At 43.6% G+C, this 247,228-nt stretch overlaps 2 protein-coding genes and 1 pseudogene across 2 annotated transcripts; 1 reads left to right on the top strand and 2 right to left on the bottom strand.

The window, feature by feature from the left end:
* Positions 1 to 4,269: 4,269 nt before the first annotated feature.
* Positions 4,270 to 149,759, bottom strand: LAMA1 (laminin subunit alpha 1). Its single transcript, XM_068562441.1, is given in 65 exon segments — positions 4,270 to 4,541; positions 5,175 to 5,397; positions 7,766 to 7,899; positions 9,165 to 9,318; positions 9,821 to 9,979; positions 11,881 to 12,070; positions 15,331 to 15,443; positions 16,755 to 16,890; positions 25,657 to 25,842; positions 26,545 to 26,696; positions 29,556 to 29,726; positions 29,922 to 30,036; positions 32,402 to 32,543; positions 33,032 to 33,176; positions 33,825 to 33,975; positions 36,861 to 36,985; positions 37,745 to 37,895; positions 38,746 to 38,879; positions 39,866 to 40,009; positions 41,355 to 41,509; positions 41,819 to 42,001; positions 44,222 to 44,338; positions 46,550 to 46,643; positions 47,131 to 47,266; positions 49,205 to 49,368; positions 49,485 to 49,601; positions 49,784 to 49,994; positions 54,459 to 54,621; positions 56,065 to 56,176; positions 57,731 to 57,820; positions 59,531 to 59,673; positions 60,593 to 60,786; positions 61,097 to 61,183; positions 63,454 to 63,575; positions 65,419 to 65,556; positions 66,910 to 67,030; positions 67,679 to 67,806; positions 68,354 to 68,539; positions 69,443 to 69,622; positions 70,122 to 70,265; positions 71,272 to 71,508; positions 72,208 to 72,344; positions 72,982 to 73,162; positions 73,476 to 73,582; positions 78,197 to 78,408; positions 79,078 to 79,164; positions 80,655 to 80,782; positions 85,218 to 85,328; positions 87,751 to 87,862; positions 88,627 to 88,838; positions 89,631 to 89,732; positions 91,169 to 91,342; positions 92,360 to 92,500; positions 93,441 to 93,601; positions 95,542 to 95,647; positions 96,311 to 96,489; positions 97,384 to 97,501; positions 98,776 to 98,865; positions 101,405 to 101,584; positions 102,579 to 102,821; positions 132,572 to 132,684; positions 132,878 to 133,048; positions 136,004 to 136,026; positions 141,392 to 141,453; positions 149,655 to 149,759. Coding segments are annotated over 65 exon segments (9,363 nt in total). The 3' UTR covers positions 4,270 to 4,380.
* On the bottom strand, positions 119,655 to 120,566 carry LOC137776820 (syntaxin-17 pseudogene; annotated as a pseudogene).
* A 53,053-nt stretch (positions 149,760 to 202,812) lies between the features above and the next one.
* On the top strand, positions 202,813 to 203,718 carry LRRC30 (leucine rich repeat containing 30). Its single transcript, XM_068562177.1, has one exon. The coding sequence runs from the start codon at positions 202,813 to 202,815 to the stop codon at positions 203,716 to 203,718; it is 906 nt and encodes a 301-aa protein (XP_068418278.1).
* The last annotated feature ends 43,510 nt before the right edge of the window (positions 203,719 to 247,228 follow it).

Here is a 247,228-nt window from a genome sequence, read left to right as displayed (position 1 = left end):
TCTTGTTGTGGAGCACGGGCTCTGGGCGTGCGGGCTTCAGTAGTTGTGGCTCATGGGCTCAGTAGTTGTGGCTTGCAGGCTCTAGAGATGTTCAGATGTTCTCACCATTCAGATGTTCTCTCTCAAATTCAATACATTCAAAGCTTAAGTTCATAATTTTTCTCAATTTACCTCCTGTCTGTGGAACCACCATTCTCATTGTCCAAGCGCCCAATCTTTTACTGCCTAAAGCTAACGTACTGCTGGAGCCTCTAACATTCCCATACACCTCTCTTGTCCTTTATCACTGCCCTGGTATCAGCCACCACTCAATTAGTGTTGCTCCACTGGCTGACTCAGGCTGCACTCTCCAGCTAGTTTATGATTTCAAATGCACCGTTTCATCACACCACTCTCCTAATGGAAAACCCTGACACTTCATAAGGCATTGCATCCAGTCTCCTTCCTACCTCCTTAACTTTTGGGCTCTCCGTGATTAGGCCCCATCCACTCTGTTCTCTCTCCACCTACCCGTTCTCCCACCTGCCCCCCATTATTCCTAACAGTCCCCTTTCTTTCAGCTGGGCGGCTTAGACCCATGTGTCATGGTTCCACACCTCCTCTCTAGACCCAAACAACACCGTACATAAGAAAGCACTTTGTAAATTGTCTGTGGCCCACAAAAGCTGCTGTTGTGCATTCTGCAAAGCCTAGTTACAGCTACCTCTTTAAACCTTCCCAGACCTGTCTTTCTCACGGTACCACAACTTAGCCCTTGATTTGTAGTGTTCTAAGGTGAGAATACACATGCCTCCCGGCTCACCAATTCTAACAGAGCATTTTATCTATTTTCATCTCAATTTCTGGTTTGGATACTAAGTTGGCACTTAATTCATAAGCCTGTGTTGAATATGGTTGTTCCATATCCAGTCACATGTACATCATCCCTAATTATGATGCATCCTTTTAGATATGGTCGTACAGACAATATAGGAAAATCAATAAGGTATTATATAAATCAGGCCTCATAAAGGTTATACCAGCTGTGTAAAATGCATTGGTTAGTTTTCTTTTTCTTGTTGCTGGTGTTTAATAAAGCTTGTCTTTAAACCAACTGATCCTTGCACTTTTTTTTGCCAGCAGGTGTGACTGAGGATTAAATTTCACTGAGGATTAAGGTCAGTGTTATTGGCTTATCCATATGTTCTCCTTCTTTTTGAGTCAATTTTAGTAATATTTCCAAATATATGCCTTTCCATGGTTGGTATCATAACCACACCTTACAGGTAGAAGATTGAGGCTTAAAAACAGCACTGGATACTATGGGAAAAAAGTATGGTGGTTCCTCAAAAAATTAAAAATAGACTTAGACTTACCGTATGATCTAGTAATTCCACTTCCAGGTATCTACCCGAAAACATCAAAAGTAGGAACTCAAAGAAATATTTGTTTACTGGTATACAAAGCATTATACACAATAGCCAAAAGGTGGAAGCAACCCCAGTGCACATTGATGGATGAATGGATAAACAAAATATGGTATATACACATGACGGAATATTACTCAGCCTTAAAAAGGAAGGAAACTAACACATACTACATCGTGGATGATCCTGTAGGACATTATGCCAAATGAAATAAGCCAGTCACAGACAGACAAATGCTGAATGATTCCACTTATATGAGGTGACTAGAGTAGTCAAACGCCTACAGACAGAAAGTAAAATGGTGCCAGGAGCTGGGGAGAGAGGGGAGCTGAGAATTAGTGTTTAATGGGTACACAGTTTGTTTTGCAAGATGAAATGAGTCTTGGAGCTGGATGGTGGTGATGGTTGCACAACAGTGTTAAAGAAGTACCTAAAACCAGAGAACTATACACTTAAAAATGGTTAAAATAATGGTTAAATAACTTTAAAATGGTTAAGATATGGTAAAAATGTTTTTTTAATACATTTATTTATTTATTTATTTTTGGCTGCGTTGGGTCTTCGTTGCTGCTCTCGGGCTTTCTCTAGTTGCAGCGAGCAGGGGCTACTCTTGGTTGTGGTGCACGGGCTTCTCATTACGGTGCCTTCTCTTGTTGTGGAGCACTGGCTCTAGGCGTGTGGGCTCAGTAGTTGTGGCACATGGGCTCAGTAGTTGTGGCTCACGGGCTCTAGAGCGCAGGCTCAGTAGTTGTGGCGCACGGGCTTAGTTGCTCCGCGGCATGTGGGATCCTCCCAGACCAGGGCTCGAACCCATGTCCCCTGCATTGGCAGGTGGATTCTTAACTGCTGCACCACTAGGGAAGTCCCAGTAAAAATGGTTTTATGCTATCTATATTTTACCACAATTTTAAAAAACAGTGATGGATTAACAAACAAAGCAAATTCTTGGGCCACCAAAAATAGGTTTTGAAAATAATCTGATGTTTCAGTAAAAGCATCATGGGAAAAATTTGATCTTCAACAAATTATGTTGCATGTCTTTTAAGGTGTAGACTTTAAAAAATTTTTTGAATTATTTGGTAGGGAGGGAAGGGGTATCAATCTTTTTAGGCCCTTGGAGCCTGTAAAGTGGGATTGCCAGATTTAGCAAATAAAAAATATATGATATCATGGAATAGTTAAAAATATGTTCATTGTTTATCTGAAATTCAGATTTAACTGGGTGTCCTGTAGTTTATCTGGCAACCTTACGCTAAAGACCTGAATCCTGCCTTGCTGAGAGAGGTTAAGGAACCAGCATAAGGCCCTGCAGTGAGAGTCAGAGCCAGGTGTCTGAGCTGGAGCCCAGGTTCTTTACCATCATGGGGAGACAGCCAAACCAAGGTGGCTCTACTCGTGCTCTGTAAAGGCCAAAGGGGAGAGAGCTGGGTGCTCCCTTGAGGGGGTCTTCTAAGAGAGGCCTTGGGAATAGTGTTATAACCACGAAAGGCCCAAACTCTGTTTTAGCTTTATTAATAAGTGGGGAGGGGGAGAGAGGGGCAAAAGCGCATGGCAACTCTACAACCTGCTGTCTGTCCTGGTTTGGATCTTTTCCTCACCCGGTGTGATGAACCAAGGTCTAGAATGTCTGAACCGTCATCTCCCGCTGTAGATGGTTTCCATGGAAACATGAACAGAAAGGCCACCCACGGCACAGTGAGGGGGCCCCTTGTGCATTTTCACTGCTGAGATGGCAAATGCCCTTTTCCTAATCCAGCTGTCAAGTGAGCTGCCTTAAGTCTGCAGTTGTCTGAATTCCTTAAATTGCCAGATGCTATAGAACAGACAGCACTCCCACAGTTGGCTGCTACCTTTCCTAATTATCTTCATGCAGTTATTATTGGGAAGGAATTGCATCAGCCAGGAGGTGCAGGTCGCCACAAGGGTTCAGAAACGTGAGCAAGGCACAGAAGGACAGGGCCCAGGACCACAGCTGTCTTCCTTGTTTATGAAATTAAAATCTCTCACAGAAATAGAAATTGAACCTATCACCTTCCATGTTATAAAAGCAGGTCATTTCTAAGAGTGGTAAAGACCTCTCTTCAAGTAAGCATTTGCAAAGTGCAATCATTTTTCTGAAGCAAATGGAATAGTAGCCATTTTGACTCCAGCCACGGCTGCAGAGCAGAACTAAAATATATTTGCAGGGAATTAAATGATCCTTCAGAGATCTTAGTTTAAAACTGCTTAGTTTGTTAAAATATATTTATGGCTTTAAAATTTTCCTTCTTCTGGAATTTACACACATTCTCCCAGAAAAAGTAGCTGATCAAGGAAAACTGTCTCATCCCAAGGAGTGAAAATAAAATTAACAGTAAAAGAAGAGCTAACTAGTTATGATGCCACTTTTTTTTTTTTTGTCTTGCAAAATACTCTGTTAGGTTAGGTCCTTACCAAACAAGGATATATCTAGAGGAGGCTCTGCCTTCTTCCTATGTTCCCTTTGCCCTGTGACTTGCTGGAGCTGTTTAAAGTGCTTTTGGGGCAAACAGCTGGTGCCCTCTGCTGGAACGTACCCAGTAGTATTATTGAATACTTGTTCTTTGTAGGAATTGGAGCTTAACATCCTGATAACGAAATGAAAGTATTCATACTCTGCTCTAATCTATTATCGTCTATAGTGATATTTTATTTTTTAAAAGTTCAAAATGCAAAACATGAAATACTGTCAAGTAATCAATAGAATATTCAACATTTTAAAAGTTTCATTTAAAAAACTTTAAAAAAACAGCCAGTGAATTCAATTTACATTTTAAACTATTTAATAGAGGTATTTGTTGTACATGTGGTTTTAGTTTGACATAAACAAAAAATTTCTCTCTGGAAACATTTAACCTGAGTTGGAAATGAAATCTGAACTGTAAAGGTTTTAATTCACCAAATAATTCTCCTCAAAATATAAATGATGATTCCCAACTGAGGAGTTCCCCAAAGTTCAGGACTCAGTCCCAGGACAGGAATGAGGGAAAACTCCTTGTAGGTCAAAAGCTGTGCTGAAGTCATAGGATTGCACTTGTGGGCCCTTAATTAGAGTGAGCTTTCTCAAACAGCCCCGGAAGGAGGTCTGGCTGCTCAGGCAGTTTTGCTTTACATCAGCTGTTTAGGAAAGAAGAGAAGATAAATAGTGTTAAATTTTGTTAAATGACATAGGTAGCACAATAGGAACAAAAATAACTTCTTGTGGTTTCCAGATCAAAATTAGAAGAATACTTTTCTACATAAGTGGCTTCAGTGATAGCAGAATTCATAGAAAACTATTAATAAACAATTTTAAGGTATAGTGACTTAAAAAGTCATAAAAGGGATTTTTATTTTATTAACATTTGTATCAATTACTTGGAACATCTAAAATGCATACTTTGAATCCAAAAATCGATGTGAGAGGATAAGACACATGTTTGTCCTCTAAAATGATTACTGACCCCTAAAATGATTCCCAACTTAGGGGTCATCTGGGAAGATCTTTCTCAGTGAAGTCATCCAGCTTCCTGTACATCACATCTGATGTTCTCGGAGTCTTACCTAGTGATCACCTTATATGTGTAGATTATTTTAATTTTTCCAAGAATTCCTAGGAATTTGAAATAGACTTTCTAAAACGGTAAAGGACTTATCACCCAAGCCATGTATTTTTCTTCATCCCTGTTCTATACCCACATGAACTAATAAGACTTTCCCCAGTGGCAATGCCCCTCAAAAGTGAATGAGCAGAGGAGACGACATACGCACCAGGATAGCCACCAATATAAATGGGATTGTTGGTGTCAGCAGAGGTAGACTGGGTGTGTAGACTTTCAGCTCGAACTGCATTCCCATCGACAATCAGAACCACGCGATGTTTGCTTTTGTTTGCCTGAAGCGTGTGCCATTTTCCATCACAGAGAGTATTGGGAGCTTTGGGTTCGTATGTGGCTGTTATCCTACCAGCACCATTGTTAACATGAAACAAGAGCTAAACAAACAATAGACACAAGCAAATATCTTGGTGAATTTTTCCCTATTTAAGGAACACAGTCCATTCACATAATGTTCTTGGAGTGGAAAAAATCAGAGCATTCTTCTAAAAAGGAGGGCTAACTATGAAAAACAAACAATGGTTTTGAAAAATAGCCTCGTAAGGATTCTGATGCTATCCTATTCCCGAGGTTTCAGAACGGAAAATGGCCACCTCCATGGGAACAAGCCTGAGCCACGATCTTAGCATTGCATCCTCAGATCAGTGCCTCATTTTCAGCACAACAGGAGCCCGTGGGTTTACTGAGGGTGTCAGTTCCTAGAAGTTGCTATAGCACCTGTGAAGGAACATTTACTAACTCCCTTCTGACAAACCATAGATGCTCTACTGCAGCAAGTGGTAGCACAAAAAATTGGAGACCTGCAGAAGGTGAGAGGGAAGAATTGTGACTATCCTGTTGTAAGGTTCTTATGCTATATGTGAAGCTACTCATTTCAAGGTAGACTGTGACAAATTAAAGAGATATACTGTAAAGACTTGGGCAACCACTAGAAATATTTTTAAAAGAACAATAAATAATAAGCCAATAATAGAGGTAAAATATACAGTACATCAGAAATTACATTTTTGTAACTGTTACACTTCTGATAACATTTTTCAGATGTCACATAAAAATGTGCAAATGGCATTTCCCTGGTGGCGCAGTGGTTAAGAATCCGCCTGCCAAGGCGGGGGATGTGGATTCGAGCTCTGGTCTGGGAAGATCCCACATGCCGCAGAGTAACTAAGCCCGTGAGCTGCAACTACTGAGCCTGTGCTCTAGAGCCTGTGAGCCACAGCTACTGAAGCCCGTGCTCCACAACAAGAGAAGCCACCGCAACGAGAAGCCCACGCACCGCAACAAAGAGTAGCCCCCGCTCACCACAACTAGAGAAAGCCCCCATGCAGCAACAAAGACCCAACACAGCCAAAAATAAATAAATAAATAAATTTTTAAAAAATGTGCAAATGGATAAAAAAAATTTCAAAATTCTTTTGAAGTACAGCTAAGAAAAGATGTTGGCTATAAGCCACAGTGCAGAGCGGCAGCAATAGGATGTAAAGGCACTTTTGTTTCAACATGAAGATGACATAAAGGGGGAGAAGAGGTGAAGGACTTGTGACTTTATTATATCCTCCCCACCCCCATTCTAGGATGTCCTAGGGGCCAAAGTCCCAGTGGAGAGTAAGTAGGGAAATGTGAGAAACAAGCTAATAAGTTTGGGAGAATCAAGAGACTTGTTCCTTGCCTTCCAGGAGGCAGTAAGTAGCTCAGGAAGAGTCAAACATCATAGTCCCACAACAACATGAGTTGACCACAGTGCAGTAAAAGTGCATTAGGGAGAGAGAGGACCCGAGAGACCACCACCTTGACTCCCCATGTCTGATGAGTGGTATAGCAGATCTTCCCAAGTTCTCATCTGGCCCTCTGGGGATAAGGAAGTTATAGAAAACAATTATGTTTTTGTATTAAAAAAATTAGACTGTTGTACATCCATCTTATGGAATACTCTGCAATAAAAAGAAATGAATTGTCGTCAATATTCACAACAAACCTGGATGAACTGCCAGGAAATGAGACAGAGTGTAAAAAGCCAATCTCAAGAGAATACATACTACATGATTTAATTTATGTAACAGTTGTGAAATAACAATCAGAGCGACAGAAAGCAGATCAGTGGTTGCCAGGGGTGAGAGATGCAGGGGGAGGGAGTCAGTGTGGATATGAAGGGGGTGGCTTGAGGGAGCCTTGTGGTAATGGTACCATTGTCCTGATTGTGGTGGTTACATGAAGCTACACGTGTGATAAAATTGTGAAGAGCTACACACATCTTGTAAACACATATAACTAGCATAACTGAATAACCTCTGTGGATTGAGCCAATGTCAGTTTCATAGATTTGATGTACTAGTTATGCAGTATGCTAACCCTGGAGAAACCTAGGTGAAGGGCGCACGAGAACCTCCCTGTACATTACATTGCAACTTCTTATCATCTATAATGATTTCCAAATAAAAAGTTAACAAATATTAGGGAGAGTGGGGCATTAGGTTGGTAACTTACTTTCAGATGGTTTTCAGGGAAAAAAAAAGTTTTTTGTATTGTAGTTGCAGTTTTGCTTTACATTTAATTTCAAAAATATAAAAAATTATTTTTAAAAAGCTTTTTTAGGATTATCTGTTTTTAAATATCAATCAACCTTTTCTCCATTCCATTAAAGTGAATAATTGGAAATTTGGTTCTAGATATGTCGACTGTTTCTTAACTGCTCTGTCTCTGACACTGGGGCAAGGCGGGGGGACCCCATCCGGATTCAGCACCCACCTTGCCATTTACAATCTCTAATCCGATGGCATCCACTTTGGCGCTGCTGACCCCCAGGAGGACACCATTCTCCGAGGAGGTACGAAACTCCAGCGTAATGTTCACATCTGATCGTACTTTGTAGCCTTCTTTAACTGAAAAACCAAGGAAGACCCCCAGATGGTGGTGAGGCCTGCCCTGCCCAGGAAGGCCCAGGCTCAGAATGGCCTCAGGCTGGGCTGGCTGGCTGTGCATTTGGGCTCCTGATGAGGGTCAGGAGAGCTGGCTGCAGCTCTTTCTCTGAATCCAGCTCTACCCCCACCAGCAAGTCATTTCCAACCCCCGAGCCTCAGCTTGCACCTCTGTAGGACGAAGCTGACTAGAGCTGAGGCAGGCACATTCTCTCAGCTACAGCCACAGGGGTAAAAAAATCACAAGGGATTTGATCCACGTAACTCCATCATCATCTATCCAGGAAGAGTGCACTTTATTTTCCCAGTACCTGCTTACTGGGTATGTCATTATTTGCTGAGTACATTAGTCGGAGTCCACACTAGGCTTTCTTTTAATTGAATGAATTTTTCATTCAGGTAATAAAAAAGCTGAGATAAGTTAGGGATATTAGCAATAGCAGGCAGTTGTTACCGTGCCCAGGGCTGAAGGAAAAATGGGAGAAGGTGGTGTTACTAGATCTTGGAAGCACAGAGTGAAGGAAGGAAGCCTGCTGGCTGTCCCCCTCCACCCTCCCAACCTCAATCTTCCACTAGAGCCTTCCTGGAAGCCCAGGGCAAAGGAGCCCAGAAATTAGTTCCCTGTGATAGAAAGAAGAACAGGGGCCAGAGAAGCACGGTTCTGAGTGCAAACAGGAAGTTAACCAGCAAAGCAGGCATCTAAAATGGGGAGAGAATGTAAGATATATTACAAGGGCTAGTTCTAAACCTTGAGGACTCTACATTCTAAGGCATTTTAGATATTTACATTCCTCTACTTATAACTGATTAATATTTCAACAGTCTAAATGGAGTTAATTTCTTCATCAAATCTGACTCACATTTGGCTGGCTGGTCCAGACATTTTATGCTACTGATTTTGAATTCAAAGGTCCTAATTAACTTGGACAGGGAAAGTATGCCTTATGTAAATTTGGGGAAAGTACAGATGACACCAGCACGACATGTTGCACTCTGTCTGGAGTGGCACCACTCCTGGTGGGAGGAAGCCATCTGGATAGCATAAGAGGTGAGAAGGCTTTTACACTAGGAGCTGAGAAACCAGAATACACTAGAACAATTCACGAAACATGGTCTTGCTGCAGCTTGTGCAGTGGGTCCTGTCCTATCATATAATTCTTGGATCCATATCATCTTAAGAGTGCAGGTGCGTCCCAGAGATTTCTTTCAAGATTGTTGATAATACATACCAAGGGCTGCATATCCACTTCCTTCAAAGAAAGTTCCTTCCTGGGCCGCTGTATAACACCTGTTTACTGCAGATGCAGACACTGGGCTGTCCTTGTCCAGCTGTTTGCTGTTCACTGTCACCTCCCCAATGCAAGCGGGGATGCTGTGGGTGATCTGAGCCACATGATGCAGGAGTAGATGATGGTGAGGACAATGAGAAGGGCAAGCACAAATTTTCCCTACACTTCGACAAAACACATTAAAATACTACCTTTCGGCTTTAGAAATCTAATTGCCACAATACTTCACATGAATGTCTAACTTAAAGCTACTATAATGTAGTAAAAGGGTTTTATATTATTTTGAGTAAATATTGTGGAAATCAAGAATGTGGGGTTTTCTAATCTGCAAATACAAATTTGCCAGACTTTCCTGCACTGTACTGGGGCTAAGTGGCTGTAGAAAGGGAACTGTTTGTTAACTAACCAGCAGGAAGGCCGGTTGGGCTTCAAGGAGGAGCTCCAACACACAATCTAGGAATGTGGTTTGAAAGGCTTGCATCTTGCAGCCAAGCCCTGGGCCCAAACAAGATAATTTAAACATAAACATATTCCTCCACAAAACAAACACAACCACAATAAAGGCAAAATGGGCCCACAGAGAAAATGCTGCTTACATTTCCAATGTTCCTGGCCCTGTACTCGGAGGGAAGGCCTCCTAGGTACAGCTTTCCTTCCACGTCCAACGTGGTAGCATCTCCCCCCGTGGTCACCATGGGCGATTCCTGGCCGTCAACCGTCATGAAGCCCTTCCTTTTAAAGTACTCTGTCTTGACCTAGAGCAATGTGAAAACATGCATAATTTCTAAGGAATGTGAGAAATAGCAGTAATAACCTGAATGAAATCCTAAAGGATGGCTCAGGTTTTCACACAGTTGGTGTTGAGAGGAGGCTGAGCCTGGAGCCGGTTAGAACACAGCGTGCTCTAAAAACAGAAATACAAATCAATGGAACAGGATAGAAAGCCCATAGATAAACCCACGCACCTGTGGGCAACTAATCTATGACAATGGAGGCAAGGATGTACAATGGAGAAAAGACAGCCTCTTCAATAAGTGGTGCTGGGAAGACTGGACAGCTACCTGTAAAACAATGAAATTAGAACATTCCCTAACACCATACACAAAAATAAACTCAAAATGGATTAGAGACCTAAATGTAAGACCAGACACTATAAAACTCTTAGAGGAAGACATAGGAAGCACACTCTTTGACATAAATCACAGCAATATCTTTTTTGATCCACCTCCTAGAGAAATGGAAGTAAAAGCAAAAATAAACAAATGGGACCTAATGAAACTTAAAAGCTTTTACAAAGCAAAGGAAACTACAAACGATGAAAAGACAACCCTCAGAATGGGAGAAAATATTTGCAAACAAATCAACGGACAAAGGATTAATCTCCAAAATATATAAACAGCTCATGCAGCACAATATTAAAAAAACAAACAACCCAATCCAAAAATGGGCAGAAGACCTAAATAGACATTTCTCCAAGGAAGACATACAGATGGCCAAGAAGCACATAAAAAACTGCTCAACATCACTAATTATTAGAGAAATGCAAATCAAAACTACAGTGAGGTATCACCTCACACCAGTTAGAATGGGCATCACCAGAAAATCTACAAACAACAAATGCTGGAGAGGGTGTGGAGAAAAGGGAACCCTCTTGCACTGTTGGTGAGAATGTAAATTGATACAGCCCCTATGGAGAACAGTATGGAGGTTCCTTAAAAAACTAAAAATAGAATTACCATATGACCCAGCAATCCCACTACTGGGCATATACCCAGAGAAAACCATAATTCAAAAAGACACATGCACCCCAATGTTCATTGCAGCACTATTTACAATAGCCAGGTCATGGAAGCTACCTAAGTGCCCATCGACAGACGAATGGATAAAGAAGATGTGGTACATATATGCAATGGAATATTACTCAGCCATAAAAAGGAACGAAACTGGGTCATTTGTAGAAACGTGGATGAATCTAGACACTGTCATACAGAGTGAAGTAAGTCAGAAAGAAAAACAGATATCGTATACTAACGCATATATGTGGAACCTAGAAAAATGGTACAGATGAACAGGTTTGCAAGGCAGAAATTGAGACACAGATGTAGAGAACAAATGTATGGACACCAAGGGGGGGAAAGTAGCGGGGGGCAGGGGGTGGTGGTGTGATGAATTGGGAGATTGGGATTGACATGTATACGCTAATATGTATAAAATGGATAACTAATAAGAACCTGCCGTATAAAAAAATAAATTAAATAAAATTCAAAAATTCAAAAAAAAAAAAAAGAACACAGTGTGCTCCAGAGTCCTAGCCACAAGGACACAAATGCCATGATGTCAGGTTTGGCCCATTCATGCCACCCTGGGCTTGATTTACTTCTCATCAAGCCAAGGACATTTCTGGTGCCTTTTGTTCATTCTACCAATGTTTGCTGAGTGCCTACTAAGTGTCAGGCACTGAGTGAGGCCCTGGGGATATTTCCAGAAGCAGAAAAGGTCCCTGCCCGCAAGGAGCTTACATTCTATGGGGCAGATATCAGACACAAAGCAAGCTGGAAATCAAAGGGGATGATCCCACTACCGTGAAATGGAGTGGACACTAGGGACAGGTGGAGCAAAACTCAGAACGAGTGATGACAGCTTCCTGAGAGCGTACCGTGTGCCACTGGCCGTCACTGAGCAGCGCAGGGTGTGAGACTTTTGTCCTGCCCTTCCCAAGATCGAACATGAAGTGGAGGCGGCCCCCGTGCAGCTGGAGCGTGGCGTAGTCAACCTGGTTCTGATGAGCCATGTAGTAAACCAGGCCACTGGAGGCGAACGTTCGGATACTTAGCTGGACCGAGAGCCTGGAGGGAAGCAAGAGCTCAGCTCTCAGGAATATGCTTTCACTTTTACTCTTTAAAATAACCTCAAAGAGAGACCCCAATAAGTATTTCAACATTTATATTTAACATCTCAGGTCATTCATCCCTTCATTTACTTATCCATTCATTCAACTCATGGTTACTGTGTACCTCCACCTGCCAGGAACAGTTCTAGGAGCAGAGGATCAGGCAGTGAACAGAGGAAGGTCCCTTCCCCCCTGAAACTAACACCAGAAATATATCAGAGGGTTAAAACTGGGTCATGTGAAGGCCCAAGTGGTGGCTACATTGAGTAGTCAGGGCAGGCCACTCTGAAAGGTGGTTATTTCTAAGACCGGAATGAAAGACAGGAGGAAGCCCCACAAACCTCTGCAGGAAAGGCCTGCATTTCGTTTTCAGACAGTGCAGAGTATGTGAAAACAACTGTTTGATTCTGGTGGTCGGCCGGGAATCCCCAAGGGGGCCACGTGGGAGATGGCACCATATAGGGGTGGAGGAAGGTTTCGTCTGGGTGTCTTCCCACAGAAGGGAGCACAGGGTCACTGAGGCACATGGGGACAGGGGAAGGAGAGCATGGCGGATTTCAGTGTAAGTGCAGTGGGAAGTCACGGGAGGGTTTTAAGAAGGGGGATGGGCATGGCTGGATTTATATCTTAAAAAGAACCTGTGATGTGAAGAGCAAATCAGATGGGGCCAGGGTGACAGCAGGTGTCAGGCTGGCAGCTATTACAAGAGTCCACAGAGGCCAGGTTGGGGCTCAGACCAGGGTCGTTTGGGGGGCGGGGGGGATGCGGAGGAGGTGAGCTAATACATGAAATGTTCTGGACAAAGAAGCCTCAGGACTTGCTGAGGGACTGAATTTGGAGAGTAAGGGAAAGAAGAAGCTCTAGGTGTGGGCCTTGAGCAGCCAGGTGAATGGCGGTGACGCCTACAGAAATGCTGGTTTCGGGGCGACGGTGAATGCTGTCTCCGTGCATTGAGGTTGAGAGGCCTGTCCCCGTCCACGTGGAGATGTCCAGGCAGTTGGGTGTACAACCCCTGAGTTCTAGGTGGGGCTCAGAGCTGGCGATGTGGGTGCTGGTGCGAATAGATGGCATTTCACAGCCACTGGAACACAGGAGGCGCTGTGGAGGGGAGGCGGGAGGGGCGCTGCTCCCTCTGATAGCAGAGCAGCCGGAGGAGGGGACTGAGCAACCGGCGGGGCGGGGGTGAGGGGAGCGTGGGGCCGCGGCTGCGAAGGGCACAGAGGTGCCCAGGGCGCTGATGCCGCTGAGCGCCTGGAGGGGGCGGCACCACCACGCACGGTCGTGGCCGCAGCAGGGCTCCGACGACCTGGCGAGGAGTGAGGCAAGGCTGACCGGGTGGGGAGAGGAGGGAATGGGAGGCGGGGAAAGACAGCCACATAAGGCAACTCTTCCAAGACATTCCACTGTGAAGCAGAGCCGGGATATTGAGTGGGGTGGGCTGGGGTGTGCAGTGTACCGGAATGTTTCCGTTTAAAAGCTAGGAACTCCTAGAGAGGAAGTCTGCGCAGTGGTCACAAGCACCTGGGTGGGAGTCTGAGCAGGTGCCTCAATTTCCTGGTCTATAAAATGAAGATAATACCCTCCTCACAGGATAATTATGAGGACTAAGTTGGGGTTTGTGTGTAGAATACCGAGACGGTCTCTGGTACAAGTGTTTGCTCCTTGGTCTCACTGATGACGGGGTGATGGAGGTGATTCTGTCTGTGTGCTGACAGGATCAGGTATGAAAGAGGGAGAAATGGATGCTGCCCGTGTCCTGGGAGGAGGGGTGACGGCTCCAGTGGGCAAGACGAGGACCCTTCCTCCATGTGGCAGGGGAGGGGCGGGGGGACAAAGGCAGGGTGCGCCTTCTGATGGTGGACAGAAGGATGGGCTCTTTCTTCTCAGTGAGGCAAGACAGCAGCTGGGGCATGAAGGGATCTGTGGGGATGCACAGAGTTTTGAGAGAAGAGAAGAAGCTACGAAAAATAAAAAAATGTGAATGTATTAGAGAAGTATACTGGCTCCCCATACATTTGGAGTTTCGAGGTTCCATCTGAGATCTGTGGCCACAGCTTTAAAGTCAAACCAGGTAGGAAAAAGAGATGCACCTGTGCAGCCCTGACCACCAGCTCGGGTTCTGGCGTGCATTAGGCCCCGTATGGGCTTTACCTGGGGTCACAGTGAAGAGATGAGAGGGTTAAGGGAGTTTGCAGAGGAACACCTGTAATAAAGGCATCAAGCCTATCTGGGTAAGGGGATAAACTGTGCTGTGGGAGATAGAAAAAGGGTGATGATGGTGAGAAAACATGAGGGCTCAGGGGTCTTGATGCGGTTGAGGGACTGCTGGAGCCGGAAGTAAGGGGGAGGAAGAGGGTTTAGTAGGATGCTTAAGGTAGAGAGTGTGGAGGTGGGGTGGGTACTTATGAAGTACTCAAGGGTGTGAGCATGGGGAGAGGGTGGCTCGGAGGGAAGGACGAAAAGACAGATCTAAGCCAGAGGACCTCAAAGATGGGGTGCTGGGCAGCTGCTGAACTCATGGGGAACGATGGCAGGGGCTGCAGGGAGAAGACACTGAGCCGAGATGTGTACTGGGGCGGTGAGCTCAGATGACACAGCAGAGGCACAGAGCATGGCAGGCCTGAAGGTGCGGACCTCAGGGCTGAGTCACAGGAAGAGCGGGGAGGACTGTGGGTCCTGAGGAGCCTCGGCCATGAGATCCCTGGGGTGTGAGCCGGCTTCACTGAACGAAGAAGGGTACCTGGGACAGGCATGTGTGAGGGCCGGGGGAACGTGCAGACTGGTGTGGGTGTGGCACCAGGAATTTGGGGGCACAGTGAAAGTTCGGGTAGGCATTTTCATCAGATTAGTGAATGCTTACTGTAGAATGGGGTTCAAAGGCCAGATGATCGATCCAGAGAACCTGGGATTCCAGAAGGAAGAGGGATTTAGATACCTACGTGCTTTCCTACATACACACAGAGAGGCAGCAACCAGCCATCATCAAGATGGGGTAAAGACAAACCACAGAACCCCACTTAACCATGTTTACACATCTGAGGTCCACAGAGGCTGCCTTCCTCTCTTTGCCTTCTCACTGCTGCCATATGGTGGCAAGTTGAACACTCCATGGTGAAACACAAGAAGCTTCTTCTAGAAAAGACCCATTGCTGAAGCACACGTCCTGGATTCATCTAGCAATGAGATGCCGCATGCGGACATCAGAGCAGTGCCTACCTCTTTCTGACAGCCAGCTGATTGAAGGGCAGCACCACGTGGCTGCCTTCTGCGAGGCCGAACTGGCGGGCGTTGGGGACGTACTCCGGGGCTCTGTCCACGGCACACAATGCCTGTAAGAGACGCACACGGGTCTCAGCCACGCACGACCAGGACCCCCACTAACACTGACGCATTCTTCAATGAGGGAAACATCTCAGAAGCAACTGTGTCCGAGCACCAGCAACACAAACACACAAGCACCGATTTTACCTTCTTTGCTTCGAACAGTTGACTCCACATCCCTTTCTTTATCTCTCTGAGAAGGCAATTAGAGCTTTCGTTTTTCACCTCAGCCCCACTCGAGTTCACCTAAATTCCCATGAATTTTCATCAGGCCTAAGGGGCAAAGGCCTTGCTCTGCGCCCCTGTGCCCCTGAAACCCCTGCTCTGGGGAGGGCCTGAGGATGTCAGCGGTTACAGGAGCACCTGCCTCACAAGCACCAGGCAGCTGTAAGTGCCCACAGGTGACAGGCCGAGCTTGTTCCACCCAGACAGCAGCAGGTGCAGCCAGGAGGAGCCGGGCTTGAGGGGCAGGTGCCCTGACTCCGGACCAAGTGAGGCCTTAGACTCAGTTTTCCACGTTGGTGGACGGATGCTACCAAGACAACTGTCCTGAACTCAAAGATGGGCCCTGCTTGCAAGGTACTGCTTTCGTGTGATTGTGCCAGCTAAATCAGAGTGTAAACTTTCAACCAAGGAAGTAGAGAAATCAGAAAAGGGAAAGAAAAGTGAAAACTAACAATGGCTGCTGTTAAAAATACTTGGTCAAACTGGCTTTTCCTACATGAATCAAATCTTATTTTTTAAAGCAACAATGATATGTACGATGGCCTATATAAATACTTATTTTCATGTTTCTGACTAAATCCAAAGTGATACTGAGTCCTTATAAAGCCTCTGCCTCAAAGCTGGCTGTGTGGCAACCAAAAGAGGCGCCCGAGCATTAGAGCTTGCAGCTCGGGACACTCTGCCATGTCTGATATGCTGTTTTCTCAGAGAGCCATCCCACTTGCCCCCCTGCTTCTCATCACAGGGGTGACCCTGTAACTCTCCCAGATTCCTTTGGAAAGTGGCTTCCAGCTGGTTCTTCCAGCCAATGGAAGGCAGTGCTGGGAGGCTGGAGGGTGAATGGGAGAAGCCGCGTGTCTCTCCCTCCTTCCTGCCTCCCTGGCACGGCCTGTCTTCTCTGTGCTCCGGCACTCACTGGGAGACCCTCTGCTCAGACTTGCTCCCTGGGCGGCCCCGGCTCTTCCCTCTGTGTGCTCATGGCTCCTGTGTGCTCCTGCAGCTTTATCACGAGGTCCCCATTTTAATGTCCTCTGGGTGGCGCTCTTTTTTTCTGACTGGACCTGAACCATAGAATTAAAGAAAGCCCTTCTTACTGGACTTGGTAAAGGCTGGGGCTCTGGCGGGAGTTCGCTGTCCTCTCCATGGAGAGCCAGCTTTGGCCGTTCTGAGAGCAAGCAGGAGTCCAAGTCCACAAGTTCATAGCCAGTGGCACTAGTGAAATCCAAAAGTCTAGATACAAACAAAGTGTTTTCAAAATTAATGGAGATAATACAAGCCAACACATGAACCAAGGTCATGTGATTATTGAACACTTAAAATCCATTAAAAAACATTAATATAATACTCTTAGAGTAACCAAATCGACTGTCTCCCACAGTGACTAGAAGTCCACATAACCACCCATATCTATTGTCTTGTTTGATTCTTCTGCCTGAAATGGCAGCCCCCTGTCCGCCTGCCCCACAGCCCATTCCCCTGTGTCCACCTGGCCATTCCTGAGTGTCCCTCAGGAGTCGGCTCAAATGCTGTCACCTGCTCCTGCAGCCTTGGCCGGGCTGCCTCAGGGCAAGAAGCTGGCTGTGGCTCCCACAGCGCTGCACAGCGGCCTCCATGAAACACTGGCTTCTTTCTCACAGTTTCCCTTTGCCAGGAAGTCGTGAACTACCCTTGTCATATGTCCCTTTACTCTACAACATGTCCCCTGTTTGCACGTCCTTTGTTGGCACTTTCTGAGGACATGGCTGTGGACAGTAGTACAAAGATGTTTCTGCCCTATCAGGTTCCCAGTCTCACGGCTTTCAGGAACAAGAAGATGCCTAATTGATTAGTTAATTAATAAACAATTGGGTGAATAAATATATCAAGTTACAAATAACTGCTCAAGGTTCTGACATCATCGTGTTGAAACCCAAGACGACGTTTTATTCTTTTAAATTTCAAGGCTCCTAAGTGGTTCCTTCACAGAGAACACTGCGACCATGAAAGATCCAAGTCCTTGCCCAAGGTCACAGAGCAGGTCAGCAGCCCAGCAAGGAGGGGAACTTCAGTCTCCTGACACTCGGGCACATTTAGTTTCTCCTGTGCGGGTTCTGTCCACCCTCTCCCCCGACCACCCAGGACAGAGCACAGCTTCTGTCCCCCAGCATGCTGACCACAGGCAGAGGGGCAGTGAAGAGGAAATAAATGCCTGTGGGCACATATAATTCCCTTCCTCACGGTCAGCTCCATGCGGGAGCAGAGACTTCCAGTTCTTAATCAGACAGTAATTGTTCGAGGAGGAGCCACTAATAATCTGAAGTTGCAAGTAGCCCAGCAGTAAAGGGTCCTTTAAAGCAATGAGCTCAAGACAGCAGGAAGCTTGTATCACAAAATCTCTACATTCTCAAAAATGCATGCCAGGAGACCTTCAAGATGGTGGAGGAGTAACACGTGGAGATCACCTTCCTCCCCACAAATACATCAGAAATACATCTACATGTGGAACAACTTCTACAGAAGACCTACTGAATGCTGGCAGAAGACCTCAGACTTCCCAAAAGGCAAGAAACTCCCCACATACCTGGGTAGGGCAAAAGAAAAAAGAAAAAACAGAGACAAAAGAATAGGGATGGGACCTGCACCTCTGGGAGGGAGCTGTGAAGGAGGAAAGGTTTCCACACACTAGGAAGCCCCTTTGCGGGCGGAGACTGCGGGGGGCGGAAGGGGGAAGCTTCGGAGCCATGGAGGAGAGCGCAGCAACAGGGGTGCGGAGGGCAAAGCAGAGAGATTCCCGCACAGAGGATTGGTGCCGACCAGCACCCACCAGCCCGAGAGGCTTGTCTGCTCAGCTGCCGGGTTGGGCGGGGGCTGGGAGCTGAGGCTCCGGCTTTGGAGGTCAGATCCCAGGGAGAGGACTGGGGTTGGCTGCGAGAACACAGCCTGAAGGGGGCTAGTGCACCACAGCTAGCCGGGAGCGAGTCCGGGAAAAAGTCTGGACCTGCCTAGGAGGCAAGAGACCATTGTTTTGGGGTGCACGAGGAGAGGGGATTCAGAGCACCGCCTAAACGAGCTCCAGAGATGGGCGTGAGCCGTGGCTATCAGCGCGGACACCAGAGACGGGCATGAGACACTAAGGCTGCTGCTGCCACCCCCAAGAAGCCTGTGTGCAAGCACAGGTCACTAGCCACACCTCCCCTCCCGGGAGCCTGTGCGGCCCACCACTGCCAGGGTCCCGTGACCCAGGGACAACTTCCCCAGGAGAACGCATGGCGCACCTCAGGCTGTTGCAACGTCATGCTGGCCTCTGCCACCACAGGCTTGCCCTGCATTCCGTACCCCTCCCTCCCCCCGGCCTGAGTGAGCCAGAGCCCCCGAATCAGCTGCTCCTTTAACCCCGTCCTGTCTGGGTGGGGAACTGACACCCTCAGGCGACCTACATGCAGAGGCAGGGCCAAATCCAAAGCTGAGCCCCAGGAGCTGTGCGAACAAAGAAGAGAAAGGGAAATTTCTCCCAGCAGCCTCAGGAGCAGCAGATTAAATCTCCACAATCAACTTGATGTACCTGCATCTCTGGAATACCTGAATAGACAACGAATCATCCCAAAATTGAGGTGGTGGATTTTGGCAGCAACTGTAGACTTGGGGTTTGCTTCCTGCATCTAATTTGTTTCTAGTTTTATGTTTATCTTAGTTTAGTATTTAGAGTTTACTATCATTGGCAGATTTGTGTATTGATTTGGTTGCTCGCTTCCTTTTTTTTTTTTATATATAGATATATATATTTTTTTCCTTTTTCTCTTTTTGTGACTGTGTATGTGTATGCTTCTTTGTGTGATTTTGTCTGTTTAGCTTTGCTTTTACCATTTGTCCTAAGTTTCTGTCTGTCCATTTTGTTTTTGTTTTTTTTCAGTTTGTAGCAATTGCTATCATTGGTGGATTTGTTTTTTGGTTTGGTTGCTCTCTTCTTTCTTTCTTTCTTTTTTTTATTACATTTAAATTTTTTTATTTTTAATAATTGTTAAAATTTTTATTTTAACAACTTTATTTTATTTTATTATTTTATTTTTTTCTTTCTTTCTTTCTTTTTTCCTCCCTTTTCTTCTGAGCCATGGGGCTAACAGGGTCTTGGTGCTCTGTCCACATGTCAGGCCTGTGCCTCTGAGGAGGGGAGCTGAGTTCAGGCCATTGGTCTACCAGAGACCTCCCGGCCCCATGTAATATCAAACAGCGAAAGCTCTCCCAGAGATCTCCATCTCAACGCTAAAACCCAGCTCCACTCAACGACCAGCAAGCTACAGTGCTGGACACACTATGCCAAACAACTAGCAAGACAGGAACACAACCTCACCCATTAGCAGAGAGGCTGCCTAAAATCATAATAAGGTCACAGACATCCCAAAACACACCACCAGATGCAGTCCTGCCCTCCAGAAAGACAAGATCCAGCCTCATCCACCAGAACACAGGCACCAGTCGCCTCCACCAGGAAGCCTACACAACCCACTGAACCAACCTTAGCCACTGTGGGCAGACACCAAAAACAACGGGAACTACAAACGTGCAGCCTGCGAAAAGGAGACCCCAAGCACAGTAAGTTAAGCAAAATGAGAAGACAGAGAAACACACAGCAGATGAAGGAGCAAGGTAAAAACCCACCAGACCAAACAAATGAAGAGGAAATAGGCAGTCTACCTGAAAAAGAATTCAGAGTAATGATAGTAAAGATGACCCAAAATCTTGGAAACAGAATGGAGAAAATACAAGAAACGTTTAACAAGGACCTAGAAGAACTAAAGAGCAAACAAACAATGATGAACAATACAATAAATGAAATTAAAAATTCTCCAGAAGGAATCAATTGCAGAATAACTGAGGCAGAAGAATGGATAAGTGACCTGGAAGATAAATAGTGGAAATAACTACCGCAGAGCAGAATAAGGAAAAAAGAATGAAAAGAATTGAGGACAGTCTCAGAGACCTCTGGGACAACATTAAACGCACCAACATTTGAATTATAGGGGTCCCAGAAGAAGAGAAAAAGAAAGGGACTGAGAAAATATTTGAAGAGATTATAGTGGAAAACTTCCCTAATATGGGAAAGGAAACAGTTAATCAAGTCCAGGAAGCACAGTCCCATACAGGATAAATCCAAGGAGAAACACGCCAAGACACATATTAATCAAACTATCAAAACTTAAATACAAAGAAAAAATATTAAAAGCAGCAAAGGAAAAACAACAAATAACATACAAGGGAATCTCCATTAGGTTAACAGCTGATCTTTCAGCAGAATCTCTGCAAACCAAAAGGGAGTGGCAGGACATATTTAAAGTGATGAAAGGGAAAAACCTACAACCAAGATTACTCTACCCAGCAAGGGTCTCATTCAGATTCGACAGAGAATTAAAACCTTCACAGACAAGCAAAAGCTAAGAGAATTCAGCACCACCAAACCAGCTTTACAACAAATGCTAAAGGAACTTCTCTAGGCAAGAAACACAAGAGGAGGAAAAGACCTACAATAAAAAACCCAAAACAATTAAGGAAATGGTAATAGGAACATAAATATCGATAACTACCTTAAATGTAAATGGATTAAATGCTCCAGCAAAAAGACATAGACTGGCTGAATAGATACAAAAACAAGACCCGTACATATGCTGTCTACAAGAGACCCACTTCAGACCTAGGGACACATACAGACTGAAAGTAAGGGGATGGAAAAAGATATTCCATGCAAATGGAAATCAAAAGAAAGCTGGAGTAGCAATTCTCATATCAGACAAAATGGACTTTAAAATAAAGACTATTACAAGAGACAAAGAAGGACACTACATAATGATCAAGGGATCAATCCAAGAAGAAGATATAACAATTGTAAATATTTATGCACCCAACATAGGAGCACCTCAATACATAAGGCAAATGCTAACAGCCATAAAAGGGGAAATCAACAGTAACACAATCATAGTAGGGGACTTTAACACCCCACTTTCACCAATGGACAGATCATCCAAAATGAAAATAAATAAGGAAACACAAGCTTTAAATGATACATTAAACAGGATGGACTTAATTGATATTTATAGGACATTCCATCCAAAAACAACAGAATACACTTTCTTCTCAAGTGCTCATGGAACATTCTCCAGGATAGATCATATCTTGGGTCACAAATCAAGCCTTGGTAAATTTAAGAAGATTGAAATCGTATCAAGTATCTTTTCCAACCACAACGCTATGAGACTAGATATCAATTACAGGAAAAAATCTGTGAAAAATACAGACACATGGAGGCTAAACAATACACTACTAAATAACCAAGAGATCACTGAAGAGATCAAAGAGGAAATCAAAAAATACCTAGAAACAAATGACAGTGAAAACACGATGACCCAAAACCTATGGCATGCAGCAAAAGCAGTTCTAAGGGGGAAGTTTATAGCAATGCAATCCTACCTTAAGAAACAAGAAACGTCTCAAATAAACAACCTAACCTTACACCTAAAGCAATTAGAGAAAGAAGAACAAAAAAACCCCAAAGTTAGCAGAAGGAAAGAAATCATAAAGATCAGATCAGAAATAAATGAAAAAGGAATGAAGGAAACAATAGCAAAGATCCATAAAACTAAAAGCTGGTTCTTTGAAAGATAAACAAAATTGATAAACCATTAGCCAGATTCATCAAGAAAAAAAGGGAGAAGACTCAAATCAATAGAATTAGAAATGAAAAAGGAGAAGTAACAACTGACACTGCAGAAATACAAAATATCATGAGAGATTACTACAAGTAACTATATGCCAATAATATGGACAACCTGGAAGAAATGGACAAATTCTTAGAAAAGCACAACTTTCTGAGACTGAACCAGGAAGAAAAAGAAAATATAAACAGACCAATCACAAGCACTGAAATTGAGACTGTGATTAAAAATCTTCCCACAAACAAAAGCCCAGGGACCAGATGACTTCACAGGTGAATTCTATCAAACACTTAGAGAAGAGCCAACACCTATCCTTCTCAAACTCTTCCACAATATAGCAGAGGGAGGAACACTCCCAAACTCATTCTAAGAGGCCACCATCACCCTGATACCAAAACCAGACAAAGATGTCACAAAGAAAGAAAACTACAGGCCAATATCACTGATGAACAAAGATGCAAAAATCCTCAACGAAATCCTAGCAAACAGAATCCAACAGCACATTAAAAGGATTATACACCATGATCAAGTGGGGTTTATTCCAGGAATGCAAGGATTCTTCAATATACGCAAATCGATCAACGTGATACATCATATTAACAAATTGAAGGAGAAAAACCATATGATCATCTCAATAGATGCAGAAAAAGCTTTTGACAAAATTCAACACCTATTTATGATAAAAACCCTCCAGAAAGTAAGCATAGAGGGAGATTACCTCAACATAATAAAGGCCATATATGACAAACCCACAGCCAACATCGTTCTCAGTGGTGAAAAACTGAAAGCATTTCCTCTAAGATCAGGAACAAGACAAGGATGTCCACTCTCACCACTATTATTCAACATAGTTTTGGAAGTTTTAGCCACAGCAATCAGAGAAGAAAAACAAAAGGAATCCAAATCAGAAAAGAAGAAGTAAAGCTGTCACTGTTTGCAGATGACATAATACTATACATAGAGAATCCTAAAGATGCTACCAGAAAACTACTAGAGCTAATCAGTGAATTTCTAAAGTACCAGGACACAAAATTAATGCACAGAAATCTCTTGCATTCCTATACACTAGTGATGAAAAATCCGAAAGAGAAATTAAGGAAACACTCCCATTTACCATTGCAACAAAAAGAATAAAATACCTAGGAATAAACCTACCTAAGGAGACAAAAGACCTGTATGCAGAAAGCTATAAGACACTGATGAAAGAAATTAAAGATGATACAAACAGGTAGAGAGATATACCACGTTCTTGGATTGGAAGAATCAACATTGTGAAAATGACTGTACTACCCAAAGCAATCTACAGATTCAATGCAATCCCTATCAAACTACCAATGGAATTTTTCACAGAACTAGAACAAAAAATTTCACAATTTGTATGGAAATACAAAAGACCCCGAATAGCCAAAGCAATCTTGAGAAAGAAAAATGGAGCTGGAGGAATCAGGCTCCCAGACTTCAGACTATACTACAAGGTACAGTAATCAATACAGTATGGTACTGGCAGAAAAACAGATATATAGACCAATGGATAGAAAGGACAGAAACCAGAGATAAACCCACGCATCTATGGTCACCTTATTTTTGATAAAGGAGGCAAGAATATACAATGGAGAAAAGACAGCCTCTTCAATAAGCGGTGCTGGGAAAACTGGACAGCTACATGTAAAAGAATGAAATTAGAACACTCCCTAACACCATACACAAAAATAAACTCAAAATCGATTAAAGACCTAAATGTAAGACCAGACACTATAAAACTCTTAGAGGAAAACATAGGCAGAACACTCTATGACATGAATCACAGCAAGATCCTTTTTGACCCACCTCCTAGAGAAATGAAAATAAAAACAAAAATAAACAAATGGGACCTAATGAAACTTAAAAGTTTTGCACAGCAAAGGAAAACATAAACAAGACGAAAAGACAACCCTCAGAATGGGAGAAAAATATTTGCAAATGAAGCAAATGATAAAGGATTAATCTCCAAAATTTACAAGCAACTCATGCAGCTCAACATCAAAAAAACAAACAACCCAATCCAAAAATGGGCAGAAGACCTAAATAGACATTTCTCCAAAGAAGATATACAGATTGCCAACAAACACATGAAAGGATACTCAACATCACTAATCATTAGAGAAATGCAAATCAAAACTACAATGAGGTATCACCTCACACCAGTCAGAATGGCCATCATCAAAAAATCTACAAACAATAAATGTTGGAGAGGGTGTGGAGAAAAGGGCACCCTCTTGCACTGTTGGTGGGAATGTAAATTGATACAGCCACTATGGAAAATAGCATGGAGGTTCCTTAAAAAACTAAAAATAGAACTACCATAAGACCCAGCAGTCCCACTACTGGGCATATACCCTGAGAAAACCATAATTCAAAAAGAGTCATGTACCACAATGTTCATTGCAGCTCTATTTACAATAGCCAGGATATGGAAGCTACCTAAGTGTCCATCAACAGATGAATGGATGAAGAAGATGTGGCACATATATACAATGGAATATTACTCAGCCATAAAAAGATATGAAATTGAGCTATTTGTAGTGAGGTGGATGGACCTAGAGTCTGTCATACAGCGTGAAGTAAGTCAGAAAGTGAAAAACAAGTACCATATGCTAACACATATATATGGAATCTAAAAAAAAAAATGGTTCTGAAGAACCTAGGGGCAGGACAGCAATAAAGACGCAAATGTAGAGAATGGACTTGAGGACGTGGGGAGGGGGAAGGGTAAGCTGGGACGAAGTGAGAGAGTGGCATGGACTTATATACACTACCAAATGTAAAATCGATAGCTAGTGGGAAGCAGCCACATAGCACAGGGAGATCAGCTCGGTGCTTTGTGACCACCTAGAGGGGTGGGATAGGGAGGGTGGGAGGGAGACGCAAGAGGGTGGAGAGGAGATATGGGGATATATGTATACGTATAGCTGATTCACTTTGTTATAAAGCAGAAACTAACACTCCATTGTAAAGCAATTATACTCCAATAAAGATATTTTTTAAAAAAATGCATGCCAAAATGTATTTGACCTCTGCTGTGTGTTGACAGTACTATGGAACTAATGTTTAGTGGTTCTTTTTTTCTCATGCATGATGACCAGATTTTTCCATCATTCTAGTCTAATAAATCCATTTGGGGGACTTTATAGAACAAGGGATTCACTTGTTATTTGGGAACTTGTAGAATTTGGGGCCATCTCAAACAGCAAAATTAGGTTGTAGATCAGTGACAGTACTGGGCATTAAAAGATCAGGAAGTGCAAAATCATGCTGAGAGCACAGTCACACTTACTCCATGTTAAAGATCAGGTCTTGGATACAGCCATGGAATGAGCTTCTCATCTTGAGCATGGGTGTCCCCTCGCCCTCTGGAACACCACCTATGTAGAGGTTGGACACACTTATTGTCCTGCTTTCTGCTGATGGGCCCAGCTTCATTTCCACAGGAGCTGTCTCATCCAGTTGGACAGTGATAATTCTAAAAGGTTAAAGGAGAAAATAAAGGTTTTAAAATATAATGAAACATAACTGTCCATTTTAATATCTAATTCCAGCAATTCCTTACTGAATAATAAAAGTTCCTTGAAGATACATTTTAACATGACATTTAACATGTGTGTGAATAAAAAAGTGAATCTTGAATATTAAAACTTGCAGCTAAACGTTCTCCAAAAATGAATGGAATGGGATTAAATGTTATTCAGTTCAATTGCTTTTTGGAGAGTATCTTTACTTCTTTACCTGTGACAAAATGTGCAGTGTTTTTTTAAAACTTTTGGTCTACAGTTTTGGAGAGAAATTATATAGAAATGTTGATGTGACACTGTTTACTATTTCACTGTTTACATTTTACTATTTACTATGTCACTATTTGCTATTTTACCATTCACTATTAGAATTTACTAATACTGTAACACTATTTGACACAGAATTATTCCAGTGTAAAGACAAATTATGCCGGGCCCCAGAAAAGGGCCGGTTTAAGATTGTTCAATTATGAAAATTCTGCAAATATCTTATTACAAAGCAGATGAAATTGTTTTCCAAAGAGGTATTCTATCAAGCTTCTAGAATTATTTTGGAATTATAAAGACTCTGAGTGACATCATACTAATTATTCCAATCATTTCACTGCATACAGGCTTCCTACTGGGGAACCTTTGTAAGGTGACGCAAATACCTCCCGCTCCTTATCAAGGAGATGGAATGCTCTTGACCGTCGCCATATGTGCCCGTGGGAGCATGCAGGAGAGCTCTTCTCAGGCTGGTTCCATCCCCAGGATTAACATGCACTTCAATGTGGCCTTCAATTAGCATGATGGAAAAGAAGGGCTGGGAAGGTCACACAGAGAATTCCCATAGAAAAGACATTACTATAGGATTTAAAGAATTATCATCTTATGAAGGTAATGTGGGAGTATTGGCACCAAGGAAGCAGTTCCTTAAGAATATCACCATCTAACACAACTATTTTATACTTTGTATATTGCTTTCTAACCTCTGCTGACATAATTTACATTCTGCATTATGCTATTATCACTAACCATATCAAAGATTTCCATTTCTACAGTCTTCATACTTATTATTTATTGCTACATTATGTACTAACAAATAGTTACATTGTAAGTCATTGATCTGTTTCTCCCTTTCCCGTTTTACTGAGATATAATTGACATATACCATTGTGTTAGTCTTGTATACAATACAACCATTGGATATTTGAATATACTGTAAAATGATCACCTCATATAGTTACAAAATTTTTTCTTGTGGTGAGAACTTTTAAGATCTACTCTCTTAGCAGCTCTCAAATATGCAATATGATATTGTGACTACAGTCACCATGCTGTACATCACATCCCCAGAACTTATCTTACAACTGGAAGTTTGTACCTTTGAGCCCCTTCACCCAATTCTCTCCTGCCCCTACCTCTGGTAACCACCAATCTGTTCTGTCTCTATGAGTTTGTTTTTTTAAGATTCCACATATAAATGAGATCATACAGTCATTTGTCTTTCTCTGTTTGACCTATTTCATTTAACATAATGCCCTCAAGGTTCATGCATGTTGTTTTAAATGGTAGGATTTCCTCCTATTTTATGGCTGAATAATATTCCACTGTATAAATAAATAAATAAATAGATAGGTAGATATTGATATATATGTATACATATACACCCACCACATCTTTATCCATTCGTCTATTGATAGACACTCAGTTTGCTTCCATGTCTTGACTACAGTAAATAATGTTGCAATGAACAAGAGGGTATAGATATCTCTTCAAGATAGTGATTTCATTTCCTTCAAATATATACCCAGAAATGGAATTGCTGGATCTCATTTCCTTCAAATATATACCCAGAATTGGAATTGCTGGATCTCATTTCCTTCAAATACATACCCAGAAGTGGAATTGCTGGATCATATGGGAGTTCGATTTTTAATTTTTTGAGAAAGCCCCATACTGTTTTCCATAGTGGCTGTACCAATATATTATACATTCCCACTAGCAGTGCACAAGGGTTCCCTCATCCTCACCAGCACTTGTTATCTCTTTTTTTTTTTTTTACTCTCTTATCTTTTTTGATGGTTGCCATTCTCAGAGGTGTGAGGTGAAATCTCACTGTGGGATCTATTTCTTTTTTAAAAATTTAGGTAGTTTCTAATTTTTTATTACCATACGTAATGAACATTTAACTGGTTTGTTTTTTTTTTTTGCCTGTGAAATTTTTCTAAGATTTCTAAAGGTGGGATTAAAGAGTTGATGGGATTAAAGAGTTGAAGGTTTGAAAATGTTTAAAGCTCTTAACACTCTTTTGCCACATTGAGAGAGGTCCACCAGCAGAACTGGAATGAGAGTGTTTCACAAGGTCTTGCCAGCACTGGATGACACCATTCCTTTTTGCTGACTTAGCAGCAAATTTTGATTTACAAGAGGTCCTATTAAGATTGGTGGAAAAAAACAGTTTGATAGTTCCTCAAGAAGTTAAACATAGAATTCCCATATGACCCAGCAATTCCACCCATAGGTATATACCCAAAAGAATAGAAAACAGGTACTCTAACAAATACTTGTATGCAGTTGTTCGTAGCAGCATTATTTACAATAGTCAAAAGGTAGAAACAACCCCAAACGTCCATCAATGAACTAATAAATTATGCTGTGTATACAGTGGGATAACATTCAGCCATGAAAAAGAAGGACGTGCTGATACCTGCTACAATGTGGATGGACCTCGAAAACATGCTAAGTGAAAGACAAAATATCACTCATATGAGTCCACATATATGAAATATACAGAATGGGTAAATTCATTCATAGATACAGAAAGAAGATTGGTGGTTGCCAGGGTTGGGGGAGGAGGGAATGGGGAGTGACTGCTTAACAGGCATAGGCTTCTCTTTTGGGTGATGAAGACGTTTTTGAACTAGATAGAGAAAGTGGCCTCACAGCATTATGAAAGCAAAAAGTGCCACTGACTGTTTCACCTAAAAATGGTTACTTTCATTTTATGTAAATTTCATCTCAATTTTAAAAAAAGAAAAAAAGATTGGTGGAGCCCATAAACCAATCTGTCCTTGTCAGACCTTCACTCAGTGTCTTGTGAGGTATCTGGGGTCTACAGACTGGTGTTCCAGGTCAGGCTCTGAAATAGCGGCTGTGTGATCTTGTGCAGGTTAGCCAGGCTCTCTGAGTCCATTTCTCCCTCAGCAAAATATACGAAGCAGCATTCACCCTGAAGTGTGGCTGTAATAATTGTACAGCCATGTCTGTAAAATACCTTGCACAGTAGAGAACAGTACTCTGAATTGTAGCTGCATGGCTTATACTTCATTAATACAATACATTAGCATTCTGTGAATCTCTTCAAATTACATAATATACAAAGTGTGAGCAGAGGAAAGGTAAATATCACCTATCCTATCAGAATCCTAGGTAGACAGCAAGGATCCTTCTTCTCAACGGCTAGACAAGGAAGATGGATTACGCAACACCAAGAGACCGCTGATTCGTAAGGGAAAGACAGTCAGCAGTAATCACTTTTACTTATTAAAAACGCACACCCATTAACAACCAGGCACACATGCTGTAGAATACATGTCATGACTAAGTCATCTTCCATCCAGTGCTTCCTGAAGTCATTTCCTTCCTGAGCTCCTGGCTTGAGAGCCTTTGAGCCACTCACCCCGTGGGCCTGCCGGTGACCTTGCTTCTCCCCATGCTGGCCCAGGGCAGCCAGGATGATGCCGCTGCTGTTCCTGGTGGCAAATGTTGCCAACAATTCCGAATCTGGTGGCAAGGACCTGGGTGGCAATTCAACGTAGCCGCCTCTCAAGAAGCTAACGCTTCGGACAGGCTGGTCACAAAGGAGAGGAGAAAGCACCGTGAGGCCCACCCGCATGCTGAACCTCCCACCTTGGAGGCTGCTGCCGTTTTCCCCACCACCTCTTTTCTGTTCAAACCCCTGGTTTAGATCCTGTTGCCTTATTATGTTAGTAAATCAGTGGGCATTTATAGAAACTGATCCCAATATTAATAAAATGCTTCCCACCTCCAGTATACAGCCTTTTCTCACTCCGTAGGAATTTCTGAGTAAATCAAAGGTCGATCTAGATATTTCCAGGTTTTTGATACAGCCCACGTAGCTTTTGCTGGTGACACCTTTCCTGTAGGGAAGGGCAAGAGAACAACAGCAACAAAATTGGATTTTATAACTCCAGTTATGAAAGAAGAAATAAAAATGGACCTACAAATAAGAAAGATCTCTTTCCACGTGTCATTCTCATAAATGTCTAGGTCTCCCTCTAACAAGACTATTGATGGTGAGAATTCAGGTCAAACATGGAATCTCCTTAGGACTAAAGAAAGGGATTGAATTTAGTGAGGCTGATTACCTAGATGGCTACCTAGATAAAAACATGCTTAATATTTTAAGGGAAACTATATAGTCATTACCATTTAGATATAGTCACTAAAACAGAGGCTAATTGTAAGAGAGACAGTGCACTGCCATAAGGAAATTATAGCACTTAGATTTAAATCCAGTCCCCGTGTAGAGCAAACATTCACCTCCCACAGGGGCAAGTTGGGCAATGTGATTTCCCAGGATCTCTTGGTTAGAGATGGCATCGGCTCTTGTCCATACCACATATTCATGAATTTCCTCCTGAAGGAAATAACTGCATTTGGTGAAGTCTGGGATTATCCAAAACCCTTATTTCTTTGATACTAAGCCAATACCATATTTTTATTAACAGAAATTGTCACTCTGCTGGGTGGGGTGAGCTTTAATGTACTCAGGCTAACATTTCCAAATGATGGAGACTACTGAACATCTCTCAGTTACACCCTGAAGCATCAGCTAGTGACAGGAGAACTGTGCAGGAACATGGCTTCTTGCTACATGTCATGTCTCACTTTTTCTCTGTGCTGTGCAATGAGCTGTCGGTCATTAAGAAACCACATGATTTAGGGCAAATTTCAACCTTTCCGAATCTCAGTTTCTTCCATTGTAAATGAGGAGACTGGCCCCGATGATACCCAAGACACTTCTATCATGAAAGTCTGTGATTTGAGATGTCTTCCTAGAAAAGGGACTCTGTCCTTTTCTCCAGGGTCTACACTGTGTACCATTTAGGTAAAGAACAAATGAATTACAACACAGCTTGTAACCGCAGGAACATCCCAATGCCACTATGTTAGGAATGACATCTGTAATCAGGGATTAGGAGAGAGGCTTCCCGTCCTGGCTCTGCCTTGGCAGAGGGGTAAGACCTGGGACAAGCGACCAACTCCCCTGAAGTTTAGGGACATTTATTTCCAAGACCCTGCAGGCAGGTGACTGTGGTTGTAAACTGTGTTCCTTGGAACTTTCACACATTTCTGGCAGAGAAGGGGGTGTGTCAGGAAGTGGATTCTGGGCTGCTCAACCCATAGCAACTGGAGTGGCTGCACTTCTGTATAAGAACCCGGCTTGAAGATGAGGTACTGCTACAAATATACATTTGAAAACCACTGGGCTGAGTGACTCGGTTTGGACATTTGGTGATTCCACTCCCTGGAAGCTAGGCTGCCTTGATTGCTGGCCGTATATGCCTTTTTTATAGTGGTGTGAAAGAAACTTAGAGCTTACTTTGTCCCCAGTCCAAAATTACAAAATTGAGGACAGTGAACTACAGAAAGTTTATGAAATTATTAAAGTCACAAAGCTAAACAAGAACAAGAATCAGTGCATCTCTCCTCTGCTATCTTTAATCCAACTTGCTGATGTTGGTCTTTAAACTTTCACATACATTATTCATTCTAATCACCAAAAGGGGAATCCAGATAAGTCTGCAGAAAGCATGATCCTTTTTTTTTTGTCACCAAAAAGATTCTACTACTCTAGAATGTCTGGACAGGAGAGTGACGTGTGATGCCAAGTGGGTCTCCAAATATTGCACAGTAACAATTTTTAGATGTTTTATAGGCAATAAATAGAAAATCATAAATTCTATTGCAGAAGGCTTTCTTTACTTCCCAATTATATGGCATAATAATCAAAACAGAACATTATGGGTTAAATTGTGTTTCCCCACCCCGACCAAAAGATTTTGAAGTCCTAACCCCCAGTACCTGTGAATGTGACCTTATTTGAAAATAGGGTCTTTACAGTTGTAATCAAGTTAAGGTGAGGTCAGTAGGGTAGGTCCTAATCCAGTATGACTGGTATCTTTATAAAAAGGGGAAATTTGGACACTGAGAGACACACACAGAGGGAAGACAGCGTGTCCACACAAATAAAGAATGCCACCTACAAGCTGAGGAATGCCTGAAGCTACTAGAAGCTCAGAGACAAGCATGGAACAGATTTTTTCTCACAATCCTCAGAAGGAAGCGGCCCTGCTGACACCGGATTTTGGAACTGTAGCCTCCAGAACTGTGAGAGAACACATTTCTGTTGTTTAAGCTGCCCAGTCTGTGGAACTTTGTTACGGAAACTAAGGCAGTTGGTAATTAGGGACATGAAAATTCTGCAATGTGGTATCATACCTTACAACTCTTGACCTAGGTAATCCACCCACATAAATTGGATCCTTATCTAGACGATTGAGGTCAGAAGATGCTCCTGGAGTTTCCCCTTGCTTGGTTTCTTTGTCGCTGGTGTTATAGGCATCAATAACTGCTAGGAGTCCTAGAGAAGATCAAGAGGAATAGACAAAAAAATGAGTCATTTTCTACAATAAAGTAAACACAGACGTCTAACAAAGTTCATTTACAAAGGCATATTCTTTTACATTCTGCAAATTTGACCAGGGGATGTTCTTGACTGTTAAAGGACAAATGAAAACCCTCTTTACAAAAGTCAATAAATCCAGAATATACATGCTAAATGGTAGCAGTATGTGTGTGAAAGAAAATAGAATCAATTTGATCCTTGATTCCAATTCAGCATTTAATGTTAAATAATGCATTTGGAAACCATAGACAAAGAGAATTAGAATATTCCTCCAGCAAAATGTGAATCCTGGTGCTTAGTATTCCAAAGAAAACAATGGCTTTTGATTAGAATATCATTTAAGAATACCTAGAAAGCTAAAGTAAAAAAAGACTGCTGACTTTGGAAAGATTTCTATTCCGATGAGGGCGACCAACATTCCGTCCGTCTACCTGTGCATTTACCTTGCTTTCTGTTTCGCTGGAAGGCAATTTTGTACCAGGTTCCATTATTATAGCGTCTGTCGGTAATAAGAGCAAGAGGCCCAGAACCCAGGTCAACTGTAACTCTAACTCTGCCGTCGACCAGGTCGATGGATAAGAAGTCTTTCTGTAAAAAAAAAAAGAGTTACCCAAGGCTACATTATTATCACAAGATTTCCTTTCTCTCCAAGTCAGGGATGGTGGAAACCTCCTACAGTCAAACTGAGAAAACAGGATCTGGCCCAACAGTCCAAAATTAAAAGTGTCCACAAAGGCTTTCTAGAATAATATACGGACATGTGTCAGATAAACTCATGGTCATCAAAATCTACAATGCAGGAAGAGAAGTGGAATCTCTATTTTTTTCATTTAGATTGACAACTGGGCCAATCCTAAAAATAAAACTAGAAGATTAAGAAAAATCAGCAGCACATAAGATAAAAATAAGAACATGAACTTCCTGTGATGGAATTCAAATAAGGTGGTCAGAGCGAGTAAAACAAGACGTCTTATTCAAGCTCAAAATTTAATAATAAATGTTTAACTGATATTTATAATGATAGAAAGCTATTTTCTACTTGATATGCTTCTGTATTTTCCAAATGTTCTTCAATGATTTTGTACTGATAAATCATTTAAAATGGGGGACTAGTATGGCATACATACGTACATATTATACTAGCATGTGCTCAGAAAACAATCATTAAACATAAATATCCTCATAGCAGTCCAACTGTATATACACAGTAGGGTGCAGGGCCCCACAGACTCTTACGGTGCCATTTGAAGCCAGGTAGAGAAGCAGCCCATTAGGTGAAAAGGTACTAAAAAGCATAATTATCTGCGTCACAGTAGCCCGGAGCATCTTGTCCATGACAGAATACCCACTCCCATCAAAATGGAAGGAAGCATCTTCATTCTGGGGGCTGCAAGGAGAGAAGGTGAAATACAATCTATTCTTAGGAAGGTAGTTAAAGAGAACACATGATACTTTTACTGAGCTCTTCCTCACAGAAGTTGTGATAGAGCATTTACTTCCATAATTTGATAACAAGTAGAAGTCATAATATCTTAAAATATGCTCCCCATGAGATTATGCGAGACAAGCACCCAGTTGCCTTACTGTAAGGAAACGAAAGTTAACGTGGGCAGTGTTCACTGTAGTAAAAAGAAATTCCCTCAAAGGATGGATTACTGCTCTAAATAGTTCTACTTAGTGACTAGATTTTCATTTGTTCTAATTCCCTTTAATGTGACTTTGATGTCCCTTAATGTCTAGTTTCCTTTAATGTCCTTTCTTAATTCCAGCACTTTCAGAATAAATTTTATTTTGGCATGTATCACCTTATGCTCGTTTTTAACTAATTCAACTAAACTGGACTAATGATGGAAAACAAGTATGCACCAATGTGCCAGAAGGATCAGTTTACAAAAATATCATTGACAAAAAAGAATCTCAAAAATCTGCAGGATGAGCTTACAGCAGTTATATACCATGGACCCCAGCACTTCTTAGATAAGTGTTTTCCAGTTTTCCGCACGTCTCAAAAAGCTGACTTGATTCACTCTTCAGGTACAAAGTACTTAGAACATATCATTATTATGTTCAAAAAGTACTTTTCTGGAATGTCATAGGGCTCGAGAGTGAATTAGATTAGGGTGTTCTGGGGTATGAATTTGCACTTCTCCCAGTTGAAGGTGGAATAACCACTCTGTGTCACATCTCCAAGCAGGAACAGAATAACACAACAGTGAAATTGTTTCCATTAACAAAACAAAATGGAGCAGTGCTTTGTAAAACCTGAGGTTTCAAATTTATAGCTTTCTACAGTCCTGCTTTTTCTAAAAATTTCTGTCTTGAGATCTCTTATAAGGAAGTATAACTTTAAGGAAATGTACTCTGCATAAACAAACTGTAGCCTAATTCTCAATCATTTAATCCTTAAAACTTTGGCCTCCTAGAAGCATGTCCCATTGCTTTATCTTTTGGCAACCGGTTTCATGTAGCTAAGGACACACACTCTAGAACCAGATTGCTAGGGTTCAAATCCCAGCTCCCCAACTTACTAGCTGTGTGACCTCAGAAAAGTTACCTAACCCCTCTGTGTCTCATTTCCTTCATTTGTAAAATAGGGGTAACACTAGAACCTCTCTGGAAGGGCTATACATGATTTAATACATGTAAAATTCTTTAAACCGTGCCTGGTACATAGCAAATATTCACTCTGGTTTAGCTCTGAGTATTGCACTGTGTTCAGAGGTCCTAGTGGGGTCCCATTTTGCCTATTAAAAGCTGAGCCGCAAAGATTAAGTTCTTGCCCAAGAACACACACAAGAAAATGCAAAGCCAGGTTTCAAACGAAATTCCAGAAATCCGTCTGCCCTCTCCCTCCCCAGAGCTCAGGAGTTCTCTGTTCTCGGGAAGGTTGAGTCTTTGCTTCTGGCTTCTCTCCTTCAGCAGGGCCTGCCCAAGTCAGGTGGCCACCAAGAGGGATGAATGCAAAGGAAACGACGACTGAATGCGATTCTCCTGAGAAGGCTCACATCCCTCGGGTCAGCGGCACATTTCTGGGGCTCATCCCCTGTGGGTCAGACTTCCGTTCTATAACCATGAGGTCCGTGTGCCTTTCCCCAGCTGGGCCTCAGGAAGGCAGCTCCAGGCCCCTGCCTGGGTAAGAGGCCGGGACAAATGACAAAGGGTCTGCCCCAGCACTTCATGGCTGGCTCTCCTCCAGTGCCCAGCATTTATGGGGGGCCGGGGGGAGCCCTGCAGTCAGCAGGACTGGGCAGATGCCCTCCCTCCCAGCTCTCAGCCCAGTGACCCTGGAAGAATGACTAGACTGCTCTGATCCAAGCTGTCACTCATGAGATGGGGACCCGTCAGACTCCGTGCAGCTGTCACGTGAGTGAGGAGGCATCACTCGGGCCCCAACCCCAGGATGCTCTACCTACCACTGCCCCTACAGCGCGGAGCTCTTTTTTATGTTACCACAAAAAAAGTATTTTAGGTAATTTTCCGTAGACCATGAGACATTGGAGGAGATAAGCTTGGGTGACTGATGTTGCCATCACCAGTAAGGAGCAGAGGGCCCAGAAACAGATGACTGTCCGGTCAAGGTCAGCCGTGCAGCCAATGCTCTATTGCAAGAGCCTCTCAAAACTAACACAAGAATAAAGGCCTGTTGACTAAATGAAAGTTTTTTTCCCATATTTAGATGTGAACTGTTAGAATCAATGGTTTATTTTATACTATCCTTGAAGGATCTGAGAGATTGTTCATAATTATAAACATATGCTGACACCATGTTAGAGAAGTGTAAGTATATTCAAAGAGGAATAAAAAAAAATCGGTTAGCTTACTTGGTAGTATAAATCAAAGTTAAAGGTAAATGATTATATTAAGAAAAAAATTTTTTAAATCTAAAGGACATCAATGGACCATGCTAATGATTTAATAATGGAAAATTACACACAAAGGTAAAAAGCGCAATGAATTCTAATTACTGGCCCGCTCAACTGGATTCCGTTGCTAGAAGTAGTTTATTAACTCACTGAGCTAAAGTTTTTGGCTAGTAGGTAGGGGCACTTATCTAAACTGAAGACAGTTTAATCCATTTACAAATGTAGGCATAAAGCACCTGTTTTTGTCTACTTCAGCACTTGCAAAGTATGTTCTATGGAACGTAAGCAGCTCTTTTTAAAAAGAGTTCAGGGTCAAATGAGTTTGGGAAATGCTGCAACTCTAACCTTCTCCCGGGACAGTGTCACCGTGCATATTAGCATCTTATGTGTTACTCATGGGGCACGTTACCTTCCAAAGCAGCCATGGCACTTCCCCTCCCTTTCCATATAGTTCCATAGGCCAATCGACTGTCCATTCAAGAAGGCCTCTCCCATGCAGCCTTTAAAATGAGTAACCTTCACAGCAGGAGACTTCTAATGTAAACAAACAAACAAACATAATCCAAGTATATTTGGTGAAAAGAAATATATTCTCTAAGTGCACAAAACTCCTCCTTGGGAGCTCAGATCTAACAGATCCAAATTTTGAGAAAACAACATCCAGGAAAACGACCAGATTGTGATCACTGAACTTCCTTCCAATTATGAATTGGAATCCTAGAATGAGTGACAGCAGGACAAGATCTCAAAGGTCATGTCAGTTACTAGGGTCACTGGAGAGAAGGCCCTTTAACTAATGAGGAAAGAGACCCAGAGAATGTGGTCAGTGGTGAGGGCCTGCCGGGAACTGGGACCCTTACTCTCATTTCAGAGCTCTGAACCAAGTCCAGGTGACTGAACTTTATTGGGTGAGAGGGTAACTGATGTAATAAAATATATACGATGGGCTCTTTTGCTAACTGCTAATTAGTATTAGTCTACCACTAGAGTCAGAATAGAGATAAAGGGAGTTTACAGAAATTCATGTGGAATATTGAGTTTCCTCTTTTATTATTGGGGAAAAAAAACAAATAATAAAATGAACCATCGGCTTCTTTTCCATTATGCTATCTATTAAGCATGATCCTTTACAAAACCAACCCAACTCTGCAGATGAACTGTCATTAAACAAAATAATAGAAGCAGGAAAATCTTCATCTGCCTAGAATATTTTCAAACATTTAAACATATTCATTTTATACATTGGTAAAATCAGCCAATCAGCACTGTTCGGATGAACGTTCAGAAGATTACCTTGATCTGTCCTCCAAGCCCTCCAACAAACATTAGTGTTGAATTGTTTACATCCAGAACATTAGCTGTTCCAGGGGATTTACTTGTTTTTGGTGGTGGCTTCTGAGATGCGCTCATTTCCTTTACACTCAACGAACCAATGTTTCCAAACCTAAGGGCCACAGAATTGCAAAAAGAGCACCTGCAGAATTGCAAGTTGGTCCACATACACACACATCTGTTTCACACACAGCCTCCATCTGCTTCTGCCCATGTCTCCAGCTGGTCTCCGTGCTTCCACTCTTGCCCATCCCACCCCTAGTTTGCACTCCAAAATCTTGTGGAGTATTTCTTCTTAAAACATAAATTCCATCATGTTACCTCCTTGCTTAAAATAGTTTCAGATAATGAACTAAATAATTTATTATTATTCTTCTTTATTATTTATTATTACCCCATTTTTTCAAATAACAAAGTAAAAATCAGAAATTTCCAACAACACACCATCACCAACCAACTGTGATATTACAGAAAAGTGAAAAGAAAGCTATCCCTACAGCCGCTTAACAGCAGTTGCCTCTGGGGAGGGGCTTTAAAAGGAAGAATTTTGCTTCGTGCCTGAATTTTGAGAAAACGCATCCCCCACTTGTACCCTCATCTTCTGTTCTACTTGTACCACTGCCAGCCATGTGGCACCTCCACCACGCTGCACTTTACTCCCCTCTGCTGGGGCGCAAACATTTTACTGGGTTGGCTGCCTCAGACTTGGACCTAACATTCTAAAGGCAACATAAACTTTTAACTTTTTTCTTCTTTTGATTGTTGGTTTTGCTAACAAACTTTATTTCTTCTGTAATAATGAAGAAAAATTATTTCTATAGTTAATCTAAACCAAGTATTCTTTCACTATAATCTGACTTCCCAGAAATTTCAAAGACTGTTATATGATGTTACAAACATGTAATTACTTATAAGATGCAGTTACAAAAAGCGAGATGCTCAGAGAGAACTTTCTCTGCTACCTGGTTACATAGATACTGTGCCATTTGCTGTCATCAATCGGGAAGTCTGGAAATTCCAAACGTGTGGACCCGGAGCCCAAATCCCAGAGGAAGGCCACTTTCCCTCGCCGCATCTCCACTGCCAGGAAATCAGCCTGGGGTGCAGGGCATGAGTTGGGATGAGTTCACATGCTAGACTGTGCATGACTACCAAAACACTTTAAAAGAAGAGTTCTTACAGCATTTTCTCTATTTTTAAAAATTTTTTTAAAGTAGGAAACAAAAAAGATCGTCTTTTGTCTTTAAATGCTCCCCTCCCTGGAGCTGAAGCATGACCTGGAGTATTGGTACTGGAGATGGTGGCCACCGTTGGCCATCACTGCCCACCACCCTTGCCCAGTGTAGCCCTCCATGAAGCCTCCCATGAAGTTCTCCAAGAAAACTTGCTGGGGGTTACCAGCCTCTACCGGGGTCATGAGGGGAGGCATTGCACTTGTTTGTTTGCCCAGTCTGAGAAGGCAATGCATGAACGTGAGATGTACAGCAAGACAGGAGCCATGAAATCCTACATCACGGACTGACCTGTGCTTTGCACCTTGTATCTTAAGAAGACATTTCAGATGGCATTTGTGCTTGCTAATATTCTCTGCCCTAACATACCCAAGGGCTCTGACCTGTTCCCAATGACACAGTCAAATGAATCAGTAGTCTTCCATAGGGGACGCACCCTCTGGGAACCCTGGGAATCTCGCTGGGTGGAAGAGCCTGGGGGGAAGCTTGACGATTCTGATATGCCCCTTGTGGTGCACGCCTCCACTCCTGGTAACAGCCGCCCAGGTCGACAGACCCAAAGCACAACTCTGTGGCTTCAGAGGTCACAGGAGACATTAAGAAAAGCTCTGTCCCACAGCTCACAGTTAAGAAGGCAGAGGGAGGTACTTTTCATAAATGCCACTCTTCTCCTCACAGGCATTCAGTTCTGTAGTTTGATTATTTTTAATCTAACGTTACCAGTTTAGCAAAAGATTAGTTCTCGTAGAAGAATCAGTGATTTCACAAAGGCCCTATTTTTTTTTAACCAATTCAGAAAATATACTCTGTCCCTTAGAGACTCGGCGTTGCTTCTGTGGGTCATACTCACACTGGTGCTGCTCCCCAGGTAGAAGAGAAGGTTGTCAGGTTCGCTCGTCTTCACATTTAGTGTTAAGCTGTTATAGTTGGTAGAAGAAATCTGAGGCTGGTAGGCCCGGATACAGTCTCTGTCTGCAGACACAGCAACTTTGATCTGTAGAAGGAAAAGGGAAGTGTCCCTAAAGTGCCTAAAAGTCATTTAGGGCCCCACAGTGGCAGCACGCCTGGAGTTGAACAGTGCTATTCTGTTCCAGATCGTCACTGCTAGTAGGTTTCCTCTCTGGATAATGCACAATGCTTCGTGTCTCATAAGGTGAACATCAGATGATGCTGAAACTTATTTTATTTGGTAAAATATTTTAATATGGAAAAGTCAGTCAGGTTTTAAAAGGAAATTTTATGTTGGGAGCTCTATCATGTGAGATTTAATTCCTCAAAGACAAGGAACTTATCCAAATCACCTTGGAATCTTATAGCTGACACAGGACATTTGATGATCATTTATGGAATAAATGGAGGGCTGATCTACTTATTCAGCAAATATTTATAGAGCAGTTATTTCACTTACATATTTCTCTGATAAGTAATTACTTGCATATAATCCTTATATTAACCTTCAAGATTATAAGTTTATATTAACCAGAGCACTTGGAACCATCCAACGGGTTTACATTTATTTGGTGACTGGAACTAAAACAGATGGAAACCAGAGCTCTTGTAAACCTACAGCCCTTTTCCCAAAGTGAAGTCACTCAGGGATCAAAGAATCCAGAGCTCCTTTTTCTTGGCTAGAAACTTCAGGAAGATACTCTTTAGACCAGAGGTCACATCTATTGTCTATAGGTCCCCAGGAGCATGACAAATGATATTCTCTCAAGTCTTATTTCCCTGAAATGCCTCTCCTTGAGCGCACGGCCAATGCCATGTGCCGAGGAAGGCCAGGAAACAGTCTCTCAAATTGTGTGTTTTATGCAGTTAGTGACCTGGATTTGTGCAGCATTCATGCAATTCAAGCTGTTTTGTCAGAATCATAGAGATGAGGCCCACACTGTATGAACATTCTGAAGAGTACTTGGATTATGAACACAAAGTTGGTAAAATGATGGAAATAGCACCATATGCAACCAATGAGACTTAGAGTCATGCTGACACTCAGACCTAATGTGTTCTGCACCATCTAGCTAATTGGTGCAGATCTATAAATCTAGGCCACGATGATAAATGTCCATGAGGACACAGAGATCTCTTTGCCAACAACATTCTGAAACACACCAAAAAAAGCAGGACTCAAAGAAAATGAGACTAATTAAGTAGACTTAAATAGACTTAGGTAAATATATATAAGACAAGGCTTTAAATGTACTTGGAGACAAGGCTGTGAGGAATCTGGGGTTACTGAGAGCTGGTTAGTAGAAAGTGTGACCGAAGGCCCTTTGCACAGGAGGCCTCTGGGACTTGCAGTTCCAGGAGCCTCAGCTGCAGGGGCTCTGGGCACTCACAGACGCTGCTTGCTTCCGGGCCTGGCTGATCAGCAGTTTGATTTCTGATAGGTTTCTGCTCAGGTTCTCTTCTAACATCTTCAAAGGCTTCAGCCGATCAAATAAAAGGTTCGCTTGTGTTTCCACATCTTTGACTTTTCTTCCAGCTAACAAAGCTAAAATACGAGGTGGCGAGAAAGTTGGCAGGAGGGAGGAAACAAGAGAAATGAACTGGTCATTACTAATGCACTGGATAAACTAGAATATCCTAATAATCAAATCCTTGGCATTTTGGTAAATATATGAAAAATGCACCAGCACAAGGCATCACCCAAGGCCCTTCTCTTTTTATAAGTGCAAATCCAGATGTTGGTGCATTTTTATTTTTTAGGACTGCTGTTTGTGAACAAGGCACCACTGTGCCCTTGGCAAACTCAAACGGCTCGACGCAGACTTTCCTAATGGGAGGGGAGACCACGACCTACTGGTCACTGAGGAGTCACGGAGGAGTTCGTCTGTTTCTCGTAACGTGGCATTAACCCTGGACAGGTCACCGGACGTATTCAACAGCTTCTGGCCCAATCCCACGACGTTCTTTAGCGTGCTCATAGCACTCTGATTTGCAGATGTGGCCAGCTCTTTGATTTTGGCGCCTTTGTCTCTGACACCTGAAATAAATTTATACACAAGCATGCACTCTGGTGGTTAAACACAGAGAAAACCATAAAACCACAAAAATTGTAATTTTACAGAGACATGTTACAGAATTTTTTGCTGGTTGTTGAACACAAAAGGGGGCTTCTGTTTTTAATGGTAATATTAAGGCTGCATATCATACGCTCTACTGCTTCCTTTTACGGAAGAATGAAATATTTTTTGATGACAACCCTCTGTACTGAAATATGATTTCAATACACAACGAGATGCCATGTGCTCAGTGTCTTACATGTTAATAATCTAAACTTCTTTCTTTGGTCCCTTTCCTATCACTCCCTTCTCATGGTCATTAACGCCGTCTCCAAATCATTCTGCGTCTACATAAGAAGGTTTGGGAATTTAAATCTGTTAGGTGACATGGAAGTATCCTAGGCTAGAGGAAGTGTACCTGCCCACAACATCAACTGGCTGTTATTTCCATAACAGTGCAGTGAAAACTAAATGGTCACTAAAGATAAAGTGGAATTCAGTTATTCTAGAAAATCTGGTTGATGGTTTTTTTTTAAAGGCACTCGTATTCATTTTTAAAGTGTTTAATCACAAACGGGGCAAAGATTAACACTAGAAGAAGCTGGATGAAGGGTATGCAGGTGTTCTTTTTACTCTTCTTGCAACTTTTTGGCAAGTTGGAAATTGCTTCCAAATAAAAAGTTATTTTTGAGTGCTTGATCAACATACACCATGTATCCTTAAAAACAGATAAATAAGAGAAAAAGAAATTTCCATATCAGAAAATGTTCCATTGATTTAAGTCAGTCCAAAGCGCCGCAAGTCCAGCTCCCCACAGTAACTTTCATGCTTATAAGATGAACCAGCAGACAGAAGAACTTTGGAGATGTTTGGCTATCTTATAGGACTTTTCAAATAATCTTATAAAGAAAAAAGAAAAGGTTGAAGGAGTGTAAAATAAATAAATCACCACAGCACAACTCGCCTGTGTTATACTTTTAAAAAGTTATCCTATTTAAAATTTTAATGAACACTGCGTTTCCAAACCATCAATATTAAAGTGATCTATTTTATAGAACTACCATACGACCCAGCAATCCCACTACTGGGCATATACCCTGAGAAAACCATAATTCAAAAAGAGTCATGTACCAAAATGTTCACTGCAGCTCTATTTACAATAGCCAGGACATGGAAGCAACCTAAGTGTCCATCATCGGATGAATGGATAAAGAAGATGTGGCACATATATACAATGGAATATTACTCAGCCATAAAAAGAAATGAAATGGAGTTATTTGTAGTGAGGTGGATGGAGTTAGAGTCTGTCATACAGAGTGAAGTAAGTCAGAAAGAGAAAAACAAATACAGTATGCTAACACATATATATGGAATCTAAGGAAAAAAAAAAAAAAAGGTCATGAAGAACCTAGTGGCAAGATGGGAATAAAGACACAGACCTACTAGAGAATGGACTTGAGGATACGGGGAGGGGGAAGGGTAAGATGTGACAAAGAGAGAGAGTGGCATGGACATATATACACTACCAAACGTAAAATAGATAGCTAGTGGGAAGCAACCGCATAGCACAGGGAGATCAGCTCTGTGCTTTGTGACCACCTAGAGGTGTGGGGTGGGGAGGGCGGGAGGGAGGGAGATGCAAGAGGGAAGAGATATGGGGACATATGTATATGTATAACTGATTCACTTTGTTATAAAGCAGAAACTAACACACCATTGTAAAGCAATTATACTCCAATAAAGACGTTAAAAAAAAAAAAGTGATCTATTTTAGAATGCTTATCGCCTCACAAAGGAAGATTTCTTTAATTTCCAAGCAAGAATTCTCTAATTTCCCACATTTGTAATGAATCTAGCATTTCCCCCTAAAGCAGGAACACTCCAGCTTCTTTACTTCCTGGCTTCTTTGAATGGCCCTTCTTTCATCTCAGGCCCATTTTAAAAGTAAGCAATTAACACGGTAGCATAAAGAATCTAAGGCTTTTGTTTTTCAGGTATAATTCTACTACTTCAATGCAGGTGTTCTGATGTTATAAAAAACATAGCGATCTTCACTTCCAAACCATATTCCTCTATCGATCTTGGCCTCATTTCGGGTGAGGGGTCTCCATCAGACTTGAGGCAGGTCTTCCTCATGCTCATGTGTAAGGGTTTTGCAGCGAGAAGATAATAATTAAATCAAGAACCCCCTTTCCACTTACCTTCAGGAATTGCTCTAAGTATCAAGAGTGATTCATTGGTCTGCTTAGTAATTTTATCAGCATTCTCTTGAAATCTCTTTGCAGTATTTTTCAATTCACTCAGTTCCAATGCGATACCTATTCAAAGGGGAAAAAGTGTTCCCTTTTAGGCTAGTCCTAAAATGTTGCCTAGATGAGAGTTTTATCATTCCTGACCCATCTATAAAATCAGCAGCTTTCTACAGAGACCCCAAGTATCGAAAGTTTTTCCAGCAAGACTTAGCACCACTCATTATAAAAATTGTGTGTTTTGGGGCTTACTTGATCATTTTTTCTTCTTTGTTTCCCTTCTCACTAATATTTCTTCCTCAATTCATGCCCAATTTAATTAGAGCTCTAGGGTAAAAAACTGTGTTTAAGTCACTCAGTCTTAATCAGACTTACTAACTTCCTATCCACACCCAAATCTTGGCCACCTTTGTCCCCTAGGTTGTAAGACCCCAAACACGGGCTCCTGCTCTGGAATCTTCTTCTCAGTCCCCCACCTGCTTCTCAGCCAGGGTCCCTCCCCTACTTTCCTGCTCCCTTCTAACCACCCAATAGGCACTCAACTCATCCTCCTTCATGTTTGATCAAAGCTGTTGGATCAAAGCTTTTACTTTTAAAATTGCTGTTCATAATACACAATCACATTTGGATTCTGAACGCCTGGTTAAAAAATAAATTATTGATAAAATCCACGATGAACATGATGGTTCTGCGTAGTTTTAATTGCCAGAAAGTTCACTATTTTGTGGCCTACAAAATACCTTTAGTTATGTAAACTAAAGCTACCGCCCATCAACAGTGATGCTAGAGTTTGTGTTTAAAGCTTTATGGGGGGCTTCCCTGGTGGCGCAGTGGTTGAGAATCTGCCTGCCGATGCGGGGGACACGGGTTCGGGCCCTGGTCCGGGAGGATCCCACATGCTGTGGAGCAACTGGGCCCGTGAGCCACAACTACTGAGCCTGCGCGTCTGGAGCCTGTGCTCCGCAACAACAGAGGCCACGATAGTTGAGAGGCCCGCGCACCGCGATGAAGAGTGGCCCTCGCTTGCCGCAACTGGAGAGAGCCCTCGCACAGAAACGAAGACCCAACACAGCCAAAAATAAATAAATAAATAAATAAATAAAAATTAAAAATGAATATCTGCTTAAAAAAAAAAAGCTTTATGATCGAGAATTAGGGACTTTTTGTATTGTGAGATGAACATAAATTCTAAATTGTGCCACTCACAGAGAAACAAAAAATATGCACCTATCCAAGCCCTTGGCTCAGACAGCTGTGGAAGGGTCCAGGACTGGACATGGAAGTAGTCTAAGGGGTATGAGCCTTGTTTATGGCCCACTATTTACTCCCATAGGAAAAGACAATATTTTTGTTGTATTAGAGTATATTAAGGTGATAGGTACACTATACGTTATATTTATTTATTTATTTATTTATTTTGGGCTGCGTTGGGTCTTCGTTTCCGTGCGAGGGCTTTCTCTAGTTGCGGCAAGCGGGGGCCACTCTTCATCGCGGTGCGCGGGCCTCTCACTATCGCAGCCTCTCTTGTTGCGGAGCACAGGCTTCAGACGCGCAGGCTCAGTAGTTGTGGCTCACGGGCCTAGTTGCTCTGTGGCATGTGGGATCTTCCCGGACCAGGGCTCGAACCCGTGTCCCCTGCATTGGCAGGCGGATTCTTAACCACCGCGCCACCAGGGAAGCCCCACTGTACGTTATAAAACTTGTATGTTTCTCTTACACAACAGATTCCTCTGCCATTTTGTGTTATGCTTATTGGATAACTCTTACATATGCCAAAACTGCTTACTGAAACTCTCGGGAAAAATGAAACTGCATAGGTCTTTTTTTAAATAGATAAATCAATAATGATTTAATTCAGTAATTATTTAATAAGAACCTACCACGAGTCTAACATTACATTAGCCCTATGAGGAAGACACAAGAGGAATCAAACATAATACATCTCTTCAAGAGACTGTGAAACCCTGAGAGATGAATAGAGAAGCACATGAAATCACAGGTAACCTGACAAACGCTATGAAGAACTAAAGCAGCGAGTAGAGGTTTTGGTTCTCACGGAAGGCTTATCGAGTCTACGGAAGATTGGAGGGGACTGCACATTAAATGATATCACTAAAATAAAAATTATATGATATGTCTATGATAGGAAACTGGAATATTATTGTGACAAAGAAATGTTAAGCTTCAAATTGCTCCAGGAAAGATGAATGTTCTGGAAGTATGTTCAGAGATGTGCCCACAATCACTCCAATATCAACACAGTCCAAGCTGGAAACTGACCTCCATGCTTTCTGCTCAGGCTATTGCCTTCTTTTAGAAATTCAGCACTGCGCTGGAGAGCCGCTTTCCCACTAGAAACAAGAGATTCTGAGGCCTGTAAAACAGAACAATTTAAACATAGCAACTGGAGGGCAGGGCGGAGGTGGAGAAAGCAACTCCATTCTATCAGAATAGCCTCCAGTGTAGTTCCAAACAAGGAAGTCAGCCAGATAACAGGCAGGGACAATTTAAACTGTCCTATCTTACGTTTAATATATGTTCTAATTTGTGGCTGAAGAGAAAGAACACAGCCATTTTAAAATCTATAAACACGAAAACCAGCCGTTAAATGAAGATCTTCACCACGGGTAAGAAAAGCTGTCTCAAGTGGATATCAAGTAGCATTATCATTATTTATGACTTAGGAAATGAAAACTTACATCACTTGATGACAGAAGCCTTAAACAGATCCCACCAGAAAAGAATGTTAAAGCATAAATTTAAGCCAGTGCATCTCTGCTCAAGCACCTCAGGGAAGGATCGCTACCCCACAGTGCCCAGAAAAGGAAGGCACGCACGGAAGCCCCCAGGGCATTTCTTACCACGCTCGCCTTGCTCCCAGTCCTGAGAGCATCTTTCACCAACTTCTCTGATTCTTCAATCAGGCTCCGGATGTTGGAATGGACATGGGTTGCACTGGTCGCATTTAGGGACACATGACTAACATTTCCAAGGCCACTGTGAAATCAACATATTTAGAGATGTTATGATCAACTAAACTGAACTACCCCACTATGCTTAAAAGCCTTCCAGTTTCTTCCCCCTTAGAGAATTATCATCAACAAGGAAGACAGGATTTCATGTCAACATGTAGATTCCCCTCTAACTCCAAAAGTAATCTTAAGAAGTGATAACACTAAGAACTGCTGTTTAATTAACACCCAAAGAAGAGATGACTGCTGTGTCCCGTCTTTTAAACCATCCATTCTTTGATCTCTGTTCAAACCCCCTGCGTGTGTGTGGGGTGCCGCTGCATGTTTGCATTGGTTGTAATCGCTCCTGCTACGGCACGTGTTAATTAAAAAAAAAAAAAAAAAAAGCTTTCCTAAGCATATATGAGGATGCTGAATCTTATTCCTCAAATAGTATAGACCAATTTGAGGAAATTCACTAGGGGTTTTGGAGGAGCATCAGATAGTATTTCAATCACCTGAACTTTACTCTTGTAAGTGGGCAAATCACTCAAGAAGTTGCCAGCTGGTAATGGTGCAATTTCATCCAGCTCACTCTAGCTTCAAAATGAAATCTGACAATTGACACATCTTTGCCTGCTGAGTAACCTACTTCATTTTCTTCCCGAGGTTATTGAGTTGGGTGACTCCCAAACCAGACACCAGCAGTTATTACTTGTTACTACTTCACTGGCAAAATTCAGTGACTTATAAATAAAAGCTAACAATGTTATTTAACTTTACGTATCACACCAACTTGCTTTTACTACTCATACTAAGTAATAAAGATTTTGTTGTAGCTATGCCTGTAGTCAGAACATTCTTTTCTCTTTTGGGACACAATGAAAGATGAGGAAAGGAGAAGAACTGAGTATGTAATTCCATTTTCTGATTCCGATGGCAGACATAGGCGGTAGTGCTCAATGCAGCACATAATTTAAGCAATAGTCTATGTTATTCAATACATCGTTTTCAGTCGCTTTCACTGTGTGAGCTAATCTTTTATGGCAGCATTCCTCAAACTGGAAAAATATTTATTTTTCTCCTTCCACAAAACACACCCAACACACAGAAACACACATATTCCAGTGTGTCCAGACTTTTTCCACTCATAATTTATAACAGATTCTAAAGAAATAAATGTACCAACTAACAATATTGTGTAACTCACTGATAAGGCCTAAAACCCCGATTCCCTCATTTGCTGCACATTAGGTCGCCTGAGTATCTTAAAAAAAAGGAAAAGTACAGCTCACATCCCACAGTCTTCGGGGGATGGGAGAGACGCAAGTGGACACAGACATCAGTATTTTAAAGTTCCCCAGGGTATTGCTGCAACAATTTGGGAACCACTGGCCCAAAGCTGTGCTTCTCATTTAAAGGTGTTTTTAACAAGCTGAGGATATATTTGACAAATATCCAAAAATATATGTTAAAATTATGATAGTACAATGGTAGACCTTCAGGTAGTAGAAAGTAATGGAGATGGTATCTTTCAGGAGTTGGAAAATAGACTCCCAACACTTCTAATGGTCCAGGACGGGCAACCACAACCTGCATCCATGCGTAAAGCCCGCCGGATCACAAGGTCCAAGAAGACAAGATGTATAAATAAATCAATATCTGGTTCTGTCCATATGCAACCTAACAATAAAGTCCTGAGCACCAGGTAGATACGTAAGGCCTCAATGGCTTGATATCAGAGCACAATATTTGTTTTCATTCCTATCTGGTTCAGTTTGCATTTTTCCATCATACAGTCCTGCTGATGGTCAACCACGTTACCAGACATGGGAGAAAATCCTCCTTGCCATGGAAATAAAAGAGAAGTCTTCATTTTTAGACAAAAAAAGAATTTAACTCAACACGGTGATCAAAATAGCCATGCTTATCCTCTCTGATCCACAGATCACAACCTGAGAATTCCTGCAAGGTGTGGTCTCACCTGTCCAGGGCACCTGCCAGTCTCTGGAGCTCAGTGGCATGGTCCTCCGCTCTGTAGACAAGGTCCAGTGCTCTTCTTTTGGACATCTGCACGACCAGGTCATCTACGTGGTGCCTGATTTTGGCAGTCCACAGAAGCAGCTTATCCCGGTGATGCTCTAACTGCTACATAGAGAAATCGACATTGTGACTACACGTGCAACTATTTAACAATGTATCTGAGACGTGGGAAGATTCTCTGGAAACTTTGGGTATTGCAGCTGTGCTGAGTTGGGACTTACTGCTAGAGCCTTTCCTGAAGCATTTGCAGGTGCAGCGGCAGCATCAAGCAGCCCTCTTCCTTCGGCGATTAGCACTGACGTCAAGTTTTGTTCTTCTTGAACACGCAGCTTTTTATCCTGTAGCAAAAATCACCTCTAAGGATGCTTCATAAAAGCAAGTCGGCTTCTGAACCTCGGTGCCTGACACTATGTGCTGAAGTTAGCCTTCGGGGCTCATTTTTTAAGAAGCTAAGACTGGTATCGTTTACATGGGAGAATTGGGTACCAGCTCTAATGGGGAGAGAGCTGGTGAGACTCACGTTGAACTCTCGCAGGTTGGCCCTGACGATGAGCAGCAGGTGACCGCTTTCCTGGGTCTTCCTCTCTGCTTCCCTCAGGAGCTCTTCTGCGGCCTGCACTTTACTGTTGTGTCTTGAAAGGAGGCTGCTTGCTGCTTCTTTTAATACCTCCAACTCTTCCTGTGGTTTCTGGTAATTTTTCTGAATGTGTGACAATAAATCTTCAGCAGCCCTGGGAAAATAATAGACGGTTCACATGGTAAGAAATGAACAACAAAATTCATATCATTGAAATGATAGTGGAAGAAACTTTTTTTTTTACACAGCAGGTTCTTATTAGTTATCCATTTTATACATATTCGTGTATGTATGTGGATCCCAATCTCCCAATTCATCCCACCACCACTCCCCCCGACCCCGATAGTGGAAGAAACTTTTACATAATCGTTCTGAGTTTCTTTGTGACGTCCTAAGTGGTACCTCGTAATCTCTTAAAAAGGGAAACAGTCTTTCTAAGACAGCTATTAGTATGGCAGATTTCCACTTTATCCTTAATAAACTCTCCTTATTCACAAACGTACTAACATATTTTAGTAATGGAATTAAAAGAAACCATCTCAGTGAATCTTGATTCAGAAAATTGGGACCATAGTCTGTGAATGACGGCAACTGAAATCTTTCATTATAATATGGCCAGAAATTGAAAAAAGACTCTTCAGTGATTTGCTCTCAAGTTACCAGTGTATTTATACAATATAAAGGTTTTTCTGCAGCTAGTTAAAAAACAGATTTTATAAAAACTTTCAAATCCAAATTGCCATAAAGATATAATTTGTACCATGGATAAAAGCAAGCTTTAGGAAATTGAAAGACATTTTCCCCTATTCTTTTATAAATTGCTATTTCAATCAGATTTAAACTTAAAGCTCTGTAGAACGATACAACTTTCCTACTACAGAACTTTGCAGTGGTTGAATATATCCCATTAACTTCTTGCTTCAATTTGTCAGAAGAACTTTGAAAAATTTCATGGAAAATGCCTTGTAAATCACCCTTAGCTTTCACAGGTTATCAGATCGCTGGGCTAAACACCACAAAAAAACATTTTCCAAAGATACATAATTGAGCTCTGACATCATTAGAGCATTGTCAGGAATTATTTGAACATTCTTATGATTTTTAATGATTATCAAAATGATAGCAAGATGTTGCATTATGATACAGGCAACAAGAACTAAAAAAAGCACATGGGAAACACACAAATAAATCCAATATATTCCTAACGTCTGGCCATGAATCTGTCAATTCATATTGTTAAAGAAGGTATCTCTCTAAGAAATTTAAATATAGAGGTCAAATTTTCATCTATGAAATGAATTTACCACCTAAACTGGGATCAGATGAAATGATATAGTCAGCAGTGACTTGAAAGACTAAAAAGGAAAAACACAAAAACCCTCAGCACTCTTCCTTAGCTTCTTCCTGTAAAATTTATTTAGTTAACACAGTAAAACAGTGTTTCTCAAACTGCGTTTCTCCACAACACTAGTGCCGTGAACAGGTAAGCAAGTTCCATGAGAAAGGGTTGCGTGCTGCAGTACATTTAGCTGTGTTCTCCAGGCTCCTTTTGGAGATCCATGAAACATCAGCCTGAAGACTTGTAGTAAAGACCTTGTCTCTCCTTAAGACACTGCATTTCCCAAATTATCTGGGCACAGGACACATTTCTTTAGTGAAATATCTTTTGATAGGTCCAGGGACACCTGCGTGGAAAACGGTTGGGAAACACAGCTGCAAAGGATAATTTATAGGGTGTAGTAAAGGGAAAGATAGCAGGCCGGAGCTGGCTACCCTTAGAAAGGCCTGCTTGCCAGGCTGGCCCTCGGCTGGCGTCTGCAAGTGCCCCCGCTGTCCCCCGACTGATAAGGGTGGCTCACTGCCTCGACTGTTTGTGCAAACAATGTGGTTTAGGCTGAACACCTGCTTCCCTCCTGGGAGTCTGGAATGTGGGTATGTGCTGGGCAGAGGGAGCCTATGGGACCAGCCCCCACCGAAAACCTCGGATGCTGAACTCCATGGGCTTCCCTGGGCATCACACACAAGCTGCTGCATGTTCATTGCTGGGGGGAGAGTGTGCTCTGTGGTCCCTCCTGGGATGGAGAGCGTGTCGGGAGGCCGCGTGGACTCCTGCCAGCTCCCCTGCATCTTCCTCAGGATCCAGCGGTGCATCCTTAATGCGCCGCTCTAGGAAATCTCAGCCCTGAGTCACGGGAGTCCTGGTGAAACTCTGAGTGTGGAGGTGGCCTCGGGGACCCTGACACACGCACGATAAGCAACGAGGTTGTGTGCTAAGTACTCTCACTTACAGGACTGCCGTACTCCAGCATAAATTATCACTCTTCTAAGAATTATAATAAAAAGGCTGAGAAATAATTCCTAAAATAATCAATGAAAGTTGAAATGACCTAAGTACAGGGATTATCGATGGAAGAAAGTGGAGGCCTGACAATGCATTTAAACATCTTTTTTAAATAAAAGGTCTCAGTAGTGATAATTTAACTTACAAATTAAAGAGAGAGATCAAGAATCTTATCAATAACTTTATTCCAAATAGAAATAGAAGAGCTACAATGACAGAGAAAGGGTGACAGGAGGAGGGCCTAGTGGGGACGAGGGTCAGGGGGCACAGGTGGGGAGAGGGCCCCCTGCCTTCTCCCCTTCCTCTCAACTGCTACTCAGAAAGTCAACTTTTCCCAGTTGGACTTTGAGCTCCTAGTGGGCAAAAAGGCGTTATTGTTCTCTTTTGTGTCCCCAAGTCCTAGCACAATGCGGGCCACCTGTGGGCTCAATCCACTTTATTGACCAAATGACATGACCATGGAAGGTACTGGGGCGGGGAGGACCCCTGCAAAATGACTCCTGGGATCTGCAGGGATTCCCCATCCGAGGGAAAGACGTGCAGCCGGGGGAGAGAATGAGTGAGATGACCGACCATGCGTGGCACTGGGAGGACCTTGAGCCTAGGATGAGCTGGAGCCGGGTGGATGGGGGGAGATGGTGAGCGAAGAGGGAGGCTGGAGTGAATACGTGATGTTTACATGCGGTCCAGGAGGCAGCAGGGAGCTGAGGGGGGTGGGGAGAGAGCAGGGTGCCCTGGGGTGGCTGCCTCAGCTGCAGGCGGGTCCTGGGACCACCCGCATGGAGGTATGAGCCTTTCCCTGTGGGGGTCCCCGCGCCATGCATCCAGTGAAGGGAGGATGCTGGGGAGGGACTGGGTCAGGGACAGGTGATTATAATCTAGTGTAGGTGCACAGCCATGGTCTCTGAGCTGACCATCGAAGTTCCACCCACCCATCTTCTATGGACTGGGTCTAAAATGGTACTTCCTGTTGTTTTGGGCTGGAAAATAACGGGGTTTAATGTCAGACAGATTTAGGTGTGTAGCCAGATTTCATATTGTCCTGCACGTGGGGCAAGTTACTACTATTCTCTGGGCCTCAGTTTCTCCAGCTGGATATTTCCCAGCTAACAAAGGTGGCAGGGATGAGCACCTGCGGTCCATGAGGGGTGAAGTCCACACCGCCCAGCACAGAAGAGGTGCTCCGTAGACGGCAGCCCCTTCCCCGTCCCCTGGGCCCTCGCCCACTTCTGAGCTCCCCTGGACCAGTCCGTAGTCCCCTCAGGGCCCTTCTTGGGCCCTAACAAATGTTCTAGTAATTAGATTACTAGTCCCGTCTCCAAATCCCACGCCACAGTAAGTTCCTCCTTTTGTTTCTCACAGAACAGATTAACAACAATGTCAAAAATCCCATTCAGTGATGAAGAAAGATGTAAGCTCAGCTCTCCCGTGTGCTGCCGGCAGAAGTGGATGTTGTTTTTAAAAGCCTTTTAGAAAATAATTTGGCAATGCAAGTCGGGAATCCTCAAAATGCAAACTCTTTGGCTAAATGATTTCATTCCTTAACATGTACCCTGATAAGATAATAATGTGAAATACAGAAAAAGATTCTTATCTAAGTTGTCCATTACAACATTCTTTAAAATAGCAAAATATATTAAAAATAGTTTAAACATCTCACTATAGAGACTGGAGTTTTGATGGAGTATTATGTGACTAAACCAGTACTTAAGACATTTATCACAACCCGGCAGAGAGACAGCTTTGCTATTACATCAAGTAATTACTGTGTGAAAATACTAAGAAAAAAGCCTGAAAGCAAATTACAAGCTCCTAGTGACCATGTCTAACAATTCTTTGTGATCTGTCATTTCACATCATGGGTTTTGATGACAGTGTGCGTAACTGACCTAAATTAATCTGGCATGATGTCAATCTGTCCTAGAGTTCACAGCTTCAGCGGTAGCCACTGCCTGTGTCTGCTTCCATGAGAGTTTACAGCATTATACTTAATCTTCAATAAAGACAGTACCATGAGGTTCTTTTTGTCCACACTAAGTAGAAATGCTGTTTCAGGGTCACAGAGAAAAACCGAACCTATGACGTAATAGCAAAGATAGAAATTCTACTGATCACACTTTTCTCTTGTGGAGGGGCCAGCACCCAGCTCTTCTCCTATGACCTCCTGCCCCACTGAGAGCTTTCTTTCCTTCTCCTCCTCCACTTGCCTCCTTCCCCCTCAGCTTTCAAGTTCCTACCTCTAATTGGTTGTGTCACGAATGGTATTCAGGCACTTACTTGAGTTCAAGGGTGGCATTTTGGTGCAACTGCAGGAAATTCCTTTTCTGAATGATTTCCAGCAATGAAGTAATGTTCTTTTGCATATTCTGAAGAGTAGAACTGGGTAACTGGACATCTTCATCCAAGGTCTGATTCAGAGTTGCTGCCCTTTCGATGATTTCTACGGAGAAAATTTATCAATCATTGAATTAAGTCTCTCAAAAATGGACAGTACTAAAATGGAAAAACTTAGAACCTTCTCCAGTAAGGCCTGCTCTGCTCACCTAAACTGGGTTGAACCTCTAGCCGGGCCAGGTCAGCCCATATATCCCAATGCACTCTGGACATCCTCTGTCAAAACACTCATGGACTTGGGATTACTGGTTTATTTCATGTCTGCTTCCCCAGTACCCATAAACTCTGTAAGGGCAGGGGCTGTGGCTACCATGCTCACGGCAGCATTCCCTGCCCCTGGCACGAACATTTGCATGTAGAAGCACTCAGTAATATTTACTGCAGGAACAAACCACCAATACTTGATATTAAAAAACATGTCATTTGTTCTAATAATATCCTTACCTTTTGCCCTATAAAGTCTGATTCGTATTGGAGTCTATACTTTTTATGCCCTTACGCCATAATCCAAAATGAAAAGCCAGAATTTCTGGTAGCCAAAAAACTGACAATAGCATTCTAAAAGCCAGATCAGATGGGACATCCCAGCTGAGTAGGGAGTAAATTACTCTGATATTAGGACATACTTTGGGACCACACTGAAGCTCCAAATCCCATCAACTCCTATTCTGGGCAGAGAGATGGTGTTGAGAGTTTAGCTAAGCTACTCTGTGGTATTGCTGCCTCTGTGTCCATTTCATTCAGCTAAGAGGCCTGCAGGGCCCTTAAACTAACACTGGCCCCTCATGCAAGCATATGTCCTAGACGCAGCCGCAGGGGCAAAGCAAATGTAAGTTCTGGATATGACTTCCCCAATGGCCCTAGTGATCAACAGTCTTCCTGTCTCCCAGCGCCTTCCCCTTACATGCCCCGTAGATAAGGTCCCCAGGGACTTACCAAAACCCTGCTCTTTGGCTTTGGATTGGCCAATCTGGCCTTAGCCCAGGAACCCCAAAGCACTCCACGCACAAACCCTAATAAAGGCCTGCGCTCCAGGTCCTGTCTCCCTCTCTCTGCCTGCACCCTGCCTTGACCACCTCATGTGGCCCCTTGAGGTGGGCTGGCTACTTCCTCAGGCTGCGCCCCCCTGAGTAATCAACTGCTCTATCTCATCTTCTCTCGTGGTCTGTTGTTGGACCTCGGCTCACCACTCGGCAAATGTGCTCTGTTTAACAAGTGTTCATTTGACAAATTCATAATGGATGGGGAGGCACCATATCTACTTGATACTAAGGACCGAAGGGTACGGCATAATGTGCAAAAGAAAAAAGGAAACGCCCATTTTTTAAAAGATAAAACTCTCAATGAAAGACAACAATGTGGACACAGGGAAGGCTCCAGGTGTCCAGTCTAGGAGTCTAGCACATGGTTACTCATGTGCTGAGTGAAGCGAATAAGCTTTTCCTACCAAGGAAGCCAGACCCGCCAGACGAGGCTCCGAGGACACTACCTTGGATGTCTGCCTGCAGCTTCTCAGTAAACGTCAGGAGGTCGCGACTCTTGTCGAGGATTCTTTCGGTGGCCCTGGTCACATGCTGGCTCCGTGTTAACACTCTGTCCAGCTGATGGAAAATAAAGGCCTCAGTTTAGTTTGACTTTGAATACAATGCGAACTTCGGCACTCCAGATGTTGTCTCTTTTAAGCAACAAAACATATTCTAGAACACAGAGTGAAGATGTACACCATCACCTACGCTAAGGTCAACAGTTGGGTTGGAAGTTGACTAGGTCGTTCATGAACTGATTTACTGCTCACTCTGTGTGAGAAAAGATGGTCTAGTTTTTTAAAGGCAACCTAATTGGCCATGAAGCCACAGACTCCCCCAATGTCTCCATTGTGAAGACCTCATGTCCACTTTAGGACCCAAATATGCAGAACCTAGCAAGTAAAATCTTATTAATTTCTATTGACCGTGAGAACTTAGTCAAGGAGTTAAGACATAGAGTTAGGCAAACGGGCCTGCTTCTGCCAGGCTGGAGACCTGGTACTCAACACCCCCCCAGCCTCACCAGTAACCTGGAGTCATAATAACACTGCCTCACAGGACTTCATGATGATTAAGTGGGATGATGTCTGTTAGGCCGGCAGTCCAGGGGCTGAGGGCTACTCTCAGCTGTTATTTTTATTAGGAATGTTCTAATTTGTGAAAAGAAAGGTTTCATAAATTACAAACGTAATTTCCAGGAATGTAAGGGAACTCAGAATGGTTCTAAAAGTGTTTTCTAGTCAAAATCCAAAGAGAATCTTCTTTAATGGATAGAAAGAATTTATTTTCATCAGCTTATCACTTCCTACCAAATGTTTGCTTGCTGAGGTACTTTAAAGCCCACACATAAACCTTTAAACCCTTCCCAAATCATCATTAATTCTAAATTAACAGGAGCCAGGCTAATACATTTTAGGGTGCACGATTGTATACATGTGTGGATGTTGAGAGACAGAGACAAGATACATATATACACAGATACACTATCATACACGTATCAACGTGCATACATGCATATCTATGTGTGTGTGTGTGCGCGCACACACACACACACAAAATCCATGAGTGAAAATTATAAATTTAGCAATAGGCCTCCCTCACCATCTGCAAATGAGCAGATTCTTTTTTGGTCACTAGAAACCATTCATCTGGCATGGGCTAAACAGAATAAATAACCCCCTGCGGACATCAAAGTCCACAAATCAGAAGCACAGGGCTGAAGCCTGAGTGTTGCCGACACCACACAAGGAGCTGCGCTGGTGCTGGGGGCAGGGGTGGGGACCTCCGTTCTCACCATGTGCAGTGAATCCAGGACAGGGAAGAAGCCCCATCTTTTCATGCCACCCACCCCTGGTTCACAGGAGGAAATGAGAGGTGATGGTGAAGTGGCAGCCCGACTCCTCCCTCAGCGGACAGACAGGACAGCAGAAATTAAATCAGGAGCCTCTTCCCACTAAAGCACAGAAGCTGGCAGCATCAGAACCAATTTGAACACAAAGTAGCTGGAGCACAGCTCCTGGGAGGAAGAGGCTGCCCAGATCTGATCAGAACCTTCCAGGCAGCCCCCGGCAAGGGCTCACAAGGGCTGGGGTGGGTGGGAGGATCGGGCCCTTTACGTGAAGAACTGACCTTCCTTTGCAGGTGTTCTGTTTGTTCTGAGACACCTTCAAGCTGAATCTTTGCCAGTTCTTTCTGTATATTTTCTTTTAATAAAGAGTCCTAAAAGAATGAAGAAAACAAATTATAACGCTTCAAAATAAATCTTCTGGTTCTTAACTAACAATCACCTGTTATTACCTTTTTTGTTCATAGAAAGAAATTCTCCTTTCCTTGAAATTGCATTAAAAAATAAAATGAATCACATTCACTTAAGTTTTGACTTCAGCAACATGGTTCCATACTGCCATCTTTCGCTTGTATTTCCTATATAGATATGAATTTAAAGTCTGGTGGGTTGTGCAGAACTGACACTGCTGCAATTCCTGGGTGAGTCTGGCCGAACTTCAACAGCAGAGTCACGTAAATTTTAACTATCATTGCTAACACCTCAAAAAACGCTTACTAAGCTAAAATACAAAAGTATTAAGTAAAGAAAAGCCTTTATAATTACTAACAACTAGGTGCTTAATTTATGCCAACACTCTTCTAATTTCTTTACTTGTATGACTTTATTCAAACCTTATAACAACACTTGAAGGGGCTACATTATTGTTTACGGTCAAGACAGTTATCAACTTGCCCAAGTCGCAGTGTAGGTCAACAGTGAAAACAAGAAAAAGTGAAGGGTTCACAATCTTAAACTCCTGAAAACTTTACATGAACATAAAAAGTCATTTAAGGGAATTAACAAGGTGGTTTAAATGAGGGAAAATCACTCAAAAAGAGTTAAAGTTGAAATCAAGTGTTTATCTCACGTGGTAAAAAGAAATATAGTTGTACTGCTGGAGCCCAAACTGACAGAGGTAGTACTTACTGACCGTGTCTATAGTGAGTGGAAAAGAAACTTAAACATTTCTTTCTTTCCTTTTTTTTCTTATCTTTCAAAACATTTCGTTCCATTTGAGGACAAATAATATAGAAACATCTCTTAGAGTTTCCTAACCTTTCTTAACTCCATTAGAGAAAAGACCGGGATTAACAAGAGTGGATCACTGAAGCAGCTGGATTCCACTGTGCGCACGCGCGCATACACACACACACACACACACACACACACACACACACACAGGCATTACTGCATAACACAGTGAATTAAATATCTCAAATTCTCATGCGTAGGCTTTAAGCCAAATTAAGAATCACATTTTTTCCCAATTAGAATGAAAAAATGCTGTCTAGTAAGTCAATTTCTTACCTTCCCACCTTCTTTTGGACCCAGATCAAAACACAGATTTTAACTAAACATAAAGCTATGATTTACCCCCAGAGATTTTCATATAGTCTTCCAGGGAGGAGGAACTTTTGTGCCGTGCAACTCCAGTTAAGAATAATACACTGACAGAAAATAGTTCATCTTCATTCAGCACATTAAAGAAGATGCCATCCTGATTCTTTTTCTGTGTTTGTATTAGGTCAGCTGTTTTCAACCATCCAAAGACCTGTTATAAACAGGGGTGAGCGGACCTTGTCTTATTCCAAAAGGCAGCAGAAAGAGGAGCACAGAGGAAGAATCTACAAGGAGGCATCTATGGATCAATTCTTGACCAATTAGAGCTGTCCCACAGTGAAACGAGTTATCATGTGGGTGGTGAAGTCCCCGGTCAGGTTCAGGGGAAGAAGGCCTGGCGCCTACCAGCGCTGGACACTGGGACTGAGGCTCCTGCACTGATGGGGAGCATGGACAGAGAAAATTAACCCCTACTGTCCAGGCCGACTCTTCACCTCCCCATGACACATGTTTCTATCTACCTCTGTATTCCTAGTACCTACCCGGAGATATTTCGTTGTATTTTCCAGGTTTGACAAAATCCCATACGGGACAGGGATGATGCCGGAGTGGTTCACAGAGAGGATGGCCTCGCCCACATGGTCCATGTCATTCAGCAGCACGCCTACACATTCATCGTCACAGGCTACAGGGTAGAGGAAGTTCAAGTTAAAGCAAAGCGGCCGGCACGTTTTCCCGTGCGTGCGCACGGCATCCTGTAATAACAACATTGACAGTGCTTCCGAGGACTCATCCCATCTCATCCTCATGCCAACTGTGCCTCGGGAGGTAAGCAGGTCCCAAGCCCCTGTTCTCAGATGACGACGCCCAGACGCAGGTCACATTAGTGACTCCCCAGGGCCACACAGAAACGCCGCTCCAACCTTTACAGCACGTTTGCCCATCTTTGACTTGGACCAACGGCCATGAATTCCAAGTGCATGTCCTGTCAGGGCCTGGTCTGTGATTTCCTCAGATAGTTTGCAGACATCTTCAGCAAGTACAAACGAAGGGGAGTGGAGAAAGTAACGGATGTGTCTTGCTAATGACAAACACACAAAGTAAAGCCAAAGAGCTCTGGACTGCCATGATCCTGACCTTGCTTCCTCCCTACCTTTCCCGCGAACCACTGAGGAGACATCCCAAGGTCACTACCTCATGTACTTGCTATTCAAATAAATCAGAACTGGCAAAAAAAAAATTCCATGACAGCCAAGAGCTGAGGCCATACGTGAAATTTGGTGACACAAATGACCAGCCACAAAGGTGACCTCTCTGCTCTGACTGACCCTTGGCTCCACTAGAGGGAACATTAACCAGCTGAACGATGAAGCTGGCATTGCTGTGCTGCTCATACTGCCGGAGAGATAAATGCTGTTATCCTAGAACCTTCTCCTCGGCTCCAAATGCACCTCACAAAGTTCAGTTCGGCAGATGCAAAGGAATCTAGGATTAGTTAACATAAAATAGGACTTTCTCTATCCTGCCGACGCCACTGGGCACCGTAGCGGGAAACCATCTGAGAGGAGAAACCATCTTTCATCCTTGAGAGGAGTGATACCCACACACACAGTCGCTCTCCACCAGAATGTGCCTCGGTTCACAGTCCTCACAGCGGAGCCCCGTGGCCCCCGGCCTGCAGACGCACTGCCCGGACCCGCGGTCACAGTCACCGTGGACAGAGCCGTGCGGGCTGCAGTCACACCTCTGGCAGGTGCCGCCCGGCATCTGAGGGTTCCCACGGTAGCCCGAGGAGCACCTACAGAAGGAGACACGCAGGACAGACAGGAGGGTCAACACCAGTGAGTAACCACACAGAGCAGCTTCCCAAGGACAGTAATCACTTCTGCCACGTGAAGTGCAGGGAACACAGGCCCACCCACCTCATTCTGCATTTTATTTCCTAAAAGGAGGATGAGATGGTCACAAGGAAGTGCATCTACCCATCTTAATGCCGGGGGTGGGGGGGTTTCGTTTTGCATTATCAATCGCGCACATCCAAACTGCTCAGGGCTCCCGATCACTTTCATAAATATGTTCTATGCGTATAAAAGGGGCAGGTGACATACCTTTCACAATATTGTCCTTCGTAGCCCAGAAAACAGGCATCACAGCGGAAATCGTGATCACCTTCCAAGACACAAGTGCGGCTAAAACTGGAAGAAAAGAATTTTTTTTGAATTTTCAGATACACAACTTCAAATCTTTCTTACGGTACCTATTCATTACTCTTAGGGTACATGATACTGTTCTGAAAAATAAGTGATTACACTGGACAACTGGACAAGTTTTTTAGAGCTTATACTCTTTTGGGCAAAAAAAAAGGAAAATAAACACGTAATCGATACAAGCAGTTGCATCTCTTGTATCTAGAAGATACTCACAGATGCCTGTCCAGTGACAACCATGTGAGTGCTGAGGGGATGCATGCAGCCCGATTTACAGAAGACAACTAATTAGTCACCAAACAAGAAAGCTTCCCAGGTGAAAAGGGGCTTGTTCTGAGATGTACGTGAATTATCTGACTTATTAGATGAAAAGGTGGCTGGAGAGAGCCGCACGTGACTATGAGCAAACACGGGGAACAGCAGGGAGAAGGGAGCTGGACCAGTGCTGGGGATACACCTGACTGCAGTGAAGGGCAAGAGGGAAAAGCAGAGGAAAGAAGAGCAGAGTGAGGGCGGGCTCTGAGGATAACTGGACCTAAAGGTGGGGAGTCAGGCGATGGGCTACAGCAGCGAAAGGACAGAGCGCCGAAGACTGGATAATCCGCTCAGATGCGGATCCCCTCGCTCGCGGACTTCAGCTTCTGGCGTGTTCCTTTTTCTCAATAACCTCTGCCTCCACATTTTAAATCACCAACTAGAGGCTCGGCTGGGTACCTGCAAACCACTAAAAAAACAGCTGGGGTATCTGGCCAGTAAGAGAAGTTCCCAGCATGAGTTACAGGGTTGCTATGAGCCCTGCTTCACTTCTGACTTTTTTTCCTCCTTAAACACTAAAGGGACAGACTTCAGTGAAAACACAAAATATGTAGAAAACAAAGCGTGTCTTTCGGGGCCTCTCAGACGCACAGCACATATGGAATGTTCACACTCATACCGTCTCTCCCTAATAGTGTACTAATTTATTAGTGTGTGTGTGTGTGTAGGGGGTGTGTGCTGTGGGGATGGTGTGGACTTTCTGTAACTGAAGAAGTAAAATACACAAACAGTATAGAACTGTGCAAAGTAGAAGTATAAAACACCCGTCCAGACATTTCTCTGGGCACCTATAGCCATGGAGCTGTGGATGTGGACATACATATGGATATGAATGTTTTCCGAAATGGCATCACATCATATGTTCAGTTTCATAATTCCATTGGCCATTTCTCCAATTCTGTACATGCAGATAATGCCTTATTCTTTTCTCAGTGTTGGTACAATATTTCACTCTAGGTATGTACCACAATACACTCTAGGAATTTAATCAATCCCGTGTAGGCAGATATTTTAGTGCCCCCCTCCAATTTCTTGTGAGTACAAGCAACGCCCATCTTTACACACATATGCAAGTATTCATATAGCTTAGATTACATGAGTGAAATTGATGATTCAAACTTTATATACAGGTTTTATACAAAAAATAGCAGTAGCAATAAATTTTAGGATGCTTGACAGTTTACAGAAGTTTACACAGTGTCTCTCATTAGGTATTCGCTGTCAAGCGACACTTACTTGGAGGCAATAAAAGGTAGAAGATTAGAACAAATATTAAAAGGAAAACTTCATTTTACTATACCAAAAGTTGGTATTTGATCTATACATGTTCAATGCCTTGTCAAATATTCTAAGCAATAATGAAATGTTATTTATGAGTTACAATTTTCATTGAAACCAAAGAGGACCCATGGATATTCCAATTCCCGCCTAAAATCTCTGGTTCTTTTATGTGTTCAGATAACTCTATACAAGCATCATGAGTACGAGGTAGAACCCGGCCCCAATTTCCTTACCATGCAGCATTTCTGCACTTCATCAGACATCAGCATGTATAAATTCTAACCCCATTCCATTGCATTAAACAGGAACTGAAGTCTTCGTACCATTATTCATAAAATTAATAACAATTCATCTCTAGGCACACTGGTTCCATAGGTTGGAGGATAAAATTAGTCTTCAAAAAAACAAAACCTGAAAGTCCTTTCTTTAATGGGTTCCATTCTAACACTCAAAACTAACACACAGATACTTTGCTTTTGAAAAGATTCTCTTCAAATGCTGGAAGAATGAACACTTTTTCTTAAAATTAGCCTTTCTCGACACATGCAGAGTATTCATTAAGACAGATCACGCGGAGACCCTGGAAAGTGAAGCTGAGAATGGAAGCAGCCCGCCTTCAGCAGTGGGTGGTGCAGGCGTGCCAGCGCACCTGCGAGGCTCACCTGGCAGGGAGGCCGTGAGGACAGGTGCAGAGAGAACAGTCGCTGGCTGAGCCGGTCACCTTCCCGTAGTACCCGGGGGCACACACATCGCAGTGGTCTCCGGCGGTGTTATGGCTGCAGTTCTGGGGCCCCACGTTTCAAAAGGAGAGGAAAACAATGGGAAACTGTTAGAACTCATTCTCATCCGCCAATAGCCCAGCACTACCACGTTTCATATCAGTTGACATTTTTTTATTCTCAAGGAAGGGTGAGCATTTTTCTTCATATTTTAAACATCCTGGACACGTTGGCAGCTCTGTGGCCTTCATTCATTATAAGATTGCATTCATCTGACACAACCTAGAAATTACTGATACATTCTTCTTATAGAAAATATACCCAGTGCGGCCAGCTTTCAGAGCCTTAAATTATGGATCTAAAATGTATAGGGACCCAAACAGCGATGTGAAGCACACTGATCTGTGCATAGTCGGTGTTCCATGATCACACTGGGGAGTTGAGAGGGCAGAAATGAACGGATAGATGATTCAAGAAATCGACGGTGGGTTAAGTGGGCTGTGTTCTCTCCTGGGTAGAAATTGACAGGTCAGCCGCTGACCTGAGAACTTTGTTCTGGTAGGTCAGGAAAGGCAGGGGAATCATTTAATGTCCTAGGAGTACCTAATCTTGTCAGAGTGGTTAGCTGCACCAAGGAAAGATGCAGCATGAAAGAACCAATTAACTTCTCAAACTATCCGTGTGACCTTTGTCCCCGTGATTGGCCAAGGGACCTTCCTAGCTAATTACATCTCACCTGCAGTTGCCTGAAATCAATTCTCCTTAAATCCTTAAATGAGATTTTCTCATTTTCTGTATTAGGACTTAACTTCTGCCTGGAGCGTGAGCTGATTAGAATGAATAAATTTTTTAACAGTGTTGCAGCTATCTGCATCTTCATTAAGTCCATTTTACCTTGAATGACTGGAATAATTCTTTGATTCCAGATGTATAATGAAGTCAGCAAAGGTGAACACATATCTTTTTAACTGAGGAGAACCATGCAATGCTTCAGCTTCTAAATTCACCTGGGCACTGCTACGGTTTAACAGTTTTCCCAGTGGAGATTGCCTTTAAATTCCACATATGAAAGATGCTTCCAAACAGAAGAAGAAGATGGTCTGGTGTGGGAACCCTGGTTCCTGTGTTTAGGCCACAGCCAAGATCTCTAAGGCTTTGGTGTGTCTTTCTTGGTGGGGAGCTCATTTTCCTTCAGTGAGTTATTTTGCCTGAAGCAGGTTAGTCTTGGCACAATTTAGACAAGGAACCAATGTTCCCACATGAGTTATCAGAAAGAATGAGGTTTCACGAGTAGGGAAAGAATATCGGGTTATTCTATGTTATCAGTAAGGTCTTGTCGGCTTAAGGAAAATCCTGGATGCAAGAGTTTGTCCTCAGGAACACAAGACTTCTGTCTGGGTCACTTGGTCCTTGGCAGTGGTCAGAACTCTCCTTGTGTCCCTGACAGCCTAGGGGTAGGTGGCCAGGAAACAAATGCACACTAAGACCTCCAGGACAACATGCACTTTTTAACAAATGCAAGGAGAGGGCATCACTTTACACAGAGAAACACATTTCCAACTTTGACATTAACTAATTTTGAAACCTCCAGGTGACCCTTCAAATTCTATGACAGAAAGTTCTCATGTACTTTGGCTACAACCACCAGTACTGCAAGTAAAAACAAGAGACACTTGACGAATTCCCAAATTGATGTCCATAAACAGATTCAAGGAAGTAAAATTTATAAGAGAATTTCCACCAACAATATCAGACCACTTAGCTAGACCTTTCTGAAGGAAATATATGTGTATCTTACATTTAGCTAAATTTAAACTCTCTCTAAATCAAGAAGCTTGTATGACCTCGAACTGGAAATGTAGACGCTCAGGGCCTGCGTCAGGCAAGCACCCAAACAAACCAGCGTACCAGACACTTCCCCGTTTCAGGGTCACAGGTGTCACTGTGTTTGTTGCAATTGCAAGGTACACAGGGAGCCAGCAGAGGGCGCGGTCTCCTGCCATCACCTTCTGGAAGCTTCCCTCTGTGGTAACCAGGTGCGCAGTCCTGAGGGAATGCAAAAGCAAAGGAAATGAACAAGAAACCTGATTAACAAATGGGCAAAGGACTTGAATACACACTTCTCCAAAAAAGAAACACAAATGACTAAACAAGCACATGAAAAGATGCTCAGTAACACTAATCATCATGGAAATGCAAATCAAATACCAGCTCACACCCATTAGGATGGCTAGTATCAAAAACCCCCCAAAAAACCCCGAAACAAAAATCCCCCAGAAAATAACATGTTGGCAAGAGTATGGATAGACTGGAAGCCTTGTGCTTTGCTGGTGGGAATTAGAAAGGTGTGGCACTGTGGAGCAGTAGAGTGGTTCATCAAAAAGTTAAAAACAGAGTTACCGCATGATCCAGCAATTCTACTTCTGGGTATAAACCCCAAGAACTGAAAGCAGGGTCTTGGAGAGATACTGGTACACCCATGTTTGTAGCAGCATTATTCACAATAGCGAAAGGTGATAGCAACCCAAGTGTCCACGGATGAATGGATGGATAAACACAATGTGGTCCATCCATCCAATGGACTATTATTCAGCTTTAAGAAGGAAGCAAGGAACTGCCCTGGTGGTGCAGTGGTTAAGAATCCGCCTGCTGATGCAGGGGACATGGGTTTGAGCCCTGGTCCGGGAAGATCCCACATGCCACTGAGCAACTAAGCCCGTGCGCCACAACTACTGAGGCTGAGCTCTAGAGCCCGTGAGCCACAAACTACTGAAGCCAGCACGCCTACAGCCCATGCTCCGCAACAAGAGAAGCCACCGCAATGAGAAGCCCGCGCACCGCAACGAAGAGTAGCCCCCGCTCACCGCAACTAGAGAAAGCCCGCACAGCAACAAAGACCCAACGCAGCCAAAAATAAATAAATACATTTTAAAAAAAAAGAAGGAAGCAAATTCTGATACATGCTACAACATGGATCCATCTTTAGGGCATCATGCTAAATGAAATAAGCCAGTCACAAAAAGACAAATACTGCATGATTCCACTTACATGAGGGACCTACAGTAGTAGATGCATAGAGATAGAAAGTAGAAGGGTGAGACTGGGGGAGGGCCTAGGGGGGTTAGTGTTTACTGGGTACAGAGTTTCAGTTTTACCAGATGAAGAATTCTGGAGATTGGTTGTACAGCAGTGTGAGTGTACTTAACGCTATTGAGCTGTACACCTTAGAAATGGTCAAGATGGTGAAGTTTATGTTTATGCCTATCTTACCACAAGTAATTTTTAAAAGGGAAAAATGACGTAATAGATACACACAGTTCTCTTCATCACTTGGAGCTGCTGTAACACGCATATTGCAACCCCAAACCAGGAAACGGATTTTAACCACAGCCTCCCTACCTGACATGAGAATCCAGCTGTGCCAGGAGGACAGAGACACTTCTCTAAAAGGGATGCCACCTCCCTCTTGGGGTGCGACTCTTCAGCCTTTCTGCCAACCTCCATAGAAATATTTGAGATTCTGTGAAACCGTTGGGTTAAGAAATGTGAGAGGAGACACTAATATTTAAAAAGACACTTTCTTGAGACAGCACATTACAGAATAATGTTGGCACATATATGAAACCAGAGCTTTCCTGCCAGTTTGAGAGTAGTTCCTACTCACAGCTGTAAAGAAATGGGTAAAAACACACTAAAAGCACATTAGCCATTATACAGGGAAGGTCCTCAGCCAAAATTTTAGAACTTCAATATAATGTTAGAGAAAGCACACCTAAAAGAATCTGAAGTACTAGTTTGGCCATAACCTAGGTGGTTTTCTTTATGGGACTAGTACTACATGAGCAGGGGATGGCATTCTTGATGCATTGTGACAGAGAAATGGCCACTGCAGTTTAACGGCAGAAAACAGCAGAACTGTTTTGTTGTTTACATAGAAGATATCACCATTATGTACTTACATGTTATATCCACATTAATACAGGAGATGGATAATCTGTCACTTCTCACATATTTCATAATAATATTAACATTTAATAAGGTTTTGGTGAGGGACAGAAATATATATGATATTAAAGATAGGAGGTAATGGGGGTAAAGTGAATCAAATCCCTTCAGTTTGCTTTCAAATAAGGAAAATATTTTGAAACTTCTAGAAGTTTCCAAGTACCTGCTTTGCTGTAATCCTTGGCCATAAGATGCTTTGATGAGGATGTACTCAATGTTGCTAAGAACAGACATAAAATCTGAGCGTGTGACAGGTTCTTCAGAAACAGAGTTAAAGTATTTCCAAAAATTCTGTGGATGAGAAGCACATTCGATTAAATTCAGGGTACAGATCCTCAGAGGCATATGAACTTAATTCCTTTAGAAATTTCTCCAGCAGTGAGCCCAGTTCTAAGTGACACGGAGTTTAAGTGAGGAAGCTCTCGTGTCACCTCCCAGGGGTGGCAGCCGCACCACCTCATTTATCAACGGCCTCACATCACCTCTGGCAGCGCTAGCCGCGCAGAGGACAGTCAGTAAACATGTGCTGGAGGAAGGAATCCACACTTTCCAAATTCAAGGGCAGCCAAAGACTCCAGACCACATATCCATGCAGGTTGAGACTCGTGTACCACGATAAAGGATTTAAGATGCAATCTGCACTAAATTGACATAAGCCTAATATACATTTCTTGAGAATGTGAAATCTGAATCTTTGTAGAAGTCCTGCTACACCCGCTGGAATTTTGACCCAAAGCCTTCTTCCTCACTCTCTTATTACAGCAGCTTCATGATTTCATTGCATGCAGAGCAGAGTTCCCAGCCCGAGGGGGCGTGTGTGAAAAGAGCGCCCGGTCACCTCTTTCATCCCCACTTCCTGCTCTTGTTTCTGTCCGTTCTTGGGGGCGGGCGCGTCCACATAGATGACTTGCTTTCTGGTCCGGCCTCCCTTGACGAGCACCTGAGGCTCCAGGTTGGAGGTGCCGATCCCACTGGAAGAATAGAAGGCCACGCTGTACCGCAGTTTGCTGCCGTAGGCCATGAGCTGTCGAAGGGTACAGTGTTGTTTACTTCTCTGGCATAGCACTGGTGTAAAATTATTTTATCATAAGCCTGCTGCCATTTGAAAGAGATCTCGTGTCTTAAAAATACACCACGTGGGCGGAATACGTTGTCTGAGCTGCGCTTCCTTCTAATTCTACTTAATTATGGATCGTTAAATTGACCCAGGCTATCGTTCCTAAGTAAGCGATCCTTCAAAAGTTTTAAAAACCGCATCATGAAGGTGTGATCGGCTGTAGAAAGCTGTACTTATGTACTGTATACAGGTTGACGGGTTTGGGGATAAGTACACACCCATGGGACCAACATCACCAAAGCCACAGCCACAGCCATCACCTCCCAATGTTTCCTCTTGATGATACTAACAAAGGTAAGCTCCAAAGTAACAAAACAATCATTCTAACTACTTTCAAGCTCCTTTGAATGAAAAATTATGCAGAGCCATCAGAGCACATATTTTCAAGTTTTAAAAATCAGGCTGAATTCACATACAGACTGCTATATTTATATAAACAAAGATGCATATGATGCCTTCAAGTCTCTGTCTCCCCCCCAAAATGAGTGCCAATTTCTTGAGAAGACCCTCTCGGGCCATAGCACCCAAGCTTGCATTGAGCCTCTATTAGTAAAAACAATAAATGTTTGTCGAATGACTGCTTTAAGAAGAAAGAGAATATGTTTTGAACTTTAAAAGACTTTCAAAATTAATGGAGAAATTTAAAGAGCCATTCATCTGGGGGATTTTTACAAGTGTTAACCTTTTCCATCCCCACTTAGAAGAGGGAATCAATAACTACTCCACTTAGCAATAGGCCAACCCAGGCCACTGTGATTTCAAAGTTCACCCAGGAAATGTGGATGGCTGGAGGCTGGGTGCACGTCTCACCTGGTCTCCCTGAAACTGCCCGGGCAGCCGCCAATAAAACGGCTCTGTGTGGACATGCCGCCTGACGGTCACGGCATCCAGGAGGACATCAGGGGCCTGGTAATACACGCCCTCGGTCGTACCCTTGAGGTTACTCTGAGAAACCACACGCAGAAGAGGCTGATCTGAGCCCAGCGTTACCTAGTCACGGAGGGGAGGACAAAGCCACTTTAGAATGTGAATTAACGCCGCACTCTGACCGTGAGATTCTTCCACTGTTTCAGACGAGACAGCTTCATTATTAAAACAGGAATAAGAAAGACTTTTCTTTACAATTTAAACACCTGGATTAAAATGAACTGAAAATGCCTTTAAACCACTGCATTTAGGGTCAAACTCTTCCTATACTGGGCCAGGTTCAATTACATGAAGGAGACTGCTGAGAGTTTTCTCTTCACTCCGACTAAAGCTGCAGACAGATTAGCACAGAGCGACACTGACGCCCTGGTTCCTGCTCCATTTACTTCCTGGGCAGCAGAAGCAGACCTCTGATTCTGGACTAACCCAAATCAGCTTCCTAGAATTTCTGATGCAGTAAGAGCAAAATTTAATGTAAGTACTTGGCTGCCTTTCCCACCCTCACCCAACTCCCAAGGGTAGAGGGTTGCAAACAGAACATTTATCTGTGCGCGTGACCCACCGGCATCCTCACGTAGCCCTCGGCCTCTGAGCAGAGCTGTGACAGCCCAAAGCAGAAGCACGGGGTGCACCCCCGAGGGTCCGCCTCGTCCAGAGCAAAGGTGCCAGCTCGACACTCATTGCATTGAGGGCCTATGACGTTTTCCTAAAGGGGACAAAGTGACAGACTCATTTTTACCTGAAAAAAAGAGACACGGTTTATGAACAAACAGAAATGGGAAAAAACACAAAAATAACTTTGGATGAACAAACACTGCTGAACTAGCTGCTCCTCAGGCTGGTTCCTTAACCTCTCTGAGCATCAGTTCTCTCAGACTCAGTGATTCCCCAACTCAGCTGATCATCAGAATTGTCTTGGAAGCTTTTGGAAAATGCAGATTCCCTGGTGAGTCTCCAGGAGCGGGCCCGGATCCTCCTGGAGGTCCCAGGTAACCAGTGATCAGTCAGGTGGAGAGCCACGGGCCAGATGATTATTAGGGCAGGTCCTCCTGTGCTGACCGTCAGTGGTGAGAACTGCTACCATAGATGTGGTGAACCAAGCACACGTCCACTGATGTTCCCGTTACCCCAAAGCCACATGAGTTTCCCCTTCCTCCTCCCCCACCGCTAATCAACCAGGATTCCATCTCTCAGACCCTGGGAAAGGAACAGAGAAGATGGCCAAGGACCTTCTAATAACAAAGCACAACGGGCAAACGAAAGGAAATACACGGAGTTAAGTATGATGTTGAAATCTAACCTCCTGGGAAAATAATAAACACAAATGTCCTCCAGTCTGACCAGCACGCACAAGAGAATAATTACTTACCAGGTATAGAATCACAAATCTTCCTGAAGCCCTGTGTTATCTATTTTACCTGTATATTCAAGACAGATAGGCTACTCAGCCAACCGAAACACATGGTAGAAAACTCAGCGTGTTTTTCAAATCAGTCCCATCATCTGACACTTGTAATTACCAGTACAAATTCCTTCTAAAGAATCATCCATCATTCTAGAAGAGCATACACAGAATTTAAACCCAGACCCGGAAGGTGGTGCAAACTCATTATGAGAAGCGTTAAAACCCAAGTGCTTATTTAAATCGTTAAAGCCCCAAAGTCAGAATGGCGAGTGGGAGGGAGGGAGGAAGTGGAGCCGAGCGCTAGTACCTTGCAAGAGCAGGTTCCGGTCTCCGGGGCACAGCTGCAGAGACCCTGCTTCTGGCCACAGGTGTCGGCCAGTGTCCCTCTCAGGTCGCAGTCACAGGCCACACAGTCCGGAAAGTCTCTGTACCCCAGGGAGCACTGGTGGCAGGTCTGTCCACCAAATGCAGGCTTACACGGGCAATGGCCAGTGAGCACATCGCACTGCTGACTGGCTGACCCCGCGCTACTGCAATTGCAGGCCTGCAAGAAAAACACTGAATACATAAAAAGGCAGCTTTTATATTTTCCTAATGTACACATATGGGGATTACAGGAAAACACTAAACGTGGGGAGATTATACAAACAAATGGATCTCTCTCTCACTATTGCCATATGGACTCACTTTGCCACAAGCCATCAAGGGGCCAGGACTTATGCTGCTGGACGTTAGTGAACCCTCGTGACACGTGCAGGCTGGGCCACGACCGTGGCCTGAAATTCAATCTACTTAATAGGTCAAAGCAGTCCAGCAAAATTATTTTAGAAGTCCAGTAACGCTCCCTCTGTTTTCAAAATGCAAAGTCTAAGTTTAACCGACAAAAGTAACACAGAAAAACAGAACCGTTGAAGATCGCACATACCTCCCCCACCCCCAATAAAGTGATTTATGTCTTTCTCCTGGAAGATAGCATATATTGCAGAATATATTTAAAGGGTACCAAAATAAATTTTTGATCTTCTAACCATCAACTCCACAGCTAGACTCTTGAAGAAAATTTAGAATATTGTATTTTAAGGATTCTGCTTCTTCCACTTTGATTCCTACAATCGGTACTGAGTTTTGAATAGAAACCATCAAGCTATTCAACAGGTTAAAATCAAGCGAATAGATAAAAGAGTGAAACCTGACACAGCAAAGTAATTCTCAGTTGAGAAAATGTGCAGGTGACAGTGCACACCTGGCATCCGAGCTCCCGGTCGTGGCCCCAGTGTCCGTCCGCACACTCCTCGCACGCCGCACCCCGAGTATGAGGTGGGCAGACACACTCCCCCGACCCTGGGTCACAGGTGTTCTGAGTGTGAGCGCAGTCACAGGCTACAACAGAGACACAGGCTGTTGTTACAGATCAGGACCGTCGGGTCAACCGAAGGGGTCAGAGTTGATGCTGCAAGTTATTCCCCTTGTGTTAATAATCTCAATCACTCTTCTAGTTCCTGAAAGAAAACTCGCGATCCCCAGCACCCCGCCATGTCTCACGGGAGGTGAATGCTCCTCCTTGTGGAGAGTTGCTCCTGGATGAGAGATAATCGGGCATAGTGGGAGAAATAGAGAAAAGACCGGGAAAGGCCTCCACCGGTGGGGAGAACAGAGAGTTAACACTTATGGAGCACTTGTTTGCCAATCGCCATGCTAAGGACTTTAAGTACAACCTTGACGGTAACTCCTGGATGGAGAGAATAATCGACTTCTCCATTTTACAGATGAGGAGACCGAAGCTAACTAAGTAAAGTTAAGTAATTAGTCTAAGCTCACACAGTTAGTACAGCCTGACCAAGGCTTGTGGACTTACCCAGAATAGGGATCAGGAAATAGAAAAAAGGTATGAAATCCTACATGTTCAGAAAAAAAAAATGTAAAGGGACTTAACAGAATTAGACAGAAGTCAAAGGAGAGCTCAGAGAAAAGTCTGGGAATTCCAATAAAGTCTCAGACACTGAATTCAGGAGCTTACGTGTACAGCCGCCGTCCTGGTAGGCATAGAAGCCGCGGGCACACCTGTCACACCTCTCCCCAGCTACACCTGGGACACAGTGACACTGGCCTTCCTCCGTGCAGTCGTCCGACAGGGAGCCCGACGCACTGCAGTTACAGGGCAGGCACCCGAGCCCCGCGTCCAACCCGTAGTAGCCGTGCTGTTTCACGGGGGCAGAGCCACAGAAGACAAAATACATTTTAGTAAGTGGCTAGTATCTACTAGAAGATTTCCCAAATCAACAACTGCATGTGTCATAGATTCATAAAGTGTTCGTGACATCACTCCACGGCTCTGTAAACCGAATACATACTCTCCAGATAGGGCCACATAGCACTCACCAGCCATGTTGCAGGACCCTGCTCTTTCTGGTGGTCGGGATTCCATTTCATTTGAACCAGTTAAGGCATCATTTACAGACATTAACGCTGACACACACGTTAATCGTATGTAATGACCAGGAGGCGTCTTACCAGGCACCGGTCACACTGCCGTCCGGTCACGTGTGGTTTGCAGTCACAGAGTCCGGTCTCAGGATGGCAGGCAGCAGAGAGGGAGCCTTGGCCATGGCAGTCACAGGCTAACACACACAGAAGGCATATTTGTGCCCATTTCTGGGTACGGCTGTTATAAAATCCCTTAATCCCAAAAGGAGAAATTTTAACATTCATGTTTCAAGTCATAAAACAAAATGATTGCTTTGCAGTAACTTGAAAAATTTAGTATTTCTCTGAAGAGTAAGCCAAAATAAGGTTGGTGAAAGGAACCATCACAGAGAAAAAAAATTACCTGAAGCTGTTAAGATAATAATTGGCAAACGAACTTAACCAATTTCATGAAATCTTTGAAATTTTTAAAAGGAGCCACCAATGTATATCAACCAATCTTCATTAAAAAACATGCAAAGAAGATTTCAAAATCAATTTAGCCACTTGCTTGTTCCAATCATATGTATTTAATATTTTAAAGCTCAGTTATAACGACCCAGATAACTAATACTGTACATCATGATTTAATGAACTATTTCCCTGTTCTGAGTCATGAGCCCTTTGAGGTTCTTACCTTCTGGCCAGATGCTTCTGTTTTATCTACAGCCAGAATATTGATGTTTAAAGCCACAAAGTCCCCCCTTCTCAAAGTGATTCAATTTAACGGGTCCAAGAACCGTGGTACTTCGTACCACAGCTGTCAATATGCGCTTCATTTAAAATCTGTAATATGTTCACTGACAAGATGTCCCAGGACGTGCACCATTTATGAATGCTTGGGCTCGGAAAATGCACACTCTCCGTCCTATGGTATAACCACGTTAAGAAAAACGTCACGAATTATCTCAGGCCCAAGCACACTTTGTGTGGCAGCCTTTGTGGGGCAGAGCAGGGGTGGGCACTGGAAATCAGAAGGCTGATGGTCAGAGGAAAGGGGGTGGGATTCTGCTTCCTTGGGTGACTATAGCCCTGTCACTGGGCCTCTCCCCCCTAGTTTTTCCCTTGTGTGCGTGGATCGATGTTCACAGCTCCTGTAGGAGGCTGGTCAAGTGTCATGGGCGCCACACAGAGCTGCCCATTCTTGTAGTTTAACTTTTATTTTCTGTTTTTCTGATGCTTTGACTTCTGGGGCCTTGCTGACCCTGGAGAGACAGCCACGCCCAGGGCTAGTCAATTTCCAGAGACTGTAAACCGCTCAGCTGCTGGAATGCCTTTCATATGCAAACCATCCAATCCAGAGCCCACACCCCACGCCTTCCTCACTGGCTCTCAGGCTCCTCTGGGCCCTGACCTTCCGCTGTCCACCAGTCCTAGTTACCCAAGGGCCCGGCATCAGACAAGAGGCACAGTCCCTAGGCCCCGGGACCGGCTGAAATGATTCAGACTAGCCAGTCCCAGACCTGTTACCCTGCCCGCCCTTTTCTTCCTGCACATAAAGGCTCCTGTCCACACTTCCCCTCCTGACCAACCCAGGTGCTTCCCCGTGTAGCCACCCCCATGCTGTGGGGTGTCCCCTTCGCCCCCTGACCCTCCCCCGACCTGGCCTCCAGAGTAACAAACTGCCTTTGTGATGGTGGTCCTCTCCTGATCTGCTGGCCTTGCTGTACCGAAATAATAATAAAGCCTGTATTTAAAACCGTCCTCAGCCTCCCACCACTCTTAACTGTCTCCCAGGGAAAACATCACACACACACACACAAAATACCCACTCACACACATTCACTCACACCCTGCCATCCCCCCGCAAACCCTTAACTCTCTCTGAGTTTCCATCCCCGACTCTCCCTACCGTCTCCCTCCCTCCCTCCCTCCCTTCCCCTTCACACCACCCAATCTTCCAGCCCAACTCTTGGCCCCTCGGCTGCTACAACTGCTCCTCCTAAAATGTCCAGGACTCCCGGGTGCAGATCCAGTGGGCAGATCCTGCCTCCGTCCTGATGCATCTTTCGGTGGGACGGGCCATGGACCCCTCTCTCCCTTTTGAACCTCTCTCTTACCAAGGTTTCGGGACCCCTTCGAAGCTCTTTGGTTTCCTTCCTCTTTCTCTTGTTATTTCCCTCTGATCCTCCCTCTCTGTGCCTCACTCAAACCCCACCCTTCCTCTGGGGAATATTCCAAGTTCACTTCGAGTATGATCATCACCAAATATTGATGATAATAACAAATCACATTTATCACACACCCGTCAGCTTGTGTCTCCACGTTACAGTCAATATGTGAAATAAATGAATGAACCTTCATAACAAACATACGAGGGAAGTACTATAATTTTCTCTATTTTTGGGTGAGAAGTCTAACACTTAGAAAGATGATGTAAGTAGCCAGAGATCACACTGTTATTTGCAGTTATCCCTCTATAACAACAATTATTATAGCAATTATTAATAAAAATTGTTCAAGTTATAAATAATACTAATTTAAAATATCTGGCAATTACCTTCTGCCAGGTTCTTTACAGGTATTTTAATTCTCAGAAGAACCCCACAATATAAAAATTATACCTACTTAAGTTATTTCGCACAAGGTTTCTTTAATATTAGCGCCCAGGAGGCTTCCCACCACCCTTTTCTCCCTCCACACCACTCTCTGCCCTGGACCACTGTGTCCACAGCCACTACTGCATCTATCACACCAAAGCTGATGTCAGTAATACTGAATACTGGCATTTTTACCGGGTTCACCTAATAAAATACGGTATTACGTTATCGTGTGGAGACTTCTGGGAAGTTCATAAGAAGGACCCTTATTATAGACCTGGAAGGATTTCTAGTGAAATGTTCAGCAACAGTTGTAGGAATTCATCTCGTCAAAGCTAGGAATGGGGGAAAAAGGAGATAGGAAAAGAATAAAAAGTGTAAGTGCTCAGAAACTAGAAAAAGCCAGGCAGGGTCAGCCCATAACCAGTCCAGCTCCCTGGGCCAACAACGTGGACCTAGACCCAAATCCCACCTGTTCTGACCCCCCCGCTCCCCCCCACTCTCCACTCATCGCTGAGACCTTCTATTTTATATTTTCCTTTCTATCCCCATGGCAAAATGCTGACACAGCTTTGTCAGCGTGGATGCACATAAAGGAAAACATGATGGAAAACTTAAATATGTTTGAACAACTTGGGTGTATGAATCCATTTCTTCAACATTGAACTTTATGTAATCTAAATACAGATCAAGTATTTCTGATGAAAACTTAGCATCCTAATCTAGATGGGCTGTAAAACACACACTGAATTTTGAAGACAGTATTAAAAAGAAAGAAAATAGTTATTAATACTTTGAAAACTTGATTACATGATAAAATGATAATACTTTCTATATATTGAGTTAAATAAAATGTATTATTAAAATGTATTTCACCTGTTTCTTTATACTTTTTAAAAGGCGGTTACTAGAAAATTTTAAATTACATGTGTGACTTACATTTCTGTTGGACAGCATTGATACAGAAAAATAATAAAAATGACTGCTCTTATTACTAGCAATTTTAATAGCTACCATTTATTTACTGTCTAGAACTTTAAATTTGTCATCCCATTGACTTTTCAGAAAGGCCTTAGTGTATACGTATAATTATGTCCATTTTATGTATGAAGAAATAGTTGCTAGGAGAGGTTAATAAAATTTGCCTAATGTCACAGGGCTGGTTGGTGACCAATCCTGGACTCTAAATTAGTCAGACTCCAAAGCCCTGAATCCACACACGTGCCTCTCTCCTACACCATCGTGTGTAGCTCCCAAATAGACTTGGGATTTTCAAGTCTGATTAAATAAATTTCCAACTCCAATCACAGTATTTGGCATAGTGCCTGGGAAGTAACAGACACTTAATAAATGACAAATGAACTAAGAAATTAATCATCAAGGTTTGCAGTAGGGATGAAAAGAAATGCCATGAGAATTGTGAAGGCATTCCATAAACTTTGAAGCTTTATAAAATTACCGGTTATCATAATTATCTACCTATGATAACCAGTCAAGGTGCTGAAGGTCGGGTTCATAGGCCCAGGGCAACAGAAGCTTGTCAATCTCCCGACGTGGTCCTAGGAAAACATCTTTTCTTGATCGCTAGCTCCCTCTTGTGTCTCCACGTTGTAACAGCACAGTAGGACCAGCATTTATAGGAAATTATCAAAATAATTTATAATTGTCACTTTTATTCTTTCATTCCTTTTTCAAGAACTGTGTGAAAAAAATCTGAGAGCTGTTATCAGCCCTAAGGCTATAAGTTTGTCATTCTAGGAGTCTGAAAATCTACTTTTCTAAGTAACTGGTTTTACATGGTCTGTAATTTCAAGGGTCTAAGCAGAGAGCCCTGCCGAGCGACGTGGGGATTTGGTGACTCAGGCGCAGACCACTGAGACGCACCAGTTCTGGGGGCTAGGGTCTCCCCATTTCCCATTCCACATCCTGAAATCCCATCTGCCTCACGAAGCCCGCGGCATCTCCCTGACCAACGGAACAGGCTTCCTTGGCCTCCTGGGTCACTGGGAGCAGTGCCAGCACCCTGTGAAGGACCACTTTCTCCTGAAATGGAAGGGCGCGTGTTTTCTAGGCCATCTGACCTTCATTTGGAGTAACTGATCAAGCTAACCCAGCGCAGATCGGGTCAAGTGACCTCCTGGGCCGAGCACTTTTTGATGCAAGTAAGTAAATGGATGGAGACTTCAAGGGTGATAAGTAATGGACACGACCGCCGGGTCACACACTCACCGCGGCAGTTTTTCGCAGTCACGGCGTCCCCATAGAACCCGTAGGCACACCTCTCACAGTGGGGGCCGTCGGTGTTCCCGATGCATCTCAGGCATTCTCCGGTGACGGAATCACAGCTCCTGGCCTCCAAGGGGTCCACATTGCCACTGCAGTTACACGGGACACAGGAATCTCCGGGCACTGTTGGGTTTCCATAGTAACCGTCTGCGCATCTATATAAAAGATTGAGAGAGGGATGCAAACAAATGCGATTACTGTAGACATTACCCCACCACCCAGGGACTCTCTGAGTAGTTAATCAATCACACCGACTCTTTACCGAAGATTTACCATGAGAGGAATGCTGCTCGAGTTCAGGCATTCACAGATTCCCGTCACTCATTGTGAGGCACAGGGAGGGCGTCCAAAAGGAGCCAAACATCCCGGGGACATGCTCCGGCCCCAGACAATTCGACCCGCATCCCACCACTCAGCGATGTCACCTCCCACGGAGTCCAGCCAGACTTGGCACCAAGACGTACATGCGGGACAGACAACCCTGGCTTCCAGGCGCCAGAAGACAACTATTAAATCAAACCACCCCTTGCCTATGGAATCATCCAGAGTAACAGGACATTCAAATGTATGAACAGAAGTACTGACTCCTGGCAGTTTCCTATTGATATTGATGAAAACTGAGATTAGCTCAAGGAGATCAAAAAATCCCCAGGGACTTCCAACATTAAGTTTTTAATCGATCGACTGGTGTTTCTCTATGATCCGATGGAATAATAATGACATACCAAAAGCTCTAAAGCCACACTTAACCACACATTTAAAAATAAACACATAGAATTTATAGTAAAAAAATTTTTGGAAACCAGTCGAGCAAAGCAGAGTACCTCTCGCACCAATCCCCCGCATATCCTGGGGCGCACTGGTCACAGAACACTTCATCTCCATCGTTGAGGTGGCAGGTGGGGCTGAAACTGACAAAGCAGTAGAAATGAATGCGGTTCTCCAGTGGATGGTGCAGAATTCCTAAATATTAAAGTGCTTAGTTTCTACCACTCCTGTCCTTACAAACTTTCACCGCGTCCTCACTCCTTAGCCCAGAACCCAAGGCCCCAGGCCACGCAGCCCGCCCGTGGGCGCTGGACACTCCCTGCTCCTGCTCGACCCTCGGCCCGACTGCGCTTCTCCCCGTCTGCCCGGGTTCACCGGCTCACCCCCAACGCCCAGCTCAGCGGTCCCCTCCTCCAGGAGGCCGGCTCCGATGCTCAGGCAGAGTTCCTCTCCTCGAGTTCCCAGGACTGGGCTGCCTGCCTTAGAGCTGCCCACACTGGCCAAGGGTGAGCCCGCTTACAGGACAGAGCCAAGGGGCTCCGCACTTCAGTGAGTGTCACCAGCATCCCCCGAGGCCCCCATGCAGACCGAGGTCCCTTCACACTCCATTCCTGGGTCTTGGGAGGACTGCGAAGGGAGGCCCAGGGGCCATAGCGAGGCCCCCACGATTTCACCAGAGCAGCCCTGATTGCTGTTTTGTACACTGGAGAGTTCCAAATAAAAATCCCCGTGGGAGAATCCTCTAGGCGTGGATGGGGGCAGAGCTCTAAAGGGTAAACAGTGAGAGAGGCTTTTAACCCGCTGGCCTGGGGGCACACAAGCCCCAGCATGTTGGTCGAGGCCTTGACTGGCACTGTCCTCCGCCTCCCCTCGTGCTCTGTGCCCCGGGACCACCTGCAGCTCCCCAAACCGACCCGCTTCTCACGCTGCCGGACCTCGGCACCACTTCTTCCCGCCTAGCAGGCCCTTCTCCTCCGCTGCCTTCAAACTCCCTCTCATCCTTTAAGTCTCAGATGGAGAGCTTCCACAGGGAGTCGCCCGCACAGATTCCCTCTGCACAGTGGACCCACCTCCTCTGCCCTCGTGACCGCACTGTGGATTCCACGGCGTCGGCAGCCACGGAGGAACAGTTTGGTACCCAGGACACCTACCATGATGCCCAGCATATACCAGGCGCTCAGTAAAGATTTGTTGAATTAACTAAATGAATTCAGCCCATTCTCAATGAGCCTCGTATTTACATATTTTGGCCATTAGCTCAAATACTCCTGAAGCCCAGGAACATGTTTTATTCATCTCTGCGTCTCCTCTGCCTCTTAGCCCAGTGGTAGGCACACAACATATACGTGTGAAGGAACTGATGGCCAACATTAGACCAAGGGGAGAAAAGGCCATGCAAATGTCCTTGCCTTCACACAACTTGCCTTACATAATTTAACACATCAAAGTTTTTTGTTTTGTTTTTTTAAAGAAGAGAGAATCTGTTCCTCCATCTCTAATCCCAATTAATTGCCCCAGGGCAAAATTAACACTCTCATTACACACAGGTCTTGCTCTGAAGATATCAGTGCAGGTCTGGATGGAGACCCAGGCCACGCGGGGCAGGATCGGCGGGTAGCGGAGCCGGGCTTACTTGTTGGAGGCCGTGGAGAGCGGGCAGGCACACGGCTGGCAGTCCCCAGGGGTCCCTCGGGAAGGCAGCCCGTAGAAGCTGGGAAGGCAGCGCTCGCAGTGGTCCCCAGTGGTGTTGTGCTGGCATGCCTAGGACACACGCATGGAAAGAAGACTCGGCTCAGGCCTCCTTAAGGGAGTCTCAGATTCACCTTCAAACAGCTTGAAGTCCAAGTGAAGAAAAAAGGCAAAACGCTAAAGCAAGTCACCAAACTCTCTTATATGCGGAGGGGTTGCCAGTTTCCAGGTTCGCCGATAAAAATTTTTAATTTATGTAAACGGGAAGCATAAGAGCTTTCATTTCCAACCGTGTCAGAGTAGCTGGCAGCAGACTTGCCCTCTGCAGGAACGGAATACAATACATCAAAGAGCTGCTCTCAGACCCTGGACGGCGGAGGTGCAGGATGTGGAGGGAAGGGAGACAGCGGGATGGGTCCTGCAATTGCATGTCTTTCCCCCTGGAGACAGTCCAGGAAATCCTGAATTTATACTAAGGCATGGAGAACATCGGAAATGGTAAATACATGAATAAGTAAGAAAGATTTCTTTCCTTCATTTAAAACACCTCTTTAGACAGTGAAATTACCCTGCGTCAGGTGTAGGAGGTGTGTGGGAGACGGGCCCCTGGGCGGCTCCTCTCCTGCCCGTTCCTTCCAGGCTCTTCTTCTCCTGTGACTTGGTCTCCCTATTGCCCCCACCTTGTGCTGATGCCACCCAGAGCTCTCTCCTACAACCTCTGCCCTCCCCTGCCCGTACTCCCGGCCCCAGCCCCGCCTGTGGGCCCTCTCCTCTCACTTCCTCTCCCTTGGGGTCTTCCATGCCCTTTTATACCCCTTCTCTTAAAGCCACTCATTTTACACACATTTACTGGACATTTTTCATCTGACTATTCAAATAATATTTCCAGTTGCTAACTACATACTTTTCTATCATTCCTGAGATTGATAAAAGTTTTCCCATCTATTCAATTTAATTGTGTTCCATCCTCTATATCACGGTTTCACCAGTTTTATTTAGGGTTATCCCAGACCAGAGCTTCCAAATTTGAATGTGTATACAGATCATGTGGGTTAAATGTTGACTCTGATGCTGGAGGTTTGCGGTTTTGAGTTTCAAAAAAAAGCTTCCAGATGCCGCCCATGCGCTTTTCTTTTGTCTTTTCATCCCTCATATGACCTTGGTTTTGATCATTAACCCAAATCTACTCAAAATGCAACTGGCCTTAGTAAAGAGCTACATGGTTGTGCTAAAAGAATTATGCAAAATAATTAGTTTCATTAAAATCTATTTGATTATGCTCAATTGCAAAATGTCTCTGATTTGCTTCCTTTCCTCAAAGGGCCAGATTGGGTCTTCTTTCTCTTTGGGAAAACTACGATGTAGTTCTGTTGAAAAACCTGCTGTAGGTCTGTTTCAATGCTTTCTCAGGCGGGTGCCAACATCCCTTTAAGTGATGATCCCTGTTGGTGGATCTGCAACGTGAAGCGATAGGAATGCTCATCTCCTTGGGGAGCGAATGCATCTTCTCTTGATTGGAAAAGGAAAACCAGGAGGGCCCAAGACACGCACAACTGCATTTTATGCCCCTGTCTTTCCAAAGAAAAGAAACTGACTTCTCCTTGGAGTAAGAGCAGAGAGAGCTCAGAGAAAAGAATAAGGACACAGGTAAACTATGGACTCTGGGTGGCTGTGATGTGTCAGCGTGGGGTCACTAATTGTAAAAAATGCACGACTCCGGGGGGGGGGGGATGTTGATAATGGGGGCGTATGAGCATGGGGGCCGGCAGGGGGTAGATCGGAAATCTCTATACCTTCTTCTCAATTTCGCTGTAAACCTAAAACTACTCTAAAAATAGTCTTAAAAAAAAAACAAGAATAGGAACACTGGGCTTCCCTGGTGGCGCAGTGGTTGAGAATCTGCCTGCCAATGCAGGGGACACGGGTTCGAGCCCTGGTCTGGGAAGATCCCACATGCCGCGGAGCAACTAGGCCCGTGCGCCACAACTACTGAGCCTGCGCGTCTGGAGCCTGTGCTCCGCAACAAGAGAGGCCGCGATAGTGAGAGGCCCGCGCACCGCGATGAAGAGTGGCCCCCGCTTGCCGCAACTAGAGAAAGCCCTCGCACAGAAACGAAGACCCAACACAGCCATAAATAATAAATAAATAATAAAATTAAAAAAAAAAAAAGAATAGGAACACTAAGAACAACTGGAAACTTCTCTCTAATAAAATGTATATAAGGAGTCAACTCCTAGAATCTAGATAACTATATACAAGGCCCGGGGCTATTTACAGCTATGCAAAAGGAAGAATTAAAGGTTTCTTTTTAAAATAGAATTTAAAAAGCAAAGTAGATTAAACAGATAAGTGCTCTTACCAAGTTTTTATATTTCCCTGTATTCCAATCTAAATTTTTATTACTTTTCTCCTTTAATTACTTAAAAAAGGAAAAATAATAATTTTACAGTGGAAAAACCTGGCAGAGACCCCCTTATCCGAGTGACCCAGGCTAATTAACATCCCCCAGAAGAAGCCAGTGGCATCACGGACCTCGACAGCACACACTGGGGAGGCACGTCACCTCAAGGTCCTCTCACCAAAAATGGATAACCTCAACATCATCACGTGAAAGTGGACCCACTCCAGCTGAGGGACAGTCCACAGAAGGTCCAAAGATCTCAAACGTGCCCTAGTCCTGAAAACCAGGACCTGTCACAGCCTGCAGGAGGCAAAGCCACTAAATGCAGTACGGGACGGTGGGTCTGATGCCGGAAAGGAAAAGGATGAAACCTGAATGGAATCTGACATTTAGTTGATGGGACTGTGCCATGTTAATTTCTGAGTTTTGATAACCATACAGATTGTGTAAGATGAGCATCCGGGGAAACAGGGCGATGCTTACACGGGAACTCCCTATCCTATTTTTCTAACCTTTCTGTAAATCTGAAATTATTCCTTAAAAAATTTTAAACTATAAATTATTATTATTTTCTATACTTAGAGCTTTAAGGCTATTTAGCATCTTCACTTTCATAGGAGAATATATTTTTGGAAATATCTATTAACAGAAGCATGTGCAAATCTTCTTCCAGCCTGCCTATCACTAAAGCCATAGGTGGTACAACCACGACCTGCTGACCACCCTCAAGTGTTGGCAGAGGCCTCCAAACCCGAATGGCAGGGGGAGAGAGGTTTCAAAAAAGCAGCGACCGGGACTTCCCAGGTGGTGCAGTGGTTAAGAATCCGCCTGCCAGTGCAGGGGACACGGGTTCGATCCCTGGTCCGGGAAGATCCCACGTGCCGCGGAGCAACTAAGCTCATGTGCCACAACTACGGAGCCCACACGTCACAACTACTGAAGCCCAAGCACCTAGAGTCCGTGCTCTGCAACAAGAGAAGTCACCACAATGAGAGGCCCGTGCACCGCAACAGAGTAGCCACCGCTCGCCGCAACTAGGGAAAGCCCACGCGCAGCAACGAAGACCCAACACAGCCAAATAAATAAATTTAAAAAAAAAAAAAAAAGCAGCGACCTCCCTTCCTTGTGGGAAGTTGCACCTGAGGAACTTATTCTGGAGGGACTGAGTATGCGTGGAAACATCATTCCATGCCATCCTACAGACGCTTCACTTACAGAACAAAGACATGGACAAAGAACAAAACAAAAGCTGTACTTGCAGAGAAAAAGAAAAATTAGGCTCTAGAGAGAAAAAGCAATCAGCGGCATCATGCCGATACCTTCCCCACGGGTCTGATCGTTAATTTTTCCTAACCCTGTGACTCAATCAAGCTCTTTTGGAAAAAGCATGATGATCCTTTCCCTGTGCAGTGAATAGGGTTCAGCTGATTACAATATGCATTCACTCCATCTCTGAGCAGTGAATCCATTAGAACCCAGAAGTGTGGCCTGGCTCCCAGGCATAGAGCCTAAAAGAATTCCTGACTGAAGTTAAAAAACAAGTCTTGCCCTGCATCTGCCCCAAAGTTCATTCTCAAGATTAACTACATATTTGCTAAGCCCTGTCTCAACTCCAACTGCATGAAAGAGGTACTTGTTTGCAGAGTTTATCTGAGCTAACATCTATGAAGCATTATATATTACACAAATGAGTGAGATTATTAGAAATTTTTATTATTCCTCTTACGATATACTATGTAATATAATGTTAAAATCTACTAGCACTTGCATTTAAAAGATCTGATCCTTTTTATTTAATCAGTGGACGTTTTCTCCCTTTATATTGCTTTTTAATCTTGAGAAGTAAATCATTACTTATTGTTCTAATAAAAAACCTGCAGTAAAATTATACATCTCTTTTCTACTATCACCAAAGCAACTTTTCTTCACAAAAAAAAGAAGGAAAAAAGCAGGAAACATTTTATGACTTAAACCTGCAGATTTCCTCTGGGGTGCACAAGGGCAGGGATAGTCCCTGCGGAGGAAGCTTCTTTTTTAATCACTTCTGTACAGTGAGGGCTTCAGGGTGGGAGGAGGGCGTGCAATCAAGGTCTCAGCCAGACTCACAAAGCAAACGCCATGAACGTCACACTCAGCTGCATGGCCGTGGCATTCACAGGGCTGACAGATTCCTCCAAAGAGTATTCCATCCACGCGGTAATAGCCAGGGAGACAGGACTGCAAAAGAAGGACGGGTGACTGTCCGGGTGAAGGCAACTTTATACAAAACGCAAATCATCTTCTTCCCAATACGTTAGAAACATAAACCACTCAACTTTCCATGAATGGAAACTTTTTTTTTTTTTTCCCCAAACGTGCCATAAAATGCACCCATATTAAGCATACGATTCAATGATTTTTTTTTTAGCAAGTTTACTGAGTTGTGCAACCATCACCATAATCCAGTTCCTTATATATTTTAAAGGTAGAAACATGCACACAAAAACGTAATGGCTGTGCAATGAGTCAGCGTACATCATCATAGCGGTTTTCCACTGCAATATTCTTAGAAATCATGTAACAGCCTTTTATCCAGTGTTTCAATCAAGGGGATTTATTTCTCTCAACACTTTTTCTTTTGCTTAAAATTTAGTAAATGTTGCCATCAAAGTGTTAAATGCAGGTCTGCGTCAAACAGCATCAGTTTAAGAGAGCAAACGTTGCAGGTGAGCTTCCCTCTGGCTACGCGCTGAACAGACAACATGGGCGTTCAGGGGCAGGGAGCCACCCCAGACACTGTACTTCATGTCGCCCTTGTGACGACCCTGAGAAATCGGCTCTCTATCTGATAGACTTGGAATCCGGAACACGGCGCGTTAGCTACGGTCCACGGCACTCGCCGTGCAGTGATTCCACGCCAGGTGTGCACACTTCCAAGACCCATGTCCACGGGCTGCCCGAGGCCACAGCAGACAAGAAACGTGTCCAGAGTGCAGACCGGGGAGTAACTAATTTGGAGGCTGGCACGCTCCCTTGGGGGCATGGGAGGAGGGGGTGTGGTTTTGATTTTTATTGTCCTAAGAATTCTTAAAGAGCATTTCATTATAGTAATAATACATAATGCCTTCATTCACACTGACCTTGGGAAAGTCCCCTGACACCTGCCCCCCGACCCCGCTCCGTAGCCACGCTCCCCCAGGGACAGTGGACTTGTCTACAGATAGGCACTGAGCAGGCAGCTGCCTGGGGCTCTCTGTCGCGGCTACAGGGCTCCCCCAAATTCCATTCCCAACCAATAGCTGCCTGATTCTTTAAGTCAGCTTCTGAGTGAGAGCTGGATAAAAGAATGAGTTCTTCTGCTTAACACAAACTCTTGCAAAGGAGTCTTGAGCTTCCTATGTGATGCTTGAGCCATCGACCCAAGCGCACCGGCACTTCCGGGAACAAAGCCCACTTGTTCTCTAGCAGCAGCTGTTCCCTGCTGTCCCCTCCCGGTCCAGCTGGCGGGGCTCCCACTTCCACGGTTGTCCCTGCTCTACCTGTCGCCCCCCTAAGCCCACATCCACATACTATGAGGTGGTCTGAGGGTCATTTATCCATTAAGCACTAGGCCCGCAGGGATTAGGACTTATGGACATTTGCTGGTCCTAAAAATAAATGAGATGTAAAAATAAGTTCATTGGTCCTGACCCTGTGGCCAAAAAAATTACTGCAAAATATTTAAAATAGAAATAAAAATATTTAATTAAATATGTACACCACGAAGCTTTAGGCCAACTTTATTAACTGCAAAGCTAATAAAGAGAGAAACATATTATAGGTTAAATGTTCTCACTCTGTAAAAATGCTTGCCAAGAAATCACAGCCAATGACAAATGTTCACAATCACAGTCAGTCATGGGCTCGTGAGAGGCAGGACCTCATGGCAATTAGCAGGGATGAAGTTCAAAGACCAGTTCCTAGCTGTGTGACCTTGGTCAAGTTACTTAACCTCTCTGTGTCTCCGTTTCCTAATCTACAGAACAGAAAGTATATGAAGGGCCTACCTGATAGGATTGTTGTAAGGATTAAATAAGGTAACATATGGAAAGGGCTCAGAATAGTGCCAAATACGTAGAAAGTTCTCAGTAAGAGAGAGTTACTATCAATATGTATGTCCAAATAATTTCAAAAAATATTTCAAAATTTTTAAGCGACAGATTACTTTCATCCATGACTGCAAGTATAGTTTCATATACTGTATATGTGAGGTAGAGCCCACCTAAGTAACATAGCCTGGGGCCATCAAAGGTCTCCAAAAAGGCCTGGCTTCTCTAAAGCTTTCCGGGGTCGCAGGTTGGTAATTGGTAAATGTTCAAATACAGTCAAATTCAATCCTCCTTAGAAATGTAAAATATGGCATGGGTGCTTCAACTTTCCTGTTGACTAAGCAGGACAGTGACACTTACTTAGGGTATTCCCAGATGCCCCAGATGAATTAGATTTCCTTAAACAATGTGTTTCCAATGTTCCAATAGCCTCCAAAAGTCTGATGTTTAGAAACACCGGCTTTCCAAAGTTAAAATTCAAACACGCGTCACGACATCACCTTCAATGCGCTTTTCCCCCAACCCCGCAGGAAGAACAAAAGGAAGAAGACAGGAAGGGGGAGGAGTGTTACCTCACAAGAGATGCCCGCGTAGCCCTGGGGACACTCGCAGTGCTCCACCTCCGTGGCCAGGGACAGGTCTATAACGTTAGGGCTGGCTGTGTCCAGAGAGACAGAATCCAACCTGCCAACAGACAAACAGGCAGGGCCGTTACAGGACTTACACACTCGCACACGGCATCTAACACCTCACAGAAGACGAATTCCTAAGACAGATTTAATTCAAACAAAATGGTGACGTGATTTTTGTAAGCAAGTAAAGATTTTCACAACAGTACGCTTTCTGGGAGCTGTCATTAGTCCCTGGAAATGCCTTGGACATTTGGCACAAGACGAGCTGCGGTCCATACACAGCCGTGGGAAGGCTCTGAGAAGCCCGTTCCGAAGAATGAACTCCAGAAGAACGAACCCATGCAGTTGAACTCTCTCTAGGGCAGAGAGATGGTCCTGAATGTGCAGTTCTCTGTTTGCTTTAGCTGCATCCAACATGTATGCTTAGCCTGGCATTGCCAGAAACTGACCTTCTCAAAGTAACAGAACGACTAAGGATGGACTCATGAGCTTAAATAGTCTGTGAAAACCTAAGACCATTAACATCAGGAGGGTGAAAACCAGATGCAACACAGTTAACAACCGTCACCTCATGGGGCATTTCTCAAAAATCCACCCTGAAGGTTTCTGATCCCAACGCCAAGTCTATCTCCTACTAGATACATTTGTCATGGACAACAATTCTTATGCCTTCGATAAAATTACAGTGATTAAAAATAATTCCAAGACAGTTCCGTTAGCTGTGTCCTTAAAATAATCAAGTAAAGTATATCCGGCTTAAAATATATGATAATAAGGACAAGATCACCTACGTTTTCCCTCCTTTTCAGTACACACCTGTGAAGAGCCATCTTTGCAGAATTGTAGTTGGCTCTGATCAAGAGATGTGTCACGTTGGCAAGCACGGTCATCAGCTGGTCGCGATCTACCTCCCTCCTGCTGTGAAAATCTCGGAAGTGCTCAGGCACAAGTCTAACCACGTTCAAGTGCTCTTCATAGGGCTGCAATAACAGGCCCTCTGCCTGGGTGCCTAACGTGAGCCCATTCCCCTAACATTTAAAAACAAGAGGAAATATATTCATAATTCAATTTCATGATCAAACACTGAAAGCAGATTTTGTATTCAGCCACGTGGCTTTTCATCTGTGTGCAGGTTTTTGGCAAACGTGTAATGATGTCCATAGCCCTTGGTCCAGAACGACCAGAGAAAACATATCACTATCTTCCTCTCAGAGGGATTCGGATAAGTCTAAAGACTCTGCCTGTGCTGGGATCTCAGAAAAGAGACAAAGTCATGCACTAGCCCACAGTTTCCCTCAAAGCAACCAATCTGACACCTCTAATCTTTTTTTTTAATTGAGGCATAGTTGATTTACAGTGTTTCAGGGGTACAGCAAAGGCCAAGGCCTTGCTGGGTCTTTTTGTGACGGGAGTGAGGATGCAGGAACAGGGACAGAGGTGGAGGACAAAAATGACAATGCATCTCCGGTCCCCACACAGCCAGGCACTGCTGCCTAGTCATTCACGTGGGGAGGACGCTACAGGAGGGGAGGAGGGACCCAAAGGGCCGAAAAGGAAGTCCCAACATCGAGGAAAAACTCCTCTCCCTCTAAATTGTGAATAGACAGGTCAGCTACAGGAGCAAGCCAAGAGCTACAGGTGCTGCCCTGAGGCAATTCTGGAAATTCCCAGTCTCAGCGGAGTCCAGACAGGCAAGGCACCGCTGAATGGCCACCTGGCCCTGAGCTCCTGCCACTACGGCCTCGCTTAGCCACCTTCAGTCATAAAACTGCTGCCCCACGAAGCCCTCGGCTCTAGCAAAGCAATGCGAAAGCAATTACCTTAATGATGACGTCGGCGTGAGACATGGGGTCACCGTCCGCCATCTCCACTGGGACCTCGTAAGACACCGCGTACTTCAGGAATCCACCAAACGCCGTCAGCTGGAATGTTTAAGTGACAATGAGCGCCGAGGGGAAGGATCACAGCCCTTGGTAAGAGGACACGGTCACTAGGATCCACCTGGCAACAACTAGGGTGCGAGGCGTCCCAGAGGCCACAATACGTAAGGATTTCACGTTAAAGGCAGTGGAAAGGAAGCACGTTATACGAATATTCTGTTTAATTGATACCACGAAATGTAGGATATTGTCTAAATGCACAGCAAAAAACGTACTCCTTCCTAGAGACCCCGAGGTAAATTACTCTGAACTTGTGCTAGTCCCACGATAGACCTTTATTTCACTTCAGGACTTTAGGGGGCGGGGGGTGTGACCCAGGACCACGATCTCAGCACTGGGGCTCACCGCCCTGCTTAGAGGAGGGCAAGAGCAACACGCGTGACCAGCGAAAGGAAGGACTAAGGATTTCCTTCCTGATCTGACATCCTTTAATGTAAAAGAGAGATTTTCTTTCTGCCAGCTATGGTACAACGTTCAGAATCCAATCTTTGCACCATAAAATTGGAGAGGTGCTCTCCAGACACGAAAGCAAAACAAAACAAAACTATTGAATTTTGGTGATAAGATCCCATTCTAAATAGAAAATGTCTTCTAAGATTCTAATTTGATGGGAAAAGTAATCATTTTCAAAAATAAACGCTACTTAAACATACACAAAACAGCTATAAAGTTAAAATATAACCATCAAATTAACTGGAAATGTACCACGGTACGAGACCTACACTACATATACCATGACTTCAAACAAACCAAAGGCCTGGTTAAGGTGAGCAGGGAGCTGTAGGTATTGAGAGAGATTCCACTGAATATATTTTCAGATAGATCAGAGTCTGGAGGGAAGCTGCCTATTGGTGAGGAGGGACAGGACCACGTATGTCATTGAAGGGAGAGGTTAAGTTGTAGCCACCAACTTCCCACTTTGTGGAATCACCTCTGAGCGTTCTCTTACAATGGAAAGGATTCTATCTGTTCTTAAACATGAACTTCACATGAGCAACAATCATGATAAAGAAGCAGGGGGCAGTGCAAGGGTTCCTGCACACCCTTCCCAGGGGTGTTCTATACGCCAGGTAAGACAGGTACATGGCTGGCTCCACAGGGCAGGGATGCAAGGGACCTTCACAAAGGCCCAGGTGACCCAGGAACCCAGAGCAAAACAGAAGGTCTGTCGGGGAGAGGGGACAAGATTTCATACAACAGACCACCTTCGACAGGGCCAAGAAGGACACAGGTTCATATTTTAAAGATGCAGTAAAGTCTAACAAGGATAAAAAGACCATGTGAGTCAGGTGTCAGTAAATGCTGTGTGATATTCTGCTTAACTCAAAAGAGACCAACGACAGTACTTGAAAAGCCAACACAAGTTCTTCCTTAATGTGCTCTGAGATCTCTGCCCCAGACGCCGGCCCTGGAAGTACCTTGTTTCCCAGGTAGGCTTCCGGGGCCGACCAGTAATACTGGGAGGTCAGCCCCTGCACCACCGCCGAGCTGTTGATGCTGATCTGGTGACGCCCGCCCAGCGCGTCCTGCTGGGACCGGAGCTGGTTGGAACTGACCAAGTCGGTGACCAGCCAGCCGGACATATCTTTCACCTTAAAAAAGATCCAAGAATTTTAGAACATGAAATCGAAGTCACCTTAGGTTTCACCCAGCCCAGCGTTAGTATCTTCACCGTGAAGGGACAGACCCAGAAAGCTCGGCGAGGACGGAGCTAACACATGGTGGCCCTTGCTCTCGTCAAAGGACCCGGAAAACCTGAGAACGAGTCACATGTCCCCCAAACCCAGGTCAATTAGAAGCAAATAATGAGCAAAACTGTAAAGGCCACGGGTATATATCTTAGATTAAAAAACAGCAAAGAACTCAATAAACGCATTGAACACAGTGTCTCTGGCTAACTCTGACTTCGTTGTTGCCCCCTGCTTCCTAGCCAAATGCCAAAAACTGTATAAAACAACCTCCAGATCCTATCCTCCCATTTTGTCACCTACGGAGAGATGACAGGAGATCACCCACAGGAACGCACCCCATTCTCAAGTACTGATCCGAATCCCCCCTCCCCAGACGCCGGTAAGGAGGGAGGAGGGAGGGGAGGAGGGAGGGTCAGGGAATAGCCCTAACCTCCAGCCATCACTCTGTCCTCCCTAGAACCCACTCAGCACCCACCCTGAACTCGTTCCCCCCGAATTCTCGATTCCCCAAACAAATGGAGTGCCCTGCCTCTCCTCATAAACTGTGCCACCTGCTGCGTTCCCACCTCGCCTGCTTCTTCGAGCTAGAAAATTCTGCGTGTCCCCAGGTCCTGCTGTGCTTCCCGGCCTGAGACCGGGGTGGGGCTGGTGGGGTAAGATCTGACCCCACAGCTCCACGCATTTCCCTACAGAAGAAATTTACACACGATGCATTCTGCAAAGCCGCAGCATCCTATTGCTTCCATAGGAAAATGTATGAGGGAACACACACATGACCTAGGAATTTTAGTGACACTTTGGTAAGTGGGTAGCCTTTGATCCACGCCGACGTCGGTCCAAAGGATGAGAGTGGTGTTACAGAAAAGCCAGCCTCATCACTTTCTAACACAGCTCCTGGCTCTCAAAAGATGCCCCCACCTGACTGATGGGCCAGGAGAGGCTGTCGCAAACGTCAGAGACACCAAAGCAGAAGCATTCCGAGCAGCCCTGGGGGTTCCTTTCCTCCAAGTTATAGAATCCCGGTTTGCATCGATCACAATGTTTCCCCTCAACATTCTCCTGCAAATTGGAGTAAAAAATTAGCTTTTGAAACCAATAGGTAGACAGACTAAAATGACATTAACATGACATTAGCAAGAAAGATGTCTGGTGATCCAGAGACACAGGTAAACAGAAAGACACTCAAAGTCAATGAGAAGCCTCAGGATGCCACGATTTCCAGATAGTCTGAAATACTTATCATTTGATTTTGTAGTCAAGACTGAGGCTAGGGATCTTAGAGCTTGGTCCTTATATTTAAATGGCTTTTTCGTGTTGTTTTGTTTTACATCTTCTATGTTTGCTGATCTTTCAAGCATTTTAAAATCTGAAGAGGACTATGTAATTGTCTTGTTAATAAATGCTCGAGATAATTTTCCATCATATGTAACGTGCCTAAGACTCTGCTTACATGGGAAGAAGCACAAGACACAGCCGGAAGTCTGCTGAATTACGGGGGGAGATGGTTACTAGTGTCAGATAGCCAAAAAACGCCTCCCTGACACCAGATTCATGCACTTCTTATCATTGTTCAATTCCTTTTTAAGAGAAGTCCAAAATAATCCATCTGCCTTTAATTAATGTTCTTAGAAATGTAGTGTTTACTTCGTTCTCCTCTAAACATAAAGTTTAAAAAGGATGTCATAGAAGAGGCATTAGGCCCAGGCCTAAGAAAAGCAGTATTTGGTTTCAACCAGCAAGTCACAGAAATACTTCTGGAGTATCTGGCCATCGCCCAGAAGGCACCAAAAAAGAAAATCAGGTGCCCATCTAAGTCCAAGGACATATTCTGTGGCCAGTTCGCTGTGACATAATGTCATGCTTCTCAGGAAGGCTCGGGGGAAGGGCACTTACACCTCGATCCTTTGCTTAGGACCTGATCATCTGAGCCAATGAAATGTATCCCATTTTCAGGAAGCCTCAAAGGAAACTCGGGGGCAGCTTTAACCTCCGCACATACCTTACAGAGACAAGCCTCGGAGCAGGGTTCCTCATTCACGCTGCCGGCTGGGTTACAGTCACAGGGCACACACGCAGGGTAACCCTTATAACCAAACTGGCAGCGATCACATTTTTCTCCCGCGTAACCTTCCTTGCAGGGACACTGACCCGGCCACTTCCCTGCGAAGAAAAATGGCAAAATGACCCAACAGGAAGGTAAAAGAGGTTTAAAGCAGGGGTTGGCCAACTATTTCTGTAAAGGGCCAGAGAGTAAATATTTTAGGCTTTCCGGCCAGAGTCTCTGTTGCAACTATTCAACTTTGCCCGTATTGCTTGAGAGCAGCCACAGATAATACATAAACAGATGGGTATAGCTCTGTTCCAATAAAACTTTATTTATAAAAATCAGTGGTGCCAGATATGGCCCACAGACCATAGTTTGACAACTCCTGGTTTAAAGAAAGAAAAGAGAGATGGAAAGCACAGAGGCTGGTGGGAATGTAAAATGGTGCAGAAGCTTTGGAAAACCATTTAGTACTTCTTCAAAATGCTAAGCATAGTGTTACCATAAGATCCAGCAATGCCATACCTAAGTATTTAGCCAAGAAAAATGGAAACATACATCCTCCCAAAAACTTATACATAAATGTTTGTAGCAGCATTATTCACAGTAGACAAAAAGTCAAAACAACCCAAATATTCATCAACCGACGAGTGGATAAGTTAAATATGCATACAATGGAGTATTATTCAGCAATCAAAAGGACTGAAGTACTGACACGTGCTACATGGATGAACCTTGAAAACATTATGCTCAGCGAAAGAAGCCAGTCACTAAAGACCACATACTGTATGGTTCTATTTATATGAAATGGCCAGAATAAGCAAATCTCTAGAGAAAAATTAGATCAGTGGCTGTCTAGAGCTTGGAGTTGGGGCAAAGGGATGGAGGAAAACAGGCAACAACTGCCAATGGGTAAGGGGTTTCTTTATGGGGAGATGAAAATGTACCAATATTGGACTGTGGTGATGGCTGCACCCATGCATATGCCGAAACACAACGAACCGTACACTTGAAATGGGTGTACCGTACGGCAGTCAATCATATCACAAAATCAAGCTTTTTTTTTTTTTTTAAAGCACAGAAGCCAGTGGTGGAAGGCAATGAGCACTGTCTTTGCTTCTAATGCCAGCTTTGAAAGCTGTGTACTCTTGGCCAAGTTTCTTACGTATTCTGAGCTACAGTTGCCTTGCCTATAAATTGGGTAAAATAATTTTTATTTGCTACGATTTAAAGTTGAAATGATATATATTCTAAAGTGAACCCAATCAAGGGTGATTGTCATCGTCATCAGCATCTCATCACGAGTGGCGGGTAAGAATCAACTCCCTGCTGCAATTTACCCTCCCCCTTGTCAGCAGGGCCCGCAGAGGCACATCCCTCCCTGATGATCAATATCCATTTTCACTGCTAGTGGCGGAGCACTGGAGGGGGTCACAGGGGTCTCTGGACACATGCAACCTCTTCCGGAGACTCTGGTATTTGCAAGTCCATTTGCCAGTTTTTGAAATGGAAAGAACACTGACATTTACAAAGTTAACTGGGGGATTTGCTTGCTTTGTGGGAGGATGTATGCTAAAGGCTCTGCATGTCTTCTGAGCGCTAAATAGAGTGATTGCTATTTACTGTTCCACGTATGACTTGAAACCGAGTCTTATTTCTTCTTTCGTCAAATGCTAACTAACCTCTCAAATGTCATTTCATCGCCCCAACATTGCCATCTCCACCCTCTACCTCCCTCCCATCACGATTCCTAATTTTGCTTTATGCCCAGGGCACTGATTCCTACCTGGCTTTATATTATTTATGTACTTGTTCGTTTAGTGTCTGCTTGTGAGCAGGGACCTTGGTCATCTTGTTTGAGGATATATATGTTCCTAGGTCCTAGAAAACTGCCTGACACCTAGTACGTGCTTAGTAAATATTTGGTGAGCGAAAGAATCAATAGAGAATCATACCACCAAATTATTACACAATGGTAACAGTCTCACTAGGTACAAATCTTACACACACACACACACAAATCAATTACAAGCACAAAAATGAATCAAGTACTCACCTCTGTGTAAGTCAGAATGAAGGTCATTCTTAATACAGACAGAACTGAGGGACCCCAGAGGGTCACAGTCACAGGGATGACAAGGGTTGTCCTCATAAGGAGACACCTGAAAGGCAGAGGTTGCCCTAGATTATCTCGCTAGAAATAACAGCAATATTAGTATTAACATTGAGAGTAATACCAATGACAAGGTATTGACTTTTTATCCAAGATGTGACTATCACAATGATTCTGTGTACCCAGGGGGTGCAGGTCAAGCCAGAAGAAACGTGCAAACATCTTTTTGACAGTGACAGCAGCTGGCGTCACTAGTAAAGTGTCATCCTTCTTCATTATCACTGCTACCCTTCCCCTCACTCTGCCGTCTCTTGGAGACATGTAGAAGCCTCTCCTATGACTTATCCACCGTGGGATTCCCGTGACAGCTACATATGGTGTCAACTGAGGAGTGAGCACTTCCTACGGGCAAGATACAGCTGCTTTAGTTATTGGCTGACTCTCCACATGGACACTTAGTATCACAAAACTCTGAGATGATGTAGCCAGTTGACCCACAGTTCAAGTTAAGTAACAGTGGTGAACATCCTACTCTGAGCAAGAAAACAGGACGGACAGAGCAGGAAATTGATATCTGAAGAACACTACCAGCATATTATAAGAATACAGATGAAATGTTGCAAAAGGAAATGTCTTCAATACTGAGGCTGATGCGTGGCGGCCTGAATGTCTTTTCTACCGCAAAGCTGGGCAACAGTTGAGGCGCTCTTACCCTGTGTGGTCTGTAATACCCATCCACGCAGGTTTCACAGTTGATGCCCATGGTTTTCTGCAGGCAATCGATGCAAACCCCTCCTCCTCTGAACTGTCCGGCAGTATTCAGACTTCTCTTCTGATTCGCCACATTTTCATCATAGTAACAGTCTTTGGCTTTATTGTGGCAATTGCATTCTAGGAGAATATTTTAACATCTCAATTAATACAGATACCGTGTCCTAGATAAAGAAAAGCCTTCCCTCCTTTAGTAAACTTTGATGACTATAAATTAAATTAAAATTATAGAAGTCATTTTAGTAACAATCTTTCGGAGGCGTTGGGGAGTAGCTATCCGAATTATACGTATGCATATCCACTTGATTCATCAACCTGTCTTCTGGGATCATATCTTGCAGAAGCACTTGCTCACTTGTCAATGACAAAGGTGAATCACTGCACCATTGCTTGTGTTAACAAAGGACTTGTAACAAGCAAAACACCACGGGTAGGTAGCCGTTTTGATTATGTTACATCCATATAATGGAGTTCAGTGCAACTGTTTTTAAAACAGCATTTCATAGTGTTAATATGGAGATATTTTGTTTAAGATATATTGTTAAATATAAAAGTAATGCATAGAATGACACGCATAGCGCATCAGGTTCTGTGTACGAACAGTGTGACGTGTAGGAATATATTAACTTATGCTTTACTTGCATAAACATTTCAGGAAGAACCTACCAGGAAATCATAAAAAGTAGGAAGGATGGAGACAGAAATATATAAATATACTTTTATATACTGTAGATATTGGAACCTTGTGAATATATTGCCTATTTAAAATTTAAATCCAAATTTATAAAGAATAAATTAATATATGGGAAGCGGAATCTTAGAGAAATAGCAAATTGATAATCAATGCATTCGGGTCTCAATCCTTTAAATTTTATTAAGGTAGTCTGCCTCTATGTGAACTACTTGAATATCTAAGAAAACCAGTTATTTACTAATTACAAATGTTAAGTCACCATAAACTGAAGCATATGAAGGGGGAAAACTTTATATCCTTGCAATTCTCAGTGACCTTACCTTCACACGTGTTACCAGAAGAAACAGTGCCGGGCCTCCAGGGCTGCTGATGGTACCCAGGACAACACCGATTGCAGCTGTCACCACACGTGTTATGTTCACACTGACACTGGAATTTCTAGACAGTAAGGGATATAAAATTGCATCTGAAAATTTACCTGTACGTTTTTCTTAATTTTATTTAGGAAGAATCCATCATAGTCAAATACACAGCAAGAGCTTACAATCAAGCAAACCGGCATTTAATTTTTAGAGAAAAAAAATAAACATATGACCTGGTTACAAACAGAAGTGAGAAGGCATAAACTAAAACTAATATATGGCTTAACAAAAAAAGCTTTTCAAAAGAGACACATTGACCTGAAAGGTTTGGAAGCTCCTACTAGTAACTTTCTTGATATTCATCTCTGTTTTTCAGCAATAATAAAAATCCTAGGCTTCCCTGGTGGTACAGTGGTTAAGAATCCGCCTGCCAATGCAGGGGACACAGGTTCGATCCCTGGTCCGGGAAGATCCCACATGCCACGGAGCAACTAAGCCCCTGCGCCACAACTACTGAGCCTGTGCTCTAGAGCCCATGACCCACAACTACTGAGACCACAAGCCACAACTACTGAGCCCACGTGCCCCAACTACTGAAGCCCGTGTGCCTAGAGCCTGTGCTCCGCAACAAGAGAAGCCACCGCAATGAGAAGCCCGCGCACCGCAAGGAAGAGTAGCCCCTGCTCACCGCAACTAGAGAAAGCCCGTGTGCAGCAATGAAGACCCAACGCAGCCAAAAATAAATAAACAAAAATTTTAAAAAATAAAAATCCTATTCAGGAGTTAAATTATTACGAAGATTGGGAAAAAATAAGAAGTAACTTCATGTAAGTTTTTAAAAGAAGAAAAGAGGATGCTATCTTCTTCACTTAATACTATGCTAAAACAGGGAAACTTTATTTTACCTTGATTTAGCACCACAAAAAAAGAAAGAGGAGAAGTCAGAAGGAGGGGAATCCTTCTTTTAAAAAGTATAAACATAATTTCTAACTGCACGTGATTTTCACTTGACTATCTTATAGAGAAGAGCTTCAAAATTCAAAAGGCCACTGAATTGCACACTTTAAAACGATTAAAATGGTTAAATTTTACGTTACTTTTTTTTTTACCCCCCCTCCAAAAAAAATATTTATGGAAAGAATTTAATTAGAAACATATTCTCCAACCAACACAAAATTAAATTGTTTAAAAAGATTAAACCAGTTAAATTATCTGAAAATCTTTTTTTGTGGCTTGATTTTATAACTTTCAACACATGCCTTGAATGCAAGTGCAAAAAGAGCAATGCAAACATTATAGCTACAACTGCTATTTTGAATTTTTAGTAAAATGTGAAATACTACAACTCACCTTTATAGTTTCATCCCATGGGCAGCTACTAGCATGGCCATAACAAATACACATTCCTCCAACAGAAATGTCTTTTATTGAATAGTAATACTAAGGGAAAAGAAAGTTACAAGCAAAAATTAAAACCTCTTCTATTTCAGTGAGAAGAAAACGTTGGCACTCCAACAAATATCTCAGTTGTTACTGATAACCAAAAACACAGATATACATTTTAAACTATATTTCATGCACAAGTAAATATAAATAAAATATTTATGTTCAATTAATGTAAACAATGTTCAAATTAGCTCATCAACAGAAACCAAAGGAGTTTAAAAAGAATTTCTCAACTTGGCTGCATCTTAAACCGAGGCAGTCATATTCAAAACCCATGTTACTGAAAACCCTAAAAATATTCCTAAATTGAATACAGCCCTATATAAAAAAGGAATAACTCATGACCAAGTAGGATTTATCCCATGGGTGCAGAGTTAATATAACACAAAAATATCAATAAATGTAAATCACCACATTAACAGAATAAAGGAGAAAAATCATATGATCATTTCATTAGATGCACAAAAAGCATTTTACAGAAGGCAACACCATCATTAAAAAAAAACTCAGCAAACCAGAAGTAGAAGAGAACTTCTTCAGTCTAATGAAGGCGTGTCTATGGAAAACCTAGAGCTAACAGTGAAAGATTAAGTGCTTTCCTCTTAAAATCTGCTCTTACTATTTCTATTCAACATTCTACGGGAGGCGCCAGGCAGTTCAATAATGCAAGAAAAAATAAGTCAAAAGCAAACAGAGTGCACAGTAAGACTAAACTGTCATTATGTGTAGATGACATGATTGTGTACATAGAAAATCTATCAAAAACTACTAGAATATGTGAATTTGGCAATGTCTCAATCAACAAAAATGAATTGTACTTCTGTATACTAGCAATGAACAAATGGAAAATAAATGTTAGAAAGAAAACTATTAACACTAATATTCAAAAACATGAAATACTTAAAAATAAACTGAACAAAAGATGGACAAATAAACAAATAATAGATCATTGCCAAGAGGACCTTAAGAAGACAGAGATAAGTGGGGAGGTATAGCACATTCATGGGCTAGATGATCCAATATTGTCAAAATGTCTTCCAAAATTCCTTCTAAATTGATCTACGGAATCAATGGAATCCCAATGAAAGTCTTAGCAGGATTTCTTTCTTCCTGTCTTTCTTTCTTTCTCCTTTCTTTCTTTCTTTCCTTCTTTCTTTTTGGTATTAATTGACAAACTGATTCTAAAACTTATAAGGAAACACGATGAACTTGGAACAGCCTAACCCATCTTGAAAAAGGACTGAGTTGGACTATTATGGTACCTGACTTCAAGATTTACTGCAGTAATCAAGAAAGACTGTTATTGGCATAAGGATAGACAAATAGATCATTGGGACAGTATAGAGTCCAGAAACGCACCCACGATAATAAGGTCAAGTAATTTTCAACAGGGCACCAAAACAATTTAAAGGGAGAAAGGAAAGTATTTTCAACACATGGTGCTGGAACAATTGTATATACACGTGGGGAAAAAAGAACCTTCGCCTCTACCTCACACCAAATACAAAAATTAACAAGAAAAGGGTAATAGATGTGAAAGCTGAAACTATAAAGCTATTACAAGAAAGCATCGGAAAATATTTTTGTAAACTTGCGATAAGCAAATATTTTTCAGAGAGGAATAGAAAGCACTAACTATAAAAGAAAAACGATAAACTGGACTTTCTCGAAATTAAACCATCTACTCCTCAGAAGTCATAGCTAGGAAAGTGGATAAGCAAGAGACAAGCCAGGGCAGAGAGAAGGGATTTGCAGTATAGACACATCCGACAAAGGACTTCTACACAGAATATATAGAGATCTTTTATAACTCAGGAATAAGGAGACAGATAACCCAATTTAAAAATGGATAGAAATGTCATCAGATACAAATAAGTACATGCTCAACATCAGTCATCAGGGAAATACAAATTAATTACCCCGAGGAGATGCCACCACATGCACATCAGCACGGCTGAGGTGGCAGTGACCGACGCCCCAGTGTGTGAAAGTGTGCAGTGTACCCAGAGCCCTCACACACTGCTGGTCTGTAAAACGACACAGCTGCTTTTGATAAGGCTTAGAAAATTCCTAAAAATTAAACACATAGCTATCCTGTAACTCAGTAAATCCCACTCCTACTTTATCCAAGGGATTTGGAAACGTTTGTCGCCACAAGCCTTATACGTTTACTATACACTGAAAATATGTACGTTTTCCTGGATGTAGCTTATATCTCAAACTTTAAAATTTTCTTTTAAGTGGGAAAAAAACCCCCAGCCATTCTCACTTGCTTGATCAGATGTAGAGCCAGATTAGAACGTGAAGAAATGACCACTGCATCTGCTGCATGATGGCGTTATGGGATGGGTGGGGACAGGGGGACCTGAGGGCACCACGTCAGAACCATAACCTCGTTTAAAGGTGGCATTTTTAACAAAGCATAACTAACGATCTTCAACAAAAATAAGAAAAAAGGCCAACTTGGGAGGAAAAGTCTATTTCCCTGAAACAACATAAACTTTTCAGTGGTCAGGAGCCCTGTCACACTCACTCGTCTTGTGACAATAGGGTCGAGGTCTCTAGGGTCCCGGTGGCTGAGGGTCATAAGATCGGCATTGAGGGTTCGAATGCGCTGCAAGCGCAGGCGGATGTATCGTGCAGAAGTAAATTCCAACAACTTGGGTGAAAGATCATCAGAGCTTGGTCTGCCATTGACTAGCGATGTATGAATCTAGAGATAAAGACATCAAAATAAACAAATATCAATTTTAAGCATGCAAAAAAATAGCCCTGATTGTTTACATTCAGGACATAATCTTTACAGATACTATCTAAAATCAAACCAAACAACGGGGTTCTTATAGAAATCTGTCTGATATTCATTGACACTTGTGAACAGCATGATCACAACCCAAGTCCAGTTTACTGAAGTTATTCGTTCCAGTGTCTCAGAGATTGCGGGAAACTTTTAAACAGGACCACTTCTCCCAGTGAGGTGAGGGCGTTTTAACATGTATCCACAGGCTTCTCTGAAACAGATTCTAAATGTCATGAACAGACTGGGGAGAGTGGGGGGAAGTGCCAGAAAGCTTTGTAACTCCCATTTTCTCATCTCTGCTCTTGAAACAATGCAGGGCTTGCTGCAGAGTCCCTGCTGTGAAAATCACTTGCAGGGCTTTTGTCGTTTTAGCTCATCAAGGCATGCTACCAAGGCATGGCTTGTTTTTGATTACACTCTGACTTAAGGATGTGTGTGCAGTCCGGGCATGGAGAACATGGAGCTGGAATAGTTCATGAACCATCTCCAACCCTCAACACCTCCAGGGACAGGGAGAACTTCCCACAGAAAACCGGGAGCTCTATATTTTAGAAGCATTTTCGCTCTCTCTTTAATATTTTTAACAAATCTTGCGGCCCTCGTGTCATGAGAAAGATGCTCTGAGAATGATCTGATGGAGTTATTAAATCACAGCAGAGTGAAGGTTGAGGGATCTCCCTGAAGGGAAGAAATCAATAAAGTAAAATGTGTCAGTGGTGGCATTAATCATCAGTAGACACCAGTCAAAGGCACCTTAACTACAGCAGCTAGATAGTTAAAGCTCTCTGTGATCTGTACCAGGAGAGCTCTATTTTGAGTGTTTCCTCTTGGCTCTGTGATGGCTAGGTTGTCACTGGAGGTGATACTGATGAAAAACAGACCTCCTGGCCGGCAGGGGGCGCCATACCTCTCCGTGCTCAAGCGGCACCAGCCTGGAGTAATAGGAGGTGCAGATCACTTCGTCATCTGCCCTGTAAGTGGGCGGCCCCCGTCTTGGAGTGATATTGTAATGAGTCAAACATTCCGTGTCACTAACTGCATAGTACTGCCAGGGGCTGAACTCCATGCCATCCAGAGAATGCTCCAAAATCCAGTTTCCAGGCCGAGGGGCATTAGCAGCTTTGATGATGACATAAGCAACTTGAAAGACCTGGAACAAAGACATTGAAAAGTGTCAATCGAAAATCAGTAACAAGTGCTCAAAAACCAAAGTGCCTCTTGAGAGCACTGCCACCTGATGATGGCCAATGTCACTCACTGCTCTTGAGGCTAACTGCTCATAAGTGTTAATCAGAAATGTACCTTGTAAATGTTTTCCTGGTGGCATCTGTCTTCAAAATAAACTCAAAAAATACTCACAAATAAATTTGTATTATTATTATTATTATTGTTATTATTAACAGTGTTAATATTGACATAAGTGCTTGTTTTCTTGTTTCCAATGTCTTTCTCCATCAGGATTCTGAATGATAATAGTTGTATTATATTTCATTAGTAGTAGTGTTAAATGTATTTCTCATATAGTGATTTGGAGATAACACATCTGAATATGAGAAAAAAAGTCAGCCCGTTACACACTTATCACGATGGTTAAAATCCAGAACACTGACAACACCAGACGTTGGTGAAGATGTGGAGCAACAGGAACTCTCATTCGTTGCTGGTGGGAATGCAAAATGGTGCAGCCACTTGGGAAGACAGTTTGGTGACCTCTTAAAAAATTAAACACAGTCTCACCATACAATCCAGCAATCATACTCCTTGGTATTTACCCAAAGCAGTTGAAAACTTCCATAGGTGAATGGATAAAGGAAGTGTGACACATCCATACAACAGAATATTATTCAGTGATTTAAAAAATGAACTCTTAATCCACAAAAAGACATCGAGTAAACTTAAATGCATATTGCTAAATGAAAGAAGCCAATGTGAAAAGGCTACACACAGGATGATTCCAACTATATTGCCTCTGGGCTTGTTGTATTTTTTATTTTTGGTTTTAAGCTTCTCCCCATCTTAGCCCTCAGCAATTCTAGCAACACAAGAGCCCCTTAAAATTAACCCAGCTGAAGCCACAATATTTCACATTCATTTACTGAATTATTCCCTGCAAAGGACGGTTTTATCTCATTATAATAACTCTGTTCACCTACAAGAAATGTCTCCCAATAAAATTTAGTCTATAAATGATGTAAGTGTGAAATGTTGACTACCCATGTTCATGTGCAATTTTCCTCTAGAACACAATCACTGTTTCTCTAAAGCACATTAAAAGCAAAATAATGTTCTCAGATTTCAATAATCAGGAAAATCAGGAACTGTGTATCTGTTATGAAAGCTTGTATCTGGAGCTGAATGTCCAATGTTTAAAAATCTAGAACCATCTTCATCGATTTAAACCACTTTTTTAAAAATTAAAATAATGCAAAGGCTATTTTGTCCTAGCATAAACATCTCCAGAACATTCTCCTATGAACATAATTATATTTTTTTCTTATTGGGAGTTTATTTAAAAAAAAAAAAACCTTTTCCCCAATTTTATAATTCATATATTCCATAATTTATATTTTTAAAGTCTACTATTTTTTAATATTACTGAAAAACCAAACACTTCTCAGAAATACCTGGCAATTAATCTTACTGTCTCCTCTAGAACCAGTCCTGAAGAACATCAGGGTTTTTTTTAATGCAGCTTGGGGGAGGTTAGTTTCACCTTTGCAAAGTTCCAGCACTGTCCCAGAACACCATGATGGAATCTGGCCTAAGTAGCTTTCCATTTGGTTTTCATACTGATGCCCAAGCTAACTGGAGGGAGGACACCCTCTTCTTCACTCATCACTGTCCAACTGCCTTGCAACTATTTTCACCATAAAAGGAGAAGTCTATGAGCATGTGGACCACTGTGGAATATGTTAAAATAGACTTCACAAATTGCAGGTGCCAAGTGAGATGGCATGATCAGGCAGCCCATTTGAGAGGGATGGAAATCAAGGTCATTGACAAATGGAATGACTGCATTTACCTTCTGTTTTCCAGTTTCACATGTGAAAATGGAAAGAACCAACAGGTTTACCTCCTGTGTGCTAAGAACTTCATGTATATCATCCCATTTAACTCCAAACAACCCCATGAGTTTCAAGTCATTGTGGTTCCCATTTTACATATTTGGAAACTGATGCTTAGAGGTGTTAAAAGACAAACTACTGAGTTGCAGGTCCCAATGAGAAACCAGGGGTCTCACTCCAGAGTCCTTAGCATCCACTATACACCCCCCCAAATGTACACACACACTAAGGTCATTGAATTTTCTTTTTGTAACCCCAGAAGAAGACTCCTACATTCATTTGGGCACTGGGTTCATGTCTAAACAGGCACCGTGGCAATTGTTTCTGTTAACTCTGCAGTTTCTGTTGTGACAGCCCAGGATGTGTGGGGGGGAGGGGATGGAGAGTATGCAAGGAACAAAAACTAATGTTACGTAGCGCTTGCTGTGGCCAAGGACAACGCTAAGTCCTTTATTAGAATTACTAGTCTTCAGACCCTTCCAACTACGTTCTTCTTATGAAATATGTACTGTTACTTCCCCTACTTCACAGATGAGGAAACCGAGGCACAGAAAGGTTACAGAATCTTCCCAGGATCTCACATGTACTAATATGTAAACCACACTTCTACAGATTGCAAGGAAAAAAAAATGAAACTCCCAGCTGAGCAGCTGGTGGGTACCAATCTGGTTTTCCAAACCACTGACCTCAACCAGTAGCAATTATTTCAATACCATGTTCTCGTACTTTTGTCAAACCCTTGTCAGCTTTTAGACGGACAGCTTAGTCACATGTAACAAAACGTAACCCAGCGGAAGAACAACCATAATGGGAAAACTTCAGGACCATCCCTCCAGGGATCAAGGCCTTCAGCTATGAAGCTGAGCATTGTTCTCACAGTCTCTCACTGGTTCTCTAGGTCCCCAAATTGCAGACCAGGAAACAAGCCAAGAAAGGGACTATGAAATATAAATCTGCAAAAGAGGAAGAGGAAGCTATGAAATATCTAAACGCAATTTGTTTTCACTTAAGTCACGTTATTGGCTGACTTATGTCTCCCCAAAATTCACAGGCTGAAGCCCTAACCCTTAGTACCTCAGAATGTGACTGTATCTGGAGAGAGGGTCTTTAAAGAGATAATCAAGGTCAAATGAGGTCATATGGGTGAGCCCTAATCTCATCTGACTGGTGTCCTTTTAAGAAGAGAAGATTAGGACCCAGATATAGGGGCAATCCTGTGAGGATACAGTGAGAAAATGGCCATCTGCAAGCCAACGGCCAAGGTCTCAGAAGGAATCAACCCTGCCAACACCTTGCTCTTGGACTTCCAGCTTCCAGAACTGTTTGCTAATAAATTTCTGTTGTTTAAGCCCCCAGGTTTCGGTATGTGCTACGGCAGCCCTAAGCAAATGAACACAAGCTAGTCTAATTCACCAATTGTGTGTTGACAAACCAGTCTTAACAGCCCCTATAGAAAAAGTAAGGAATTCTCTGTTAATATATAGAATTTTAAACCCTTGCCCAAATGAAATCCATGATATTTCTGTTGCTGCTTTTTAGCATGGTTGACTAAAGTGCCTTTTTCTCTCCATATAAGGTTGGCTGAACACAAAGTGATGATGCAGGGCTTTCACTAAATTCAGAGTCACTGAGGTCTTGCCAAACCTGCAGCTGATACAGCCACTTTCAAATCCACTTTCATCAGGGTTTTTTACCAAGAGGCCTTTGTTAATGATCACTGGAATGCACATAAGCAGTGCCACATAAATAAAGCACACGTACACCAAACACCGCTTTCTACACAGGAATCCAGACAGGAATTTTCATGTGGGCCTCAACCTTAAATATATTAAAACCACCTCAGGCACAGAGATAAGAAAAATACACAGAGCGTAATTCTCCAATATCAGGGGCCAGCTTCAGATGTGCTCAGGGAAGCAAAGTGTTTCTTCTCCACAGAAAGCTCAGCTGCATAAGCTGCAGGGGCCCAGATACCACATGGGACCCCTGGCTGGAAATTCTCCACACGAGCACTTACCTGCCTCCAAGGCCGTAACGCAACAGTGAATGGAGAATCGTTGTCTCTTACCCGATGGGAATGACCTTCTCACAGGCAAAAGAGATTTAGTTTTAACAGTCAAATTAAACTTTCAAAAAAGAGTTCAGTCTATTTGGTAAATAATATTGCTCAATTATCCCTATAAAAGTGGTGAATCTGTGCTTTGTCAGCGTTATTTCTTAGGATATTATCAGACAATAAGATTCAAAATGATCATCTGAGCTAATGTTTATTACTCAAAATAAAGAAATAACTATTTACTGGAAGTCTAATTACTAATGCAGCTATGACTCCCTTCTGGTTTTACAGAGTATGGATCACTGAACTAACTAATCAATTGATAATCATGTAAAGTAGCAACAAACACTCGGCAGAACAAGAGAAGTTTGGGGCTTGGACGTTCACTTGGCACGTAGGATCCGTGGGATACACATTTTAGGTAAATCTCTTACGGGCAATGATCTTGAAATGTCATTTCTATTCGATTTTAGTGGCTGTTTTTACTATTATTGCCTCGTTTTAGGACAAGTATACAAAATTAACAGACAAAAGGAAATAGCTTCATGAATGAGAAGAGAAGTGTGGAATAAAATAGGTTTGTTTCTCTTTAAATTTGCTGCTGTCAATAGAAGTGCGGGATAAACATGTCAGAATCCAGTCTCTTTCCCCCCCTTACTTTTCTTCTTGCTTGTTCTTTTTACTGAGGGCAGGAGGGACTGGCTACTTGTAATGGCAAATTTAGAGCAAGCAGGTTTTTTTCCTGAAAATTCTTAAGCTTCGTGTCTCAGGAAGTCAAGGAAGGCTCACTTTGGAAGCAAGCTCAGATTCTTCAAGTGGACACTGAGGAAAAGCCAGGGTGAGAAAGCTGATGAACAAGGAAGGAAGGGCAGAGAGAGGGGCCCATCACAGAAGTAAAGGGGAACCAGGACCAGTTACCTGAAGGTGGGAAAGGGGTACTTAAAACCCCTTCAGAAGGAGTTCTGTTTCTCATCAACTAGAAAAGTTATTTCAAAAAGAGCCCACGATAAGCTGTCCCATGGTCCGTGAGCCACTGGTTCCATCTCAGGATGACTAGGGGGATTATCTCAAAGGCTACGTGTTGCACTACATTAAGAATCAAAACTGGAAAGTAAGAGGCTGGTTTCCGTTCCTAGTCTCCATGGATCTCCCTGTAGAATTGCTCCCAAAGTTCAATTTCACCAAGGGTTCTGGGAAGATTTTGCTAGGTTTTGTGGGAGGTGAGTTGGAAGGACCTCAAAAGCACAGTCAGGCAGGTCACCAAATGCCCTTTGTGGGGATCTTCACTGCTTTCCCCCACCTGTAGGTGCCGGGTGACAGCTGAGCCCCAAGAATGAGATAAACCCGCTGCGAAACGCAGTTACCGGCCATTCTAGGACCTGGGAAATGCAAAGAGCGACTTTCCCATCCCCCGACTCCTGACCACCGGTCAGACGGAGCCATCGGTTTCCACCCAGGAACAACATCTCAGACTTTGAAATTACGTTGGGCTTTTCCCCCAAGTGCAGTGCAGTTTGTTCACATTGGAACAGAGGGGGCAGTAAATACCGTTCCTTCCTTCCCCTCCCGAAGGTGGAAGGAGGCTCGGGAGTCCATCGTGGAGATGGAAGGAAGTCAGCAACATTCCAGGAGAAAGCAAAGCTGGAGGTGGCGGTCTCGACGGTGGCTGCAGAGGTCAGCCTGACACTCTGCCTCTGGTGGCACAGGCTGAGTGGACACACGCTCAGTGGGTCAGGGACCTGGGCCTCCTGAGAACTGCCTGCCCGGAAGAGAGACAGATGGAGCCCCGGAGTGATGCAGTCAGCTTGTCTCCCAGTTAGAAAAATGACTGCCCCTCTCCTGGGGGGGAGGGCAGACGGCAGAGATGTTACTGTCAGAGAAGCTCCCCTTCCTCCCCCCACCAGGACACAGGACGCTGGGACCAAGGACGCCCCTAACACCTTTTCACTGGAGAGTCACTCAGTGAACACTGATTGAGCATCTGCTTTGGAACAGGACCGTGGCGGGTGCCACAAAGACAGCGGTGAAGCGGGGGACACGGTCAGGGTGGCCTGGATGCCCTGATGGGGAGACAGAGGTGGGCCAAGTCCCCCGGGAGAAGGACGGAAGGCGGCCAGAGTGTCTGGCGGGGGCCAGCCTAGTCTGGAGAAGGGGTGGTCAGGGAAGGCTTGTCTGGAAAGAGGTGGAGACTGAGTAGGAGATGTCTAGGTAAAGAGAGGGAGGTCAGAGGGACAGGGGGTGGGACCCTGCGGGGCCAGAGCATGGAGCGTGGGACATGGCAGGAGGCCCGGTTGGCTTGAGTGTCAAGACGGGAGGGGACCGGACAGGGCAGGGCTCTTTTTTTTTTTTTTTTTTTAGTTGTTTTGTTTGTTTTTTTATACTGCAGGTTCTTATTAGGCATCAATTTTATACACATCAGTGTATACATGTCAATCCCAATCGCCCAATTCAGCACACCACCGTCCCCACCTCACCGCAGTTTTCCCCCCTTGGTGTCCATCTGTCCATTCTCTACAGGGCAGGGCTCTTTGCGAAACCTTAAAACTTCTAGACCGTTCGAAGACCCTAAACCAGGGAGTTACCAGGTCACCAGGGATGAAAAGATTGGATGCCGGAACTGGATGCTGGTGCTGGGAAATCGTGAGAGCTGGTGGTGTTGACACAGCGAAGACCAAGACTAAAGTAGAGAAAAAAGCCAGTGGGTCTTCAAGAGTTTGCCGAAAGGTCCAGTGTGAGTGAGAAAGAAAACACGGAGGCCCAGCAGGGCTTTCCAGCTTTGGCCAGACCCCCTCTCCACCTCAGGAAGATGGGACAGGTCTCCCCGACATGGCCCCAAAGCCCACACTTTGCCCTTCTTCCCTCAGTCCCAGAGAATGAGAACATTTGAAAGCTGAAAACATTTGAAAGCTTCTTTTGACTTCCTCTCTTGGTCCTCACGTTGACCTAGGGTGCCCAGTAGGTCCAGCAACGGTTAGCAGCATACAGCCTGACAGCCCTCTTTTCATCCCTCATCGTGAGAAAACAGTTCAATTGCACCTCAGAAAGTAAAACGGGCCCCTAATCATTAAGCCTCACAAATCCAACCGGCGACACCGTCTAGAAAAGCTGTGCAAATCTGCACTTGACTAACTCCATTAAACATTAACCTGTGAGTTATACATTTACAGCCTCTAGACACAATAATTATGTGTTTCTTTCACTAAATCTAGCTGAATCGTTTATAGTTTTAGCCCTAGAGAGATTAGAAAGCATTTTTTGTTTTTGCAAGATTTCACTCAGTACCTGGAACCTTGGTCTACATGCTATTTGAAGATGCTCATCTTTCTTTAGGTACCTCTAACTTCACTGAGCATCTATCATTTGTCAGGCATCAAGCTGACACATCATCACATTTAAAGCTTTTTTTAAAACGCAATATCTGAACAAAGGTCTTATACAGGAAGGCTTTTGTTTATTTAGAAAAATGTGGTGGGAAGCTAAGTTGCGCAGCTGCATGGAAAACAAGATGGCGGTTCCTCCAGAAAGAAACGTAGAATTATCATGTGATCCAGCAACTCCACTGTGGGTATATACCTACAAGAACTGAAAGCAGGGACTCAACAACAGATATCTGGAAACAATGTCTATTGAAGCATTATTCACGGTAGCCAAAAGACGGAAACAAACCAGATGTCTACCACGGATAAATGGCTAAACAAACTCTGGGATACAAGGGAATATTATTCAGCCTTAAAAAGGAATGAAAGTTTGATACCTGCTACAACATAGATAAAGCTGGAGTTATTATGCTAAATGAAGTAAGCCAGACACAAAAGGACAAATACTGCATGATTCCACTTACATGAGTTACCTAGAATAGTCGAATTCATCGAGACCCAAATTAGAATTGCGGAAAACTGGGGCTGGGGAGGGGAGGGAGGACGGGGAGTTACTGTTTAATGGGGACAGAGTTTCAGTATGAGATGATGAAAAAGTTCTAGAGAGGCATGGTGGCGATGATTGCACAACGATGTAAATGCACTTAATGCCAGTGAATTGTACACCTAGAAATGGTTTAAATGGTAAATTTTACGTTATGTATATTTTACCACAAGAAAAAAAAAAGATGTGAAAATAAGGAGAGAAAAGTGAATGATACAGACTCAACTTTCTGTGGAAGATGGAGATTTCTAAATTGAACATGACGAGGGACTAACCCTGCAGAAGCCAACCGAGCCATCTGGAGGGCAAGCTAGCAGCTCAGAGGGGATGCGTGAGACCCTGTCTTTCCCATGACCCTATTTCTGTCAGTTTCTTACTAAGCTCTAGTGAGGCCTGATGACACGTCACAAAATACAAAATTGGAGCCCAAACTGTTAGGGTCTGAGAGTGAAAGGAGACCCCTGAGTGACGTGACTGAAGACCCTCAGCTCAGAGGGCGGCCCCTCCTCCTGGTGAGGTTGACTAAGTGCCCGGCTGACCTCTGGGCAGCCCTATTGCTGGCCTGGCCCTGGAGTCTGGTACGGCATTGTAAATGATCCTAAATGGTGAGCATCTCAATGGAGGCCTAAGAAACAGTTATTTCATGGGCTTTCTTGTGCTTCTAGCACCTGAAGAACAAAGATAAATATCTTCTGATTGTATGCCATAAAATAGAGAAGACAAAATTTTAAATTATAAGACTGACAATTCTCACGGTCACCTAATTAGGGGGGAAAAGGTATTGGACAGTATTAAAACAACACTAGATAGGTCACTTTATGATTTTACTTTTAAAAAGGTGATTAAGAATAACTCAAATTTGATTAAAAAAAACTATTATAGAGGGGGTATATGGAAACTCGAGTTTCCTGTAAATCTAAAACGTTGCTCTAAAATAAAGTCTATTAATTTAAAAAGACACACAAAACAAAGGAACAGAACTATTTACACGTTATAATAGTTATCAGTTACTCTGAGAAAGCTTACACCCCCCTCCAGTTGGCTGCACAGAAGCTAATAAGTGGTTTTCAGGCTTCACCAAACTTCTCAGCTATGTGGGCTTAGACAGCTGTGGCATCCCAGCTAATTATCTGCAGGTTTTAAATTGACCTCACAGTTTTCCCAGGCTTCATTTCCGGACCTTATGGGGCATGGAGGCCACCAAGCCGGGGCGAGCCGGTGCTCTCCAAGTATCTGTGCAGAAATTTCAAAGGAGCACAGATCTGAATGCATTGGCACAAGCAGGCCCAGTCCCTAAAGAGTTTCCACCTTTGTCACCACTTTGGCAGCTTCATCACCTCCCCAAGGCCAATGCTTGCAGAGTCAGACTTCCAGAATTACTCCCCACCCTCCTCCCAAAAAGGTAGTGATTGGTGATGAACAGATCTGAAATTTCTTACAATCCAGAGAATTACGGAAGGAGATTTAACGTTTCCCATGATTCAGGCTTAAAATGATAAATCCAGCTGTGTTCCCTACACCCCACTGCATTATTCACAACGAATACTGTGAGTATGGATCTACATGTTATTCCGATTTCTCACATTGTTAAGTGTGAAATACCAAATAGAAAAACACTTTATAAAATGCACAATACAGATGTAAGGTAACACTGTCAGATTTGGAATCACTTTCCCTAAGTGCCATGGTTATTCTGCTGACAACTAGCACCTCTCAAGATGATGATATTTACAGTTCATTCAATATTTTTCTCATTTGTTATGACTTGAAAATTCTGTCCTGCCTCTTACACTGATATTCAAATATCTAAAACTGTCACCACCATTTGACAAAGCATTTGCCTCATCAGAGATTAATAATCATGGCATAATTTACACATGTGAAGGTGATAAACAAGACCAAACAAATATCGTCTAAGCATCTGAACTCAGCCCAGTATTCCCAAGTACATGTTCAATACAGTGACAAAATGTAAATAAATGAATATATGTTATATCAATGAATGAATGAATGAATGAATAAATTCCTTGCTATTCAATTAACAGAGAACAAAGAAAGAAAGAACCTTTTAGTCTCCATGCTGCTGAGAGGTTGTGAGACACACTCTTTCATTCACTGTTAGTGAGTATATAAATGGAACAATATTTTTGAAAAAAAAAATAAAACAATAAAAATTATGTTTCAAAAATGTTTAAGCTCTGTTTTTTTTTGTTTGTTTTTTTGGTTGTCATTGAATGAATGAATTTATTGCATGTTTCCTTATATAAGCACCACTCAGCAACATAATAAGCGAATTCAGTAAGCTTTACAGAATTTGTAGAAATTCTCACCATTGGGGCTTTTTTTGTGCTGACCCTTGCTAACACCAAGGGTTTTAACAATAAAATGGAAAACATCTTTAGGGGGTTAATTAATGAAACCTTGGTAAACATCTTTTTTAGTGATTAACCTTAATAAAAGACAATCTGAAGTACTTGAGAAATGTATGGATAACATGTACGTACTCTTGAGTAATTTCCTCAAATATGTATTAGTCAAGTTTCTCACAGGAGCTGGACAATGGTCCGTTCAAGTCTGGAGTATCTATGCTGCTAAATTAAAATCTTCATGCTTTGGCTATCCAATGCACAGGTGACAAGACTGACGTTGTTTTGGAGGTTAAGAAATTGAATGTAATTTCCTCTGAGGGGACAAAAGATTTCTTCTCCTTAGGAAACAACTTTTAGACTTGTTCAAGAGCTTAAACAAAACTCAGCTGACCAGTTCTGTAAAATGTAGTATCACAGAAATTGCTTCAGTCTGGAAAAAAATGTAAACATAGTTTATTACCAGTTTGTACCTTCACCATAGAAAAACCTTAAAATCATTCTTGTGCAATGTCTGATTTTCAGTGGCATTGTCGGATGGTTGAGTGGTGAGTCTGAAGAGACAAAGCTGGGGCCAGTATATGGAAGGCTGAACTTTATCAGGTATTCAACAGGATCTGCTGAAAATATTTCAGCAGAAAAATGAAAGACGGTTCTTGTGGCAGTGACGTGAGGAATGGCCTAAAGTTGGGGAAGATGAGGTAGCGGATGTGAGGTAATAAAGTCTTTTACTAGAGTGATGGCTACGAATATATTTAAGAAATGAATGCAACTAATATTCAAACAATTAACAAGACCCAGTAAGAGGCTAGATATAAAGAATGGAGAATCCCTGACTAGAATGGGAGAAAGCAGCCACCCCTGAGTAAAAGCTTACTATAAGAGACAAAGCCAAAAGTAGAACTCTGATCTCCTGATTCCCCATCCATTTCTCTTTCCACTGTAGCTGTTGACTGATTTGGAATGCTAAGGCTGGTCTGAAAGACCACAAGCTTCAGTAGGCAACCTGATATGGCATAACAAAAGCTCAGTTAAATTACTTTGAGGATTTTTTTTTTTCTTAGACCATGGTTATAATTCTAGCTTTTGTGCTAACTAGCTTTAATCTTGGGCAAATCATTTGCCTTTGACACCTCTTATGTTTTTATATGAATTTATTTCTTTTGTTAATATTGCACAGACGTTTTTCTTAATAAATAATTAAGATAATAATAATTAATAATAATTAATTTTCTTAATAAATAATTATTGTTTTCCACAATAAATAATTTCTTTGAGGGCAGTAATATGGACTATATGTGGATCTTTTACCATTGATTGTTTATAATACCTAAGAAGTGTCTCTGTGAAATGGTGTCAAATTAATGAATATAAATAGTTGAGGACATCTTGTTAGAAACAACACGAAATGCTAATAAAAACACAAACAGAACCTGAACTGTTCACATTAATTTAGGCTAGTGGGGAAGCTTCCCTACCTTTTATTAGGCCTCTGACTACTTAAAAAGAGTTTCTAGCATTCATAAGTACCTGATAGCCACCGCCATGTTATACTTTATTATGAGAAGAAAATGTCCATTTCACAGGAGAACCATTTCCCCACGCTCTTCTTCAACCTTCCTCCCAAAGATTTCATGTGGCAGCAACAAAGGGCAAGGGGGACCCTGAAAACGACCTTTCCGTTTTTAAGTTAACACAAAGAATGGCTTGGTTTGGCTTCTGTGACTTTCACTGGAGAAAAATGTTGTACACTATATATGTAAGTAAGTTTCCTCAGCTTCTTGTGATTGATAGATAACGCCAGTATTCAGTCCTTACTCCTCTGCAAACTACTTTAGGGCACTTACAGGCAGGCAGGTAGCCCACAGAGGAAGGCTTTTGGATTCGCAGAACTCTCCCTATACAGCACTCGGCGTCAGTATAACCTGAAAGTTCTTGCCCCAGGAACTCTGGCCAGCACACCCTTTTCTGGGGCTCCTTAGTTTATTGGCTCCAGCATAGGTGGGTAGGAGAGCTAAATCAGCTGAAGAAAAGCAAAACTGAGGAAGGAAGAGAGGAGAGGTCATAAGGACAAGGGAGCAGAGTCTGTGACTAATAAACACTGAGATGGCGTTTTTATGTGATTTGTAATATGTCTTTAGAGGCAATTCCAAAAGAAATGTTTCAAAAATATTCTAAGTAATACTAGCATCACTACAGTAAGTGCATGGCCTCCCAAGGGTACCATTTTAAAGGATTCTATGAGTTATGATTGTTTTAAAAAATATTAGAGTTTATTTTAAAATTCAATATAAAAGCACTGCTTAAGTGATGGCTGTGACCCACAAATACAAGGAAGTTTGCAGGATGTGTGGGTGGGATGGAAACGCTATTAATTTTATAGTCTAAGGACTAAATTCAGCGCTATGTACTTCTGCACCGGCCAGCATTAAAAACTGAGGCTGCTGGACATTTGGTGAGGAAACACAAGATTTTAAGAAAAGTGCAAATGAACAGCATGTGTAATTTCAAAGCAAGCCTGCCTTACAGAATACATGGGTGTTTGGGTGAAGCAGAGTGAATAGCCCATCTCAATTTTAATATACAGAAGCAACACAGTATGAGAGTAACAGAAGTTTTTGTAGCTCAACAGACCTAGTTTACATCCTGGCTTCACCCTTTTGTAGTTGAATAACCCTCTGCAAATTATTTAGCTTCTCTGAGACCCAGTTTCCTTACCTGTAAAATGTCTAGTGAAGTGCCTGGCAAACAGAAAATATTCCATAAATATCAGTTCCTCTGTAAGGGTGGGTTTTTTTTTTTTCAAACTAAGGGTCATAACCCTTTGGTAGATTATGAAATCAATTTAGTAGGTTACAACTAGCATATTTTAAAAACTGAAACAACAAAAAACATCAGAGTACACTGCACATAATGGTTAAGTATTATTCCATAATGCATATGCTGAGTTTTGATATAAATGCATTTTTTACTGTGGATTACAAGCAAAAAGTTTCAAAGTCTCTGTTCTACAGAGAAATTCTCAGATTATTATATTAAAAAGGCTTTAGCAGTGCTGCCTTTATCCAAATGAGACTCTGTAAATTTTAAGAACTTAAAGTGTTCCTTACCTTCTAACTTGTTGCAGTAAAAATAAGACATGAATCATAGAGAAGATAAATTTAATCTGGTACTGTAGGGCATTAAATTCAATTTTAAGATTGGTTTCTGTGTTATACTGACTGATTTATACTTCTAAACACTTTATAGTTTATAGGTATATCATTTATAGTTGATTAAACACATCTAGAAATTTCTACAAAAAGTTGGCTATTAGGTTCTATTATGGGGAAATTAGATACAATTTCTAAATAATTTTAAATTATAAGACTTTTAAAAAGGATTGCAACTTGCCTAAGCATGAAGACTGCTAGAGTAATATTCCCATCCTGATGAGTAGTAAAAATCAAAGGCCTATTTGAGCACATACAGTGATGTCCCACACTGGCTCAGTAAAAAGGAGAGCTCCCAAAACAAAATGTGAGGGTCAATAACAGGCCTCTTTTCTCCTTCAGGTCTTGATGTAGAGCCAGCCTGACAGCAGAATGAGTCCCTAGTGCTGTTAGGATGGTGAGCTAGCCAATTTTAGGTTGGCAGAATAGGAATTTTAGGTTGGCTGAAGGGTAGCATACTAGAAATTACAGAATTCAATGATACAGCTGAATCTTGATATAACTGTATCTTAAATTTATAATTTTAGCTGACCAGGCCAGATTGGCTATTATTAGAACCCATGGGACTGAAGTTTAGGAATCTTGTTTTAAATTAGCGCCCTGGGCAATTCTGATCCTCATTATGGTTTGAATGCCCTGTGTTAAAGGGACAGCAAGGATCTGAAAATATAAAAAGATGGAGTTCAAAAGTACTTATCCCGGGCTTCCCTGGTGGCACAGTGGTTGAGAATCTGCCTGCCAATGCAGGGGACACGGGTTCGAGCCCTGGTCTAGGAAGATCCCACATGCCGCGGAGCGGCTGGGCCCGTGGGCCACAACTACTGAGCCTGCGCGTCTGGAGCCTGTGCTCCGCAACAAGAGAGGCCGCGATGGTGAGAGGCCCGCGCACCGCGATGAAGAATGGCCCCCGCTCGCCGCAACTAGAGAAAGCCCTCGCACAGAAACGAACACCCAACACAGCCAAAAATAAATAAATAAATAAATAAATTTAAAAAAAAAAAAAAAAAGTACTTATCCCAACCTTACAGGTATCCAATATCAAATACTGGATCAGAATCTGACACTCAGAGTACTTCCTTCTTGGTATTAAAGATATGAGTCAGCAGGTAGCAATACTTGATGTTTTCCAGTTATTTAAGAACAATAAGAAATGGTGTGTTGCTTCATTGGAATTCATTGGTGAGAAGCAAAAAGTATGAAAGAGAAAGGTCTCTTTAGATTAGACATAGAAGTAAAAGGTAGCAATCAATAAAAGTTATTAAGAGTAAACTCAGCAAGAGAGAAGTGATAAACCATTCAACTACTTGATGAATCCATTTGGCTCCTGAGCAGAGAGTTCACACCTTCTGTGGTGTAGGTGCCCTTTCCTCTGTCCTCAGAAAAGAATAAAGAATAAGGCAAAAGGTGGTTCCTTCCTATTTCAAATGAGTTGAGAGTACAGGATAAGTCTGCCCATAATCTTAAGTTCTTTTTTCCTAAGTTTAAAACTTTTCTGCTATTTGAGATAGACATTGGGTTGGGCTGAGCCATGCTTGCTGTCAATGTCAAGTGTTGAGATTAGCACCACAAATCCTCCACCAGGACTGAGTCTTGGCATCAGGCTTTGTCCATCATCAACCTTGAATGGGAGAAAAGGCAGGCATGAATGCCATTCTTGGGGAGAAACAGCAGCTGTGCAAGGTGAAAGAAATCACAGGAGACAGCAAAGCCTGGGGAAAAGGATGGTAGTAACAGAAGTGAGGTAGAAAGCTAGTTCTTAGCTCCTCCAACTGCCAGCTGAAGAGCCTTAGGGTCAAACACTCCCTGCACAGCAAGTACATGAGCCCCCTGAAATTGTAAGATGCCCCAAGAAATGATCTGGTGTTCCCCCCTTGCTTATTTTTTAGCTCAAACTCTAACAACATTGAAAGTATTTGGAGATCGACACCTCTCTTTCTCTCACTTTCTTTTTTACCTAGAGGTTACAATAGAGGATGAACAGAGATGGCAGCCAATACCAAAAAAACCCCCAAAAAAACAACAACAAAAAACAAACAAAAAAAACCAAAACAGATTATGAGAAAAGTCTGCATTACACATGGGTAGAATTCAGCCCATAAGTCAAAGAACTTTTCAAAATTACAACGGAGGGAAGGCAGAGGGGACTAGATATTTGAGGTGCTAAGAGACAGGCTGTTAAAGTCCCCCACTATTATTGTGTTACTGTTGATTTCCTCTTTTATAGCTGTTAGCAGCTGCCTTATGTATTGAGGTGCTCCTATGTTGGGTACATATATATTTATAATTGTTATATCTTCTTCTTGGATTGATCCCTTGATCATTATGTAGCGTCCTTCCTTGTCTCTTGTAACATTCTTTATTTTAAAGTCTATTTTATCTGATATGAGTATTGCCACTCCAGCTTTCTTTTGATTTCCATTTGCATGGAATATCTTTTTCCATCCCCTCACTTTCAGTCTGTATGTGTCCCTAGGTCTGAAGTGGGTCTCTTGTAGACAGCATATATATGGGTCTTGTTTTTGTATCCATTCAGTGAGCCTGTGTCTTTTGGTTGGAGCTGTATAAAAAAATAAATTAAAAAAAATTCAAAAATTCAAAAAAAAAAAAAAAAAGAGACAGGCTGACAGAGCAAGCTTAATGACTGGCTTTATAAGTCTACCACTTGAGACTCTGTGTTCTTTATTTACAGAGAGGCAGAAAAAAGAGTTCAGAGAAGAAGCCAGTGTCACAAATTAAGATATCTGAAAGAGAAGTCAGGCCTTTCTTTCCATTTTCTTACACTATCTGTTTCCTTCACTTGAAACTATTGTTAGACCAAATTGCAATAGGGTTCACCAAATGGACTCCATTATGCAATTCAATTGTGCCCCTTGCTAGATCCTGATTTCCCTATTTGATACAAAAAGCTACTGAACTTCCATTCTCTTCTCTGCTAAAATGCCTAAATAATCTATATTTAGGAGATAAAGAAGCATATTTACAATATGCTTAGCCTTGGAGTCTCCATGTCAGGGTTATGGAAGAAACTATTCTGAAAAGTGTCCTTCCGTAACCCAACATGTTCACACATCACAAGTCCTTATCAAAGTTATGGGTTGGGTTTTCACATTTCCAGGTAAAAAGTCTGCTCCCTGGCAGTCCTTAAACTTTACCTGACAAACACTGTACACCCTCAGTCCAGGCTCCTCAGTCTCTAACATCCCCATTAACACCCCAGAAAACAACAAAATATATCCACTTATCACAGTTCAATCCCACTTGAGCATCAATAGCCACTACTTCAATATAATCATGTTCCAAAAGCTGATGAGTGTCCAACAGCAGCAAAGGATAGACATGTTGGCACCAATAATACTGGTTTGGTTTTTAACTGCATTTTTTGTCAGTTTGGCTGGGAAGATTTGGACAGCTGGAAGTGAGCTTCTCCATCATTTTCTGTTTCTTTCTTTGTAACAGTTTTCCACCTGTGAAGCCCACCACCCCACCACCAAGCGCAGCTGCAATTCCTGCCACTTTGAAGCCTGCAAGGAGGCCAGTCGGGCCCCCACCACTCCTCCGATGAGTGCACCTGCCACAGGCAGAGCTGCCAGCTTGCATTTTGCAGCTTTCCCCAAGTTTTTGGTTCCCTCTTCAACACTCACAGCAGCACTGTTGACATGGTCTTCAACACTGTCAATCTTCTCCTGCTGAGAATTCACTAGGAGAGAGAAATCAGTGACCAGTTGGCTAAGTTCAATTAAGTCCGCTTCTAAGGTTTCCCATGATTCTGCAGCATTTTGAGCTCGAGGAATTTCAGGCAACACATATATCTGAGTCATACTCTGAGGATCAGCTTCATCTTCAGTAGCGTGAAATGTTCCACCAACAGTCATGGATCTGGTCAAAGAAGGCTGTAATAAGGTTTCTTCATCATTAAGTTGTTTCTGAAGTTCTTCTACAGATTCTAGATGGAGTTGAAGAAATTCTGCTGTGGGGTGCTGATGCTTCTTCTTTCACAGGATCTATCATTCTCTTCAGAAGTCCTAGGTCATCCCTTTGGACTTCCAAACAAAGCTTCTCCATTTCTCGGATACTGGAGTGGAGCTGCTGAACTGTACGTCCTGCATTGATATGCTCTTCACGCAACTTGTCCCAGATTCTGCGCCTCTGATACTTCTCAATATTTAGCTGGTGCTTTCTTAACCTCTCCAGGTCTGTTGGGATTACTATCTTAGTAAATTTCTGAACAGCTGCTTCAAGACGGTGTAATTTCACTTTTTCTTCATCTTCAGACATCCTAAAAAAACGTTGTGTCTCTTCTATTTGCAACAACTACCTTCTCCACTCAGGTAGAATAACCTGATGCCCTGCTTCCTGTGGGGCGCCCCTCCCGCGCGCGGGGCTGGCACCCAGCCCACGTTGCGGCCAGGGCCTTATGCCCCCGAGGCGGCCTCTCGCGATCCTGTTTAAGCTCTTTGACCCAGAAATCCCATTTCCTGGAATCTGCGCTAAAACATAATCAGCACTGCAGCCGCAAAACTATTCAGATGTTTGTTGCAGTGTAATTTATAAAATTACAATCACCTTAAATGTTCAACAATGTGAGCAGGTTAAACAAATCTCTGTATACCCAGATGATGACACATTATTCTGCCTTTAAAAATTATTGCAGAAATTTAGATGCCAGCCATGAAGAAGAAATTGGTACTGCCTGGCCCTCTGGCAATAAACAACTAGAAACCGGACAGAAGGGTTTTCTACTGAAGCCACTTTCTAGGCTGGTGTGTCAATGTCTCACAAAGTTAAATGTGCACACGTCCTTTGGCCAAGCAATTTCACTCCTTGAGAAATAAAAACATATGTCCAGAAAGACTTTTATAGAATGTTCACTGCAGCTTTATTTACAAGGGACAAAACTGTAGCAACTAGTAGACTAAAAAGTTCTGGAGATCTAATGCACAATATTGTGATTATAGTCAACAATACTGGATTATAAACGTCAGAGATGGAATTGTTTTCAATACAGAAAAAGAAATGATAATTATGTGATGTGATAAAGGTGTTAACTAACACTGCTGTAGTAAGCATATTGCAATATATAAACCCATCAAACCAACGTGTTTTGTACCTCAAACCTACACAACGTTATTTTCAATTATATCTAAATAGATGAATAAAACAGAATAAAATAAAATAGGCACTGATAGAAGAAATTATAATAACCCTAACACCCTAACAAGAGGATGGATAAACAAAGTTTGGTATATTCACGGAGTGAAATATTGCTCAGAAATAAAAGGAACAAACCACTAAAAGCAACAATGGGGGAATCTCGCAGACATAATGCCAAGAGAAAGAAGCCAGACACAAGAAAAACAGGCTGTGCGATTGCATTTATATGACGTAACATAACAGGCAAAGCCAATCTAAGTGAAAAAGTATTCAGAACAGTGGTTCCTCTGGCCAGTGGGTGTCGGGGAGGGGAGCTGGTGGAGAACTGAACGGGATGGACACAGGGGAACATTCTGGGTGATGGAAATGCTCTGCATCTTGATAGCGGTGAGGCTTATACACGTGTCTGTATTTGTCAAAGTTCATCCAACTATCCCCTTAAGATCTTTGCACATCACTGCATGTAAATTGTATCTCAGTAGAAATAAAAAATGAAAGACAACTGTTACGATCACACTGGATGCACTATTTTAGCTCCACAAACAGGCCTTTCCTGTGCTGCTCTCTCCCAGGCACCTTTCCTCACTCCCAGCTCCTTTCCTCCACCTGGTCCTACATTCGGGTTGTTTCTCTGATGCTCTGAGCTGCCCTTCCTATGTGTGTCCCATGCCTGCTCAGCTCCCCTGACCCCCATATCAGGCAGCAGAAGGGATCGGCTTACCTGCCTCTTTCCCCAGCTAGCCCAGAAGCCCCTGAAGACCACGGTCAGCCTTAAGCAACAATTTAAGTACAGTGATGATACCAACATTTATATGGAACCTACGGCTTGTTGAATACTTTCCCTGGATGTCGCTACTGTCTTGTTCATCAAGGAATCCTGAGACCCCTGCCATCAATAACCAGACATTACGAATCATTAAATATAGACAATGCTCTCAGATATGCTGGAATGGATCAGAAGATAATTCCTGGGTGTTAGGATCACAAGGGAGTTTTTTTTTAACAATTCTTTTCTTATGTTAAAAAAGTTCTGCTTCTGTATCAGAATAAAGGAAGTTCTATATAGAGAAAAGTTCCACTGAAGACATAAAAAGCACATGAGTTATTTTGAGGGATAGCAGAGGTATTCAGGAGCTACTTTGTTTTTTTACTTTGTTACAGCTTTCTTTTTAAAGATGAAGATGTTAGATGTTCCAATTTGAATACACTGCTAAGTAAAAAGCAGAAAAAAAAAAAAAAAAGCAAACACTAGAAGGATTCCAAAACGTATTTTTCAAAGAAAAATTTTTTCAGAAACTAAAACATCTTTTTTTTAGCTTTACTATAACAGGAAGAAGTAATTCCAGAACAGACCTCCCTTTCTTTCCATAAATATACAAAAAGCTTTATTTTGAAGCCAAAACAGTTGGAGATATGAAAAGTATATTTTGACAGAGTCCTGCAAAACTCTCTTCACTCATTTCCCAGAACCCTCCCAAGGCCGATCTAAGAAGCCCTGTAGAGCAAGCAACACTGTAACAGTACGGCCAACACTCTGCCATTTAAAACAGAAAAAGAAAAAAGGGGGAAGGTTTGGTAAACTAAGTTGTGCTAACTGGAAAAATGGTTATGCTTGACTGTTTGGCAGACCACCGTTCATGACAAAGGATAAAGCTTAAAAATAAATCTTGCCAGGAAAGGAAGCTCCACATATGGCCTCAATTATTTTCATGTATTCAGCTCACTAGTCATTAACATTGAACAATTTAAGGTACAATATCTGTATTGCCACTTGGTCCTATAGCTCCTCACATCACCTAAAGATAAAGGTATAGCCCCTAAAAGGTAAGCTATGGGAGACCAGCAGAGAGAAGCCTCTTTTCAGAAGTGAGGAGGCAGTGGGGGGTTCAGACACGTCTCAAAGTCTTTACCCCTCTTCCCGTGGCAGGCTGCAGTTGCCTCATGTTTTCTCCACTTGAATCTTTGCCCACTTCAGAGACTGGGAGGTCCAAAGAGCACAGAGGAAGATGCTGTGTGACACTGAGGCCAGGTCTTAAAGGGATGCAACTTCTGCCTCTTTCTCTGGAACACTTGTGCTGGAGCCATGAACTGCCCTGTTTGCAATGCTGCCTCAGGGCTGCCATGCTGTGAGGAAGCCCCTAGTCCACAAGGAGAGTCCACACAGATAAGCCCTGAGACCACATGAAGGGAGAGCCTTGGCCAGCCCTCAGCTGCCCCAGCGCCCCCTCCCCCAGCTGCCCAGACCCCCTCCCCAGCTGCCCAGACCCCTTCCCAGCTGCCCAGACCCCCTCCCCCAGCTGCCCAGACCCCCTCCCCAGCTACCCAGACCCCCTCCCCCAGCTGCCCAGACCCCCTCCCCCAGCTGCCCAGACTCCCTTCCCAGCTGCTTAGACCCCCTCCCCAGCTGCCCAGACCCCTTCCCAGCTGCCCAGCACCCCCTCCCCAGCAGCTCCACCCCAAGGACTGCAGCCTGAGATACAACCACTCACAGTCAAGCCCTTCCTGAAACGCTGACCCCCAGAAACAAACCCAGAAAGATATAAGATGAATGTTGCTTTAAGCCCTAAAGTTTGGCAGTGGTCTCTTACAAAGCAGTAGATAATTGGAAAAGCCGCTGTGTAGGAGAAAACAAAATGAGATAGTAAAAATGTGAAAACAAAAGACAGACATATCTCTGAGACAAGCAGCTTCATGGAGAATAGGACGGAACAGATAAAAATGAAGGAGAAGAATTTCGTGTGGCTTACTTCCAAATCATAATGAAGGGCTTGATTTCTTCCAAACTATTCATTTTGCCAAACAAACTCAAGAAAAATCTGAAATTGGTTGAGCCCAGTATGAAGTAATATAAAATTGAAATAAAATCATTTTGAATAAATACAAGTACACAGTCATGGTCATTTCTACCAGGGTTTCCAGGAACAATTTCTGCCTGAACTCTTTTAACAAACACCCAAGACTCATTTGTAATGAGAAGCTCCAATTTACATGCAACTCTTGTTCTAAAAGTCTTTCAAGATTTTCTGCCTTAAGAATGTGAAATCTGCCTGTTCTTTTTTTATTTACCGTGCCAATGTGCTTAGCAAACACTTTACATTTGGACGATACAATAATAAACCTCAATCCAGCTCAGGCCAATTTTTCAGACATTTTTTGGGGAAAAAAAACCACAGCAGACGTCCAGATTAATGAGGTTTTATAAAACCCAGCAAACAAGCAGCTCTTGTCTAAAGGTTTGCATAAAACAAAGGCCCTTCTGTGATTATGTGCCCACAACAAAGTGTTACTTCCTAATTAAACCTACACAGAGTATAAAGCACTGCTTCAAAAAAGCAGCCTTTATTTTCAATGCCATAGGAAACGTTTCCTTTTTTACGAAACACACTTTGTCTTCTAAGGGGACATTACACATTTTTACTCACAAATCTGACCACTCCCAGTGAACATTTTGCCCAGGTTTAAACATTTTGAAAGGAGATTACTAAACATTGATTCATTTTGCTGCTTCTTGGCCAAAAATCACGTGTTAGAGAGCACCCAGATTTACCATGAGAGAAGCGTTGATACTCTGCCCCATTCCCAGGGGAGAGGACCCCGCTGAGTGACAAAGAAAACAGGAGTTTAGGAAGAACCCAGACACTCCCAAATCAGGAGGAAATTGTCAGAGCTCCTGCCAGCCTCCCCAGGAAATCGTAACAGAAAGAGAAACAATGATGGGAGACCAGGAACAAATGAGGTGAGACTGTGTGGGTGATGTGGAAGGAACCAGAAGTCGTGGTGTCCAGCCCCAGTTGCAGCAGGTACAGCCATGTGACACTGGGCAAGCCAGGGGACCACTCTGCACTGCCACTTCCTCACCTGCAAAGAGGGGGCCATCTCCTCTCCAGGATTGTTGGAGATGAAGTAATATGGATGAGAAAAAAATGCTCTAGAGTCTATAACCTATACCTATATAGATACCTATATATATGTATATAGACACACATATGCATGGTATATGAATACACAATATATAGGTTGAGTGTTCATATACATATGTAGATTCTATATGCTACGTAGATAACATACTGTATATATTCTATATACTATAATACTAAATTCTATATATTATATATAGATTCCTATACATATACACGATATATATGAATATATGTATAGATTCCTATACACAACAGGCAATGAACATTTCTTTTGAAAGGGATACTCAAAACTAACCAGAAACTTGCCATATGAGCCTTGAAAATGATTTGTATGCACTGCACTCCTTCACTGGCATGCAATCCTTTTTCACTGAAACCTCAAGTTATTACCCATAACAGAAAAGCAACCAACATGTCAGGCGTGGGAGCTATTATGCAAATCATGGGTAAGCCATAGAGTAGGATGTTAACGCAGATTTAAAATTATTAATAATGATTTTAGTTATATTGGGAAATGATCATGCTATAAAGTTAAATAAAACATCAGGACACAAACATATTTGTCACAAACCTCAGTCGGAAGGATGATATCGTTCAAGAATGCAGACAGGGATGAGTTCTACCCTTGAATTACTTCAACTAAGGCTCAGTTCTGCCATTTGTCAAAAGGAGATAATGCAGAACCAAACTCATAGTGTGATTACGAGGGTTCCATGAGCTAGTCCAGAGCAAGGGTTCCGCAGAAAGCCTGGCCTGCAGGAGTATGGAATAAATGGCAGCCCTATGACTGCATTATTAATTTAAATACATAGACATGCATGCAAAAGTCTAAAAGCAAGTACACTGATGTTACTGGTGGTCGTGTCAGAGTGAAGGGATGACAGGTTTTTCTGTCTCTTTACACTTATCTGTACCTTCCAATTTTCCTACAGTGAGCCTATATTACTTCCCTAATTAAGAAAAAAACAAGAATTATTGACTTACGAGTTTATTTTCTGGAAATCTGCATAATTGCACTTCTTAGCTAACCCTATTAGCTAACTCTAATTAGATTGTATCTTGCTTAATGTTTCCCATGTGATACCTGAAGATTTTTAGGACTCCTAAGTCACCTGCGGACTACCAGTGTGACGGGGGAAAGGAAACTCATATTTTTTATAAGGAATTTGTCAGGTGCTCAACCAGGAACCCTCCTTCATTCTTTTTTTTTTAAATGGAAGTACAGTTGATTTACAATGTTGTATCAGTTTCAGGTATAGAGCAACGTGGTTCAGTTTTATCTGTATATTCCTTTTCAGATTCTTTTCCATTAAGTTATTACAAGACATTGAATATAGTTTCCTGTGCTATACAGTAGGTCCTTGTTGTTTATCCATTTGATATAGAGTAAGTGTTGCATTTTACTTTGTAAGTTGTCCGAAAGCATAGCACCCAACCACCCTTGACACATCTCCGCCACAATGCCACACGACCAGAAAGGAATAATAAATAAATACATACAGAAATAAACAGAACTGCTTCCACTTCCCCCACCACTGTCCTTAAAGTCACAGTGTCACCTACGGTAGCCTCTCAGATGAGATCCCAGGACACCTAGTCTGTCCACGTATTAGAAGGCAGTCCATGATTTCGCCATGAGGATTATGAATTTTGCATTTTCATTCCGAAGTTAATCTAAAAACTTATAAAAGCATATTCAGAATCTGGCTGACCACTGTATAACAAAATTCTGACCCAGGATTTCAAGGCTGCCAATCTGTGTTCATGTCACTGCTCTGGCACAGTGATCACCTACTGAGATGACAGTATTACTGCCGGTGGCAAAGTGACTGCAAATCCACCTGCTGTACTCTGCTTCTCGGGGTTGGAAGGCACTAGTGGGAGGCAGGTAGGCCAGAGGAGGGAGGCAGGGAGGCTGGAGGAGGGAGACTGGGAGGTTGGAGGCAGGGAGGCTGGAGGAGAGAGACTGGGAGGCTGGAGGCAGGGAGGCTGGAGGAGGGAGGCAGGGAGGCTGGACGAGAGAGACTGGGAGGCTGGAGGCAGGGAGGCTGGAGGAGGGAGGCAGGGAGGACGGAGGAGGGAGGCAGGGAGGCTGGAGGAGGGAGACTGGGAGGCTGGAGGCAGGGAGGCTGGAGGAGGGAGGCAGGGAGGACGGAGGGGGGAGGCAGGGAGGACGGAGGAGGCAGGCAGGGAGGCCGGAGAGAGACTGGGAGGCTGGAGGCAGGGAGGCTGGAGGAGGGAGGCAGGGAGGATGGAGGAGGGAGACAGGGAGGCTGGAGGAGGGAGGCCAGAGCAGGGAGGCAGGGAGGCTGGAGGCAGGGAGGCTGGAGGCAGGGAGGCTGAAGGAGGGAGGTAGGATTTTTCCCCTCTGTCTACTTGCTGCTCCGGTCAGTGTCCTTCACCCAGCAGCAGTTGGCCCCAGTCTTTGGCTTTCTGGAACTCCCCACATGAGCCTCCTCACTGCGGCTCAGAGGTGGGGTACTCTCCTGCAAGCCTCTAGCTGTGAGTAACCCCCATCGCCTCCCTCAGTTCCTCCTCAGGGGTTAACTCTGAGTTAGCCAGGCACTCTCTTTCCCAGTCCTCTCACACCAATTAACCAGTTCCTCCTACTAGACATGTCCCTTTAAATAACTGCTGTGGTTTCTGTTTTCCTGATTGGACCCTGGCTGATAGAAAACAGCATGGATTTCACAGTATTTTAACATTTTTTAATTGTGGTAAAATACATATAACATTAAAATGACCATTCCAGCCATTTTAAGTGCACAATTCAGTGGCATTAGGTACGTTCACATTGTTGTGCAACCATCACCACCATCCGTTTCCAGGATCTCATCATCTTCCCAAACTGAAACTCTGCACCCATTAACACTCACTCCCCATCCCCCTCTGCTCAGCACCTGGCGCTTTCTGCCTCCATAGATATGACTATTCTACGGACTGCATGTAAGTGGAATCATACAGTATTTGTCCTTTTGTGTCTGGCTCATTTCACTTAACACATTTTCAAGGTTCATCCACGTTGTTCATATATCACAATTTGCTTCCTTTTTAAGGCAAAATAATCCATTCTATGTACAGACCACATTTCGTTTATCGATTCACTGCTGATGGACACTTGGCTCCTTCCACCTTCCAGCTACTGTGAATAGGCTACTATAACACATGGGTGTGCAAATATCATTTTGAATTCCTGCTTTCAATTCCTTTGGGGATATAGCTAGAAGTGGAATTGCTGGATCATATGGAAATTCTGTTTAACTTTTTGAGAAGCCACCATACTGTTTTCCATAGTGTTGCACCATTTTACATTCCCAACCAGCAATGCACGAGGGTTCCAATCTCTCCACACACTCACCAACCTTTATTTTCTGTTTTTTGATCACAGCCATGTTAACGGGTGTAAAGTGGTATCTCATTGTGGATTTTCTTTTCTCTGATGATGAAAGATGTTGAACATCTTTTTATCTGCCCAGTGTCTTAACTTAGAGTATCTCAAACTGGAAATCCTTGAGTTCTTAAGTTGAGAAACTCTATCATAGGAATACATTTTAATATATTTAATAGAATATATACAGTTTGATATAATTAACAACTAAAAGAATGTTGACAATCAAAAAATTCAAGATCTATCAAAGGTGTATGCTCACTCTCTCAGAATGATTTCTTTAAAATTTTAAGTTATCACAAGAGATCCTGGGCTCATGTCCATGGTATCATGCTAAAGAATAAACCCTTAAGTCATTGAACAGTGAGCAATAGTTTATGACTGGACACCACCCATGTATATGTTAGTTTTACATTTGTTAAAGTGACACGTCAGTTTTATCTTTTTTCTTAAAACAAAACTACCGCACTCATTCAATTCCCACAGATTGTTTTCTTTTTAAGTAAGACACTGCTAGATATCAGCGTAAATTCTAAAATATGGTGAATCGATGCAAGAAATGAATAGCAGGCATTATTTTAAAGAAGTAAGGAAATAAATCTAATCGTTCCTCTTGTAACGTGTTACTAAAGCAAACACTCCGTAGTTAAATCTTATTGCAAACCACACAACGTTTATAGACTTTCTGATAACACCACTTTTTATCTTTTCTTTAGTTTATCTTTCAGGTAACCAAACATTATATACAGAGGCTAAAATGCTATCATTTCTACAGCTGTCATCAACTAGAGAACAAAGAATGGTATCAGTGTCTTTGGCATTTGCCAAAACAGAACGAAGCTGACTGATCTGGTCATAAAACCTCAGGGGCTGACATATTTATTAAGTTACATGAACACATTTACAACATGAAATTGTTGATTTCTGATAACACTGAGGTCTGCCTAATTTTACTTTAGAAACCTGTACTTCAGAGTTTACATTTTTATAGGAGTGAAACAAAGCAGTCAATGGGTTACTAGTTGATGGTCATCTTTTAATCAGGCTGTGAACCAAAAAAAGGGGGGGAGTATGAAAATAAAGCACTGATTCACAGTGCAATTACACACTCACTGCCTCACCTGTGCCAATGTCTGGGCGTGAAGTCAAGCCTCCATAAACGTTAACAGGGAAGGAAAAGGGAAGAGGAAGAAGAAAGGAGGAAGCAGACAGATGTGGTCCCTGCCCTCATGGGCTGTACAATCTAGAAATTAACTAGCAGCTGGTGAATGGTTGGCCTGACAGGGAAACACGCAGACTTTTGACGACAGAAAAGTCATCAGAAGGTATAACCACGTTCTAGAGCTGAGTGTCAATGAGGCCCAGGAAACAAGGACGAGATGAGGAGGAAGGGAGCGAACCGGCTGTCAATACCTAAGCAGGACCCAAATATAGCCTCACTCCTCATGGGACAATTAGCTCTGGTAGCAACAGAGCAGCCAGGATTGCCAACGGTGGGTTCTGGCCAAAAATATTTAACTGGAAAGTAATCAAGACTTTAGAGCTGAGTTTAGTTCATAAGAAATAGAGGGCATAAAGGAACATGTTAACAAAATCACAATGAAACCACCAGACAAATCCAGAATGTGGGATATTCTACAAGACAACTGGCCTCATCTATTCAAAAATTGAATATCATTTTTAAAAAAGTAAGAGAGGACAATTCAGATCAGAAGAGATTTAACAAGCACATAACAGGCATCAAATGCTATGGTGTTCCTTACTGATCCTGGTTTGAAAAAGAAAAATAAAAGCTATAAAAGACATTGGTGGCTAAATTGGGACAACTGGATATGGGTGGAGAAATAGTTACTAGGAAATTACTGTTAGTTTTGTTAGCTAATGGCCTGGTGCCTATTCAGAACAAATGTCCTATTTTCTGAAGATACAAAAAATCTTGTATTGGTCCCATGTCACCATGACTGCAATTCACTTGGAAAGTGTTCCCAAGATGAAACAAATGTGGCAAACTGCTTAAAAATTCCTGAATCTCGGGGGTGGGTATGTGTGTGTCACAATAATACTGTTTTCTACATATTCAAAAATTTTCACAATAAAAAGGCTCAATAAATAAATATATCTGAGAAAGGTTTGCTCAGCGATAATCATATTGCACTTTTTTTAAACTGAAAGCACAGTAGAAACTTTACGTTGTGTAAAAGGTAAAGAAAATTCTGAGTATTTTGTTATTTTAAATAATCTCAATTTAGAAGCTTATCTAAAAACACTAGAAAGTACTTAGAAGCCTATAACTCTGTATCTATGCTGGTGTTTGAATATGCCTTAAAGACCTAAAACTGAGGCCCCCGAATTCCTCAAGCTGATTCAGTCCAACTTACAGCAAAAAGATCTCCTGTTGGGAGAAGTCGAAATTGACAAATTGCAAGATAAACAACAGTTGAACATGGATTTGAAGTCTATTTGTAAAATGTCCAGCTGTTAATTTGGCCAAACTCACGTAGTATCGCATTTGTAATGATGAAAATGTTGTAGTTTTTCCCTTAAAGAAGGAAAATACATTGAAAAGATGATGAGAAAACCAACATTTCCTGCAGAAGCAATCTTACCACTGAAACAAAAACAAAAACCAGGGCAAAAAGGGGCTTTTTTCTCTTTTCCTTCAGGCAGATTTGAAAATACAAAGGCATGACATATTAATTCAGGATTCGTGGCTGGAAACACCCAGAAGTATTATTTCACTTATGTTGATACTATGAACCTAAACTTTAAAAATGTCTCCTGAACTTCACATTTTACTACCTCATTTACTGTTACGATTAGAGCTCAAAAGTTCCTTGTACATGAACAGACACAGTATTGTCTTGTTTTCTACTTAAAATCCTGCATATTTTTTCATGATCACTAATTCAAAGAATTATGACTCTTCATCGTGAGATCTCCAAAATTCCTATTTCAATCCTACAGTGCACATTTCAACTAGTTGTCTCTTTCAAGGATATTTCACACGACAGTGATGAGTTCTAACCCAAGAGAAACGGAATGCACATAAATAAGGAGGCTATGCCATCACTTTTCTGGAGAACTGAAATCAGAAATTTGACAATAGCTGCCACCTTTCTTTTTCACCCTTTCCACTCAGATTTCTTTCCTTCTCCTTCCCTTCCCCAGAAATATTTGGAGCAGCCAGAGCCCATATCATATTTCTCTACATTCTCCTATGTGGTCTTAAAGCAAAGCAAGGGGATGCAAGTGGGGTCTGAGCCATTTAAACCCTGCCTTTCCCAGCTCGTGCTGAAGGCTTGCTCACAGCAGTAATGGACAACCCTAGGTACGCACAGCCCTCGCAGACAGCGTGACAGGGGTGAGGCAGTGTCCACAGGTTTAAGACTATCCTCTTTTGTTTCCAAGCTTTGTTTTCTACGTAGAACCCTTTTACAACAGCTGCATAGCGATAACAGCAAGATAACAAGCTCAAAAGGCCGGAAATGCATGTGTTTTGTGACCCCACCTGCAGTGTGTGTGGACACCTGGGTACCGCCTGGCATGGCATCCTGGGCGGATGGATGATCAGCGTCCCAACATAGCTTCTAAGAACATCAAACCACGTGGAAACACTCCACTCATCTCCCCAAGGATACCCGGGCATGATAAACGTGACAAGAAACGGTACCAACTTCTGTGTCTCAACTTAAATCCACCGGGTGGAAAAACAGTGAGACCAGAATGTAAACATATTAAGAAACAAGTGGACTTTCCGGAAGCTCATGAGATTACAACCCAGCAACCCACAGGCATCCTGCAGTGGCTCTGGCCTTACCCACCTGTCTCAAGTCCAGAGTGATTGTGACCCAGTGGTACTCTCTCCCGTTTTGGATGCTGGGACTCTGCCACCAGTTATTCGTGCCATCAATGGCATTTGATATGGGATGGCGTTCTATTGAAAGAAAACAAAAACACGCAACGCTCTCAGCTTCTGGTTTAAGTTTTTTAACTTCTAAGCTGTAAAATCAGTGGAAATGAACAGCGGTGAGGAGAACGCAGGTCTGCGGCTCCCTAACACAAGTCTCCAGTAGTCGGTTCGGAAGGTGTACATTCCCACGGGTCCTCCCGAAGGGGGCGCCACTTGCCTTTGGGGTTGGCACTGCTGCCGTCGCAGAGCCGGCACTGGGCGTTGCGCATGGCCCTCCTGGGCACGTGCTCCACCAGCTTGCAGTAGGTCTCTGGCCCCTTCTCCCCGCAGGTCGCGTTGGTGCCGATGTGGGCATTGCTGGCAAGGTTGAGAATGGCAGGGAACAGCCCTGAAAGTCAAAAGGCACCAGATCAGCTCCGCCACTTGAAACCAAAAGGTCAGATCACTTCATCTCACTTTGCAAGCAAATCAGAGGGAGATGGCAAACGTACAGTTACCAAAGGGGAAAGGAGGCGAAAGGGATGAATTAGGAATTTGGGATTAACAGATACACACTATTGTATATAAAACAGATAAACAATCAGGACCTACTGTATAGCACAGGGAACTCTACTCAGTATCGTATAATAACATATAATGGAAAAGAATCTGAAAAAGAATATATCTATATATATAACTGAATCACTTTATACCTGAAACATTGTAAATCAACTATACTTCAATTAAAAAAAAAAAAAGAAAGACGGGAGTTCCCTGGTGGCCTAGTAGTTAGGACTTGGCGCTTTTACTGCCGTGGCCCAGGTACGATCCCTGGCTGGGGAACTGAGATCCCACAAGCCGTGCAGTGCGGCCAAAAAAAAAATTAATTTAAAAAAATTAAATAATAAAATAATAAATAGAAAAAAAAAGAAATAAAAAGATGGTAAGTTCACAGGCTGAGTGGAGGGAGCCCTATAGGAAAGCAGTATATATGTCAATTTCATTTACATGAAATTCTAGGACAAGCAAAGCTCATCTATAGGAAAAACCGAACAGCAGTTGCAAAGGATGGGGACTAACCATGAAGGGACTGGAGGGAATTTTGTGGGGTTGGGCTCCATTCTCCACCTGATAAAGGTTTGCATTGCACAGGCACACACAGGTGTGAAAAATCACAGAATGCTCAAGGTTTGGGTAGATTCGTGTATTCCGCTATAGGTTGATGTGACCTCAAAAAATTTAAAAAGTCATAAAAAAAAATTTTTTTAAAAAGAGTCATAAAAATATTGATGCAAATGCTGAACAGTTTAGGAGCAAAGTATACTTAGGTCTTTAACTCACTTGGGAATGCATCAAAAAATTAAGCTGGATTGAAGGGTAGAGATGGATACATGGACGGACAGGTGAGGAAGAGAGTAGGTAAATGTTCGTTGCAGAATCTAGGTAGGAGCATAGATGTTCACTGTACAATTCTTTCCACTTTTCTGATTGAAAATGTTCATAATAAAATGTTGGGAAAGTAGGTTTTAAGACAAGGTTCAAATGACCCCAAACCCGTATTTGCCACTGAAATTCAAGCAACTTTCACTTAGGACATCCATCCTGTGTTCACTTTGTTCCAGGTGCCTCTGCTAGTACTTACGAGGTCTTTCCTATGATTATCTAGGATTTCTCTCTCTTTGCTTTTCTTTACTGCCTGTTTGCTTTGGTGAAGAAAACATTAGAACACAAAGATCCAGTTTTCAAAATTCTCTTCAAGTCAGTATGAATCTCTGTCTTTGTATAATCTCTTTGTCTCCAGAGATTTTTATCTTTAAGCAGCTGATCCAAACTCTTCAGAAAACAACCTTTGGATGACTGTGAGAAAAATAACTCCATTAGGTTCTTCAGAGATTTGACTTTATCTTGGTAAAGAGGATCATAGCAGTGAAGATTCTATAAAGTTCCAGAAAGGATGGGGCAAGTGATACAGAAGAGGGTTTCTTCACGAATGGATGTTGTGAACTCAGGTAGTGTGAGGAGGAGGGGTTTCAGTTAAGTGGGCTTCCTCTAATTTACCAGAACTTGACTCAAGATCACAGAAGATAAACTTTTCTTTATAAAGGGCATAGAGTCAATATTATTTCTAAAATATTTCTTTTCCAGTGAAATTTGAAAAAGCACAATATAATTTTAGTAATCTAGAAGGAATTCATGTATTTAATTTTTATTTTTTAGGTACTGCTTAATATTTTCAATGACCTTTTCTTTTTTTTTTTCCTTTGGCCACGCCTCATGGCTTGTGGGATGTGGGATCTTAGTTCCCCAACCAGCAGTTGAACCCAGGCCCTCAGCAGTGAGAACGTGGAGTCCTAACCACTGGACCGCCAGGGAGTTCCCAACCTTTTCTATTACAAATATTTTAATAATTTAAATTATAAAATAAAAATGGTTATTTTTATGAGTTGCTATATTAAAAAAAAAACTCACCATGCATCTATTAAAAAAAATAATTTATGGTTCAGTCAAAATAAAAAGGAATATAAATAGAAAAAAAAAAAAACTTATTAGGTAGTCTTCCAAAGACTTTCCACATAAAACAGAGCTACCTATTAGCAGTTCTATCCTAGGAGAATGGCCCTACTCAAATCAATAGACCCTTAGCCTCTCAATAGAAAATAATTATGGAATATTGTATTCTAGAGCATTACACTTAATTTTGAAACATAACACAGACTTACATCATATAAAGTTTTAATATGTTGTATATTTTTTTGTTTTTAACTTAAAGTTGGTCATTTTTATCATATTCTTTTAAAGGGATTTCTCTGTTAATTAAAAAGTCTTTATGAAAAAATAGATGCACCTTTACATTTAATTATGCAGGTCCCCAAATTATTATTTTTCTCAACCAGTAGTTAGACACTTAAATTTTATGCAATGATCTAGTTCCTAAAGCGACATGTAATTCTTGGGAGTGGTATTTACATGGGGGGAGGAGCTGATATTTATTCTGTTTGGTACCGAGGTAAATATTAATTTTAATAACTGTGGTGTTACATCCAAATAGCTGCAGTGGTGTTTTCCGGGCTCTGGATCACGTCTATGCATTTCGATTTGCAGTGCAATCAACTCTACCCCTTCCCTTCTCACAGACTAGCCAAGCAAGGAGAAGAAAAAAGGTCACAGGAACTAATTTAACAATGCATTTCTCTATCAACAAATCCTTTACCAGTTAACTAAAAAAATGTTCCCACTTTCTCTTTTTTTCTCCCCCTCCAGTTGCTGGACATCAAGAGAACAGCCCACTTCCTGCCCGGGGCTCCCATCACCCCAACCTGCAAGGGCGGAGGGTGAAGGGGGCGGGGGTCAGGAGGGCACCTGCCTCTCTACTCAGGAGCCTGTGCTCTGAGTCACTGAGAAAAAGAAGTTTAAACCTTGTGAACATCCAACATAACATAACTTCGGTGAATAATATCTCGATTGTAGGAATCAGGTAGGTCTTACACTAGACAGGTTTTAAAACACTTCCACACCTCCTTACCTGGCTGGTATTCCAAAAACACTTTTAATAAAAAGAAAGATAAGTCCCTTCGTTAGCATGGTTGTATAGAAACATCTTGAACTGACTAATTTCTAAAATCTATAGGGTTGCCTTTCACTAAAACTAAATCTTTCTTCTCAGATAAGCTCATATTTGGAAAAAAAAATATTCACTAAAAATTATTCCTTACCTATTACATTTACTCTCACTTCATAGTTCTAGAATAATTATTATTCCTTGTTGCATATGACCACAGCTGCTAGAATATGAAAGAAAGTTGGAAATTTGTACTGGAGGAAGCATGTTTGAAGAAGATTTTTTAAAAATTCCTCAGGTTGCTGAATCTTTTCAAAGACTACTGAAATATTTCAATAAAGGGCAACTAACATGAGCTTCAGGTAGGAGGAGAAATAGGAAATCAAAGGGTCAGAAAGGGCACTGGGATCAAGAACCTGCCAAGAACAAAAGTTTGGCTTTACTCATAAAAATCAAAGGCAGAACGAAGTCTGCAGCAGGCACATGTGACACAATTTCCCATCACTTGGCTGTGCATTTAATATATTAGACGACTATACATTTTTGTTGAGAGACATTATTTACTTTAGTTAGTGTTAACTGTGATTTGTACTTTTGCCCCCATTCGGGACACACAATGGAATCATTTTTCCACCCCTATACTTAACCAGTAGCGAAAGACTTCATGACACCAAACTCCATCGAGCATGAAATAAATTCCTTCTCACTCACCAATAGTTTCTTTTCTTTTTTAAACCCCTTTATTCACAGTCTGGGTCCACTTGGCCTTCTTAAATGCATTTTAGGACCACTTTCATCTACTGGAAACTCCCTCATTAACAGTAGGTGAGAACTACCATGAAACTGAGGGCAAAAAATGCTAATACACATGATTAGCGCAGTTTTTAGCTGAGATACTTTCCATATTGAATAATTCGTTTTTGAAAGTTTCTGGGCTTTTTTCCAGCAAAAAATATTTTTGCTATCTTAAAAATAGGGTATCTAAAATACTGACTAGCGCCAAGGTGCAAGGCTCACTGCAGCAATTTCTTTATCGATATTTCTCAAATGATTCGGGGCCAACCGTTCGTGGCCTAAATGCATTTTGGGTGTAAGAGAAGCATGAGTTTTTTCTAATGAGTTTTTTTTTTGTTTTTTGGAAAAAAAAATTTGGGGGGTTCTACCAAATGTTATATTTGTCTAATCCATACTCAGAGTCATTGTGATATTCTGAAAAGAAAATGATTTGCAATTCTAAGGTAAAGGATCTGGGAAAATATGTTCAGATCATTTTTAATGGCATATTTAATATCTAACCTGGAGGTGTCCAGGCTTAAAACGGACTGTCCATTCTAATCATGGGTTTACTATCACCTCTATTAGAATCACTAGTGCCTGTAACAGCACCTTTGGGTAAGAGGTGAGCATGCGGGATTTTGAGTCAGAAAGCCCTTGGCTTGAGTTCCGGGTCTACCAGTTGCCTGCTGAGGGCTTCCCCTCTCAGGCTCCTTGTCTGTGTACTGAGAAGCACTATGCCCAGGAATATTTATAAGCATTAAATGAGATTGTGTCATAAAGGGCCTAATACAATGTATGAAGTGCTCAATAAATAATTGCTATGATTATTTTCATATTATCAGTGGATATCACTAATACAAATATAATTAGACTTTCCTGGTTATATTTCATCTATTGAAGTCTCTGTATCTCTGATTAAATTTTAGATGAAGTAGTTGGTTTGCATTTAAGGGTCACCAAGTATGAAAAGGATCTACCTTTATAGAGAAGGACCATGCAGCCCAGAAAGCTGTGCATCACGAAAGAGGCGTGGAGGAAACTCAGCCCCTCGGGTCACTCCACCCTCCTCCAAGGCAGGGGGTCCCTGCACAGAAGGCTGAGCAGGGGCGCTCCCCCGACTCACTCATCCCATCCCACCCTCCGGCCCTCCCTCTCCTCTTTTCCTTCTTATTATTCTTTCTGTTGTTGCCTTTGCAACTCTGTGTAGTTGGATCCGAGTTAAACGTACATTTGTAAACAGTGATCTCCCCCTCATTTTTCTGTAAGCTGACAGGGAAGGCATCTCTGGGGTGACATTTGAGCAGCTGCCTCAAAAATGAGAAGGGACTAGCCATGCAGGGGTAGCACTATCGTTTAATACATTTGGCTTTCTTTGTATTCTCCTTGCATTAAAAACATGCTGAGAATAGGTCTGTGAGCTTTGTCAAAGGGGTCCACTGGCGCCAAAAGGTCAAGAACCCAGGCAGGGAAAGCACTTTGGTCAAAGTGCTGGGAGCCAGGAGTTCATGGCGTAGGTGACTCTGTAAGTCTGCTTTCCCACCTCCTCTGTCAGGAACCTAGCTCATCCCTGGACAAGGGCAGCCCCTGACGTTTTGATCCAGATGGATTGTGAAGGTGAGGGGGGCTTGGACCAAGGCAGGAGTTAATGTCCTGCTCAGGTGAAGTCCTCAGCCACCTGACCAGGCGGCCTGGAGAAGCAGCTGCCTCCAGCTCAGGGGCCCTAAGTGGAAAATGAGTCCTTAATGCCAGCCAGGTTGCGGGACCAGAAGACGACATGCCTTGAGGAAACTAATGAAAACTTTCCCTCTCTCCCAGGGAATACAATCACCCTCATGAGATGCAGGTTATCATCTGATTTCCCACATTTGGCACACGAGCGTATTTTCAGGGCACGCTCTCTGTGGATGCTGAGGGCCACACATGAAAGGAGAGAGGGGTAGAGACAGAGGAACGTTTAAACTGAAATTACTTACAGTAACGCATCCCAACCCCTAAGATATGTTCAGGAGGCTCTTTACAAGCTGTGGCACAATTCATCTTAGCTCAAACTTTTTTTTCCCAGAAAACAATACAAGGGGGTGAAGCCCTCAGCAGGCAGCTGGTAGACCCGGAACTCAAGCCAAGGGCTTTCTGACTCAAAATCCCACATGCTCACTTCTTACTCAAAGCTGCTGTTACAGGCACTAGTGATTCTAATAGCGGTCATAGTAAACCCATGATTAGAATGGACAGTCCATTTTAAGCCTGGACACCTCCAGGTTAGATATTAAATATGCCATTAAAAATGATCTGAACATATTTTCCCAGATCCTTTACCTTAGGTGTATTTGAAAAATATTATAAATGTATATTATGAAGTAGGTGTATTTGAAAAATATTATAAATGAAACTGTTTTCCCACTTTTACGTCTGATTGATCAGCCATTGACAGCAGCTTCTGACAATGAGGGATTCCTTATTCCTGTTTCTTTCCCACAAGAAACCTACAACTAACATTTTGCCAAACAGAACTACACCATTTAAAGACATTCTATTTCAAGTTATTTATTATAAATTAAAATCACTTTAATCATTACTAACTGATCTTGTTTTGTTTATCAAATACCAATATTTTCAGAATGTTGAAACAATAAAACATCGACACTGAAGTTGAAATAGATGAAAGTTTTGCTTGCTTGGTGTCAAACAGGGCTTCTGTTTCCAATGAGAATTCTGCAAACTTACCAGTTATTTTATTTCTCAAAAATCTACCATTGGGAGCATTTGTGAAGGAAAGTGACCTGAGTCCCCTGTGGGCTGTAGCGGACCCCTTTCAGCAGAGACAGAGAATGAATGGCCCCTCCCCCCACCCCCAAAAAGCAAATACTTGGTTTTTGGACGAAACCAATTTAATCATTGATGGCTGTTAGTAAAAGAAAAAGCTTTAAAATATTCTAGAGATTCCAAGGCCCTTTCCAGCACAGTGGGAAAAAAAAAAAAAAGATGGGAGAGAGAGAGAGAAAGACCCCACAGGAACTTGAGGGAGAAGTCAAATCCCAGCTCCTGGGAGTTTGGCATTTAACACCCTTGACTTTTTTTCTCACATGGGAAGATGAAAAGAAATTTAATCTCAGAAAACCCAGATGGGGTGGTGGGCAAAAGGCCTTGGAAGGGTTTTGCCAGAGTCCATTTCCATAGCAATGGGCTTGAGGTGTCCTTGACAAAGACAGAGGTTTTCACTATAAGATAAACAAGCTGTGAGGACCTAGGCCTGAATACTGTCTGTAGAAAATAACACCTTATCAAGACCACCTCCTCCTGCCACAAAGGTTCCTTAATGCTTATATTTGATGACACTGTGGGTTTTGACTCAATACCCAAGTTTAGTTGCAGAGACCATAACTACAATTCATCCTTCAAGAGGTTTTCTCTTTCGTTGCCACAAAACTGAAATTTAAGGGCAACAATTAAAAAGCTCTACAGGATCGAAATCACTATAGCACACAGGCAAAGCGCGAAAGCACCTCAACATTCGTAAGTATTTTAATATTTCATATTATTCCCATTACCCTGGGAAGCCACTGCCCCTCCTCCCTCCTCTAAATTCTTACAGGAGGGAACTCAGCTTAAAGGGAAATCAAAAAGCAAGTGCAGCCTTTAGGTGGAATATTGACAGCTCTGTTGAATGAAAATGCAGTTATATTCTGCTTGTATCAATATCATTTATCATGTCTACAATGTTTATATCATTTGCTTAAATACCTAAAAACATCAATTAATTCAACATTTTCTAACCAGCTAAACGCTTCCAAAAACCACCAACTTTTCTACGAACGCTTCAAGGTCTTAGTTATTTCTTCCCCCTTCTTCTGCCACTTCTGTGCTCCATTATATAAATTTTACTTGCTTATGCTTTAAAGCTTTGGCGTGCTCTTTAGGGACGTACCCAAGGCCACTTCATGGGTGTGCAGTCGCCCTTGGTTTAGAGCCCTGTTGACACTGTCTTGAAATTTCTCATAATGTAAACAAGGGGGCCCACATTTTCATTTTGCACCAGCTCTTAAAATTGTGTAGTTGGTTCTGGATATGCCTTGTGAAAGCGTCAGTCAGGGACTGCCCTCACGAGCATCCACGGACCTCTGATTGGATCACCTGGCATTCGAGACGCCCGATGCGTTACCGCCTCTAACACCAGGACAATGACCCCAAGGAGGCTGGATCCACCGGATTACAGCTCCATTCATTCCAGAACGTACTGAGAGGGACAGCTTACAAACCACGAAAGCATTTGCAATACCTTCCACCTCAGAGACCAACAACAGACAAACACATTTGACAACTAGAGTAAACACCCCAATCAAAAGTCCAGAGTCACATTATCTTGGTATCATTCTCACTGGGGTTGATAACACTGTACTTTCTGAGTTCTAGTACCACTGTTTTTTCTGAGATTGGGCTGCTTCTTTATCTAGATACGTACACTTAATGTGATCATCTGTCTATTTTTTTAGAGCTATTACTAAGTCAAGGATGTATATGAGAATCGTGATCACTGTCTTCAGTTCCTGGCCTCACGCTGGCTCTTCACTCAACTTCAGTTGGGATTCTCCTCCTTTAAATCACTCAGAATGCCCTCGTCAAGGTCTCCATCCCCAGCGTGCAGCTCACCTGCAGTTTACTGGACCTCACGGTAGCTTTTGTAAACAAGGACCTTTCTCTCTGGTTTAAACCCCTCTTCTTTTGGCCCTGTCATACTGCAGACACCTAGTTCTTCCCTCTGTCACAGCAGCTTGCTGGCCGTCCCTGCCAGTGATCCAGACTCTCCCCATGACCCGATGTCCCAAGGAAAGCAGAAGAGGCCCATCCCCCATACAGGCACATTCTCAGGCGGAAAGCGGGAGGTGTATACTTTCCCCCAAAACTATTTCCAAACACTATTTTGGTTTTCCACCCCACGTGCCCAGCACTTCCTTGTTCGATATGATTAATCCCCACGTGGATAACAACAGAACAAGGCATCACACGCATGGGAAGTGAACACACTGGGTCCTGGAATGAGTGGAATCTCAACAGTGGCTAAAATGAATCCAGTATAAGTTTCACAGGGACAGATGCAGGACCTTCCACGCTTCCCCAAACCCACCTGCAAGCACAGTGCAATCTGGGCAAAGACGGAAAAGATGCTCTAGTTCCTGGTGACAGTGACACACAACATGAAAACGGTGCTATGAGAAAAGTGAACATGACCTAAGGTTGAATTAATAGAAAACGACCCTTGGCATCCACAGATTTGATCCTTATAATTGAACTATGCACAAGATTTACGAAAGTCATTCTGTGCTCAACTGGGCAAAGAGAGGGTTGGAGCAGAGCTTCTCAAACTTTTATCAAATCAGCTGGAGATCTTGTTCCAAATGCAGATTCTGATTCTGCAGGGCAGGGCTGGGGCTGAGCTACTTCCTGGTTAAGTATCTCCCTGGGGCTGCTGCTTTGACTTCAGCAGATGAAATGGTCTCTTGGGTTTTTTCCAGCTCTAACTCTCTGGGGTTGGCCAATTCAGCCGAGCCCTGGCACAAAGTTCATCAGACTGATGAGTAAGATCACACTTCCTCCAGAGTTGTCTGTCACTATTTAACCGGAACTCCAGATTCCCCATCCTGCATTTACGTTTTGGAGACCTTCGGCAACTATTTTTAGAGGGAATTCGGGACTTTGGTTAAAACAAAGTTTTTTGGCTTACTGTAAAGAGGGAAAAAAGGTCAAGGCCTCCAAAATTAAGATGCAACATACAAACAAGGTCACGTGAGCATCAACCAGGACAATCTATTAAAGCAAACCAGTGTTTTGAGTCCTCAGTCCTGTTCTACCCCAGTGACGCTGCCACTGGCTGGTTCACCCACATTGAAAATGATGCTATTGAAGACACGGTGAAATGCCTCGGTGATGTTAAATCTTAAAGAAGGCTAATGTACCTGCGCTGCCTATTGCTGGCAGAGGCCCAGCCCTTTCAGCCTGTCCTGTCCTGATGGTGCTGGTATCCTGACCTGCTGTCTTTTCACAGAGGCCTGGAGGGGGCTTTACACACGGGGGTGGGGTGGGCCAGAGAGGACAGCACGATATCCATCCCCCTGGCTGCCCTGGGACCTTGCCTTTGAGCTTCCGGGACATGGCCCAGGTCTAGGTGACAGAGGAGAGGAAGCGTTTTCAAAAGAGCCTCTGAGCAAAAACAGGGCCATTCTCAGAAGGTGGGGTCGTCTCCCCCATCCTAGCGAGGAAGACAGCTGGAGAGACTTGGGGAAGGTCAAGGACACAGCAGTGCCCTTGAGCCCTCCTCCCCCATCATATTAAATTAAGATTTATAATATTATTTTTCTTTCATTTTCTGAATTCTTCCCTATATTTTCATTATGATAATAGGGAAAATTTAGTCTATTTCCACACATTAGTAGTGAATCAGAGCCCAGCCTGGACCGCATGAATACGTGACTCTCAAACAGGCCACATTTATATACAACTTCTCTTTTTATTTTTTAAATTGAAGTATAGTTGATTTACAATGTTTCAGGCGTACAGCAAAGTGATTTAGTTTTATATATATGTATGTGTGTGTGTGTGTGTGTGTGTGTGTGTCTGTGTGTGTATTCTTTTTCAGATTCTTTTCCATTATAGGTTATTATTAAGATATTGAATATAGTTCCCTGTGCTATATAGTAGGTCCTCGTTTCATATACATCTTCTTTAATACATTTTCTTTTCAAACAAACCAGTAAAAACCAAATAGCCTGTCTCTCCTGCACACTGCAGTAGGATTCACGTGTAGGTCCCCCACTTTGAGCAAAGTGCACCTCTTCAACCAATGGACTGTGGACGGGGAGTTCTCTCTGTTTTAGTCCTAAGTGGCACTTTCCATACTTGCCCCTCCCCCTCGGGTCGGCACCTCAGCACAGACCTCCCCCTGCTGACTCTCCAATCCTCTGCCCTTTACACTGGACAAGCTAGCCTGGTTAGGAGCCTAATTTGTTTACAGGAGGATGTCAGCCCTTCTTTCAACCTCTGAGATTGGTTCCCCACTGGCCAGTCCAGAACTTCTGTGAGTGCGGCAACTGTTCCCTCCTGGGGGTTGCAATTTCCAGAGCCCTCCCCCACTTGAGTGTCTTGAAACCGAGGATCTAAACTGATTGACTCAAGATGAGCATCCTCTAAACATAAACGGTAACTAGTACAGTATGTGAAATCAACTTTAAGAAACTTCAATATAAAGACAGTGACTTGGTGCATGTGATATCGTGTGTGTGTGTGTGTGTGTTACTTAGGTTAAACTACCCATTTGCAGCTGGTATTAAAATCAATGATGCATCTCTTGGGGGTGGTCAGGGCGTATTCCAATAAGGAAGACTATCCAGGGTCGGGGCACTCACCATAATGTTCTCTGTCTCCATCAACACCAGTACTTTGCTAATTAGCGAGGAAAATGTTTAAAATGGGCTATTAGTAAAATTAGTGGATTGTTAACGGAATCACAAACAACAGAAATAGAATCTCAGGAAGAGAATTTCACGGTAGTCAAGATATTTTTATAAATTAAAATATTTTAGTGGGACTTCTGGCTATGGTAAGTAAAGAGATTGACAAAAACAGTTATATAACTGAACAAAATTTTCAAAAACAGCCATTTCAGGATTCTGAAAATAACCAACAAACAACAAGTTGGGAAGCTTTTCTTTATAAAAGGCTGCTAGGGTTTCAGGTCAGACTGTGAGAGAGAGAGCAGCTTTCTGCCTGGGTCTACTCCATACTCAGCCCCGCTCCCAGGGCAGGGTGAGCCCTGAAAACCAGCAGCTTTAGTGCTGGAGATGGACGGCTGACTTGATTTGGAGCAGAGAGTGGAAACAGATGCTCCGTGATGCTGACAAAGTTGTAAACTCAGTAGAAAACAAATGGGGAAACCCTGTAGTTCGGCTAGCTGAGGTTGCCATCCTAGTAGGGGAAGATACAGATGGCCAGACCAGCCAAACACTTAACAGGGGATCCTGGGCACATGGGCATCAAAGAAGGACCAGATCAGCTCTCCATACTTCCCAGGCTTTTTTTTTATTGAAAAAGAATAAAATAGTTAAGAAAAGATTTAACAGAGGAAATTCAAGACCAAGACACTGAAAACTGTGAAACATTTCTGAGAGAAATTAAATAATATCTAAATGAATGAAGACAGGTTTCTTATTCATAGACAGGAAGACTCAATATTATTCGACAGCACTTCTCCCCAAACTGATCTACAGATTCAATCTAATCCCTATCAAAATCTCAGCTGGCTCTTTTGTAGAAATTGACAAGCTGATACTAATGGAAATGCAAAGGACCTAGAACTATCAAAGCAATTTAGCAAAAGTGAAGTGCGGAATGGCTTAAATCACCCAGTTCAAAACTTATTACAAAGCCAAAGGAATCCAGACAGTGTGATGTTAGCACAGGGAGAGACACGTGGGTCAACAGAACAAAAGAGAGTCCAGAACTATACACTGAAAATCTAGCTGATTCCTTCAAATATTATTTCAGAATTATTTGAATATTGAATTTGAAATTACTTCATTTACAGAAAACTGTCTTATGCACAAATTTTCAGGGAATGTTTGACCACAGAAAACGAGGCACATCTTAACTTAGTCAATTTTAATAATTAAAACTAAACCAACAAGGTTGGAAGCTACTAAAGGCACACTAGATGTTATGCTCATATTTCTAAAGAGAATAGGCCATTCTTTCATTCAGTAATAAGTGATTTTTATCACACAAAAATCCATCTGTGACATAAATTCTGTATGCCTTTGTTCTGTTCCTGAGGAGACCAGGCTGGCTTAGCCCAAAATGCCTGGAGGAGAACAGCTGTTCCCCACTTAAACAACGTCCTCCAAAGGCAGGCAGGTAGAGTTCCTTTAAACAAAAACTCTATATAAAAATGTAACTCCAAGAGCTAGTCAACAAATGCCAACAAGACTGAAGTCAAGGCAAAATAGAGTGTTCTATAGTCACAGTCTTCAAACTAAAAGGAAACACGTTCAGTAGAAATGCAGTGTTTAATCAGAGTTCTCTCTCTGTTTACGGTGACACTATTTTACAGCAATAAGTGGGGTGATATTGGTGGTCTAGGCATTCAGAAACAAAAATCCCTCCAAATTTGAACTGATGGACACACGTAGCCTAGGATTCCTTGGGCACTTCTTGTGCCTGCTTGACTACATACAGCTCTAGGGGTTCAAGGACCAGTGTGCAGAACTCTAGAAACTCAACAAATACTTATTGAATATGTGAGTTAATGAGTTGTGGGCTTGAGATGCCTAGAAGTCAGTGGCTTCAAATCTAGAAATAAGATTTTGTTAAATATAATCTGGGCTTTAAGCCTTATTCGTCATTCAGTATTATTTCAATTACAAAAACGTAATCCGTTTTTCCTCCTTTGTACTGAATTGGTATATGGGGAAAAAAAGGTAAATAATCTCTTCAAGCTGTCAAGCCCCTCCTGATTTCCAGATTCTGTGGCTCTTCTCTCTGTGTATTGGACCCCATCTGCGAGCAGGGAAAGTATCTGGATTTAGTGTTTCTGCTACGAGGTTGTCCCTGGTCATGTGTTTTGGTTCAGAATGTGAGCTCTGGTCCCCAGAATGTTTGACTATCTCCTACCGTAGCTTGGTTACCTGCATTCTTGTTCCCCATCCCTGCATCCTGTCTGGGTACCTGCTAAGGCCTCCCAGCCTTCTCGAGCTGGCATCTGTCCTTTCCCAGCCCACCTCTGCCCAGGAATCATCACTCCGCCTCCTCATTAGGGACTTTCCCAAATCCCAACCGCCTGTCTGTCTGAACCTCTCAATACTATCCATCCTCTGGGTTCCCTCACAGCCCCTGGTGCTTGTCTGAATTGGGACTTTCATTCATTCATCCAACCAATATTTACAGAATCAACACTAAACGCCAGACGCTGTGTAGGTATTAGAAAGAAGAACAAAAATCTCTGCCCTCCAGGAGAGACAGGCAAGGTAACAAGCCGTTACAAAATGACGTGCTGGTCAGAGGTGTGCACAGATTGCTATGGCAACAAGCAGGAGGCACACCTGGATGACTGGTGGACCAGAACAAGGCAGTGTCACAGGCGAACCACCATGTCACATTATGGGAACCACGGATGCGTCAGAATGGCCCCAAGAGGGTAAGCAGTGGGAGAAGCAGCTGTGGAGAGGTTGGAGCAGGGCCAGACCACAGAGGGCCTTGTAAGTCCTGCTCAGTAGGGGGAGAAGCCACTGAAACAATTCCACAGGGACGGGATGACCCCATCAGCTTCACGGCCCGTTAACCCCTGGGAGGCTTCAGATGCCAACGGCTTTCTGGGCCCCAGGGAAACTTTTATTGGCCACATTAGACTCATCCCAGCATCTGCAGCCGGCTGGCCATTCCTGCAGAACCTGCCCCAACCCAGCAGATGGGCCGGGTCCAGATACCAGCTCCATCAGTCTGGGGTTAGTCAAGTGCAGCACCCTCCAGTACCGTTAAGCCTTTAGTTGGGAGCTGGTCTGCAGGTCAGTGTAGGTGGGTTGTGGGTGTGTGTGGTGTGTCTGTGGTGTGTCTGGTGTGTGTCTGGTGTGTGTGGTGTGTGTGGTGTGTGTGGTGTGTCTGGTGTGTGGTGTGTGTGGTGTGTGTCTGTGGTGTGTGTGTGGTGTGTGTGGTGTGTGTGTGGTGTGTGTCTGTGGTGTGTCTGGTGTGTGTGTAGTGTGTGTGGTGTGTGTCTGTTGTGTGTGGTGTGTGTCTGTGATGTGTGTCTGTTGTGTGTCTGGTGTGTGTCTGGTGTGTATGGTGTGTTTGGTGTGTGTGTGGTGTGTGTGGTATGTGTCTGTGGTGTGTGTGTCTGTTGTGTGTGGTGTGTGTGGTGTGGGGTATGGTGTGTGTTAGGGATGTAGAAGGAAGAAAGGCTCTTATTTTGCTGTTGGAGCTTGAAGGGAAGTCATAAGCCAAACACTGAAAAAACCTTCTAACATGCAAATGACCAGGCCCCACCCCAGACCACATAAATTGTAGTCCCTGAGGCAGGGGCCCTGGGCATTCATGTGATTAAAATCTAACGAGCAGCCCAGACAGAGAATTTCTGAATTAACTGTACCTGCTCTCCACGCGCACAGAAGAGCTGGCCAAGCAGGTGAGCTTCGAGGCCCCCTGAGACAAAGGGCGTCTGGAGAAGTAGATGTCACCCAGCAGGGGGTTTGGTGAGGAAGCTAACGCAGGGCACTCGCTGCCCTTCCCTTCTCCCCTTCCCTCCCCTCCACGGGGCCTGCTTGCTGCAACCTGAACTTATGTGACTGGGAGCAAGCAAAATATACAAGCTATCTTCCACCTGTGCTACCTGAATCCCCTCAACCATGATTTCTCATGGAGAACATTTCTTTCTAGCTATGCACTTGGACTTCCTCAAAAACAATTCCATCAAGAATGTCCATAGTAGAATCATAATGAGGAAAGCGGCTGAGAACGAGGACCTCAGGACACACCCCGACTCGCGGCCTGGAAGGTCGAGGGTCCACTACATGTTCGGTGCATGAAACTGAGCAAGTAAGTGAATGAGCAAACACGGGGAAAAATCTAGAAACACGGACTAGAAATGACAACGATCCCACAAGAAAACATTATTCCCTACCCCAAGAAGGTATCAAGGATTTAAAATGCCCACTGCCTTACAAGAAGAGCAGGGGGAACTCCCAAAGACATCTCACAACGTTCATGGATATCTCGAACTCTCCCCACCCCAAACTTCTAGAATGAACAACAGTGCAGCCATGAAGCCAGGGCAGAGTTGTAAAGAGTTGGGAAAACTAGATCACGTACAAAAACAAAGACAGAAATGCCTGAATTGGAGATTCAGAAGGAAGGGGCTGAAGGATGGACAGTGGGAATTTTGAGGATGGGGAAAGAGTGCTAGCCCACCACAGGACAGAGCAACAGGGACAGAAAGTACACCAAGTGGCAAAGATAGTTCTGGAAACAACTATCTAAACTAGAAACCCAAAAGGCTCAGCTTGAAGGCCGGTTGGAAAATTCCTTCCGCCTCTGGTATCCAGATAGGAATAAGGTTTCCTGAAACAGATTCTAGATCCTACTCAGACCTGTGGAATCCTAATTCCCTCCAGTGGTACGAAATCTAGGAAGCTGGAGGACCTCCTGCCCCGAGAGGAGCCGGGCTCAGGGCTGGGTTTGCAATCCAGGGGCTGGGTAAGGGTTTCATCGTTGTTAAGGCAACCCCGTTGCCTCTGCGGGGGGCTGGGGGGCGGTTTGTTGGCGTTACTGCCCTCTCACTGCCTAGGGCTCAGGTCCCAGCACTAGAACCTGTGCCCCCAAGTTATCTGTGTGTGGAAAGAAATGCGGGGAGCTAAGGTTTTGCTCTTTGAAAGAAAAATGTCCCCTCTTTTTGACCTTGACTGATGGCATTCTGGGCAAGCCATCCACAAGAGGACCAGATGGCAACTCTGGCTGGATGGGAACCCCGACTGATCACAAAATATAATGCAAGTTCAAAAACGGCCATAGAGGCCATAAAAACAAGTCTGCCCTGGGGTGGGGACCAACTGGCCATGGGGGATCGGCTGAGGCTTCAGGTAGAGAGTGGGGATGCCACTCAGGTGAGGGAGTCATGGGAACAAATCACACAGCCCGAAGTCAATACCTGACTTTCCGAATCTGCGGGGATGACGGACGGCTGCGGCCAGCGGGTGAAGCCAGGGCGTGCATTATGAAGACAGTGGTTAAGGAGCACCCGTCTCACCGCCATGTGGGACTAGATTAGGTGAGCGGATGCTGCCATCAGAGACTTATTCCAAGTGGCTGGTTATAGCCATCTGGACAGACAGTGATCATCTGCAGTGTAATAAAGAGGAACAAAGGCAAAAAAAAAAAAAAAAAAAAAAAAGAAAAAATCAGGGACCTTTTTAAAGGAAGAAACAAAAATGCAGAGGGATGATTTAGATAGGGGGAATACAAAAAAAGAAAAGAAAGAAAAGGAAGATGAAACCAAGGCGACCGAAAGAATGCCATAAACTGGGAAAAATAGGGAAAGAAGTCATTGGAGCAGGGAAGAATTCCTGTGCTGGGCCTGAGATAACAAGATAATCGCTTTTAGTGAGTAAAATCCTGCCATTACAAAGAGGTTGGAAGACATTTAAAAGTGGGGTGTACAATAATCAGCATCGTGGAGTGAGGTTTTTCTCCTTTCTGAATGTCCCCTCGTAACTAAAAATGATCTGCTAAACTTAAGCATCTTTTATATTGTTGTAAAGAGTTTCCTGAGGTTCTGGCAGGAAATTAGGGAGCAATGCAACAAAATGCAGGAAATCCTTCAGGGAATGGGAAAAGATGGCACTTTCCATAAATACTCATGGAGCTAAATCTGACATTCCCATCAGCAAGGCAGGAGGTTCTCTGGCACAAGAACTGGAGTCATACTGCCTGCTGGGCCAGCAGATCCGACTTCAAAGATAAGTTCAGGAATGAAGAGATTCAGACTTCAAATGGCTGAATCAAAAAAGGGAAAAAATGCACACACACGCTGAATTCAGGATCTGATGTGTTTCCACAACATCGTTTCTGGATTAACCTCTGAGGTAAATGCTTACCTAGGCAACAATGTTATCCACCACGCTGGTGTGGAATCTCAGTGTTTCCATTGTCTGTCTCCTGCCCCTAAGCAAGACACAAAATCACTGGGAACAAGTTACCCCAAAGAAAGCTCTCCCGATCCAGCCTTGAGAAAACAAAGACACTGGTGGCAAGCATCTGTGCCGTGAAATGGTTACTCTGAGCGCTGTCACCTCAGTACAAAGGACATGAAGATGCAATGAACCCAGCTGGAGTGCGGCATTTTACATTGAAATAGCTCCCTGGCAGGCATGTCGCAACAGAACCCAAGTTCACGAACTTACCTAAATTACTTCTATAAAGGAGTTTTTTCTCCTCATTAATTTTGAAATGCATTTATTTACTCAACTGTCCATGGACACACGCTAGGATTTTAGAAATAAAACAAGTAAAATAATTATTTGCAAGCATGTAAATAAGCTACATACATCCTTCTTAGGAGACTATAGTTTATCTTGTTCATCCAAACATTACTGAGGAATATCAGTGACAGGTTCAGCTAAGGTCTCAGAGCAAGGGTTCTCTCTGGTTATCTCCACTTAACTTTGTATTCAAGGTACAGGCTTAACTTTATTCATCAGGAATTATTTTTCAAATTTAAGTTTTTCTGTGTCTGCCATTGTCGTTCCAGTAATAAATCACACTTTTTGGAAAAATAAATAACACACTATCCTTAACTTCTGATAGAGTTATTCTTAAACTTAACCTCTCTACATCATAAATCGTCTAAATATATTTTTAAAAAATTATTTACGGCTTCAGGAATAGCTTATTAATGCTACACAAGCAATACTTTCAGAAGGACTACAGGGTCATGAAAGCAATCAATGAGCTAGTTTTTAAATTCCAGAAGATCTAGGAAACAAGGCTCTAATACCATTTGTCAAAGGCCACGTTGAAAGGGACAAGTTGGAACGTGAAAAGTCGGTAAGTGTAGACATTGATTAAGTGATGCATTTAACATCTGGCAGCAGGGATATTAAAGAAATAGTATGAAGGAAGGGCAGCGGAGATAGGAAGAGTGTTTCCTGTTTTATCGGGAAATAACTAGTACCCTTCTTATACTATTAGGAAGTGCTAGGGAGGAAGCAGGTTGTAGGAAGTAGCTTGCTTTTAAGAGTAACATGAAGAAACATCTAAGGAAAGATACTCAAGAAACTAAAAATCGTTAGTTGCCTCAAAAGTAGGTGACTTAACCTTTTCTATATACCCTTTGGCATCTTTTGAACTTTGTACCATGGGCATGGATTACCTATTCAAAAATAGTTTTTAAAGTTACTGGATTCGTGAATAAAGGTATTAGTCTCAATGGGGCTCAGCCAAGACAGGTGGTTATTAACACCAGGAACATTGCACAGCGATGGACACCCAGATGGGAATAAAACAGCCCCTGCCCTCAGGAAGCCCAGGCCAGTGGGTGAGACAGAGCAGTGAGCCACTTGCTTAGGCCACCAGGATAAGGACAACAATAGCGCTAAGGGACCAGAGCACCAGGAGTCCAGGGAAGGGCACATCATAAATACTTCACCAATGACGGGACCGGGAAGGTTTCTGGGGGTTTTAGACCGCAAATGGGAGGCTTGTCCAGCACTGAATAGCCCATGTGCCTGGCATCGCTGGTCAGCTATGAACAGGGGCACGTTCGTCCCCAGGTAACACCCTGAGCTCTGGGCCAGCAGGCCAGCTGGGTCCCAGCCTCCTCCTTTGGCCCCATGGGATTCTCCAATGTCATTTTGCGTGTCCGTGTTATGAAGTCAGGAGTTTGAGAGGCGTTAGTCCAAGCCTCTTAGGGTGGTGCTTCTAGAAAAATCATGGTGATGGTGGTGCTGAAGATGGAGAGGAGAGGAAGAGGGAGGCCCAATGAGAGAATCATCACAATATTTCATGGGAAAGACAAACAGTTCCTGAGCCTAGTCAGCAGTGGGGACAAAAATGGGAGATGGATTGCACAGAGTTTCAAGAGGTAAAATCAACAAGTTTTAACGCCCAAATGAATGTGGGTCCAGGATGGTGAGGACGCACCGCAAGCGGGACAGTTAGACCATCACCATGGACTGCGTGCCTATGATGCTGATATCCCCAACGCTGGGCCAATTTTCTCCCTGTGTTACTGAATCACATCAGTTCTCTGCATTTCACAGATCCAGAGGTGCTGAGAAACTTAACCAACATCACGGCTCATCAAAGTGACAGGTCTGGCATTTGAGCCCAAGACTACTTGATTCCAAACCCAGACTCCAAATTCCAGAGAATATAGCTGGGAAGAGGGCCTCCCAATAGTTCTGTGCAAAATAGTAATAATGATGCTTAGATAATGCTTATTGAGGGCTGATCCTGGGTTAGGCACTGTTCTAAGAACTTATCTTGCATTCTTTCATTTCATCATGAACAGCCTCTCCAGGGAGGCACCATTACTACTCCCATTTACAGATGGTGAAACCAAAGCACAGAGAGGTTAAGTAACTTGCCCAATTTCCCACAGCTTGTAAAGCCAAAAAGTAAAACACCTAAAGCTTAAAGGCATATCTTGTCATTTCTCCATAAAAACCCACTGTAGATGATAATGAATATCTGTAGGAACTTATGAATGAATTATTCTAAAATTGTAGGGTGTCTCAAGGAAGATTACCTTGAAATAAGTGGTCATATAACATTTTACAATACTCGCGATTCTAAGAGTAGCACAAGACACTATGGAACAGCATGTGTTTATTTCATATCTTTGTTGCATTTGAACTCTCGATCGTGCTATATTAACTACAGATGTAGGCTTTATATTAATGTCTGGAAAAGTGGAAGAGAAAAAAGGAATGGGCCAAAGTCTGGGATACGTAGGAAGTGGGCAGTGATGTTTTTATTATACAATCCTTGTTTCCAACTACTAAAATCAGTATTTTTCTTGGCCCTTACTTGGGGAATACAGCTACAGGAAAGAAAAATGAACCTTTGAAAGCCATTCAGGCACACACTTCACTGGGGAGCACATACACGCTAAATTTGAATGCTACATCATTTATGAGAATGAAGTAAATTTCTTCTAGTCATAGAATAGATTTTTTCCTCTATCCTTGGAATTGTCTATTTTTACTAAGGAAAAAAAAAAAAAAACACAGTTCAAAACAAGAGTTGCCGAGCTGACCTGTGAAGCAACTATAATGCATGTAATTGCCAGCTGTGGATGAAACACAACATTATTGTTAGAAATATACCACCTAGTATTTTATACTTAGGAATAGCTCACTTTACACAGGTTACATCTCAAAGGAACTGAGCTATTGGGTCACATACCATGAAATGTAAAGTAATCCAGAGAGGCTGTGAAATGATAGAGAATTCCTAATCATCTGAATGCTACAGGATGATTGTTGTAAAAAATATAAGCACCAGGTAACTAACTAACTCACTGATGATGCTAGTCAGAATTATTTTATTATTATATTATGACCAGATTACACCATTTCACTAGTCATTCATGCTATATATATGGGGACCCAACTTATTTTTTAAAAAGTCAAAACTCCCTTAAAGGTGCCTGTTAGGAAGGGTGATGGTTGTGGGGTGAGGACTGAAAATCTGGAAGGTAGTGTGAAAGATTCAAAGGCTCCCACGCAGTGGGTGGTTTTCCGCAGCATCTTAAAGCAGGAAAGCCCCACGCGGTCCCACTTTCTCCAAACACCATTCACAGCCGCCCAGGCCAAGTGCTGAGCCCAGAGGGGCGCGGAAAACACTCAGGGCATCTCCCCAGTCCAGGACTTTCAATTTCTTAGAACAAGGAAGCTGAGTCCAGCTGTTCTCCCTCCACCCTGTGGGAAACCAGGCTTTTCACTGTCAGCAACCCGAGAGAAAGGCGTTCAGCTCGAAGAGTCCAAGCCCGCTCTCCCGCAAGGCCGGCCCCTTTCTTCCCGGGATAACTATGTAAATTCCCTGCATCCCAGCCCCCGCCTTGCGCAGAGCGGACGCTCAGCCATTCAAAGCGTGTCGCCCGCTCCAGTCCAGCGCTTCCACCACGAATGCGCCAATGAATGGGACGGGCTGCAGAGTTCACAGCTCAGCACGGTGCCAAACACCCATCTTTCCCACGGGGTATTGCGCGTTCTGCCTGCCTACTTTTTTTTTTTTTTTTTTTGAGTTTAGTTGCTTTACAATGTTGTGTTATTTTCTACTGTACAGAAAAGTAAATCAGCTATACGTATACATATATCCCCTCTTCTTTGGAGTTCCTTCCCTTTTAGGTCACCACAGAGCATTGAGTAGAGTTCCCTGTGCTATACAGTCGGTTCTCATTAGTTACCTGTTTTATATATAGTAGTGTATTGGCATATATACACCGCCTACCTACTTTTGACCTGTACTTTCCTCCGCTTTTAATGACACGTGTATTTGTGGGAGCATGCCCGCGGTCACGTATTGCATACATTAAGACGTTTTCAACAAATATTTGTTAACGCCTAGCCAACAGCCGGCGCCAGGAAGACTTAGCCTCTGGGGAGAGCGGGCACGGTGTTGTCCACAGAAACCGGAGGGGGATTTCCCTTTCTCTGGGGCATTGACAGAAGCTTTGAAAGTTCGCTTCGGGTTTCTGTTCTTCGCCAACCTTGCCCCGCGAGTCAGCGTGCTCGCGCAGCCAGCCAGCGTCCAAGTCCCTCTTCGCTCCCGCTCCCTCACCCCGAAGTGACCACCGTCTGTCCTGCGAGGGAACGGCCGGTTCGGCCACTTCGGGGCCTGCACCCAGCGCGGCCGGGAGGCGCGGCCGAGCCCTGCACGCCGCCCGTGGCCGGTTCCCACGTCCGCTCCTCCCCGCGCACTCCCCGCGCGCCGGCCCGCCCCGTGTGGCCAGAGTACCGCCCCCTTTCCCGGCCGCGGACCACCAGCTTTCCGCCGCCGGACGGTGGCGGGGACTCTGTGGGTGCCTTTCCCATTCATTCTCCGCCCACCCGCCGCAGCCCCGACCGACAGCCGGGCCAGCGCGGCTCTCCATAGGGGCTCCCGGGTCGCCAAGCCTGACCCGGGGACTCAAGAGCCCGAGGAGGGGAAGCCCGAGGCGCGGATGAGGGAGCTGCGTCCGTCAGGGGTGCTCCCCCAGCCCTCTCCCCCGCGGCCGGGCGACTTTTCCAGGGGCCGCGCGGGAGACCCACGTGTCTGAAACCCGGTCGGGGGTGAACGCGGATGCGCGCACCGACCTCAGGCGCGGCCGGGCGTGGGGCTTTGTCCCGTAGCCTCCCGCCCGCCAGGGGACCGGGACGCGACCCGGGCTCACCTCTCTGCTGGCCCTGCGCGGCGACCCAGAGCAGCGAGGCCAGGAGCGCCAGCCCCGCGCCGCCGCCACGCATCTCGTCTCTGCCGCTCGGGTGGCTCCGGGGAGAAAGCCGCGACCGCGCGCGAGGACTCGGCGGAGCGCGAGCCTGCGCTGCCCGCCGGCCCCTCGGACACACCCCCGCCGACCTCCGCCGTGCCCGGCCCCGCCCCACGGCCGTCGCCAGAGACCCCTCCCCCTGGAGACCTCCTCCCCCTGCCCGGAGACCCCTCCCCAAGGAGACCTCCCGCCCACTCCGAGAGCCCTCCCCATGGAGGCTCCTCCCCCCTGCCCCGAGAGCTTTCCTCCCCCTCTCCGGAGACCCCTCCCCACAGAGACTCCCTCCCCCCCAAGCCTCCTCCCCCACGAGGACCCCGCGCTCGGCCCGCGGGCCCCGCCAGAGCCATCCCCCAGCTCGGGGGGTGGCGTGGGGGTCGACCCGCTGCAGCCGCGGTCTCCGAGTTGGGGGGCGGGCGGAGAAAAGTGGGATGGACGGGGTGGGGGGAAGTTCTGCAGAAGTAGGCCGGGGCGGATGGATCCGAGAAAGTATTTGCCCTGTTGACCTTTCCCGCCCCAACGAGGCCCTGCAGCCGAGTCCGAGGCCGCGACCCCGCGCCGCCGCCGCCGCCGGGCCCGCCGCTCCTCCAGCCCGCGCCCGAGGGGCCCCGGCCTCGCCCCGAGGATGGGACCCCGGGCCTACTGACCGGCGCCCCTGTCCCCCAGGGGATGGTGGCCCGGGCCTGGCCGAGAGCCTCACCTCCCAGGAAGGGACTCTCTGGGGCTTTTAGCTGCCAGCCTCCCTGCTCTGCTGTTGGCAAAGGATTTTGTGAAGATTTTTCTGAAAATTGTAATTTGTTTCCCGCTTTGCCTAAGAAAGGCAAGAAGGATCGCTTGGATTTAATTATTATCATTAGCATACCCTTACTGTTCAAGAAAGAGGTCTTATGGGGGGGAGCGGAGTTCAGTCTTAACAGGAGATTTCAACAGCTTTGTTCTTTTTTCAAAACTACATCTGGTCCCCGTTAAAGAATTTTTAATTTCCTCTGATTTTTTTTCTATTGAAAGTATTCATAACACTTTGCAGATCTCACTTTCTCACAATATAAACATGCAAGATAACGTAAGTCACTTATTACGGCCCACGCTCTCATTTTTGTCTTTTTTTTTTTTTTTTTGCCTGATAGGGAGATAACTTTATTTCAGTTGTGTCAATCAATTTGACAACCTCACCAATTACAGTTTTTCTCAAGACATATCCTTCCGCACTTAATGAATAAAATATCATTATAATATTAGCAATTATTATTACTTTTAATCATAGAAGTACAGAACAAAAAGGTAGAATTTGGCCCTTTAAAAAGGATGCAGGGCTTCCCTGGTGGCGCAGTGGTTGAGAATCTGCCTGCCAATGCAGGGGACACGGGTTCGAGCCCTGGCCTGGGAAGATCCCGCATGCCTCGGAGCAACTCGGCCCGTGAGCCACGATTACTGAGCCTGCGCGTCTGGAGCCTGTGCTCCGCAACAAGAGAGGCCGCGATGGTGAGAGGCCCGCGCACCGCGATGAAGAGTGGCCCCCACTCACCGCAACTAGAGAAAGCCCTCGCACAGAAACGAAGACCCAACACAGCCAAGAATAAAAATAAATAAATTAAAAAAAAAAAAAAGGATGCAATATGGTTGGGTAAGAAGGTACTCATCACAGTACTGAATTTAAAATGCAGACATTCTTAACTATTAAAATATTTAAGTATTAAAGTATTAAGTATTTAACTAACAAATCAATGATGACATTCAGTATTTAATAAGTAATCAAGGATTGAGCATTTAATATGAGACAGAATTACAGGTGTTTCTGCACTGAAATAACTTTGTATGTACATTATACACATACAGATATATCTTTTTGAGTGTCTTAAGAGCATTCATGTAGATTAGCTCATGGGATCTTCCCAGTTCTAGAAGATGCAATTACCTTTGTATGAGAGATGAGGAAGTGAGTTCAGGGGGTCTAGGTCCCAATGTCAGCGAATATCCCATCCAGAGCTAGTCCCCAGATCTGATTTCTGGTCCCGCGTTCTCCCTAGCTGCACTGAGACCGTGGAGGATGAGCTGAAAGGCAACAGGGGAATCACGAGGGGTCACCTGTCCCCCCCATATCCTGGGTTCCTAGAAAGTCCCTCCGGACTTCAATCAGACCTTGTCTTTGAACTGCAGACAGGGAACTCAGGCTCCTGATTTAGGGAAAGGGTCAGCACATCTGAGGAGTGAATAGGAAGCATCAAAAGTTGCCAAGTTGGCCCGTTTTGTCACTGCTCAAAATTAAGCAGAAAGATTTCAGCGAAAGAAGAATTTCAGAAGCCACTTTAATGAACAAGCTTGGGTAAGGTGGAACAGTAAAAATGTCACAATTCTACGTGTCTTATGAAACCCTGCAGTGCAAATGTTCCCATTCTTTAGCAGGCTTGGAAATATCTAAATTAGCTACAGCACCATGGAAGGTCAGAGGTGGCCCGTTCAAGGTGAAAACGATATAAGAATGTTCATGTTTTGTGAGAAAGTAGAAATTCAGCTCAACCAGGCACCCAAAGATGCTGGCTTCAATGTCACCTGTAAATAAAGAACAATGACAATGCCTAAATGCTAAGCAAGGGTTAAATGGTTAATAATTTACAGTAACCAAGTGATAAGCTATTATGTACCCATTTTTAAAGTATGAGACTTTTAAAATTTACAAAAAACACTAAGTTAAGTAAGAAAAGCAAAATTCCGGTTAACATGGGCATCCTGGTTGTAATTATATAAAATAAGCACATGTGTAAACAAGACACTAGAAGGCAGGGTACAGAAGAAAACAGTTGGGTTCAGCTGATAAGAGGGCAAGTGGTGGGATAGGTGCTGCTAGCAATGATAAAGAACTTGAGCCGGGCTCAGAGACGGCTCTCATTCCCCCTCACTTACTAGAAATGACATTGTGGGCAAGTTTCCTCATCTGTAACATAGGAATAATAATAGTGCCAACTTCCTTCATTCAACAAATACTTTTTAAATGCCTGTTAAGTACCAGGTGCGATGGATTCACCATTAAACTAGACAGGTTCTCACCTCTGTGGAACATTCAGTCTGACAGTTAAGACAGAAAGAAAAGTATACTAAAATTATAAACGTAATAAGTTCTGTAAAGGAAACAACAGTTCACTGAGATAGAGGATTTGAGACCAAGCATTGATTGGGCAGTTTGGGAAGGTTTTGCTGAGAAACTTTGTCCTAAGGATTCAATGATCCAATGTCTATAAATCACCCACACTCTGCCTAGAATACACTAAATGCTCAAGAAAGATGAATTATTATTTCAATTTTTTTCTAATACTACTATACTTTTCAATTAAAAGAAAAAAAAATACCCTGCTCGATTGTGAACATTTTTCAGAACAAGTGTTCAGACAGAGTGAGGCGGGCTAGATCAGAGCTTTCAGAACCACTTGGGGGATCTTGTTAAAATGCAGATTCCAGTGCAGTAGGGCTGGGATTGGAGGCCTGAGTTTCTGCATCTCTAACAAGCTCCTGGGTGATGCTGATGGTGTTGGTAGGCAGAGCACACCTTGAACAGAAGTCCCTGGCTTGCCTGTCCTTGATCTTGCCTGCAAATTGGAATCAATGGAGGAGTTTGAAAAGATACTGATGCTCATTTCCACTCCCAGAGATTTGGGTTCAGTTGGTAAGGGGTGCAGTCTGGACATTAAAATATTTTAAGGCTCTCCAGGTGCTCCTAACGTGCAACAAAATTTGAGAAACCCTGGGCTAGACTGGCCAGCTCCTGCAGGGAAGTTAATCCGGGTCTAGTCATTGGTGGCTGGGCAGGCTGGAGGAGCCAGTCTCAGAGAAGTATGGTCACAGGCAAGAAGAGGAAGCACGGCCTGACAGATGTTTTCCCGCGAGGACAGACAGCCACATAGCAGGAACCCAGCCAGTGTTGCCCAGAGCATGGGGCAGGACCGTTTCTCTGGAGGCTTGGAATAAGTAAGGCTGCCCTTTAGTTCTAAAGGAATTTAGATTCCAGGCAGGGACATCATACCAGGATCCAGGCACCAAGCCTGGAGTATAAAGCTGGGGGGTTAATCACCAGGAAAGAGGTAAGAGGTCAGTGACTAAAATTGGGTTATGGTGTCAGAATCTGATTCAAGGCAAAGCTAAAGAGGCTGAGTGTAAGCTAAGCTTCTTAACGTCCCATGGCAGTAAATAAGGTGATTAGGAGACTCAGCCTTTGGCAGGGGTGAGGGGTACTGGTCCAGTAGACAGAGTAAGCAAATTAGGGATGGAGGCCGGATAGTGCACCCCAAAGATGTGCACGTCCTAATGGCTGGAACCTGGGAGGATGTTATGCTACGTGACAAAATGCATGAAAAGTTGCAGCATGATTAAATAAGAATTTTTACAATAAGTTTATCTATTGATATTTATTCATTCATAACCCCAAACTGGAACCAAACCACGTGTCCATCTCCAGGAGAATGGATTTTAAAATGTTGGGTGTTTTGCAATGGAATATTACTTGATAGTAAAGCAGAATGAACCACTGGCTCACTCACCACATGAATGCATTTCAAAAACATTATTCTGGGCTTCCCTGGTGGCTCAGTGGTTAACAATCCACCTGCCAATGCAGGGGACGCGGGTTCGAGCCCTGGTCTGGGAAGATCCCACGTGCCGCAGAGCAACTAAGCCCGTGCACCACAACTATTGAGCCTGCGCTCTAGAGCCCACGAGCCACAACTACTGCGCCTGCACGCCACAGCTACTGAAGCCCGTGAGCCACAACTACTGAAGCCCATGCACCTAGAGCCCGTGCTCCGCCACAAGAGAAGCCACCGCAATGAGAAGCTCGCGCACCGCAACGAAGAGTAGCTTCTGCTCACCTCAACTAGAGAAAGCCCGTGTGCAGCAATGAAGACCCAATGCAGCCAAAAATTAAAAAAACATTATGCTAAGATAAAGAAGCTGGACCCAAAAGAGTCCGTTTAAGGGAAGTTTAGCAACAGGCAAAACTAATCAAAAGAAAACAGTGCTTGCCTATGGAGAGAGTGAAGATAGACTGGAAAAAAACAAAAGGGAACCTGGGGTCATGGAAATGTTCTGTATCCTGGTTGGGGTGTTGGTTTTACGCATACAAACATTCACCAAATGTTTCACATTCACATTCACCAAAATTCATTCAGTTATATAGATTTAGGGTCCATGCATTTCTCTGTATAAATAAGGATCTTAAGATGAAGTGATCTTCCTGGGTTTTCTGGGTGGGCCCAATGTAATCCCAGATGTCCTTGTAAGTGAAACGGGGGGTGGGGGTGGGAGGAGAGGGGAATCAGAGACATTTAGTGTGACAAAACCGAACCTGCCATTGATGGCTTTGAAGACAGGGGAAGGGGACCGTGTGTCCAGAAATTCGGCAGCTTCTAGAGGCTGGAAAGGCAGGGAAACACATTCTCCCCCAGAGGCTCCGGAAAGAACCAGCTCTGAGGACACATTGACTTCAGCCAAGTGAAAGTCCATTTTGGACTTCAGACTTCCAGAACCGTAAGACAATAAATTCGTGTGTTTTAAGGCACTAAATTTATGGTGATTTGTGATAGCTGCAATGGGGAACCAAGACACTAGGTAAAGACTGTGGCCCAGAAATCAGATACAGATGATATTAGGGGGGAAAAATAATAAGTAGCTAAAATCTAAGCAGATAAAAATTGAGATCTAAGCAGTTACTGAAGATTCCATTCGTGTCCATGATAAAGAAAGATCAGAAAAAGAAATAATTTGAAGAAATTACATGAATTATTAAGGAGAAGGGAAAAAAGAAGAGAAGGTCTCAGAGCTCAGTAGTAGAGGAGGGCCTAGGGCCTGGGGAGGGACAGGACTGCTTTTCTGAGGGACTGTGAGGTTTATAAGCTTTGGTCTTCATGTAAGAATTGATGTTCTGGGACTTCCCTGTGGTGGTCCAGTGGTTAAGACTCCTCACTCCCATAGCAGGGGGCCTGGGTTCGATCCCTGGTCAGGGAACTAGATCCCACATGCCACAACTAAGAGCCCACCGCAACTAAGACCCGGCACAGCCAAGTAAATAAATAAATAAATATTAAAAAAAAAAGAATTGATGTTCTACAAACTCTGTAAACGAGTGGGCAAAGCAGCTATAAAGTGACGGGCAGGACTCTGCTTGTAGCCCAAGGGAACAGATAGCTACTTGCCTCCTGAGATCCAGGCTTCTCGTTTGAACACATGGTCACCCAGGTGGGACTGCATTTCCAGCCTCCCTTGCAGCTAGGCAGAAATAGTATTAGTCTGCCCAGGCTGCTGTAACAGAATACCACAGACTGCATGGCTTAAGCAACATGAATTTATTTTCTCACAGATCTGAAGTCCAAGATCATTATTCCAGCTTATTATGTTCCTGGTGAGACCCTCCCAGCCTAGTAAATGGCCAGTCTTCTTGCTGTGTTTCCATATGGCCTTTCCCGTGTGTGCAGATAGAAAGCTCTCTGCTATCTCTTCCTACAAGGACATAGTCCTATTGGATCAGGGTCCCACCCTAATAACTTCATTTAACCTTAATTACTTCCTGAGAGGCCCCATCTGCAAATACAGCCACACTTAGGGGTTAGGGCTTCAATATAGGAATTTGGAGAGGACACAAACATTCAGTCCATAACAGACTCTGACTAGGTTCAAGCCAACAGGAAATGAGCAGAGGTGAAGTGTGTGACTTCAGTCCACCTCCGACCGAAGACCTCCTTGCCCTGCACACTGGGTTGGCCCCTGTTCCACCGGCTTAAGCTCACATGTTGTTTTGCCATGAAGCTTCTACCCCACAACTGTGAGCCAGTCCGGGAGGATGGCAAAGGAACATAAACAACTTCACGAAAGAGAGCTGCCTTGCTGCCGGGACTGCAGAAAGAAATAAAATGTTGTTAAGCTAAGCCATTGTATTTTGAAGTCCTTTATAAAGCCAACATAGTCTTACCCTAATACATCCTGTAACCCCCCAAACCAGGCTCTCTATGTAGTTAACAGAAGTAACTTATCATGACTTTCCACCAGATTATTTCAAAATTAAAATAGAAAATTTTTAAGATAGCTAAGCTTACTTAATGAACTAGCCACTCCACAAGAGTCAGCTTCAAAAGAAGTTAAGATAAATACCATCTCAAAGCCGAATCTTACCCTCAGCGTGCTCCAGGCCTGAGTAGAAAGCTACTTTCTCCCTCACCCTGAATTTCTGAACTTTGAATTAATTTTGATTCAAATAGTATGTCCTCATTTCATTACTTCTTACAAGATTTTTCTCTTTTTTTTTTTTGGCTATTCATAGCTTTTTCTTTTGCCTCAAACATTCTGTCTTATATCTGCTTCAATGTCAGGGAAAGCTTTACTTTTCAAAACTCTGTTATTAATATTTGTTTGCAAGAGTACAGAACCACATGAGTAGAATTGTAATTAACGTCAGGAGCCTAATGTGTCTTGCCTGGTCTAGAACTGCCTTATCAAATGAGAACATTTCTCACTGTTCAATTTAGGCCTGTACTTTTGACGACATTTCTTAGAAAACATTTCTTAAGGAAATTTCCTAGCTTCTCCACTGTCTTTGTAGACACGGATGGGACTGTTTAACCACACTCACACGCACTCTCTGAGAACTACCTTCCCATGGTTCTGTTGTTACCACAAGGAGATCCAGTTGGGACCACATGACCTTATTCTACCCACCCACATCCAGGCCACCACTCCCCGCCTCACCCCCCGTGGCTTGGCCAATCACAGTCACTGTCTGAGACCCCACCTAGGTGGTGTACCTGAATCTTGGCACCATCTTGGTTTTTCAACCTTCCTTACATCCACCTGCCAATAAACTCTCCTCTTTCTTTAACTATTTTGAGTTGGGTTTTTGTCACTTGAAACTGAGTCTTAATGCACTTTTTTAATATTTATATACCTTCCATTACTGATAGTAGAGAATGTCAGGTAGCATCTGCTTTCTGACCCTTAATGGTTTCTTAAAGTGCTTGTATCATTTTACATTTGCAAATCTAAGTTTTCAGAGCAACTTAAAAAATACATTTAAATAGACTTTCACAAGAATTTCACACACAAAACAAGCCATGGCAAAAAATACAGGAATCAGACAGCCTAAGACCAAATACCAGTTCCCACATTTACTTAATTGGGTGATCATTGGCAAATTATTCAGCTTTCTTGTCCTTAGTTTCCTCATCTGTAAAATGGGGACACATAGAAGACCTACATCAAAAGATGAGAATCAAGGTTCTTAGCGTAGTGCCCAGTATCAAGTAAGTGTCCAATAATTATTTTCTTCTATTATTGCCATCATCATCATCAGAGGATTAGGAAGCAATGTTGTTACAGCCACTGTCATGAAGATGGGCAGATTTGTCAGCACAGGCTTATAAAAGGCAGTTGGACACACGTGAAGAGATAAACCATTATTCATCTTCTTATTTATATGGAAGAAGCACAAGAGACCCTGAGGGGAAAGGCAAACTAGAAACGAACATCCTCCTGAAAGCCAAGTAGTAGATAGCGATTAATGTAAAATAGCGACCAGCTACAGAAAAACCCAAAAAGATTTTTAAAAAATTTTGGCAGGGAATTGGTCATTAGGGAACTTGGTAAGTGTGTTTTTTCTTTCATCAAGGAAGAGGAAGCCAAATTGGGAGGTGGGGGGTGGTCTGGAAGACAGCTGTTCATAAGGAAATGTAAACAGCATTTGTCCCCCAGACCCTGCAGGACGTCCCTGCCTGCTGGGTATTTGTAACAATGAAAACCTTCAACAGGAAAGTTAGATTTTGAAATCAAGGTTTGCAGCACACAAGAAATTTAAAGTTGGACACAAATTATCTGAAAATTAGGAAATAGATGTTGATTTTAAAATTTATTTTATTGAAGTATTTACAATGTTGTGTTAATTTCTGCTGTACAGCAAAGTGATTCGGTTATACATATATATATTCTTTTTCATATTCTTTTCCATTATGGTTAATCACAGGATACTGAATATAGTTCCCTGTGCTATACAGTAGGACCTTGTTGTTTATCCATTCTATATATAATAGTTTGCATCAGGAAATAGATGTTTATAAAGATACTTGTCATGTCATTTTCATCCGCCCTGGTTTGGGAGAAGACGCCTACAAACCATCACTGTTATTGGTGCTTTCTTCTGTTTTTTATTAAGTTCTCCTTCTATTCACTCCTTGTGGAGGCAGATATTCTACAATATTCTGCACTTTCAGTTCTCAGAGCATTTCCTTTCTCCATGTTTACCTCCAGATTCCCGTCTTTCCTCTTTTTATAACGCCTTCTACATACGTTTCATCAGGAAGTCAATTTATAGTCAACCTATAAACCTGGTAGTGATCTAGTGGCAGAGACAATATTCAAATTTTAGGAAGAAGACGTTCCTAAGAAACAGAATTTGCGGTAGGAATAGACAGCATTCTTCCATCAAAAGGTCCTTTACAGGATTCAGGAAGTAGTTAATTCTGGAAGGCAAAGTTGTATATTGGAAATTCAGAAGATCTAAGATTAAAATTGTGTTTCTGGAAAATATGAGCTATTTGACTCTTGGACAGATCAATTACCTTCTCTGAGCCTCGGTGTTTCTCCTCTGTAAAATCTGGAAAACAACAGATGTCGTAATTACTACCTCTAATGACAGCAATAATAATAACAGCTACCAGGTACTGAATGTTGAAAGGGTACTCTCCCGTATTCTGCTTCAATCTCTGTCCCAGGACTGCATCATGTCCGTGGAACGAGGCTGGACAACTACACTGACCAGTGTCTCTTCAACACATGCCCACAGTCGTTAAAGTCGACCTTTAGAATTGCCTGGAGATCTCAGGACCTGCTCTAAACTGTTCACATGCCACTGATCGACCCCATCCTTTCAGAGCTCAGCTGCATTTCCCTCCAGCTAGGATGCCCATCTCTTCCTTTTTCCTCCTGTTGAATTCCTGGCCATCCTTCAAGACCCACCTCAAACATCCCACCCCCTAGGCAGCCTTCTGTGATTGGTCCAGGGCTCAAGGACCGCTTGCTCCTTTTTGTCACCAATGTACCTTGTAATGCAATCTCCATCATAACCAACCTGTGGATTTTATTAACCTATTTTTCACATTAAGCAACGAATGCCTGCCCCTTTCTAGTTTATTTTGTCTTACACTTCCCACAGTGTCTGAAACTAGACAAATTCTTGTTGAAAATGATAATAATGTTGCTGCATTCAACACTATGTAATAATGTTGGTGCAGTTCCTGCGTTATGCTAACACGTCACATAAACTATCTCCAAGTACTCTAAACATCCCAAGGTGGCAGAAGGCAACGTAAGCTACGAAGTACAAGCAGAGTTCTCAGTTACAAGCAACACAAGCTGACTCTGGTCACCTAAAAAAGGGCAAGTTAATTGGGGAGATATTTGTGGAGTGGGGAGAATGGGGGTCACAGAATCCACAGGAACCTGGAGGATGGGGCTTGGAGAACGGGTAGGAACCGAGAGAGTTCCAGACGCTCGGCAACAGGCCCAAGGGCAAGGTCTCCCATCTAAACAGAACAGCTGACACGGACTACAGCCCAAGAGCCATCTGACCTTCAGATGCCCGCTTCATCTTTGTTTTTCTAGCTCAACTTCCAAAACCTGGGGAACCAGTCACTGGCAGAGCTTAAATCCTGTGCCCATGGTGGGGGTGGAAGAGGCATGGACCCCTCTCTTCCCCAGTAGTTTTGACCAATGGGAAATAGAAGACAAATGAGCCAGGCTGAGACGCCCTCTTGCTTCTCTCTACCAGGCACTGCGGGAAGGCCCGGGGTCTCCTTCTCTGCCCAGAGAAGCTGGCAGGCAGACGGGCCTGCTGAGCGCCCGTGAGCTGCTCTGGCTTATGCAGAAGCAGAACCAGCCCTGGCCTCACTGTGCTGCCTCCCCCTCTCCTAAATCTCTTCATTCCCCTCTTCTCCGTTGCCATGGATTTCACCTCCCAGTTAGAGTATCAGCATTTTAATCTTTGCCTCTGCATCTGTGTCTGAGATGCTGGGCTCAGAAGAGAGCAACTAGGGACAAGTGGGAAGTTGGTTTGGCTACTGCAGTGAGACCACGGTGTGTAGGGAGAAACTGGGGCGAGGAATTTGAGCTTGAAACAGAAGGGATGGGAAGGGATTCTAGATTCTTAAGCAGAGAAACAAGAGCGAAGTCTTTCTTAGAAAAGTCTGTCTGCTGGCAGTGAACAGAAGGAGTGGAATCAAGCGAAATGGAAGGTGGGTGACCTGGGAGGTGATGGAGGTGAGGTGGGGAGGACAGAGAAGAGAGGGAATGGAAAGAAGTAGGATAAAACGAGATTTCAAAAGAAGAAACGTGACTTAGTAACTAATTGGATACAGATGATCAAGGAAATCGGGGATTTACATTTTTCTTTCCAAAAATGCAAAAAACTGGTTAGATGGCCAGGTGAGCCAGTGGCAGAGGAAATCACGAGGCCGGTTGTTTGTTGTAATTCTGATGTTACAAGATAGTCCAAGGGAGATGTTAGAAAAACAGCTGGAAATTCGAGACAGATGGAGAGTTCCATTCTCTCTGCATGATCGTGAAGCCACAGACAGACGTGAGCTCACGAAGTGGGATACTCAGAGAGAGAGGTAGTGAGGACTCAGGTGAGAACAAGGCAAGGAGGGGCTCCTGGCAGACGGCCGAAGCCTTCTGTGGAAAGGAGGTGTGGAATCATCCACGGAAGGCGAGAACTAGAGGAAGGAGATTCAAGGAAGGAATAGGACAGAGGATGAACTAATGGCTATGGTGGGCACTCCAGGAAGCCGTAGGGAAGATGAGTGGCACCCACTTTACTGAGCAGTCATGACGCCAGCTGCTTAACCCTCATGTGTAGAATCAACATTATGTCCATTTCAAGGGTAAAACAATAAGAGGCTCCGAGAGGTTAACCAACTTGCTCAAAGTCACACGGCTAAAATGTATATCAGTTCGTTTCTGCTAGGGTCACAAATCACCCCCAAACGTAATGGCTTAGAGCAATAAACATTTATTTTCCTCCAGACGATTCTGTGGCTTGGCAGGTGGTCCAGTTCAGCGGGCAGCTTTTCCTGCTGGTCTTCCCTGGGCACGTTCACAAGGAACTAGTGATTTAGGGGGTGCCATGGTCGGGATTGCTTGGAGCTAAACCACAGGAGAGCAGCATGGTCCGAGGATGCTAATAGATTCCGTGACTTCGAAATTAATACATTTAGGATAGATGAAATTAGAATGAGAACAAAATATCCAAAATAACAGGAACGGAGAGCGAATCTAATGTGTGGTAGAGAGCAGCTGCCTACAGCACATGGTAATAACAACAATGATTAGAGCTAATGGCTGTTGAGCATTTGCAGTGGGCCAGGCACTGCTCTGAGGGCTTTTATGCATGATCTCATTTAATCCCCACCACAATCCGATCCGGCACGGTCGTTAGCTTTATCTTTCAGTGAGGAAACAGGCTCAAAATGCCTGGTAGCTTAACCAAGATGAGTCCAGGCAGAGGGGTCAGGAGTTTGGAATTTGGAAGAAAGGTTTGACTGAGTGATTACAGTCTTGGTGTAGATGTCTTAGAATAATGAATTCCAGGACATGAGCCTGTTGGATGCTGACTAATACAAAGAAAAGTTTTAAAGGTAATGAGGGCACAACTATGAGCCGAAGATACTGAAGGTCATGAGCTAGGCTGTGGAAGTCAAAAAGAATAAGGATGGATAGATAATACGGCAAAAAATTTAAAAAAGAATGCAAACCAAGTCCTGAAGGCTCCAGTAAAATACAGGATGTGAAAAGTTTATACAATACTGTGAAACAAAAATAATAGACAGGCTTCCCTGGTGGTGCAGTGGTTGAGAATCCGCCTGCCAATGCACGGGACACGGGTTCGAGCCCTGGTCTGGGAAGATCCCACATGCTGCGGAGCAGCTGGGCCCATGAGCCACAACTACTGAGCCTGCGCGTCTGGAGCCTGTGCTCCGCAACAAGAGAGGCCGCGATAGTGAGAGGCCCACGCACCGCGATGAAGAGTGGCCCCCACTCACCGCAACTAGAGAAAGCCCTCGCACAGAAACGAAGACCCAACACAGCCAAAAATAAATAAATAAACAAATAAATTTATTTTAAAAAAATAATAATAATTATAGACAAACACAGGAGAGGACGTATTGTCTGGACATGCCAGCTGTACTGTAGTAACAAACAACTCCCGAACCTCAGAAGAGAAAATAACAAAGGTATCTTTCCTGATCAACCATGGTGGGTTAGCAGTGGACTCTGTTCACCCTTGTAACTCAGGGATCCAGGCTGACGGAGGCTTCATTCAATGCCTGCTTCCACAGGGAGATCAGCTCGGTGCTTTGTGTCCACCTAGAGGGATGGGATAGGGAGGGTGGGAGGGAGATGCAAGAGGGAGGGGATATGGGAATATATGTATACGTATAGCTGATTCACTTTGTGATACAGCAGCAACTAACACAACATGGTAAAGCAATTATACTCCATTAAAGATGTTAAAAAAAAAACAAAAGCAAAAAACACCTGCTTCCATAATCACTGTGTCCGCAAAAGAGGTACATCACAGGCCAGCTCTTAAAGTTTCCATGTACATGTTTTGGGCCAAGGCAAGTCACTGGGCCATACTAGCCTCAGGGGAATCTTACTGTGTGCCTGTAAGTGGAGAAGACCCAGAAATACTTGGAGAAAGGCTGCTAATGACAGCCGCAGAGACATTCTTGTGGATTCTGCTACGACATGAGACACATAACTAGGTGTGGTATAGTCTAGGGCTAGCACAGGGACACCAGCTGAGTATGCAGAATGAAATGGGGTGCAAGGGAGACAGAGCCGGGTGGTGAGGCCAGGTGAGGGGGCAGCAGGATCAAAGCACAGTCAGGGTCACTCTCCAAACGGCAGCTCTGCGGATGGAGGTTGCTGCAAACAGGGAAGCTTACTGTTAGAGCAGCTTGGAGTTCTCCTGAGCTCTCTCCTATTCAGGAAACTCTATTCCGTATTGGATGAGAAGGTTCTTTTCCTTTTGGTCCAGCCATCCTCCAAGTCTGCCCTGGGATAATGTATTAGCAATTCAAGGGTGGGGTGAGAACTTCACTGGGGACCAGAAAGGCCTTCAGTAGCAGAAGTGGCCAGAATCATGTTATCCCCAGGGCCAGGGGGTCCATGGCTGGGCATGTGCCAGACTGTTAGAAAAACAAACATATCAGCTGTTAATAGGTGTCTAAGCTGGGCTCATCGTTACAATTCTTCAGAAGGTTTTAACTTTATGTTTCCTAACAACCAACACAAAAATGAAAATGCCCCAAGCTACTTAGTTTTCATTTTCTAATAAAATAAAACATGGATATTTATCTGCAAAGACAAACATTTAAGTGTAAATACATTCCAGGATGAATTTACTATTTGTGAATTACTGGCATAACGGACAATATTTTTCGCTACAGGTTTCCAAGTGACAGTGCAATTCAGACTCTTATATTCACCTACTTGAGTGTCCAGGGCACAGCTTCACATCTGTCACTCTGGGAGGGCTTTTAGGAAGGAAAGGGAATTTTGAGATAATGTTTGTTTGGTTTTTGATTACCTACATTCCTAAGGTATTTACAACCTAAAGAAGGTAGAAGAATGCATTGATTATTTTTCTACTAGATTGTCTTTCTTACGTATCAGATGTTTCAGCCAAGCTTGTACTAGATCTCAGTCAATTTATGCGTGAATTCTTTGACAACTACCAGGAACGCATCATGAGCAGAGAACTTAAGTTATGCACAGTCCTGTAACTCACCCATAAAGAGCTTTGTTCCTGAAATCTAGATAGTGGCAGGGACCAGCCTAGGCCTATTTTAATGAGAGCCGTTGGTGCAAGGCAGGCGTCTTAAATTTCAGCACAGACATCAGAAATGGACGCAAAACCTATGTAGTGGGGGAAAATAAACAGATTTTAAGAGCAAAGCGGCATATTCTTTCCTCTCTGAGAGTTTGGCCAAAAATGTCCTCCCTTCAAAGCCAGCAGGACAAGCAAAGTAGCCAAGGATTGAAAACAAAACAACCCAAATGAAGGGAAGGAAAAGAGAAGTTTAAAGAAGGTCACTCACCACATGTGCCGGTCACAATATCACAGCTCGTTCAAGGGGAGCTTAATCTTCTCTTCCCTAAAGTGCCAGCTCATGGAGCTGCAGGATTTGCTTGAAATGTGTCTTTTCATTGAACAGCTGTTATTCAGTAACAGCTACACACTTTGGGTCCTCAGGAAGGGTTCAACAGGTAATTACCTATTCATGAAAGGCTGCACTGTAATTATGAGATGATCATGTATGATTAATTCGAATAAGGACGTTAGTGTTCTCGAAGCCTGTAGATCTGACCTTGGGTAGAAGACACACCTGGTTGTAACCCCACTTTCCTTCTTGCTAACAACCCCCCAGTTAATCCAGGTTTCTGATGGTCTGTGTTTGAGGGAAGGTGAGCTCTTTCTCCACCCCAGGGCGTGAATCTCTATAAACCCAGATCGATCAGGGAATTCTATTCTGTTCTCCAGGGATTGGCTTAGATAAGGCTCGTGACTCAGTTCTTTTCTTAATCAGCATTATTGAGGTATATACTTCTACACATAATAAAATCCAGCAATTTTAAGTGTACAATTTGAAAAGATCGACAAACATAAACAGCCCTGTAACCACTGCCAAGTTCACGACATTCATTTTCCTCACCCCCAAAAGTTTCCTATTGTCTTTGTGCAGTCAGCTCCTTCCCCCACCTTCTAGAAACAATTGCTCTGCTTTATGTCACTATGGATTGGCCTTCGCTAAGTCATCACGTGTGTGGAATCGTACAGTATGAGGTCTGTGTACCTTCTTTCACTTAACCTAACGCCCTGAGACTCTTCCATGATGCTCGGGGATTCAGTGGCCTCTTCGACGCATGGCTGAACGGCTCCCCACCCCCGACACCTCTAGTACCGTAATTTACTCGTCAGTTTGGATGGCTGACAGATTTTGGGCTCATACTCGCAAAGCTGTTGTGAACATCCAAGGACAAATCTTTGCGTGGACCTGTGTCGCCATTTCTCAGTAAATATCTAGGGGTGAGATTGCTGAGTCATAAGCAGGTATATGAGAACTCTTTAAGAGGCTGCAAAAGTGCTTTCCGAAGCGGCGTTCCCATCAACAATTCTTGATTTCCAAGATTTCCGGTTGCTCCACATCCTTGCTTACATTCGGTATTGTTCCTCTTTTTAAAGCAATGATTCCAGCGGTGGGAATTCAGCGTAGTTTAATTTGCATTTACCAGTGACAACAGATGATATGATAATCATTTTTTCACGTGCTTATTTGTCATTTGTACATCTTCTTTGGTGACATGTCTGTTCAAATCATTTGTCTCTTTTTAAAAAAAACTCAGCTTATCTTCTTAATATTGAATTGTCAAAGTCCTTTATGTACTCTGGATATCAATTCTTTAGCAGATATGCTTCAAAAACATTTTCTACCAGCATATGCTTGTCTTTTCATTTTCTGAATAGTTACTTTTTAAATGAAAAGATTTTCATTTTTAGAACACTTTTAGATTTACAGGAAAAGTGAGCACCTCTCATTTCCTCACTCCACAAAGCTCCTTGAACACTGGTGGGCATGGCGCAGTCTTTTTCTGAAGAAACTATAGGAGGATTAACATTAATAAAGGTAAGTATTCCAGTCCATGAAACACCCTACATCTCTCTAGGAATGTCTGCAGGGGACAAAACATCAGGTGACATAAGTGAGCCGACTCCTGACAAGCCCCCTACTCTGTTATCTGGTACATTCTATTAAATATTGTGCAAATTTAAATTAAATGAGGGAGCAAAATGAAACAAAAGAGCAAAACCCTCCCAAATAATAAGTTTAGTCATAATTGTCATAATTATATTTTCACTTCTAACATAGGCCTAACAATAGATTTTTTTTTAGATTTTATATATATATATATATATATATACATATATATATATATATATATATATATATGTATATATATATATATATATATATCTCCTTCTGCTGGTATTGCTTATTTATTTCTATTGATGGAAAAATCCTAAAGAGATTCCCTCACATTTTGAAAGCAAGCGTCAGACATTTTATTTGGGAAGTTATTACTGTTATCCTCTTGTTTTCTAAATTATGGATGGTCAAGAATATAATTGAGTCCTTTTGTGGAAAAAAACATGCTTGGCAAACTATGAAGGAGCTGGACTTCGCTTGTCCTAAGAACCTAATCTAACAAAACGACTTCTTTTCCCCTTATGTGTGGAACTGGTTGAAACACGTCTACAGAGCTGCTTGAGATGATGTGGAAAATGTGACAGAAAAATCACCAGAGTCATACGTTAAAGGGGACTATTTCTCAATACCCGAGGGAAAAGAGGAAGAGTAACTCACAGCCAGGAAATCCAGGAGCGCCTTGGAAAGAGATCCAAGAAGGCCTGTTGAAGGCAGACAGGGGAGCTTCTGGCAGGAGTGCCAACAGAACACAGGAAGTAGATGGCTGTGAAGGATCACCTCTGGCACACAGACAGTTAGAATGCAGGGGGCAGGACAATCTCCCTATTACATATTTTCGGGGGAGAAGACAAACATTCAAGAAGCGTGTATGTCCCAATGATGCTCTTGGCAGGAAGAGAGGGATCCAAGCAAAATGGCGGCAGGTAGGGCCACGAGGGAGTGAGCATGGGGAGAGGGTCTCTCCGTAACTGTGCAGAAACTGAACAACGGTGATGTGTTCTGGTAACTTGTTTAAAAACCCCGCTAAAACGGCCTTTTCTTCAGAAAAAAGACTGTTCCATGGCAGTCCTAGAGGAGTTTTGTGGAGTGAGGAGAGAGGGATGGTGCCCGGGATGAGGAGGAGGATGGAGATGGAGGGAGGAGGTGATGGGGGTGGTGACACAGGGGATGACGGAGAATTCCTCGGGAGCAGAGTTTGAACAGGAAGTGACCCAGGGGCCATGAGAGGATCCTTCAGAGAAGCTCCAGAAGAGGCGGCAGGGCCCAGACTTGCTACCCTAGATGCGGTGGGGACTGATTCATTTCAATGTGATCTTTTTTTTTTTTAATTTTATTTATTTATTTATTTATTTATTTATTTATTTATTTATTTAGGCTGTGTTGGGTCTTCGTTTCTGTGTGAGGGCTTTCTCTAGTTGCGGCAAGTGGGGGCCACTCTTCATCGCGGTGCGCGGGCCTCTCACTGTCGCGGCCTCTCTTGTTGAGGAGCACAGGCTCCAGACGCGCAGGCTCAGTAATTGTGGCTCACGGGCCTAGTTGCTCCGCGGCATGTGGGATCTTCCCAGACCAGGGCTCGAACCCGTGTCCCCTGCATTGGCAGGCAGATTCTCAACCACTGCACCACCAGGGAAGCCCTCAATGTGATCTTAAAGGAAGAAACAGTCCTCAAAGGAAGGGGGATTTGAGGACATCGGTGGGACAGACACTTGGTGAAATAGATGTAAAAAACACCCCTCCTTATGGTTGGTCTATTAACCTGATCAGGCCTTCACTGCTTTGCCCTTTGTACAGTGCACAAACCTACCTTCCAGACTTTCTCTTCTGTGCATCATTTACTGTGTTTGATCTTACATCTGTTTACATCAAATTCAACTGCATATTAACAGAAAAAGCAAAATACTTGTATTTTCTCACAAAGAATTTTGGAGGAGCCAGTTCTGGACTGCTTTGGAGATTCCAGAAAGTCTTCAGAATGTTTCTGCTCCATCATTCTCTCTCTGAGGCTTCTTTCTTGAAGGTTACCTCGTGGCCCAATAATGACACTGGAGTGTTGGGTGCCTGCAGGTCGTCTTTGGGGAGATGACTGATGGGTGTTAGGAAATGTGAGGGAGACTGGGAAGGGCTGTAGCGTATGAGTCACCAGAATAGACACGGCAGCTAAAGTCGAGGGTCTAGAGGGACATGGGCTGAGGACAACTCCCAGGGGGGCACCTGTAGTCAAGGAGAGTAGGGAGTAGCAGAAATGAGCCTACCATTGGGATGGCACAGATAATACTAATACTCAAAACTAAAAAATTTAAAATTAGGACGTTCCTTGTATATCAAAAACGCAGACCTTTGAGTGTTCTAGAAAATTGTATACACTCAAGATTGTCTCTCTATAATTTCCTAGGATGCAAATGTGTGAAGCAGATTCTCTGAAATATGAGGCGGTGCCAACACAAGACTATGCATTTCTCACGACGGCAGGGTTTTGCGGTCACCTCACTGCAGCCCAAGGAGGGTCTGGTACACGGTGGGCATTCAATATCTGTCAAATGATAAAATGTTGTTCCAGCCAAAGATCCCTGTTTCCTCCCTTCACTCCTCCCAAAAGTCTTTTCTCTTTAAAGTTATACCCTAATCTGGAATAAATTAAGTTGAACACATGCATACGGAGTAGAAGAGTTGGATGGGAAAGAGGACGTGGGTCCTTACCTGTTCCGGAGCACGGGCAGTTTGTTCGGGGAGCCACTAGATGGCGCTGCGTATCCACTCATCAGGAGAAACCGGCACTCTCTGAGCCAGTTTCCAAACGTCTTATTCAAATGTAACAAGTGTAAATTCCTGGATGAGATCACAAAGTGAGTCTACCATTTCATTTGTCTTTAGTAACAGTCTGACTCCCTAAACAAAAAACACTACCTCCTGATAATGGGTAGCACGCCGAACACAATCAACTATCAAACCCTATCCCCCACCCCCGGGTCCTTTTCCTGAGGTTTCCCAAACAACAGCAGGAGGCTACCTTCCCTTCAGTTAAGTAGACGCCTAGATTTTCCTTCTTTTCCTTCTTTCCCATCTACCTCTCTCTTCCTCAAAACCCTATTGCTGTCCTAAAAGAGCCAGAGCCTTTGACCCCTCATCCTAGGGACCCACGCCCTTCGTCAGCCATCTGCCAGGACCACCTGCAAACACCTGGCCTGACTCTGGAAGCCACCTTCTGAGACCTGGAGCCGGGGTTCAGCTCCTTCCCTCTACCCCTAAGGAGGGAGGTGTCCTGGCATCTCAAGTCTTCCTTAGGATAAACATTGTTTGACCAGTTGTCAAATGCAGCATTTTACTTCAACTAGACTAAGGATTTAAAGGCTTTGGGGAGGCTGGTGGAGATCCCAGCCACCGATCCTAACAATCCTATCATGTCAGGGGCCCCGAACCTAAACGGGATGATTGGCAGGGATGACAACTAGTTAACAGTATCGCATTGTGAGCTCTGTAATAGGGCTCTGAAGAAAACGCAGAGGGCAGGTGATTTGTTCTTCCTGATGCTGGAAGGCTGAAGGAAGACCCTGCAGAGGAGGTGATGCTGAGCTTGAACCAGGAAGACTTCACTCAGCGGAGGGTTGGGGATGGGTGGGGCGGCCCACAGCGACCATCCCATGCAGCCCCACTAAGAAGTTCCCGAAGCTTGAGTGTAGAGTCAGTGGGAGGTTGGCTGATTGTACGATGGGAGGGACTGCTGCGGATGGACCGTGTGTGCCCCTCTGACATCGAGACCTGAACACTCTGAGCTATGAGGAGCCGGCAAAGGCTTTCCAGGTCTGTTACGGGTTGAACTGTGTCTCCCCTTCAAAAGATACGAAGTCTTGACCCCAGTCCCTTTGAATGTGACCTTGTTTGGAAGAAGGACATTGCAGATGTAATTGGTTAAGGTAAGATGAGGTCCAACACGGCTGGTGTCCTCGGGAGAGAAGAGATACAGGCACGTGACGAGGGAGACAGAGCCTGGAGCCCCGTGGCTGCAAGCCAAGAGAGGGACACCAGAGATGGTCCCCAAACACCGGAGGCTGCAGGAGGCGAGGAAGGCTCCCTCCAACCCCACACATCAGAGGGAGTACAGCCCCGTTGACCCCTTGGCTTTGGACTTCTGGCCTCCAGACCCGTGGGGCAGTACCTTTCTGTGGCTGTAAGCCCCCCAGTCTGTGGTGCTTTGTGACAGCAGCCCTAGGAAATGAATACAAGGTCATTGCCATGTTTGCTGGCCACTGGAGCCTGGCCTGGAAGGCTCACCCTGGCCTCACCCCTTCCCCGTTCTCCTATCCATGCTTCAGGGATGGACTCGAAGCCCAGCTGTCCCTTCAGGGAGTAGCAGCCTTAGACGTCGGTCCCAGGTGTGTGTGTCTGAGCCCCGCGAGAGCAGCCATGGGACTAGCCCTCATCCTGGCACTCCTGCCGCATGCGGGGAGGGAGGGCTTCTCACAGCAGCCCCTTCCTCCTTCCTGACTCCATCCTGCCCCTGCCCCGTGAGTTCCCAAACCCGGCCAGGCCTGAGCTGTGGAAAGCTTTGGTTTGAAGGACAGACTTACATTTTGAGTCACAAGGGTCTTGACTTCTCAAGGTCTGAAAATGAGACGGTTCTAATCCTTGAAAGCGACAGGAAAAGCTTAGGGACATCCTCAGGCCTTGGAGATAGGGACCAGATCTTATAGGTGTGAAGACAGTGGGGTAAGAGGGGAAAAAAGTTCCCCTTTTCTTGTTCTGAACAAGGTCAGTTCATTCAATAAATGAGTTAAACACACCGAACGTTTTCTCCCTACTGACTTTATTAGTTTTTGAAGAGTTGGCATCTTAAGTGATCCTAATGACACCGAATCTATCTTAATTATAACCCTTCCTCTCAGGGCACAGAGATGTCTATCGGAGAATTTTCTAAATTTCTTAATTAACCTGCCCTGACTTTACGTTGCCAAAGATTGTGTTCTGAAACCATTATGAGATATTCTGTATACGCTACCCCGGAGTAGTTAAAAAAAATTTTTTTTAAATTTTTTTTAACACCATAAAGCAAAAAAAGTATAGCAATAACCTGCTCAGTGACTAAAGGTCAGAAAGACTAAAGAAAATAGACAACGACCAGAATTTAAAGGTCAAGGGTTACAGAGATTCATATTCTGCACACATCATTTCCAAGGGAATGTTTGAAGATAGATTTTTTTTTAACCTGCCCCAAATCTAATTTTTGATGGTGAGGGTTTTATAAGCAAGCTTGAATTCATTAATATGCGGCTGTTTACTCTCTACTTTATCTTTCAAAGAAAGTAGTTAATCCTTCATCTAAACAGAGACCAGACGTGGAGTTTAATGAGCCGAGTTTAACTGGGAGGAAAATTCATCTTTTTCCCTGTTTCCCTTTATGCTCTGCTTCCTTTCAGCCAGAGGAGGACTTACCTGCAGACGTAATGAACCTGCAGCTCCTTCCTCTGGTTCCTTGTGAGGCCTGAGAGGGACCCACGCTACTGTCACATGGTCTTAATGGCATATCCGACTGACAAAATTAAGATGATTTAACTGCAGTGGGTCAAGAGCATCCTATCTTTTCACTCCAACTTGTCCTTTCCAGAAGTTTCTTTAAGGTCAGGTGGCATTGGGGAGGCCGTGGGCATTTTGGGGACCCAATTAAGGCGAAGTGGAGCTAATGCGGGTTCAGGGGACAGGCCTCTGAGGTGTTATTGGGGGAACCTCTGGCCTCCGGCTGGTTCTTGGTAGCTGCTGCCCTTGGGAGGGTCCCTGGGCTGCCGGGGCCGTCTGAGGCCCACATAGGTTGCCTCTCTGACCCCTCCGAGGGCCCTGGGGTCTTCGGCCTCCCCCCACTGTGGGCCCTGGGACCCTCTTCACCTGCATGGCTCCTGGGTACCTTCTCCTCCAGACCCTCCTGGGCGTCTCCTTGCTCTGCCCCTGGGCCCACACAGGCCACTCAGCACTCCCAGGACAGGGCTTCCTGGGAAGACCACCCCGAATTCTAATCTGGAGCTGCCACCAAGGCCATGCCAACCTGGAGATTATACCACTGAAACCACTGTCATTGCTTTCCTAGAACTCTGCCCCGGGGGGATAGTAGTGGGTGGAGAACAACAGTTCCTTTCTTTGCTTCCTGAGCTTCCCTGAGAGAGGAAATGAGGAGCCTTATTTTGCTTCCTTCTGGATGTCTCTCCTACGCTCTCTCCCCCGTGGATAAAGCAGATCACTCCCCGACCTCATGAAAGGAGGGCTGGTGTTTATTAAGGGCTCACTACCTGCCGGGTTGGGAAGGCACTGTTCGAAGTTCCGGATGTGTATTAACTCCTTTAACCTTTACAAGTATCTTCCGAAGTCGTTCACTGTCACCCCCTCTCTATGGATGAAGGCACCAAGGCCCAGCAGCCCAAGTGCCGGGTCACCCAGGCACGCAGCCCCGCTGCCACTCTCCAGACTCACCAGCCCAGGGACCGTCTCCAAGCAGTGCAGGCGCCTTGCTGGGTCTGTGCTAAGACAGGCCTGGAGGAATTTGGAAAGCCCTCTCTCAAGACAATAGTCCGGCTTTCAAGCCTCTAGTTTTGCTGAAGAGGACAAGATTCATCCTGTGGGTGGGAAGATGCTTATAAGCTTCAGGGGGAGAGTAAAGCATCAGCAAAGTATTTCCCAGGTTCAGAAAGCAGTGGCGAAAGATAAACCCAGGTTGCATTTGGGAATAGTGCTTCCCTTTCCACCAGGAGCCCACCTCCACCACAGAGCCCCCCACCAGACCCCCATCAGGCCTCTCGGCTCCTCGGGCAGGAGCCCGCCCCAGTGGGGATGAGGGTTCATAACCGCTGCCCTAAAGGATGCTGGAAATCCACCCGGAAACAGATTTCTTTCTGGAGGAGACTGCTGATCACCTCCTGCCAGCCCTTCCCCTTCATCCAGAGACTCAGAGAAGAAGGCAGCCTACCCCACCCCCCCGAATGCACGTGCGCACACACACACACACACACACACACACACACGTACATGTATATACAACACAACACAGACCACACAATACACATAAAACACGTACAGACATGCGTGCACAACATGCACACCAAAAACACCTAGTAATCGAGATAATATCTTAATACGATATTTTCAAAAATCAAAACTAACATAAAAATTCCTGATGAACAACATATTAACATTCTAAAGATCGGATTCGACCCTGTGTTTGCACAACCTCACTTGCCTCATGTTCATCCCAGCTCTGAAATAAAACGTTATTTATGAAAAGAGGGGGCCAGCCTGGGAGCCGTGGTTTGCTAACGTGACTTCTTTTTATACATTTATTTATTTTTGGCTGCGTTGGGTCTTCATTGCTCCGCGGGCTTTCTCTAGTTGCGGCGAGCGGGGGCTACTCTTCCTTGTCGTGAGGGGGCTTCTCATTGTGGTGGCTTCTCTTGTTGCGGAGCACGGGCTCTAGGTGTGCAGGCTTCAGTAGTGCTAACATGACTTTTTAAAATACTGCATTAAGATAGTATCTGTCCTGATTAATGAGTTGTCTGGAAACCTCTTAAATTCTGTGCCCAAGGCCAGGGCCTCCCTCTCCTTACCCTAGTCCTGCCCTGGGTAGTGGAGTCAGGATTTGAACACAGAAAGCCTGGCCCTGACCCTGTGCTCTCAGACACTGGGCTCACCTTCCCTTAAAAGGATTGGCGGGGAAGGAGCATTGGGCCATCCTTGAGGTCAGGGGACCTGGGGATGTGAGGAAGCCATTCCTTCATTTACCCGTCCTGGTCCTGGTTGACTTGAAAAAACATCTCTACATGGCCTACACTATGCTCTTAAAAATTTTTTTTTAAACTGGCTCATTTTTAAGATATGGAAACAGATTCAGTGATATCTGAAGCAATTTGCCTCAGTTTACTCAGCTGGTAAGGGGAGGGGCCAGAGTTCATCCTAGGACTCTGCTTCCAAAGCCAAGCTCTTCCCAGGACCGCCTGGAGTGCTTGTAATCTATGATATGTGTATTTAGTGAAATTAGACAAATGTAGGCCTGGAATAGAGATTTTACCCTGAAATGAAGCCCAAGACACACAACGAGATAAATAGAGACACAGGCAGAGATGGGGGGGGGGGAGGAAAGGTGGGGGAGGGATGCAAGGGCAATGGGGGAGGAGAGGCGGGAAAGTGCAGGGCAGGCCCCGGAAGGATGCTCTCATTAGCAGAGGACGTTTGACGGACAGTACAGTTTGTCCTTCCATCTCAGGGACAGCCCTGTGAGGTACACAGAAGAGATGGCACAGGTGGGGAGTGAGAGGTGAGATGCTAGGCGACTCGTCCAAGGTCAGGCACTCAGTTGTGATGCCAGGACCTGCCGGGGGGGCGAGCCTGGCGCCCTCAGCTCCAGGCCTGCTGCTCTTTCTATTTTATCGGACGACTGTGTTTGGGAAAGAGACAGGGTTGGAAACACGTGACCATCAGAGCCTCCATCTGAACTTGGAGTGGGGACCATCGAGGGAGGAGTCGTGGAGGCTGATAGCAATGATTTCCCAAATTCCCTCAATGAAGAGATGCCTCTCCCTCGCCCCACCAACCCCACTTCCTTTAAAGCTCAGCTCACTGGTCTGTTGATTCCTGGAGCTCCTAGAAACCCCTGCTTCCCACCCCGGCCTCTCCTATGTGACCTGCAACTCCAGGAATGCTGGAGGTCTTTGAGGGCTCAGGAGAGAGTCTGACAACATTAGAGCAGGGACGCGTTACCTCCCAGGCACTGAGGTTGGGTAACTTGCCCAAATCCCTTGCAGAATAAGTGCAGAGCCAGCGCCCGCTCTCTCCAAGCCAGGCTCTCCCCCGACTGAGACCTGGAAGGAAGTGTCTCCAGTTGCCAGCTCGCTGTCTGCATTAATGTGACTCCATGGTCCTCCCCAAAGTGTTTACTATTCCAGGAAACTCTCACCCAGGAAGTTGCAGATTACTTTGGCTTCCCAAATCTTCTTCAGAGCCCCATCAGCTTTTCAATAGAGAGCATCAAAATAGTTCACACCCCAAGACGCTTGCAACCTCTGCCTCTCTAATCCTTGCCTTGCGGTGTCCAACTGTCATCCTAAGGGGTGAGGTTAGTGAGCTCACCTTACCTTAATCAAGGCTCCTTCACGTGAAAACCCACCTCAACCAGCCTTCAGAATCTCGGTGAGGATCCCGGCTTTGTCCTCCTCCCTCTGACTCTCCTCCCCTCTCCCTGCACAGTAAGAATAAACACAGCTGAGTCTGCTAATCAGCAGATTGTTTGGGTGATATTTTTGCGGAGCTGGAATTTGATAACAGAAAGAAAAGAGGAAAAGAGAAGTGAGAGTTCCCTGTGCTATACAGTAGGTGCTTATTATCAATAGTTATTTTATATATGGTAGTGTATGGGACAGGAATCTAAAAAAAAGTGGATCTATGTGTGTGTATAACTGATTCACTTTGCTGTACACCTGAAACTAACACAACATTGTAAATCAACTATATTCCAATAAAAAAAATAGTAATATAAAAAAAAGAGAAGTAAGACAAAGAAGAAGGACGAATAGGGACATTTTACTGGGGACCAGGGACCAGCTCATACAGCAGCAGGACAGACTGGGGCCCTGGTGCCCACAGGGAACTCGGGCCTTGATGGACAGTGGAAGTGGAGGCAGCTACGTGGAAACCCAGGGTTAAACCTGCGGCCCTCCTGTGGCCTGTGTAGGCAGATCGCAAACTTGGTTCCCCATCCGCCAGGTGGAAGGGAAAGCTGCGTCTGCTAAAGAACCATCTTTCAGTCTCCTTGCCGGGAAAGGTTCAGGGTTTCAGGTTCCACAGCCCACGTCTCCCTCCCCAAGATGCTGTCCGTCTGGCCAAGGGGAGCCTGCTGAGCCCCAGGGCCTCGACGATCCTCGGCCGCGGCCACTACTCACTCTGCGGGCGTCTGCTGCCGGTGGCCCACCCCCGACTCAGCTGGGCCTGGTGTGGTCCCTGCTAGCCTGGCCTCACCGCCCTCTCCCAGGAACAAGGTCCGACCTTGACTCCCATGTGCCCCCTGCAGGGAGTCCAATCCGCGGTCTTCCTAGAGTCCGGCCTCCTCCGCCCGCCCAGGGTGACTGTCCTCTGGCGTGGGTGCTGCCTGCCCCCACCCTCTGCGGGGCCCACACAGCGGAAGACACTCTCCAGCCCAGCTCTGGACTCGTGGCACGCAGGCGGGACCCCTTCACTAGATCGAGGTCTTGTGGAGGTTTTCTGCCCAGAACCCCAGAATGTCCAGAGAACAAATGACCTGCCGTCAGCCTCCCCTCAGCCTGTTCACACATCAACCCTTCTCCAGACGTCAGCCAGGAGAGGGAGGCCGGGGCCTGTGCTACCACCAGCTGGGCGCTCAGCCAGCAGAAGCCTATTGTCTCCCAGTTCAGGTGCTCGAAGTTGAAGAGCAGGGTGTGGGCAGGGCTGGCTTCCTCTGAGGCCTCTCTCCTTGGCTTGCAGATGGCCGTCTCCTCCCTGTGTCCTCACTGGTCGTCCCTCTGTGCCTGTGTCCTAAACACCTCTTTTTTCTTTTTCTTCCTATTTGAATTCCATTTTCCTTTTTTTTTTTATACAGCAAGTTCCCATCATTCATCCATTCCACACAGACTAGTGTATACGTGCCAATCCCAATCTCCCAATCCATCCCCCGCCCCTGCTTCCCCCCCTTGGTGCCTCTCTTATAAGGATACCAGCCGTACAGGATCAGGGCCCACCCATAGCACCTCATTTTACCCCAGTCACCTCTTTAAAGGCCCTGTCTCCAAATGCAATCACACCCCGAGGTGCTGGGGGTTAGGACGTCGACATATGAAATTGGGGTGTGGGACACAATTCAGCCCCAAGAACACGGCTCTTCTCTGCTGTTTCCCTCACGTTCCATTCTGTTCTCTTTCAATCCCCAGGGGCCAGAATCCCTGCCTGCCCATTTCTTTTTTCTTTCCAGATGGGAGTTTTCTCATCACGTCCTCTTTCTAATCTGCCGCCTCCTCTTCCATAATGGGGAAAAGGTGACCGTGGGACATGACTTTGAGGGGAAAGATGAGAAGTCCTTTAACTTCACATTGTCAAAGTCTTCTCTTCCTTAGCTTTACGTGGAGGTCGAGGATACCCGTGGATAAGCCTGGCAAGATGGTGAGGAAAGGAGGTTGACAGAACCGACCAGCAGGAGGAAGAACAGGGCCTCCAGCAAAGGAGGGTGAGCTCACCTGGGCTCCGGGATGCCCGGTGTCGCTCCCTCAGCCTTTCCTGCCCAGGCCCCTGCGGCATGTTTACATCCTGGGAGGAAAGGCTCTGTGCCGGTGGGGAGAGTTTGCCCCCTGCTTCTGTAACCATTTGGACCCCGGGAGAAGATAGAACCATAAAAGAGGGAGCCTTTTCCCCACCTGGAGAGACTGCTGGGGCTCTCAGATTCTAGAACAGTGGGAGCACTTCCCAATGGGGCCAAGATTCCACAGTGGCAAAATGGGTCTAGCAAGCCACTGAAAATCCAGATCTTGGTGGTCATATGAACTCTTTTGCACCCTCAAGCTGTGAGGGTTAGGAATATCCAGATTCTTTGAACTGGATTGGAAAGAAAAAAAGTAAAAAAAATAAATAAATAATGGAAGCTAATTGACAACATTTTCATGGTAGTTTGTTCTTTAATAGGCAGTATTGAGACCATTTACCATGTCCCTTTTGACCTACCATTCCTTTCGACTGTAATGAAATGAATTTCTTGTATGCAATTTTTATATTTGTACTTTCTATGTTAGAGTAGTTAGTATTTGACGATGGGCCTAAAGCAAGCTGAACATTCTTTAGAAGTTTTCAAGGTATCTGATTGAGTTTATCAGCTTCTCTTTTGAAGCTTCTTTACTGCCTCTCTGAATGATTAGAGAGTATTTTTATAATTGTGCAGAGCTTGACGTGATAATGAAACAATCAGAAAGTAGCTGCACAGACAGGGCAGAGCCACTGCTGTTTCACTGAACAATGAAGGACCAACAGCTCTCCCTAGTGAAATAACAGGGGTACTAAACGTTTCTATGAGCTAACTTAAAAACCCCATTCAATCCACACAAAGTCGGGATCAAACCTCTTTCTATTGCAGATCTTCACAAGTAGAATCAAAACGTATCAGTAAAACTTCTGATAATCAGTTAGGAATAAGTTAAACAATATATCAATTATTCTATTTGTAACTGAAAGACTTTATAATATCATGCCCTTATTTAAAGCGTCTTAAATCTGAAAAAACAGATAAAAGTGAATTTAATTGTGTCAGAACAATCATTCATCTTAACTTATCAAAACATAATTATAAGGGCTTATTAAACGAATAGCAAATATTGATAGACTACTGGTAAGACCAAAATATTTTGACTGGATTTTCATGAGAAATTAATAAATATGGTTAAGAAACTGTTACTAATACATTTGGGGAAAATTATAAAATGCCAAGAAAGAAACCCATATTCAATTTTTCTTTTCTCCAGGTGTGAACAATGCTTAGTAGAGACTGGGATATTCATGACTGTCTTCCCTACTTGCTTCATTCATCCAAATGGAAAGTTATTCTGCATAATTCTCAGTTAATGCACCACGGGAGAGGAGAGATTCCCAGAAGACTTTGAAAATTAAATGGAAAGAGACCCAAAGGCCAAAATTACATGGAGCCACAAATTGCATACAGAAGTCAAATCAATAAGATTTGATAATCTAATGGAAAAGGCTTGATAGAGAAGAAATTACTTCTTTCAGATTCTACTAATCGGTGAATAGAACACGTATTCGTGGGATTCATTCACAATCTAAGTGCATTCACTTGATGGGTTAGAGGAAAACTCTTAACAAATTATATTTTTAAATGTAAGCTGTACAGGGTTGGTTAACATTTAATATTAACCCACCATTTTGAGGCATTCAGTGAAAAGAACAAAGAGAAGTTCAAGCTTTGAACCAGGAAGTGAAAAGTTCAAAGTTGTTTGGATTTTTCAGGCAGAAATGTATGTGGTGACCTAGATGGGTGGGATGGGGGGATGGGGTGGAAGGGAGGCCCAAGAGGGAGGAGATATATGTATACATATGGCTGATTCGCTTCGTTGTACAGCAGAAACTAACACAACATTGTAAAGCAACTATACTCCAATTTTTAAAAAATCGAATAATCCATGGTTAGGCATAGAGTTTCTGACATAGAGACCTAGAAAAATGAGTTTCAAAGCAATTGGTTTTCATTAACAGAATGTGATGGGTCATAAAAACCCCATCTAAATGGATATAATGTCTGGAATGGGATCTAAATTTGGATCCCCACTAATGTGCAGCAGTGGTTATTTGGGTCTCTCTATCCTCCTAAGCCTCTTCAGATGCACCTGTCCTGACCACGGAAATCCCTGGAAGTGAGGAGAGCTTGCTGTTTCCAGCTCAGGAGTTAATATCCTGTCTCCCACTTGCCTGCTTTTAATCCTTTGTGTCTCCCTGGTGACTTTGGCTCTTTGATTCTGTTTGTTGTTTTTTCTCCCCTCTCTCTACAATATTCGCTCTCAAAAACTTAGCTATGGGGACAAGAAAAGGAAGCATATTTTCCCAAAGTAGCATCTTTTCAATCATTGTGAATGAGACTATGTTGACACAATATAATCATTGTTGAGATAACAATGAAAAGACAGTAGAAGTCTTGTGATTCCAACACTCGGGTGCGAGAGACCCTGACCAATCTTCCACTTACATAAACTAAGTCTGCTGGGCTACAAAATAATTAAATGTATTGACAAACTAATAAGAATCTTAAAAAAATGATGCAAATGAACTTATTTACAAAACAGAAATTGACTCACAGACATAGAAAACAAACTTATGGTTACCAAAGGGGAAGGGGGGGAGGGATAAATTAGAACTTTGGGATTAACATAAACACACTACTATATATAAAACATATAAACAACAAAGACATGCTGTATAGCACATGGAACTCTACTCAATATGTTGTAATAACCTATAAGGGAAAAGAATATATATATTAAAAATATATATATATATATTAAAAAAAGAGAAAAACAAGTCTTAAAAGAAAAGAAATTAAGGCCAAAAACTAAGTGAAAGTGGAACGTGAAATAGAAAGTACATTGCAAGCAGGTTTTAGCCCTGGGTTCATTTGCCAAACCTGGCGCCTTGGTCTTTGGCTTTCATGGCTGGTCCAAGAAAGAGAATCTAATAGGAGACCCCCTTGGTTTTTTTAATTGATGTGTAGTTGATTTATAATGTCATGTTAGTGTCAGGTGAATAGCAAAGTGATTCGGATGTATATATATATATATATGTATATATATATATATATGAAGGCTCTACTACCATAGGAATGGGTCAAAGGGAACATTTGAAGAGATAATTGTGGTGGATTTTTCAGAACTAATAAAAAATTTCAATTCAAAGTTTAAACCCAACAATTTCCAAACACAATTAAAGAGAAAAGAAATCCACATTTAGTTGCATCCCAATGAGACAAAGCGATCTTCTCAAAAGCTAGAGAGAAAACACGTATTATCAACAATGGCATGAGATTTATTCTGAGATCTGATTTTTCACAGGCAACTGTGGGAGGCCCAGGAGAGTGAAACTCTATTTTTAGTGCACTTAGAGAAAATAGATGTCAACTTAAATAATTTTCAGATCAATAAAAAAGCCAATAGGGCTTCCCTGGTAGCACAGTGGTAAAGAATCTGCCTGCCAATGCAGGGGACAGGGGTTTGAGCCCTGGTCTGGGAGGATCCCACATGCTACAGGGCAACTGAGCCCGTGCGCCACAACTACTGAGCCCACGTGCCACAACTACTGAAGCCCGCACGCCTAGAGCCCGCAACAAGAGAAGCCACTGCAATGAAAAGCCTGCGCACAGCAACGAAGACCCAACACAGCCAAAAATAAAAAAATAAAATAATAAAATAAATAAAACAAAAAAAATGTAAAAAAATAAAAAAGCCAATAGCTTTTGTTAATGAAATTCTGAAGGAAGTGTTTCATGAAAAGGAAAAGGACCCCAAATATAGATCTGAGATGTAAGAGGGAACACTGAGAAAGGATACATTTATGCAAACACTGGCTGTATAAAATAATATCAATCAACCCTGTCGGATGAAATAAAAACAAGACAGAAAAAGGCACTACAAAAAAAGGAGTAATCAAAGTTATGGTGTTCCAAGTTCCTCGTATCATTTAGCAAAACTATGGAGCTATTGCTTGGCTTTAAACCTGGTTAAGTTAAATAATATGTCAACCATGGAGTTGGTAAGAGACACGGGTGGGATTCCCAAGGTCGTGGTAATTAGTCATTTCTTAATCTAAGCTGTGGGCACACAGTTGTGCGTTGTATCCCTATTCTTTTCTCTTACACATCTTGGTATCTGCTCAGTGCTATGAATTAGCCAGGAGAGAGGTTCATGTGATTAGAAAGTTGAGTGAAATGCAATACTGCCTTCAAGGTGCTTTCTCTGCAGTAAAGGAAATACACATGTCCTTGAACAATTAAAGTTCAAGGTAGGAACGGAAAAGCCACTAGGAATTTGCACATCAAATATAAAGTGATAGGAGAGGGCAGAGAGCAAAATGGGGCTCATTAAGTGGCCAGAGAAGATTTGTAAAAGGGATGGTCCTGGAAATGAGGCTTAGAGGAAGAGTGCCTGCAATGGGGTGGCTGATTCTAGGTAGGCTGGTGAGGAGAGGTCCTGGAGTCACATGGAGCAGACAGAGAAGAGAGTCATCACTGCAGACGGGAATACAACTGAAAACACATAAAAGGGATGAATATTCTGTCTAGTTCTCAAATTGAATAGACAAGTTTGGGGTAGGTAATTGAAAATAAAAGCACTGATTGTTAGTGATGCTTTACCCACTTTTCTTCATTTCCTAGAAAGACTCTGATTGGAAGGCCAACACTGTTCCATTCTCAGACATCCCTATTTAGCAAGGAATCTGCCCTTTGATACAACTTGAAAATTTCTTCATACCCCTTGGTAATTTTTGCTCCTCTCTGCTTTCGTTCTTCCTTTCTGATCTAGAAGACTTTTCTTCCTTTTCCCTCTCTTATTGCATTGGCAAGGACCTTTAGTAAATGTTGAATAGAAGTGATGAAGTGGGTATCTTTTCCTTGTTTCTGATCTTAGGGGGAAAGACTTTAATCTTTAGCCATTGAGTGTGATGTTATCTGTAGGTGTTTTCTAGATGCTCTTTATCAGGTCAAGGAAGTTTCCTTCTATTACTTTGTAGACAGTTTTTTTGTTTTTTTTTTTTAAATCAGGAACGGATGTTGAACTTTGTCAAATGATTTTTCTGCATTTATTGAGATGATCATGTAGTTTTCTTTTTTAGCTTGTTAATATGTGAACTATATTGATTGATTTTCAAATGTTAAATCGACCTTGCATTTCTAGAATAAACCCCACTTGGACATGATATATTATCCTTTTAATATATTGCTTGATTAAATTTGCTACAGTTTTGTTAAGGATTTTTGCATCTATGTTCTTGAGGGTTATCGGTCTGTAGTTTTCTTTCCTGTAATACTTTTGTCTGGTTTTGGTATCTGAGTAATGCTGGCCTCATAGAATGAGTTGTTAAGTATTCCCTCCTCTGCAATTTCATTGAGGAGTTTGTATAGAATTGGTATTATTTCTTCCTTAAGTGTTAGATCTGCAAAGGGGTCTCCTCCAGTGTGCAGCTGAGTCATATTTTCTTACTTCTTTGCCTACCTAGCATTTTCTGATTGGATAACAATAAAGTTGTGATTTTTACCTTGTTAGAGCCTGGATATTTTGTGTTACTATAAATATTTTTGAGCTTTGTTCTGGAATGCCATTCATTTCCTTGAAAAGGATTCTATCCTTTTGTGACTTGCTTGTAGGTTTGTTGACTGGGTACAAGCACATCTGCTTTTGAAGTTTTTCCACTACTGAGGCAATACTACATGAGTCCTTTAACTGATGTAGTATATATTTTTAAAATTTATGTTGTTGAAGTATAGTTGATTTACAATGTTGGGTTAATTTCTGCTGTACAGCAAAGTGATTCAATTATATATGTATATATATATATAATTATATATATATAATTATATATATATATATTCTTTTTCATATTCTTTTCCATTATGGTTTATCACAGGATATTGAATATAGTTCCCTGTGTTGTACAGTAAGACCTTGTTGTTTACCCATTCTACATATAATAGTTTGCATCTGCTAATCTCAAATTCCCAATCCATCCCTCCCCCACCCCCCTCCCCCAGCTGATGTGTATAAATGGCAAGGGTTCCACTCTGGAGCAAAAACGATGGCTGGTCCTGTGTGAGTTGAAGCAGCTGTTCTCTGTAATCCTTTCCGGTGGTTCTTTTCCTGGCCTCGGATCGTTTCATGACGTGCCTATGCTGATTGGCACTCTGCAGACAGAGGGGAAGGGGCCGTTTGCAGATTTCTAGAGCTCTCTCTATGGAGCTCTTGCCTCTCTGGTTCTCTGCCCTGAAAACTCCAGCCCTTTGACCTCCTCTTCCTCCCAACATCTTCTCCTGAACTCGGGGAGGCTGCCCAGCTCTTCCTGGTTGCCCTCTCCTCCAGGCGATGGTGGGACTCACCTTGTTTGTTTCTCCTATCTCAGGAATCTCTGTCCTTTGCTTTTGTCCAATGTCTAAAAATCATTGTTTCATGGATTTTATCCTCTTTTTTAGACATCCCATCTTGACTGGAAGTGAAAGTCTCAAATTTACTATTTACACTAATTTCGATTTACATGATTCTGTCTTTTCTGCTTGCCGTTCCACTTCTAATCAGATGTTAGGATTTCATGAAACCAAAGTCATGTCAAATGAGAATCCAGGGCTTGGAGGAAAGAAGGAACAGAGAATTAATCAAGTTAAAGATAAAACTAGTTCAATACCTTCACTGGGTTCCTCCTACCTGTGAAGCATCATGCTTGGTGTCAAGCAGGTATTAGACGTTGGCATAAGCCATAGTCCCCTATGGATTTAGAGTTGAATGCAGTTAGGAAACAGGTTTTCTGAGACTTCAGGATTACTCTTTGAAACAGAGAATACCCCTACCCATTTCTTTTTTTCCTCTGCTTCTCCCTCCATTCATTTCCTAAGCCTCCTAGAAAACTATTTCCCCAGCAAGACGGCCTGTGTTTGCCACTTAGAAGTTCTGCAAGCATCCTTCCCTGGTTGCTAGGGGCTTCCTAAGGCTTCCTACTCAACCATTCAGCCCTGATCTGAGAAGAAACGAGGAAGCCATTAGCCGCATCCACTAAGGGATGATCTTACAAAACCTGGCTCTTGTCTGCATCTCAGTTCATTTATGCGTTCTGTTTGTCCTGTAGTTGCTGATGTTTTATTTATGTTGGGCATTCGGGCAGCTGTGCTGGCCTTGTTAGAGCGGCTGGTGCCCTTGCGGGAGCATTCCGTTCTGCTACATTTGTGTCATAACGTTTGCAACACACTGGAAGGCTGAATCTGGGAGGTTCAAGGAAATGTCAGCCCGTGATGGGTGTGAGGCTCAGCTGTGCTTCTCCATCTACCAGAAGAAACATTACTAATTGATTTGTCACTTGCAAAACCACAATCCTAATAAAAGTTTCATGAGAGGGTGCTACCAACTTTTACTGGGACACTGGCGGTCTCTGCGGGCTCCAAATCTGACATGAGCTGATTTTTAAACTTTTACTTATTTTTTGAGCTGCCCATAGAATCATATAGTAACTTCTCCTTAATAGAAGCTTAGCCAAATAAAGGGCTATATCTTCCTGGTGGGGGTAGTCATGATGCTCAACTGTGCCCTCCCACATGAAAGAGAAGCCTAGGAAGATGTTCAGAAGGAGTAGAGACAAGTGAGAACCTACTAAGTGCACGGACCAAGGTACCAAGAAGCAAACTCCTCCCTCCCCCCATCTCTTCACACAGGGCTACAGTTAGGATGCAATCTTTGATTGTGTTCCTTGTGTTTATGTACCTTGCCTGGCTCTTCTGTGAGGCTGAGACCTGAATATGTGGCTTTAGGTGACAGGTGGGGTGCAGAGCAGCGGTTCCTCCAGATGGTACCCCTCACCTGCCAGTCTGTCTGTACACAGCATCTCCATCCCTGGAACCAGCCCGGACGCTCACCTCAGCTCTGCGAGTTTAGGTGAAAGCCCTCGTGAGCACTGTCAGCTTTAGTGAACATTGGGGGATGGGGGTGTGGGAGGGGGGTTAGATCACGTGCTCCTCAGCAAAGAACTCAAATGTCCTACCTTGACATTGACATTGATGTTCTCCAAAGTGATTTCTCAGCCAGACAGCAGGCTGCAGCGTGGCCTCTCTTCTTCCCATTACCCTATATCAGCCTCTCTGGCATCTTTCCCCTCAAATGCCTTTCCTTTCTGTCATGGAAAGAACTTCTGCTCTGTACTGGCAACTGCCCTCCAAACTTGCATCCCCGAACTAGTCACCGTTCTTCAGCAGAACTATGTGCTGTCCAGGTAGCAGCTCCATCCTCTTTAGAAGGCAGCTGGTGGCCATCTCTTGTTACTGATTCATTCTTTTCAATCTCACTTTTAATCCAAGAAGATTTTCAAGTGATTTTCGCAAAGGGGATTCTGGTGGAGAAAATCTGCTCCATCACTTTCCATCAGAGTTCAAAGTATGAGGACAGGTGGCTAGGAGATGGAAGGACCAGAGAAGGTGTTAAAGAGAAGGAGGGAGTGGAGTTGGACCTTGACACAAAAGTAGACTTAATGGGTGGGGATGAAAACAGAGGACCACTTCAAGCTATTTTCTGAACTTCCAAGCTGTTCACATGTTAACTCTTCCCAAATAGAAACATGACAAAAAGAGCTGATATTCTCATCACATTCTCCATAGGAGTTGACTAGGAAGGGTTCTAAATCTTTCGTTTGGCTTTTTTAGGTCCCTCATATAGGTGATATCATACAGTATTTGTCTTTCTCTGACTTATTTCACTTAGCGTGTCCTCAAGCATATCTATGTTTTCACAAACAGCAGGATGCCTTTCTTTCTAATGGCTGAATAATATTCCATTGTATGAATACATACTACATCTTCTTTATCCATTTATTCATTGACAGACATTTAGATTATTTCCATATTTTGGCTATTGTGAAAAATGCTGCAATGAACATGGGAGTGCAGATAACTGTTTAAGATCCTGTTTCCATTTTTCTTTGGATAAATACCCAGAAGTAGAACTGCTGGGTAGTTCTATTTTTAATTTTTTTGAGGAACCTCCAAACTGTTTTCCATAGTGGCTGCACCAGTTTACATTCCCACCAGCAGTACACATGGGTTCTCTTTCCTCCACACCCTGGCCAACATGTCATTTCTTGTCTTGTTGATAACAGCCACTCTAACAGATGTGAGTTTTGATTTGCATTTCCCTGATGGTTAGTGATGTTTGTCTGAGGACGTCTAGCTTCCATTGTTTCATTCACAGCCGACACTCCAGTGAATTCACCTGAATTAAGTTACTGAATATGCATAGATCCTTCTTTTCCTTGGTTAGGACTGCTTTGTCCTTTTCTCCATCATTCTCATTTCTAGCCTTTCACCATCTGCCACTGTTTATTTGTCTCTTCCTCATTTCCATTTCATAATTTTTAAAAATACTGACTTCTGACCACAGTTTCATACCTCCAAAGCCTTTAACTGTTTTTTTTTTAAGCTAGTAAAGAATATTAAAAAATAACATTACCAAATAACGACATAAAATAAAAACCAAATATCAAGAGCTGTCAGGGAAACTAATGAAACATTACAACTTTTCATCCAAACCAGAATGGATCATGGTGGGTGATTTCTCAAATCCAGATCACCTTTCCTTGGTGGCTGGGTCTCTAAAAAGATCACAAAGTCAGGGAAACCCAACTGAAAATGCAAACATCCTTGTGCACAGGGAGAGCTGCAGGGTTAGTGACAGTTATCCAAACAGAGGGGGTTGGAGAGGAGGTCCTTGCGGGCGGGTGGGACTGGGAGGGGCAAGCTCACCTGAAGGCCCGGAGGAGAAAGGAAATATGAGAAAGCCTAGAGAAAAGATTTGAAATGCGATTTAACAAAGGCCAGAAAAGAAGAAGGAGAAGAAGAAGAAGAATGAGGAGGAGGAGAAGGAAGGAGGAGGGGGAGGGAGGAAGGGGGAGGGGGAGGGAGGAAGGGGGAGGGGGAGGGAGGAAGGGGGAGGGAGGAAGGGGGAGGGGGAGGGGAGAAAGGAAATCAGGGAGTACATTAGGAAAATTAGGTAGTCAACATCAAAGGAATTGAGTCTGCTTCACCTTTTCTAATTCTTCCCTTTCCGATCTGCCTGTGTGTATTTACTATACTACATACCTAGCGTTTCTAGTCCTCTGTCTCTTATTCCATCCAGCATCACTGCTGAGTATCAGACACTTTGGCATCTGCTAGGGCAGCGGCACCAGGATGTGGACCCTGCCCTGAGCAGCAGCCAGAAGGAGGAGGCGGTGATGGGGAAGGGCAGGTGGGAAACTGAAGATGTCATCGCAGGGCCGAATAGACTTCTGACAGTGTAATGGTTTTTATTAACTAATTACAAGGCTGAACATAATCCCAAGAATGACATTTTACAGGTCTAACAGATTCAGCAGTTCTATCAACTAGCTAGACTAGCCCCGATGTCACAATAAAACTCTTCTGTTTACTGAAAGTCTGTAAGAGATTGAGCCCTGGGCGTTTTTCCAAAGAGTAGAATAGACAGTGAAACTAAATGGAATAGAAAATAAATGGAGAAAAGCAGGGGGTGGGGAGGGAGCAGGAGGGAAAGAACAAAATAGAGAAAGTTCATGGAGTAAATATGAAAAGGACGTAGGGCTTGATGACTACTGAGAATAAGAGCTGGAGGGATTTGGGAAGGTTAGCTTCTTTGAAAGTCATTGTAGGAGCACGTCTGCACTCAGAATCAAGTTGACACAGAAGCAGCCTCTTTTCCTACAAGAATATTCAAGAAAGATTTTGTCTTCAGCACCTTCAACAAGCTTCATTTGAAATGGCCTAACCACAGTCAAGTCCTTCCGTATAACATCCTGCCAAAAAGTTTCACAACTATCTTTTTGGAGCCAAGTAAATTATTTTTAACCAGTAGACACCAAAGACTCTCTCAAGTAGGTCATCAAACTGAAGTCTGTGTTCTTCCCCTGCTGATTCTAATCTCATAATTCAAAACAGTTGAAAGGTCTAAACATCAACAATGAACATACAAAATGCTTAACAAAAACCTAGCTCCTAAAGTGGGGAGGACTCCACGGTCTCTGGTTTACCGCCTCTGGATTTATAGATAGTTGAACTGAGATTTGGTGCCCTTGAGTGATGGTCTCAGAGCTACACAGCTGATAGCAAAGCGGGGGCTGAACTTGAATCCCAGCATCCGGACTCCTGAGAGCAGCATCTTCCCCCCAGCACACCGCCCTCTCCTAGTGAAGAAGTAGTTTCAATCTCCTCTTTTTTCTGCAGCCCCTCTGCTTTCAGGATTCTCCCGAGATTCCATATAAGGTCATAAGAGCAAGACTCGTGCATTGAACAGTCTGAGCTCAGGCACAAAAGTGAAATGTTTTTATTTTCTCCAACTGCTGCCTTTAACTATGCTTTCCCTTTCCTATGGCTTAAACACATCTTGGGTAAATTCCTCAGTTCTTTTGTTCATTTTATGTATTAAAAAATGTCCACTACCATTTAAAACTTCAATTTCTTGTCTTCTTGCCAACCCACCATTGAATGATTCTTACAATTTACTTCACACTGAGAGAGTAATTGCAACTTATTTAATTGTTCATCTTTACCATTTTTGTTTCATGTTCCATTACTTAAAAAAAAATTTAAACACTTTAATTTGAAATAATTTTGGACAGAGACAAGTTTCAAAATGGTACAAACAATTCCTACATATTCTTAGCCCATAATCCCCCAATGATAATATTTTACTTCTTTGGCTTTATTATTCGGTTTTATATATATACTATAGTTTAAAAATACACTTATGTGCACATTTTCCTAACCATTTGAGAGTAAGTTGTAGACATTATGCTTCTTTGCTCCTAAATACTTCAGTGTGTATTTCTTTTTTAAAAATGACATTCTCCTATATAACCATGAAATGATTTTCAAAGCATAAAATTGGCATTGATGCAACACTACGATCTAATCTACAGGCCTTATTCAAATTTCAGAATTATCTCACTAATGTCCTTAAAATAAAATGAGAAAATTAATTTTTTTCTGGTTCAAGATCCAATCAAGCATCACTCATTGCATTTAGTTGTCGTTTCTCTTTTGGCTTCTTTTATCTGGAACAATTCCTTAGTCAGGTGTGGGTGTGTCCGGGGGGAAGGGTGGGACGTAAGACTGCGGTTGTGCCGTGGCCCGGGGAGAGCGGATGGACCACAGAGGTCTCCGGGAGGGTAGCACCAGGTGCCCTGCTACTCGCTTTGCTACTGTCATCCCATCCATCCTCACTACAGGCCAGTGAGGAGGAAGCATAATCACCATCTACAGACGGGGAGGTGGAGGGGCCGCACCTCAGCTGCCCGATGCCCTGCAGCTCGCAGGAGGGTGGGACCAGGACCTTCCTGAGACGGCGCCGAGGCCTCCTCTGAGAGATGGACTAGACTTGGCTTGTGGGACAAAGCTTTGCTCGAGGAGCTGCTGCCATGGTGGTTAGATCGGGGATTCTGAAAAAGCAAAACACAAAAAACTGAGCTCATAGATACAGAGAACAGAGTGGTGGTTGCCAGAGGTGAGGGTGGGAGACATGGGTGGAGGGGGTCAAAAGGTACAAACCTCCAGTGATGAAATAAATGTCCTGGGGATAAAATGTACACCCTGATGACTAGAGTTAATGTCGTGTTGCATGTTTGAAAGTTGCTAAAAGAGTAGATCTTACAAGTTCTCACCACAAGAAAACAAAATTCTGTAACCATGTGTGGTGACGGGTGTTAACGAGACTCAGTATGGTGATCACGTCACAATATGTACAGATGTTGAATCATGTGGTACACCTGAAAGTAATATAATGTTATATGTCAATTATAGGCCAATAAAAACAATTCTGGATTATGTGACGAGCCCATGCACACAGGACGCGGGTAAACGGAGGGGTGCATTAAACAGACAAATGTCAGAATATAGTAACAGAGAAGCGATTAAAGGCAAACGGGATAATACTACTCAGCCATAAAAAAGAACGAAAGTTTGCCATTTGCAGCAACATGGATGGCCTTGGAGGGCATTATGCTAAGTGAAATAAGTCAGACGGGAAGACAAATACTGGATGATATCACTTCTATGCGAAATTTTAAAAATTACAACAAACCAGGGAGTATAACAAAAAAGAAACAGACTCACAGATACAGAGAACAAACTGTGGTTACCCGTGGGGAGAGGAAAGGGGGGAGGGGCAATGTAGGGGGAGGGGAGTAAGAGGTACAAACTATTACATATAAAATAAGCTACAGGGCTTCCCTGGTGGTGCAGTGGTTAAGAATCTGCCTGCCAATGCAGGGGACACGGGTTCAATTCCTGGTCTGGGAAGATCCCACATGCTGTGGAGCAACTAAGCCCGTGAGCCACAACTACTGAGCCTATGCTCTAGAGCCGGCGAGCCACAACTACTGAGCCCGCAAGCCACAACTACTGAGCCCGTGCACCTAGAACCTGTGCTCCGCAACAATAGAAGCCACTGCAATGAGAAGCCTGCGCAATGCAACGAAGAGTATCCCCTGCTCGCCACAGCTAGAGAAAGCCTGCGCACAGCAACGAAGACCCAACACAGCCAAAAATAAATTTAAAAAATTAAATAAATAAATTTTTTAAAAAAGTAAAAATAAAATAAAATAAGCTACAGGGATATATTGTACAACATGGGGAATATAGCCAGTATTTTATAACAACTATAAGTGGAGTATAACATTTTAAAATTATGAATCACTATGTCATACACCTGTAACTTACATAATACTGTACATCAACTATACATCAATCAATCAATAAAAACAACACACAAATAAACAAACAAGAAAGTCAGGTGCCTTCTCTGTTGTTTTTTTTTCTCACATCAGATTTCCATCAGCACCCAGATGTTTGTTCGTTTCAGTGAGCATTTATTGAGCACCTACTGTGTCCTCAGAATTGTTTCAGGGATCTGGGGAGATAAGGCGCCTGAAATCTAACTGAGCTAAAGGAACAGACTGAGACTGAACAAACCTGCGGATAAGTGAGTTTGGAAGAGGAGCTGGACTTTGAGGGAAAGCAGTTGCGCTTGGATCTACCCCAGGACCCCCCTGCTCACCAGGAGAGCATGCTGTGCCCTGGAAAGAGCTGATTGTCAGCACAGCTTGGCTAAGAGGAAGGTCCAGGAGAGGAAAGGACGAGGCTCGCCCTGCACGGATGAAGTTCCTGTCACTCGAGCCCCGGGGCAGCCGTGGAATTGGCCGTCTTTCCTGTGCTCTGTCTAGTATCCATTCATGGGCTATCTACGGAGATGGGTCCTATGTGTTTTATGTGTATTAAGCCATTTAATTCTCACAGCACCCTTATAAAATACTGTGATTATCTCCACTCGACATATGAAGAAATGGAAATACATACAAGCGAAGTACCTTGCCCCGGTTCACATGGCCTTTCAGTAATAAATCTAGGATGACAACCCAAGATGCTCAGCCCTGGCAACCAGGGCTCACGACATTGACCACCAGGCTGGGCTGTCTCTCACTGCAGTGGCTCTGAGCTGGCAGGCGGGGGCATGCTCTAATCAGAGTAGAAATAAGCCACTCTACTAAGAAGAAAAGCTGTGCAGAGGGATGCTGGCTAGTCACATGGTAGAAAGAGAACAGGATTTAGATCAGAAGACCAGGTGTTGATTGAACTCTGATACTAACTAGTTATATGTCAGTTAACCCCACTGACTCTCAGCTTCCTCATATTTAACCTAAGGTTAACAATATCTACCTCACGAGTCTTCTGAATATCAGGTAGACTGTATAACTGTGTCTAAAACAGCTCCTGGCACTAAGTAAATACTCGGTAAACAGAAGGTGAGTGAAAGATCAGTGAGACACGCTTCATAGACACAGGTCTGATTGCCCTTGACGAGAGTGTGAAGTTCATGAACAAGGAAAAATAAGCGTCAAACGTGTGGGGATGTTCAGTGAATGAATCTAGGGGTGTCTGGGGTGGGGGGACAGGTGGTCTGAGTGTATAATAGCTGCCATTCATGGGGCAACTATCATTTACTGAGGTCACCATGAACCTTCAATGTACCATTAATAACCATGAATTAAGGCATTTTGTTATGTACTTTGGGTTTCACCGTTACATGCATTTTACAGATGCTTAAGCAGGGACTGTTTGAGCCATGGTGGTCCAGCCACCGTGCAGATGTCTGTGAAACCTAGCAACAGGCAGGGCTTGCTGCAAAGATGTGGCCAACTTAGCCCCAGAGCTCCTGCCTCCAGCTATGCTATTGAGGAAACCTGGGCTAAAACAGATGAAAAGAAATTTTTTTTGGTACAAGAAAATACATTGAAGTAGATATGTATAGGAAAAAGCTCGAAATTTACATATGCAAAACATTAACTGGATTGTCTCCATACTTTTCTATACTTTCTATTTTAAAAACTTTAAATCAATGAAATGGTTATTTTAACAAACGTTTGAAACAGGCACATTTCTTTCTTCCAAAATTAACAGACATGATCTGTAGACATAAGCTGAAAAGCCATAGTGACACTAAAGAGATTTTCAATGGATGTTCCATTAGTGTAAATTCAGGAGAAGCTCTGGATGTTTTCATAACCTACTATTTTATACTCTCCTCGTTTCAGTTGTATTTTACTTAGGGTTAAAGAAATAAGAAATGTTGATTTTCATATGTTGAACAAGAATCACTTGGAATATATAACAATGTAGTTAACATGGTAGGCTTATTAAATATGTTTCTATAATTCTATAACTTCTTTAGGTTTTAAAGACAGTCAAATTACTTACATGCCCTGGAATTTCAAAAACTTGTCAACAATGCTGCCCTCTGAGGCTTATGCCAAACTGAAATCCACTCAGCCTCAAAGAGTCTCTTTTGGCAAAAACTGGATGTGTAGGCTTAATAGTAAGTCCCAAAGCCCCACAGCATTTCCTGTTACTGTTTATTCCCCAGAGACCAAACTTAATGCGAAGAAAATAAAAGCTGCCTTGGATTTTGCCTGCTTTCACCAGAAAGCGTTAAGTCTGACTTGCATTTCCCTACAATGGTCTCACTTGTAGTGAGAATCTTGACTCGCAGGGTAGGAAGGGGCTCCGGGAAATCACCGCCCACAAGTGGCCCACATCATAGACGAGGACACAACCCAGAGACTATGGCCATCCCCTCCGTGAACCTGCTCTGACTGGAGCTCGGACTGGATCACCATGGTTAATAAGAGGTATCATCCATGTTTCAAAAACTTAGAAGAAACAGTCAGCTATCCACACAACTCGTCCATTTGATATATGAGAATCTCGCTAAAGAACTGAACTATTTTGGGGAGGGGATTAAATCCATTATGCCAAAGTCTTCAGGAATGGCATTTTAACTTTGGCTTCTCCTAGTTGTGTTGGGGGAGAGAAAGTAGGGTTAATGCCTAATTATGTAGTTATTTCTATTATGTGGTTACATAGTCATTTCTTTACCTATATTCTCTCCAGACCTACTCCATAGAAACTTGAAAACAGAAAACCATATCCTAGCCACAGTTATTCCAGCTCTGTATATGTTTAAGCCCAGAGTTTTCTTATGGTTTCAGCTGGGGCTGTTGAGTCAGACTAACTGGGTTTGAATTCTGGTCCTGCCATTGAGTAGATACTTGAACTTGGGCAAGTGACTTGATCTTGCATTAGTAACTTGACCTCTCTCTGGCTTCCTTTTCCTCATATTAAAATGGAGATAATTTTAATATTCATCTTCTATGTAAAGTGCCTAGTGCAGTGCATTTCACACAGTAAATATTCGATCAATATTGGCTATTGACAAGTGCTCAAAAAGTATTTACTGGAAAGAATGTATTAAGGGGAAAGAGAGAGAATTGTCACAAGGAAGAAAGCCATGACTCTTTCTCAAACCATCCCAGCTCCTGCTGGTCCCCACATTTCAGATATTCTAGCATAATTTCTCAGGCTCATGCAAGCAGCAGAATTCTATTGTCACATGAAATTTACATATATAAGGTGTGATCTGCTCCAAAAACCTAGGGCACAAATTTAGTCACGTTACTCCCCCACCACCGTCCCCAATTAATACCTATGGTATACTCAAGTATACCATAAAAAAAGTCTAGAGTGTCCACCTTTGTCCAGGAATGCCTGGGGCTTACTCAGTTGAAAGGGGTCAGAGCGCTCTCAAATGCCAAGTGGGGCAGAAATGGCCTGGCATTGTCTTACACCTCCTGCTGCCCCGCCACAGTGGATGGGCCTGCAGCTTCCCCGGGGCGGCACCCAGCCAGAGCCCAGCTCAAGGTCCTGGCTTGGTGATGACCACAGTCACAGGACCAGCACTGCTGTCCAGGAGGCCCAACTGCTATGCCAGGGCCGTGCCAGCAAAAGCCGCAGGCCTGCGGGCCAAGCCAGCCCTCGCAAAGCCCATATGCCCTTTTCTCAGAGCCTGGGCCATCAACCTCGATATCTCTTCTCCCCTTAACCACAACTTATTTTTAGGATTTTTTCACCTATGCAGATGTGTCCGCCTGTGCCCCAGCTGGGTGAGTTTGCCAGGGCTGTCACACAAAGCTCCATAGACTTGGCCGGGCGGGGTGGGGGGCGGAGCTTAAACAGCAGAAATTTATTTTCCACAATTCCGGACGCTGCAAATCTAAGAGAAGGTGTTGGCAGGTAGGTTGCTTCTGATGCCTCTCTCCTTGGCTTGCAGACGGCTGTCCTCTTCTTGTGTCCTCATGTGGCCTTGTCTCCAAACACGGTCACATTCTGAGTTACTGGAAGTTAGGATTTCATGGTTGGAAATTTGGGAGTGGGGGCACAGTTCAGCCCATGACACCAACAACTGACTCTACCTACCTAGGGTATAAGTTAACTTGTTCAGTGAGAGAGATGGAGAGAGAGAGATGGAGAGAGGTGTGTACCCAGGGAGGCCTCTTCAGACTACTTTCCAGGACAATAGGCACCGTGCTTTCCTTACTAAGTGGCCAGTCAAGGGCTGTCCAAACATTTACAGAGTACCCAACCAAACCCAGCAGCTCTCTGCAGAACAGAGGACCCCAGAGCTTCTCTGGAAGAAAATGGGAGTGCGGTCAAGACCCCTTCACCCTCTCTTCAAGGAGTCACCTCTGACCAGTACTGTGTAAAACCCTGTTCTGGAGGATTCCAGGTGTCCGGGCTCCTTCTGTTACTTTTTCACAACGACATGACTCACCGCGGTTTGAATCAGTGTGTATGTTACGTCTGCCGATCCTTAACTTTGGGAACGTGACTCTGTGACTCACATTCAGCCCAGCTCCGCTCCGCGGTCCGGATAAGCCTGAGACCTGCAGACACCCTGGCTTTATTTTTCCCCTTGGCTTCTTTTCGGAGATGGGCTGGTTAATCGCCCTGCTCAGCTGTGACACCCAGAAAAGCGTAGACAGGAAAGTCAGACACGGCCTCCCCTTGACCTGTTTGCACACACCAGGCCAATAAAGTGTGGGCAGAATGACAGTGACAGCTGCCCCGTGGTGTTGAGAGGGACTCGAGAGGTTCAGTTCTGCAGCCTCAGGGACAAGGGTATCATTACAGTCCGGCTGCTCCCAGAGAAGCCACTTCAACCCAGCCTGGAAGACGGGCGGCTCTCGGCGGCGCGGCTAGACATCTGGGACCCCGAGGACCAGGCATCTGGGACCCTGAGAGCCGGGGATCTGGGACCTCCCCCCAAGTCCTACTCCACCTGCAGCACCACCAGCCGCAGCTCCCATCACCCGATCGGCTCCCTGCCGGGCTTCAGCAGTGGGCCGGGAGCCCAGCCCCACCTGCGGCGACAGAGGAGCACGAGGAAAGCAGGTAAATGGGGGCCAGGCAGTCTGTTGCCCGCTGCAAGGACAAGGGCCCCCCGGGGCGGGGGGTCCTGCGGGGGAGGCAGAAGTTCTCCCCGTGGGACGATGCTCTGCTCTCGGGGAGGGACCCGCGGTGTCTGCTGAAGCGCGGCCTGCGGCACGTCAGTTTCAGCCTGGTCACCAAGGGCATGACGGATGCTCCCGACTTCCTGTGGAGCCTGTCAGAGGTGCAGAAGCTCAACCTGTCCCACAACCAGCTCCGGGTCCTCCCGCCCGAGGTGGGGAAGCTGACAAGGCTGGTGGTCTTGAACTTGTGCGGGAACCGCCTGAAGACCCTGCCCCGGGAGGTCAGCCTCCTCCAGAGCCTCAAGGTCCTGTTTGTGCACATGAACTGCCTGACGGAGCTGCCAGCAGAGCTGAGCGCCTGCCGGAACCTGGAGGTCCTGAGCCTGTCGCACAACTTCCTGTCCCAGCTCCCCGCCAGCCTCGCCGACCTCTCCCGGCTGCGCAAGCTGAACCTCAGCCACAACCGCTTTGCCCACATCCCCGTCTGCGTGTTCTCGCTCAGGGAGCTCGACTTCCTGCACGTGGGCTCCAACCGCCTGGAGAACATCGCCGAGAGCATCCAGTGCCTGGCCAGCCTGCAGATCTTCATTGCCGAGAGTAACAATATCCACACCTTCCCCCGCTCCCTCTGCCTGCTCACGAGGCTGGAGCTGCTGAACTTGAACAACAATGACATCCAGACCCTCCCCGAGGAACTCTACCTGCTGTGCAGACTGGCCAGGATCGCTTGGAACCCTATGGATAAAGGGCTTCACATTTCCCACAACCCTTTATCCAAACCTCTGCCCGAGCTGCTGGAGGGGGGTCTGGAGATGCTCTTTAGTTACCTGAAGGACAAAAAACACACCTGACGTGGGCGCCGGAGACACAGACAGACTCAGTCGGGTAATTTCCTGGTCTAAACCTTCTCCTCTTCCTGTTTCTGTGGGTCGATGCTTGTGCTATTCTTTGCTAAATCACACTGAACGCCCTTTCTAAGGAGGTGTTTGCTTTTAGCTCTGTATGTTCTTAATAACCCGCATAATACTATGTTCATCTCCTTCTAAACATTAATTGAAAGAGGACTTGGGTTTTCCCCAAAGAGGAATAATTCTGATTCTTCTGGGGAGCGGTGGGATTCAGCCTTTGGAAGGGAGAACAGCTGGTCTGATTCAAAGTCAATCAAAAGTGAAATATTTGCTAAGTACGTGCAGTGGGCCAGGTACGATATAGGAGGCATTGACACCATCTGGTTTCAGCCCCTGAATTGGCCACGTGCAGCTGGGTAGCAATGGCAAGACATGCTGCCACCTCAGCCGCCATCAATCATCACTTGGGACCAAAGAGCAAGCTGGGGCCCTGCCCTCCCGGCAATGACCAAATCAGCCAGAGCTTCCCCACGAGTCCGGGGGGAAACAACCACAGGAACTTTGCCTCCAGAATGACTGTTGGGTAACAATCCAGGCGCTCATGCTGACGTCTGGTGGTGAGTGACGGGGGTACAGCGTGATGGCTTTCAGAGAATAAATACAAACCAAAGCTAACATTCAGTGTCCACCTTCTTTCCCAATCCTCGTCTTGCACTCGCGGTCACATCCTTGAGCTTTTCTAGAGACGCTTGCCAGTGGTTACATTATCCTTTAATAATTTCATTATTCCTCCCTTACTACATTTGCCTTCTCAGAGATAAGCTAATAATAGGGGAAAAAATGGCCAAAAGGCAGGAAAGAGGAGGTAAGGCAAAGACAGGCCACCCAAAAAAGTCATTACCTTTTTCACATTCAGAGAAGGGTGATATTTGCCACTTGGCTTTCCCATATGGACATTTAAAAATGAGTTGAGCAACATGCAAAACTCTTCAGACAAAAGGATCTGTAAAAATACGGTTTGTTTTGTTTTTAATTCTAAGAGTACACAGCTGTCAGTTAAACGCAGAATCAGGATGAGGAATTACAGAGCTCCTGCCACGAGAGTCACTGAACCTCGCTGTTGTCACGGCAGCCAAGAGCCCCTGAGACATCACTATGTGGTGACAGTTCAAGAATTAGAATGAAAAAGTGGCAGTGAACCTACAGTACCTTCAGATCAGGGGAAGTCCAAGCATTCGGGTTTCTTGGCACGTTTGTCTACAGGACACAGCAAACAATAGCAAGACAGGAATGGGGGTTGCTGCTAGGATTTATCTAACTTCTTACTACGCTTAGTTTAATTCAGTTAAATTTATATTTATTAGCACCTTCCCTGGGCAAGGACCTCGAGAGGAATGACGCTCAGCTCCTTCTACCAAGGAGCTCAAAGTCTGGTGAAAGAGACAGACCCACCCGGGTTTCCACAATGTAGCAAGTTGTGATCCCCATGAAAGAGAAATTAAAGCAAAGGACTGAAGCAAAGATAACACACTAGATGACGTAGAGCAGACTGAGCCCCGGGTTTCAGAAACCAAAGGACACGATCGGGATGAATCAGTCAAACCCCCATTCTAGCAGTCATCTCACCCTAATTCCCCCTTCTGCCTTCACCCCATGTGGGGAAGGGCAACAAAGCCTGGGGCGGTGGGTGGCTCATTCTCAGGTTCAGACTTAGGCAGCTTTAGTATGGGGGACTGCCGTCTTACATCTTCTAAGAGCTGCTCAAGGCTAGGGGGGGTGGTCCATGTAACTTATTCACAGGACAAGTGATTTTTCCAACAGACCCCAACATCAATTTCCCATCCAGCAAAGAAGGCAGCCAATTCCTGCCTTTACCATCAGACACCATCGTTCCATGAGCACCTTAGTGCATGAGCTCTTGTGTTGAACCACTGCAAACAGATCTTACCAGTGTCACTGGGAGGCAACTGCAGTCCCCTCCACGTGCCCCTCCAGCGGCAACCGGAGACCTGCTTATCCCCGCCAGGCACACACAGGCACACTCAGTAACCACACCCACGTTTGCTTGCTGGAGCCAAGACTATTTAAAGACATCAGAGGAATTCTTCCTTGACCTCATGACTCAGTGGGAAATTGTGGGACACACCTTCCTCTGCAGAGCAGGACTGAGGCTGGAGCTGGAGCCCATATATGCAGCTGTCACACAAACACCACTTGTGCCAGGATCGCACTCAGGGTGTCTGCTGCTGAAGACCCACTTGGGCTCACGCTGAAGCTCCATGACCTTGCTCTGGCGGAGAGGCAGGCTGGAACACCACCATCACGTTTTTCCTGCTGAGCAATCATTTTATTCCCTCTCCTCGCTTTTTCAGTCACTTGATACCTCACGGTAACTCTACTCCAGGGAAAGAACGTAACCATATTTTGAAGGTGACCCAAGAGCTTATTATACTTCTTGAGAAAAGAGTGCTATCAATGTGGTTGCCAGCATCTATCGGTGCCTTTCAGAGTATAGAAGCGAGGTTTTCTTTGTTAAAGCTCGGCATTGAGGCCATCATAAAAGTAATTGCGGTTGCCTGATGAGCTTTAGATATTGATTCTTTGTGAATGCTCCTTTTTATCGATACAGGGAAGTGCTGAGCAAAAACCCGGCTAACGTGCTTGGTTATTCAAAACATGAACGTGGAGGGAATTTGATACAACCCTGGGTGTCTGCTCTCAAATCCTACAGTTTGCTGACGGGCTGTGAAATGCTTCCTGCTTATCTTTTGTAGTTCTGATACTGTCACATTCAAATAACTCCCAGGTATTTCTAAGGCTTCCAAATCAAAGCACTGAGGCTCACTGCATTGGCTGAAGAGTACGTTTAGCAAAAGAATACGAGCTAACTGGGTGCTTGATGTGGGGAGCTGGCCATTCACATCCTGAAGATGGGGTGGTTTGCATGTCACTGGGCCCTCTGTAAGGAAGGATCTCAGTGGTGTGTTCAGAGACACCTTTCGAAGCAGCTTACAAGCATACAATTAAGAAATCCTCTGTTCCTAGGAAAGGAAGACAGCTTTGAAAAGACACATCTGTTCAAGGAATAATACCGCTAAATGCATAAAACTGCTGCACGTTAGAAAGAAGAGTGTCGTCATTAGTTACTTGTTGACTTAATAAATGGTTAATAGGAGCAATGGGCTCCATTCTCAGGCTTTAGTTAATGCACTGCGTCTCTATATTAACCAGAGAGACAATCAGGGTGCACGTGTGCTTCACAACCAGGCATGCCTGCAAAGAGATGGAGAGGGAAAGCTGTCATTATTTGCAGAGATACTTTAAACCCTTTTCTTGTGGGAATGGATTATTGCATTTTAAAATTCCATTTCCTATGCCTCAAAGCACAGACTGAGTAGGCATGTGGATGGCTATGCACTACACACAGAGGAAGATGAAAGCACTGTGGGCTTGGTCACTGGAAGACGATGCAGGTATCAACATCCTGAGATGACCAGGGTGAGTGAGGCTTGAAGCTGGGCTGGGGTGCCTCTCATCAGTAACATACATCGGTGAGGGAGAGTCTGGACAAAGTCACTGAGATTCTGTTACAAACAGTGAAAAACAGAAGATGGGTTCAGGAAATGGTCTTTTTTAAAAAAGCAAACATTAAATCTGTTAGATTTAGCTAATAGGAAGGCACTACTCCATGACTCCATCAATACCTCCTGAAGTATCCACATGTGCTCTATCTTCTTATCCCACCAAAGAATTATTTTCAGCACTGTGTGAGATATAGAGAAACACAAAATCCCCAGCCTAGATTAAATGCGCAACTAAGTACTGGTACCCGTGATGTAATTATAATTAATCCAAGAGCATAAAAATACAACTTTTCATAGATTTTAAGAAAATGAAACAAAATTCAGAGGAACGTGAAAGCTATCATAAACAATAATGGGAACAATCTTGACCTTGTTGAGAAAAGAACTTTTTATGAGTGTTCCTTTGATGGTACCCATCAAGTTATATGTTGAATCCAAAGCATTACTAATTTAAAAAAATGACAGCATAGTAATAAAAGGGAAGCAGAGAAGGCTCATAATGAATTTGTAAGAGCTTGGGTGTCATTAGGCGAGCATAACTGAAAGCTATTAGCATCAAGCTTGCTATGCAGATTTTTTTTTAACATCTTTATTAGAGTATAATTGCTTTATCAGATTTTTTTGTAGTGTCGTAGGAATCTATTTGCAAGGAGAGAGCTTATCTCCCATTGCTTAAACTTCCTTCTCTTTTTTTTTAATTTTTTATTTTATATTGGAGTATAGCCGATTAACAATGTTGTGATAGTTTCAGGTACACAGCAAAGAGACTCAGCCATACATATACATGTATCCATTCTCCCCCAAACTCCTACTGTATAGGACAGGGAACTCTGCTCAATGTTATGTGGCAGCCTGGATGGGAGGGGAGTTTAAACTTACTTCTTATTTCAGCACAGGACAGAAAATGAAAGTGAACTTGAGTCCATCAGGAAAGTGTCGAAGTATTTCTGGACACTCTGGAGAGAAGCGTACATTATGAAATTTACAGTACTACTGGCTTCTGCAGAATGAGCTAGAGCAGCCTATGGAACATCATAGAGTCCCCCATATTCTTTGGTCTTCAGCAACTTGAGTTCCCCAGAAGAGCCAGGACATGCCACTGGGGGCAAATCCACATTCCAGCGTCAGTGGCTCCTCTGGTGCTGCGGATTCTCTGATTGCAAAGCCACTGGAATTTGTCTTCTTAGCTGACTTGGATCTTCACATCCAGCATAGGGAAGAGATTCAATCATAATGCATCCAATGAATAGATGAGAAAGTGAACGAGTATGTACAGGTGACTTCACCTGTCCAGGCCTCAGTTTTCTATAAAGTGAGGCGACTGAATTCACTTTAAAGTAAACTCACTTTAAGCTTTTTTTCGCTTTGAAATTCAGACTGTATTTTTTTTTTCTTTGTCTTCCCCTTGTCTAATGCCTCAGTAAATAGCTACCTGAGATAAGAATTGTTGTGATGACTCAAGAAAAGCCAAAAACATTGATGAAATGGGTCAAGATCACTACCTCCTTGCAGTACCATAAAAAAGTATAATTTAATTTTGGTTGACTTTCAAAAATATGAAAAGAGCTAAGCCTTTATTCAGGGTGAGTCTAGGAGTTTGCAGACCTCTAGATTGTCTGGATTCCATCTCTAACTTTTTATTGGATTGGAGGCTCAGAGGGAATATTTCTCTTTGGCTTTGTTGATTGAAAGATTTGAAGCTCCTCTTACGTTTCTGGAAGAGAAGGAATTCCTAATTATCTGTTTCCCATTAAAAACAAGAACGAATTGGATTTGATGAAATAATATCATTTGGGTACGCAGAGCTGAAATCTTTTCTCTTATAAAAGAGAAAGCATAATGTGTTCCAAAGGTTGAGTTGAACTCTTTTTTTTTTTTTTTAATAAATTATATTATCCCCTAGCCCCCAGGACTTTTTTTTTTTTTTGGCTGTGTTTTGGGTCTTCGTTTCTGTGCGAGGGCTTTCTCTGGTTGCGGCGAGCGGGGGCCACTCTTCATCGCGATGCGTGGGCCTCTCACTATCGCGGCCTCTCTTGTTGCGGAGCACAGGCTCCAGATGCGCAGGCTCAGCAGTTGTGGCTCACGGGCCCAGTTGCTCCGCAGCATGTGGGATCTTCCCAGACCAGGGCTCGAACCCCTGTCCCCTGCATTGGCAGGCAGATTCTCAACCACTGCGCCACCAGGGAAGCCCCGAGTTGAACTCTGGTAATGAGTCATGCCTTCTCTACATCCCAGTCCACATACATATGTGAGTCAAACTTGAATTTTGCTATAAATTTTCCAAAGCAGCTCCTGCAGGTGGACACGCAGAAAGCTGTGAAACAACTCTTCCTTTGGTTTCTTTGATTCTTAATAAAATTGCTCCTCTCTCTGCCTCTACTGGTTTAATCAAAGCCACAAATGGGTGATATTTACAGTGTGGAAATTAGAAATTAATGACTATAATTTGGTTTTTGACTACCCTTCCTTCTAGAAGGAAAAATTACAATTGTGTTGGATAAGAAGTCCTGAATAATTTTGTTGCCATAAGTACTTTGAAAATTCAAAGGATGCTTCTGGTATTATCCTCCTCAACCAAGGTTTATGAGTGAAGGTTCAGGAATATTTTCACTCTGGAAATCACAGGAGTAGTGTAAACTAAGAATCTAGCAAGAAGGATAAATGTCTGCTTTATGTTTTATTGTTTTATACTTTCTTCTTATCATGATTAAATGTCTATGGTAAATAATCAAGAAATCTGTTTAATCTCTCAGAAATGTATATGTTTGTTATAGAAAATTTTAATTGTTCAACTAACCATGTAATATGTTGGTTATAGAATAACTGAGTTGACCCACTTAGTTTGTACATGAACTTGCCAGGGTCTCACGGGTTCATCCACTACTGTCATTTTAGCTGGCTTGCTTCTGTGGCTGAAGAGGGAATGTAATCCTTTCTGATCAGAATGAACAGGTTCCTTTTTTTCTGCCACTGAGGTTGGGTCCTTCATGGTCATCATCTATTGTGCAAAGACCAAGGATGCATTTGACAAAACCACACGGCATGTGTGCAGTAAAGGTCTGACTCAGCAGTTCTTGGGTGTTGAAACTCTGTACATTTCAAAGAAAGGTCTGGCCTTTGACCAACTCCTGGGAAATAACCTCTAAGCTTTTGGGATACCCTGTCTGATAAGGGCATCTTTGTTTACCGGGGGGCCATGGGTCACACCAAGCAGTCTGGGCTCACAGTGTGATTTATGGTGAGGTCTTGGGCAACACAACAGCTGTGTAACCTCTGGAGAGGCTGGGAACCAAGGTACTAAGGTCAGCCACGGGGAGCTCCATGCCTCCAAGACACGCTCCCAACAAAAACCTTGGACACCAAGGCTCAGGTGAGCCTCCCTGGTTGGCAATACTCCATACACATCACATATCATTGCTGGGAGAATTAAGCAATGATCATCAAATTACTCCATTAGGAGAGGACAATGGGAAGCTGTGCCTGATCTCTCCTGGACTCTGCCTGGATGCACTCCTTTTATCTTTGCTGATTTTAACTTGTGTCCTTTTGCTGTAATAAACCATAATCATGATTATGAGAGATTTTCTGAATTTTATGAGTCCTTCTAGCAAATTGTTGAACCTGAGGCTGCTCTTGTGGACTCCAAAAAGCATGAGCTAAAAAGTAGACTTTATTAAGAAAGCAAGAGAATGGATAAAGAAGATGTGGTACATATATACAATGGAATATTACTCAGCCATAAAAAGAGATGAAATTGGGTCATTTGTAGAGATGTGGATGGACCTAGAGTCTGTCATACAGAGTGAAGTAAGTCAGAAAGAAAAAAACAAATATCATATATTCACACATATATGTGGAATCTAGAAAAATGGTCCAGATGAACCTATTTGCAGGGCAAGAATAGAGACGCAGATGTAGAGAATGGATGGGTGGACACAGCAGGGGAAGGGGAGGGTGGGATGAATTGGGAGATTAGGCTTGACAAATACACTACCATGTGTAAAATAGAAAGCTAGTGGGAACCTGCTGTATTGCACAGGGAGCTCAGCTCGGTGCTCTATGATGACCTAGATGAGTGGGATGGTAGGGCGAAGGAGATCCAAGAGAGAGGGTGTATATATATATATATATATATATATACACATATAGCTGATTCACTTCATTGTACAGCAGAAACTAACTCAACATTGTAAAGCAATTATACTCTAAAAAAAAAAAAAAGAATACTTGCTGGAGAACAAAGCAAGAAAAGGGAAGCGAGAGGTCCTCACATTCCCCCTCCATGCTGGCCACATGTGGGGTCCGCCTTCCTGGGAGATAACTCACCTGCCGTATAGTTCCTTCTTTTTATAGGGAAATCCTGAGCACAATATCCAGACACCTTTGGTGTCTGCCTGTCTGGTTTTGATTCTGGGAGTTGTCTAAGAAAGCCAGCTGCAGAGCACCCCAAATTTGGGGGCATGCTGGATTTGCCACAAGGGATGGACGTCACGAGTCCCAGAGAAGACAACCTGGGGTACCATTCCCTCCTCCACTCCCACTCACTCCAAGCAGGCCGGTGGGAGCTGCCACATCATTTTGGACATTCTTGTTCCTCACACAAACTTCTGAGAATCTATTAGGCATATCACAATTTCCCCCCAGGTGGAATAATTCTACTCTACTGAGAAGTCATTTATAGGTCCATCTCAGTTATTCAGGATATAGCTAAGATCCCAGTAACATCATACATTTTACTCATTTATTCATAGGTAAGAGCTTTAAGCCATAAGAATAATGAATGAATGAATGAATCCATCCATCCATCCATCCACCCATACTATGTTATATAATGATAAATGTATGGAAGAAAAATAAAGCAGTGAGAGGGAATATGGTGGGAAAGGTATTTGTTATAAGGTGGTTGGGAAAGTTGCCAACAGCATACTGTTGGAACAGAGAGACCTGTAGAAAGTGAGGGACATAGTTACGTAGGTATTGTAGGAGAAAATATTCCAAACAGAAGAGAAAGCATATGGAAAGATAGAGTGTGTTTGGCATGTCCATGGACTGAGGTGGGTGCAGGGGAGGGCACTGAGGTCACTTTGGTGTCAGGATGGCTCAGGGACAGCTTTGGGCTGTTGGAAGGACTTTGGATTTCGCTCTGAGTGAGGTGGGATGCCATTGGAGGTTTTAAGTAGAGAAGAAACACATACTAACTTACATTTTAGGGGCATTACTTTGACTACTGTTGAGAATAGACTGTAGGGGCAAGAATAAAGCATGGAGACTGGTTAGGAATCTGTTGCAGTATTTCAAGTGACAGGTGATGGTGGCTTGAACCAGGGCAGAAGTGGTGGAGGTGATCTTATTGTGGAGATACTTTGATAATAGCAGTAGCAGAAATTGCTGATGAATTGGATATTGGATATGAGGAGAGAGAGAGAGAGAGAGAGAGAGAGATGCAGAATAACCTCAAAGGGTTTGACTTTAGCAACTGGAAGAGTAGAATTGTCATTTACTGAGAGAAGAAGGGTTTAAGAGAGATCAACATGCTAATTTTGAGACGATTAATAGATTTTCAAATGGGTCTGCTAAGTAGGTACTTAGATAAAGAAAATAGGGTTCAGGGAGAAGTGTCCATTGGAGATATAAGTTTAGGAATCACCAGCAAAACACACAGGAAGAAGTCAGGAAAAAATGTATCTATTGTGAAGGGCTTCAATCAAAATCGGTGATTCTTTTTCCTTAAGTTTTGGTACTCAAAGTGCTATGCTCAGTAAGCTGGAAAATTCCATGTTTGGTGATGCTTGTTTTTTCCAGGTGCTGGATAAATAGGATGTTACTATATCTAGATCTGAGAGCTGTATTTGTGAAAACCCTTGAAATTATTGGTTAACAGGAAGAGAGGCTTTCTCTAGTCACATAGAAATTAGAGCACAGAAAGGCAAGTTCCGAGTGGACACTGATACCCCATTTGCCTTCCTTCTGCTAAATTACCATCCACACTGTCCTACCTGGCAGGTGATTTTAGTCAGTCATCAAGTAGACAAATACGTTGGTATTGCTCAAGATTCACCAAAACACAGTTGGAAAAGCCTCAATTTGTCTTCCTTCACCCTTTTTCCTTCTCTGTGTGTTTTAATTTGTTTAGATCTTAAGGAACATGATTAAGATTGTTTAAAACAAGGGAGAGGGGGAGCAAACTCAACACTTGCATTAGATTTTCTCTCCAAACTTTGGAAATAAATTTTTACTCCAATCTATCATTCTAATAAAAACATTTTAGAGTGCACAATGTGACAAATATAATTGACGAGCTGGCCCTGCATTTTCTTTTACCTGTGTACTGCACATACCTGCTTCACCCCATGGCATCTGGGTGGGTCTGCAGACAAGGGGCCCAGAAGGCTTCTCTGTTACTCTCTGGTGTCGTGTGTATTCTACTGCTTTTCTTGATCTGAATTACTAATGCCCCTCCTATTTAAGCAGAACCAAAGAGCTTTCTTTTGGAACTCTAACTAAATATGATCTTTTATTTTGGGCTCGTTTCATATTCTCTCCACAGGCATGGAAACACCATGAAGTCAGGTACAAGGAGAAACTATGGTACTTTGGATGATGATTCTTATGTGTAAAACAGAGAAACTGCCCCGTACATTCTGATCCGGTTTTACATAAGTCACAGAGAGAAAGGATGCCCTTTCTGGGATCAATGCAGGATGTGATCCATTGTTCCCCCGCAACCCCCCTTTTTTTTTTGCACAGGGTATTTGAAGGAAAATAAAACAAAATGCTGAACAGTTTTGAAAAACAAAGAAAAAGTCCTACTGGCATGGATGTGCTCTTATTTTACCCACGTATTGGTCCAATAACCTCATTGTCCTTTGCATCTTGCAAACAAACAGAAGTCTTTTTGAACATATTGTATGCCCCCAGCTCAAACTGCTCCCAGCTCAAACCAGATAGCCCACAGCATTTTAGCTTCTCACTGGGAAATTATTTTCTCCACATACGTTTTGATGATGACAGCCCTTCTGCCATCTTGCTGTTCCTCCTCCTTGGGGGAACAAAAATGTAAGGAATAATTTCCGATTTGATACTTGCTTTCTACCCATGTACCACTGCAGTTTGAAGACTGTCTACATACCTGCTAATAACTTACTTTAAATCTATACTTCGGGAAGATGAGAGACAAACGGGAAGAGAAGAAGGAACTTAAAATAATACGTTTGAGAAAATATGTGTAATATTTGGAAGAAAAGATGATTCACTAATTCTACTGGCTGTATCACATTCTATAAAGCTACATCCATGGGGGCTGGGCAAGCTCATGTCTAAGCTAAATTCCATAATTCTGCTACATAGGAAGAATTATAGAATCTCACTCTAAGTGAGGATGTTTTCCTCTATACATCACCTAATTCAAAACTGTCATAGTTCATCATTCATTCGAGAAAAGAATGATCAGTATTTCAGTTTGCCCGCTAAAATGATACAGCCATAGGAAAGTAACAGACACACAATTCAAAATTCACAGGATTAATCACCTTTGAAATTAAAATTCCTGACTTTTCTTTTATCGAACTCTAGTTGATTTACAATATTGTGTTAGTTTCAGGGGTACAGCAAAGTGAATTCTTTTCAGATTCTTTTCCATCATAGGTTATTACTGGATATTGAATATAGATCCTGGTGTTATACAGTAAATCATTGTTGTTTATCTATTTTATATATAGTAGTGTGTATCTGTTCATCCCTCCCCTCACCTTTGCCTTTTGGTAACCATAAGTTTGTTTTCTATGTCTGTGAGTCTGTTTCTGTTTTGTAAATAAGTTCACTTGTATTATTGTTTAGATTCCACAGATAAGTGATATAGTATAATATCTGTCTTTGTCTGACTTACTTAACTTAGCGTAATCTCTAGGTCCATCCATGTTGCTGCAAAGTGCATTATTTCATTTTTTTTATGGCTAATATTCCATTTTGTGTGTGTGTGTGTATACATATCACATCTTCTTTATCCATTCATCTGTTGATGGAAAATTCTTAATGTTTTTTAACTTAGAGGATTGACATTATTTTGAATTTTGTGCAAGAAATGAGGCATTGTTATTAATGTCACCACATTATTTCAAATCTATAAAACTCAAATTTTCATATAATATAACAATATTGTATAATTCAGAGACGTGTCAGTTATTTTGGTATTGAAGGTAATAGAAAACTGTACCTTGTACCCAATTCCATAGGTCAAGAGATGGCCAAGCATTTATGTTTTTTCTCTTAATACTACCAGGCTGCCATCCAACCAATACTTGCAAACTCTAGAATTAGAACAAACGAACCTTAAAATTCATCTCCTCTAAATTTCTCCCCCATATGTATCTTTAAGAAAACCATTTATGCTCAAACACTCTTCAGCCACAGGGGGCTCACCCATGTGCAAATGGTCCAGTCCATCGATTTCTTGATATGTCTTCTCCTTGTTCTCCATCTCAATAAATGGACCCTCCACCCACCCAGAAACCTGAGATGCGTTCTAGCCTTCTCCCCCTCTTAATCCTTCATCTAATCTCTCACCCAATCCTGAGATTCCGCCTCCAAAATCCTCTTTCCACCTCCTCCTATTGTCCTATTCAAGCCACCACTGGGCCTCATTCTGGCCTCCATATTCATTCCTTTGGCCCCTTTTTCATCCATCCTTCACACAGGCACCAAGAGGGACTTTTAAAAATGCAAACTGGGCCATGGCAGACCCCTGCTTAATGTCCTATCAAAATGTACTTGCAATAAAATCCAAAAGCCTTAACACGATCTACAAGGCTTCGCAAACTCCAGCTCCACTGTTCATTCTCTTACGAATGTGCACCCATCCTGGCCCTCTTTAGTTCCTGAAGATTCTGAACGCTGTCCTGTCTTAGGACTTTCAAGCACATCTCCCCTCTCCTTGGAATAACCTTGACGGCTAACACCTGCTTGCCCTCCAGGTTTCAGATCAAAAGCACTTTCTCAGAGAAGCTTTCCCTGACCTTTCACTTTTCCTTCCTAGCGCCTGCCACAGTTGAAATTACATGCATGTGTGTGTAACTGTGTGCACATACAATTAAATGCATGTCGTCACACATATACACACGTACAACTAGTAAGGCTCTATCTCCCACCCCCATGACAGCATGCAGCGTATTTTCCTTATTTCACGGCTGCATTGTCCCACATGTAACTTTCTTTCTGGGCTGCATTAAGTACTTAATGCATTGTACAGAATGCATTCATATCTAATTATTCAAAATCATTAATTTGAAAATCGTGCCTTAGTTGAAATTTGTTTTATCAACCAGATGAAATAAAATGATGTATGTGTATCCATCATGAAAAAGTGCTTTTTGGTACAAAACAAAGTTACATTCATTTAAAAATATCGTACTTGAGAAGCAAAGAATAAACAGATGAGAGTGGTCATCACTTATTTAGGTTAACGCTAACATTAACGGTGCATAATTAATCACGCAGTCATGAGTTAAATGAATAAATGATGACCTTGGGGACCGAATGGCCACCACGCACAGTATCATCTCATTCACTGTTTGTCTGGTGGACGACATTACCTAATTGCTGCAGTTCAGTTACATATGTTTCTTAGTTGGTAGTATGTGGAATAAATAATAATGATTTAATATGATATTGTAAAAAATATAGATAACATTCCTTGAGTACTTACTCTGAGTCAGATTTATTTAATTCTTATAAGATCTCCATTACATAGATATCATCTTCCCACTTTACAGGTTGGAAAACTGAGACTTGGAGAGCTTAAATTACTTGTCAGTCTAGCAATGGAAGGAGCAGGGCATCGACCCCAGGTCTGTCTGATTCCACTGTTCTGTGTCTTCTCTTGGGTACGTTTCCCTGACCTGCCCAGGGAGGGCACAGGGGACCACCTTCCTTTCTGTTTAGATATCTCCCCTTAATAGCACACAAAAGATTTCTTAACTCAGCTTGATGAGAAAGGACTGAAGTAAAGAGAGCTATGTAGTTTACTGATGATTAAATTCTGTTTGTTCACTTGAACGTGTATTTAAGAAAGAGATTAATATTCAAGCTTGTCCACGGTAGTTCCTGGCATTACTACCAAATTCCCCAATATTGGTATTGGTAAGTCCTCGTCTAGGAACTGATCCCCCCTGGGTAACACTATAGTGATTTATATCTCCTAATTAATCTCTACAACAACTCTGTGAATTAGGTATTTTCCATAAATAAGGAAAGTGGGGCGAACACTGTGTCCAAGTCATGGAGCAGCCAGCCTGGAGCGAGTGGACGCCTCCTCCCCACCTCCCGGGGATGCTGGGTGCATCCCTGCTTCCTTAGGGAAACGTCAAGAGTCAGGACCCTCATGAACAGGGGGCGCCACCCAGGCAGGGACTGTTGTGGGGTTGATCAGAAGTCAGTGTGAGTCCAAACTGGAACCAATAAGAGAAAGGAAGGGTGGGCCGTGCGAGTGAAACCAGAGGGGGTTGGATGTCCAAGCTTCCGGCACAGGTGCTGAGCAGGTAAATGGGTCTGAGGGCGCTGGCCAGGCGGGCGGACCCCTGCCCGTCCTCGTGCCTCCGGCCACCAGCCAGGAGCCTTGGGGGCAGTCTCGTCTGCTTCTGGGAAGGCCTCCCCCTCACCTCCCTGCTCGCCGGCACTGTCCCTGCTGTCACCGTTAGAGTGGACCCTCCTGAACCACAACCAGCTCCTCTAAGAAAGCTGTTCATTTTGAGCTGTGATGGCCCGCGGTCACATCCTCCAAGGACAGACTTTGCACTTTAGCTGCACGGAGTGCATATCACCGCCCTCCCACACCGTCACATTTCTCCCAAAGATGATCTTCGAGTTCCTAGTGGTTGATGCCCCAACTCGCAGCCCTGGGGAGTCAAGGTGCCTCTGATGTGGGCCTCCCACCCCAGGATCCAGGGCATCCTTGGCTCCTGTGGGCGTCTTGTTCCCAGACTTCCCTGGTGTTTTCCGGGGAAGAAATTCTCACGTGGGTTGCGTGCTGGCAGAAAGGGCTCTGTCCTTACCCCGGTGGCCCATCCTCTCTCACCCCACAAGCATCCTCTGTCTGACTCTGGGCTGAGGCTGGCAGCCGTGGTCTCCCAGGTGGAACGCCATCTGTGACACGCTTCCAAACCACAGTCAAAGCTGGCCAGTGCTAAGCCCCCTGCATCCCGGGCTCCGGAGAAACTTCATCGTTCAGGGCTTCAAATGCCAACGTGTCCGCCTAGAAAGTCTATCATTTCTGACTCAAACATTGTAGTAAGTCCCACAAGACATTGTAGTAAGATTTTACTGATTATTTTTTTCCAGTAAACAAATGCAAACATTTTTACACCCTGGTTTCAGTTGCAGTAACTGTGTTAAAATATTTGGCCGAGAAAATCGAAGACAGTTGAAAGAGTATTGTAGACGTCAACTCAGCCCTTCAATAATGCGTTCAATACCTCGAAAAGCGACAGGAAATCCAGGATGAAATGAAACGGTAAACAGAGCGAAGGCAGATTTCACATATGGTGGCAGCTCCGTCATTTCAAGCCTCAGATGGAACAGTGGATCAAAATGCCGAACGTGATGGATGAGGCTTGCATATCCCAGATGAGCTGCTTTGGCTGCTGACGCACGCAGAGCATGCTTTTTGCACAATGTATTCTAAGTCAGAAGAAAAAAAAATTTAATGTCTGGCAAAGTTTAGTCTCATCCCACGGGAACTTCCATGGCCCGGGATATCCTTGCAAGAGATGGGAGTCCAGGCACGCTATTCAGTGTTTAGCCCCTCACTGGGAGAGACAAACAACAAAGAGATCAACAGCTCTGCCAGACACCCCGGGCTGGTCCCTTGCAGGATCCTCCCGGGCCATGCCCACCTCTCAGATACTGATTCTGCCCTGACTGTCTCACCAGCAGAGTCCTCTCAAGCCCAAGGCCCAGGCGCCCCTCATGTGTCCTAAAGTCTCCATATGGTAGAGCTTCATCTCCTGCCCCCTGCAGCGGCTCCTAGTTCCATTTCTGGCTCTGGTTTCCATGCAGAGTCCTCCGAAGCTATCTCCCTCTGCTGGATGAAACATTATTTGTGGAGGAACAGGATCAGCCACTGGCTTCTCTGATCCCAGGACTCTGTGGGAACCCCCTCCCCACTTCCCAAGACGCGGTCATGGGATCATCTATCCCCCACGAGCTGCAAGTGAGACGTGGTCCAGGCCGTCCTTGTTAAGTGGCTGAAGGGGATTAGCATCACTTGCCTCTTAGGCTCTTGCTGTGCCTCTAATTTCAAAAGTCACATTGTAGAGCCGCCTGTCCTGCACTATATTTATCATGTATTTCAACAAGGCTAATCCCTGTACTGTACGAGGAAACACCTGTGTCCACAGCCTCTGGCTCTGGTGTCCCAGCAGCGCCCAAGCACAGTCGTAGGTATGTGCCCATGAGGGACACTTGTCCAAAGACGTCATCTGATTGAGTGACTAGAACCTTTTGTGCCTTCTGTGGGTGACAGGAGATTTGTGGCCTCGTGGATGCCGTCCAGTGATGTGTGAATTACCTGGCATAGCCCACTTCTGCCTGAAACCATTCCTGACATGCCATCGGTTGCCACAGAGACCATGTCGCAGTGTCTGTTATATTTTTCTCTCTCTATCATGGGTCTTAACCTCCTTTCATCACTTTTTCTCTCTGGACTGAATTCTAAAAAATCTCTTCAGGTCTGTCTTTTAGTTCGTTAATTTCTCTTCATCTGCGTCTCGGTCAGTTAAATAGCATTCACTGAATTTTAAATTTCAATGGTTATATTTTTCACTTCTAGACATTCTCCATGGCTCTTAATCCAATCTCCTAGGTCTTTCTTTCTAATCTCTTCCTCATTACTATTTTTGATCCCTTTTCTTTCCATGTCATTGAACCTATCAAATGTACTTGTTCTAATGTCTGTTGTCTGATAATCCAATGTCTAATATCTTATTCCAGTTCTGCTGAATTTTGTTTCTGCCTCATGCTCATGGGCCTTGCTTCCCTGTAAATTTCACGATTTTTAACCATGAAGCTTTATCTGAAGGAACTGAAAGCATCCTTTGAAAACTAGGTTAAAGGTGGGAAGGAGATTCTTTCAGAGAGGATCTGCATTTGCTTCTGTTGGTTCCTGGGTGCCTTAGCTACCAGGGATGGCTTTCAGCTAATGTATAGGGTTTAAGTTTTGGACTACCCATATAAGACTCACCTGCTTGAGGCCTGGCTTGTCTTTACAAATACTAGGTGGAAATTTTCTTTCTGTATGTACCCAGCTCAAATCTTTAAAATTGGACATTTCTCTAGCTATCTCCTGGGGAGAGGAATGTGGGTTTATTTCCAGTTCACCTTTATCTTGAGGGCTGGCAATCTGGTTGAAGTTGCGTTCTTTTGTGGGGCAGGGGCAGACTTCTCACCTTAGACAGACCCCTGGTTTTGTCTCCTTCTCCTTATGCCCTAAAAAGCTATGGACATGTAAGCTCAGGTTCATCTAGGTTTGGCAAATACTTTAGTTTGGAAAATACCTGCTTCGGTAATTCCTGTCTTTCTCTAAATCCCCACTTTCCAGGTCTCTGCAGCACCGAAAACATTTTTAAAAATACAACACCCAGGACTTCCGTGGTGGCGCAGTGGTTAAGGATCTGCCTGCCAATGCAGGGGACATGGGTTCGAGCCCTGGTCCGGGAAAATCCCATACACCTCAGAGCAAATAAGCCCGTGCGCCATAACTACTGAGCCTGCACTCTAGAGCCCGCGAGCCACAACTCCTGAGCCCATGTGCCACAACTCCTGAAGCACATGCGCCTAGAACCCCTGCTGCACAACAAGAGAAACCACTGCAATGAGAGGCCCGTGCACCAACGAAGAGTAGCCCCCACGTGCCACAACTAGAGAAAGCCCACGTGCAGCAACAAAGACCCAACACAGCCAAAAATAAATAAATAATATAAATAAATTAAAAAAAATACAATACCCAGAATTTGTACCTGTTTTATATGGAATCAATTGGGTGTGGCCATGTGCTGGAGACAAAAGCCTGGAATTCAGACTTCATGAAAATGTCAGTTTACATCTCTAGCATTCAAGTAACTTTATGTGTGTATAACATACAGTTTTAATGTGAGTGTTTTGGGTAACATTTCAGAAATTAAGATTGAACAAAATGTTTATTGCCTTTGTTCTGATTATAACAACATTATGTGCTCACAGCAGACACTAAATGAAATGGAAAAGTATTGATAAGGAGGTTAATATCACCACTAATCCCACCATCCAGAAGTAGCTGCTATTCATATTTTGTTATATCTACTTCTTTCAGCTTCGATAGGCTATTCTATTTTTAAATAGTTGAAAATGCATTGTTTCAAATAGATTTATTTAACTGGAAGATGATCATTCTTTTTTGAGATGTAAGTCACAGGATAGCTTTATTTCTCTCCCTTTCTATTCTGAGGTCGCAGCAGATCGGTTAACTGGCTTGTAAGATACACCGCATTCCTCAGTGTAATCTAGCCTGGTGCATCTAATCAAAAGAATCCACTTAGAAAACCACAGGAGAGTAGTAACTGAAGAAACAGTGCCACTAGGTCAGGGGTGTAAAGTGTCCAGCTGTAAAGGACTGAGGCAGAAATGACCTTGCCATCATTTAAATACTGCTGTAGGCTGTGTTTGAGCTCCGAGGAACAGAAAGGGGGATATGGTGGAATGAGGGCCAGGATTGAAAGTGTCTTTTGTATTTTACAAATAAAAATGCTTCGATATAATAATCTGATTATAATTACAGAAGTTTCACATTGGCTCAGACCTCCAGGGCCTGTCTCCGAGACAGGGAAAGAGGTGCACCCACCTCACACCCCAGGCATCTTGAATGTGACCATCTGGACTCCCTGGGTAGATAGGGGCTTTTTATCCAAGATGCTAAAGTCTCTGAAAAATGACAAAGATTTCCAGTTGAGCTGAAGTACTTTTGTCTGTAACCAGGTTTTCCTGTCCATTAAAGCCTGGAAGGGAGCCTCCCTAAGTGAACATGGACCCAATTTCCCCGTGCGGGGAGGTGTAAGGGGTGCAGAACATGGGAGAGGATTCCAACGAAAGAACCCAAGGCCACAGGTGTCAGCAAGGCCAAGGAAACACAAGTACCTCTCGTTAGATCCCAGGAGCACAGAAGGTGGAGGGTCATTTTTGACTCGTTTAGAAGTGCTAGCTGGGTGTACGCTACCTTTTGACTCAGAGCCAGACGAAGGATAACACATTGAGCTTTATTTAGGGTGAGTCGGACCCCTTTCTATGACAAAAAGCACAGGCTCTGGTGTCACAAAGATCAGAGTCTAGGTGCTAAGTCAGCAGCTCCTTGGCTGCATGAACTCACAAGAGGTACTTACCATCTCCTCTATAGCATGGTGATGATAATCCCTATCGTTGCTGGGGTGCTGGCAGGATTGAAGGTGATCTCTCTACCTGGCACAGGTAACCAGCAGTGATTTCACCTGACTGTGTAGGTCCATGTGTTCTGGAGTCATACTTTGATCATCATTGCTCCTAAAATAGCTAGCACATAGTAATTTTTTTATATTCCAGTAAAACTTTATTAAAAAAAAAAAAAAGCAGGTGGCAGCTGGAAAAAAACTTGTCAGTTTTTTTAATTTTCTATTTTCTATTGGAGTATAGTTGATTTACAATGTTGTGTTAGTTTCAGGTGTACAGCAAAGTGATTTTTATGCATATACATATATCCATTCTTTTTCAGATTCTTTTCCCATTCAGGTAACTACAGAATATTGAGTGGAGTTCACTGTGCTCTACAGTGGGTCCTTATTGATTATCTATTTTATATATAGTAGTGTGTATCTGTTAATCCCAAACTCCTAATTTATCCCTCCCCCCCCTCATTTCCCCTTTGGTAATATAAGTTTGTTTTCAAAATCTGTGAGTCTGTTTCTCTTTTGTAAATAAGTTCATTTGTATCATTTTTTTAGATTCCACATATAAGTGATATCATATGATATTTGTCTTTCTCTGACTTACTTCACTTAGTATGATCATCTCTAGGTCCATCCATGTTGCTGCAAATGGCATTACTCCATGCTTTTTGATGGCTGAGTAGTATTCCTTTGTGTATATACACCACATCTTCCTTATCCATTCATCTGTCGGTGGATACTTAGGTTGCTTCCATGTCTTGGCTATGGTAAATAGTAGCACGTAGCAATTGTTCTGCAAATTGTCATTGAATGAGTGGACAATGTACCTTTGTATAGAAGGAATCGATCTTGGAAAACAGAGGCAAAAGGTACATTGATGACCTACCAGGTAGCTCTCAGTGGGACCAACCTTTGAATGACTTTATTTTTTTGTTTCAGGCCAGGCTTTATTGGGGCCCCTGCTGCAGCAGGGGGGAGCAAGGACAAACAACAGGTTCCCTTGCTTGGTTCCTTATAGGGGGTGAGGGTAGGGGGTGTGCCCAGGGGTGGGGCCGGAGGCGTGGCTTAGGTGGTCTGCCCGCCCCTTATGTGGTGCTGTGCGCAGGGGGCATGTGCAGTACCCTGCTTCTGCTGCGAGCTCTTCACAGGTGGCCGTTGGGTTTTTTGATCTCTTTGTATCTTTTGTCCAGAATTTGCCCCAACTGTGCATGCATTCCAGTTATTTTTAGTCCCATAGAGTTTCCTTGTATTTTGTTGCTTGAGGAGAGGTGTGTCCAGGTGCAAGCACGGCAGCAAAAGATCCCAGGTCCCAGCCGGTCTCATTCCCCCCTGAGAGACTACACCCTTATTCTTAAGGGGTAAGGGGCCGAAGGTCTCTGCTTCTGAAACTTCTTCCTGCTGGACAGGGGTCGCAGACCCTAGCCTACCCTAGAGGTGTAGAAGTCCCTCGCTGACTGTTCCAAGGAGCTGGAGGGACCTGGGCTGCTTTCCGCTGGAATGCGCTGACTGGGACGTTCCAACAGCTCCAAGCATCCGAGTTGTCCGCTCACTGTCTGCTCAGGCATCTGGACCTGGGGGTGGCCCCTTATTTCCAAGCCTTCTGCCTGAGTCCTGATTCTGCCCACGAGACTGACCAGATGTCCGTCCACACCAGTTTTTGATGCACGCCACCTCCCCTTGACACCTCAACCTGTCCATCTGCTCTGCTCACGTAGCCGGGATTCCCCACGTGCACGTGCACCTGCGGGGAATTGGAAAGGGAAGCAGAAAGGAAGACACAGGTTTGCAGGTGTGGCACAAGAGGGCGTTGAAAGTTGAGTCCCACTGTGAAAAACGATCAAATCGTTTTACCTGGAGGCTGATTTAATAAATGATAGCCGTTGAGTCAGTAGGGTGATGTCAGATAAATGAAATATTTAACACGATGTAATAATCCCTCCAGTAATGTTAGAATGCTCGCATTTGTTAATCCAAGCAGCCCCTGATGAGATGGCTGAGTGGCTGAACGTTCTGGAAAGCTGCTCACTAAATCATGGGACCCCCTTGAGTCAGGGGAGGGAGGTCCTTCTTTCCTGGTCCTTTCAGGGAACCCGGCGTGCTTTCCTCCAATTAACAAACCATGGATTTAAGGACACGTAGAAAATTACTCTCTCTCTCTCTCTCTCCCTTGTGGACAGAATTTGCACAGGCCTCCTGCAAGCTCCCTTCTCGGGTGGAGGATGCTGGTAAAAGTACCTCCTCTTATCTCCCACCTTGTAATTTGGTACCTGCTGTGAACAGAGGGACAGACGATAGACCTTCCCCAGCACGGTGGTTGGTTTGCTTGTTCACAAAACTGGGGTCAGCTGAGGCTTTGTCAACTTTTGGCTTTCTGATGAGCAGCATAAAAGTAAAAAAAAAAGAAAAAAAAGAGAAACAAGAGCTTTTATTCAGAATTCCCAGGCTCACAATAGAGTTGTTAATTCAAGACCAAACTGCTTCGATAAATCGACTCATGGCACCCTATTAATTTATATGTTAAGTACTCAGTATCCATTTCTGGATTATTTTCATTCGATGATCAAACAGTACTACGTCTAAGGGAGACAAGAGAAGTTGTATTTTTCCTGTGTCCCAGAGGCCCCCTTCACTGGCTACGCCTTCTACAGCACGACTGCAAACTCACCGAGGACCAGACTGGCTGCATGTGACACGGACGGGTCTTTGCTCCGGCCACCTGTCAATCACTCTGGGAAATATATGTGAAGTCATATTTTTAAAGCTTCAAAGAAAGCTCTTGTTCGATTTCAAATAGGATGACTTCCAAATCTTTGGGAAAGATATGAGCAGGAAGAACCTCGTGCACTAACAGAAAACTTAAAACACAAACCTTAGCAAAGAGCCACGAAAAACAGTCAATTTTTAAGGACGAGGGAAAATATGCAGAACTTTATATATACAGTACGATTCAAATTTTAATACCTGCACATGCATGCATGTGGGTAGATGTTAGAAAAAAGACCGAGGAGAAATGGGCCAGAATGTGTTGGTTTCTATATGAACATGGGTTGCTTTCATATTTAGAGAAAACAATGTCACAGCAACAACCACAAAATAAGAAGGTGGGACCAGATGTGTAGACAGATCAACCTTAGGGGCTGATGGGCATGACGTCTTCCCAAGGGGCTGGGTTAGCAGACCTGCCCAGCCCACCTCTGCTCCCAGCACCTCGTCTCTTTGTCAGGGATGTGTTTCATCATACGAGACACATCATTTGGTAGGAGATGAATGAGTTGGGAAGATATATAGGGCTTAGAAAATGTTTCATTTTTAGAAATGTATCATGCATAGCAATTAAAGGCACCTCATACCTTTCAACAATCATTTTGCCTCAACGAGAAACAACCAGGTTTAACCTAAAATGGAAAAAAAGAAGCCAGTACAAAAAAACTCCCAAATATTGACATAGATTTTTTTCAGCCATCATTCCTGGATCAACATATAATTATTGAAGACCTCCTATGTGCTTCTAGTCACTGACTGAGGTTTCAGAAGAGAATAAGAAAGTCTCTCCCCTCATGGACCTTACCTTCTTCTGGGAAGAGACAGGAAACCAACGAGGAAGGAAATGCATGACGGGGTTGTGTTCATGGGTGTCCAATACGTTAGTTTGCTTTATAACCACTATATATGATTTCAGAGAGTGTTAACCGCTATAGAGGAAAATTAATCCAGGCTAACGGTGTAGATGGTAATATGGGGGGAAGCAGTTGCAGAAGGAGGCAGGTTTGGACCAAGAATGCAGAGAAGGTAAGACCCCATCTTATTCACTCTTCTTCCCCCAGACGGCTGAGCACAGTCTGAGGAATTACAGGCTAAGAGTTTTCTTAGTCAATGTTATCAATATCATAAAAATATCTATTACGACTGACATGCTTTAATAATTTTTTGAGATTTACCTTAAGGAACATTTCTCTGGCCCAGAAAGCCTTCAAATTATCACTGAAATGAAAATGTCATATCAGCATGAAATGAAAATGTCATATCAGAAATTAATTTGACTTTCTAGGCTCCTATTGCAAACGATGTGTGAACACGCTTAGGAGAGAAATTCTGGTCAGCTGATATTCTGGTTAACAGGGAATCACCAAATGTCACACTTAGCAAGGCTGATATGCGATGTTAGGAAATTGGGTCATGGGAAAATAGACTTGGTACTAGAATCTCACTGAATGTAACCCAACCATGGGTGGTTCAGAGCACCTTGGGGTCTTGTGGTGTCTGCTGTGACGACAACCTGATTCTGCCCGTGTGCCAGTGAATCATGATGGATTATTTGGTCCACTGCAGAGAGAGATGGCATGAATACACGGGGACCAGAATGGGGACTCTTATTGGCGGTAGGACAGGGGATAAATCACATTTCCCCTACCGGTTGTGAAATAAGTCCCACACAAAGGAAAAACAAAGCAGTAAAAAGTTGAAAGATGAAACTTGACAGAAAAAGACCCTCTTACATTGGAGACCATCGTGTTAAGTTATCGGAGGTTATACATGTCTTTGGCTTTGTAAGCAGGGCTGTGGCTCCCACGGCCCCTCTTCACTTTCCCGGGCTGCCAGGCAGAGAGGCTGAGCTGGCAGGAAAAGGATGAGGCTTGTCCCCCTCCCAACTTAGCCCGTCTGAGATCACCTGTCCTGATCACGTGTCCTTGGTCTGATACCACCCTAGTCTTTTGTGCTTCCTTCTGCCCCCTTGATGTGATCGCCGTTGTCAACCCTTTTCTTTCTTTTTTTAAATTTCTAGCTCACCCATGCTAGATAACCCCTGCCCTCACATCTCTCCAAAACTTATTTCAGGAAAGAACTTATCTTAAAACCCTTTGCTGTTTGGAGAAACACATGTGAGTCTGTGTTTTCTTGTTTTCTGTGGTATTTGCATTTTAATACTCACTTTGAATTTTTTCTAAAAGAGCTATGTCTCTATTTTAGGATTTTCAGAAACTGATTAAGAACGGTGGGCTTGTATATACACTACCAAAAGTAAAATGGATGGCTAGCGGGAAGCTGCTGCACAGCACAGGGACATGAGTTTGATGCTTTGTGACGATCTAGAGGGGTGGGATAGGGAGGGTGGGAGGGAGGCTCAAGAGGGAGGGGATATGGGCATATATGTATACATATAGCTGATTCACTTTGTTTTGTTTTGCTTTGTTTTTAAAAGTTATTTATTTATTTTTGGCTGCATTGGGTCTTCGTTGCCGCGCGTGGGCTTTCTCTAGTTGCAGCAAGCAGGGGCTACTCTTCGTTGCGGTGCGCGGGCTTCTCCTTGCAGTGGCTTCTCTTGTTGCGGAGCACGGGCTCTAGGCGTGAGGGCTTCAGTAATTGTGGCACATGGGCTCAGTTGCTCCGCGTCATGTGGAATCTCCCCGGACCAGGGATCGAACCCATGTTCCCTGCATTGGCAGGTGGATTCTTAACCACTGCGCCACCAGGGAAGTCCCTGATTCACTTTGTTGTACAGCAGAAACTAACACAGCATTGTAAAGGAATTATACTCCAATAAAGACATAAAAAAATAAAATAAAAAGGGAAAATAAATAAATGAATAAGTAAATAAAATGTGTTAAGAAGCAAAAAAAAAAAGGTGGTCTTTTTTTCCCTCACCCAAGGAGTGAGCTAACAAAAAATATTTATAATTATCACCATCATAATCACCACTATAGACTTTCAAAGCTCTTCCATAGGCACCATCCTCTCCAGGACCCTACAATGGCATCTATAAGTTGTCAATCACATCACCTACCCTTGAGGCTTGCTACGGTTCTTGAAAAAAAATATTCGAAAATCCTTCCTAGTTCTAACATCCTGCAGTTGACCTGTTCCATGGAACAGGCTCCTGCAATCTTCTTTTTCTGTCTAATCCACAGACATAACTATTTATTTCGATACAGTAACTGTTCATTTTCAGTTGCATCCGCCAAGAGTGTTGCCGTAAAGTGTGGCATACTTCCAATCTTCGGGCGATGCGCCTCTTTAAAGACCCAGATGCTGGAGAACATGCATCCCTAGGAGTCACTATGGACATGTGGTACATTTGCCTGCTCTGAGCTGGGCCAAGCCTCTTGTGGGAACTACGTGATGTAGGCATCATGCATGTCTGGCTTCGTGCAACGTTAACATAGAATGTCCACATCTGGCCGTCTGCTTTGAAATACTCACTACTTGTAGGTTCTGACCATGGACAGCAGATGGCGCTCTCGTTTTAGGATCCCAGCTCCTAAGCGCGGCAGTAACCACGGAAAATTTCAGGTGCATATAAAAATTTATGCATTTTTTTTCTCTGCCAAGCCAGAAATGTACTCCATTTTCTTTAATCGGGTTCATTTGCTTCCTACTGTGTTACTTCAATTGGGTAATAGTCAACCCGGCTTCTCCCCTGGCTATCTTCTTTCCTAGAGCCGGGTATGAGGTTTGAGATTTGCCCGAGTTGCGGGTTAGTCGTCAGTGCAGGTCTGGCAGAGACGTTAAGTGCTGTAGTTTCCTGCAGAGTTGGGTGTCCTTCCTGACAGTTCCAAGTGGCCTTGTGCAGACGCCGTCTTGACGGGGGCATGTTTGCCCTGGGTGTGGAGCCTGTCTGCTCCCCTGTCTGAGGCAAGGGAGCCTGGAGCCGGGAAAAGGCTTCCGTAGAAAGCTGGGAGGGCGTCTATGCCAAGCAAGGAGTGTGATGGGGGCAGTTCCCAGGGGTACCCAGCGGGCCTCCCGGGAGGCACCTGTGCTCATTCCCAGTGATGGAGCATGGGCATGCCTTTGGTCAGCTACCGGGCACTGGTTCATTCACTCATTCCTGCAATCATTCATTCAGCAAACACAAGGCCTCCTGTATTCCCAAAGTGCTGTTTGCCCATGTATTAGTCAGGGTCCAATCAGGAGACAAAAACCACATCAGCTGTTTTAAGGGAGAGAATTTAATCTAAAGAACTGCAAACGCTGCATAAATTGTTAATTAGGCAACCAAATAGACAAAACAAGAGCAAGGTATCCTCCAGCGGTGGTGATGAGAGGAGTGGCTGTCCCCTGGGGGTGGGGATGGGGGTGGGTATCAATTCTGGAAGCTCCGGCCAGTCCTGCTGGGTCTCAGCTCTGAGAAGGGTCAGCTCAGCTGGTGCGGGTCTCTGAGCCTGTGTGATGAGAGCGGTTCTGTGAGTGTTAGAAAAACTGCAAACTGGAGTCGGCCGCTGCTGTGGACAGGAACTGCCGCCAAGCGCAGCCAGCAGGGGTGCTCAGAGGAATGGGGAGCCGTGGGAGGATCAAGTCCCGGCTTCGTCCTCCCTCCTTGCCGTCTCCCTCTAGCGCCCCCCACTGGCAGGTCGGGGCCAGGGCACAACAGTGATGCGCAGTCAGGGCCCCTGCCTCTGGGGCAAGGTGTAGAGACATTGCCGACTGATGCATGGAACTTCATTCCCACCCCCATGGGCTCAACTTAGACGGCGAGCAGGACCCATTTCCTCTTATTGCTCCAATGTGACATACAATTTCACTAAACGTAGCATAACTTATTTCCTCTCTTTTGCTTGAAGATTCATATGAAATTTCCTCACTCCCATCTTTTCACCTCCCTCCCATCATTACATACTCCTGTTTCCTTAGCCTGGTCTTACTCGTCACAAAAATCAGATATAAGAGCAAGAAAAGTATGTCACAATGTCATCGTGGGTCTTTTGTTAAATGCAAATGGATGTGTTGGATTGAATTAATGCACTTTGAAACTAGACAGAGCGACTACACTTTCAACAGCTTTCATTATGACGGTAATGTCTTGTTATCAGAGCTAATCCATTTGACATATATTGGCATTCCCATTCTTTGTTAGAATGTTGACTTATGCATTTTTTTAAAAAATCAAGCAAAGCAGAAGTGGAAGGTATTGTGGAGGTTTGGGTCCAAAGGAGAGAAAATAGAATTGAACGGAGAATTATTTTGAAGACCACCTGGTCGTTGCTTTTCATCCAGAAAATGCATTTATCAAGGACAATAAGGATCAATGGACAAGCACCAGTCAACACTGTACAGAGGCTGAAAGCTAGGAAGGCAGGTGGTTGGTGAAGGAAGGGTACCACACTAGAAGTACTGAAGATAGAGGTTGGGCTGGGAATTATCTGTTGGCAATACATCTCCTGCTGTTGTTTCTCATGGTTCACAGGCCAGAAATTTGGAAACTGCCTTTCCCCTCCTCCCTGGCCAGGAGCGCTTGGCATACATTTAACATTCCATCAATGAGATGAGCTCAGTTGGTATTTGGAAAGCGGCAGGATGATGTTTCCTCCTCTGGAAGCCATGGTTGTGCTTCCAGCAGATGAGTTATCAGCAACTTCAGCCCTGACATTTGCATCAGCCTGCAGAGGTTCATCTAGGGGACCCACAGCAATCCTCTGTAGCTTCCTGACTTGGGGCGACAGCACCTCTTTGGTCTCTAACAGCAAATCTGAAAGTTATGGTGATGCCTGATTCCCCCTCCTTCAGACTTCCAGTGGTTTTATAAGCACCTAATTTCCTCTATTCAATCCTTTCCTGCTTGATCTACTAGAGTGGTCTCTACTTTCCTGAGCAAACTCACACTTCTTCAGAGGTGTGAGGGGAGCACAGTCCAAAAGGCACATTCCTTTATAAAGTCGTTTTCTCTGATGAGTAAGTCTTATGCCACCGTGTTTACCAGCTGGACAAGTTTCAAGAAGCTCAGAGATTATATTCGCTATATTTCTTGATGACCAAACTTGGATTTGGACAAATCTTGATAGCTTCAGAAACCTCTTGTTCCTGATCCAGAATTAAATATCCTTCCAGTACCTTTAAGGTACAAGGGACAGCTGAGGTGACTATTAGGAGGAAATGACTGCCTTTTTTGCTGGTATGAACCAGACAATCCAAATTAGAAGCAAGCAGACAGTGCCCTCTTTCCTGTGGACGAAGGTAACTGAGAATCACTTTTCACACAGTAAATCTGACTCAAGTCTTTTATGAAAGGTGAAATTTAATATTCATCCCTGGAATGAAGATTCATCTCTTTAAAAGCTGTTCACTGTCTCAGGGTGTTAGTACTCACGTGGGATGGATTGAGATGGCTCCATCAATTCTGTCTTCCTAGGGGTTCTTGATCTGCAGGAAAAGAATTTAGTCCCTGAAACTAAATTATTTTGAACAGTCCTTGTCACAAATAGATTCTTTCTCTTTGCTCTGTCTCCCACTACTTATTCTTTTTTCTAGTTTTAATTTGTCTTAAATCTGCATTATATTATGAGTTTATAAATGTAAACTTTTATAAATTGCAGAGAGTTCAATAAATGCTTTGTTATTATTTCCCATTCACAATTTCTTGAATAAGTTCTTTCATTGTAAATACTGAAAAGTGGAAGGATCTGGTAGCACTGTTGGTCAGAATAACAGTCTAAATGGAGACCACCTCATCCATCTGGTCGCGGCATTTCTGAGCAAGGACCGTGCTGACCCATGCAGACTCAATCTACAAGGCTATTGTCCTTTCATTTGGGTGATGTGTTTGGTATTTGAGTGAGAGACGTTGATTGATAATGCTTAGTATTTGCTTTCCTTAAGTGCTGTCACACAGATGATCTTATTGGTTGGTCACAAAGATACTGGGAGGTAAGGAGAACAAGTAGGAGCATGCCTCCATCTGACCACTTTGCAAGGACACACACTTTTCCCTGCAGCTGTGACAGCCAGGCACCCCAGTTTGGCCCAGACCAGAATTAGTGCAGAGTCTGCCCTGCTCTCTTGGCCTGGCCCTGATAATCCTTGGGACAACAAAAGGGTAAGACAGAAAGAAAAACCAAAAAAGACAAAAAGACGTTTCTCCAAAGAAGACATACAGATGGCCAAGAGGCACACGAAAAGATGCTCAACATCATTAATCATTAGAGAAATGCAAATCAAAACAACAATGAGGTATCACCTCACACCGGTCAGAATGGCCATCATCAAAAAAATCTACGAACAATAAATGCTGGGAGGGTGTGGAGAAAAGGGAACCCTCTTGCACTGTTGGTGGGAATGTAAATTGGTGCAGCCACTATGGAAAACAGTATGGAGTTTCCTTAAAAAACTAAAAATAGAATTACCATACGACCCAGCAATCCCACTACTGGGCATATACCCAGAGAAAACCATAATTCAAAAAGACACATGCACCCCAATGTTCATTGCAGCACTGTTTGCAATAGCCAGGTCATGGAAGCAACTTAAATGCCCATCGACAGATGAATGGATAAAGAAGATGTGGTACATATATACAATGGAATATTACTCAGCCATTAAAAAGGAAGGAAATTGGGTCATTTGTAGAGATGTGGATGGACCTAGAGACTGTCATACAGAGTGAAGTAAATCAGAAAGAGAAAAACAAATATCATATATTAACGCATATATATGGAATGTAGAAAAATGGTGCAGAGGAACCCGTTTGCAAGGCAGAAATAGAGACACAGACGTAGAGAACAAATGTATGAACACCAAGGGGGTAAAGCAGGGGCTGGGAGGTGGGGGGTGGGATGAACTGGGAGATTGGGATTGACGTATATACACTAGTATGTATAAAATAGATAACAAATGAGAACCTGCTGTATAGCACAGGGAACTCTACTTCACTTCGCTGTACAGTAGAAACTAACACAACATTGTAAAATAACTATACCCCAATAAAAAAAAACAACTAATTTACAATGAGTTGAATAAATTGTTTATCAATATGAAAAAAAAACCAAGAAAGTTGGCCAACCACTGTTCTAGAGGCTTTAAAGTTTTAGATTTTATGTTTCTGTCTCTGAGCTACTTCACATTCCTTTTTGTGTGTGATATGAGTAGGAATGAAGATCCATTTGTTTACCAGTTGTCTCAACACATTAAACATGACTTCATTTTCCACACTGAATGGGTAGGTCATTATCTGAACTTCAGTTTCATTGATCTATTTGTTTATCCTGACATCAACGTCAAACTCTCCTCAATGACTGTAGCTTTGTATAAGTCTTGCAATCAGGGGCTATTAGTTCTCCAAAATTGCTCGTCTTTTTCAGGATCTTTTTTGCTCTTCTAGGGTCATTGCATTTTCATATAAATTTAAGAATCTGTATGTCAGTGTTATAAAAATTTCCATTGTGATTTTGAATGGGATGGCATTAAATCGATAAATCAGTTCAGGGAGAATAAGACCTTTAATACTTCCATTCATTGAACATGGTATGTATAGCTCTTCATTTAGGTCTTTATTTCTGTCAGTCGTGTTTTGTAGTTTTCAGTGTAGAGGTCTTAAATATCTTCCATTAATTTTTTTCTGCGTATTTTGTTATCCAATGATACTATAAATATAATTGTGTTTAAATTTTGGTTCTGCAAATTTGAAGACAAAGTAAGAGTCTATTACAATGAGTCAAAAAAATAAAGACATGTTTTTGGTGTAGAATTTATTATTACAAATTACATTATAATTCTATGATTTCTGCCAAGTGGACATATTTGCTTATATTGCCACCTCACCCATATTTTGTTGCTGTTGTTCTTAATAGATGGTAATATTTGCATGTGATTCTGGTATACTAAAAATAAAATTTTCCTTTTAAAGAAAAAAAAAAGAAAAAAAAGAAACCTTCAAGAAAAGTAGAAATAAAACTTGTCCAGCTATTCTAAAAGTCTAAAAGGTGAAGAGAATAAATTTATCCTGTCACTTAAAGAGTTGGGATTCTAAAGAGTTGCCATATGATCCAGAAATCCCACTTCTGAGCATATATCTGGACAAAACTATAATTCGAAAGGATACATGCACCCCTATGCTCGTAGCAGCACTATTTGTAATACCCAAGACATGGAAACAGCTTAAATGTCCGTTGACAGAAGAAAGGATAAAGAAAATGTGGTGTACATATATATATATATGAATATTACTCAGCCATAAAAAAGAATGAAATAATGCCATTTGCAGCTACATGGAGGGACCCAGATATTATCATATTAAGTGAATTGAGTCAGAAAGAGAAAGAAAAATACCAAATGATATCATTTATATGTGGGATCTAAAATAAGACACGAACTTATCTATGAAACAGAAACAGACTCACAGACATAGACAACAGACTTGTGGTTGTCAAGGGGGAGGAGGGGTGCAGGAGGGATGATTTGGGAGTTTGGGATTAGCAGATACAAACTATTATATATAGGATGGATAAACAACAAGGTCCTACTGCATAGCACAGGGAACTATATTCGGTATCCTGTAATAAAAACCGTAATGGAGACAAATTTTAGAAAAAGAGTTGGGATTCTATTTGACTAAAACTCTAGCCGGCCTTCCAAGCCGCTGATCAACACCCACAAGCACCAAGCACCGTCAGCTCAATGAGCCTGCCACGCATGTTGGTCGGCTGACGCAGGTGCCCTAGAAGGTTCTCCGTTTCTCTGAGTGTCTTGTCCCATCTCCTTGACTAGATTGGAAGAGTCTTGGACAGAAACTAGGAACCAGAGAGCCACACACAACCACCGTGGCTATCCTGCCTGGCAGCCCAGCTCCCGTGAGGCTGACCAAAACACCATGTGGTCACTTCTGACCCTCCAGCCAGCGTTCCCTGGCAGATCCAAGCATGACTCCTGTGTAGGGAGGGAAAGAGGCAACCCTCCCGTGAGAGAGTGTCCCCGCTTTCCACACCCACACCAGCACCCTCTTCCCCAGGAGCTTATCTTCATCCTAATACAGATCAATACATGGATCAATTGTGTGACTGTGCACTTGTGGGACTGCGAAGACCGTGGGAGAAACGGCCTCAGGGAAGGCTAGATGCAGTGATGCGAATAATGTCATCATTCTCTCTCTCTCTCTCTCTCTCTCCTGCTCTCTTTCTCTCTCTCTCCAGCTTGTCTTTGCTTATTTTGGTAGGTTGGCTTGTTCTTTCCCTTCTAATCCAAACAATTTATATTCACTTGGCGTGGGGCGCTGCTGAAACCAGGCTTACGTCGCGTCAATGCAGCAACCCCAGAGGAGAAGAGCATCTTCTGCCTCCTGAAGCTCTCTCATGGGCCTCATGTGGGTGACACGCTCACTGCAGTGACCAGCCCCTGGGACGGGGCTGGTGTTATGTGTCCCCAGGCAGGCTCTCAGGAGCCACGATTGGTAGCCCCACTGGAAACAAGAGCTGTGGACAGGCAGCTCTCCAGAGCAAAGTACCCACCCTGAGTGTCTATGATGGTGATTCCCCTGAAGAATCAACACATCATTTGTGCAGCTAATTCTTCCTCTTATGGATAAAGGGAACAATGAGAGTGAGTATTTGATCCCATAGCCATACATCTCTGCACAACCACCCACGGGCGAGTTCTCCTGGGGTGAGCAGTGGAAATCAGTGGAATTCAGGTCAGAAGTCATCCTCTTTGGCAGAAGCTGGCAGGGAGACATCCCCCGTGGCCATTTCAGCCATTGGTATTATGTCTGGCTCAAGCCAACATTATCTGTCATTCAGTTTCAGGAACATCTGACACACCTTTTCATGCTGAGAGCTAATTGCCCTATTTTCAAACCTGGAACTGTCCCTCTTGTGATGTTTTTCCGATCGCAGTGATCTATTTGTCTAGCCAGCAAGCACAGCCCCAAAGCCAGAGCTATTCTGGAGAGTAGTTGGGGTAGCGAGCAGGGGAATTATTCAGCCACACAGTAAACAAAGGGAAATTCTCTCTGAATCAAAAGCTCCATCCTTTCCTTAATCACACATATATGATAATAAAAATGATCTGCTATCCATTTTTAATCTTCATGAAATGAATACACTCAGTCATGAAAGTTGTGCAGGAGCTGCTTACTTCAAATAAGACAATGAATACATTACAAAAGTAATTAAGTGAGAACCCAAGTGAAATAGAGCCGTGTTCTATACCAACAGTTCTCTGTAACCAGATAAAAAAACAAAACAATCCACAGGTTAGACACAAGAAATAGAGAAGTAAAAACCAAGGCAATAGACATGTAAAAATAAATAAGATCCACTACAGAACATTGAGCTGGATCTCACATTTCTAATACCCCTCATCATATTATTTTTATTACCTAGGAAAGAAGAAACAATAGGGACTCACTTTAACCTGAACTTTGATTTATTACTTTATTATTAATAGTTATTGATCACTTGCTATGTATAAAGCATTCTGGCAAGAAGTATAGAGAATACAAAAAAAGGGGAATAAAACATTGATCCTGTCCTCCAGGAGATCAGAGTCTAGCTGAGGAATTAAGTTATATCCAGTGCACACAAAACTATGAAATTAGATGATGAGGGTTCTGTGTCCTATAAGTAGAATATATGCGATTTTCCTCTGGAATTTAGAAGAAAAGAGAAGTTAAGGTAAGGCTTTTTGGAGGTGCCATTTGGCCTTGGCCTCGGCATGTGCACCAAGGTGTCATAAAAGGAGATGTTAAGTGGAGGGAGGGAAGGGGTGTGCTCCGGAAAAACATGGTGGGGTCTGGCAAAGAGTGGCATATGCAAGGAACAGAAATGCAGATAGGAAGAGCAGGAAGATGCAGCTGGAAACGGAGGTGGTAACAAACCAGTGCAAGCCTTCAACGCTAGGATGAAGCTCTCCAGACTTTCTGTACAGGGACGAAGAGGCTGTCAGAATTTTTTGAGAAGGGGTGTGCTGTAGTCAACGGGGTGATGTAGAAAAATTATTCTTGGTCATGCAGAAGGACATTGGCATTGGAAGAGGATAAATTGGGGGCGTGGAAAGTGGTCAGTAAGCTAATTAGAGCTTGGGTGTTGTGTTCGTTTGCTAGGGCTGCCGTAACCAAGTATCCCAGGCTGGGGAACTTAAACAACAGACATGGATTTTCACAGTCCTGGAGGCTAGAAATCTGAGATCAATGTGTCGGCATGGTTGGTTTCCTCTGAGGCTTCTCTCCTTGGCTTGTAGGTGGTTGTCTTCTCCCTCTGTCTTCTCATGGTCTTTCCTGTGTGTGTGTGTGTGTGTGTGTGTGTGTATCTTAATCTCCTCTTCATATAAAGACATGGTCGTATTAGATGAGGGCCCACCCTAATGACCTCATTTTATCTTAATTACCCCTTAGATGCCCTATGTCCAAATACAGTCACATTGTGTGGTACCCGGAATTAGGACTTCAAGATGTGAGTTTGTGGGGTGGGCACACTTCAGTCCGTAACAGGCATAATAAGGGCTTGAATGAAGATGGTCTCCTTGGGCGTGAAGAAGAAGAAAAAAATCTGGAGGCATCATGAAGGCAGAACTAACAACTCTTAGTGAAATGCTGGAAGTGTGGGGAAGGGAGAAGATGCAGTGGAGACCGCGTTTCCTAAAAGGTAAGGGATGGAGGGGAAGGAAGAAGAAGGATGAACAAGGTGAGCACAGATAAAAGTTTTGTTTTTTGTATAGAGGAGAGTTTAACACAAAAGGTAAACAAAGGGAAAGGAGGCAGGAGACAAAGAAACCAAAGGTGGTCTCGGGCAGGTGGAAGAGGGAGAAACGCAAGCCACTGAATTCAGTCTACCTATGGGAGGGGTCGTTGTTGCCTTTTAGTTAAGACAAGAGAAAATTTAGAGAGTACAGAAGATTGTGAAGACACGTCAAAATGCAGAAGATGGAAAACAAGGGAATTCCCACCAGGTGGTCTCAATTTTCTCGGTAAAACTCAAGGCAAGATATAGTGGAAACATCTAGATAAGTTAATGAACTGAAGTTTTTTGTTTGGGAATCAAAAAAGGGTGTTGGGGTCCCAGCTCTGCTGTGAGACCCTGAGCTCCTCCTTCCCTGTTTGCTGCTTTTCTAGAACAGGAAGTCTACCTCCCTGAGTGCACCTGAAATATGAATGTAAAAGCGTCTTACAAGTTGGAAAGTCCTCTGAAGTCATGGGCTGATAATCATTATTTTGTTTATTTATTATGTGGGCGGGAAGATGACCCATCAAACAGACTCTTCAGCACCATATTGGGTCCAAATGGATCTCAACCTTCAGATGCCCTGGGGCCCTGTCCTCAGACCAGATTGAGCTGAAATAGACCTATTCTCCAATATGTTGGGCAGACTCCCCTTCCCCAGAGCTTCCCACCTTCGACCATTGGACCTTGAACTTGGTACTTTCCTAAAAAGTTACTGATGCGTCTCACCACGGTGTCCAAAATAATTTAGTGCCCGCCCAGTAGGAGTTAACATGAAGTTAGCTGCTGGCACTTCATAAATTACTTCCGTTTCTTGCATTTTTTATATCAGGATGTCATATTCCCTTCTAATCTCATATATCACTTCAGGACACAATGTCACTCGCAGATTTTTGAAAAATTGTAGAAAAGATCTTCACTTCTTTGATACATATCAATGACTCTCATTATTCAGAAATTGTCACTATTACTCTTGGATTGATGAACAGCTTGGTTTCCAAAAGTTTGTCTGAAGTCAACTGTTCTCCCCAAGATGAATATTTTCTATTATAAAAATGATATACGTCAGTTAGGTTTATAGGTCAACCTACAAGAATCTATACAACCGTAAAAGAGAATGGACACCATAGCCTTACATCACCCTGTCCAAGCCACGGGAAAGCGTTTCGTCTCCCAGCTGCCTCAGAAGCAGAGAGAAGATTCTTTCTCAGAAACACACATCTCAGGACCCCGAATTGGGTCATGTGTCCATTTCTAAACACTTTCTCTGGGACAGGGTGTGTTCATTGACTTCAGCCAATCAGGAGGTGGGGGTGATGTAAGACCTCCTTGAAACTCCTGGACTGACGGGGGAAGGACCAATCAATACCTGAATAGAGGAAAAAAGAGGAAGGGAGTCTGGATGCTGGACAGCCAGGTACATCACCCCCATTCACCACACATGTGCTACAGAAAGAAGCAAGAGCAAGAAGTGTTTTCTCTCTGCTCTTTGTACGATGCCAGCTTGGAAACCTCCAACTTCACCTTTCCTCCCTAAATCCCAGCTGCCAGCATACCCAGGCTTCCAATGAGGCCAAAGTGGTCCATAGCAGAGCTCATGTTTAGAAGCCTAGTGCAGAATAACCCATTCAATTCCCCCAGTTCTTCATGCCAACCATTCCCCTCTCCCACGCCCTCCCCCTACACCCACATTGGTGTTGCTGATCTCAGTTGACTAGTAAGAAGTTGCTAGATACACTAAGACACACTGAGGTCGATGAGTCACTAACTCAGGTATTCGTGTCGTTAAAGTAGGTGATTATTTCTAACCCCAACATCCCAGTAAATCACGGATTGGTGAAATTTCGGGCTGCATAAACAGAGAGAGATAATAAAAAGAGGAGGAAATGGAAGTAGATAAGCAAGCCAGCTGTGCCTCGGTCCAGCTGTGCCTGGGTCCAGCTGTGTCTAGGTGTCTTCCTTTGGATGCACTTTTCTTACTATTCCTTCTATTTCACCTATGAACATACATGGCAGTAGCAGCAGGGGGAAGGAACATGGTGGGGACTGTTGCATTTTGATATGTTACGGACGCCTTCCACATTCATTTGTCAAGTGAAGGCCACTGCATGGAGTTATAGATGAGTTACTAGATAGGCAGGCGACGAATGATAGAGACCAACACACTGTATTCCGTCATCATCCATTATAGGAAGCACTATTATTACATAACACTAAGAAAGGGAAAAAATACTGCCAATTAGAAGAGTCATCAGTGTTAAAAATGAAAAAAAAAAGTGCTTTTCGAATTGATGGAATACAGTATGCACCTTCTTTCCCAAACTAGGTTATTTTCTAACTAATTTAAGTGCAGTTTGGAATAAGGAGGTAGAAGCATCAGAGATCTGAAGATGAAGATTTGAGGAATTCGTTTTCCTTTTTACCAAAAATACAGGCAGGGTTTCCCATTCCTGGGTCTTTTAGACCACCCATTCAAAAATCCATTCATAGTATATGAGCAGAGGCTGTGTACAAGGCACTCTGCTCGGCTCCATGCAGCGCGCAGAGAGATATAAACCATGGCAACCACCTTCAAGACGTTTATGACTTAGCTGAGAAGAGGAATCACAGAGAATAAAAAAGAAAACCTTAAACAGAAGAAGCCATCATATTGTGTTCCAAATAATTCTGGAAGGATCACTGTGGTCTGGCGCCATAGGGAAGACTTTGGACTTGAACTGGATCTTGAGGAACGGGTACAGTCTAGACAGCGGTGGTGGTGTTCTGTGCTCCGCTACTGGGGAAGAGCAGAGTGCTTTGATGTAAAAAGGTCCTGAAGAACCTAGGGGTAAGATGGGAATAAAGACGCAGACCTACTAGAGAATGGACTTGAGCATACAGGGAGGGGGAAGGGTAAGCTGGGACAAAGTGAGAGAGTGGCATGGACATATATACACTACCAAACGTAAAATAGATAGCTAGTGGGAAGCAGCCTCATAGCACAGGGAGATCAGCTTGGTGCTTTACGACCACCTAGAGGGGTGGGATAGGGAGGGTGGGAGGGAGGGAGACGCAAGAGGGAAGAGATATGGGAACATATGTATGTGTATAACTGATTCACTTTGTTATAAAGCAGAAACTAACACACCATTGTAAAGCAATTATACTCCAATAAAGATGTTAAAAAAAAAAAAAATTCATCGGAGACCTCCCTGGAGCCAGCCAAGTGCTAACACCCTCCCTCCAGCCTCCGTTAGGGGACAGTACACTGATTTAGTTTCCTCTGCCTTCACCGCATTGCTTCTCTCTGTGATCTTCCAGCCAGTGAATCTAAACCAGGTTCTTCTCATTTAGTTCTTAGCCCTGCATCTTAGTGGATTGAATTCTCTTTATGCCCCAACTATCAATATCCTGGGACCGATCGGTAGAGTTGTTATACGGGGAATGGTATTCTGAGAGCACTAGCTCAGGGAGCCAGGACTGTTAAAACCCAAGCCATCATCACAACTCTCTCCTAAGTCTCTGAGATTCAAGGACAATGATTAGTATACTAAGGGCTAAGGAAGTTGGCACTGCCTTTGGTTTTGACCCAAATCCCAGTGTAGAACTCCAATAGGCTGGGCTGGATCTTGGCAAAGACTCAGTTGTCCAGGACTGATGCCCGAGTAGTCACATTTCTCTCTGTCCAAACCTAAATTTCAGATTATACTGTTGCACAAAGAAAAGCCATATATTTCTATCCCTGACAGATAAGAACTAGAACAGAGAGTCCTCCTTTCCTTGTAAGAGTTTATGCTCATCTCCAAGTTCGACCCGCCCAAAAATGGGGCCTGATCCGCTGGCCCTGCTCATTTCTTCCTTGACCGTGGAGTCAGGCAGGGAGACATCTCTCCCCTGGAAAGTCTCAGGAGTTACCCTCGTTTCTGATCTGCAAAGTAGAATACATCGGATGGCAAAGGAATAAGAACAAAATCACATAGGATTCCCTTTCCAATGAATATCATTTATTGAAAAGAATAAATGATGTGAAAATCTAGGCACTACAAAGCCCAGGGAAAGAGGTAAAATATTCAGAGAATTTTTATATACGTAAGCAAACAGAATGTTTCAGATTAAAATAAAAGAAAATATATTTATTTTCAAAAGCAAGTTGGGGAGGGGAATAATGGAGACATCTTTCAATATCAGAATTACTGCAGCAGCTCTGGACTTGGCTTTGTCCTTTGGGCCATCCGAACACAGACAACGGGGTCAGCTCCCAGCTTGAAATGCCCGCTCTCTCCCCTCCGTCCCCTCCTCATCGGCCTCTATCAGGACTCAGCATCTCCGACTTTTCCTGCAATGTTAAATAGTAAAAGCCCCCAGAAAGTTCTTGATTTACTCTTTGTCTTAGACTCATCAACCAGTTCTAGAAAATAACGCTACAAGTCACGCCATTCTATGGTAACAACAAACGATGGGTCATTAGTCTCAAAGACCCAAAAAAAAAAAAGGTTCTAGCCAAAGTTTTGACTTCCCGCTACATTAAAAAAAATGGAGCCAGGGAGACTCCCGTTATTCTGCATGAGGTCCTGTACAGTCCCAAGCTCCACCCACTAGAAAATGAACCAAATCTCCAGCCCAGAATGTGATTAGCTGATCAGCAGATGGTTGAGTGATGGGTGGGGGCTTGGGACCAGGTGGCTTTCTTCCTTCTCAAAGCCAAATGCTGATCTCAAAGGGAGATGTTTGGCAAGCCAAGGCCAAACTCACATCCCCTCTGAACTTCCCCCTGAGGCCCCATTTTCCATCACACACACTCTCCCTTCCACTCCCACTCCCCCACTGCCCACCACTTTTCATTCCCTGTTTCTCTCAGCCCCCTCAGCCTGATGGTTCCCCCTCGGCTGGGGGCTCCTCGCCACACCCATGGCCACCATGGTCGGGTCAGAGGGTCATGGGAAAACTACATAGAATTAGTCTCAAACACACAGGCACGCATATGCACACACACCCCCCCCATACGTAAGCATACACGCGTGCACACACATACACACACCCCATACACACATGCACGTACAAGTGTACACACACACGAATTCTTTTTAAAAAACTCATTAGAATGCTTTTTTTCAGACCCACCCAGATTCCTTGCTCTCCCTCCCAGCATTTCCTGTTTGAGTTTACAGTTGACGGTGTTACAGTCAAACGCTGTCAATAATAGTCTCCCACTAAATGACACCTGTTAGAAAGGTCCTTCTTTATGGGTTTCAGAACACAGGGTTGGGGTAGGGGGAGGATGAGAGATGGATTCAAGCTTTTCAAACATCACTCTATTGATTTATGTATGAAAAAATATGGAATCTGTCAGGGCAAACAGCACTCTGTTCAATGTAAAATGTAATACGAGCTGTGGTAGCCACTGCTGCCAGTACATATATTTCAGGAAGTCAATTTACTTTTAAATGGAATTTTAACATTGGTGAAAGGCGTCACACTGGAACCTTTATTTATGTGAAAACTGTCTTCAGCAGTGAGGAACAATGCACACGCTCTCAGTCTGCAGAGACGGAAACTACACAGACTTCAGGAGACATGTTTGTTTTCTCAATCATTTATTTACCTGCGGATGCAGTGGGCAAAGACGGAGAAGGAGGAGGGGGGCCGGGAGGATCCATGGGACAGGCCTGCCAGCTTTCCAGCTCCTGGAGGTCCATGATCAGTGTGAGTGATCCCCTCTTTGGGGCTTGGGGAGCTACCTTCCTTGGGAGAAAGGGGGAAAGGTGACGATGGCAGAGCCACATCACCCTGCTGAAGGTCTACATGGAAGGGAGGTCCATTCTCTACATCACCTCTGAATTAGAGCTATGTGATCGTGGGCCTTTTGCTTAACCTCTCTGGGCTCAGTTTCTTCATCTGTAAAGTAGTGATGGCAACCCTTACCTGTCGGGATTTCGTGAGAGTTAAATAAGAGGACACATGTACAAGTGGCGTCGGGCAAGCTAGTCAACAAGGAAAAGGTACTATTTCCCTTTTCTCTTCTTTTTTTCCCTGAAGTGAAGACTTGTGTCTTGCTCAAGGTCCAAGGGTAAGGTGGATGAGGCCAACCCACCTTTCTGATTCACAGCACGGCCAAGGAAGCCTCTCCCTTCCTTATAGGCAGGAGCTGAGAAGCATCTGAGACTAGTTCGTGCTAATGAGTGGGGTAAACTTACTGGTTAAGTCTTCTTGCTCAATTAGCGGAGGTGCTGATTTGTCTTGGCACAGGGGGACTTGTTCTAAGAGCTTAAAAACTGTATGAATAGTAAGCCAAGAAATGCCTGCAGCTGGGCTGGAGACTACCCAAGTAAATAGCATTCTGATGATGGCATATTTTCAGCACCTAGAAAGGATCCTCTTCTTAGGCAGAACAGCAAGTCCTGTCTCTCCCCACCTTGTGGAGCACGGAGTTGCCTGTGGAGGAAAGTCACAGAATAACCTCTTCAAGAACAATAGTTTCCGACCATCACGGAGCCATGAGGGAATGTAAGGTCATCTGTCCAGCTCCCATCAGATGCCCGGTCCCCAGCATCCTGTGGGCATCTCCGGTGACCTGCCCGTTGGTGAGGGTTCTGGAGCCGTGCGTGCATCAGGCACAGGCCTGTCCTCAGGCCCCGCGGACGGGGGACTCACTGGAGAAACCCCATTCTCTCGGATCGCCCACTTTGGCTCCCTGACTCCTTCGGACATGACACGAAAAAAGAGTTTTATTAATATTATAATGTACCAGATAATGCATGTTAGTTAACAAGAATCCACACAGCTCATTTTGGTTCTAATTAAAATCTGAAAATACATTCTCCACTGTAAAATCCGTATCATTTAATCATCGAATTACATAACCCGTCCATGTTCGTAGTCCCCAAATTGTGGTGCCTTTGATACAAATATCATTATAGAATGGATTACATGCTTTTAGTTTGATATCATGAACACTGATATGTGCTTTGGGAAAGATTATAAAGAAATCACTTAAGCACCACGACGCCCCTACCCCCCGGCCCTGCCACGTAAGCTTTGGGGAGATCCACACAAGGGCACAAGAAAAATGGACCCCTGACTCTCCTCATCCCCAAAACAGCTTTTAACACATTTATGATTACATTTTCCCCTTCCCTCTCCCTCTCCCTCTATTTCTCTTTTAAGGAGAAATAGAATCCCCCTTCAAATAATTTTTTTTTCAAAAAATTCACATCTATTGGTATCCTAGGAAATTTAGGGTCAGTTCTTTCTGTGTGTTTTTTTTTTTCTCTTTCCTTTTTACGCTGCAGGTGCCTTGGTATATATTGTATTATATAAGCGGATTAATTTTCTCCATCTTGGCTCTAAAACATTTCGTTCAACTTGCCTTGGATTTCAAAGCTCAGTCTTTCTGGGTGGGCAGCACTCTGAGTTTTCAAAACAGACTCCTCACGGGCTATTATTTTTGGTCTTTAATCACAGGGAAACAAAACATGGATTCGGGGCCACGCCCCCTCCATCCCTCTTTCCTCTCTGCCCCTACCAACCCCAGAGCCGGCACCTGGAAAATGCAAGGCAAATACAAAATCAAACCTAGCAAAGACCCAGAAATATGCCTGGTGCCATCTTCGTTTTAAGTGCGACCTTCATCTGCACCTGCGCCCCTGGGGTCAGGAGAGGGACCCGTCTGCTGTAGGCTTCCCTCGCAGAGTAGCCCTCGCCTGTATCTCCCAGCTCCACCCCTATTGGCTGAGTGATGAACAGGGTAACTTAACCTTTCTCAGCCTCAATTTTCTCATGTCTTAAATGGTGATATGGTACCTAAGTCATAGGGTTCTTGTGAGAATTAAATGAGGGACCCATGGAACATGGCAGGGACATGATAAGCATCCTTAGGGCACCATCATCACCCCTCTGAAGGTTCCTTCCCCAGCAGGTTACAGTGCGCTCCCCACCCCAGTGTCCTCCCGGCCCTGGCAGCCAACACAGCCATCCTCATCCCTTCACTCTCTATTCCTATTTCCTACCGGGGCAGGGGGGCCATTACTTGAAGACAACCTCTCCTGTAACTGACCAGGGCCCTTGGACTCTTTAATCAATAGAAACTGATAAGAGGCCAGAGGAGAATTTCAGGTGGGCAGGATAGGAACTTGGACCTGGCGTTTGTTTCAAGTCACCTGTGACAGGTGTGACAAGGCCAGGAAGGATGGAGAAGAGACAGAGGTCACGGGGAAGCCAGGGGGGCCAGAACCTCTCCTCTCAGGGCTCACAGTGGGTGACTTTCTCAGGGACGCCTGAGACGGTTCAGTCAAGGTCAAATCCATCCTGCCCCTCCTTTCATAACGTGGTGGTTTGGGGACAACTTCATCTCACCCCCAAGAGCAGCATGTGGCTCTGTCCTTAGCGTGTGGTCACCCTTCTCGTCTCTCCTTCTTCAAAGATCATTCCTGTAGCAAAGGTGCTCGTGGATATTTTTTAGAAACCAGTAAGGCTCTGTCAGTAATGTTTCCTAGTAGACTGCAAATTTGAGCCAGTGTCCAAAATACAGCAACCTGGTAATAAATCACTATATCTTCTTTTCCAGAGAAAAGTCACTTCCAGGACAGATCTCTGCTTTTGGTTCTCCACAAAATGATGCATGTCTCCGTATAAAGACAGACATTATATTAACCAAGCCAGATCTGGGTGCGCAGCCGGGGCAGAGCTTAGGGGACTGCATGAATGCAATGCCCAGCCTCGACACAGCTCCACTCACCGCATCTCCCCCAAGACCCCCTCACACCCCCACCCCCTGCCCCCCTTGGACTGGAGGCCCCCTTCCCTACAAGCCCTCCCATTGTTCGTCCTCGCCTGGTGTTTCAGGGCATAATGAAGAAGCTGGCTTGTAACCCGCACGATTTTGTCCTGACAGCACCTCCCTGTGTTTCCTTCTGGCTGCAGGCTCTCTACGGCAGTCTGGAGAAACTTCTGAAATCTCTCTTCAGACCCATTAACTGGAGAGTGATAAAGCTCCGAACCAGAATACTGGATGATTTGTTATCCCAGAAACATTTCATTTTAATTTTTAAGAAATTGCTCCGCGTGATTCTTGGGGAAAAAGAAAAAAAAAAAACCC

The sequence above is a fragment of the Eschrichtius robustus genome, chromosome 14 (assembly GCF_028021215.1).
Source record: "Eschrichtius robustus isolate mEscRob2 chromosome 14, mEscRob2.pri, whole genome shotgun sequence".
Classification (NCBI taxonomy): Eukaryota; Metazoa; Chordata; class Mammalia; order Artiodactyla; family Eschrichtiidae; genus Eschrichtius; species Eschrichtius robustus.
This window is presented reverse-complemented; position numbering and strand designations above follow the sequence as displayed.

What these genes read in the sequence shown, in the direction of transcription:
- LRRC30 (XM_068562177.1), top strand. Translation starts at nt 202,813, where the DNA reads ATGGGGGCCAGGCAGTCTGTTGCCCGCTGCAAGGACAAGGGCCCCCCG.